This window comes from Pseudorasbora parva, chromosome 7 (assembly GCF_024679245.1).
Source record: "Pseudorasbora parva isolate DD20220531a chromosome 7, ASM2467924v1, whole genome shotgun sequence".
Lineage (NCBI taxonomy): Eukaryota > Metazoa > Chordata > Actinopteri > Cypriniformes > Gobionidae > Pseudorasbora > Pseudorasbora parva.
This window is the reverse complement of record NC_090178.1, coordinates 28,069,162-28,315,606: the sequence shown is the minus strand read 5'-3', so window position 1 is coordinate 28,315,606 and position 246,445 is coordinate 28,069,162. Positions and strand designations below refer to the sequence as shown.

Below are 246,445 nucleotides of genomic sequence, written 5' to 3'. Positions count from 1 at the left end.
TACAAGATCTAAAGATACCACGCACTTACTCATCTTTTCCTACTTCAGAGGTTCAGACAAGAGAATTGTGTATATTTGCAGATGCATCTGTGAAAGCGGTTGCAGCCGTAGCTTATCTACGATCCATATCTCAAGATGGCCAAATAGATACTGGCTTTGTATTTGGGAAAACAAAGTTGGCACCACGGCCAGATCTGACTGTTCCAAGATTAGAACTCTGTGCAGCAGTTTTAGCAGTTGAGATCGCAGACATGGTTGTAGAAGAAATAGGCTTGCAGTTCAACAGTATTCAGTTCTACACAGACAGTAAGGTTGTTCTTGGATATATTCATAATCGAACAAAACGCTTTTATGTGTATGTGAACAACAGAATTCAACGAATTCTTCAGTCCTCTACTCCTATTCAATGGAACTATGTTCCATCAGATGCCAATCCTGCAGATCATGGGTCAAGATCTGTATCAGCTGACTATCTCAGTAGCACAACTTGGCTTACAGGGCCAGACTTCCTTTCGAACTCTCCACCTTTGAATGCCTTGCCTCAAGAGAATTATGATCTTGTAGATCTTGAACTAGATCCAGAAATCCGACCACTAGTGATTTCATGTTTAACTTCAGTACCTAAGCAGTTCCTGACTCCTGAGCGTTTTGAACGCTTCTCCAGTTTGAGTAAGTTAATCAAAGCGATTGCTCATTTAAGCCACATTTCCCAGTCATTTTCCCATTTATTAAAAGAGTCGAGATGTAGTGGATGGCATCTCTGTAGTATCAGTCCCACAGTTGAGGAGTTGGAAAAAGCCAGGATTGTTATTCTAAAGAGCGTTCAAAATGTAGCCTATCCTGAAGAGCTAAGTGATCTAAAAGCAGGAAGCAATCTCTCACCTAAAAGTAGTATACGGAATCTTCATCCTGTTCTGGATGACAAAGGTCTTCTGCGTGTTGGAGGTCGTATTACTCAGGCAGGTCTTGAGAAGGAAGAATGCAATCCTGTGATCATTCCTGGGAAACATCATGTAGCAACCTTGCTTGTTCGACATTACCATCAAGCAATCAAGCATCAAGGAAGGCATTTTACTGAGGGAGCAATACGAGCAGCAGGGTATTGGTTGATGAGTGCCAAAAGATGCATTGGAAGTCTACTTAACAAGTGTGTGACATGTAGAAAGCTGCGTCATCCTACAGAGCTTCAACAGATGGCAGACTTGCCTGCAGAAAGACTTCAAGTGGCTCCACCCTTTACATATGTAGGAGTCGATGTATTCGGACCATGGCAGGTTGTTTCTCGTCGCACCAGAGGAGGCTGCTCCAATTCCAAGAGATGGGCAGTCATTTTCTCATGTATGTGCACAAGAGCGGTGCACCTTGAAGTTGTAGAGACATTGAGCTCAAGCGGATTCATTAATGCTCTGCGACGTTTTTTTGCAATAAGGGGACCTGCTAAGCAGATACGCTCTGATTGTGGCACAAATTTTCTCGGAGCAGTTCAAGAGCTCAAGATGAATAAAGAAACTTCAGGTTCTGATCTTCAGAAGTATCTACAAGAACATGCTTGTACATGGATATTCAACCCTCCCCATGCATCACATATGGGAGGTGCGTGGGAAAGGATGGTGGGTATAGCCCGACGTATTCTTGACTGTATGTTGCTTGAAAGAAAGTCCCTTCATCTCACTCACGAAGTTCTTGTAACCCTCATGGCTGAAGTATCTGCTATCATTAATGCACGCCCTCTCGTACCAGTATCTTCAGATCCTGAATGTCCTTTGATACTTACCCCTGCTATTCTTCTGACCCAGAAAACCTGTTCAAGCCCTCCGCCACTTGGCGAGTTTACAGATGAAGATCTTTTCAAGGCCGAGTGGAAAAGAGTGCAAAATCTTGCAGAAACATTCTGGACAAGATGGCGCCGTGAGTATCTTACCACTCTACAGAGTAGGCAGAAGTGGCAAGACAAGAAGCCTTGTCTGAAGGAAGGCGATATTGTGCTAATGAAAGATGATCAAGCCAAGAGAAACCAGTGGCCTATGGCTGTAATTGCAAAAACACTACCTAGCAAAGATGGTCTTGTGAGGAAAGTGGAGCTGAAATTTATCAGAGAAGGCATGCAGAAAACCTTTATTCGCCCTATATCAGAAGTGGTTCTACTTTACTCTCCCTAAAATATTAGTAATAGTTACAGTGGGGTCTTTACATACCCCAGACGGGGAGTGTGCTGGACTTTAAAACTTTGGTTTATACAAGGACTTTTATTTTGATACTTATTTCTGAGTTTCCCTTGGTTTTCTTATGGCTTCCTGTTTAAAAGAGGAAGTAGGCCATATTTCTTGTGTGCTTGAGTTGTGCAAGGTGCTCCATGTGGTTGCAGACATCCAGCTTCATCATGCCTATTAGAGCCCTTTGAAATGCAATATCTTTTCACACTTTTCATGATTAAACTTCATAAAATGCACCTTCGTGGAGTTGATTGTGGAAGTGTTTAGCGGCTGGATAGCTGGAACAATTAAAACAGTGAGGCCAGTGACAACAATGCATGGATAATATACTAATACACATACATTATATAAGACCGTGAAATAACTTTACTGGTTCCTGAGTCCTTGGTGGTCTTGTAATTCAATAGCATTTATCCTAGATTACAAATAACACAATTACCTATGTGGAAATACTCTTCCAGGTCCAAGTAACTGGACACACCCTGTGATGTTGGCAAAAAACACAGTATGAATTTAAATAATGTATATCCATTTTGAATATGAAACTCAACCAGGAAAACTGCGACGTGTCCCTCTAGGGGGCAGTACCGGTAATACCGCACAGGCTTTGTGAGATTTTTCACAGGTGTTGCTTTGGATAATACGTGTTGTGCTGTAGTTTTATAAATGAATATAACAAACATTAAATTGTTCTTCTAGGAACCACTAACGACATACAGCATTTAAAGTTGAGTTAGAACACCTCTATATTTGAAAAAAAGTATATTTATTTATACAAATGTATTAATCATATCTGAATCTCAATATCACTGTTTTTGCATCAGTTATGATAGTAAAATCAACTAAAAGCAGTTATTCTAGGACATAGTAATAGATCACAGCATTTGTATTTGGGATTTAATATAATATTTTTCAAAATGTAAAACTTATTTTTCTCAATCACATTACTATTAGACCTACCACTAGTTTTGTTTATTTAAAATATGTAACATTTACTGTGTTTTTACCAGGTGTGTGAGTGTGTGGCTTTGTGTGCTCAATTAGATCACCTTTTTTTAAGAGTATGGATGGAAAAATTGAGTGTTTTCCTCTACGTTTTGTAATTTGTAGACTGTCCCTGCTATTTTACATTACAAAATATATAGGTTTCTATTATGGAAAAGCAGATTTAACACATAAACTGCATTATGTGTACTCTTCTACAGTTTAAAACATTTCCAATACAGACTGTTGTTATTTATCTATTGAAGTGTGTTCGAAGCTGAATCTCTGAAGAATGTCAAACGTCCAACGTCAAACCAAGTTTATATCGCCTGATTTCCCTCGTCTGATATTTTTCTAGGCAGCATATAGATGTATCCTTCGCTGCCTTTGATATCCCACAATATATGTTTGCTTCCAATCTGTTCTGTCACAGTTGAGCTAGAAAAAAGAAAGATTGAGTCTGAAAGTTCCAATTGCAATTATCTTAAAAGACAATATGAGATTTTTTCAAGTTTATTAAGAATAAGTAGTCAATTTCCTGTGGGTGCTACTTATGTTGGAGTGGAAGCTAATGAAATGGTTGATACGCTAATGTTAGCGCCTACAAATGACTATTAGCAACAACAAAAAAGAGTTAAATTGAGTAGTTCACTTTAAAATGAAAATTACACCTCCTTAAGTGTATTTAAAGGGCTTCTGAAGCGAATCGATGGAGTTTTGCAAGAAAAATATCCATATTTAAACCTTAATAAAGTTAAATAATTAGATTCCGCCAGACTGCCTTCTGTATTCAACTGACGCAAATGCCTAGCATACAGTAAAAAAAAAGCATGCTATATCTGGCGTCATACACCAGTCACGCTTTTTCAATAAGTTGAATACGGAAGAGAAGTTGATAGTGGAAGACGGTCTACCGGAAACTAGCTATTTTACTTTATAAAGTTTTAAATAAATAAGCATATTTTTCTTACAACACTATTGATTCGCTTCAGAAGGCCTTTATTATTGGAGTGTGGTGGACGTTTATGAAGGATGGATGCACTTTTTAGAGCTTCAAACTCAGTGGATCCCTTCACTAACGTTATCAATTAAAGCTTGGAAACATCAGGATATTTATTATAACTCCAGATGTGTTCATCAGAAAGAAGAAAGTCATATACAGTAAGTCATGGGGTTTAATTTGAAACTAATTCTGAACTAATCCTTTAAAGGGAACACGAAAAATTTCATAAACAAAGAATGGCAAGAAGTATGGAGCTGTGATAGTAAGTGAATACGTATAGTGAATAATGTTTTATGACCAGTAACGTACCAGTCATGCAGAGCCGAAGCACAACCAAAATAATGTTCTTCCTCAAAAATCATGTTTTTTAACCACTAGAGGGCCAAAAGTTAAAGTATGTGCTTTAATTAGACTTTTAACAATATGTTTAAAAATGAATACATTTTTTGTTTTATTCTCACTGGTTATATTGTGCACAGAAGTATGACTATAAATATGGTAAACTTGGATTTCTGTCCTTGAAGGACAAGGTCGCACCCCAAGACTCGAGCTTCAAGCTAACCCTAATTCCAACTACGGATAAAATAGAGGCAATTAATAATAAATGGGCAGATAGGGGGGAGAAGAACGGCAGACTGTCAGATAGTATGGTGGCTATATGTGCTTTGATGACTGACAGGACGGAATGATATTTCATTTAATTCATGTTATGAAAGCCTTTTTTTTCCACACAAGAAAAAAGTATAAGCAAGAATTGTCATTAAAAAGCCATATTTATGAGATAAAAAGTCAAAATTGACATGGAAATATGAATTAGTAGGTTTTAAAAAAAAAAAAAAAAAAAAAAACACTTTTTCATAAATATGACATTATAGTGGATTTTTTTAATCAATATGTATCAACTGATTTTTTTTGTCATAATAGATTTTGTCATAATGAGATGTCTTAACATGTCATAATTTTGACTTTTTATGTCATAATTATAATTGGGACATCTTCCGCAGATGGTGTGTAGGCTGTAGGGCACCAGCGATGTCTTCTACAGTCACTATGTGTCCACTAGAAGGCGCTGTTTTCAAAGAGATAGTTGAGCAGCCATAGTCTTCAGGAATACAACAGACTCTATGTGGCTGTCTATAGTGAAGAACCTTTGTACATATGTGTGTGTGTGTGGTGTGTGGAAAATGAGAGGTGACCAAGGCCAAAAGAAAATATTCAAAATATGTATTTTTGTTTTTCAGGGAAAAAAGATTCAGTTGAAAGAAGAGAAGAAAAGAAAACACAGGCAGGTTTCCAAGCTTCTTTTACTGAGTGATGCATATTTCCAATCTGGCTCGCCTTGCCCCATCAGCATGCCAAGCCAGAGCCTTCACCAAATGTGACTGAGTGAGAGCGTCTGTCTCCTGCGTGTCTAGACACTTTCTCTGCGAACTAGCCCAACTCGTTTTAGGCTTTCCATCACATTGAGTAGCTAAAGTCAGTTTATCGGTCCCTTCATCTCTCTCTCTCTCGTTGTTCTTTGCTCAGTGACTTCTCAGTCATAATCATCATCATACATAAATACTCCTCCCTGCTCCCCTACCCCCCTCTCTTTCTCTCCTCTCTTTAATCTGAGATAAAAACAAGCAGACAGACTCCTCCTCCCCTCTCTCTCTCTCTCTCTCTCTCTCTCTCTCTCTCTCTCTCTCTCTCTCTCTCTCTCTCTCTCTCTCTCTCTCTCTCTCTCTCATTCTCTCTTTCCTCCTGTCTCCCTCTCCTGTGTTCTTCCTCTCTGGACTTCTCTTGTGTGTTGCTCTGATGGAAATGTGGAGGATCTTTCTGTCTGTCTATCTTGTGGTCCAGCACAGTTCAGCTGAAGAAGGTATGAAACTTCCTTTGCTCCCCCTGATGCTCTCAGCCCTCCATATGTGTGTGCGTTTTGGGGGCTCTTACTGTCCGGCTCAGAGTGTGTCAACATGTGCATGAGACTCTGGATGAGTCTGTAGGTGTGTTTTTGCAGATATCAGTTCACTTTCATTAACATCTGCACATGCGACGATAGCTGTAGCGCATGTGTTTGTGTCATTCTGAGGCTGAAGAGCTGAACAGACCCTTGTACTGTATAATGAGTGGCTGTTTATGAGTTGTTACTGTGAATTGAAGAGCTCTCTGTGGATCCTGCCAAGCTGCGTTTATGCTTAACAAAAGGGTGTAGAATAGAGCCAGCAGAGGGGTGAATAATTTGTTGTGTAACCTTTGTCTCTCTCTGACCCATGTGACCCCCCTTACCAACTCTCTGCCCCCTTTTTTCTGATATTATAACTGTTATAATGGCCCTCTTCTCAGCATAGACCATTCAGCCCACTCACTCACTTCACTTCATCTTTTCATCTGCACTTTTCTTTCTATCGTTCTCATTTTTTATTGGCTAAATGGTGATTTTAGTCAATGCGTTGAAGACATGAGCAGTTTAAATGCATGGATTGATGAAGTTGGCATCTCATAGTGAGCTCTTGTGAAAAAGCTCTGTGACTCATTGTGTGTGTGTGTGTGTGTGTGTGTGTGCGTGTTTGTGTGTGTGTGTGTGTGAGAGAGAGGTATTTGGAATGCCAAAGTCTGTTAGGAACATGTTGTTTCACAGAAGCATATCTTTCACTGTTTTTCGATCTGATCTGAATTTGTTATCGTGCCTTTCTTTTCACATTAAAATGTGCATGTATGCAAATTAAAAGGAAAGACTATATGAGGCGGTTGGCATTGTAAAAAGTCAAAGGAACTATTTCTACTTGATCTGACCATCAGAAATTTCTTTTTTTTGTGGGACCAAGGAACATAGCTAAAATCGTAGGTCTCCGGGACAATATTTTTTTTATGGATGAGACGCTTTTTTTCTCAGGTTCAATGATTAGACTACACACTACATAGTACCACCAACCCCCTGGAGAACACACACATGCGCACACACACACACGGTCACACGCACACACACACAAACTACATATTTGGTCAAAATCCAGAAAGCATCTCAAACATACAGTGCAACAAAATGAAGCAATACATGTAAACAATTTATACTAAAAATACAATTTATAATAAAAAATACATCAGTGCACACAACAAAAGCAGTGACACAAATAATAATACATGATTAAATTCGGTGGGTAGGTAAATAAATAATTAAAAGACACATTTATACAGCAAGGATCCATTAAATTGATCAAAGTGACAATAATGTTCAACATTGATAATAATAAATGTTTGAGCAGCAAATCATCACATTAGACCGGACTAAAGACACTAAAGACCGGAATAATGAGGCTGAAAATAAATTAATATGTAATAAATAACATTTTGAAATATGTTCAAATGCAAAACAATTAATTTAAAACTCGTTATTTAAAATGTTTACTTTTAACAAATTAATTAATCAAATTAATGCAGCTTTGGTGACCATAAGAAATATATTATGGTTAAAATCGTATTCTCCCCAAATGTGTGTGTGTGTGTGTGTGTATATGTAACAAAATGTTTTATAGCTGACCGTCACACGAAACAGCTAGTTCTTATAACACAGAGAAATAGATAGAAAAATACAAGGGCCTTGCACACTTTTCCCGATATTGCACTAATACTATATTAACCATGCTGCACTTCGGTCCCATAACACAGACTCATACCTCTGATGATTCTAGGTCATTCCCTCAAGGCCATAACTCTAAACTAATTCAGCAGCCCCCGTTACCTGCTCTTCTATAGCAAAATGTTATACCTTTCATCACATTTAACTAGTCCACAGCCATTCCCTCAGGCCCATAACTCTAAACTAATGCAGTTGTACCTGCCCTCCTAGAGCAAAGGCCTGTACCCTTCATCACCTTTAATTAGTTCAGCAGCCATTCACAGACGCTGCCTGTCTATGCACATAGGGTCCCCTGCCTTCAAGATCTCCCGAAAGCCTTTTTAGGTCACATCAAACACAGACACTCTAAATATATTTAGTCTTTTGTAATTAAAATAATAAAAATAAAGTATTATTTTACTGGCCAGTTTGTATATTGACAGTGGTGTGAATGCAACATCTACAGAGTTTTCAGTTATTAATGCCATTGAAACAAGACTTTTTGTAGTCAGTAATGATTGGTTTATTTTGTAAGCAAAAGTAGTATAGCTTATCATGTAATCTCAAAATGGCTGCTTTATAAGGCCACCATAAAGTGATGTACAAAAAATGCTCCAATGCTTTTTTTAAATATGATTTTAAATGTATTTTTCAAAATTACTGAATGCAAAATGAATCTTCTCAATTCTTGTTTGTTTGAAAGGAATTTATAATTTTATTCCACAAGGAGGTGTTAAGTTGATAAAAGTTGACAGTAAATATTTTTATACGGTAACAAAAGATTTGAAATGCCTTTCTTTTGAACGTTCCAATAATCAAAGAATCCTGAAAACTGCATCAAATTTCCACAAAAATATTTATCAGCACAAATTATTTCAACATTGATAAATGTTTTTTGAGCACCAATTCAGCATTTCTGAATGTTCATGTGACAATAGGGCGATTCTGCTTTGCCATATAAAAATATATAAAATAAAATAGAAAATAGTTATTTAAAATTTGAATATTTCATAATATTTTTTTTACTGTATTTTTGATCAAATGAATGCAGCCTTGCTAAGCATAAGAGACTTATTTAAAGTTATTATATTCTTACTCCAAACTTGTTAGCAGTAAATTAAGAAAAAAATATTTTTTTATATTTTAAATTATATATCATATAACAGTATTTTTGGTTTGTTTTCAATATCATTAAAGCAATACATTTTCTTAAGAGAATATTTTTTATTTTTTATTTTTAGTGATTTCAAAAAGAGAGGAAAAAATAAAGTGAGCTTGGTAACGGCAGTGAAAAGAGAGAAAGATTTGTATAATTTTTTACCATCACTCCCATAGACGCTGTATTAGAAACACCCTCACAGTAATGTTAAGTTGTTTTTTGTAATTTGATGCAAAAGTAATATAATACAAACTATTAGTGTTATAATATATAAAAATGTACATAAAAAAACAAGAAAAGAAAAAATGATGCATGATTTACGATATTGATGACCGTTAAAACGCATCATCACAGTCTGTGGAAAGGGTCCATTATGTTTTTCTTTTTTTTTCTAAAAAACTGAAAGTTCTGAATAGAGCAGTCAAATATAAAATGTAAAAAAACTATAAAAAAAACAGCTGTGTTATCCAGCTCAGACAGAGAGAGTTTATCCCTGCCACAATCTTGTCGGTCTGGACTGAAGACAAGTGTCATAAGGTCAATCCCTGAGGTCTGGTTGTAAAATTGACTGTGCTCTCCTTTAGTGGCAATTAGCCTCCACTTGACTCTTCAGGGTGTTGTGTTGAAAAGGAGATTGTATGTGCAGACAGGGCTGAGTGTAAATGCACACAGCAGGGTGTTTCTCGCTGAGAGAAACAGAAAGGTTTGAAAGCCTCACATTCTGGTAAAAGCAGCTTTTACACCCACACCAATGTAAAAAGAGGGAAATGTGAAGGAGGTGAGGAGGATGGAGAGATGCATTGAAAGAGGAGATGAGCACAGTTTCATGTCATGTCTCACACAGGGCAATGAAATGGTCCCTCAGGTAGCACAGCTCTGGCTTCACTGAGCTTTTTGCCCACATTGCTAGCTCTGTTTCATGTCCTGTTCTTCTCAGGTTAGATATATGTATGTGTGCACGCAGTGCACCGTGTGTGTGTGTGTGTGTGTGTGTGTGTGTGTGTGTGTGTGTGTGTGTGTGTGTGTGTGTGTGTGTGTGTGTGTGTGTGTGTGTGTGTGTGTGTGTGTGTGTGTGTGTGATCTCCTTGTGAGAGATCCTGCTGTCAGTGTATTGAGTCATGCAGCTGAGCTCTCAGATCTGTACCCATCCAAGCTCAAACTGTTGCCCCAGGCCAAACTGCATCACCCTGCTCGGCTCCATCTTCAGCTGCAATACCAACCCTTCCTCTAGCCAACTTCAATCGTTCACATGGCCACTTTCACAGCAAAAACTGGAAAACAAGACAAAATACTGATCACTGAAGTGATTTTTTTTTTTTTTGCAGAAAACTCTCATATGCAAGCCTGTAATATAAATATTCTGTATAAAGTCATAATTGCAAGATGTAAAAACAATATAAAATCTATTTGAAAATAAAACATATTAAAAGAAATCACACACACACACACACACACACACACACACACACACACACACACACACACACATATATATATATATATATATATATATATATATATATATATATAGGTAGGTGCTGGTCATATAATTAGAATATCATCAAAAGTTTATTTATTTCACTAATTCCATTCAGAAAGTAAAACTTGTATATTATATTCATTCATTACACACATACTGATATATTTCAGATGTTTATTTATTTTATTTTTGATGATTATAACTGAAAACTAAGGAAAATCCCAAGTTCAGTATCTCAGAAAATTTGAATATTGTGAAAAGGTTCAATATTGAAGACACCTGATGCCACACTCAGCTAATTAACTCAAAACAATTGCAAAGGCCTTTAAATGGTTTCTCAGTCTAGTTATGTAGGCTACACAATCATGGGGAAAACTGCTGACTTGACAGTTGTCCAAAAGACGACCATTGACACCTTGCACAAGAAGGGCAAGACACGAAAGGTCATTGCAAAAGAATTTGGCTGTTCACAGCAATATGATCCAACTGCGGCCACAAATGGGCTATATCGTGCTGGTGGGGGTTTCCATTTTCACAGACTGGAACGCCCTCTTCTTCTTCTTCACCTCTTCTCCTCTTCTTCACCTCTTCGCCCTCTTCTTCTTCACCTCTTCTGTGTGTGTGATTTTGCATGTATGTCTACGGCGAAATTAACCATTATGTGTGTGTGTGTGTGTGTGTGTGTCCACAATGTAAATTGATTAATAAACGTACTGAATGATGTTTTTTGAAAATTTAAAAACGCAGAATGTTTCTTGTGATGGGTAGGTTTAGGGATCAGGGTTGGGTGTAGGCCATCGTTATTGTGATTGACATGGCCAAATTAAATGTTTAGAATCGGTTGCAGGGCATTTCCGCTGAACTGGTTTGGGGACAAAAAATTACGCTTATGACATCATACCCATGTGCCTTGAGAAACTCGTAGCGATTGGTCGATGATACGCTACCAGGAACACTCAATAGGCAGTCTTGTTTCATGACGCGAATGCCCAAGCCACAGCTGGACCCTTCTCGTTCACAGAGCTCTGTGTCCAAACACATTAATAGAGAGGCAAAGGGAAGGAAAAGATGTGATAGAAAAAAGTGTACAAGCAATAGGGATAACAGCACCCTGGAGAGGATTGTTGTTCCATTTTAGATCACTTCATGCTTCCTGCAGCTGTTAAAAGAAATAAACATTTGAATATATATGTCTGTGTTTAATGAATGAATATAATATACAAATTGAACTTTTTGAATGGAATTACTAAAATGAATCAACTTTTTGATGATATTCTAATCATATGACCAGCACATATATAGACACACACACTGTATATATATATGTGAGTGTGTATATATATATATATATATATATATATATATATATATATATATATATATATATAATGTATGATATATAAATTGCAATTGTGCAACACTCAACTAAAATGGGCTAATATGTTTTTACAGCCATCTTTGATCCAACCATCTTTACCAAGTGTGCCAATAATACAAACTACAACTGTATATACAATTGCATTGTGAGGTATAAATTGCAATCGTGAAATACTAAGTCACAATTAAGAAATATAAATTTGCAATTGTGAGATGAAGTCTCAATTATAAGATCTAAGAGTGAATCTAAACATTTCACAATTACCAGAAACAATTTGTATTAGTTGTAATTGTTTGAGAGATCAATTTAAAGTTGCAACACCAAGAAATAAAGTTGTCTGAGCCATAGTCTTCTAGTCAGTTATTCAACATATGGTTCAACATTATTTGCGTCAAGCGACCTTGTGCTCCATTTCCTATCCTGTTCCTTTCTTCTCCCCAATCACTTCCTGTCTGTCTTTTAATATACTGTTAAATTAAAACCCCAAAATGCAATGTGCAGTTGTTACTTCAACATAGTTTTTCTATCTGGCTCGACTCTAAAACCACTTTATTTAAATGTTTCCATATAAAGCCAATTTCTGAGTACCTGGCAAAACTTACAGTGTGGTAAACAAAATTGTGGTCTTAAACGGTCGCCCCATGGCAGTTACATACTGGATGCAGAACAATCACATAAGAAGCCCTTTGTGCTAGCTGAAAAGTCAGCTTGCTAAGAGCAAAGATGGCAGAACATCCCGAGCTGCTTATTACTGTATGTTCCAACATTTGGTCTCCATCGCTGCAAGGGAAGATTTTTAGGACACTGCATGAAATGCGTGTTGTGTTCAACTCGACTAACATGGCTAAATAAAGGCAGGATACAAAAGTGAAAAGAAAAAAGCACTTCACGCTTCCCTGGTGAATCCGTGTGTGTACAGGTCAAGCCACTGATGAGATCAAGCAGAAAAATACAGCGCGCCTCTAGGGCCAAACGAGAGCCGTCCAGGTCCAGAGCTGTAGGCTATAGGAGATGAAAGGTGCTGCCAGTGAGCTGGTGAGTCATAAGCAGCGTTTTGTGGAGAGAGACAGACCATATACAAGCTTCAATTCAAGCTAAACCCAAAATGAAGAGTTCTGATAACATTCATTGACGTGCGTGAGCTTAAATCTGGAATTGTGCTAATCCCTGTCTCGCTCTTGCCATCTCTCTCCGTGGTTTGGTGGTAATGAGGGAGTGACTGCATGTGTCCTGGGGTGACTGTCTATACACAGAGACATCTGGAGCAAATGAAAGGGAACCTGCCAAAGTTACGCACACGAGTATGCATGTAAACAAACATTTTTGGATGCAATGTCACATTTGCACAGTCATGCCCAACTGGGTTCATGATTGTGCTGAATGTATTTTCTGAATTGGTATGTTTTAAAAGAGTTAAAGTACATTTTTTTAATGCATAGATTAAGCAAGTATCAAAGTGTTTCCTCAACTACTGGCACTTTACTGGACGTTTAGATAAGGTTATTTAATTTGCCTATCAAGAAGGCCCAACAGTGCACAGGATGATTCTGTCATTTAATAACAACAGTAATAATAATTAATAATAATAATAATTGTATTTATATAGACATTTTTTTAAAAGCTTAAGGACATTTTACAATCAATCAGATTAACACAGAGAGCAAAAAAAAAAAAAAAAAAATACAAACCCGATTCCAAAAAAGTTGGGACACTGTACAAATTGTGAAATGTGAAGAAATGCAATAATTTACAAATCCCATAAACTTATATTTTATTCACAGTATAATATGGATAACATATCAAATGTTGAAAGTGAGACATTTGAGATTTCATAAGAGCTACACATTCCACAAAAGTTGGGACAGATAGCAATAAGAGGCCAGAAAACGTAATACATATAAGGAACAGCGGGAGGACCAATTTGCAACTTATTAGGTCAATCGGCAACATGATTGGGTATAAAAAGAGCCTCACAGAGTGGCAATGTCTCTCAGAAGTCAAGATTGGCAGAGGATCACCAATTCCCCCAATGCTGCGGCAAAAAATAGTGGAGCAAAGGAGTTTCTCAGAAAAAAAATTGCATAATACAGTGCATAATATCGTCCAAAGATTCAGAGAATCTGGAACAATCTTTGTGTGTAAAGGGTCAAGACCAGAAAATCATACTGGATGCCTGTGATTTTTGGGCCCCAGACAGCACTGCATCACATACAGGAATGCTACTGTAATGGAAATCACACATGGGCTCAGGGATACTTCCAGAAAAAATTGTCGGTGAACACAATTCACCGTGCCAGTCGCCGTTGTGAGAGATAAGTGCCAGCTAAAACTTTATAGTTAAAAAAAGAAGCCATATCTAAACATGATTCAGAAGCAGGCATTTTCTCTGGGTCAAAGCTCGTTTAAAATGGACTGTGGCAAAGTGGAAAACTGTTCTGTGGTCAGAATAATCAAAATTTGAAGTTCTTTTTGGAAAACTGGGACGCCATATCATCTGGACTAAAGAGGACAAGGACAACCCAAGTTGTTATCAGCGCTCAGTTCAGAAACCTGCATCTCTGATGCTATGGTGTTGCATGAGTGCGTGTGGCATGGGCAGCTTATACATCTGGGAAGGCACTATCAGTGCTGAAAGGTATATCCAAGTTCTAGAACAGCATATGCTCCCATCCAGACGTCGTCTTCTTCTTCAGGGAAGACCTTGCATTTTCCAACATGACAATGCCAGACCATATACTGCATCAGTTACAACATTATGGCTGTGTAGAAGAAGGATCCGGGCTTCTGAAATGGCCAGCGTGCAGTCCAGATCTTTCACCCACAAAAAAACATTTGGTGCATCATAAAGAGGAAGATGCAACAAAGAAGACTGTAATAAAGTTCGTAGAAATGGGAAGGAAGGAGGCGGGAACCAGCGAACGTTTAACAACCTTTAATCAAAACAATAAACAAAACGAAAGTAACGCACATAACAAAACTCAACGTAAAGTCCAGGCCTGGTCCTCTCTCGTCTTCCATCTTTGCTCATCCTTTTATACTCCTGTCACTCCACTCATTATCACTCACCACTGGCCCTTGCCTCGCTGCTTGCCACAAAGACCTAGGACAGTTGAGCAACTAGAACCCTGTATTTTACAAGAATGGGACAACATTCCCATTCCTAAACTTAAGCAACTTGTCTCTTTAGTCCCCAGACATTTGCAGACTATTATAAAAAGAAGAAGTGATGCCACACAGTGGTAAACATGGCCTTGTCCCAACTTTTTTGAGATGTGTTGATGCCATGAAATTTAAAATCAACTTATTTTCCCTTAAAATTATAAATTGTCTCAGTTAAGAATTTCATCTGTTATCTGAATAAAATATTGAAATTTGAAACTTCCATATCACTGCATTCTGTTTTTATTCACAATTTGTAGTGTCCCAACTTTTTTTGGAATCGGGTTTTTACACACATAAATTAATATTCTTTCTGAACAATCAAATGCAATTTCCACACTATAAAACTCCTTCATTTTGCAGGAGAAATATTGGTAGTAGGATTTTATAATCTTTATAATAATAATAATAATTATTATTATTATTATTTAAATGGAAAATTTCCAAACCTCAGGGCAAGATTACCTACAAGATTAGATTTGTAAATTATAACACAATTAATATTTTCACATTTTTGTATAATTTATCATGTACATTAGTCTTATTGGAAATGGCACACAATACAGTAAGTCTCATATTTAATCCCAAACCTGACCTTTACATACACTTTTGTCTCCTTGTTTGTAGTGGTGGAATTACAAAACGAACAAAATTTGTTTTTTACAACAAATCTGTAAAAAACTGTCACAATTACTCACCCGCACATCGTTCCAAACCCCTAATACTTTCATTCATCTTAATAATACACAAATAAAGACGCTTTTAATAAAATCTTTAAATTTATATGATAAACGGATTGAATTAAGGCATTTACTCACATAGAAACATTGATCATTGACATAAACAGAAGCTCAACCATACTTGACATGCAAGAACAAACCTCATTGTTTTTTGCGGTAGCTCAAACGTGCTGCGTAACACACGAGAATGAAACTCTTTGGTTCTCTCATGGCAAGCAAACATATTTCAGCTTCTGTTTACCATTTGTGTGCATTGAATGAACGTGAATAAAAGCTTAAATTCAATCTGTTCATCATATTGGGTCTCTTCAGAAAATGTTTACGATCTCTTTATGAACTTTTTGAAGCATCAAAGTGGTAGCATAGACTGTCAATGGATAGTACAGAAAGCTCTCCGATCTCCAAAAAAAAAAGCTCTCCTCTCTCTGAAAAAATCTTAAAGGGATCCCATGGTGTTGAGACTTGTATGGCTTAATATAACATAAATGATGTATCTTACTGAATTATGTGGTAGAATACCCATGAAAGATCTACGTTATTTAAAAAATCGATTTTATATTTGGACCATGGGCGGCGCCATTTTGTTTGCGTTCTAGGTTGATGACGTAGAGTGGTTGAACTCCTCAATCAGCTGGCATTACCCGTAGCTATTTTTACCACAACGCAACTCGAAAATTGTTTCAGAGTTAAACAAAACCAATGAATTGCTTTGTAATTGTACTTAAAACACACTCAAACATACATGTGCACACAAACTCACCTACACAAGTCACAAACAGATCGGCGGGCGCGCACACACACACCTGACTGCTCTGTCTCAATCGCATGCATCATCACCAAAACATCCTGCCTCTCTTCCTCACGTTACTTTATCCCATCGTCCTACCTAGATATTTCCCTCTGCTGGTCACATTAGGCATTATAGTTAATCTACTATCAACAGTCTATCTAGGGAACAGGATGTGTTGAACAGGATATCAACACAGGGAATAGATTGAGGGTTATGTATGCGCGCGCAGTGCGTGCGTGCGTGTGTGTGTGTGTGTTCGCGCCGATCTGTTGGGGTGTGTGTGTGTTCGCGCCGATCTGTTGGGGTGTGTGTGTGTTCGCGCCGATCTGTTGGTGTGTGTGTGTGTGTGTGTGTGTGTGTGTGTTCGCGCCGATCTGTTGGGGTGTGTGTGAGTCTGTGTGAGAGAGAGAGAGTTTATGTGCACACGTATGTTTGAGTGCGTGAAGTCGGACAGCTGTTTGTAAATCGGCTTTACTTGTTATTGCGGTGGAACGTGAGACTGAATGACTGCACTCGAACATGTCCACTATGGTGTCGGACAACACTACAAATGGCCGTCCCTTCAAATAATGCCCTATTTAAGGGTATAGGGTCGATTTCGGATGCAGCCCCTGTCGTGGAGACTGAGCAGCCCAACATCTCGATTGAGACAGAGCCTGTCGTGTGCGCGCCCGCCGATCTGTTTGTGACTTGTGTAGGTGAGTTTGTGTGCACATGTATGTTTGAGTGTGTTTTAAGTATAATTACAAAGGAATTCATTGGTTTTGTTTAACTCTGAAACAATTTTCGAGTTGCGTTGTGGTAAAAATAGCTACGGGTAATGCCAGCTGATTGAGGAGTTCAACCACTCTACGTCATCAACCTAGAACGCAAACAAAATGGCGCCGCCCATGGTCCAAATATAAAATCGATTTTTAAAATAACGTAGATCTTTCATGGGTTTTCTACTACATAATTCAGTAAGAGACATCATTTATGTTATATTAAGCCATACAAGTCTCAACACCATGGGATCCCTTTAATTTGCATTCCGAAGATAAACAAAATTCTTACAGGTTTGGATGGAACCGCATGAGTGTGAGGAAATGATGACAGAATTTAAATTTTTGGGTGAACCAAACCTTTCCAAACCTTTTAATATAACAAAAAGAAGTTGAAATCTGTTTGTTCGATTAAAATTAAGCTGTAAAACTGTTTATCGTTGCATATTTTACCAACAAATACCTTTTGATCATGAGCTAAACGCTTGCCGTATGTGCGCATATGTGTGTGAAAGGCTATTCTAGAAAAGTGTTGAAATAAACACTCACACTTCACTACTACTACAGCAGGATTAACATTGTAGAGAGTTGTCTTGAGTGAGACTGACTAATCAAGCGTGAGCTGGCACAGCGCGTTAACACTTCTGAGAACCAAGAGAGCCAAATGCATGCATACTCTCGCCCTATAAAAGAACAGAAAGCATTACCCTTTCATAAGCAAGCACATATCCCAGAGTGAGAGCAAGTGCGAGCACTCAAGTGAACAACTCACAGAGACGCACCACTGCTAATGCAGAACACCCACACATCATATTAATATACAGCACATAAAGCTAATGATAATAAAGGACAGACTACTGTTTATATATTATATGTCTGCTCAACAACATGGTAGGATAGACTCAAGGTACTCTAACACTCTAAGACTCTTTACTCAAATTAATATTTCTCAGGGTTGGTTATATACTGTATGTCACATTATATGGGGTAAGTTGCCACAGAGACAGCCAGCCACTGTACAAGACTATGGGCTTTCCAGACAGTTTTAAACTGTACAACCGTTCAAACAAACAAACAGATGAATTGAAAGAAAGAACATAAAAAAGTAAGTTAAAATTTAGATTCAAAATCTTGGCATATTTTCACCCTTTTTGACCATTATGCAACTCAGACCAAAACATAGTAGCGATGTTTGAAATCTGAATGAAATCTGTTTTTGAACAAGTCGCTTGAGTGATTGATTTAATGACTAACTCATAAAGACAGCCTACTGGCATAATGGTTTAACCTGCAGAAAGAATGAAAATTCCCACCACTAATGCAAATTCGAGGACCTAAGAATGAATATTGTATAAAGAAAAATGTCATGTTTTGGCCAACATTCATTGTAATGAATTGCCATCAAATCCCAACATAGGAAACAAATGTGACAGCTTGCACCAACATCAGATTTATAAGAAATCAACTTGCCCTATAAACACAGTTCAATCAATTATATAACCAATTATACAGATGGCTCTTGTATAAATATCAATCAATCAATCAACTTTATTTATATAGCGCTTTTACAATCACGATTGTGTCAAAGCAGCTTCACAGTGTCAAACAGGATAATATTGCAACAAAATTGTACGGTTGTCTGGAGAAAACAGTGATGTTATCAGCTTATTTTAATTTATCATATAGCGACAATGTTGGCAGATCTGTATTATAGTTTATAGAATTAATTAAAACTTAATTCATACATTTTATCTGTATAACTAGTTAAATAACTTTGATCATAATTGTAGTGTCCCCAACTGAGCAAGCCAAAGGCGACAGTGGCAAGGAACTAAAACTCCATCAGGGCATGATGGAGAAAAATAAACCTTGGGAGAAACCAGACTCAGTCGGGGTGCCAGTTCTCCTCTGCCCTATTAACACACCGTGTATGATTATTATTCTGGCAACCTTACAGGTCAGAAATCATATTAGATCGGAATATTCAAAATTTCAGGGTATCACGGAAGAGACGGGTTTATTAAGGATGGTGCGTCGATTACACAAGAGTATGAATACATGAAAGATCGGAGTTATTGCGCCGAAGACGGGTTTTTTGAGCATGACGTGCCGGTGAGGCAAATTCAGAGGAGACACCAATTGACACGGCTCAGCAGACACTCCAGGATGCGTTGGTCATGTCCAGGCGCAGGTCCACCATCCGATCCGGACGCGGCCTGGATCCGGGATAAACCTCGGGATAAACAGAGAGACTAACATTAGCGTAGATGCCACTCTTTTTATGATGTAACGAGTACATCAGGTGTTATGGGAAGTGTTCCCGGTTCCGGCTGACCTAGTTAATGCAGCCTAACAATCAGTCAATTGAATTGAATAATAAAAGTTAAAAATGTTCTATGTGTATGCCATTGTAAAGACATGTGTTTTTAGTCTAGATTTAAACTGACAGAGTGTGTCTGCTTCCTGAACAATGCTAGGAAGACTGTTCCAGAGTTAAGGAGCTAAATAGGAAAAGGATCGACCGCCTGCAGTTGATTTAGATATTCTAGGTATTATCAACTGGCCAGAGTTTTGAGACCGCAATAGACGTGATGGAGTGTAACGTGTTAAGAGCTCGCTTAAGTACTGGGGAGCTAAACCATTTAGTGCTTTGTAAGTAATAAGCAAGATTTTAAAATGTATGCGATGTTTAATAGGGAGCCAGTGCAGTGTTGACAGAACTGGACTAATATGATCATACTTCCTGGTTCTAGTAAGAACTCGAGCTGCTGCATTTTGGACTAGCTGGAGTTTGTTTATTATGTATGCAAATAGGATAATTTAAGAATTTGGAGGACATAATTAACAATAAAATATATATTTAAGGGATGTATTTTGACATAAACAAACTACCAACATAAACTACTGCTAGAGTAAAAAAAATATTGGACTCAAAACCTTATTGTTACTAAGACAAAACCATTGTGAGAACTTCTCAATATGACAACCAGCAGTGTGTTTCCCAAAGCCAACTATGGTTACAAGTGCCATCATTACCAATAGAGTTCAGTGGAACTTGCAACCATAGTTGCTTTTTGGAAAGCACCCCTGGTCTCTTCTATAGGTCATAAATCACTGCAACTTATCTCTTTACCCTTTCACACCATGTTTCTGTCTCTCTTTCAGTGCTCCTGTGTGTCTCAGCTTTTTAAACAAACATTGTCTCTCTCTCCCATCAATAATGTAACTAAATGTATCTCTGTGTTTAAACTCTGACAGGGCCCTTCTGTCACTTTCCTGTTTAATAATAAACACAAAAAGAGGGGGACAGGGAGACAGAGTGAAGGGGACGGAGTGTGTGTGCAACACAGAAATGAGAATGATATGCCAGTGGAGTGCATTACTCTAGCACTTACTAACTTTGGCCCACACAGCAGTTTTTGCTTCCATCAGCCCCAAACAGCCCCATCTCTGCATCACAATGGACCCACTGAGTGCAGCCCAGCACTTCATACATGTCCACGCTCAGGGTTACGGGCTACATGAGAATCTATTTAGGAATTCGAGTCATACACTTTTAATTACAGTAAGGGAAAACGGAACAGGTCAAATGGGGGAAACCATTTTAAACTGAGATTAACCACCGATTAGTAAGTAACGGACTAAAACTTTGAGCAGAGTTAATCTTGTTGAAGCCACTGCTCTCTGTCTCTTTCTTTACACATTTCATCATGCATTTTAATTACTGTAGTAATTAAATATCTGTTTAGTTCTCATCAAAGCTTTCTTTATTTAGGTGATTATTGTAAAACTCTTACGCAGCCTCAGATGTCTGTCCGAACTTAGGTTTTTTATGCACCTTCGTGCACTTACGCTGTCTTACAAGTCATTGCTTGATAAGGCAGTGAGGCAACAAGTCTCACCCAAACTAGTTAACAAGCTGAATTTTACATGAATTTGAGTGCATGAACCGGTAGTTACTGAATCACAGATGTGTGATGATGATGTTTCATATGTGAGATGATGATGAGGCCGAAACCAGCACGTCCAGTGCAAGCAAGCTTTGACTAGTTCGTTTTACTCAACATCATTTTATTTATCTGTTATATTGAAGCGATCTTTTTGAAGGATATTGGTTCACCCATGCCCTTTTTGAGCACTTGAGCTTATCTTGTTTTGAGTTTCTGTACACCAGTGATTTCCAGTCTTTTCCAACTCCTAGCCCTCGTTTTAGCAACCCACCAGACTATTTGTGTTACATTGGTTAATGGGGACTTAGAAACAGAGATTTTTAGAGCAGTCTTTATTGAATAAATTGACAATGAAAAGAAGATGACGATAATGGGTTACCGAGCCCAGGCCCTGTTTCCATTGGATGCTCTAGCCTTAATGCACATATATAAATCAATAATCAATAATCAGTGAAACTGTCTACACTACGAAATATATCTCTTGACATTCTGTCTACACTTTTTTCAAATTAATGGATTCGCGAGCTTACATAATTCAGCACTGACCAAAAACTCCTCTGATTGGCCATTGCGTTTAAGAAATCAACAGATATGCGATTGGCTACATTGCTCAACACTGCAAAAGTCAGTGCGAAAGCCATGGAACCAGGTCTGACTGACCCTCAAAAGACTCTGGACTATTAGACCAGTGTGTCTCAACCCCGGTCCTGGAGTCACGCCAACACTGCACATTTTGAAAGTCTCCTCTATCTGACACACTGATTTCAGGTACTGGAGCAGAGATGGGCGACGTGGAAATCCTGCAGTTCTTTCTAATGAGCTGATAAGTTGGATCAGGTGTGTTTGATTAGGAAGTCAACGGAAATGTGCTGTGTTGGGGGTCCTCCAGGAGCAGGGTTTGAGAACCCCTGAATGAGACAGTTAAAGGCTGCAACATAGGCTACTCCGCAAGAACAGAGAAAAAAGTTCTCGCTCCCAGGGCTGCGAGAACAAAATGACGTAATTCATTACGTCATTTAAAATTAATAAATCAATTTATTTCAATAAAACTAACAATATTTTTTTTTACAGTGGACCACTTACATCATTTAAATCATACTCTTTTCTGTATCCATATAAATTCATTTTAACCTACACTGTAAAAAAAGGCAAATTTTGAACTTCTGTAGTACAATCGACTTGATTTTTTAAGTTATTTCAACTTAAATTATGTTAGACTGACTTTCAAAAAATGAGTTACATCTTGTATAACTAATAAAAACAAGTTTAACATTTCTTAACGTATTTTGATGAGTTAAAACAATGTAAAAACATATGTTGTCATAACTTATTGAACATTTTTTTTTTACAGTGTAAATTCTTGATTTAAAAAAGCATATTTATTTGAGAATAAATGTTGTCAGTGAAGAAGAATGACAAGACTCTGTCACTTTTTTGGGTGTTGGAGTGCTGATGCAGAGCAGAGCCATTGTCAGATCCTGTGGAAAGGGGGGCAATTTTAGGATCGCTGTGGTATAGACTACACATGGGCATATAAAAAATATGTGGGCTATGTGAATTTTAGTGGCAGCCCTGACCCAGAATCAACCCTCAGTTTGGTCCATGCTAACAGATGGAGAGGCCATCTGTAAATGACAATTTGAAGTTTCTGGACACAGATTTAGTAGTCTGGATGCCAGCTGAACTCAGCCTCACCCACAACATTTGAGGTTGGGAAGTTTGGTCTGGACTTGATCCGTTATGGAGGAACTATGCTCAAACCAGAGCTGTTCGGACCAATAAAATTGTCAGGGCAGGCTTTATACGATGATAGGCAGTAATCAACAGTGATCATTCACCTCACCAAAGAGCGCTTGGGTTGAATTCGTTCTAATCCTAAACGGATCACATGTTCGTATATGCATTCACCTTTACAATTTTTCTCAAAAATTATGATTTTGTTGGTAAGTACTCTGTGTATACTTAAAAAAAAAAATTAAAACACCAGCAAAGATAGTTTAAACTTATCTTCTGCTTCTTCCAGTGTGCGTGCAGTTGAGTTCTGTTAACTATGCGTTGCTCAACATACGTCACTCTTTTGCTCTGATTGCTTGTAAGTCTATCCAACTGAGGCATTTTCTTTTCTGCTTTGGTTGAAACACACTCCATAATCACAGCCCAAAGAAGCAGTATCATACTCATATTCTGACTAGAATCTGAGTATGATGACGTCAGGCTACAGATTTAGATCATTTTAGCGCTTTAGACCTGCTAATAATCTAAATAAAGCCTTAGAGTACTTTTAGAAGCCATTATTGTATTTTACCCTGATTTCAGTTGCAAAATATTTATAACTGAGTTTATCGTGTTGAAGTTGTCTTTTACACATTCACATTCAGTCCCCACAGCAATTAACAAATAGTGATGTTTACATAATATTTCAAAGTATATGTCCGCATAACAATCCACAGCAGTATGCATTATTTCATTTTACAGACGTTAAAATACAGTCTGTTGTGTCTGCCTTACATGTATAAAGGCACATATAAAATCATTTTTATTATAAATCATTTAATGAGGTCTAATTATATGATTAGTTGAGGTATAATGAGGTCAAAATAATTAACTCCCCATGGAGAGACTGTGTTGTGTGTGTGTGTGAGAGAGAGAGAGAGAGAGAGAGAGAGAGAGAGAGAGAGAGAGAGAGAGAACAAATTCAAGCACGTACACACTACACACACACACAAAGACAAATACTACTAATATTCAGCAAGGTCATTGGAAATTATTGTTTGTGAGGAAAGATTAATGGTGCATTTATATGTCTGTCTGTATGTCTTTGTGTGCAAGTACCTGTCAAAACAACTAGTGAGCATCCGTGTGCATGTGCTTTTTTAAAGCACTGTTTTTTGCTTCAAGGCCCAGATTTAGAGTTGACATCAAATGGTGATCCAACACTGTCAGAACTGTGTATCATAAAAAAGTAAGAAAAATACATAATGTTCATTTTAAGGTGCACTATGTAACTTTTCTGTCTGCTAGAAGGCGACTATTCAAAACAAGTTGTAGTTTGATGACGCAAAGTTTGAGCCCAGCATCTTGGGACATTCACCTCACAGCCGGTGGAAAATAGGACTCGGGCAGAAATCATGTTCATGGATGTGGTTATTAATGTTACTGTATGAAGTAGAGCAGGACCGAATCTTGTGAAGCGGAGCAAGTCTGCTGTAGCGAGGGGTAATAAGCTGAACAACACACGCCTCACTTTTATTATGACGGGACGGGACACAGTTGCCGGCGCTATTTCTGCTTTTCCGGTCATGAGTATGAGGTAATGCTGCTCTGTTTATCATATTAGATACAAGTGTGTTTAAAATGATGTTATGACGTTACTCTGAGTGTTCGCTCAGCGCTGCTGTGAAACTTGTTCACACTGCTAAGAGAAAAGCGCTTCTGCCAAATAAAACCCAACGCAGATATGACCCAATTGACAGGCGACTCCTTCAGATGTCCCGGCTCCTTGGTTAAAATGTCAATTTTTTTACAAAGAGTTGGAAACATTTAGGATATTGTAAGTACTCAACTGAACAAAATATATAACACGGCCTAGTGGTTTTTGGATATTTAACTGCAAAAATACGCATAACATAATCTCTCACTTCATTCAAAAGACAGGTAAAAACTCATCTCTTCCATGAGCACTTAATCTTATCATTTTAAAAAAATCTAACTCTTCCTCCTCTATTTTTTCTCTTTTCCCTCCCTATTGTAGTTTTTGCTACTCCAAATATAGAAATATCCAAATCTTTGTATTTAGGGCACTTTTTGCGTTTCTTTGCTTCTTCATGTCAGGTCGCTTCCTGTACTCCTCAGTTGTAAGTCGCTTTGGATAAAAGCGTCTGCTAAATGCATAAATGTAAATGTAAATTTATTAAAGAGCCATAAGGCACCTACTGGGTAATGGCATTACAAATTAACATTAGTATTTTGCCTAATCTAATTTGCCTCTTTGAATTGAAATTCTCTATTTTAACCTTAATTGCTTCACAAATTGTAATAAAAATAAAACTAATATTAGAAGAAATATATTTTAAGTGGTCATTAATTGACAATAATTAATACACTAATAGTTTTAGTACCAAAAGATCTCTTCAAATATTCAATAAATATTATTAAACTAAAATATAGAACACTTATTTAATTGAAAAATAGGTCACATTTGACCATCAGTGAGTATGAGTGTGAGTGTGACCAATTGGTAAGGAATACCTGAGGGCTAAATACAAGAATAAAATTAATGTTAACAATGTTAAATCTCTATCACTCTCCATAATAAAACAATCCTGTAAATATGGCTGACTTAATAATCAATGCACACTATGCTGTACAGTTTACCAAAACTTGCTGCAAACATCTTTATAGTGAAACTGTTGTGTATCCACTTAAGAAATTCCACGTGACTGCGCAACCCAGCAGAAGCTTACCATCTTAACATATATGGAATAAACACTGGGTCAAATATTGTATTAGTAGAAGCCATATGACCAGATGCAATTGAAATGGGGGCGGAGGGGGGGGGGTGCTATTACATGCATTCTGACTTATTTACAATATTAAAGAGCTGGATTCTCATGCTAAACATAAAGGGGGGAATTGTGCCCCCGGATGAGCGCGTGTACACATCAACCAGAACGAGAGCAGGAGCACACCCATCGAGCTTAATCCAGGTTACAGGAGCTGTCATTTTGCATTTAGACCACAAAATCAACAATGTCATTAAAAAAGTGTGTTTTTGGTTGTGAAGGAAGGATAACCTTGTTCAGCTTCCCAAATAACCCAGCGCTAAGGAAACAGTGGATGCAGTTTGTTTTTCCAGAGCAGCAACAGAGTTCTGCAAGTGTGTTTGTTTGTTCCCGGTCACGAGTCGAAACCACAGGCGGCAAATTAAACTGCACCTGTGTTTTGTTGGCAATTGGTGCATAGTTTTTTTTTAAATTATTTTATTATACCTTAATTCAACCAGGGAATACAATGACATTATATTACAATTACATTATAATTGCATATAATGTAATCAACAATAATGTATAGTGAATCGAAAGTTATGTAGGGATAATAATAATAATAATAATTCATTACATTTATAATGCCATGATGTCGTGTGTGTGTGTGTGTGTGTGTGTGTGTGTGTGTGTGTGTGTGTGTGTGTGTGTGTGTGTGTGTGTGTGTGTGTGTGTGTGTGTGTGTGTGTGTGTGTGTGTGTGTGTGTTCAACACCATAACAGTCTTCAGTGTCACGTAATCCTTCAGAAACCATTCTTGATTTGTTGCAGAGGAAACATTTCTTTGTTTTCTTATTATTAATATTATTTCTGAAAACTTTTATTTTTTGCATTTGTTTCTTTAAAAAAAAAAAATCTTACTGACCCCAAATTTTGAACATAGGAAGCATTTTTCTCTCTTTTAAAAGTTTATTTTGCTATCCTAACTATGCACAATTTACAGAGAGTTACATTTCATTATCTTCATTTAGCATATATTTTTCCCCCTGCTGTCACTGATTACAAATCTTTATGAACAACATCATGTCGATTGTTACAGTAAGTGGGGAAGTTTCCTTGTGGGTATCCTCTCACTTGACACTAATCAACTGGCTAATTACAAACACCAAACATAGTCAGTTAAAATAATTCAATTGTTCTGCAACATACATTAAATGAGTTTGAAAGAAATGGCTAAGAGCAACATACTGACTGCTACTCATCTGGTCAAGAGTCACTAAAACTATAAACTATTAAAATAAGTCCTTTTTGAGAATAGTGATTATTGTTAAAGTCACCATAAAAATCTAAATTGATGATTCTTTTTTTTTTATTATTGAAGCCTGGTTAAAACCAGACCTTTCTCAGTAACTGAGGTATGGTCTGGCAAAGCATCAGAGACAAATCATTTCCAAAGGGGTTTTACCAACAGACATTGCTCAAATGCCTCTGGGTGCAATTGGATAGACCTACAACTAATCAGAGCGATGAAGGCGATGACGATTGCAGAGTGACGGAGAAACATCTGAGAAACATCACGTTTACATGCTCGTTCTTAAGCCCATTATGCCTAAGCCGACAATGAACATGGTCATGTAAACGCGGTAACCCGTTTTTATAAAGTCGGGACAGGTAGTTTTTTTTTGCCTCTTACCTCGATTTCGCGCTGCATGTAAACACATTAACCTGCTTTCTGTCGGCTTATTGAAGTGCGCGTGTGTGATAGGTAACAAAAAAATGCAAACTTAGAGCGGATTTAAACGCATCCAGACAGGGCGAGCTAGTGTTTTACATGAAATAAGGACATATGAGCCTATCACAAACGCAATCTTTTAAGACCCAGAAAATTGTAAAGGTGTGTTCTCTTCTCATCCAGCAGAAGAAGAAGAGGTTCAGTCAAAACGCTGCATCTGTAACTGCATGAGAGAATAATATGAGCCGTAAATCTCCCGCTGACATGGTTGAAGCTTTATTTAACATCACAACTAACGTAATATTTGGAATACTCCGAGTCAGATACAGATTACAGACATTATTATTTTTGACGTCACTACAAGGAAATAACCCGGTTTATTAATAAAGTCAGTTAAAGTTGTCAGTTTACTGGTTTGCATGTAAACAGGGAAAACTGGTTATTTCAATAAGCTGATATTTGTGAGTGATCAGCTTACTGGTGCATGTAAACATGCTCTGAGACTCTGTCACAGCAATTCTCTGTTTGTGATTTTGAGGAAGATGTTGCAATGGCTTCTGATGCCTTTTGCTGTTGTTGTAAAAGAAATATGATAATAGCTGGCGTCCACCGCCCCGCCATCAACATTTTTGCAAAATTTGGAAAACCTGATAGCGACTGAAACATCTCAGATTGACGGTCGATCAGAAACATCAAGCTCTGATCGCATTTGCCCCCGTTGTAAAGCATTTGTATTGCGATTAAAATGCGATTTTTCAATATTTTGAATTTAGTCTTTGGAAAATTGTGTCTCACAAACATTATACAAATACAGTCATTTCAGATGTGTTAGAACATTTTCAGACTTGAGCATAGTTATGCTAGTTATTTATTTACAATTATTTAAAAAAAAAATTTCATGACTACGAGATCTAGAGTGAGGAAATAATCACAGAAAGGCCAGATCCAGAGCTGATGTGTGTTAGCACATGATCACACTCCCCATTTTCCTCATCAAAGCCGGTGTAATCCACATCTGGTAGCCGAGTGTTGTTCTTTGCTTGGGTTTTAACGAAAATAAAAAGTTTAAAATCGCTTGAAACCATCCATCTTTGCAAAGTACAAAATCTGCTTCACCAGCCGTCGCTGCGCTGTCGTCATCGTGTAAATCCCGCCCCAACGTTTCTGATTGGTGCCGCAATTTCGACGGTTTGAATGGGCTCTTTGCCAGACCTTGCAGAGCAAATCTAATTTTGCCGGAAGTTGTCTGGGTTTTCCCAGGGTAGGAATATTGCAGTATTTATTCTAAATGATTTAACCGTGCACATCATTGTTTTTTTAATTCACAGATATACTCCACAATAGGGAAGATAAGACTATCGCAACTTCCGTTTTACACTGTCCCAGTACTAATGTTTCATACTAAGGCATACATAATCCTTTAAAAGCAGAACATTTCTAAACGCACTGTTATAGAATGCCCTCTTTTCATGTTCTCTGTGTACTAAAGAAAAAAACCCATAAAGCTCTCCCAAATCCCAGCCCCTGCACACTCCAAGGCATGCATCACCGTCTTCAGGAGCAAGAGAAGTGATGGATAAGAACCAAATAGAGAGACAGACAGGAGGGAAATGATAGATTGGCAGAGAGATTTGTGGGGTCCCCATCTGTGAACATAATCTAAAAAAATCTGTTTATGCACAAGCGAGAGAGAGAGATGGATGGGTGGATTAAGTGTAAGCCACTGGATAATATCAGTTTCGTGGTTTTAAGGGCAGATAGAGAAGGGGGGAGGCAGAATTAAAAACACTTATCCTCAGTATGCAGCTGTGTGTGTTTATGTGAGGTTTAGGCCTTCTGTGAATGTCTTTTATATGACTACGCTTGTTTTGTGTTTGCTCAGTTTGGTTTGTTCAATTTAAGAGACTTTAGGTTCTTTACACGAAGGTTTGGCCCATTTCACGCTGTCCCAGAGGAGCCAGAGCTCAGCCGCCCCTCATCTGGAAAAATATGTGGTATTAAATAAACATGAAACATTTTAGAAATAAATCATTTGTAAACAGTACCATTGAGTTGAGATAAGAATTTCACTCTCTATCCCTCTCTCTGTCAGTGATAAACAGTTGATTAGATAAATGTCAGGGCAAGCATGATGGAAAAGGACAGCTTAGATGCCCGATTCCTGTCATATCAACCTTTGCTGTATTACGAATTTTGACACAAGTTTTGCCGGTGGCTCAATTTTCATATAGAATTTTGACAAGATGCCTCTAAGACACATTCCAGTGCCCATTTTAGCAATGCTTTCCTTGTGATGGTCTTGTATTTTTCTGCTAACACAAAGCAAAGTCTGTGGCCGCTGGTAAATGCTTTTTTTTTACCCCTATATTATATATATATATATATATATATATTAGTTACAACCCCTTGACTTGAAGAGTAGCAACATGAATGGAGAGGCCATACACAATCCAAATTTCAAAATAAATAAGTGTTTAATCAAGAAAACAAACATAACTACAAGTAAGGATTAAAATAAGTTACAAAAACACATCAAGCCTTGACTGGAGAGGATGAGAGGGCCAACAGGATGTCCAAGCTACCAGGACCGCAGATCACGCTCCCAGCCTTTTGTCCCAACACATCATATCTCTTTTCTTGTCAACTCTCAAACTTCTTATAAGCAGCATGGTCAATCACCGTCAATTCTCCACACCTGTGTCACAGCGCTCAACCTGTAAACACACACAACATTTACCCAGAGACCCCTGCTGGACAAAATGAAGTACCAGCCCATGAGTCGTCACACCTCCTTCCTAAAAAACAGAGGCCCTAAAAAGAAGTACTCTGTTATCATTGTACACCAAACAAACACAGGATACAATCAGACTTGGAAATCAAATTATTGGTTACACTTACCCTCTCTCCTTCACCACCTACCCCTCATTCATCTCCACCTCTCCAAGCCCTCAAACGCCTTGAGAACACACAGAAGCGGAGCGAAAGAACGGGAGACAAGGACCAATTACTCGTGCAATAAAGCTCATGACCAAGCATCCGCCACCACATTACGTTCATAGAACGAATCACCAGTGGTTTTATGAATTAAAACATATTCGTCCGCAAGAACAGCCGCCTCCGCAGCGGTCATCACTATGTTCGTTTACAAACATTGCGACACGCTCGGGGATAATGTTTTTAAACTGTTCTAGTACGAGATTATCAGATTCGAAAGACCTTCAAAGGTATTAACACACAGTGATGTACACCACATGACTTGTCAATTCCCTAGCCACTTCTACATGCGTTTTTCGATCATCTTTCCTCCATCCCCTAAACCGTCGCCGATACGCTTCAGGGACAAGTTCATATGCTTTTAACACCGCCTCTTTTACGATCTTATAGTTCGATTTTCAGAGGAAAGTGAGATGAAGGCTTCCTGAGCTTTACCTTCTAAAACGCTTTGTAGTAGGAGTGTACGCTCTTCATCGTTCCAACCTTGATCCTCAGCCAAGCTTTCGAACAGAGAAAAGAACACATATGGATCCCGATCATTGAATCTTGGTAAGAGTTTAATCATCTGTACTAAACCCGACATTCGATTTCCACTCACCCCCGAAAGTTCCTGATCATCCAATGGTTCAGCACTATGCCTACTGAGCTTTCCTTGTCCGATTAATTTTAAACGTTCCGCATCCTGTGCCAATTTCACTTCTTCCATTTTAGTTTGCATTCGAAGCGTTTCAAATTTACGTTCTTGTTCTCGCTCTTGGATTTTTAATTCATGTAATTCGAGTTGTCTATCTAATTCACGTTCTTTGTTGTGTAAACTAAGGAGTTCTAACTCTTGCTCGAATGTTAATCCAACAGGTGCTAATAACACGAGGGGTTGAAGTACCTTCAGGTATCACCTCTTCAGACTAGGTCTCACCGCGTCCCGAAGAAGTTTTACCTTTGTACTTTTTGGAACAGCCAATTCAAAATCGAAATGTTCAGCTACTTTAAACAATTGTTCTTTCGACAGACCTCCTAATTTCTCATTCGTAGGAGCAGCTGTAACAACTGGTTTCGGCTGGTTTTGCTATAATCCACAGAACGTTTAAACAAATAAATTTATACTCACTCAAGCCAACTGGTCACACCTCCACTGCCAGAACTCTTGTAAAGCCCCCCGCACCTAACTAATAATTAAACAACTAATTATCCTCAACCCTAGTCTTCAGTACACCCACATGCAGCTCTAACCAGTCTACCCGCGTTCGACGCACCAAAAACAATAAACTAAAATAACAAAAAAGCGTTAAGCGCTTCTTCAGCCTAACATGGGGTTTCTCATGGATTATTGCAGTCTAGCCTAGAAATCTAGACGCACCCTAGCGGCAACAAATCTAATCTGCGTCATCTGAGTGTCATCTAGCAACTTTAAATACTCTTCTGAGCTAGCCTGGATGCCAGCCGAATTTAGCCCCGCCCACAAAATGTTTAGGTCGGGCAGTTCGGTCTGGCCTAAATCCATAGAGGAGTAATTATCTCCGAACAGAAACTGTCCGGACCAATGACATCATCAGGGCGGGCTTTAGACGATGACGGACAGATGATAAACATTAACGCAATCATGCACGTCATCAAAGGGGCTTGGATTATATTTGTTCAAATCTTAAATGGAGAGCTTTGTATATGCATTCATCGTCACAATTTCTCTCAGAAATGATGATCATGTTGGGTAAGTACTCTGTGTATCATTAAATTATTATATATTTTTTACAACACCAGCAAAGATCGTGTATTCCAGTGTGCTTGCAGACAGGGTTGGCAAGTTTTTACAGCAAAACCCGCCAACTACTAGCCCTAAACAATAGCTTTAAAAACGGCGGAAAAACGGTGTTTGGAGGTTAAAATGTGTGTTATTTTGGCAAGGTTGCCCTCTAAAATTCACACTCATGGGTCTATATATCACATAATAGTTGCTTCAACCCGCGGACATAGAAAACAACCCGCGGGGGGGGGGGGGGGGACGCGGACTTGGCAACACAGTGCAGTTGAACTATGTTGATATTTGACAATGCGTCACTTCGTTGCTCTGATTGGTTGTAGGTCTATCCAATAGAGGTCTTTCCTGGTTCAGTTGAAACACGCCCCATAATTACAGCCCAATGGAGAAGTTTCGTGCTTCTAGTAAACATAGAAACTGGCGAACGGCGGTCTTCCGAATCAGCTTTGACCACGACTCTGGAAGACTTGGAGTTAAGCTTTTCTCTGAGAAAAGAACGGCACCGAAGTCATTATTAAAAAGGGAAGATGTGTTCAGAGTTTTGCTGACTGGATACGGCGAATGTTTAATCTATCAACAAGCTCTGCTTCACCTTTGTTGCTCTGGTTGGTGTAGCGCTATCCTATCGCGAGCAGAGGGAGTTTGAAAGACAACCATTTATCCCGCCCCTCGGATTGAGCCCTGTCAATGGTGAGTTTCCAGACCAAACATCTTGATGTGGGTCTGGCTTGTCAGGCCAAGTCTAGTCTGGGCGGCAGTGGCTCAGTGGTTCATGTAGGTTGTCTACAAACCAGAAGGTTGGTGGTTCAATCCCCGGTTCCACCTGACCAAGTGTCAAAGTGTCCATGAGCAAGACACCTAACCCCAGCTGCTCCCGACGAGCTGGATGGCGCCTTACATGGCTGACATCGCCGTCGGTGTATGAATGGGTGAATGTGAGGTAAAAATGTAAAGCGCTTTGGATAAAAGCGCTATATAAATGCAGTCCATATAAATGCAGTCCAGATAAGTCTAAACCGCACCAGCTGAGCAATTTAAGTGCAATTGTCAGCCGGGTTTCTCTCTCCTCTCAAGTCCAAGGCCACTAATCCAAACCAAACAAAAATCCTTTTTGTATAACACTCCCCAAAACTTATCTTCCTAATAATACCCAATTTTGAAACCAATACAAATTATCCAAATTATAGTTCCAATTAAAGAATTATCCAAATTCTAATTAAAGAATTATCCAAATTATAATTCCAATTAAAGAATTATCCAAATGTCTACAACCTCCCGAGCCAATCTCAGGTCAATCGTGGACAAGCCCCCATATGTTACAACCCCTTGACTCGAGGAGAAACAACATGAATGGAGAGGCCATACACGTAATCCAAATGTCAAAATAAGTGTTTAATCAAGAAGACAAACATAACTACAAGTAAGGATTAAAATAAGTTACAAACACACATCAAGCCTTGACTGGAGAGGATGAGAGGGCCAACAGGATGTCCAAGCTACCAGGACCGCAGAGATCACGCTCCCAGCCTTTTGTCCCAACACATCATATCTCTTTTCTTATCAACTCTCAAACTTCTTGGCTGCGTCCGAAACCTGGAAAATGCTGCCTTCAGAGGACACATTTGAAGGCAGGAAGGCATCAAGCTGCGTCCGAATCTAATTTTTGCTTCACTTCCTGTCTCCTGAGATACCTTCATCTGATCGATTTTTGAAGGCAGCATACATGTGTCTTTCACTGCCTTTGATATCCCAGAATCCTGTGCTTTCCATTCAGTGACAGTTGAGCTGGGAAAAAAACATGGCGTCCAGAAGTTGTGTTTACGGGTCAGTTTGTGTGCGGGTCTACTGTAGTAATTAACAAAAAAAACCCTGAACCGAATATATATATATATATATATATATATATATATATATATATATATATATATATATATATATATATATTCGGTTCAGGGTTTTTTTTGTTGCTATTCTTTATTTTACTTAAAAGTCTTAAAAAAAAACCTTACTTAAACTTAAAACTTTACCTAAAAAAAACCCTTGTACACATTCCCAGTGTATTGTATGATATAAAATAAATATATAAAGATTTACAGTGGCAGCTCAGAGATGTACAGTAGCATTTAAGTATGAATTTGAATGAATAAATGTAGGCTAAAATTAAAACTATATAGTCTTCAATATACAACATTTATTAAAAGCTACTGTATTAAAGGTCTTTTTTTTTATTAAAGGGGTACTTCAGCGCTGGAAAGATGAATCTGTATTTAAACTGGGTCATTAATTATTTTTGAATTTGGTGCTTTCTAGACTGAGAAAAGATGGAAAATGTACTTTTGTCTCATGGGGATGAAAGACTACAACTCCCAGAATGCTTCGCTGCCCTGTGAGGCCATTCCCAAAGCCACCGCTACTGGATTACAGTGACTGAGAGAACAGACACTACAATTAAAAACTGAAGGTGTCTGTTCAATATAACGATCGAGTTGCCCAGTGAGTCTCGCAGCACTAACGCTGCAGGAGTCAAAAGTCAGTTAAATTGCATCAATTCACAGAAATTCAGTTTGGCCTACTGAAAAATGTAGATGTGATCAGTCACTAGAAAATGTTCAATTGGGGCCTGAATTTTTTTTTACAGTGTATCATCAAAGAGGATAGACAATTAGCATATAGTTTAGATTGGCGGTTTGGTTCTGTTCTGGGCAAGAATTCCCAGCGCATACATGCAGCCTAGCATGGATAAGAGCATGGAGAGCAGTGATAAACCCCCTAGGGTAAACAGAACAGAACCAGGGATGTATTGCAGATATAGCATTAATGTCAATATTAAAATGTACAACCTAATTTGGGAATTTAGTCTGATTCAGGGGGAATCAGAATGCCAAATCCTGACTGACGAGTGTAGGAGCTGGGGATGGAGGGGGGTAAATGAGCTCTGGAGAAAGGCGATAGCAGCTGATTATACTGATGGAGCTTAAGTTACGATAGACATCGTATTCCTATAGGTAGACCTGATCAGCTGATAGCCAGCTGGCACGCGCTTGAATAACGTGACCTGCCAGAACTAATGCAATATGCTTGATTTGTCGACATTTTACTGTCACAAACAGCTGTATTACACACACCATTAAAGGTAATATTCAAAAAAGCACAATACGGCATTTACATTTTTTTTTTTTTTATCTATCTTTTCAGTGTAAATCAGTTTTGGTCCTAACTAGCCATGATAGGGAATTCTTACATAGAAATGTATCTTATATAGTTTCTATTTTTGTCTCAGGTTCTGATTGTGTGTCCTTTATTTATTGTAAAAAAAAGGGGGGGGGGGGGTTAATATGAGTTTGAATATTATTTTGCGTGACCTTTATTGCCATACTAAAAGGACATTGCCATACTTTTTATTTCCTTGGCACGAAACTGAAGTTGCGATAGTGTTTTCTTCCCTATATTGTGATATTGTGTGAAGATACAAGTGAAAAAACGTAGAATGGGACTTGATTTTGTCTATCTGAGTGGCAAATTTTCCTGCCCATAAACATGTCAAGAGGGACACAATAATGATGCGCACAGATAAGTCATTTATAATAAATACTGCTTTAATAAATATCTTTGATTTCATGGTGACTAATGCTGCTATTAGTGAAATCTCTGTCACTGAGTGTTCATGTGTCTTCTCTGTCCTTTCCTGTCTCTCTCAGTCATGCTGCTGGACACTACCGAGTCCACCGCTGAGCTAGGCTGGACCACGTATCCTGACACAGGGGTAAGATTCATGCATTAGATTAGAAACGTATATGAATCTGAAACGGACGGATCACACTTTAGAATATTCTGAGGTGATCGATTGTGTGCGTGTGAAGCGTATTGATGCCCTCTTGATGTTTTTTGTTGATGTTTGTACTACTTGTTTTAACCTGAAAACACAAGAGATGGAGCATATTTAACCTTTCTTCCCTCAATTCCTTAACCTTCTCCCCTCCCTGTGTGTATTTGCTGTCATCTCGACTGTGACATCTCTGTGGCCCTGGGCAGCGCGGAGACTCTGACCTACTGAGAAAGACTGAACTCAGTCCTCTACTTCCCGTCCCAGCTTCTCTTTACAGACCTCTGTTTCTCTGTCTCTCTCACTTTCTGTCTGTCACTTGGTCTGCATACATATCTTTGTTAATCTATCCATCTGTGCTTTTCTGAATCCCCCCCCCCCCTTCTTCGCTGATATTCTCACTCTCTCAAGCTGTCCACCCCATCTTTTTTCTTCCCGTTCAAGCCCATTTCTTTCTTTCGTTCGGTATTTAGTTCCCTAAACGAATGTTTTCATTCCTCCAGCAGCCCTTTCATGTTAAGTTTTTCTGATGCTGTGTTTCTCTCTGTCTCCTCTTAGTCATTCTGTCGGTTTGATTTATTTTATTCATCCTCTGTCTCGCTCTTTCTCAGCGTGGCAGTTGTTTGCCGCGTTTTTTGTGAGTCAGTGAGGGTGTGTGTGTCTGTGACTTCTGTATTGTGTATTTCTGGAGAGATTTGAGGTTTGCCTGGGATTTTCGGCTTAAATCACCTCAAGAAGCAGGAAAGGGCAGGGCATTTTACTGATATAATCTGTCATTTTACCAACAACAAAAACCCACGTAATCCCCCCCCCCCCCTTTTTTTTTTTTAAATATGTGGATTTATTATCTCTGTGTCCTATATACAATAGTTCCCCCAACAATGTATTTTTTAATATATTCTTCGCTATTTACATATTTTTTAAGTACAGTGCGGTCCCAAAAGTCCATATTGAAAAAAAAAATCTAATCAAATCACTTAGCCCAAGACTGGTTTCCCACTGAAGCTAAGCAGGGCTGAGCCTGGTCAGTAACTGGATGGGAGACCAACTGGGAAAACCAGGTTGCTGCTGGTAGAGGTGTTAGTGAGGCCATCAGGGGGTGCTTCCCCTGTGGTCTGTGTGGGTCCTAACGCCCCAGTATAGTGATGGGGACAGTGTACTGTCAAAAGAGCACCGTCTTTCGGATGAGACGTTAAACCGAGGTCCCGACTCTGTGGTCGTTAAAAATCCCAGGATGTCCTTCGATAAAGAGTAGGGGTGTAACCCCAGCATCCTGGCCAAATTTGCCCATTGGCCCCTGTCCATCATGGCCTCCTAATCATCCCCATATCCTGATTGGCTTCATCACTCTGTCTCCTTTCCACCAATCTGCTGGTGTGTGGTGAGCGTTCTGGCGCAATATGGCAGCCGTCGCATCATCCAGGTGGGTGCTGCACATTGGTGGTAGCTGAGGAGATTCCCCCTTCTATGTAAAGCGCTTTGAGTGCCTAGAAAAGCCCTATATAAATATAATGAATTATTATTATTATTATTATACGTGTGTGTGTGGGTGCGTGCGTGCGTGCGTGCGTGCGTGCGTGCGTGCGTGCGTGCGTGTCTGTCTGTCTGTCTGTCTGTCTGTCTGTCTGTCTGTCTGTCTGATCTGATCTGATCTATCTGGAAACATTATAATTGGTTTATGTTTTTGAAAGAAGTCTCTTAAACTCACCAAGGCTGCATTTATTTAATCAAAAATACAACAAAAAAAAAAAATTAAATAACATTTTTTCTTAAAATGTAGGCCTAATTTATTGTTGTGATGCAAAGCTGAATTTTCAGTATCATTACTCTAGTCTTCATTGTCACATGATCCTTCAGAAATCATTTCCCGGTATGCTGATTTGCTGCTCAATATTTCCTATTATTATCAGTGTTTGGGCTGCTTAATATTTTTGTGGAAATTGTGATACTTTTTTCAGGATTCTATGATGAATAGAAAGTTAAAGTAATAGAATTTAAATAAAAATAAAATAAAAAATAAAGACTTTTGTAATGAATTAAAATTACTTTTATACTTTTCGTAATTTTAATGCTGAAAATGCTTTGTCATCACAGGAATAAATTACATTTTACATGATTAAAATAGAAAAATATGAATTCCCAGTATTACTGTTTTTACTGCATTTTTTATTACATAAATGCAGTCTCCATGAGTATACGAGTCCACATTGTAATTTAACAAAATATCTATGTTTAAACCTGAAAAACATCATAAAAATGTCATTAAAACAATTCAAAAGGGATCTCAGGCATCTGGATCCCATTATATTTTTAAGTGACTGAAAATGTTGTGATTGAGTATTCATGCCTCAGGCTCATTTTTATTCTTCAATATTGTTCCTCCTCTCAGTGGGATGAGGTGAGCGTGTTAGATGACAAGGGGAGACTCATGCGTACCTTTGAAGTCTGCAATGTCAATCAGAACCCTCGTCTCCAAGACAACTGGTTGGCCACACCCTTCCTGTACCGCCAGTCAGCTCCACGGATCTTTGTGACACTGCGTTTCTCGGTTCGTGACTGTGCCAGTCTACGCTCGCCCTCCCCGACATGCAGGGAGACACTGACACTGTACTACAAACAGGCTGACTCCCAGAGAGAGCTGGAGAGAACCTGGGCAGCTGAGGTGAGTGACGAGGGATTAACTCACTTTCAAGGCCCGAACCAGCGAGTTTAATGAGATTAAAGAAGGATTGAGAAATTTGTTCTAAACTCAATGGCACATGGGTCAATGACATAATGCTCACAGTTTAATGACATACTAACACAAAGTTAATTCATGTTGTAAAATCACTGTTCATATCACTGATGATGTGTCCAAGTTGCACCGTTGGGTGTTTCAGAAACCGTGATATATTATTACAATTTAATTTTATGGCTGGGAGATATCTTGAGTTCATTTCTGTAGCACAACTTAGTTTCCGATTATCTCCTTTCTGCAGGACGGTATAGCATCATAAAACTAACATGAGTGTGTTAGCCTGTTATCAAATGCCAGTTTCTTGGATACCTTGTCCTACACCCACACACAGACATCGTATGAAGGATTTTGGCAGCATTCCGTCTTGTACCATTCTGTTTTGTTTGACTGACTAAAGATGTACTTGGAACATTTGTTATGATGGAGCTTTAGGATTTTCAAAGAAAATAAGACCCTTGTGCTCTTTGAATGACTGTATATTGTATGAACTACATTTGCCCAGATGAATCACTCAGAAGACTACATAAAAAGCTACATAATACCTCTGACATATGCCCGCAGGCTTCCAATGAAAAATGTAATAATGTAAAATATTAAAGTGTATCTTGCTTAAGTAAAATCAAATGCTAATTCGTTTTTTTTTTTGTTTTTTGTTTTTTTACATTGTTCAATTAGCAATGTGTATATTAACATCTTTTGACAATGTATTTTTAGACATTGCTTAGCAGGGTGGTTTCAAGAGATATATATCAGGTCATGTTTGTTAAGGAAAACACAATGGGGTTTTAAGACATTATTTAGTGGATTCCCCGGCCTCAGGGGATGAAGATAATGCTCAAAACACTAAATAAAAGCTGTAGTTGTTCTTTTGGGAAATGTAATGTGGTCCATCGTTGTGTAAATCAAACATTTTGTTTCTAGTTTGGCTGGAATCGCAACATCTCCGTTACGTAAAGCTCTTGTCATCTCTTCTTTTTTGCTTTCTTGTAGTTAATCTTTTAAATGCAATGCTGTCGCTCTAAAAATAGCTCCTTGAAGGAATAGTTCATTCCAAAACTGAAGCTCTGTCATTATTTAGTCAGTCTCATGTTGCTCCAAACCCATATACTGCTATCTTTTCTGTGGAAGGCCAGAGTTTCCAGTTTTCAGATCTGATCTGACACATCTGATGGCATTTTGTTTAAAGATTTCACTATAGTGGATAGCAGGCAATGGCAGCTGCAGGAAAGCTATAGATTGGCATGTGTGTCCAAGATTGTACAGTTAGTTTCCACCACTGTTAACAGTTGCAATAAACACTCAGCAAGACATTTAAAGATAACAAATTGCAGCGCCGGATCGACACTCATTATAACACACACTAACAATGAAAAACTCAACAATTGGAGCTGCTACATCTGTATTAAATACATTCCTCCGTATTTCAAAAAGTATTAAGGACAAAACTGCCCTTGATAAAAAGTGCAACAGGCCCCATTCGCACATAAATAACACCTTTAATATACAATATACGTACTGCTATACACAGCTATATAGTACATATACTATATGCAGTGTATCCGGAAAGTATTCACAGCACTTACATTTTTCCACATTTTGTTATGTTACAGCATTATTCCAAAATTGATTACATTTACAATTTCCTCAATTCAACAAACAATACAACATAATAACAATGTGAAAGAAGTTTGTTTTAAATCTATGCAAATGTATTAAAAAACAAAACAAAACAAAAACATCACGTACATAAGTATTCACAGCCTTTGCTCAGTACTTTGTTGAAGCACCTTTGAAGTCTTTTTGAATATGAAGCTATAAGCTTGGCACACTTATTTTGGGCAGTTTCTTCCATTTTCCCATTCTTCTTTGCAAGACCTCTCAAGTTCCATCAGGTTGGGTGGGGAGCATCAGTGCACAGCCAATTTCAGAAATGTTTAACCGGGTTCATGTTAAGCCTCTGGCTAAGCCACTCAAGGACATTCAAAGTGTTGTCCTGTAGCCACTCCTTTGTTATCTTGCTTAGGGTCATTTAGAATAGGGTCAGAGAATAGAATAGAATAGAATAGTGCTTAGGGTCATTGTCCTGTTGGAAGATGAACCTTCGCCCTAGTCTAAGGTCCAGAGCACACTGAAACAGGTTTTCATTTAGGATGTATCTATTGCTGTATTCATCTTTCCCTCGTTCCTGACTAGTCTCCCAGTTCCTGCTGCTAAAAAACATCCCCACAGCATGATGCTTCCACCACCATGCTTCACTGTAGGGATGTATTGGCCGGGTGATGAGCGGTGCCTGGTTTTCTCCAGACATGATGCTTGCCATTCAGTACAAAGAGTTCAATCTTTGTTCCATTGGACCAGAGAATTTTGCTTCTCATGGTCTGAGAGCCCTTCAGGTGATTTTTTTTTTGGCAAACTCCAGATGGGCTGTCATGTGGCTTTTACTGAGGTGTGGCTCTGGCCACTCTACCATACAGTGCTGATTGGTGGGGTGCTGCAGAGACAGTTGTTCTTCTGGAAGGTTCTCCTCTCTCCACAGGGTTCTTGGTCACATTCCTGAATTAGGCCCTTTTCCCCCTGATCACTCAGTTTGTACAACCAGCCAGCTCTAGAAAGAGTCGTGGTGGTTCCAAACTTCTTCCATTTACAGATGATGGAGGCCACTGGGACCTTCAATGCTGTAGCCTTTTTTTGGTATCCTTCCCCAAGTCTGTGCTAAGTCTGTCTCAGAGTTCTAAAAACAACTTCAATCAAATTGTAGAAACATTTTAAGGATGATCAGTGGAAACAGGATGCACCTGAGCTCAATTTTGAGTGTCATGGCAAAGGCTGTGAATACCTAGGGTTTTTTTTATTATAAATTTGCAAATATTTCAAACAAACTTCTTCCACATTGTCATTATTGGATATTGTTTGTAGAATTTTCTTTTATTGATCAATATGTATATGAGTAAAAGCGCAAAAAAAAGCTTAAATTCAATCTGTTCATCATATAAAGCGATCAAGTCTCTTCAGAAAACGTGGACTGAAATGCTCAATTCATATAGGTTGGTTTTACAATCTATTTATGAACTTTTTTGAAGCGTTAAAGTTTGTTGCAATGAAAGCTCTGAGATTTCATCAAAAAAGATCTTAATTTGTGTTCTGAAGACGAACTAAAGTCTTATGAGTTTGGAACAACACGAGGGTGAGAAATGACAGAATTTTCTTTTTTGGGTGCCCCTTTAGGGCACATTCTTCAAAATGTCTCCTTTTATGTTCTGTGGGGAGAAAATCACAGCATACGAGTTTGAAACGACATGAGTGATTAAAAAATAATTCCCTGTAAACATGACTGACATATTAATAATTAGTTTGATAGCTCTCTCTCATACACTGTTCCAGCCTACCAGTGGAGAGACGAGAGAGGGCTGGATGAAGATCGACACCATCGCAGCAGACAAGAGTTTCAGCCGGGTTGAGCCAAGTCTACCTCACCAGTACAAATCTGAAAACGCACGACGCATCAACGTCAAAACCCGCAGCTTTGCTCCTCTCACACGTAAAGGGTACGATGACCTTTTTGCCTTTCCCCCATCTCCCTAAATCCCTTGATAAAGGATGGTCACTGTGTGCAGATGAAATGAGGATCCCTCTGAATGTGGTCACTCTGGATCAGGCAATTCCGCTGAGTAAATATCAGCCACAGTGTTAATATTTGCCATGATATGGTTTGAATATGAAAACAAACAACAGTTATTACTCTGTCTGGTCTCAATGGATGTTTTGCTGGCTAAGTTTATCATCTGTCTATTTTTATCACTCTTTTTTTCTCTCGTTTTTTAGGTTTGTGCTAGCAGTAGTAGACAGTGGAGCATGTGTATCACTCATGGGTGTTTCCGTATTTTATCGTCGCTGTCCAGCAAGCAGTCGTTTCCTGGCCTTCTACCCAGCCACACCCTCTGGGGCGGAGCCCACATCTCTAGTTCCGGTGACTGGCACTTGTGTACCCCACAGCCAATCACAGAGTGGGACAGCACCAAGAATGCACTGTAACACAGAAGGAGAATGGCTGGTGCCTGTTGGAGGATGTACGTGTGATGCAGGATATGAGCCCAATCATAATGGCTCAGCATGTTTAGGTGAGTCAACAAAACATGTAATCTAAGGGTGGAAATTTTGATTAATCTCAGTGACTTGAATCTTTTAAATCCATTTGCCAAAAAGATTTGTTTAGATTTGTTTACTGATTCATTGTGATGGGATATGACCCCAAACGTAATGGTTTGACCTGTTTAGAGTCAAAATATGTAATTTAATAGTGGAGATTTTGATCATCTCAGTGACTCAAATGTTTTGAATTCCTTCACAAAAAAAGATTTGCCCAGATTTGTTCTTTGATTTATTCAGTGATAGATTAAAAGTCGAATCATATTATCTCAGCCTATTTGGGTGTGTGATTTAATAGTGGGGATTTTGAATCATCTCAATAACGCATATATTTTTTAATCTATTTGGCAAAAAGATTGGTTCACTGATTTAGTCAGATATGATGTATATACCCAGTCATATGGTTTTGCATGTTTAAGTGAGTCAACAAAACTTGTCTAATGGTGGAGATTTTGATTAATCTCAGCATGAATCATTTGAATTCCTTCACAGAAAAGATTTGTCCAGTTTCGTTTACTGATTTATTCATTGATGAATTAGAAGTCATAATGTCTCAGGGTGTTTAAACGAGTCGCAATATGTAGTCTAATAGTGTTGATTTTGATTTATCTCAGTAACTCAAATCTTTTAAAATCTTTTTTGGCAAAAAGATTTGTTCACTGATTCAGTCAGTGACGGGACATAAGCCCAATCATATAGGCGTGTTTAAATGAGTCAGCACAACATGTAGTGTAATTGAGGAGATTTTAATTTATCTATTTATTTATAAATCCTTTGAATCTATTCACCAAAAAGATTTGTTCAGATTTTGTAGACAAAATATCCCAAGGCACTTGTATGGTAAAGTAAACTGCATTTAATGAACTGAGCTAAATCATTAAAACCATTTAAAGCATTAGTTTACTTTAAATTGAAAAAGTCCTGATATTTTACTCACCCCCATCACATCCAAGGTATTTGTCTTTCTTTCTTCATTCTGGAAAAAATTAAGTTTTTTGAGGAAAACATCCCAGGATTTTTCTCAACGTAATGGATTTTGATGGCATCCAACAGGTTGAAGGTCCAAATCAATGCACTTTCAAAGGGTTCTGCACGATCCCAGGCGAGGAATAAGGTATTATCTGGCGAAACCAATGGTCATTAAAGGGTTACTCCTGTGATTTAGCATTAAGCTTTGTATTTAAACTGGGTCATTAATGTAGTAGAAATGTGAAATTATTTTTGAATTTGGTGCCTTCTAGACTGAGAAAAGACAGAAAATGTATTTTTGTCTAAGGGGGATGAAAGACAACAACTCCCAGAATGCACTTGCTTTGCTGCCCTACAAGGCCACTCCCAAAGCCAAGGCTACTGGATCACTGGATCAATTGCCCACCATGTTCATTTTCATAAAATCAGTTGTTATAGAACAGACACTACAATAAAAAACTGAACGTGTCTGTTCAATATAATGCGAGTGAGCCGTCGAGCGATCTTCACGGCACAACGCAGCAGGAGTCAGATAACATTCACCGTGATGAATGAGCTGAATGAGCTCTCGTGATGAGAGCTGAGGTAATCGCGACGCGCTCGCGGCATACATTCACAATGCGTGTTCAGTCTGTTTTCAGTTCATGCTTTTGGAAGCTTAACTTTCACAGGAATTAATTTGAGAAGTTGAAACACTCACTTTACTTCGCACTGATCCGTTTACATGAATCCTTGCAGCTGCCCGAGCCGAGCGCTGTGAGTGTGATCCCACCCCCCATGCGCAGGTTTAAAACATGTGGAAAAGCTCCCTCTACTGGCTGTAGTCTTAAGCCTCTGGCCAAAAAATACGCGAATTGATGAATATTTGCGTCATCAGAGGATTTTTTCCAGAAATAAAATACATAAATTGCTCATCTCAGGGGTATAAGGGGAGGAACCATGTTGATCATTCAAATTTAATCCCGGGTTTCTACTGATACAAAGCCATATGCTAAATTGCTGGAGTATCCCTTTAAAAAAAATATATAAACATTTTAACCAAAACTCATCTTTCGCTGCGGCTCACCACAGATTACGTAATCAAGTTGGAAAAACCACGCTAACAAGTACCGCCCCAAGCGAATGTGCACAGACTAAAACAAATGCCCTTTACCAAAAAGAAAACCTCCATCTCCAACTTCAAAATCGCCCGACAGCATTGTTTTACCCCTTTTTTTGCGTCTTCTCACGTGCACTTTGTAAACCCGGAGGCAGTACTTCTGTCAATTCTACCATAACCTTTCCAACATGATTACGTAATCCATGGCGCTGCAGAACTGCGCAAGATAAGCAATTTAGGTTAAAGGTATATAAATATTTTTTCGTTATTTGTAGAAAATGACCGATGACTTCGCTAGATAAGACCCTATTCCTCAGCGGGGATCATGCAAAGCCCTTCTGAAGCCTTTTGAAGCCCTTTGAAATTGCATTGATTTGGACCTTCAACCGATTGGTTGCCATAGAAGTCCATTATATGGAGAAATATTTTAATGGACTGTTTTCGTTAAAAAAAAACGTGATTTCTTTTCGACCGAAAAAAAAAGACATTAACATCTTGGATGAGATGGGGGTGAGAAAATTATCAGGAAATTTTCATTTTGAAGTGAACTAATGCTTTAAAAGTAGATTGTGGTTTCGGCAACACAGCCTTCTTCAGTACACATATCAAGTTTATCTCAAGATACACCTCCAGTTTATCCAATGAGCACCTGTAGCTATTCAAAGACACCATGTAGCACTCACTGCTTCAGATTTTTTTGTTCAAATGTATTCACTTATCACTGAATAATATTAATTATTTTACTGAATAATTTACTGAGCTGATCATCAAAAAATCATATTTGTAAACGAAACAAGGTCTTTATTAATATTTGATATTTTTGATAGACACTGCATCAAAGGATTCGTAGCATTTATTAACAAAGTGTTGTAAATAACATAAATATATACAGTACTACCAGTAATCATTCGTTTACTATAGTATATTTTCATGTGGGATAGCAAAAAGCATAACAAAAAAAGGAATTAATCTGGACAAAACCAACATAACTTAACCAAACATAACCAAAAAATCAAGAAAAACAATAGGACAGGCAAATCATGCAGTCTTGTGGATCGCTTTGCTCCTGGTGTGAGTTGGCACCGTGATGGGAACAAAACCTTGTCACAGCTGTAACACGCAGCGGGCACGTGTGTGCAGTGTAAATAAGGGGTAATGGTTCGAGAGTCGGACTTGTCTCAGTACCGGCAGGAAATGTAGGTGGGGTAGTCAATGACCAGCGCTCACTTCCACTCTCATTACCCACATCTGAGGTGCCCTTGAGCAAGGCAACTAACCCCTCATCGTTCCCTGAGCACCACAGCAAAAATGGCTGCCCACTGTGTGTGTGTGTTTAATACTCACTGCTGTGTGTTTCCACATGGATGAGTGAAATGCAGAGCGCAAATTCCTAATATGGGACACCATACTTGGCTACATGTGACGTCACTTTTGCTCTATAAGAGACTCTAGAAAGTCTTTAAGCCTTTTTTTTTACTTTAAAAGATTCCCCAACAAATGACAACAAAAGTGTTAAAAAAAGGTTGAACTGGGGCAGTGAATTGAGGACTTCCTAATCATTAGATCACTTGGAAGCTGCTGTGAAGATGGAGAGTCACATGATTTCTGGACACTACACTGACATGAACAAAAGTTTACCCAGCTGGATGATGAACTAACTGGTGTCAACTTGATTTTAGTGGATGAAGTCAGTTTATTTCAAGTTGACACGGGTGTTCTGTCAGAGTTTTCACAGATATAGCTTATCATATTTGATCCACTAACGTTTGACAACCAGAAAGTGTCCAAATACTTCTAACCACCTGCCCACTTTCATTCACCTTATCATTTCATTGTGTGTCATTGTTGTGTCAGTTATCTCTGAATCAGAACTCTGCAGGCTTTCTGTCATTGTAATTATGCACAAAATTTGATGGACAGAAAATGTGTATTCAGGCAAATGGGAAGACGCCCATAAACACAGATCTAATTAAAGACACAAAAGACAAACGCTGCATTGCATGCACTGTTTCATGAGTTACAAATTTGTCTTCACAAGTTAGCTAACGAGGGGGTGTCCACATTTGGTAAAAATAAATAAATAAAAGTTAAATCATTCTTTATGTGTAAATTACAAAAAGCTTTCTGTTAGGGGGATTTTAGGAAAATGAAAATTCAATGGCTGAATTAATGTGAAAATGTAATACTTGACTAAATAATAACTGATCAACTTTAAATTTTAAATACTTTAAAATTGTTACAAATCAATTTTTTAGGTAAATGTCCTAACAAATTATTTTAAACATTTTATTTATCAAAGAATCCTGAAAAATGTATCATGGTTTCCACAAGCATATTAAGCAGTATCAATATATTTTGATGATGTTTCTTGAGCTTTAGATCAGCATATTAGAATGATTTCTGAAGGATCATGGATCCAGACACTGAAGACTGTTGTAATGATGCTGAAAATTCAGCTTTTCCATCACCGAAATATATGAAAATAGAAAACAATTATTTTAAATTGTAATAATATTTCACAATATTACTGTTTTAATCAAATAAATGCAGCCTTGGTGAGCATGAGATTTTTTTATTTAAATCATACCAACCTTAAACTTTTGAAATGTATAGAGATTTATATGTGAACAATATGAATATGAACAAATTGTGGGGATTTAATTATTTAAAACTGATGTCCCTGGTAGCTGTTCTGTAGTTTTATAATTAGCTTTATATACAAACAATAAATGTGTTTGTGGGTCAGGTTGTGTTTACCTAAAATCAACTATATTGTGGTGGCCAGTACCTGTATTTTTCTTGTAACTTTTGTCAGCAAAAATTTCATTTATTTTTTTGTCCAGTATTGTCTTGATCGTCCATTGATAAGCTGATGGAAGAGAAGCCAATAGAGAAAGTATTGAGCACTAACTCATCTTTATCATAAACAAGTTTTTCCTTTCTGTCTATGTGAGCAATGGAGGGATTGGGGTCAGAGAGGAAGAGAAAGCTGCAGTAGAAGTGGTAGAACGTGGAACTGAAAGCACTACATTCACTGAAAGGGGTTAATTTCTGAGGGCGACGCGAGTAAATCAGACAAGAAGTTTTGAGATATCTTGAAGACGAAAGTAGAGTGGTGTGGAGATGGAGAGAGAGTAGGGATAAGAGAGGGATGTGACACATTTAGGTCACGGTGATGTAATGGCCATTCAGCTGAACAAGTGACAGAAACCACAGGGAAGAGAAGGGGGAAGGACATGGTAGTGGACACAAGGACTAGAGGACTGAGATAGCAGAAATTTGAGTCAGTGTAGGGGTTCCAGAATCCGTATTTTATTTAGACATCGTTCTGACTGTAACATTCAGCAGCAAACTGATTTGAATTTTTCACTTTTTGTATTCCAGTCAGGGTTTGGAAACTTAAAGAATATGAATTGTGATTTATGTGATTTATGATTAGTGACATCTGCACTGCAACAAAAATAACCAAAAAAAAAAAAGGTCTTTTCACTAAAATAATTAAGCAAGATCAATTACTTTAGAGTAAAAATAACAATATTTTAATATAATGAACAATTTTTAAGGTAATATTTAAAAAAAAAAAAATATTACATTTAAAGGGTTAGTTCACCCAAATATTAAAATTCTATTAAAAACGTGCTGCACAACACGAGAATGAACCTTATTGGTTCTCTCACGTCAAGTGAACATGCTTGAGCTTCCGTTTACTGTAACTGATGTGTGTGTTGATAAATGTTTATGTGAATAAAAGCTTACATTCAATCATGTTAAATTGTTATTAAATTTTATAGATTAACTTTAACATTAAAGGAACTCTGGTAAGAAATGCATTTCAATTAATCATAAAATGCACCTGATATGTCACTAGACATTAAGAAATTGTCATTTAAAAGTTGTTGTTGCAGCCCTCAACTGATGTTGATGTTGACTTGTTGTGTTTACCTTGTTGTGTGTTGTATCTACCAATCATGAAGTCAGTAGCGTTTCAGCATCCGGGTTGCCAGCTCTACTCTAGTTAGCACAACTGCAGCTACAAACGTTACTGCTGGATCCTGCAGCCTATCTGGCAACCTCGAGACAGAGGGGAGGGGGAGAGGGTATACACCGCTTTACAGTCATTTGAAAGTGATTGCAGTACCAGTTTTGGCCACAATCTTACATACACTTCCTTTAAACCTGCACTATGTAACTTTTCTGTCTGCTAGAGGGCACCTATTCAAAACAAAGGTGTAGTTTGATGATGCCAGGTTTGAGCTCCGAATCTTGGCACATGTGGTCTTCACCTCACAGCCGCTGGAAAAGAATCAGGCTAGGATTTGGGCAGAAATGGATATGATTATTATTGCTACTGTAGTATGACGCAGAGCAGGACAGAGTGTTGAGGGAGCTGAGCAAGGACGCTGGAGCAAATGTTGCCGAACACACGGCTCGCGAGCAACAGGACTTTTATTATGATGGTAGACAGTCGCAGGCGCCATTTCCGCTTTTCTCCTCATGAACATGAGGTAACGCAGCTCTTTTTATCATATTTGATACATTTAAATGTTTTAAAAATTCTGTTATGGCATTACTCTGTGTGTCCGTTCACCTGCTGCTGTGAAACTTGTTGCACACTGCTAAGAGTAAAGCGTTTCTGCCAAATAAAACAAATAAAACGGAAATCGATGGTAACGTCTGCGCAATTGTTGGAAACATTTAGGATATTGTAAGAACTCAAATGAACAATATATATATATATATATATATATATATATATATATATATATATATATATATATATATATATATATATATATATATATATATATATATATATATATATAGTGAATAATAAAGGACAAATGTATTGCTATACAGTAGCAGATTTGAAGAACAAGTCTCAAAGCCCCCATAGACATCATATACATGACTGGTCTTGTGTTTTTCCCCTTACTTGTCCTTCAAGATTGTAGTCAATAAAGCACGACTGAGCAGATGAAACAATTACACCTGCTCATCGACACATGAATTTTTTTTAGCATAGTGGACAGCTCAGTGTCCATCTTTTCATCCCATGTTTGCCTAATATCAAATGTCATTTACAGAATCTTCCTGATTCCGGGGTATAATTAACCTTTTTGTTAGATTTTCTGGTGTTTATGAAGGCTGAATGACTCATTTTCACCAGGCATACTAATATACTAAACAGCAGCCCTGAAAGGAGGGGTGAAGTTGATTTGCTGCAAGATTTATATCCTCCATGTTAAAGCCATTCAGATAGCATAAAGGCACACTTGATTCCTGTCATTCAGTCACTGGGGATGTACAGTGGCATTTTTAATTTGCTCGATTCTCTGGGATTAATAGGATGAAACCAAAATGTAACTGGTGTCTACTAGGTTGTTTATAGTCTAGTCTCTGCCTTAGACGTCAAGTCCACAGACTGTTGGCTGAACATCTGATGCATAAGACACACAAAATGGGAAACACTTTGGTCAAGTTTTGAATTCGTCATCTGATTTCCGGGAGACGTGTGTGTCTCATTCTTTAACGGCCTGATTATCTATGCAGTGGATTTTTTTTATAAAGTATGTGAGGTCCGCAGCACCATTGTTGCAGTAAACTTGCATAAAATACTTGAATTAACCATTTAATAGATGCACGTTGGTCTGTTATTATAAAGACAGACTTTACATTTTCACGCCCCTAAACTTGACGCAGAACAAATCAAACTGTGATGGTTTGCTTTACATGTCAGTCAGACGGCCTCTGGAGTCCAGACCTTCTACAGTCAGTCTGAAGGTCTGGCTACACGAGACTAGGGGCCAGATTTACTAACAGCTTGAGTAACAGAGGCCAGCTAGTAGTAGTTGCTGTGCGAATAAACCTCACTCCTCTGACCTCAAGAGATGCTCTAGCGACTGACGCTAGAGGTTGCAGCCTTTAGCCTCCTTGTTAGAGTGTCCGACTCTCATGCCGGCGGACCCGGGTTCGAGTCCTGGTCCAAACAGCAGGGGTTACACTTGCGCCAATGCAAACCTTCTTTTGGCGTTAAAAAACTACTTTCAGGGTTTAGTAAATTGCTGAAAATGCATGGACAGTTATTTTTGCGGCTGACCTTATTGCATATGCATTTGTAGACGCTTCCCTTTCAGAGTCCAAATTTATGTAAGGAGAGTATTTAAATGAATCCTGCTAGGTGATTTACTAAGGTTTGCGCTAGTCAATTTACTAGTGTTTATGGCATTATTTACCATCTAAAAAAAAATGTCTTAAACCAGACACTAATTTGCGCTGCTCCTGGTAGATCTGGCTGTCTGCGTTCTTTAATTCACGTGTCATCAAGAGATCAAGCACAGAATTTTCCCCTCCGATCTCCGTTTATGTGGAATTACCCTCTCACGATAATTTACCTTGTTTTGTAAATCCGGCCCAAAGTTGTTTATAGGGTGCAAAAAGCTTCCTGATTGTGGTAAATGCATTATATTTGCTACTATTACAATAAATACATTCTACACTGAACAGTGGATAACGTTAGGCACTCATCAGTGAATAACCTTATATTGCCTATTTTCCATGGGCTGCTCCAGTGCACATGTTGAATATGTTTTGTCTTAATGCTTTCTGAGGGGAATGCAGGAGAGAGAATAGCCTTGCCAAAAGAGTTGCCAATTTGTGTTTGACTTTTTTCTGTGCTAGCATGATTCTGTTTTATTGCACTGCAAATCATCCGCTATCCAACGACCGTCCGCCTCAGATAGGACGTCTCGGAGCTTTCAGTCTCCAATTCAGCTTTTGCTGAACAATCTAATCAAGAGAAAACAAGCTTATTGTGTAATGCCAGGAGCCAGCAGAGCATTACACGCAAATAATTTCACATTAAATGGGATAATTATGGAGATTAATTAGACAGAAATGTATTTCCTAGGGTGGTTACTATAGCGGTTTGAGTAGCTCAGCTCAGAGACAGAGAGAGAGTGTGAGAGAGAGAGAGTGTACTAAATTAGTGCATACCATTTTATGTGCCGTTTTTGAAGTTGTGTGTCAGTCACTGTGTTTGTTGTTTCTGTGTTCACATATTTATGTGTGTTTGTGTTTGCGCATCTGTGTGCTTTAGTCAGAACGCTGCAAGCCAAATAAAGAGAATGAGAGCAACCACGAGAGGAAGAGAGGAAGAGAGAGAGAGAGAGAGAGAGAGAGAGAGAGAGAGAGAGAGAGAGAGAGAGAGAAATTGGGTCAGCGTTCTAAATACCAAGTACGATGTCAACGGCAAATTATACACTTCACTGAGGTCTCTCACTCTCTCTGCCCATTTGCTTTTAGAGTTTTCCTTAATATGAATCTTTTTCAATGTCTCTTTCACTGCTTGTCTGAATACAACATGCTTGCTAATTTCATTTTTCATCTCAATTTTGTTTTTGTTTGAGGCGTGCCCTATTTAAACTTAAACAACCCTTCCCCCTCTAATGCCTTAAGCTTAATTCTCTCTTGGTTTCTCATAAACCTGCTCAAACCATAAAGTATAATTTATAATATTATGGAGTTTTCTGGTTTGACCAATAAGTAACAATCCAGAAACATCCAGTAGAAATCATTCTTACTATGTTAGTCTGAGCTTGTGTGTTAAACATACTAAATTATGTGGGGGGTTTTTATTTAAAAATGCAGAACGTTTCCTGTGATGGGTAGGTTTAGGGGCAGGGGCAGTGTAGGGGGATAGAATGTAAAGATAGAAAAACACAACGTGTGTGTGTGTGTGTGTGTGTGTGTGTGTGTGTGTGTGTGTGTGTGTGTGTGTGTGTGTGTGTGTGTGTGTGTGTGTGTGTGTGTGTGTGTGTGTGTGTTCTGGTATTACCCTACATCCCCACAAAGATGGCAATATCAAAAAAAATCTTTGTCCTTGTGAGAACATTTTTTTGTCCCTATGGGGAAACCGGCTTATAAATCATACTAAATTATATTTTTTCAGAAAGTAAAAATGCGATTTTCTGTAATATGTAGGTTTAGGGTTAGAAAATAGAATATACAGTTATATAAACAATTGTGTGTGTGTGTGGGGGGGGGGGGGGTCGTGTGGCTGGTAATCCCTACGTTATGGGGACAAAATGTCTTCACAAAGATGGCAATAACCGAAATCCTTGTCCTTGTGGGGGCATTTTTTGGTCCCCATGAGGAAAACGTCTTATAAATCATACAGTTTTATACAACTCAGAGTTTTTTGGAGAAAGTAAAAATGCAGAATGGTTTAGGGGCAGGGGCAGTGTAGGGGGATAGAAAATACTGTTTGTACAGTATAAATCCATTACACTTATGCAAAGTCCCCATAAAACATGGAAACGCTATGTGTGAGTGTGTGCGTGTGTGTGTGTGTGTGTGTGAGAGAGAGAGAGAGAGAGAGAGAGAGAGAGAGAGAGAGAGAGAGAGAGAGAGAGAGACGTGTGTGTATAGATGGATGGAGGGATTAAACTGAATAAAAAAGTAACAGTAAAGATATAAAAAGTTATAAAAGAAAAATGTATCACATCTTAAAATATAACAAATAAATTTAAATATAAAAATGATGAAAACATGTTAATACAACAAGATGTTACTTTACTTATTATATATATATATATATATATATATATATATATATATATATATATATATATATATATATATATATATATAAATATAAATAAAAGACTGTCATGAAATTTGATAGAAGACTATGAATCCTGATAAAATAATCAGCATTCTTACTGAGTTAGCGTGCAGCATCTTAGTCAGGCCGCCCACTTTGTGTCATGTGATGGCGAAGGATAACACACTGTAAGCAACATTATGATTAAATATTTCAAACATTTACTGCCAGCACAGTGATTTCAGCCTCTTGAAAACACTTCAGCCCTTCATTCTGCACAATGGATACAGCAGCTTTTCCTCGAGGTCACAATCGGTTTATCATTGTTCATGATATGCATACTCTGAAATAAAAATGACTATATAAATGATCAAACATGAACTAACTTATAGTTTCACAGCTTTTATTAACCTTTGTTAATGTTTGTTGATATATTTTCTATTTGTGCTAGTTCACAGAACATCAGCTAATGTTAACAGATACAACATTTGAGTGTTGTTGTTAACTAACGTAGTTAATTGTTAACAAATGAAAGCTTGTTGTAGTGTTACCATTTATTTTCACTACAATGCCAGCTGTGCATTTCAACTTTTGTGTCTTCTGCAGATCAACAAATTCTGTATCGAATCAATGCCATGTCTCATGAATTAATATGTAATCTAGGCCAGTTAATAATGACCAAAGATGTGTTAAAGTATTTTATGTGGAAACTAGATGCCTTATGGCTAAATAGTGGCCACTAGAGATGAAAATGAGCGGGTGAATGGGGAGTGTGAATCGGAGAGAGAGAACGCTGAAAGGTGTAGAAGATTGTCTGAGGAGTGAGGAAGGTTTGTAGCTAAAACCTGTCTTTTGTCACTGCTATAGGAGAACACATTGGATAATATAATCCAGCCACATGAAAGATAGATGGACAATGCTCTCTTTCTTTTCTCTCGCTACGCCCATCTGTCATTCGTCTTTTCTTACTTTTCACAGTAGTGTTTAGGAGCGAATATCAAATCTGACAGACAAGCGAGAACATAGAAATCCTTTTAGCTTTCTGAAAACTCAAATCTCTTTCTTCCTCTCTCTCTCACTGAAGTGCCTGACCTGTCTATTCACATTGGGACTTGTTAGGAATTCAAGGCTGACACGGAAGAAACAGCAACTCTTTACTCAAGTGTAATTATGATAAAGTGTTTAAGTGCCACAGGTTTTCCATGACAAAGCGCTTCACCAAATTCGCAGCATAACTGTGACAAGTGTCATAATATGAGCTCTTTTGTGACTCAGCGTTTGTATTGTTTGATAAGCCTGATGCACTTGGACATTTTATTGTGGATTATGCAAGCATATTGATTCCATGATGTGCCTCACATTGCATTTGTTGTGGTTTGTTCTGTGGCCACACAATTGAAAGGATAGAGGTCATTGCTGAGCTTCAAGCTGGGTCACAATCGACCACCAATTAAAGACTGACATGTTTCATAGCTGCCGAGCATATAATATCAATTGCAACAGTCCAATGAAGCAGTTTTCAGCAAAGGACTCATTAACAGGCAATTCGAGGTCACGGGGTGTAGCATTGATTTTGGGTGGCATGTTGTTCAAACCGCCTCAGATCTGTCTTTTTCATATGGCATGTTACAAAATTAGAAGCAATTTCTCATTAAATTACATCCTGTCAGAATAACACCAATCAGGCTGAGCGATTTCACACTAACAATGTTTTTGATTTTGTTTTCTTGGTAATTATATATCTGACTAAATAAATCAAGTGCCTGTGAGAACAATAAACCTTGCTTATTAAATTTGCACCCACTAATTGAGTGTTTGAAACAAATTGATTTTCCAGTTCTCTTTGCAACATTTTACGTTTCCTTTGCCAGTCATTGCATCCAATTGGATCCCTCGGCATCTAGTTCCTGGTGTAATTGACAGAATTCCAAAGCAGGAATCGGACACTTTCCAAACAGTTTGAGTGTATCTTGTGCTGTAATTGTGATGACATTTTTTTTTTTTTCAACAGCATGCTCAATTGGTTCCTATAAAGCAGTGGCCGGCTCTTTTTCGTGCACAGAATGCCCAGCTAACAGCAGAACCAGTTCAGAAGGGTCTAAACTTTGCGAGTGTCGGAGTGGCTATTACCGCGCACCCACCGATGCCAACACCACCGCCTGCACAAGTAAGAGAACAACCAGCTATATGTAAGAAGATAAGACAATGGACAATACAATGAATGGACAATCCTCATTTATACACTGACAGGAAAAATGAGATTATCAGTTTTATTCACTACACCTGCCATGATGTGTGTGTGTATATATATATATATATATATATATATATATATATATATATATATATATATATATATATATATATATATATATATATATATATATATATATATATATATATATATATATATATATATATATATATATATATATATATATATATATATATATATATGGAACATTTTGAAAAAAATATTGTTTGTTAAGCCAAGTCATTTGGTGTGACTAACGTGGAGAAAATTTCAGAAAAAAACATAAAACTTAAAAAAAAAAATGTTTTAATGAATTTAAAAAAAAAATTATGAAGCAAGATTAGTTGTGTGATGTTGTGTGACCCCCGGAACTTGATATTTTTTAACTGATCATTCATTTGTAAATACATAAATTATTTAAAATATTAAAAAATATATTTTACTTTGAAAAATCTTGTTTGAAGATAATGATTAACATATGTACACTGATCTATTCAAGCTCTAAGCAAAATAATGTTGTTGAAAATAGTATAAAAGTTTTTCAAAATCATATGAAACCAACATGAATGCAAAATAAATTTCTAAAAAATATTTCCTTTTCTTTATTGTGGGCAGTCATTTGTCATCAACCCAAATATTAACCAAATCCCTCAAGTTTAAACTCTGTTCTGGTTTATCAGGGGTAATCATTAGAAGGCTCAGCAGCTGGTGAGCACTAACTGTGTTTGTGAATAACTGGAGGTTTTCTTTCTCAGGCCCTCCGTCAGCACCGGTGTCTCTATCATGGGAATATGAGAGTTCAGAGGGTGGGGTGTCGTTGCGCTGGAGACCTCCCACAGACATGGGGGGTCGAGGTGAAGTGTGGTATGGGGTGGTGTGCCGAATCTGCCCGTCTGCCACTAGTACACCACCCAGCATGTGCTCCTGGTGTGGAGAGACTGTCACTTTTTCCCCTTCACAAACTGGCTTAAAACAGACAAGGGTCACCCTCAAAAACCTGCTCACCAGAGTCACCTACCTCATACAGGTACTTACATAAAGCATTTTGTTCATATACTTCCAGAGCTTACAATCCTTTTGAATCAAATTCAAAAGTTGAATTTCATAGTGAACAATGAGAGCATTCAATGAGAGCATGATATAGGGGAGACCGGGACAAGTTGTCACCCGAGGAAACTGTTGTTTGATATTTTATATAGTTTATATTTTTGCTGTTTTGTGAACTGTTTAATTTTTCTAGTGTCCTTTGTCATTGGCTGCTAACCTTCCCTCCTACTGATCGTTGTTTCTTATATAAACGCTTTTATAACAATATTAAGAGGCATATTTAATAGTTCGTTTTTTTTATGCCAAAACAATTCAAAGGTTTGTGGTCAGTGTTTTTTGTTGTTGTCGTTATGTTGTCGTTTCGATGTTGATCAAAAGTGACAGTAAATACATTTACAAAAGATTTCTATTTCAAATAAATGCTGTTCTTTTAAACTTTCTATTCATTAAACAGCACAGCTGTTTTCAACATTGATATTAGTAAGAAATGTAACAAATAAGCAAATTAGCTTCTTTTCTGGAGGATTGGGACACTTAATACTGCCATAATGATTTTGAAAATTCAGCTTTGCCATTAAATTACATTTTCAAATATATTAAAATAGAAAACAGCTTTTTAAATTGTAATAATATTTCACAATATTACTGTTTTTACTGTATTTTCGATCAAATAAATGCAGCCTTGGTGAGCATAAGAAACGTCTTTCAAAAAACATTTATTTAAAATTCATACTAATCTCAAACTTTTGAATGGTAGTACATGTTCCTAAACAGAAATTGTAGAACCACAATCACTCAGGTATATTTTATTTCCTATAAAGAAACTGACCTACAAAATTAAAACCTGCCCTGAGAAATATTTGCTGGAATAAAAAGTGTGATAACAGTCCTTTTCTCCCCCACACAATGCTCATTATTATAACTTAAAGGGTTAGCTCACCTAAAAAAATGTATTACCCTACGATTTATCCATCCTAGGTGTATAATATGACATTCTTCTTTCAGGCGAATACAATTGGAGTTATATTTAAAATATGTTCTGGTTCATCCAAGCTGTATAATGGCAGTAAATGGCAGCCCAAAATTTAAAGCCCAAAAAAGTGCATCCATCCATTATAAATGTACTCCACACCGTTCTGCGGAGTTTAATAAATGCCTTCTAAAGTGAATCGATGGGTTTTTAGATATTTTACTTTATAACGTGTTAAATATGAATATTTTGTGTGGACTGGAGTACTTTTATAATGGATGGATGCAATTTTTTGGGCTGCCATTCGCATTATAATGCTTGGAAGAGCCACTACATTTTTTGTTTTTTTTATATATGACTCAGATTGTATTCGTCCGAAAGAAGAATGTCATGAACACCTATAATGGCTTGAGGGTGAATAAATCATGGGATAATTTTTATTTTGGGGTGAACTGTCCCTTTAATGCTGCTTATATGCATCATTATAAACTGTCTATGATTTTACAGGTTCAAGCTATAAATGAAGTTTCAGCACTGAGCCCTTTTCCACCTCAATTCGCCAGCATCAACTTCACCACCAGCCAATCAGGTATGAAGAGCATGTATGCTGGGACTTCAGTATGCGTGCGCACCGAACTGTTTGCGCAGTGTATTTGTGTCTTACGGCGTCTGTCTCCTCCCATCGCTATGTCTAGACGTTCTCCACCCCATCTCTTTCTGCTACCTCTCCCCACAGTCAGCTCTTTCCATCTAAAACTCTTTCCCCTTCACAATATTTCATCTTCTGCTATTTGGACCCAGGTGGCTTTGGGTCACGATACGCTGTCATCTCATATAATGGTCAAGAAAGCAGCAAGAGAGTCTGAAAGAGATGAAAAATGGAGGGAGGATAATCAATGTGGCAGCCCACAGAAACTTTGGAAACAAATGGTGCAATTGAGATATCCCTCGCTGTCTCTCGCTTCCTTTTCTATCTTTAGTAGTAATTCAAGCTCAGATGGATTCTGCAGACCAGTTTATATAACTTTACCATTATTTAAGCTTTGGGTGCTGCTGATTGAATGGGTTTGAGTCACCTATACGTGCGTTTCCACATGACTGATTAACAGACAGAGATACTGGTTGAGGCAAAGGGGGTCGGGGGCTGAGAACAGGGCGGTAGTGGAGAATGGTTAACTCATGACCTCATTAACACGGATGAGGCTTTGGCAATGTCTAACTAACCGTTAAACATGCACCAAAGCATGATGTAAATGGCTTATTTGGACCTACATGTGAATCCACGTGTGTATTATCCCTCTACAATGCTCTTTATAATGAGAAAGGCATTAAATATCTAAAAAAAAAAAATCTGAAAAGTAGGCTGCCTATTATGAAGTGATGAGCCACCATGTGGTCACTCTTATAATTGCATGTTTGTGTCTCAGTGCCTTCTGAGGTTCCCATGCTGCACCAGTTGAGCAGATTTCAAGACTCCATCACGCTTTCCTGGCCTCAGCCTGACCGGCCAAATGGTGATATCCTGGAATACCAGCTACGATACTACGACAAGGTCATTACTGTTATTTACATGAAATATCAAAGGAATAGAGCACCTAAAATATATATAATTCAATAGAAGTACATGGAAAAGTGTGACCAGTACATTCCTTTTGTGTTTTACAGGTTTGAAATGAGGTTTAAAAGGGATAGTTCACGCAGAAATGAAGATTATGTTATTAACTACTCTCAAAGCCATAAGACTTTCATCTTCGTAACACGAATGAAGATCTTTTTGATGAAATCCGAGCGATTTCTGTCCCTCCCTTGACAGATACTTTGACACTTCAAAAAGTTCATAAATAGATCAAAACTAATCCATATGAATTGAGCAGTTTAGTCCAAAATTTTCTGAAGAGACACGATTACTGTATTTGATGAACAGATTAAATTTAGGCTTTTATTCACATTCATCAACTCACACAGCATGTTCGCTCGACGTGCGAGAACCATAGAGGTTCATTCTCGTGTGTTACGCAGCACGTTTGAGCTTCCGCAAGAGGTTTGTTCTCTCGCAGGTTCGGTTGAGCTCTGTTTGTTAGCTCAGCAATGCTTAAATGTGAATAAAAGCCAACATTCAAACTGTTCATCATATAAAGCGATCAAGTGTCTTCAGAAAATTTGGGCTAAACAACCACATCAGGATTAGATTTGCAATCTCTTTATGAATGTTTTGAATCATCACAGTGGTAGTCAGCTGTCAATGGATGGACAGAAAGCTCTTAGATTTCATCAAAAATATCTTAATTTGTGTTCTGAAGATGAAAGTTTTAATTTTTGTGTGAATTTATCCCTTTAAGTTTTTGTTAACTGAAAGCTGACATAAAATGTTTATATTAGATGAAAAACTTGCACTTAAAGGGTTAGTTCACCCAAAAATGAAAATTCTGGCATTCATTTTTTCTCATGTCGTTCGACACCCGTAAGACCTTTGTTCATCTTCGAAACTCAAATGAAGATATTTTTGTTGAAATCCGATGGCTCAGAAAGGCCTTCATTGACACCAATGTCATTTCTTCTCTCAAGACCCGTAAAAGGCACTAAAGAAGTCTTTACAAAGCCCATCTCACTGCAGTGGCTCTACAATAATTTTATAAAGCGAGTAAATGATGACATCATTTTCATTTTTTTGAGAACTATCCCTTTACGTCAATATAAAACGTGTAAATAACTTCAGCAAATTGATGGTGCTTTCTCTCTTTGGCAGGGGTCTGATGAGGACAGCGCTGTGAGCGTCTTCAGTGAAACCAACACAGTGACAGTTGGAAGTCTGATTCCAGGCTCCATCTACGCCTTCCAGATCCGTGCTCGAAATGAGAGAGGCTACGGGCCCTACAGCCACACTATTTACTTCAGCACTTTAGCAATGGGTAGGCCAGAAATATAACACATTATGTCACACATAATTTATCATTCTAGCTAGCATATATGCAAGCTTACTCATAAGCTATTGACTTTGCAGCCTCAGTAACAATGTCTTCTAGATGTATATTTAGCAAAATTGCACCTTACAGGATAATTACTGATTATGCTCTACAGTGTTCATTTCTTTTCATTTTTCAGTCTGATTATTATAATTTGAGCAAAATAAGAGATGATATTTTTTTACTAAGGCTTCAGTAGAAAATGTTACTTGTTCAGTAAGCATAATGATTACCGATGCTTAGGTAAAAATAGATATTTCGGAAGAACCTCTACTTTTACACGTTTATGATCAACTCAAAGTACCCCCCAAATTTCATTGTCAATAAATGTAACAAATATTAACACCCTAATGTTATCATCTGCAAAAATTACTAACTAATTTAATCTTTTTGTTGAAACTAATATTTTTATCCATCGAAGACATAATAGATTTATTTAAAGTGATTATAATGTTTTTTATTTCACATATGCTTTTTTTAAACTTTCTATTCATCAAAGAACCCTGAGAATAATCACACAAAATACTTTTAACGTTGATATTAAATGTTTTCTTAAATTTTACCCACCCCTTTTATGTGTGAATATAATAAAATATAATAATTAATTTGGTATTGCCATTTTTCACTTTCTAGAGGAACAGTCAAAGCAGATTCAAAGTCGCCTTCCCCTTATGATCGGATCAGTAATGGGCGGAGCAGCATTTCTATTAGTTGTGATAGCGATCATCATCGTGTTTGTGTTTCGAAGGTATGTAAGGTATATCAAAATATAACCAAAAAGGACTGTTTATTGCATATAAAAAGACAAAAGAACATAACAATTATTGCATCTTTGTTATTCTGTCTTTTTCCACTAGTAAAAGGAGGGAGAGCCCTTATAGTGACAGACTTCAGAGATATATGAGTAACAGAGGTGAGAGCTTTATGTCTTTGCGTGTGTACATTTGTGCTTTCTGTTCTCCAACAGTCACTACATGTATGAATGAAGTGAAAAAACACACTTTCACTTCATCTTCTAAAGTGGGCTGGATTCAGACTGCTTTGTAATTATTGCTATTATGTAATAACTATGTTTCTGGAAAATCTGCACCACAATCAGGAGGGGTTTGCGAGAATTTTTGACAACGGATGATAAATGTGACGTGTCAGCAGTTTTTATGTTTGTAGTGCTGACTGTGGTGGACATATTTGTGGTATTTCTTTACTCAGTCTGAAAACTTGAGCACACTGGCAGCATGTCTGTGACAGAACCGGTCATTAGAAGCTCTATGTGGTGAAAACCAGTGGTGTTGTTGGGGATGTACGCACATATACGCTGTATACTTACTTTTTGCCCAGGGCTGTTTGCGTATTATGACTTCTAAGGATATTTTTTTGCTTCAAAAGTCCATATTCTACTGTCTTGTTAGCTTCCGCTTTAACTGTGTAAACTCGCAATTCTTTGTTGTGACTGGTGCATACCGTGCATTAGCAGTTCTATCATTCTACCATTTCCCACCCATCATCGACTGGCGGTGCGTGCTCGTGCTGCAGCGAGAGAACTCTGCTCAACCCCCAAATAACCAAAACTGGCAAGTACACTGTTTAAAAAATAAAAAGTTAATGGAAATGTATTAGGATTTATTTTGATTGTATAGCCTACATTATGCGTTCTGAGCTTTTATAAGCACTAAGTTCCCATACAAACCAAAAAGATTATCAGCGCAACATAGCTGAAGCCCGGTTTCTTTAATTTTGCATGATTGGCGCAAATCACTTTCCAGGAGCCAGGAGATCCAGGAGGATGATGATTAAATGTGGGACTCATTTGAATTCCATTGAGAATTTAACACTTTAAAACGCTGGAGAAAGTCAAACATGATCTAGAACAGCCACATAAACTAAAAAGACTGATGAAAAGAGGAGAACTACGCTCAATTTAAGATTGAACTGCAGGAATATACTACTGGTCTGCTCTGTATTTTCTTCTGCACATGAGGCGTGATCAACAAGCATAATTCAAATGATTCTGTACGCCATTGGATAGTTCTTCAACCAATCAGACCACAAGAGGTGTGATCAATGGGCAATGACCCACCGCTTCTCTACCTGTCATTATGTTAAACCTGCCAATTGTGTGCCAGTGGATAAGCCAGTCTTTGATTGGTTCCCACAAAAGTGTAACAGAATCAGTAGAAATGAATGTACGGGTTTCAGAGTTGCAGGGCGAAATCAAATCGCCGGCAGATCAGGCTGGGTTCACCCAGTCTAGCAGAAAACATCATCTTTCGTCATCATTTATTAGAAAGCTTTTTATGACCACCCTTGCTATAATTGATCACGTTTTATTGAGGTAAATTATGACTTGTTATTTTTGGACCTGGTTTCACAGAAAGGGCTTAAAATGAAGCCAGGATTAGGCCTTAGTTAAATGAATATTTTAAGTAACTTTTATAAATGTTCCTTAAAAAACATTACTGGTGTGCATCTTGAGACAAAACAATGGCACTGACAAATTTTAAGAAATGTCATTGCAAGTTGTTTTTAGATAAGAGCTCAAACATGCATTTTTGCCTTGTCTATAAGCAATAACTAAATCATCTGAAAAATATTGCAAGAATTAGATGCTTTGTCTCCAGGCAAGACTTCATGCTTTCATCACCAGGAGGGGGGACAATTGTAACGGCCTTCTCATCGGCCTTCCCAAAAAGACCGCTGAACGCTGAGCAGAAGCAGAAAATATGACCATATCACACCAGTCCTCAGGTCTTTACACTGGCTTCCAGTTACATCTAGGATCGATTTTAAAGTACTACTACTTGTTTATAAATCTCTCAATGACCTAGGACCTCAATACATTGCAGATATGCTGATTAAATACAAACCCAACAGATCACTCAGATCAGCATGATCTAGTCAGTTAGAAATACCAAGAGTTCACTCAAAGCAAGGAGAGTCTGCTTTTAGCTATTATGCCAGCCGCAGTTGGAACCAGCTTCCTGAACAGATCAGATTTGCTCCAACAGTAGCCACATTCAAATCCAGACTCAAAACACATCTGTTCAGCTGTGCATTTACTGAATGAGCTCTGAGCCATTGTACGTCCGACTGATTGCACCTTATCTATGCATAATTTTTTTTAAATTCTTTTTATAACTGTTTTAGTTTATTTGGTTATCATCATTCTATTATTTTTAATTCTCTTCTTATGCATTTTTTTATCCCTATTTTAATTCCTTTCTATGTAAAGCACTTTGAATTGCCATTGTGTATGAAATGTGCTATAGGCCTAAATAAACTTGCCTTGCCTTGCCTTGCCTTGCCCAATCAAATAACCAACTGAAATTAAATGAACAAAGTTCTACTAAAAATGGCCCAAGCTGACAGAACAAAACATTAACGTAACAACTGAAATGCTTATTGGAATGAAAGTCACTTACCATTTTTCTCAAACTGTAGGGTTACTAAACTGCAACATGGGCTCTATTTACATAATCTATCATTTAAAGTTTAGGCTAATCGAGGTTTTATGCAGAAAAGGATTGCATCAACTGTGGATGGCTTCAAGGCTGTCCTCCTGCCAACACCGCTGAAGTTGCGCACATTGCTGCTGCTGGCTGGAATGACAAGGATGCTGCAGGCAATATGCACGCATGTGCTGTTGCGTATTGTTGTCACAGTGACATAAACAAATTTCCGCACACAGAAAGACGGATGTTAGAGTAATATTTTAAATTTATTTTAATCACAAAAACAAACCATTGCATCAAGTTAAACAGGCCCATTGGCTACTTACATAATAAGCCGTTTTAAATTTTAAAGGTTCAATGTTTAAAAGGCGCCTTATCGCGCTGATGTGACCGAGCCCGAACCGAACCCGAATGCCATTTCTAAACAGGTACCGTCGGGCTCGGGTCGGGTCCCATACATCCGTGTGTATGTAACCACAAAAGACCATTATATTAAAAATAACAGAAATAAATCTCAGAAGCATGTAGCCTATGCCCTGGGACCCCACTAAAAGGGTTCACGCTTCAACCGCCTACCCCCTACACCCTTGAGTAACTGCCTTTTATATTGCCACTAATGCTAAATCAATTTTAGGACAATATTATCTAGAAATATTTATTTCACATTAAGTTTTTTTTCCCACCCATTGATTAAAATGAAACATTATTTTCAGATGAATCACTGAATCACTTGAATCACAGATGAATCACTTCACAATGAATATAATATCAAAGTAACATGTTTAAATTATAGTCATATAGAACTGTAATGCAGTCAAAAATAATCTGTCAACAGCACTGTATTTTTTATTTTTTTATGAAACAAATGTTACAAGTGAATAACATAAAAACACATTTGCTGTCATGAATTATGAATTGCTGACATGAATGTTGTTGGTGCAACTGGGTAATAGTTACCCATTTTTTATGGGGGATAAACCCATAAAACTTGGGTGTAACTTGGGTGTAATGTGGATGTTATTTCATTCAGGTGGGGTTAAATATTACGTGGATCCCTCCACTTACGAAGACCCCAGTGAGGCAGTCAAAGAATTTGCACGAGAAATCGACCCTGCTCACCTTAAGATTGAAGAGGTCATTGGTGCTGGTTAGTACATGTGTAAAAGTTACTATATATCAAATATCATGACATAAAGTGTGTAAATCAGATAAAACAAGCATTATGGATTCTATGGCTTTTATTCATTTTTGGATGTGTTTAAACCTCAGATTGAACAATCTAATGACTCGATTTCTCTTTGTAGCTCAGTTTGGGGAGGTGTCCCGTGGCCGGTACCGGCCACTTGGTCGTAGAGAGGTGCTGGTTGCGGTGAAGACTTTGCGTTGGGGAGTGACAGACCGTGAAAAGAATGTGTTTCTGAGTGAGGCAGGAGTCCTTGGCCAGTTTGACCACCCCAATGTGCTGAAACTAGAAGGCGTGATCACCCGCTCCCCTCCTGAACGTATTATCACAGAGTTTATGGAGAACGGCCCTCTGGATGCCTTTCTCAGGGTAAGAAGTGACTAAATGTTATATTCAGTTCATTTTTTTATTTATATCAATTAAATATATTATTATATTATATATCATCATAATATTATAAAATATTAGATGTTAAATATGACAAGATGCAAGTTAAATTATTTTTGTTTATGAAGAATGACCCTTAGATTCCTTTCTAAGGTAAGAAAAAAAACATTTAGTGATTTTTAGATGGTGAACGGGAACATGGTTTGTGTAACAGCAACGCATTATTAACTATTTGATAACAGTCTAGCCAAAAGCTAATCATATTAATTATAGTTCTATGCCGGACGTTGTATAGAGCAATCAATAAAACACATTAGCGTTCAGAAACACATCGACTTGTAGACAAGCCTGTATAATTCACTCTTCCTCGTCTTCTTCTGAATCAGTTTCTGATTCAAACATATATGGCTGAATTAGAAGTGGGGACCAATTTGCATATTACTTTTTTCACGTATGCGAAATGAAGCAAGGGTGTAGCTATAAGCATTCAAGCTATTTTAAGGCATGAAGGAATTATTTTCGCAGGGGAAAAAAGTTTAAATATGTCCTTTTGATTTTCAAAGATGAGTTTTATGGATACGATTATTGACTGCAGGGCAACATTAAATTAAATGATCAGTGTTTATGGAGAATGACCGCCTGAATGCTTTTCTCAGGGTATGAAAAAAATGTCAAGGTAAATTTGATTGTATAAAATAATACTGCTACTGCTAATATTATTTGTATTCATTTAAGTGTAAATATATATATCATTATTATATTATAATGTATTATTTAAAAAGACTATGAAGACTATGAAAAGTATTAATTAAAAATGTTATAAATATGATATTATATATTTGTATTTTTTTTAAGGAAAATGAGGATCAGTTCAGCGTGTTGCAGCTTGTAGGAATGGTGAGAGGTGTTGGAGCTGGAATGCGCTATCTTTCGGAGCGAAATTTCGTCCATCGTGACCTTGCTGCCCGGAATGTTCTGGTGAATTCAAACCTGGTTTGTAAGGTGTCTGACTTCGGCCTGTCACGTTTAATGAGGGGTCTGGACCACAACATGCCCACCTACACTGCTTCACTGGTGCGTTATGGGAAGATTTTTATAAATGTACAAATACAAAACACTAGTAAACGTTCAAAAGTCAAATCCATTCCATTCTTCCTGTGGTGTGTCTGTTTTTAGCCCTGGACATCTTTGTTAATTAGCGCTGTCATTATGTTTGCTCAAATTATTCTCTCTGTCTTTCAGGGGAGTAAGATCCCTGTGCGGTGGACAGCCCCTGAAGCTTTCCAGCATCGTAAATTCAGTTCAGCGAGTGATGTCTGGAGTTTTGGGATACTCATGTGGGAGGTCATGTCATATGGAGAACGTCCGTACTGGGACATGAGCAACCAAGAGGTGAGCATTATAGATTTTACAGTCACACTTACTTTACCTTTCATGCTGTCACAAAGCAATTATATAAACCAAATGTACACTAGAGGGAGGTATTAGACTGTTTGATGAGCAGATGCATAAACAAACCACGGTACAGAGTATGTGTGCAATTCACACTGCTTGGGATTGGAAGTTTTCAGCACTACTGTGACATTAAGCGGATTTTAGTGTATTTTTTAGAGAAGTTTACAGGCTGCTAGAAATTTTATGACTTCAGCCGGTGCGCATTCACGTCAATTAAAGTACAACATTGAATTTTTCAGCTGCTTTAATTCCAGAGATATTTCCCCCAGTCTTTTTTTTATTCGTAGGGATTTCAGAGGATTATTCAATAAAGAGCTCTAAGACTTTGATTTGCAGCAAAAAAGTATTTTAAAGAATGAACTAATAACTACTTTAAAAAGTATTAAAAGAATGTTTAAAGAACTATTTCTGTCAGTTTATATTATGACGAGTCACTCAGGTATATTGTGCATATATATCATGTATATTGGGGAAAATTAATCATATTTGTTTTGCACTGTTGCACTCTATTACCAAACATTGTATCTTACTAAAGGTCTTTTTTGGATTTTTTCTCATCTTATTTCTCTTTTCTTTGCAGTTGTTTCTGGTTTTTAGTTCACTTTTCCTCAAAATCATGTCTATTCCTTTTTTTCTCTGTCTCATACAATGAAGCACTTCTCTAAGTGTCTTGTCTTTCCTAATTACCCTCTCTAGGTGATGAAGGCAGTGGTGGATCAGTACCGTTTACCTGCTCCAAACGGTTGTCCCCCGGCTCTTCACTCTCTAATGCTGCAGTGCTGGCAGGCCGAAAGGCAGGACCGACCAGGCTTTGATTCTCTCCTGTCATCCCTTGATCGTCTCATTCGTCACCCTGCCTCTCTAAAAGCAGAACACGGCCGGTGAGATGTTCAAAACTACACTTACCATTTTTTATTATTAGACATTTATAATCTTTATGTATCATTTTTTACAATATTTTTACTCTTTCCTAGTCCCACCCAGCCACTCTTAAGCCCCACCCCTACTGACCTATCATCAGTGTCAACAGTCGGTGAATGGCTAACAGCTCTGAAGATGGACCGGTATAAAGATGCGTTTGAGAGAGCACAGTACCACAGTCTGGAAAGAGTGAGCATGCTCACAATGGAGTAAGTTTAAACACACTTTTCATACTAGATTATCCACTTACAAAGTCCAACAGCTGTCACAGGGAAACTTTCTATTTTTCTTATTTTAAAATTCTAAACTTAAAAATATTTAGATTAGAATTCTAAGCACAGTAGTAATATTGTTTGTGTTTAATAGCATTCAATAGCATTGACATTTGTAACACTTTTAGAATAAAATGGCCAACTCCTTTTCTTGTCTGCTCCTCTGCTATGTCACTGTAGCATTTGATGCATCGTAAATAAACCCAATTAAATTCTACTTTCAAATATATATATACACACACACTAGTGCTGCAACGACGCGTCGACGTCATCGATGACGTCGACTACGGAAATACGTCGACGTTCGTGAAATGCGTCGACGCGTCGTGTCAGACGTTCATCTCGCGTAATGTTGGTTTCTGCTCCTGGTTCTATCACAAAAACCTAGACCGCGAATATCAAAAGTATGGGAATACTTTAAACAGAGGCCAAACAGTGTTTCCCACTCATAGACTAATTTGTGGCGGACTGCCACATAATCAATAACGGCCGCCACATTCGTCATTCATTCATTTTTACGCTATTTAAAAGACGCACGCATATTCGTTTAGCTGCATTTCCTTAAGTTCTCTCTCCGTCCTTTTGCGCGTCTCTTATTCACTCACACACACACACACACGCGTTGCATTCGACCGTAAAACAAGTTTTATTGCATTTTGGCGCATTTAGTATGACATAGCTTTTAAAACCAGAGCAGTTGAATAACAGAGTTGCGACACGCCTTCATCACGCGGCAGCGCGCAGTCACGGCGCTCATATAATTCTAAACAAACCAGCGCGGTGTCAATCAATACAGACCAGTGTTTCCCAACCGGGATCCCGAGCAAAAGTTGCGGGGACGCACTCACACCGCGGTTCACCTCACATCTGATGACACACCTTTAATATGGGTTGTAACTTGGAAAAAATGCTGTATGTATGTTTCTGTCGATGGATACACGCGCCGACTCCTCAGGTATACACTACAACAACAGCGATAATAAAAGAAAAACGTGGGCAAAACGGTCTCTCTTTGTAAACTTTATAAAACGCATGCGAGTGCTGCCGTACGTCCGAATATGAGCAGTCATTTTCACCGTCATCACCCCCGTGTAGCAAGGAGACTCGAATGAGAAGATCTGTCTCTGCACTCGTCCCAAAGCGCGCAAATAATGAGTTATCTTTCAAATCCTGTGCTTAAACGGACAAACTCACAAAAAGTATGTCAAACTGTCATAGCCTACTCTATGCCTTAAGTGAACTTTATACAGAAAATACGACGACTATCCGTGGGTCTTAAAGGGGCAGTAGCCTTCACTGCTTTCTGTTTAATGTCAAACAAAAGATAAAGACATCACTCACTGCTCCTGACTGAATAGCTTTTGTAAGTTTAATAAGGATTATTTTTTTTAATTTTAAACAGTTAAATGTGTGGTTATTTTACTTTTGATTACTTCATTCCATTTCTCTACCTAAAAACTAATGTTAGACCTACCTGAAAAGCATTGTTTATTTTGTTCTCATCTTTGCTCAATAGTATTTATTTGTGCTGCTGCTTCTATTTAAGTTATCTGTTCTTATTTTCTTAATTTTCATTTGACAGTAGTCCTTTTTCCCCTGAACATAGCAAATACCAAACTGTACAGAAACGTGAACCTAAAACCGTGATACAAAGCAAACTGTGAGCAGTCTGTACTGTTACACCTCTAGCGTAACTTATGCGAGGGGGTGCCACAGAATTTTGAAAAATTTCAAAGGCTAAAAAAATAAATCGTTAGATTAGTCGACTAATCGAAAAAATAATCGTTAGATTAGTCGACAGAAAAAATAATCGTTAGTTGCAGCTCTAACACACACACACATCAATCAGGCATAACATTATGATCACTTAAAGTTGAAGTGAATAACACTGATTATCTCTTCATCACGGCACCTGTTTGTGGGTTGGATATAGTAGGCAGCAAGTACATTTTGTCTTCAAAGTTGATGTGTTCCAAGCAGGGAAAATGGGCAAGCGTAACAATTTGAGCGAGTTTGACAAGGGCCAAATTGTGATGGCTAGACAACTGGGTCGGGGATTCTCCAAAACTGCAGCTCTGGTGGGAGTTCCCAGTCTGCAGTGGTCAGTATCAATCAAAAGTGGTCCAATGAAGGAATGATGCATGTGTGGTGCGATCAAACAGAGAGCTACTGTAGCTCAAATTGCTCAAGAAGTTAATGTTGGTTCTGATAGAAAGGTGAAAGAACCACACAGTGCACTGCAGTTTGGAAGAAGGTGGATCAATGTTCCGCTGTAAAAACTTGGGTCCTGATATTTTTGTGGATGTTACTTTGACACGTACCACCTACCTAAGCATTGTTGCAGACCATGTATTGTACACCCTTTCATGGAAATGGTATTCCCTGGTGGCTGTGGCCTCTTTCAGCGGGATAGTGTGCTGTCACAAAGCAAAAATTGTTCAGGAATGGTGTGAGGAGCACAACGAGTTTGTGGTATTGACTTGGCCTCCACATTCCTCAAATCTAAATCCAATCTGAACACACAGATCCGATCCATGGAGGCCCAACCTCTCAACTTACAGGATTTAAAGGATCTGCTGCTAATATCTTGTTGCCAGATATACCACCACACCTTCAGTGGTCTACTGGAGTCCATCCCTTGATGGGTCAGGGCTGATTTGGCTGCAATAGGTGGACCAACACAATATTAGATCATAATGTTATGCCTTATCAGTGTATTTTAACCCCCTGATCTGGGGTTGTAGCATTATAAATGTCTTTACTGTCACTTTTTATTTATTCATTTTTTATGCTGAGTAAGTGTATTAATTTCTCTTAAAAATGAAATATTGAAATATTAAAACAAGTCTAATTTTATTCATATTTTAAGATTACATGTCTGAATCTGGGACACTGGGTAAAATAATAATATCTATACATAAAAAGAAAAGAAGTTTAAGAAACACAAATGTACAAATACAGATTTCTGTGCGAGCGCTGTGCTTATAATGTATCTTTTCATGCTTGTCTCTTTTTCTCTCAGGGATGTTCAGGCTCTCGGAGTGAATCTGCTTGGTCATCAGCGGAAGATCGTAAATGCAGCTAAGCAGCTCAGGACACACCTCACTCAGGGACATGTGGAGGTCTAATGCTTCCCACACTGTGTTGACACACAGCAGTGCATGCTGGGAGATCTATCCCACAAGAACACTGGAATATAGACGAGAACGACAAAAAGAGCCTTGAGTGAATAAGAAGAGTTTTATTATTAATTATTCGCCCATCTGTTCCACCCCTTGCTGAACTGTTGTCTTCCACATTCTTTCTTTGCGTACTCTTTCAGTGTTGCACTACCTCTTACTTTCTTGGTTATCAGTTCATTACTTGATGGCATTCAGTATGAACTTGCGCCTTAAGAACACAAAAAGAAAGCTCCTTCACAATCAGTTGCAAGGACAATCAGAAACTTTTAATAGAAAGTAATTGACTGTTATGTCTTTGTCGGCACTCGTGGTCAAGGGCACTAGAAGTTTTATTTTTAACTATACAACCTAACAACACTCATATTGGTTAATCAACTAAAAAACCCATATTATAATAACCACCACAAGGTCCTCAGAGTCAGTACACTGCTTAAAAATCATGTTTATAACCAGTATTTTGCTTTGTTTTCCAGGAAAAAATATACACTGTATATTTAAGAATTTTGGGTTCTCTAAGATATTTTAATGTTTTTGAAACAAGGACTGAATTTATCCCAAAAAATGCATTCAAACATCCTATATTGTGAAATATTATTAAAATATAAATTTCTGTTTTAATATTTTTGTAATATTTAAATAAACAGCATTTATTTGAAATAGAAATCTTTTGAAATATTATAAATGACTTTACAATTAAAAGGTTTGATCAATTAAAAATATTCATTTCTTTAACATTTGGCAATGGTGTTAGAAAAATTATATTTTTACTGGAAAGCAAAACAAAAATAAGACAGGCACCGTATGCTATTTATGGCTGTATAATATCGTACAGTATTTACAGAAAGTTATTCAGAGACGCAAAAAGTTAGGTTTTTGCGTTTTGTGAGTATCAAACATAGACAAGGCCACGGTAGTTAAGTACATACCATGACTAAGACCTGTGATGTTCCGTCATCTCATTTCACATACAAAGGCACATCTGTGCTACTGTGAGCCCATTTCCCTTCACTCATCCTAGTCCTGTCCACTAGCTATACACACGAGCTATTTAGACATGTTTTCAACACCCCTCAAAGGATGTAGCATTAAGACACTGTATTATATGAGCATTGTGAAGTAGGTGTTGCAGTAAATGTGATTTACAGTTGCTGGTTGAAGTGAAAGAGAGAGGTGTGTGTGTGTGTGTGTGTGTGTGTGTGTGTGTGTGTGTGTGTGTGTGTGTGTGTGTGTGTGTGTGTGTGTGTGTGTGAGAGAGAGAGAGAGTGAGTGAAAAGAAACCGTTTAGCACTGCTGAAGTAAATAAATTGTGTTTTGGTGTGTGAATGGATTCCTCTGTAAAGAAATCTGTAAAAAGGGAGTGTGTGATGTATATTTGAATCTGTTTGATTGTACAGCTGTTCACCACTGTTCCACTACTGTCCAATTTTGTAAAATATATATGATTTTGTTTAAAGATGACTACTGAATTTGTTTATATTATCTTCAAGCTAAAAAAAAAAAAAAAAAGTATGTAGCCTACTCATTACACTGCTGATATGTCCTTGTTTCCCATAAACAGCTCAAAGTCAGCAAAATGACAGCTATCAGACACTGATCAGTGCGCGTCAGCTTTACTTGGAGATGGACAAGATTCTGAGAATGAGATCAGTGAATGATCTGATAGGGGTAATGGACACAAAATCCACACATACACAAGTTACCTACTTTAATTGAAAGTTGGGAACGCATGCAGGTTTTTTAAAGATTATTAAAACTTATTCCGCAAGGGTGCATTAAACAAGCTTGTCTCTGCCACTGAATAAAAACGAAAAAGGTATTTGTGACTTTTTAATCTCACAGTTCAGACTTTTTTCTTGCACTTCAAAGTTTATGTTTTGGAATTCTGATCTTTTCTCAGAATTGTGAGATATAAATCAGTTCGCATAATTGTAATTATAAAGTCCTCGTTTACAAGATAGAAACTTGAAATTCTGACCTTTTTCTCGCTATTGTGACTATAGTTCTCAAAATTACAAGGTCATATCTTGCAGTTCTGACTTTATAACTCAACTGCGAGATGTAAGCTCATAATTGAGAGAAAAAAGGCAGAATTTTGTGAAATAACGTCACAATTGCTTCCATATTAAATGTTACATTACAAAAAGTCTCTTTGAAACTTTCCATTCATCAAAGAACCCTGAAAAAAATGTTTCCACAAAAAAGAAAGACAGTGACCAGTCACATCACTCAAAATATAGATGTTTTTTAAAAGTCCTTACTGTATACATACTGTATTATATGTCAACCATTGCCACACACCCACTTGTTTTTGTTCCTAAACAATTCCTACGCTAAATGTTGCTGATTATTCAAAATATTTGCTCTGACTATATCACATATACTGCAAAAAGGTTTGTGAAAAGCAGCCTTGTGAATAACCAATTTAAGTGCAATAATAACCAAAACTTTACATTCAAGCTACACTTTGACCTTCCTGAACTCAACTGAAACTGTCCATTAAATTATTGCTACAAAATAAGTTGTTTGCAAACATTTGTGGTAGGCAGGATGAAATCACAATAATTTGCGCACACAGAAATCTGCCAGCGTCTTAACATAAAAAACAAGAGTTGTAACTCCCAAAAAGAGTCAAAGTATAACACATGCCATGGTTATGGCTGTTCTGAAGCTCCAAAATAACATCCAGCAAATATGTGCTTTTTAATGAAAAACAACACGTGACTAAGATAACTGGAAGGAGAAAAAAATAGCTTCCATTACTTCACAATATGCGGTCAAACTAACATTCTATAGATAGTATCCCATAATGTGTTTTTGAGCCCTTTACACAAGCCACTTAAAGCACTATTGACCAACGATTATGACTCATACCTGACCATCAAACATGTGTCTTTTAAACTATTAAAATTCACCTGAAACATGTTATTAGCATTAATAAACAACAAACTAGTCAAATGGGAAACCTTTTGCAAATGTATACATTCGAAGTTGATACTCAAAATATATCAGGTTTCATTTACATCCACACTGACACTGTTCTCTTGGTTAACCAAAACACTTATTTCTTCTTTGTGATGTAAACATACAATTAGGCCTTGTTTTTTTAGGTCTCTAGTGTTTGACCAATACGTATTATGCCTTAAATGACCCTATTACACATCCACTCTCTGATGTTGTTTTTGCATAATGTCCACTTAATCCGAAAAATTTTCTTCATGCTAAAAACGTTTAAAAATGTTAGTAAAAGTGTGCTTTATGGACACAGTTGTAACCAATAGGAAACTACATAATCAAACATTGGTGATTTACTGACAGAGCGACACATTGGAATTCAGCTGCTGGTCACGTGATTACACCATGCAAAAATTGAATTCAAGACTTATTTTATGTGGAAAAATGTTTACTAAATGTATCTAGATATATTTTAAGATAAGCTCAAAAGTAAATTTTTATCATAAATGTCAAAAAACTGTGAAATTACAACGATAGCCTATACCGAAAAACAAACTAAACATTTATGAGAACTTTAATCTACTCCACCTCATGGTTAATAACATCTTGCGCGTCATATTTTACGTGAAACAAGACCACCGTCTGATGCGCCTTTTTTTTAAAGGTACTTTAACCTCATGTAAAAGTCTGCTTTGGAACGAAATCCTACGTGTAAAACGTCATTAGACGATATTTAGTGGGACAAAACAAGTGGTCTGTCCAGTTACGTTGAAAGACTTGAAAACAATTACCAAAACCGGTTTATCCATTGACCTGATGTGGTTGTATCTGTCTGACCAGTACTTCACCACATTACTGAGAGAAGAAGTCTTGTAGTCTGTCACTGAACAGCAACGAGCAAGACTCTGGTTTTTATGGGGATTTAGGCCCAAATGACTCCGTGTTCTGTAGAGGAGAACAAACGCTCATTGATCGGACGTTGGAACCTGTAGCTCAAATCCTACCGCGTTTCAATTAAGGTGAATGTTCCAGCCACTGGAGGTTGTTTTGAATCATCTGGAACATCCTGGTATTCATCAGCTGATTTGGAACAGGTTTGCTGCATTTATCTGACACAGTGTTTTTTAAAAGTGTTGACTGATATGGTTTTGTTTCAGGTATTGCATACTCAGTTAAAGATGATGGGTGAGGACAGGAAACTATGGACCACGGACCAATCTCGAAACTCCATAGAGGTACACATTGTGAAAGCCCCTTCAAGTTTTTCTGTAATCCCAATCAAGTAGCCTAGATCACTTGTAATAAATCCTACAAACATATATCATAAATGGTAAGGGCAGGTTTAAAGCTATTTAAGTTGTTAACATAACATCTACTACAGTACAAGCACGAGTATTCAACATGTCTTTCCTGACTACATTGGTCACTCACTGGGCTCCTAGACCTCTGAGTCCTCTTCTACTGTCCACCTGTGTGAGTGACGTCCTCCTCCCTCCTTTCTAGTCTCAGCCATAAGTATAAATACTGATGTCAGACTGCTTACTTTTCTATTGTCCACTGACGTTCAAACAGACATGCTATAGACCAATTACTAACGATAAAACTGGAATAACATTCAGATTTTTGAAAGGTAGGTGAATATTGCTTTGAATGAAGAAATCTTTGGCATAGTCTTGTAGCAAGTGCATAAATATCTGACTGTAATTTTATGAAAGTGAATAGTCTGGTTAGCGGAAGTTTTTCCTTTTTTTATTTGATTAAATTTGGCAGTTAATGTTATAAATGGACATTATTATTATTAGTTGTAACTATTTAACTACCTTAACTTATATATATATATATATATATGAAGATAAAGTATACTGATTATAAGTAATATGTTGAATGCTCTGATGAGGAGAGAAACTGCTTCACCTGCAGGCTGCATGTTCAATTTAAACATGCAGAAATTCCTAATACATTTTCAAAAATCACCTTTTCTTGTGGTTTACTTGTTTTGGTAATGTGGATTGTTTTCTTGTCAGTCTTTTTGGTCTGACACTCCACCAGAAACCATGTCACCAGCCATCTCCAGAACCGCTGCAGGAGAGATAAATCACTGGTGGAGCCAATTGAAGTTCCGCCTTCAGCATAGAAAAGGATGGAATGAAATGTTGGATGAGACCTTCCTCATGCAGAACAAAAAGTGAATACCTAACTATTCTTAATCTAATAAATTAGACACTACATTTGCATTTCAAGAAGGAAATTCTAGTACTTGCAAGGCAGTAAAATAATAATAATAATAATAATAATAATAATAATAATGCCGAAGTGCTGGTAAGTTTAGGTTTTAGATTTGGATTCTTTGTAAATATTTGTAATGTATGTAATATTTTAGCAGTGTAAATCAAAGGGAGATTTATGTTTAATAATAAAACTTATTTTAATTTACAGTTTTTACTGGAGTCAGGATTAATTACATTAATTTGCATAGAAATTATTTAAAATAATTAAGGAAAATAATATAAAAAAATACCAACACAGTTCTGCTGCCTTACAAACACTACTAAAGGAAAACATTGATTGATTTCAGCTCCCTGTTGCAGTTGTAGTCATTTCTCTTTCTGTTCTGCAGAGTAAATGACATCCCCCTGTTTTCCGCCACTAAGGAGAATAATGCCGCCTGTATAAGGAAACTACTTGACTGTTCATCTACAAATATCTTTGAGAGAGGTAAACAACAGTTTTTGCCATTATGTATTCATTTTTTTGCATTGACTGACAAATACATCATTTAAATGCGGATATGACACTGTGTGTGTTTCCAGGAGAGCTTGGAGAGACGGCTCTGCATGTTGCGGTGATGAATGATAACCTTGAAGCAGCTGTGGCATTAATGGATGGAGCACCTGAGCTCATCAACGAGCCTATGACCTCTGAACTTTACCAAGGTTGCTATTTTAAAAAAATCTAAAGGATCATCAAACATTTAAAGACAATTTAATAACATTTTTGTGCTAGAAAATTTCATGGATGTATGCTTTGATTGACAGGTTTAACAGCCCTTCACATTGCTGCAGTTAACCAGAATGTTAACATAGCCCGGGAGTTGATCAAAAGAGGGGGTGATGTGGCAACACCCAGGGTCACAGGCATGTACTTCCGCAAAAGAAGAGGAGGACTTTTGTACTTTGGTGAGATGGATGTTTCTGTTCTATTAATCAATTTTAGGAATTTGTTTTTTTTACTAAAGGGATACTTCACCCAAAACTGAAAATTCTCCCATCATTTAATCACCCTCATGCCATCCCCGATGTATATGATGTATATGAGAAGTGGCATCCTCCGTTCTTCTGGCGTTACTGGTCGCACAGATTTAACAACACATGTATGTCAAGCTGAACTTGTTACACTCAGAAAAAAGGTGCAGTGGAGGTACAATTATATACCTTGTGGAACAAATCGTATAACTGTACCCTAAGGACCAAATGTGTACATAGGTACAATTATACCATTGTATTTCTCGACTTAGAGCAAAGGAAGGCAAGTTTGGTCCTAGTGAGTCGCTGTCCTGGAGAGTTTCAAACCCTGAAAGACATCTCTTATTGAGAATTAGCAGGTTTAGACTTTGATGTTTTATCGAAAAGCGTTTCTTTTAGTTGGGCAGTTTGACTCTAGGCTTTTTATGTGAGTTTGTGGTTTTTGTTACAGTGTTAACAAAACAAATAATCTGTTAATATCAAAAAAGCCATAAACAAAATAAGTGACAAAAATAAATGTTTGACTAAACTCATCACTGACTAAAAATGTTGATAAATAAGGTTCACCAACAATATCTTGCCACAGATCAGACATTCTGAATTTTGAATTTAAATACATTCTAGGAGGAATCAGCATATGAATCTCAACAGTTGTGACATACTTAATTCTGCAATGTATGCTGGGAGCCATGAGTTTTATGCTGTGGTGGCTTAGTAGGGTTGGAGCTAAGCTCTGCAGGAAATCAGCTCTCTAGGACCGAACTTGCCTACCCCTGATTTAGAGGTCAGCATACAACATACTTTAGAGGACAACTTCAACATACTCCGCAAGAACAGAGAAAAAAAGTTCTCGCTCCCAGGGCGAGAACAAAATAACGTGATTTTGTTCTCGCTGCCCAGGTTTGGGAGTTCTCGAGCTTGTTCTCGACACGTCGTCTGAGCAGAACTTTTTTTCTTGCAGGTGTCCGAGACCTATTGTGTGATTGGTTATACATTTAATGTGGGCGGGGTTAATGCGGAGAAACGCAGATGAACAGCACCTGCTTTTCTCGTGAAGTATGAATGTACTGGCCAAAACGAACTTTGTTCTTGTTCTTGCCACCTCAAGAAAACGAACAAATTTCTTTGTTCTTGCAGAGTATGTTCCAAGCTTAAGAGTAGCACCCCAATGATGGCCACTTGTACCTTAAAAGGTAAAAGTTTGTACTCTTTTTTTGAGAGAGAGTGTGAAACGTTTGCCAAAAGCAATAGTTTATAGTTAAAAGATTTTATAATATTGGTACTTTTCTTACACACACTTATCATTTCCCTTTTACTGGGGTCATAGGGGGTCATCAATCGCTGTGCGTGGTTTTTCAAGCATCAAGCCGATCAGCACCCATTCACTTGCATAATATGGACTCGCAGAGATGGATTATTTTCCTAAAAATCTTTGTTTGTGTTTATCTGAAGAAAGAACGTCATATATATGCAGAATGGCATTAGGACGATTAAACAAGTACTTTTTCTTTCTAGTCAAATGTGTATGACTATGAAGACCATCAACTGTCATATACTTACAAATAAATAAATACATGGTGTAAATGTAGGTGAACACATCCTGGCATTTGCAAGCTGTGTGGGCAATGAAGAAATTATGTCCATGTTGATAAAAGCTGGGGCTAATATTCGGGCTCAGGATTCCCTGGGTAAGTGAAAATAACTTACTGGCCTAATTAATTATTTTACTCCCAGAGTGACATAAAAATCTTCATCTGTGGTTGTAAATATCTTTCTCTCATGGGCAGGTAATACCATCCTGCATCTGTTGGTTTTGCAGCCCAATAAAACAACTGCATGTCAGATTTTTGACGTTCTGATGTCACAAGATGCAGAACTTGACCCCCCTGTCCCTCTAGACATGATTCCCAACTACAGAGGCCTCACACCATTCAAACTCGCTGCGAAGGAGGGCAACCTTGTGGTGAGAAAGCAGTTTCTTGCAAAAACATGCATCATTTCTGTTACATGATTGCAAAGTAACACTTAAAAAGCATGGGGTAATGTTTTTGTGATCCTGCACAGGCTTTCCAGCACTTGGTTAACCGCAGACGGGTCGTTCAGTGGAGTTTGGGACCGTTGACCTCCAACCTTTATGACCTTACTGAGATTGACTCCAGGGTGGATGACCTCTCAGTGCTTGAGGTTATTGTCAGCAGTCAGAAAAGAGAGGTGTGTAAATATGAGCAGGGCACATTACAGCATATCAAACAGATCCTGACAAGAAGAACAGGAAAAACTCAACTTAAATAGTTCACAGCACTTGTAAATATTAATAATAATAAAAAAATTATGAATAATCGGTAGAAACATACTGAGCCAAAGTGCTTTAGTTAGGGTGTTGTTAGTTCATCTTTTAACTGAGTGCATTGTGCATTGTCTCTGTCTCAGGCCAGAAGGATTCTTGAGTTGACTCCTGTGCGACAGCTCGTAAGGCTGAAGTGGAATCTGTATGGGAAACATTACTTCAGGTGCCACTTTATCACATACTATACAAAAACACAGCATGTAGACATTCAATCTTGTTATTTAATTTATAAACTTTAAATGATTACAGCAATTTCAGGGTACATTTACATGACAACAATGTACTAAAAACAGAAGAAAATAATTCCTAAAAATGCTGTTATTAACCTGCATTTTGAAACTCATTTTCAAAAGTTTCTAAAACACTGTTGTCGTGTTAACGTTCCTTCAAAGTAAACAAATAAGCAGATATTTTTTGCTAATTTTTTACTAGTGTAAAACAAGAAATCATTACTCAGATATCTACATTTCTTTCATTTCTTTGTCTTAAAAATCCACAACATTTAGATGTTTGTGTTGATTGCAAAAAATGACCAAGTACAATAATCAGATCATCTTTAACCCTCTGGGCCTCTTCAGTCAGACCCGAAAACTTTTAAGTTATTTTTTGCTTTTTCGGAATGGGATGACACTTGGTGACTTTTGTCGCATTAGCTATGTAAACACACACAAAAAAAAATCAGATATGATTCAGATATTTTAAAGGGTTGAAAAAATGACTGATATAGGAAATCTCAGAGAATCTTTTGGTGGTACAAATTATAAATCAGCCACTGTGAAGAAAAAAGTGCCCAACAATGAGGGGTGCCACTCAAGAGTGCAAAACAGACACCCCCCACATATATAAGATCTAGGGTGACTATAACTGAGCAAGTTTTTGCAGATGTTTAAAATTAAATAAAAAATTCAGCCACAATGCAATAAGAAAACGAACAGCAAGGAAGAGGTTACACTAGAATACAAACCAGACACACTCACTAAAACATACTATTATACACACAAAAAAGGGGGTGGCTGTAACATTGTGGTAAAATTGAGCCAAAAGACTCAATTCAAAGTTCAATTCCATTACAAAAAAAGAAATAAGTTGAAATCAAATCAGACCCAGATTGATCAAGGTGTGGTAAAGCATACCTGTACATTTTTGTAAATTTTTTATTGAATTGTGATGACATGTCTAGCAAAATGTCCCCCTCTGTGTTCAGGTTTGACTGTAGTAAAATGAATGCAGAAACCAATACTTCAAATCAACATCTCAAACAAAAAACTAAATTAAATCTTGACAGTAGTCTTGAAAAGTCTTTGACAATGTCAAGTAATAAATCCAAATCCAAAACTTAATAAAAATAGGTATTTATGTCTATAAGCCGCTAGAGAATTTATTAGCCATTTTACAGTGTATCCGGAAAGTATGTACAGCGCTTAACTTTTTCTACATTTTGTTATGTTAAAGCCTTATTCCAAAATAGATTTAATTAATTTTTTTCTCAGTTCTACAAACAAAACCCCATAATGACAATGTTAAAAAAGAAGTTTGTTTGAAGTCTTGGCAAATTTATTAAAAATAAAAACAAAAATAATCATATAAATAAGCATTCACAGCCTTTGCTCAGTAGTTTGAAGTACCTTTGGCACCAATTACAGCCTCAAGTCTTTTGAAGTGTGATGCTACAAGCTTGGCTCACCTAATTTGGGGCAGTTTCTTCCATTCTTTTTTGCAGGATCTCTCAAGCTCCATCAGGCATTTTTAGATCTTGAACGATTTTCAATCGTTGTTCAAGTCTGGGCTCTGGCTAGGCCACTTTAAGGACATTCACAGACTTGTCCCAGAGCCACTCCTTTATTATCTTGGCAGTGTGCTGAGGGTCGTTGTCCTGTTGGAAGATGAACCTTAGCCCCAGTCTGAGGTCCAGAGCACACTGGAGCAGGTTTTCATCAAGGATGTCTCTGTACATTGCTGAATTCATCTTTCCCTCAATCCTGACTAGTCTACTAGTTCCTGCTGCTGAAAAACATCCCCACAGCATGATGCTGCCACCACCATGATTCACTGTAGGGATGGTATTGGCTGGGTGATGAGCGGTGCCTGGTTTCCTCCAGATATGATGCTTGCCATTCAGGCCAAAGAGTTTAATCTTGTTTCATCCGACCGAAAAATTTAGTTTCTCATGGTCTGAGAGTCCTTTAGGTGCCTTTTACTGAGGAGTGGTCACCTCCCTGACTTAGGCCCTTTTCCCCGATCGCTCAGTTTGGCGGGCAGCTAGCTCTAGGAAGAGTCTTGGTGGCTCTAAACTTCTTCAATTTATGGATGATGGAGGCCACTGTGCTCATTGGGACCTTGAATGCTGCAGAAATGTTTCTGTACCCTTCCCCAGATCTGTGTCTCAAAACAATTCTGTCTCAAAGGGCTACTGAAAAAACATCACCACAACATGATGCTGCCACCACCATTCCTTGACTTCATGGCTTGATTTGTGCTCCGACATGCACTGCTAACTGTCCAAATCATGTTCAATCAACTGAATTTACCACAGGTAGACTCCAATCAACTTGTTGAAACATCTAAAGGATGATAAGTGGACATGTAGATTTACCTGAGCTCAATTTTGAGTGTCATGACAAAGGCTGTGAATAAACAAACTTTTTCACATTGTCATTATGGGGTATTTTTTGTAGAACTGAAGAAAAAAAATATGAATTGAATACATTTTGGAATAAGGCTGTAACATAACAAAATGTGGAAAAAGTGAATACTTTCCGGATGCACTGTATATAGAACTATACAGGCATCTAGTGGTTGCACCATGGCATTACATACGTTTTTCTTTTTGTACTCCCACCAGATGGCACTAATCTACCTTTAAAAATTGGATTTTAAATGCCTTGTTTCTATTTTAAAGGTGCCCTAGAATGAGTTGAAACAATATTTTAAATTGTTCTCTGATATCTACATAGAGTCCAGATACAGTTTTACAGGTCCATTTACAACCCTATAAATTGTCTCTAAGATGTAATGCTCTGTTTTGCCTTATTTGGAAGAGTCATGAATATTAATGTTGAGCTCTGCTCTGATTGGCTTATTTCAGCAACTCACAGCTCACAAGATCATCCGTAGCCTGACGTGGTCATACTCAATTCTAGTCAGAATATGAGTCTGAAACTGCTCCATTGGGCTGTGATTATGGGGCGTGTTTCAACTGAACCAGGAAAGACATCAATTGGATAGACCTACAACCAATCAGAGCAACGAAGCGACTCATTGTCAAATGTCAACAGACAGAGCTCAACTGCACTGTGTTGCCAAGTCCGCGTTTTTTTCCGCGGTTGTTTTCTATGTCCAAGGGTTGAAGCGCCTATTATGTGATATATAGACCCATGAGTGCGAATTTTAGCAGGCAACCTTGTCAAAATAACACACATTTCACCTCCCAAACACCATTTTTCCCCCAGAGAACCCCCCGAGAAGCTATTGTTTAGGGCTAGTAGTTGGCGGATTTTGTTGTAAAAACTTGGCAACCCTGTCTGCACACGCGCTGGTATCAGGCTGGAATACACGATCTTTGCCGGTGTTGTAAAAAAATAAAAGAATTTATTAATACATAGAGTACTTACCCAACATGATCATCATCTTTGAGAGAAATTGTGAAGGTGAATGCAGATACAAACAAGCTCTCCATTTAGGATTCGAGTTAATATAATCCAAGCCCCTTTGATGATGTGCATGATTACGTTACTGTTGATCATCTGTCCATCATCGCCTAAAGCCCGCCCTGATGATTTCATTGGTCCGAACAGTTTCTGTTCGGAGATAATTACTCCTCTATGGAGCAATGCCAGACCGAACTGCCCGACCTACAAATGTTGTGGGCGGGGCTAAGTTCGGCTGGCATCCAGGCTAGATCATCCGCATATCTGAGAGAGCTCGCGTGCATATGGTTGGCAACCACAAGCACAAACGCTCTTCTTTCACCCCGACAAAACCAAAACCAGTATACTATCTGGTGTTTTGGTTATACATGGTACTTGGAGTTTCCTATAGTTACTGTAGCATCTTGCATTATCTAGACAATCCTGTCTCTCTAAGAAACCAGAATCAAATCAGAAATTGTTTAAACAGTCAATAAGTCACTACTTACTGCTTGCAGGAATACAGTTGTAATTGCCCCTTTCTCCAGTTTAAGATGCTGAATGAAGCTTCCTTAAAATAAGCCGAGCAAATTAACGATTTTGAATTGTGGTATCCGATTATAATAAACTTCAACCAAGACTGTTGACATTTTTGTTTGTGTGAAGGCTATGAAAAGTCCTCACATCCCCTGCACAGCCTGGACATGACATTTATGTCCATGATCTGCCATTTTCGCTATCTTCGTGTGTCCCTTATTTACCTGCAGATCCCGATGATTCGGCTCCGTCAGTTCAGCCTGACAAAGTACATGTTCGGACATATGCAAATGTTGGAGGCGTACATATTAATGATCCCAGCGATTGTGTCACAGTTGCTGTTATGTTGAGAATCACTCATATTTCCATGGAGGGCAAAGGTGTTTAAGTCTCACAGTATGTGATGTCCATGTACTGAACTCTTATTATTTCACTATGGCAAGGTCCATTAAATGTTTCATTTTAGGGCACCTTTAACATGGAATACTGTTTAATTTGAAAATTATTTTTAAAAATATTAGAAAACAAAAAGTGTATTTTCAATGTTAATTGGCTCAAAAAATTGTATAAATATTGCATAGTATCTAACTATTTTAGTATCTTACAGTATTATATTATATTATATTATATTATATTATATTATATTATATTATATTATATTATAATTTGTTTTTATCCAAATTTGCTTGCATTGTAGTCAAGCTACACATTTTAATCCATTCATTTACTGGGAATCAAACCCATGGCATTGGCAACCATTGGCATTTGCATTTAGTGCTTAACTATTTGAGCTAAAATATATAGTATATTATATTTTATCATGCATAATATCATATAATATCATATCAATAAAACAGTTAATAGACATCATTATGTCTAAAATGTATTGTAACATGACATGTGGTGGTTTAAAGGAACATTGTTGGCTGTTAAAAAGATTCCCCATATTCAGTTATTTTTTAGATTTTATCAGAAAGCATTTAACTTTGGTATCAGTAGGGTACTATGAAACCTTCCACAATATATGAAATTATGTTCATGAGCAAAACCGTTGCTTTATTTTATTTTATTTTATTTTATTTTTTTACAGATTATTGATGCTGGTATACCTGCTGTATATTAGCATATTCACATTGTGTTGTATAAACCGCCCCCTGAAGGACATTCCTGAGAACTACACCAAAGCAGAAAATGACCACACCATAAAAATACAAAAAAGCTTCAAGGTGTGAAACATTACTATTTTCATGTGTCTGTATTTCAAAGCACTTTTATGTGCTAGTAGCCTACCAAATGCCTCACATCTCTCTCTCTCTCTCTCTCTCTCTCTCTCTCTCTCTCTCTCTCTCTCTCTCTCTCTCTCTCTCTCTCTCTCTCTCTCTCTCTCTCTCTCTCTCTCTCTCTCTCTCTCTCTCTGTGTGTTTAGGAGAGCTATCAGTCCTATAAAGATCACCTGCGTTTAATTGGAGAAATGATCAGTGTCATAGGAGCCATCATTATTCTGCTGATAGAGGTCAGCAAAATGTCCACACACAACACAGCCTGGCTTTAGAAACATTATGCTTTGACATGTAGTAAAGTATGAATTGGCATTATGCCAACAACACTCACCTTATATTCAATTATTTTCAGATTCCCAGTATTTTGAAAGTGGGGGCTAAACGCTATTTTGGCCAGTCTGCCCTCGGAGGCCCCTTCCATGTCACTATGTAAGTTTATCCAAAAGATGTTACAATATATTTACATACTTTTTAAAATGTAATTTATTCCTCTTATGGCAATGTCTGAATTTTCAGCATCATTACTACAGTCTTCAGTGTCATATGATCCTCCAGAAATCATTCTAACATGATGATTTGCTGCTCAATTTTTTTTTTCTTATTATCAGTGTTGAAAACAGTTCTGCTAATTATTTTTGTGGAATCGGTGATGCGTTTTTTCAGGATTCTTTGATGAATAGAAATTTTAAAAGAACAGAATTGATTTGGAATATATATTTTTCATGACAATATAGAAGTCTGTATTGTCACATTTGATTCATTTAGTGTGTGTTTGCTAAATGAAAGTATAAATAATTTAAAAAGAATTACTGACCCAATTTAGACAGTATAGAAGGGGGTCCATTTCTGGGGGATAATCATATTGGAGGGTCTTTGACATCAAAACATTTGAAAACCCCTACATTTGTTTTTTCTTTTTTTCTTTTACTCGCATCCATTCACTTTAACCTCAATTTCCTTGTATTTCTGTGGCAGGATAAGCTACGCGTGTCTGGTTGTGATTTTGTGTGTGATGCGCTCCACTGGAATGGCAGGAGAGCTTGTTCCGATGGCTTGGGCTCTGGTTCTTGGTTGGTCCAACGTTATGTACTTCGCCCGAGGTTTTGAGATGCTGGGACCCTATGTCATTGTGATTCAGAAGGTGGAGCATTTTGTTGACAGCCTCTCACTGTTGTTAGCTTGTACAACAGGCATAGCTTAATTATGTATTTGTGTGGATGTTGCTTTGCAGACAATATTTGGAGATTTGACAAAGTTCATGTGGTTATCTCTCATCTTCCTCATTGGATCCGCAGCCGGTTAGTTCAAATTCAGTAGATTGCTTACACATTATAGTCCATTACTGAATTTAAATTACATGAGGAAAATTTTAATTAGTAATCTAATCTATTACATATGTAATACAATTGGATTACTTTTAGATTACTTGTGACCTTGTTTATCACATTGATTTCAATATAATCGTTTACACTTTATTTGGTAGCATTTTATTTTACAGTGTCCTTGTTACATATGTTACATGTACTTAAAATAGTAATAACAGTAAATTATGCATAATTACATATAACTAACCATCAACCAAATCCTAATCCTACCCTAAACATATAGGAAGCACATGTTGTTAATTAATTACACTGAAACAATGACTCCTTAAAAGAAAGTGTTACCCATATTTAATGCATCATTTAGTCATTACTATAGTCAAGTAAAATCACCTTTATTTATATAGCGCTTTTTAAAATGCCTATTGTTTCAAAGCAGTTCACAGTGTTAACAGGAAAATAATGCAACAGAATTTGATTCGGCTGTACAACCAACGACAAACAACGGTGATGTTATCCAGCTCATTTGAATTATCATATAGTGTCAATGCGGGCAGATCATGAAATTTACGTGTCCCAAACTGAGCAAGCCAAAAGCCAAAGGTGACATTGGAACCATAACTCCTTCAGGGCCAAGATGGAGAGAAAAAACCTTGGGAGAAACCAGGCTCAGTCAGGGTGCCAGTTCTCCTCTGCCCGAAAAAAAAAAGTATTTATGATTATGATGGCAACATTACAGGTCAGAAGTTATATTAGATCAATAGATATTCATAAGATTATTCGAAAGATTTGAGCCATCACGCAGGAGACGGTTTTATTGAGGATGTCGTGGTGATGCGGCATTCACAGGGGGAGTTTAATTGACATGCTCTCAGCAGACACTTAAGGGATGGATGTAATGTCCAGACGCAGGTCCACCATCTGGCCTGGATACGACCCGGATCCTGCTGACTATAGGCTAGATCACTATATTAGATTCTAATATTTGTGTAGATGCCATTCTTTTTATGATGTAACAAGTACATCTTGTTACGGGAAGTGTTCCCGATTCTGGCTGACCTAGTTAATGCAGCCTAACAATCATTTATCTGATTTAAATAATACAAATTGATAATGTTCTATGTGTATGCCATAGTCAAGTGATGTTTTATTCTAGATTTAAACTGACAATGTGTCTGCTTCCCGAACAATGCTAGGAAGACTGTTCCAGTTTAAATAGGAAAAGGATCGACCGCCTGCAGTTGATTTTGATATTCTAGCTAGTAGCTATTATCAACTGGCCAGAGTTTTGAGACTGCAATAGATGGTGATTGAGTATTATGTGCTAAGAGCTATTAACTACATGTAACGTGTAAGAAGGTCACCGTAAAACGAAAGTGTTAACAGATGAAATTGGTATAGAAATACAAAGAAAATAAATGTATGCCATTTTTTAATCATCATCAACATTAGACATTTGTGAAGGAACTGTTGAAAAAACCTTAATTCATTTATAAAAATGTTATATTATAAATTATATAACTTTCTGAAGGTATACAAGCAGTAGGGTTTTTGTATATTTAACATTTTAATTCAAATAAATTGCCTGTAAATTTAATTTGTGAATTATAAAAAAGTAACTGTAATCTGATAAAAAATATTCAGATTTAATAATCTGATAATTGTTATTTTAAAACATAGACCTTAGTCAGTGCGGCACCATATTTATTTTTTGACAGGAATAAAAATGTGGCTGCGGGAAAGAGAAGTAGTGTGTTCAACAGATAGTTGAAGACCTGATTACGTAATACAGATTACAAATAATCAGTTACTACCCAGCCCTATTAATGCGTGAATTTGTCATGTAAATAATGACTTCCTTGTCTCCTTCCTCAGGCTTGTGGATGTTCTACATGACTCAGGAATCTATAGCTTTACCGCCGTACCGCTCGTTCCCCATCACTGTCTTCTCTCAGTTTGAGCTGAGCATCGGTCTGATAGATTTGCCGGTGGACCACGCTCTCTACACACATCCAGTTGTGCACTCTGTTCACATCTGCTTCAGCGTGATCTCTTACATCCTCCTGTTCAACCTCCTGATCGCCATGATGAGCGACACACAGTGGAGGGTCACCCAGGAACGTGACGAACTCTGGAGGACCCAGGTTGGTATTATCGGTAGACTTGTTCAGTCTCAGTTATTGTTCTGGAAGCATGTTAGGTAAAAATAGGTTTATCTGTTCATAGGTGGTGGCTACTACTCTGATGCTCGAACGGAGGCTACCATTGCGCCTGTGGCCAAGACTGGGTGTCTGTGGCCTGGCGTTTGGCCTTGGAGAATGTTGGTACCTCAGGTAAGGACAAATTCAATTCAAAAGCATCACAAAAAACACAGTCTTATTTTTAACAACATCTTATGATTCCAGAGTGGAGGATCGCAATGACCCATTGGTGCAAAAGATGAGACGCTACATCAACGCATTCTCAAAGGATGGAGAATCAGCCAAGGAGGAAACAGACACTGGAAATGAGCCAGTGCAAAACAATTGTTGTGAGAGAAACAAGGCTAAAACCTACACAAGGCCAAGACAACGCTGGCAGCTCATTCGCCAGAGTATAGAATATGAAAAGGAAGAAAGTGTGGATTGCCACATTTGAAAATTATTGAAAATCAACTGAAAAAATTGAAAAATACAGATTTCAAGTGCATCTAAAAATGGCTCTAGATTAAGTAGTAATGTTTAGGTGAAATTATATCTCTAATATTTAAAAGGTTCCTGTTAGATTATTTTGTACTATTTTAGTGTTTTATAATATGCAAACATATAGGTGTGCACCATCAATATAGTTACATATAAAGGTGGAAGTTTATTTAAGAAATACAGAGAGAGACATTTCAGAGAATGTATGCGTAATTCATTACATTATCATGTGGACGTTAGCCATATTTAGTGCAAATAAACAAGCTTTGTGTAAATGATCAGTACGGTTAGAAATTACTGCCGTTGTACTTCAAATAAATGGTTTCTAAAAATGTATGTTTCTGCATTTATAATGCTTCATAATGCACACTGTAAAAAAAAAGAAAGAAGCTTTTTGCTAGGTTGATGGCCCAAATGTCCCTATTTCTAATCTTTAAGATGATTATAATATCTTGATTATGTGTGGAGTTATGATATCCAGACATTTAGTTGGTTGTGATTGGTGTAGTTGATTTTCTGACATCTACATCTTCTGACAGATGTACTGTAAATGTAATGCGCACTGAGATGGGTGCCAGCTGCGTTCAGCTGGTTCATTTGCAGCCAGGATGGCACAATCTCCAGGAGAGGAATCATCTTTCCAATATCTGTGAATGAAGCATAATCGTCATTAGAGCTACTAAATCACATTTAAACAAATATGTCCATTTTACGGTGCTTGTTTGTGTTTGGAAGCACATGATGAATTATTCACTGAGGTTTGAGGGACAAGTTGCAAATAAAAATAAACTGAAAGTGCCTCCTTGAGTTTATTTCCTTTTTTTCTGTTGCAACAATGAAAAATAGGCAAAACATCACTGAATGATTTTTCATGTTTTCTGCATTTTTATATTCATATTATTATTCTGTCCACCTAGAAAACATACATAAGGTTGGAAATAAACTTAGGGACTTTTGGTAACACTTTACAATAAGGTCTTATTTGTTAACATTAATATAAATATATGCTGTAGAAGTATTGATCATTGTTAGTTTGTGTCAATTAGATTAATTAAACGTGCCATAGAATAGAAAACCTTGTACCTTGGCATAGTTGAATAATAAGAGTTCTGTACATGGAACTAACATACCTAATTAAATTCATAATCAAAGCCTTAATCAATATTATCTTCCTATAGAGTTTCCAGTTATGATTTTGTTTTATATTTCTTGTTTTCTAAAGTGTGTATTTGGTCTCTGAGGAGTGACTGAGGGTCTGGCCTAGAGATGTGTGATGTGTCACGAAACACTTGATAGCAACAAGGTGTCCTGTGTTTGGATTTTGGAGGTATCACACACCTCCAACATGCCAGGAGTGCAGAAACAGTGTTTGCTCACTTAGACCGGCTTCCAGATATGAAATATGTTTTTGGCTTTATTATATATATTTTCTTTTACTGAAACACTAACGAGTCAAGATGAATATTGCCTGTACTATTGTCTGTACCTCTCACTGAAAGAAAGCACATGTTATCAGCATGCTTTGGAGAAATGTTTTGTTTATAATTAGTTAAGATGTTCTCAACCTTGGAAGAAACCAGTATTCTCTGGAGTTTGTGTGTGTGTGTGTGTGCGTGCGTGCGTGCGTGTGTGTGTGCGTGTGTGTGTCCCACATCTGTGCAGGCCTAATGTTGGAGATGGACATTTCTGTAGACGACGCCAGTCTTGAAGACGCTTTTCAGTGGCCTCTGAGGTCACAGTGATGTAATTCTGGTTATGGGGCGACAACTAGTCTACCTAGTTTGGCGATATGTGCTCCTATCTGTCTATGTGTTAAAAGTTGCTTACATTGCATTTTCTCTGAGCCTATCAGAATGATGTGGATAGACCTTGAAAACAGTATAACTGAACAATTGAACAATTGTATGTACGATAGGGTGGGGCAATGAGGCGGGAAGCGCAGCCTTTGAACTCCTTGTGAGACTTGAAGCTGGCTTCTGCTGTTAAAACTGCATACTATTCTTAAGTAAAATTTTCTTTGAATTAATTACACTCCTGACACTTTGTCTTCATTTTTCACTATACTAGGATCATAAGCTGTTAACCCCTAACAGTTGAATTACAAGTGTTTTTTTTTAAAGTTGTTTGGCACAACCAGGCATTGTTAGGCACAGGGATTGTTAGGCGGAGCTACGGTGAATAGCACCCTCCAACAAGGCACGCTATTGGCACTTGGTGTGAATAGACACTTCGGTACTTCGGGGCAACAGGACACCGCAACAATTACATTTAAAGTTGCTAGTAGTTTGCTCTGACTGGTGTCAATTTCGTTAACAAAAACATGACAAAAACTGTTAATTGACAACCTGTTTTTCCATGACTAAGACAAGACAAGATGACACAACAAACATCCTTAAATGATTATTGTGACTATATAAACAGGCAATAAAAAATAGTAGTAATACTAAACTATAAACTAGACAAAAATGTCGTTTAAAAAATAAAAACAAACAAAAATCACTCCTTGTTTTGTCGAGGGGAAAAAGAGGAGCGTGTTCATGCTTGTGGTTGCCAGATTTCCGTCATTTAAATCCCCAAATCAGAACTTTTATGTAAAAAGAACACGTATTCTATCTGGTGTTTTACTTAAAATGTGTAATCTGGCAATCATATGCACGCAAGCTCTCTGATCTGAAAACACCAATAAACAAGTAAACTGCATTTCAGCAATCTACATTTGAGATTTTCTGCTTAAAGTCACTCATGAGCCACTTGTGGTATTTGCGATTGTGTTTGCTGAATAACTTCACTTGTGTGAGCTACTGAAATGAGTCAATTGGAGCAGAGCTCAACATTATTATTCATGACCCATCCAAATAAGGTAATAACGGTCTATTTCATTCTAGGGATAAATCCTACGGTTGTAAATGGACATGTAAAACTGTATCTGGAGTATTATTACCCCAACCTAAGCCACATAATCTCTATGTAGATATCAGAGAACAATTAAAAATATTGTATCAATGCATTCTGGCAACTTTAATGTTGAACCCTTTTCAAAAAAAACTATGTTCACCCCTCCATGGCCAAAGCTGACAATGCATGCTAATTTCCATTGCAGGAAAAAGCAATTCGGCATAAAAATACATCCTGTTGGAAACCAACTCAGGTACCCAAAAAAAAAAAAATTCACATTGCCTCCACATTCTCTCACCTCACTGTCAGTACAGTGTTGTTAATCCATGTCCATTCATTTGTCCCAGCATGATTTAGCCCAATCCAGTAGTTCAAATTCCCTTTCTTGTTCAGATACATCTGCAGAGATGAGATATTGCCGAAAGATATTGAAACATTGCAAACATTGAAATGAGATTCATTCCGGTTAGTTTTACTTAGACCATATTTACAGATATACGGACCTGCACACGTTCATTAGTAATGACGGCAAGATCTCCTCCCTTCCTCTGGCATTCCTCCCGGCTCTGCTGCCAGGTCAGACGGTTTTGAGACAGGAAGTAACAAGTATTCTCAAATCTCAACCAGCCCTTGGCACATTCAATGCACAGACGCTCTGCACATACATTAAAGTGGGGAACAAGAAAACTGAAGTGATGTAAAAATAAGTCGCATATAGAAAAAATTGAAACCGTCATCAGTAACTTTTAGACAACCGCATATCTGTTGTTCGCAAACTCACGAGTTCCTCCAAAAGATTGTTGGTAAACCTCTTGGCATTTCTTCCAGCTGCATTCCTGTTCCGCTGAAGACCCTCTAGTCTCATCTACCAGCTGACATGGCTGCGTCCTAAACACTGTTCATAATATAGTGGAACAAAAATACAGACTTATTTTTCATACTGTAAAGTCATAATAAAGTGACATACAGAAAATGGTTAAAAATTCAAAATCATTATTGATTATGATAGAACAGTAGAACAAAATTAATTATATTGAAGTCTGAATACTTACATTATCATGAATACATTCATTATCATGAAGGGGAGGGGTGTTTAGGCACGATTGTATATTTAAGCTTTATTTTACTTCTTTGTGTAACAAACACAAAAGTCATTATATTCTTTGTGAAGATGAGATTCTATGCGCTTTCAAATTATATCATATATGGGTTTATTGTATTTCCAGAAACCTTTAAAAATAAAGTGTAAATATAATGATGTAGAGAAAGTTAAAGAAAATGTTTTTATTTTTGTATCAAAGTGTATTATGATGAAGTAGTTTTAATTCAATTGTTATGGAGTAACCACATTTAATTAAATAATATGTAAAATAATTTGGGATACTGCTCTGACAAAAAAAGTAAATTTTCCTGTTTAATTTACTTAATTTACTTTCATAATGTTACCATACAATTTATTCTGTACTTCTTTAATATTCTGCTATTAGTTTATAAACGGCTTATAAACATTGTAGTGTTAGTTTTGTGTAAGGAGAAAATTGCATCCATGCATTTAGCACCATTGTCCCTTATCATTGTGTGTGTGTGTGTGTGTGTGTGTGTGTGTGTGTGTGTGTGTGTGTGTGTGTGTGTGTGTGTGTGTGTGTGTGTGTGTGTGTGTGTGTGTGTGTGTGTGTGTGTGTGTGTGACATATAGGTCAATATGTTTTTTATTGTTATTATTATTAATAATAAATTAATTACATCAGTTATTTTTTTATTTTTTTATTTATTTTATTTTTTTGTTAGATTAGATATTGTTGACACAAAGCCTACAATATCAAAAACGATTTGGTAATAATAACAATAGCATATTTTGACCCAAAATAACCAAAAGGCAATACAACTAGTTACTAAACCAATACTGTTCCAAGTAGGCCTGCATATAAAAAATGGTTATACTTACTCTTGATAAGCAGTGCAAGAACCAAAATCAGCAGCAGGACACATATGACAAAAAGAACCAGTGAAATGATGCGGTATTGACGAAGTTTCCGGTAAATATCTAGTGGTGCATCTGGAGAAAAACATAATACATACACTGTCGTTACATGAACCGTCAAACGACGGAAATTAAGAGATGTGCAATCACACCAGGCATTACCTGATTCCGGGTGCACCTTTTTCGGTTCAGACTTTTCGTCTGCGTACTTGCCGAAATTGCACAGTTTTACGTACATGTTTTCGCTAACGCTGAATCTACACAGAATTTGCTACTGTAGTGCGCACTAACCCGTAGCTCGGCTCGGCTCTTTAAATCTCACATACACACTACGGGGGGTTCCGGGTTCCGACCGCGCGCAGGGGCTTTGAAGACGTTCACCCGTCACTGTAGCAACGTAGGCACAGTCTGACGACGTCCATAACACAATACCGGCTCTGTGTCCTCGTGTGCCCTTATCCTTGAAGTGCTCTCCGGACAAATTAAGCTACCCGCTGTCCTCCAGAGAGAAAAATATGCAGCTGTGTCCCAGATACGGTTTTTACATTGTGAACTATGGTCATACAAAAGACTATTATCAAATTACAGTGCAATGTATAATTTATGCGGGTCAGGGGCAGATATAGAAAATTATTTATAGGATGGCAAAGGGATGACATGAGGATGTGTGGCAACACCCAAAGCTAATTTTTAGAGAATTTATGATATACACATACACATAGCCCACACATAGCCTACACATTTTGCTTTACCACAAAGTAAAGTTAATGAAATTAATGAAAAATAATTATAAAAAAATATCACTATCCAGGGTACCAAATCAAGATGTCTCTGAGCTTGTATCTTTACACTGTTACAAAAATGTAGTGTGAAATTACAGTAGCCTACGCTATATATTCCAGGTTAATAATTGCATTCAATCACAACTGCACTTTCAGAAATGTAGCCTATTGTAAAATCTACAGTAATTTACTGCCAATTTTAGTCACATTTTTACATGACATTTTTTACAAAGTGTACCTGTAATTAATATTGTTGATGGTTAATATTGTAATCTCCATTTTATCTCTTTTTAGTATCACCATTGTTGTGTTTTTATTGAGGTGATGCTTATAAGAAAAAAGTCTTGTGTTGCAAGATGATGTCACTTTCAAAGATAAATCTCAGCAGCTGCTTCACTAATGTGAAAGATCCGTCCGAACCGTTTACAACAGTTATGCATTTTAAACAAGATATTGGTAAATCCTCATTCTGAAATAACGCTAAAATTATTATTGTTTTATTCAAGTTTATTATTCAACTTCATAAAATCACCCAATTAGCATTTTAAATTCTAGTGTGTCACTGTTTCACAGTTAAACAAAAGCAGTAAACTACTGGGATGTAAACATCATTCTGCTGTTGATTTACAGTCATTTGTAAGAAAATAACCCAGAATGCACTGATTTCAAAGTACATTTCTGACTTACAGTAAATAATTGTAAATAATTTAACTTTAATCCTGTATATTCCTGGCATTTGTTTACAGCCTACGACAAATTGTTTTATCAATATTAAATAGGCTACTTGGATAATAAATATTGCAAGTTTAAGAAAGGCAAAAACATTTTAATTTGCTAACATTAGAAGAAAAAAATGTTTTAATTGTAATGGCAATTAACATGACAATAGAGTGCAGTAGGCTACACTTAATCTAAGCACTTGTAAGACTGAAAAAACTAGTCTATGCCGAAATGTCTGAATGAGGAACAAGAACTCTCTGAGAAAATAAAGGAAATTAACATCTGAACTGTCCCTCACATACCATTGGAGACGCAAGTCTCACCTCACTATCAGCTAATCTAGATCTTTCCCTGTTGACCCCCTCTCCCCCAATTCCTTCCCTCTCTCATGCTGAGATCACTAAAAATACACCAGAATCTCTATATTACAATGTCAATCCTCACAATACAGTATTATATGTGTTTGATATCGTTTGAAATGTCTCAGTGCGACTGGTACAAAGATCTCATCCCCAAAGAAGTTAACCAAAAGATAATCAATGTTTTAAGAGTTTAGAGATATATTGTCTTAGTATGGTGGGTGTGGCTTTCAGCCATTTGGCCTTTGCATCAATACAAGTCTTGATCAATGCAAATTCCCATTGTGAACTAGTGTTTACATTTGAAAGAGTTTGTACATTTGTTTCTGGGTATTTAAGGGAATGTTGCAAAGAGCTCAGGGCTTGACACTTTAAACCGGTCAACCCGTAATGCTGGATGTCTCAAGATAGCCAGCATTATGTAATTTTCAGAAGTCAGGTATACATTTCATTCTTTACTTCAGAGTATTTGATGTTATATATGGATTACCTTTGAATTGACTATGTAATTGGCTTTATACATTTACCTGACTGTTAAATAAATTGTGGAATTGTGGAACTCTGGAATTATTCAGGTTGGGTATCATTTCAACAAAGGGTTAAACGGAATAATTAAATGTGTAGTTAAACTATTAAATATATGACCAAATCACCAATTGGCATTCTAACCTAAATTCTAAATTATGATTAATGGAGTCAGATAACGAGAAATTGGAATAAAATCCCTTTGCCCCGCTGAAAAGACCGAACGCGTATCGACCTTCACCCGCCGATCGTTAGCCTCCATTGGGACGATTTGGGCGGCCTTACACACTACAAACCCTTAAAGTTCCCAAAAATAAGTGCATTATTTTTTTAATTTTATTTTTTTGCACATATACATAAACCGTTGAGTTGGTTCCCCCAAAATGTTTTGTAAGCAAATTTCTTGGGAAAGCAAAATATTTGGTTACACTTAATTAAAAAAAAAAATGTTTTACAGTGTAATTATATAATGAGTAATAACTAACATGTACTTACTATATGTTAAGGCTAGGATTAGGGTTGGTTTGATGGTTAGCTACCTGTAATTTTAATTTACTGTTATTACTAGAGTAAGTACATGTAACATATTTATCAAGAACACTGTAAAATAAAATGTTACCAAATATTTTGCACTAGCAAAATGCAACAGCAGTGAAATATACATTTCCTTCCCATTATTTGCAATCACCATGTTCCTTTTTTGTGCTTCTGGGAATTTACTGGAAAAAGATGGAATTCCCTGCAGTCCCATCACAATTGATTTATGTTTCCTTTAAGATATTTATGTTAATCTGCTGTCTCATCTGCACCTTGAATGCCACCTGGTAGCATGCAACATTAACATAAAAATTTGGTTTTGGTAAATATCTACTTGTTTTTTTTTGTTTTGTTTTTTGTTTTCTATAAATTTAACCAGAGATTTTGTGTTATTTATGTACATCTGCCCTTTTATCTTAAGATCAGAAATACATTTTTTTGTTTGTTTAATACTTTGCTAATTCACTGACCGCTGCACCAGTTTGTTCTTTTTCTCCGTCTGTTTTTGTTCCTCTTTTTGGCCTTTTTTCACTTGTCCTGTTTTAGACCAAATGGACAGCTGGATCCTCTATCACACATTTGTATGCCACATAACTGAATACAAAAGCATATTTATTAAAAAAAAAAAAATGTATATATATATTGTTTTGAATACTCTCTAATTGAATAATTTAAACATATGCACAAAACTTTATTAAGTATTAATTAATTAATTTTATTCACTTTATTAGCAATTCATTGGCCTGAAATTTGCAGTGATAGGAAAATGAGTTTTGATGAGTGTATAAAAAGTGTGTTACCTTTATTGACTGTATAAGAGCGAGTTGAAGAGGCCACACCATACACATTTTCAGATGGGTCAGTGAGAGTGTAGTAAACATTCCCTTCATCTATGTCCTCCTCTAGAATGTTGAATATTATGAGAAGGAAAAAAAAGGCGTAGTGATTTGTATATATAATGACTGGATTAAAGAAATTTGGTATTGCCCTGCACACATAGTGCAATCTCTCCCACTGAATGCACTGTGAAGGGTGGAGTCGTGTTCTTAAACTTCAGTAGAGCTAATAACTACTTGTTTAGCCTTATAAAAGAAAATGTTATGAACCATATTACCTTTTGTCTCCGGCTTCTCTTCTTTTTCCTTATCATCCTCAGCCGTCGCAATCTCCTCCAACTCCACTTCTACCTCTGTCTTGCTCTCCATGGTTCTTTTTTCTGTCTGCCAATTCCCTTGAGTTTCGTTTTCCTGACTAATTTGTCAGAGGTCCCAGTAGGTGCAAACTCTTTAGCGAAACTGATTAAATGTCTTAATGTCTTAGCACAACTATTTTGAGGAAAAATAACACGGTAATAATAGAAAAGCTTTACATATGAATTTGCTGACCTGATGCAAATGCTCTCACACCAGGATGAATCTGAGCATCACACATGATCAGTTGTTTTCCCGCAAGTTCCTCATTACCCTCCGGCTTGTCGCCACAATATCCCTCACTTCTCTCTTTTTCATACTGTCAAAATGAATCAAACCACTAATCATGTCTCATCCTAATGGAAAAGAAATTGAAACATATCAAACACAAACCACTAGTGTCTCTTTAAGCCTTTTAAGTTTAGGTGTTAAATGTTAAATATGTCTAAAAATAGCTGAATATAAATAATAGTGGACAACAATCCATTAAATTTGTACGAAAACAAATGGGTTACACTCTATTTTACATTGTTACACACACAATCAACCAACCAAAAGTATTGAGACACCCCTCCAAAGCACTAAATTCAGGGGTTCCAATCACTACCATGGCCGCAGGTGTATAAAATCAAGCACTAGGCATGCAGACTGCTTCTAAAAACAATTGTGAAAGAATGGGTCACTCTCAGGAGCTCAGTGAATTCAATCATGGTACTGAGATAGGTTGCCACCTGTGACATTTCCTCCCTAGTTAATATTCCACGGTCAACTGTTAGTGGTATTATAACAAAGTGGAAGCAATAGCAAATCAGACAAAAAGTTGTAGGCACGTAAAATTACAGAGCGGGGTCAGCCCATCGGGGTGTCCAGAAATCACCAACTTTCTGCAGTCAATAGCTACAGACCTCCAAACTTTGTGTGGCTTTAAGATTATCTCAAGAACAGTGCATAGAGAGCTTTATGGAATGGGTTTCCATGGCCAAGCGGCTGCATCCATAATGCAAGGTGTCAGGTGCCGTGGAGAAAAGCACGCAGCCACTGGACAATTCTTTGGAGTGACGAATCACGCTTGTCTGGGTTTGCCGGTTATGAGAACGGTACTTGCCTGACTGTTGAAATAAGTTTGGGGGAGGGGGGATTATGGTGTGGGGTTGTTTTTCAGGGGTTGGCTTGGCCCCTTAGGTCCTGTCCACACGGAGACGCGTTTAGCTGTATATATTTTGTACCGTATCAACGTTCCGTCCACACGGATCCAGTGTTTTGGAAGCATGAATCCGATATTTTTTGAAACCGGGTCCCAAAGTGGATAAATCTGAAAACGACAATCTTCTGTTTTCATGTGTACAGCCAATCCGTATATTTTGCTAAACGGTGATGTCACACTACGTCCAGCATGGCGAAAAAGTTAAGGGATACAACTACGGGCATGCGCACATGAGTGCAGCAAAAATCAGTACAGCGTATCTGTCTTTTATAAATATGATAAAACTAAAGACTCTTCAGAGATATGAAGGATGCAATACTACTCTATAGGTATTCAAGATCAACATGAGATTGGCTGAAACTGTTACCATTGTAAGATTAGAGAGACTGTAAGGACTGTAGTAGTTTCCAAAAAAGGAAATTAGCATCTGAACTCATTTTTATGCAACATCACAGAGTTAATCATCTAAAGATAACCTTAATTTACACGTATTTCCCTTCACTACCTCTTCACTAATCTCTATGGTAGTGAATGGTTGCTCTATCTGCTTGGTCTTCCAAATATCTTCTTTTGTGTTCAGCAGAAGAAAGAAACTCATAGAGGTTTGGAACAACATGAGGGTGAGTAAATGATGACAGTATTTTCATTTTTGGGTGAACTATCCCTTTCAATTTCATGTGCATGTAAAGGCAGACGTCCCAAAACGTTTGGCAATATAGTGTATATTACATAATAACTATTAATTATGCATAATTACATGCAACTAACCCTAAACCAAACTCTAAAGTAAGTACATGTATTTACATAATATTACTCAGTACTGTATAATTACAGTGTAACAAAGACACCTTAAAATATCGTAACCAGCAAATGCTTTAAACATGCACAGACTCATAGACTGACAAGAGGATGAAATAGTTTAAAGATTTTTATTATATGCACAAAAGTTATTGATAATACTTTACAAAAAAAGAAAAACAAGAACAAAACCTATTTGCATTACATACAATTGACGCGCTCCTGGGAGAGAAAGACGAAATCAATACTAGCTTACTCTACTACTGTTTGAGGTTGACCTTCCATTTTCTCTCTCTCTTTAGTGTCTCTCAATTCTCAAGTCCCAATACTTTATTGCCAAGAAACACATTATAGTTTCCCCTAAATACTGATAAATGCAAACAGCACCCTTAAGTCCCCATCATGAACAATGCCCCCTGTATGTACAAGGTATTGAATGTGGGATAATAGTGGTAAAATAATGTAACATCTTTCTCTCTCTTTCTCCGATTCTCTCTTCCTCCGTCTCAAGCACCATAAACACTTTCATTACTGTATGTCATGTACAGGAACAGGTCTTCCTCGTGGTGTTCCTAAAACAGACAGAGGAGATCGATTTAGATCAGAAATTGTGTTTTTAAATTGTATGATTAATTATGATTCAAATGGTAAAAGTTTGTGTGTATAGACTATCATACAAATAAGATTTATATTTTAAATTTATAATTTTATTCAGCAGTGACACATTAACTAGATTTCACAATGTTACAAAAACATTCAATTTCAAATAAATGCTGTTCTTTTAAAAGAATCCTGAAAATAAAATCAACATGATAGTAGTATAATGTAGTATAATGTAGATAGTAAGAAATGTTTCTTGGGCACCAAATCAGCATATTAGAATGATTTCTGAAGGATCATGAGACTGGGGTTATGATGCTGAAAATATAAAAGAGATATTGTTAACATACTATACTACTTTCACTATATTTTTGATTAAATAAATGCAGCCTTGGTGAGCATAACAGAGTTCAAAACTTTTATAAAATTAATTACGATCCCAAAAAAATCCAACTTTTAAATGGTTGTGTGTGTAAATTATATTTAATATTACTATAACTATATTGCATTTTTAACTTTTTTTATTTCATTTATTTCGTTTTTTTATTCATGATTCATTTATTTATTAATCACGTACTAATGTACTTAAGAACATTAGGCTGTTTATATTCAAGGTCATGTGATTGTTGAGAAATCTATTTAGAATTTAATTAACGTCAGGAGGATTATGTTCTGTTTAGTTGTTCCAGTTTCACCCGCGCTTCATTTAGTTTCTTTTGTTTTCCAAATGTATTTATAGCCCTCAGTGTGTTCTCAGTTGTCCGTTCTCGTCTGTGTGTAGTGGTTGTGTTTCTCCTGTGTGTTATCTTGAGTGTTCTTTATTTGAATTTATATTTCCTGCCTCAAACTCATTCTTGCTGCCACCCCATGTGACAATGAACACCCTATGCTAATAAAGTTGAGTATCTTACTCGCATTAGTGAAGAGGGGTGTTTGATTTACCTCATACACCGCAGACAGAGGGGAACTGGATGGAGGGAGGGAGTTTTTAACAAAAAAGAAGAGCGCTTCTTCTGGCCTCATAGACACCCGCTGTCTGATCAGGAAACAGAGCTGACCAACTGGAAGCGAAAGTGTAAATAATGTCAGTCATTTCAAAACTTAACAGTTTGTAAACGGTTTCCTTTCTTCCTCAAAAGGAAGGTTTGAATAGGGAAGTTTAGGGTCAGTGAGAGTCTCAAAAATTTTGAAAGGCCTTCTTAATATACTGGAATACCATTACATAATGCTTATGGACAATCATGAGTTGTGTTGAATTCCCCTGTAAATGTACAGAAATTATATATAGTGTTGAGGGCATGTATGAAATAGATCACCTGTGAGGTCTGAAGGAACAAGGTATTTCTTTTTGTCAAGTTCAGGAGCTCGTGACCTTGCAGCCTTTTCCACAATAATCTAAGGAAACAAATAAATAAATAAATAAATAGAAAACTCTCCAAAAACATTCCCTTCAGAGCAATTTAATATTAGTTGAAAATTCTGTTATTACTCATGTCATTCCAAACCTGTATGACTTAAATGAAGAAAGCTAAAATATGAAATTAATCTGTATTTACTGGGTAATTCTGTTTTGTAAATTTGGCACCAAAAAGATCTTTAGAAAGATGGCAGCATCATTGTTTTATTTTTACACAGAGATTAGTAGGACTATTAGTATATACCAACGGTGCATGCCAGTAACTTAAGAAGAAATACAGATATCTTGACAACCTTTTAGATTCTGGTTCTTTAACTTTTCTTTGGTTTCGTAATTGTAAAGACCCTATATGGTTTAATCCCAAAGATATGGATATCTTAATGCGGCACAGTGAGAAAATTGGTCAATTGTACAAATTTTGAGTGGTCAAAAACCATGTGGTTCACTTTTCAACAGCCGATACTTATTGTGTTTAAAGAGGAATATCTGAACCACAAATAAAACTGAGCACGTTTACAACACACAACAGTAAGCTGACAACGCAAGTAAACCGCGTTTACATGACTTTATTAATAAACCAAGTTATTTCCATGTAGTGACATCAAAAATAATTTGTATCTAAAGAGTATTCTAAATGTTATGTCAGTATTTGATGTTAAATAAAGCTTGCAACGTGTCAGCGGGAAATTTTTCGGCTTATATTATTCTCTCATGCAGTTACAGATGCAGCGTTTTGACTGAACCTCTTCTACTTCTGCTGCATGAGATGAGAACACATTTTTACAATTTTCTGGGTATTAAAAGAGTCTGCTTTTGTGATATATGTCCTTAGATCATGCAAAACACTCACTGGATGCATTTAAATCTGCTAAGTATGCGTTTGTCATCTATCACACATGCGCATTTTAATAAGCCGACAGAAAGCAGGTTAGTGCATGTAAACGCACTCAATGAAACTAGAAATGTCACAAAAAAGGCAGGTCCAAGGTTCCCAGTCAGATGTAAAAGAAGGAGAAGGAATGAAATAAAAAGCCTTTATTAGGTATGGCTTAAGTCATTTTTAAAATGAAAAGAGCCAACATGTTTTGCACTGATGAAGACCATTGTTGATTGTTGATGTTGGCTCTTTAAATTAAAAAAAATTACTTAAGCCATAGCTAATAAAAGTATTTAAAAAAATTGTGTATTTTTAATGATAAAAAAAATGCCATTCTTTTATTTAAAAGTTATTAATTGTATTTTATTTACAAAATATTTAAGTATGTTTTGGATATTTTTTTGATTTTTATATTAGATAACATTTTAAGCTGTCATTTGTTCATGTTACAATGTACCCCACCTACAGGGCATGTTGTCACATTTCACTTCCATTCTTTCGGGGGAAATCAAGAAAAAAGTATACACTGTATTAATGAAAAAACCACATAATTGTACTAGACATGTGTGCAATTAATGTGGGGAAAAATAAATACTCTGAATCCCAAGTGGATTTTACACAAACTGAGACAGTCAAAAAGCGTTCGGTTGTGTCCCGCTCTCCACTATGCAATTGTTTTGATGGAGAAAAAAGATACATTTCTAGTGTCAACATTATATATTCTTCAGACATTCCCCTTTAGATACAAAGAAACCCGCATTTGAGTTGACCATTGAAAATGGGTCAAATTCAACAAACTGAACATGAAGCAGCATTGAGATCCCATGTCTATGGGATCTAATAGACAAGGGCCTTGAAAAATTAAGATTTTAAAAGAAAAGTTTGTTAAAAACCAAAATATAAAACCATAATGAGATATTTTTAATACTTTTACAGTCGCAGGCATGCAAACACTGGAAATACAATATTTATGGCACTCAGGTATATTCTATGCAATTGTGTTGATAGAAAAAAAGTTTTTCTAGTTTTTTTCATAGTTTCAAATATTAATTCAGAAAAAGCATTAGCTGTATCCATAACGACCCACATTTGGTTTTTGACCACTGAAAACATGTACAGTTTGACAATTTACTCATGGAGCTGCATTAAATTCTCCATATCTATGGGAAGGGTGTTAAAATATCTTTAATACTTCTTGCGTTACAGGCATGCAAACTTCAGGGCAAAAAAAACACAACAAGTGCTTTCCCCCATTTTTCAACTGTCACTGTCGGCATAAAATGCAACAAAGATGGCTAAATTCAACAGATTTTACTAATAGAAAATAAAATATTGAAAATAGTGATCTTTCTAAAGCCATTTTACCACCTGTAATTTGGCATCAAATTTCATATGAAAATTATAATTTTGACTCCCTCTACAAAATAGTGGATTACTCAGTAAATATACAGCCAATACATTTATTTACATTGATATTTATTTAGGCTTTCATTACTATTTATGTTTGTCTTTCTTCAGAAAAATATTAACAAAAAAAAAATACAAAATTTAATCCAGGGAAGTTTCCAAAATTTGATTGATTTGACATGGAATGACCTATTATTTTGGTGTGTCCAATGGAATTTAAATGTCACCAAAACTGTTTGTTAACCAACGTTCTATAAAACTACTTTTGTGCACCACAAAAGACAGAAATACAAGTTTGGAATGACATGATGGTGAGTAAATGATTGATTTTGGGTGAAGTATCCCTTTAAAGCTTTGCACCATCCTGATAATTTGATTGAAATGTTTTATTGCTTGTTATTTTGGTTTCCAACCATGAGACTGACCGGAATTTTATCCGGATGTTTGGCGCGGACTCTCTCACCCTCCGCTCTCCTGACCTCCAGCGGAACACTTCGCTGATACTGGCTAGACATCTGAGGGACAAACACACATGAACAATAACATCAACATTAAATTATAACTAACAAAACATTTCAGGCTTCCTCATACATAAATGCATTACAATATTGTCATTCAAACATGGGGAGAAATAAACACACTGTGAGATCTGTTAATGATCATTAATCACATATATTTATTCTCTTAATCAGTCAATCATATACTCTAGAAGTAACAAATAGTTTTTGTTTAAATGCTCTGGTCATTCTATCACCCCACCATGGGCTCTTCCTCTCCTTTGCCCTCAGTCCAGATGTTGTTCATTTATTTCTGTCATGTTAAAATTCAAACCATGTGTACATTTTTTACAGTCCTAAAATGGACAATTGTTGTTAATGAATATTGCAGTATTTATTAATGATATGATATATGATATATATATATATCAAAATAGCTTCCCCTCCCACTTGCAGCAACATCTCTCCTCTGATCACGTGAGGGCGTGAATTTCCTGTCCACTCACGTGACATCACCGCAATAACAAACCACTGACCCCAACTACTGACCACAACCATCCAATGATCCAATCAATTCCAAATGGACAAAATCAAGTCCCGTTCTATATTTTTTCTTGTTCGAGAAGCAATTTTAACATACAGTACGGGCCAAAAGTTTGGACACACTACTATTTGTAATGTTTTTGAAAGAAGAAGTTTCTTCTACTCATCAAGCCTGCATTTATTTGATCAAAAATACAGATTTTTTGTGATATTGTGATATATTATTACAATTTAAAATATTAGTTTTTTTGGTGATTTGATTTGAATGAAACTCACCATTGACAGGACTCAATCCGAGGGGCGGGATAAACGGTTGTCTTTTAAACTCCCTCTGCACGCAATAGGATAGCGCTACAACCAACCAGAACAACGAAGGTGAAGCGGAGCTCGTTGAAAGATTGAACTTTCACCGTATCGGGTCAGCAAAACTCAGAACACATCTTCCCTTCTTAAGAATGACTTCAGCGCCGTTCTTTGTTCTTTTCTCAGAGAAAAGCTTAACTCCAAGTCTTCCAGAGTCAAAGCTGATTCGAAAGACCGCCGTTCGCCAGCTTCTGTGTTTACTAGAAGCACACAAGCGCAACTCGGCCGTCATTATGTTAAGCCCCGCCCACCAACTCTATACACAATGTGATTGGCCCATCCAGAGTTTGGCGCTTACAGCTCAGAAGTGTATTGAGAGTTGCTAGACGATTAGATTTGCTGCCGCTATGGTGCGTCTAGATTTCTAGGCTAATTTCACACTGCAGCTCAGTCTGGAAACCTGTACATTATTTTCTACTGCTTCTGTTACAATTTTGTGGGAACCAATCACAGACTGTCTCATCCACCTGGCACGCTATTGGTAGGTTTAACATGATGATGGCAGAGCCATAGAGAGAGGGTTAGGGTTAGAGGGTTTCCTAACCCTTTTGAGGGAAACACAATGAACATGACATAACATAAAAAACAACAGCAACCCGTCTCAATCCAAGTTAACGTTAGCCTAAATTATATTAACGAGGCAAAGGTTATGGTAATTGAGCACACTAATTCTCAAATATTAGCGAATTTTATCTTTTAAAAACAACATCGCTATAACTACATACTCAAGCTACATACACATGTTGATGTGTAATAAAATTATTGAAAATCTGTCAATGTGACTAACAATTTGAATTGCCCATCAAAGCACTTCCTGGAACTATTCAAGGTTTACATGAATCACGTGACTATCAAGAGTTTTGAACTTCCGTTATCGCGACTCTCTCTCAAGGGGGTAATCTAGCGCTCGGAAAGCGTTTCACCCATAGGGGCGGCCATTGCTAACCAAGCCATCACCTACTGTTAGCATCCCATTGACTCCCGTTCATTTTTGAGTCAGTTTGACAGTGAATAACTTTACATCTGAGGTGTTTAAAGACTCCATTTGTCCATTGTTTATTTATAAAGAAACACGACAATGCATAAAAGGCTCCGTTACCTTGTATCTTACACAATCGCCCCGCAGAAGCTGTTTTTGTAAAAATAGGCTTACTATTGCGTCATAACCGTCGCTACTCTGTCGCACAGTTGAGAAATTACCGTATAGACAGGAGGAGACGCTCATAAGCAATCTTTAACTGTCTATGAGGCAGTCGGGGGGGACATGGAGACATAAAGTCTGATAAAGTCATGGGGGAAGAATGGGGAGAAGCCGATAGAGAGCCAAAAGCAACGGGAGAAAACATTTAAACAACGTGATTCAGATTTCACTTTCCACAACTACTAGAAGACCTACAACTGTCAGACAGGTTGCTTACGTCACATCTACATCGTCAGGCTCAAGGTGGAGATCCACTTGTCCGCGCAACACTTCTGTCGCGCCGCGCTCCACTTTATTCCTATGGGTGACGTCAAGCAACTTTAACACGCCCGCACAGCATTCCGGGAAGGCAGCGCTGCATTTAAACCGATTTTAACGCCCAAATGACGAGAAGTTTGTTTGTTGCCTGTTTATCACGCCTCTTTTGGTCTGATTGGTTGAAGGATTATCCAATGGCGTACAGAGTCATTTGAAAAATGCTCGTTGATCACGCCTCTTGTGCAGTAGAAAATACAGAACAGACTCCCCAGACCAATGTTCAATCTTAAATTGAGCTTGGTCTGGTGATAGCAGACAACCGGATCATTGAAGGTTGTGGAAAATCCTTCATTATATGTCATTAATGAGAAACTTAGGCAGACTAGTGATTTAGATTTTTGTTTTGTTTATTCAGACAACCGTCCACTTGTGCCCTGCAAAAGAACATTACATAATACAGACATGCACACCCATCCCAGTGAAATACTCTCATATGACATTTTTGCATTCCTATTTACTTCGACGTCTGAATAATGAGTGTGTCTCTAAAAAATGACTCTGACCTGCTAGTGTCTTTTTTCTGTGCTCTAAATACTCTAAATATTTTTACTGAGCATCGCAGTTGATATTACACTATATACCTCACAAACATGTTTTACAGTATGTGTTGTGCAAGTTATACATTTTGGACATGATGCACCAAGCTAATTGGCCTACATTTGCTTACTCGTGTAAATACCATGGCAGAATATGGTTTAGTTATTCACTTTCGTGGTATTATCCGCTACTGCACTTTTTGAATAACCGTATCCGAAACAGTTGTCAACACGCTTATGATTCTTGATGGTGTTGTGAGGGCGAGTTGCAACAGGGAGTACTGCAATGCGAAAACATGTCCTCCACAGCACTGCCCGCTCCTAGAGCACACTATGGTAACTCATAAACAATAATAATCTGCTGCCGTCAGAAAGTGCATGAAACTGTAAGATAACTGGGCCCATAACAACTGCTACTGATGTATGGCTGCTAGCTCGAGATATGACCTGCTATTCCGTTCAATCCTCATTTAGGGAACAAAGTAAACTTAACGAGGGTTTCACTGGGTAAACTTTGATGCACCACAAATCCACGACCGTTTCCACAATGAAACTAAACCTGTCCACAATAAACTTTAAACTGGGTGTACTGATCATTGCGGTAAACGCACACAACATACCTTGGACGGCTGATTTAGATTAAGGAAGAAGTCAAAATGCAACGCACGTCTTCCCCGTTTGGACGAAGATCAGATGCCCGTATTAGCGCAGTAATGACGTTGGTCTCCAAAAATCAATAACTTTGTATTATAAATCGCCTTCTATGTTGAAAATGTCTACTGGCCCACTTCTCCCACTATAACAACAACAAATAATGTACCGCCTTATTCTGGAAACGAACTAATGAGAAATAAAAAAAAATACTGACATAACGTCTAGCCATTTAGGGAAGAGGGAAGGCGGGATTTAAACGTGTTGACAGTGCTTCTATTGGCCAGAGTGAGCTGTCGCTCGCGTGTCCCCTTAGGTCAGCGGAACCAATCAAAATAAAGAATAATTAGGCCAATGAAGAGAGGTCTACAATGTATCCGAGTTACGTGCCTGACGTGTCCTTTTCTAGGCAAAACTAACAAACTAACATGTGATTTTGGTAGCAACACAGGACAGAGTCACAGAGAACATGTTTTTCACAAAGGGTTTTGTAGAAGTAAAAGAGTGGCATTCGTTATTGACGTCCTAATTGTTTAGCATATAGATACATGTGTTAAATAAATAAACAATAAACAAATAAATAAACTTAAGCCATAGAGTTTTAATTCAATTAATTAGAACCATCAAACCTGGTGAAAACAGTTAAAGAGATGCAAATAAAGAACAGCAGTGGATTATTATTATTAGGCCTAAATTATTATTATTAAACTGGCCGTAACTTTTTTTGTGTTCAATATTTAGAAAATATAAATAATGAGCTGTACAACATGAACCCATTTTCCAAACCATGTTTTTGTCTTACCCTGAATATGGTAAACTTATAATAAGTGTTTATATTGGGACTATGTCAGACTGGACTAGTAGGAACCGGTGCAGAGGAGAACAGTCCCTGCGTGACTCGCCATAGACATAAACAGGGAGAAGTAGCTCTGCCTGCAATGTTCTTCCGCAAGAGGCATGCAGATTTAAAGAGCATATTGCAGGTTCAATTTTTTTCAAGATGACTGTATGCGAGCCATGACCATACGAGCATCCACGATGTACATGCAAGAGAAAAAAATCGTCTGCGAGCTCGTATGATAGCAAAAACCGCACCGTGTACACCCAGCTTTAACGGTTAGTGTGGATGGATAATCGGATATTAACGAGTTTGACTTATGCCAGATGGACAAAACGTATTATTATTAGTTTCTGTTATTGGTATCAATACTCCCAGATAACCAATACCGGCTTTGTGATTGCCTGATACATGATAATAATCTGTAAAGTATTGTAAAGTACTTATTATCTATATTAAAGTATTGTAATCTGAGCACAGTGTTCATACTAGCGCATAACGTTTTATCATGACCTAACTGGTCTCTCACCTGCTGTTTTCCACTGTTTCTCCTCACACAACTCAATTCATCTCCTCTAATCGCTGTTCTGTCTAATCCTGGCCTGTCCCTTATTGTGTGTCATCATTGTATGGTTGTGGTCTGCCACATGGGTATTAATAAACATTTATAATTTCCTCAGCATCCGAACTGTCATTGCGATCCATTGTTTTCCTATCATTGAAATTCACTGCATTCCCTCTCGTTACGTCACTTCCGGTTTGAGAATTTTCAGATGCGGAAGTAAAATGTTCAAACAAAATGACTCAAAAAGCCTTATTAGCGTATTTATAAGTATATTTTAAAGAAAATCTAGGTCTGCATTATTCTTCTATACACGGACTCACTGGAGTCTCTAACCTGCAATTTGCTCTTTAAATAGCAATAAATATATTGTTTTATAGTTGTTTTAGCTTATTTAATGTTTTATTCATTTATTATTATTTCAAGTCATCTTGAGACCCCAAAATTTTCTTCAGCCCCCATAGTGGGCCCGGCCCCCTGGTTGAGAACCACGTTCTACAGGGATCCTCAAATTAGTATCAGATTCTGAGGGAAGTTTCACAATACTTATTGATGCCAATTTGTTTGTGTGTGTTTTTTATATTGTCTGTACTCTGTAATGTTTATTATTGCTCTTATAGCAATAATGACTGTGTATATTGTATACATTGTTAACTATTTTTATGTTATAAAGGATTTTTGTTTGCATTACCTGTGTCAAGGTTCAGGCAGGTCATGTCACATACATGGTTCGTGCAGAACATTCTGTTGTCCAATGAGAGAAGGTGGCAGAATTTCCGGCGTCACCACCACCATCATCATCATCTCCAGCCATTTTGTTAGAGGTGTTGACATTCAAACATTGCATTGAGTTCGGCGAAGTAGTGGATATGGGCTCCCGTATAATCTTAATATCAACTGGAACTTGGTTTATTTAAGGTTTATTTAATGTTAAGCAGCTTTTGTACGCGATCTTCTACAATACATACAATATCAAACGTTAGAACTATTACTTTTCTTATATTTGCGAAGAATTTTCGGACGAGCTAACAGTAGCTAATTCGTTAGCTCTGGCAAAATGGCGGCGAACGCGGCGCAGCAAGCCCCTACACCGAATTGGTAAGATTTCTACACTTTACAAATCCTTATGATCCTAATACATGTCGTTTGCCACATAATTTTCACGACTGAACGGCTGCTCTTAACAAGTGGAAGGCATTAGGCAAAGGCAAACATAATAGGGTGTATATTTGCGTAGCTTATCCGCTTCGCTTTTTGTAAATTATGTAAATTAACGAATTATATGGTCTCACAGTAACTTTCGACTTCGTTATTGGTTAAAACCGTAAATCAGATTTAAGTTTAAATGCCGTTTGACAATTTAACTTAGTCCACATTAACATTTTACATGTCATATTAACGTTTGGCCTGTGTATAAGTTAGACATTATTCACATCAGCGCCATCTTTGATTTTTAACGGGAATTAACGTTAAAGCGAGGCTGTGAGGGATAGACATGTATCTCTTCGGTGGGTTGTTGAACTGTTATTTAAGTTGTGTTTTTGGATTCTGTTGACAAAACGCTGCAAACATCTTTCTAAGAAATTTCAGTTGACAAAAAACTCCCGACAGTATGAGCTGTGGAAAGGTTTAAGTGATCTAGGAGATTTATACAGCTTTTTACAGCGGATGCCATTGAAAACACGGTAAGTCTGTCCCTCACAGCCTCGCTTTCATAACTGTCATGGCGCTACTCTGAATTGGCTAGCTAGTCAAGATTGCAATCTTAACGCTATGGCATTTACAACAGACTTTTGGGCCATTGCATTAATGTAAGCTAGGCGTAGTATGGTTAACTGTTAACAAAATGTGAATGACTCGCTTGCATATTTGGAAGTGTACAGATATTATAAAATGGTTGTTTTAATTTGTATGTTAACTGTTTTTGCATGGGTCAGGGTTTTGTGTAGATGCCTAAAAAATTACTGGAACCTTCTAGATATGGTATAACCTCAAGTCAAACATACATTGTTGTTATTCACAGGGCGTATGGTAGTAATTCAGGTGGAGAGGGCCAAATCCATGAGAACCCAGAATGGGAAAAAGCCAGACAGGCTCTAGCCTCCATCAGTAAAAGTCAAAATTCAACCAAGACCTCACCAACCAATCGCACCACCCAACAGGTTAGTTTATTTGTGTGTGAGAGAGAAAATAGAAGCGTTCCTTTTTTAAAAAGTTGCCTCACCTGTGCATACCCATTTAGTGTTGTGTGGTTAAATGGTTGATTCTGTTTTGTATTTATTTGTTAGGCTGGACAGTATCAGGCGACAGTTACAGACTCTTCTGCAATGCAGCAACAGCAGCAGCAGTACTATCAGCAATGGTATCAACAGAACCAGCAACAGTATGCTGGTTACCCATATCCCTATAACTACTACTACCCCATGCCTCCGGTAAATAAATCCACTCTTTCATATTCTTACAGGAGTCTATTTGTGCTTGCTATTTGTGCCAAGAACTCTATTTTACATTTCTTAAAACATAGACAATGCAGTCTGGAGGAGATGCTTACTGAAAGTTGGAGCGTTTCGGGATTGACACTTCCAATATAATTTTTTTTCTTCCACCTTTCTAGTATGGAGGTTCATATCCTCCAGGACAGTATGGTGTTCCAGGGGGCTACCAGACACCTACTACGCCCACTGGACAGGTATAGATTTTATATATCGTTGTGGGTTTCTAATAGCAAAATGTATATCACCTAGTTGTGTAAGAAATTCATTATTTTTTTTTCTCTCTTAAGACCCCTGCCATGCCTATAGTGGAAGATCAGTCCTCCAGCTATCCCTCCCAGCCCCCTCCCCCTGCAACCCCTCAACCTCCCCCTCAGAGTCCTACGTCCACTGACCAGCCCCCACCCCCTCCTCCACCCCCCATTCCTCCACCCAATGCCCAGTACCCGCCTTCACCATCCCAGACCCCCTACAGCCCTAATGGTTCCCTGCCATACAGCCCTACGGATTCCAACCCCATGATGCGGGGCTACAATCCTGGGCAGATTCGTCCAGGGTACCAGGGTTACCAAACTCCTTCATATCAGCCACCCCAGCAGCAGGCTTCAGGACAAGGCCCGTATGGAGGCGCAGGCATGGATTCTAAGAAACCTAACACTAGCAATATGAACAAAGTTGGACAGCAGCTGTGGCAGCGCATGAAACGTATGTGTCTCTGTGTGCTGAATAAATAATTTTAAAGGGTTTGTTCACCCAAAAATGAAAACTATCCCCCAGTTTAATAGTCCTTAAGCCATCCCAAGTTTATATGACTTTCTTTTTTCAACCAAACAACGAGTTCTATAAAAAAAATATCCTGGCTCTTTCAGGCTTAATGATAGGAGTAAATGGTACCTTACAATTTGAAAAATGAACTCTAGAGAACAGCATTTTGCTAAATATATGCACCATATTATATATTCATTATAATTTTTAAATGTTTTTCAACATGTTTGAATAAATCTAGCAAGTTTTTTTGACCGCCACCATTTAAATGTTTATATTTCAAAAAACAAATTGGAATAGAAATAAGTATAAAAAAACAACAACATTGAGTGTAATTTTAGTATTTGTATACAAATCAGTTAATTTTTACCTTCAATATTATAGTAGGCTAATGTACTGCCAACTGACTCCCATACAGCATGAGATTTGTTTTCCTTGAGAAAATATGCCATGTAATGTACCTGATATGTATCCAAAATAATATCGAAGTTGAATTGTAATTTTTGTCAATATCCAGCCCTAATATTTATAAATATCATATTTGAAAAACTATAATCACTGACTTCCATTAACAGCTGTACAAAAGTCTAGTTCCAGTGGAAGTGTGACCTATGACCCGACGCATCACGTTTTAAAGAAGAAACGGAAGCACAGAGGATGGAGCGAAACACAACAAAAGACACAAATTGGAAGTCTAAAACTTGTTTCTTGTCCAGCCGTATTTGTTTGAACCACGAGAGGTATCTACTCCTACATCATGTGTCAGGTCATAGGTCACTCTCCCGTGGAACTTGACTCTTAACACCTTGGAGCCGTATGGATTACTTTTTATGATGGAATGATGAGCTTTTTTGGAATTCAAAATCTAAGGTACATTTCACTCCCATTATAAAGCTTGGAAGCGCCATGGTATTTTAAAAAAAATATAACTCCTATGGTGTTTGGCTGAAGGTAGAAAGTCATATACACCTAGGATGGCTGGCTTGAGGGTGAGTCAATTGTGGGATCATTTTCTTTTTTGGGGGTAAACAATCCTTTAAGTCTATCCTCCTAATGTTTTTTTTTTTTTTTCTTCCTCATCAGAGGCTCCTGGAGCAGGTGCTGTCAAATTTAACATACAAAAGCGCCCGTACGTCATGGCCAGTCAAAACTTCCCTTCAGCTGAGCAGGCCCCTGGATTGGCATCCCCCAATGCGACAAATCCATCAGCTGGGTCTGTTGGAACATCTACAACTTCAGCTGGAAGTTCCCAAACTCGGTAAGCGTACTGGCTAATTATTGTTTGCTAACATAATTGTTATTTTGAAGAAGTTGTCCTACATGTGATCTGCATCTAGATTAAATTTTTTGGTGATAGCATAAAAAGTAATCAAAGCTATTCAAAATCAAGTTATCAAAAGTTACAGCATTTTGAACAAAGGTTGACTTTTTGTTTAGCCCTTGATGCCCCCTAATGGGCGCTTTTGAAATCGTTCTTTCCAGAAGAATGGAATTATGTTGATTTGTGGGAATCTGCTTTAAATAAAGATTTTTTTACGATCTGTGCATGTTTCATGAAGTCATGAGTAAAAATGCCACTTGAAATGTAAATTTCTTTTAAGTTAAACCAATTATGATTTTTTTTTTTTAAATTATAAATCAGCCAATCACTCAGCACTACTTAGGAGTTAATTGAATTGACTACATGGATTGTTGCTAGGTGGTACCGACAGGAGGTACACTGTACAATGAAAGTTTATAGGGACTACTCAACAATTCTTAGGAGTCGATCAAAATGACTAGATGCATTAAAAGGCGAGTTTCTAAGCTTTAACATGATGCATTTTTTGTGTTATTACACAAAATAAAACGTTGTTAGAAAAACTGTAAAGGTATTAAGTACTCAACAAGTACCCAAATGTAAGTACTTGGTCTGATAAAAGTGGCATCCCTAAAATTTATGTTAGATTATTCCAATTATTCCGATTCGATATCAATCACGATACTAAACTCACAATACCATATGTATTGTTATATTTTATGTCAAAATAAAGTTTTTTATTATTAATAAAATATTATTATTATCAGGATCCACAAATATTCCACATTGCATCATTACACATTATATTCAACATTATATGTAGTCGTTTAATTTAGTAATGTCACTGAAACTCCACAATCTTTATTTTATTTTCCCTCGCACATGTGCCTACTCGTCCTTTCCCGGTACTTGCTATGTCCAACCTCTAGGGCTGGGCGATTTTTCCACGTCAGGCTACTGTGCGTGAACACCGCTTTTAAAAAAAATGTCGGGTGCTATTTTGCATGCATTTGACCAGTGAGCATACTACTGTTACAACGTAACATACTCTAAACACACCTCTAAGCATGCAGAATAATATAAGTGGATTATTATAATTTTTTTGTAATTGTGGCTTTGAATTTGATCAGTGATGCCCTGTCAGTGATGTTAATGGAAGAAATCTTCTTTCTTAAAGGCCTCAGGATTGGCCACAGGCCATGAAAGAGTATGTACAGCGTTGCTTCACAGCATGTGAATCTGAAGAGGATAAGGATCGTACAGAAAAAGTACTGAAAGACCTTCTGCAGTCCAGACTACAGGATGGCTCTGCTTATACCATCGATTGGACCAGAGAACCCCTGCCAGAGTGGGTTACATCTCTAATCTGTCATTTTCTATTTTTTGTTCAGTTCAGCATTCCTTGTTCTATAAGTGGCTTTTTCAGAGTCTTTTGCAGCTACTTGACTATTGGCACTAAATATAAATGTAATAAGATTCCAAATTTAGGATTGAACAAGTTGTTTTCCTTGTCAAAACTTCAGTGAATATTAAGCATTTTATTAAGCATTTTACTGGGCAATTTTTTTTAATTTTATCTGAATAGAAAGCTTTTTTTATTCTCAGATATTTTGTATTACTGATGTATTCAAAATCTCCTGAATATATTTTAGAAATGTTGTCTTGTCTTGTGGGGTTTTGTTAACTGTATAACTTTTGTTCACTTTGTTTTCGCCACGTAGATAGCCTTGATGCGTACTTGGTGTATAAAAAATTATACTCTTTTAATCCATTCTATTCTTTTAGCCTGAAGCAAAAGCAGTCTCGCTGGGAGGTGGTTTCTCAACGTTCTCAGGAAAATGCTATTGGGAGAGGTGGAGCCACCCGTGGCAGGGTGGGAGCCAGGCTGGGTAACTACAGAAATGTATTTTCTCAAAGAAGCCCCTCCTCCAGCTCATCCCACTCCTCGTCACGATCCCCATCCCCTCACAGCCGACACAGGGACAGGAGTAGACATCACCGCAGGTAATACTTGATCTAACACAACCAAATTCATTAAGGGCTGTCACGATTCCTCGATTTGAGTTCTAGGTTTTAAAAAAAAGTCTCATTTGCAAATTACCCATTTCGATTAACCAGCAAAATTCAGGAAGTAGCGCATTACAAGGAGGATAATTCATTAACCGAATTATTAGACCATTTGATAAGGCTGCATATATTTTAACAATTTAAAATTCATAATATAGCATATTTCTATTGTGAAATCAAAATGTCAGTTTTATTCAATTAAAAAAGTTTATTTGCTGTGGGTTTCAAAGTGAAGTGCTATGCTTTACAACCATGCAGGTTATGTTACTCTGTTCACAGTAAATGCTCCGATACACAAACTTGGCCTCTGCATGTGCTGTTTGAGAATATATCAGTATGTTTCTAATTAAGTCAGTTTAATATGTGAATAAAAGTTTAAACCCTCACTGTTGCATTTTTATCATAAATAATTGGCCAAATATGAAAGATTAAGTGGGCATTTTGAATAAAATGTTGTTTAGCCAATATTAAACAAAGATTTGATCATGCTGTAAAGTAAAGGGGGTCGCACACCGGACGCGGAGCTCGGCGGCGCGCCGCGCAGCGTCTCAGGTATCGCACACCGGACGCGCACATTTTAAAAGGATTTTAAAAGGCTACGTTTATTATACATTTCCCCAAAATATGTTTAGACTTTATTCAAGCTGTTGAACTCAGAATGTAAAACAAATGTGTCTTGTAGCAAAGGGTGAAATCAGTATACCATAACGATAATATGCTTTTAATATAAAGCCTTGAAATGGCGCTCTGTGGCGCGGCAGGATTTAGAACCACTTCCTGAGTCGCCGCGGACAGGCGCCGAATGCCGCCATCGGTGTGCGTACACTCATTGAAAACAATGTGTTCGAATTTTAAAGACGTGGCGCGCCGCCGAGCTCCGCGTCCGGTGTGCGACCCCCTTAAGAACAGTTGCCAGGCCATTGACACCCTCTGGAGGTATTTGATATGTAATGTAGTTTAGTTGTTCGCTTATTATGCTTTAAGTTGTGCTTTAAGGGTGTTAAATAAACCATACCATTACTTGCTTCTGGTACTTTATTTGAACCAGGGTATCATTCCCATATTGTTATTGTAAATGTAGTTTAAGTCATTTTAAAGGCTATTGTTTACTTAGGTCTATTTTTATCATTACAAAAAAAGATAGGAGAACTTGATTAATTGTCAGAATAATCGACCGATTGCCAAAATTAGTGACAGCCCTACATTAAATAATTTGAAGTATGATAGAAATTGGAGATGAGCAGATTTTGAATGGTGACTCTTCGATCTGCAGCGATTCTGGCTCCCAATCAGATAGCAGCATGTCAAGTGATCCTCGCCTTCCATTGTCACGGCGGCAACAAAAGGGCGGCCGAGGCCGTGGTGCAGAAAGGGAGCGAGGTAGAGGAGGTGGGGGAGAGAGAGGTAGAGGAAGAGGCAAAGCAAACCGAGGGCGGAGGTGAGACATTCCTTGTACCCAAAGATAAAATGCCATTAGGAAATGTTTTCATGACATTTTGATTAGTATGAAATGGTAGCCTCATTAAAACATTGCTACTCAAACTGCTACTCATTACCTTCTCTGACTTTTATCAGGAATATGGAAGACCCAACAAGCGGTATTGGTAAAAAGCGGAAAGGTGGAAATGCAGGCCTTGACTTTCACGACCCGAATCGTGAAGCAAAGAAGCAGAGCCGTGCAGCACGCTTCCACACTAAATTACGCACTGAGCCCCTGGTGTTAAACATCAATGTTTTTGACCTCCCCAATGGCACCCAGGAGGGGCTGAGTTGGGATGAATGCCCTATTGTTGGCACCTGTCAGGACATCACAAAAAACTACCTGCGCCTCACCTGTGCTCCTGACCCTGCAACCGTCAGACCTGTACCTGTGAGTGTTTCTCAAAGTATTGCTTTCTTTATAGAGCTGTTTAATGGTTATAGATCGTGGGTAAGGCTAGATTTTGTGTTTATTTGTGGGTTGAAATTTCTCTGTAGTTGGTCAATTAAGCGGTTTTGTTTATTTTTTTTATTGAATCTCTTTTTTGTTTTTGTTTTTGTTTCAGGTGTTGCGAAAATCCCTGATTGCAGTGAAAACTCATTGGAAAACCAATCAGGATTACTTGTACGCATGTGAACAAATGAAGTCAATTCGACAGGATCTCACTGTGAGTAACACTTACTAGTACCACTTACCCGCCTTACCATTTACTCAGGCCATCCTTAAAAATATTTTGGTTTGCAATAACAGTAAAAAAAAAAAAAAAAGGGTCGGTAGGTAGGTCTTTTTTTTTTTTTTTCAAATTTGAATGTAAAAAAAAAAAAAAAATTGGTGATGGTGATTTAAGTAGGTATGAATTTAAACAAATAGTTGTTTTTATGAATTCAATAAATTAAGTAGCTATAAACTACTCTTTACTGGTAAATATTACAGTAAACAAACATCACAGACAATGGCAGACCATTTTTTGGTCTGCCCCACCAGACACTGCCCCTCTTTCCTCCTTCTTGACAGCCTACATTTAGAATAATAACTTAATGATTATTATTAACATTGATGAGAAAGGTTTAAAAATCGTGATTGTTTGGATTAGGTTTAAAAATCGTGATTGTTTGGATTGTGTTTCCTGCTGTCGAGCCAAAGCCGTTCACTAAATCAGTGTTTCCCAACCTTTTTTCTGTTATGGCACCCTTTGAAAATGTTCTAATTTTGTGGCACCCCCATACATACGTTACGCTAGGGGTGTAACAGTACAGATTGCTCACGGTTTGGTTTGTATCACGGTTTTAGGTTCACGGTTTCAGTACGGTTTGGTATTTGCCATGCTCAGGGAAAGAAAGAACTGTCAAATAAAAATAAAGAAAATAAGAACAAAAAAATTTAATACAAGCAGCAGCACAAATAAATACTACTGAGCAAAGATGCTAATAAAATAAACAATGCTTTTCAGATTTTTCAGGTAGGTCTAACATTAGTTTTTAGGCAGAGAAATTGAATAAATTAATAAAATGTAAAAACTGCACATTTAACTGTTTAAATTAAAGATGAATCCTTATTAAACTTACAAAAGCTATTCAATCAAGAGCAGTGAGTGATGTCCTTATCTTTTGTTTGACATTAAACAGACCGCAGTAAAGGCCCCTTTAAGACCTAATACAGGGATATGCTCGTCTTTCTCGACTGTATACAGTTCACTTAAGGCATATTCAGACTATGTCTGCTTGGATACTCATCGAGATCGACATACTTTTTGTGAGTTTGTCCGTTTAAGCGCAAGACTTGAAAGAGAACTCAATATTTGCGCGCTGTGAGACGTGTGCACGCTTTTGGGCGAGCGCAGAGAGACAGATCTTCTCTCACTGCAGAGAGTTCTCATTCCCGTCTCCTGGCGAATATACCCGGGTGATGGTGGCGAAAATGACTGGAAAATGACTCGCATGCATTGAACACAGTTTACAAAGATAGACCGTTTTTCCCACGGTTTTCTTTTATTATCGCAGTTGTAGTGTAGCCTATCACCGAGGAACCAGCATGTGTATCCATCGACAGAACCATACATAAAGCATTATTTTTCAAGTTACAACCAGTGCCGCCGCTCCCACCACGCACTGCGCATACTCGAGTAAAACACGCTGCCCATAGCAACGCGTTATGACAACGACATTTCAGACTGACAGATACAAGATAAACGGCTTTTCCGTCATTTGTTACTGTTTTGTACACTTTGTTATATTAATTATAATTCAAATTCAGTTTTATTGGCCACAATATAGTAATGATGAATGTTGAGAGGGGCACTTTTGATTAATTTTCAAAAAGGGCAGGGGCTCAAACCCCCAAAGCCCTCCCGTCTGCAGTGCACTTGCCTGTGTGTAACGTGTCCATGGTCCTGACTCCTGTCACAAAATGCGGCGAAATCTCCGACAGGGCTTTAATAGTCTAAAGTTACAGTGAATGAGTATGAGCCGAAACGAACGCACAGGCCATAGTGTGACATCCGTTAACCATAGTGTAAACATTGATGACGTCACGGGTTTTTCTATAAAGAAAGAACGTAGTCTTCGTTTGTATGTAGGCCTAGGCAATTTATATATTTATAATACTTAATAAAATATAATTCATATTATTTTATTACTTTTGTAGTTAGTAATAAGTAATAGTAATTAGTAATTACTACAAAAAAAAAATGTGTAGTTGGTAATTTCTACAAAATTACATTTGTAGAAGTAAAAAAAGAAATTGGTCGGTCTTAATGCAAATTTACAACCAACCGGCAAGTCGGTCGGACTAAAAGGAAAAAAAAAAATATATTGATTCGGCCCTAAATTGACAGGGTCTGTCGGGTTACGGCAAACAAGAATATTTTTAAGGATGGCCTCATGTAGTCTTATCTTGAAATCTTGTCTCGTTCAGGTTCAAGGTGTGCGTACAGACTTCACCGTGGAGGTATATGAGACTCATGCTCGCATTGCTCTGGAAAAGGTATGTGGTGGTGAATCAGCTGATTAAAAAGCACTTTTATTAATTTTTTGACAAAACACTCATTTCAACTGTTATCAGGGTGACCATGAGGAGTTCAACCAGTGCCAGACCCAGCTGAAGGCGCTGTATAAAGACTGCCCATCGGACAACGTTGGAGAATTCACTTCCTACAGACTTATTTACTACATCTTTACTAAGAACTCTGGAGGTATATATTGCCTTTTCTGTTTAATCTATATTTCTGGTTTTACTGTCACTATTTTGCACTCCCATTTTTATTGCACTTTCTACGTTTATTTTAGACCTGACCACCGAGCTTGTGTACCTGACCCCTGAGCTCCGTGCTGATCCATGTGTAGCTCATGCTCTTGAGCTCCGTACTGCCTGGGCTCTTGGAAACTTCCACCGGTTCTTCAAACTCTATCAGAAAGCTCCGCGTATGGCTGCTTATCTTATTGACAAGTTTGCAGAGCGTGAAAGAAATCTAGCGCTGAGGGCCATTCTTAAAACGTGAGTACAGATTCCAGGGAGAAAATTATGATATTGATGATTTGAAGTCTAAAGTTTTCCCTCTTATTTTCCCTTCTCTGCTATAGGTTCAGGCCCTCGGTGCCGGTGGAGTATGTGCAGTCCAGCTTGGCCTTCCCAGATTTAGACTCATGTTTAGCATTTCTAACAGGGCTTGGGGTTGCATTCACCCCCTCTGACCCAAGCAAAATAGACTGTAAAGTCAGTTCAGTCTGTCTTACAACCTCGTAGTATGGGGGAAAGGGTTGGGGGTAACCAGAGAATTTACACTTATAGAGCTTATAAAGACAGACTGTAGATAAGGGACCAGATATCTGCATAATAGACACACATTCAGAGTCTAGAGCTGATTATATATATATATATATATATACGAGAGATATATCAGATTTTTTTTAACTCTTGTAGAGTGATGGACATTCTGACAGATGGACAGTTGACACCCATATACAGAGACTTAGGTGCCATTTCAAGACCCAGTATAGCCTATTTACACAGCCCATTTAGTGAAGTGTCAGGCAACCAAATACTTTTAGATTATCCCTTGCACCAGTAGAAACAAGAAACACAGGGCAAAGATCTGATGGGGTCAGGTCAGCAGGTCATGTCAGGTCCCACATCATAGAGCTCAAAAAGCATTTTCAAGCTAACAGTGTTATGTGTTCTCATGTTTCTCTCCCCTCAAGCAAACAGCCACAAAGCTCAAGACCTGAAAACATCAGAGTTAATGCTGAATATAATGCAAACCAGTATCTGCCAACCGTGTACCAGCTCAAGTCTGTGTGAAGGCAAGGGATCGTACTCCCAAGTTTTTTGTCATCTATAATGGACTTTAAAGCCATGTGAGCTAAGTGCAATCCTTCAAGCAAGAAGAGGATGGTTTGTATGCCCTATCTTTCCATTTGCCTGAGATGTCTTCAGTATGTCAGTGGTTAGATCTCCTTCACTTCATCTCTAGGATCCCAATGCTGATAATCAATAATATTTGGACTGATTTATAACAAGATCACCTTCAGAAAATGCAGATTAGGCTGTATTTTTGCACCATCACCAGTTCCACCCCCCCAACCCACACAGTTTCCTCTCTCACACTCAAGAAGCTGGGCTTCATTAGTCATAGATACCATCCGAATCGTTCCTCGACACCCAGGAAACAACTCAGTGACTCTAAATCTTTCACTTCCACCCCAGCTGTGATCTGAATAGGGCCAACTGTTTTAAAGTCATCCAGGTCCACCTAAGCCAATCATTCACCACTGTTTGACCACCAGCCACGGAAGAGCCAAGTCCCCTCAAGCACCACCCAGCATAGAAGGTCTACGCCCAACATGCAGTCAGCCTCACCAAGTTCATTCATTCAGAAGGAAAAGCATGATCAGCTTTCCCTCACAGCAAGATGGCGGTTGTATCCTGTCCTCTTTCCACTAGCAACCTCATTCCTGCAATAGCATCCACTGTCCTGCTGGATTTGGAAACACATGGGTTTGTATGGCTCCTTATGATTCGGCCACATCTACTGGTAATGGCTGGTAAGAAGGACTTGATGTTTCGAAAGCGCGGTGGATCTTCGCTCAGCTTGGGTTGAGGTTTTTCAGCTGTTGAACGACATGCTTGGCTTGATGTCTTTTAACCCTGCTGGCAGGTTGTGAATTTGTCATATCTCATTTTGAAATGGGCCTAATACTGAACCCTGTTGCACCCCTTCTGTGCAAGATTGACACCAAAAAGCTGTACAAAAAAATCGAATAGATCTGCTCGTTTTACATGGATACTAGTATGGTGCAGTAGTAAATCCCAGAGATTCATATGGCATCATGGTCTTAATCTAGCCGATTGAAGCATGAATGCATTATATTAAAAAGTTGTTCCAATTCAAAATTTTACAAAGTTCATCTAATGCTCCTTAATTTCTAATGGACTGCTTTAAATGGTTTCATTGGAGTCGCAACCTCAAACATCACTTTCGTTGCAAACGAGTGAGGAGCTTTTTAGCATTTTTGCTGTTGAAGTAATCAGATTTATTAAATGTGATTAACATTCATCCAGCATGGATACGGCTTGGGTCTGAAATATGTGCTTTAGCAAGATGTGCTCAAGTCCACTATGAGCAGAAAGCACCCCTAACATCTCGTCTGTGAAATATGTACATACGTGCTCATGCAAATAATGTGAAATTTATTTTTTCGTTTATAGTACTTTGCTTTATTTTTGTTTGTACAATGGTAAGTGTCATTTTCGTTTATACAGTAATTTTGCTGGCAGTTTTTTTTAAAGTTTAAATGTCTTGGGTGGCGAGCATTTACTCACTGATATGCGGTTTAGTGCAAATAATTGACATTTTCACATTAAATTTATTCTAAAATGTCTTGCTCCCCTAGACATGAAATAAATGTAAATATTAGAAAGTAAAACTCTTTACAATCCACCCTCGTGAAGGAGTCAGGGATTCATGAATTGACAATATAATGCCAAATCTTTCTCTTGTTGGGTCATTGCTTAAACCAAAAATTATAATTTACTCACCCTCAAGTTGTTCCAAACCTCTATAAAAATCTTTGTTCTGCTGAAAACAAAAGGAAGATATTTGGAAGACCAAGCAGATCTCAGCAGCCCTTGACCACCATCGGTTTTCTTTTTTCCAACTATGGTGGTCAACGGCTGCTGAGATCTGCTTGGTCTTCCAAATATCTTCCTTTGTGTTCAGCAGAACAAAGAAATTCATACAGGTTTGGAACAACTTGAACATTTTTTTTATTTTATTTGGGTGAACTATCTCTTAATATTTCCAAGCATTTCGGTTTGTTGTATTTATTTCAAGTCATTTTTAACGTCATGCCTTCCTTTTTTTTTTTTTTTTTTTTTTTTTTTTTCCCCAGTCAGCTTTTCTTGCGTTTGTACCTTTTATAATCAAAGTGTCCAACAACAAGAGAAATATTTGGTTTAAGCACATTTTAATACATTACATGCTGTTTGTCTAGATTAATTTTTTTCTTCCAAAGATATTCATACTTTAAATTGTAACGTGACTTTGAGGTCAATTGGGAACTGAAGCCTGCAATATATAGAAGTTTGTTTGTTTCTTTTTTTTTTCCTTCTACTTTTTTCCAGTTCATTTTGACTACCGTAGGGCTTCATTCTGTTTTGATGTTTGGATTTACATTGTACATGAATAATTTGCTGAAGCTACTGGTTTCCACACTGACTTTGCTCTCCTCTCCTTCTCAACCTTCATCCCTCCTACCCCTTATTCTCCTCTCTCCTCCTGCACTCCTCTATTACCAAATTCTCTCTCTTCTTGCAGTCATGCACAATCGGAGCAAAGCAGGAGATGAAAAGATGAGGGCAAAACTTATCCAGAGGCACACTGGAAAATGGCCATTGAGACATCCAGACATCGGCCAATTGATCCTTCATTGTGCCTGTTGGTGTCTTATGCATTTGTCATTCTAATGAGAGCTTGGTGATTTTCAATTTGCCATGTTTTTCTTTTTTTAATGCCAATCTCAATTTCTATGAAATGACAAAAACAACTTATCAGTCTAAAGATGTATGGATTGTATTTCAGAATTGGCTCCATATAGCGTTAAGTGAATTACGGCTGTATGTTCAGGTGTGTCTTTTTGTCTTAACTGGCTTGATTTGTTTTTTCTTTTTCCTAACTATATTTTTAGTGTTTACTGATTTAATTTCTTTTTTCTTTTGCAATTACTGTTCTTTACTACTGTTTTGTTTGCGGTTTTGTTTGTGTGCTGAACAGGTTTCTGATGTTTATTAGAAGCTGTAGAATTGTATAGTGGACACACCTGGACATACAGATATAGACATTTTATACCCTCATGTAAACTTTAGATATCTAATCAACAGGTTAGAGAAATCGTTCCAGTTAACGTCCTCAGGTCTTTAAAGTTCACTGTAGTTTCGAATGATAAGTGATTGGCAGCCCATAATGAACATTACTGAAATATTGTCCAAAGCAATGTTAATCTCGATTGATGCTACTGTTTTTGGTTTTCTTTTCATGAAATGTATTTTCAGCCCTTGCTGTTGTAGTGTATTTTTCACAGCAGTATTACTAACAGTCTCATCCCTCTCTTTGTTGCCTGTCCTCTTCTTGAACATCACATTTATTTAACTACTTTCCTCTGCATCATATCTTTGCTCTTCTTTTAGTTCATATTGTTTGTTGTACTTAGATTTGCCTCTGTAAGTGTTCTTACATTTTCAACTTTAGCCATTGATTTTTTGCCTTCTCATCTTTCTTTTTTTCAGCCATCTGTTCTTTCTGCATGTTCCTGTCTTCCTCCTCTTTCCTCTGTATCATGTAATATAATGCAATGTTGCGATTGGTTTATATTTGGTCAGTGCTTGGCAGTAAGTATTTCGACAGGACTGTGCTTGTATCTGTTTCTTCTTTTACAGCTCTACCTCTCAAAGCCCTAATGTCTCTGCCCTGAAAGTAAAATACTGCCGTTTGTAGATGCTGATCTGTACATAATGTACATACTTTCTCTTGTGAGGAAAAATAAAGAATAATAAAGAATCTGCTGTACAGTGTGATTCAGTGGTGGAAACTGGTTCTCCATGTAGTGTTCACCTCCCTACTTTGCTTTAAAAAATGTTTTATAACCAAATTTTTAATTTTAAAAAATATAAAGATTATGAAAATTTAGCTATCACAGGAATACATTGTCTTAAAATAGTTTGTAATATTTCACAATATTACTGTAGTTGAGCTATTAAATTCTTGTCCTTGATGACCATATATATATTTTTTAAAAACTATCCCTAACTTTTGAAAAGTATAGCTAGAAAAATATGCAGAATATTCCAGTAAAATTAACTTGACAACAGTAAAATTAGTTTAAACATTTATTAGAATATTTCTGTGTTAATCCTTCTAACATGATCAGCACCGTCGCAACAGGCCATTCAGACTTTGATGGACAGGAAAATATCAGGACGACCACATTCATGGAAAGTAGTTTCACTTGAATTAAAAGGATGCTGAGGTTGATTGACTTCACCCTAGATTTGACACTGTACACAAGAATGTTGGTAAACAGTATTCAAGTAAAGGCATGAGCTCTGGAGCCCCATGATGGTTCTCTTACAGGTCAGTACTTCACTACACATATACTTGGTTGTACGCATCTCATTGGAATAACACCCTTGAGTTTAGTTTGTGTCAATCTGTCCCTTTATAATAATAATACAAAAACAAAAGTGAAACAATAGCAACAAAACCACAATAACACTTTCTAAAGAAGAGCAGGATTTGGGAGCAGATCTAAGTCCTAGGGTTTAGATAGATGATGGTCTCAGCTCTTTATGCTTTTGCATTAATAATCTCGATAAACTCTGGTTTCAAGGAAGCGCCGCCCACCAGGAAGCCATCCACGTCTTTCTGAGAAGCAAGCTCCTTGCAGGTCCCTCCAGTGACAGACCCTGAAATGGTAGACCATTAAAAAAAAATTACTTTTCACCAAGAGATATATATATATATATATATATATATATATATATATATATATATATATATATATATATATATATATATATATATATATATATATATATTATATATTATATATATATATATATATATATATATATATATATATATATATATAAAGAGAAGCATGCATAAAATATATTTATTGGTGATGATATTTAGATCTTCTGTTGCTTAGGAAAGGTCTCTAAATCTTCCAAAAAATTAAAGCAAACCATTAACCAAGAGCCCTAAAATAAGCACAGCTTCATTGGTTTACAGTAATAAAGTACACTGGTATGTTGGAATGCTCTCAGGGAAGGGAAAAAAAAAAAGGTACAAAAGTTTTTACTGGGCCTTCACATTTGTACCTTATTTACTACTAAAGGATACATAGTACATTATGACCTAAAGTGCACTGTTAACCAAAACTGTTAGGGGTTAACAGCATATAGTATCACTGTTAATGTGTGTATTATGCATAGCACCACCAATTAAAATGTAATTTGCATACCCATCAGTTTTAAAAGCCTTTCACATTTAACTGATTGTTTCAGCTACCAGAAAATGTAGCTTTTTAGTTTGAGAAAAAAAATGTATTTGTTTTATTGAAAGTGCAGTTCTACAAACATAAGTTTACTACAGTAAAATTTCAGTTTATTATGTAATTGGTGGAAATACTTGATTGAGCTATTGGCCATAGGTCAGTGGTTTTCAAACCTGTCCTGAAGGCACCCCAGTTCTGCACATTTTGTGTGCCTCCCTCATTTATCACACCTGATTCAACTCATCAGCTCGTTAGTAGAGACTGGAAGAACTAAATTGGGTGCTTCTGATAAGGGAGACATACCAAATGTGCAGGGCTGGTGTGCCTCAAGGAGCGGTTTTGGAAACCAATGGTCTAGGTCAGTGGTTCTCAAACCTGTCCTGGGGACCCCTCACCACTGCACATTTTGCATGTCTCCCTCATCAGACACCCAATTCAAATCTAAGAGTCTCTACTAATGAGCTGATGATTTGAATCAGGTGTGTTTGATGAGGGAGACATGCAAAATGTGTACTGGTTGGGGGTCCCCAGGACAGGTTTGAGAACCACTGGTCTAGGTAACAGAAACTGGTGCTAGTTTCACATCTCTCAGACTGTGGACTCACTGTCTCATTTCATGCAAATGCAGTTGGCATCAGATTGTATGTCAGTTACTGATTGTATTGGAAAATAAATAAATAAACTTCTTTTGATGGGACACAAGCAACAACATTCCAGAAAATCTTTAAACCTTTTAAAGGAAACCTACTGGACATCTTTTCTAGCCAGTTACTAGTATATGTAATTAGTAGCAGGTCACAGTGTTCAAATTTGCATAATAATGCATTTCACACACTGAACTCAATCTTGTTTGCTTCAGTCACCATGAGCGAGATACTCATTCAAACTGATGGGAGAGATTCAGTGAACAGCTAGTTGTTAATTTGCTCTTTTAGTATTTGTCCAGTAGGTTTTCTATAAAAGAAAACCCCTCCCTACTTGTCAAAAGAAAGCGGTGTAGAAATATTTTGCATGGTGGTGTACAAAAACTATTACTTAGTCATTGCTTGTGCACCATAACCATACTTATCAAGAAATAAGAGCTCTTGATTCTGAATGGTCAGTTGAGTATTTACATTCCATTATATTCACCATCACATATCTGGGTATAAAAACCATTGCACAGTTTCACATCTCTCGTATTACACCACAGACTCATTATTTCTTGCCTCATGTAAACACTTGAGCCAGCTTGTCCCTCAGATATCAACTGTATTGAACATCACATCAGAAGGGTTTGTCCTGCTACTTGGCTGATAGTTTTGGATAGAACTGACCATTTTTAGAGCAAGCTTTAGGATTAAATACGTAAAAAGTATAAAACTCTGTTCTATAAACTATGCATAATTAGTTGCAGGTAACATTGGTGGGGGTGTGTTCAAATTTGCATAATAAAGCATTACGCACAGACTGAACTCAATCCTGTTTTCTTCAGTCACCATGAGTGAGAAACTCATTCAAACTGATGGGAGTCGTTCACTAAACAGTGTCTAGTTGGAAAGTTCTCTTTTAGTATTTGTCTAGTAGGTTTTCTATAAAAGAAAACCCCATCATATTTGTCAAATGAAAGTTTCAGTCTGATGTTTTATAGCTAATATCATTACAGCTCTGGTGTGCCTCTAGGAGCGGTTTGAAAAACCAATGGTTTGGGTGGTCAAAATATGTGAGCAGCAACACACTGCTGAGAGTGAGAGTTAGATAAATGTGCTGCGCGCCTTCCTCTCAATAATAAAATGAACCGAATTGAGAAAACAGCAATCATTTTAATAAAGCATAAGAAAATGCATCTGATCATAGCAACGTGGATGTTTGTGGGAGCTCCAATCTGGCATTCTAGTAAAGTTTATTTATATATCACATTAAAGGTAAATTCAAGTCAGTGTCTCATTTCATTAGATGTACAATGTAATTTTCTACTATAAAGCAGCTCTTCAGTGTGTTCATGTTTTCATTCACGGAAACAGGACCTCGATGAAACAAAAAATTAACCAGAAAAGATTTGACATGAAAGAAGGCGGAGCCTCCTTGCACACCAACCTATGGCGTAATGGTAGAACAAAGATGTTTACCAGCTGGAACAAACTAAGTTTGCTTTGATAAGCTGTTTCAAACTTCCAAAAACTCTGAAAGAAATTCATTTTGGCCTGAATTTGTTTGAAATGATGCAGCCTGCAGCACAATGACGTTGCTGGATCAGATCCAACACGTACTGGATGGTGGATCGTTATGGCGACATCATACCGATCTCTGGGTTAACTTATAATGCGTATGCGCTGGTCTTAAGTGACATGTATAATCAATATTGTATATAGATGATCTAACCTGTGTAGTTGTATTACTGATAAATAGTATTAAGTAATTATAGATGAATAAATCATCTTTTCATAAATGTGATGCTTAAATTATCTACATGCATGCAAAACAGTTAACATTTTAATATATTATGATCATACTTGCTGTTGAGTGGAAGGAAACATGAGTCAAGTAATTGTCTCTGTAATGTTAATCCTCCTGTAATGTTAATTTTAAAATACCAGTAGCCTACACATTCAAGGGAAAATGCAAAACGTGTCCTGATGGCGTGAGCATGTTATTAATCATTATTTTTGCGCGAGCGGTTTGAGTATTTATCGATCCAGCAAAACTCTTAACTGTGCATTCAAACTCTACCGCGCATGCGTATATGACGCCATCGAATTGTGAATGAAACCACCGCGCATCCGCGTCCAGTACGTGTTGGATCTGATCCAGTACGTCATCGTGCTACAGGCTGCAGCGACGACTTCTTGGAGAGTTCTCCAATTTTGCTTGAGGTATATCAGGGCCTTTAGGGTCACTTTCATTTGTCTAGTATATTTCACTGTATTTAAATAGACCAATCACTTATAGTAGCAACTATAATCAACAAACCCACAACATTATGAGTCTTCCATCTCATTTTATTTTATGGATCATATTAAAATCAGAATGGATACTGATATTGAGCCAGATGGTATAATCATCTTGTGGCTTGCTCTCAGAGCATGCATTTATCTATAATTTTAACTGCAGCAAACCAGATTAAGTTCAAGCGCCGGTTCCAAAAGTCACCATGAGTGAGATAATCATTCAAATGTATGCAAGACATTTAGTAAACAATGAGAAGCTTAAAATGTGCTCTTACAGTATTTGTCTAGTAGGTTTTCTATAAAAGAAAGTCCCTTAATGTTTTTCAAAAGAAAATTGCCTAGAAATATTTTAAGATTTGAACCTTTATACAGTTGTTCAAATATTGTTACTTTGTCATTGTTTAGGTGCTATAAACATTCCTGTCCAGAAATGGGCATTCTTGATTCTGATTGGTCCATTGTGGCATCCAGTGGTCATACGTTCCATATTCACCATCACACAACTGGAAAAACCAGCACCAGTTTCACATCTCTCGTATTAAACCACAGACTCATTATTTCTTGCCTCATGTGAACACTGTTGAGCCAGCTTGTCCCTCAGATATGAATTGTATTGAACATCACATCAAAAGGCAAGATTCTTCATAACTGTTGAAAATAAGAATTCTTAACCTGTCGTTGGATTTTGAGTTTGATGATTTAAAGTAAAATAATTTCTCAGTTCTACATGTGGTGTTACTTTAACTCATTGTGCATGTGCCATCATAAAAACTCTTGACCAGAATCAGTATATGTATTAGCAATATGTAACAATGTTGGAAGCTTGTTTAAATTTGCATAATAATGCATTTCACACACTGAACTCAATCTTGTTTGCTTCAGTCACCATGAGCGAGATACTCATTCAAACTGATGGGAGATTCAGTGAATAATAAGCTGCAAATTAACTCTTTTAGTATTTGTCCAGTAGGTTTTCTATAAAAGAAAACCCCATCAAACTTGTCAAAAGAGAGATATCTTAAAGTTTAAGGGTGATATACAGCTTTTGAAAAAATTAAGAGTCCACTTAACATGGATTTCTCAATGTTGGTTCACTAAAAGTCATGGCAGAGCTTCATGGCACAAACAATCGTTAGAAATTTGCTCTTTTTGTATTTGTCCAGTAGTTTTCCTAATGGGAAGCTCTTTCATGCTTGTTAAAAGTAATAATTCTTTAAAGATTGATTGAAAATGAGAAGTCAGATTACAGTAAATATCTACACCAGCTTTAAATTTGAGGGATTTTGTAACAATATGCCATGCGCCTTTTTATGTACATAGTGACAATTTTTTGATTGCAAACTACTGAATGTTGTTACTATATACTTCAGATCTGAACAGCTTTTATGTTTATGTAGTTGTGTGGCATGACTATAATAAATCCCTACCTAGTGTGTTTTTTATATAAACACACTGAAGTGAATATAAATCAGAAGGAACCATAAACCTTCCCAAACAGCCACAAACTAACCAGTACGTACAGCAACACATGGCACTAGCATCACGTCTATGGGTTATATTTGCACAGCCCACCAAAAATTCTCCAGTTCTTTATTTACATTCCTACACATTCCTAATTTTTTTAATAAGCAGTGGGTGGGAGGTGACTGTATTTAAGGAGGTGTCTAAATGTGCCTACATATGATACCTTTAAATGTTTTAAATGCCCTTGTAATTATCCAGTATAACATAATAGACCATCAAATTAAATATTTTATTTAACAAATGTGAAATTTAACCCATCAAATGTTAGTTACAAAAGTATCTTTAAAGGTTTAGTTCACCCAAAAATGAAAATTCTCTCATAAACTATACAAGTCTTGTACAAGTTTAGCACACAAAAACTAATTCTTGTTGCTTTAGAAAATTATTGTAGAACCACTGTAGTGAGATGGACTTTATAACAACGTCTTTAGTGCCTTTTATGGGTTTTAAGAGAGGAAATTACATTGGTGTCAATGAAGGCCTTTCTGGGCCATCGGATTTAGACTAAATCTCTGTGTTCCAAGGATAAACAAAAGTCTTACGGTGTCGAACGGCATGAGGGTGAGTAATTAATGACAGAGTTTTCATTGGGTGAGCGAACCCTTTAAGTTGCTTCAGTCACCATCATTGATGCACCTATTGAAAGTGATCAGTGCACTGGACAAATATTCCTTTATAGTATTTGTAAAGAAAATATTTCCTCTGATTTATAGTTACAATTTTTGTATAATGATGGTATTGTTTATTGTATTTAGTTATCATTGTACAATCACACTAAGTGAGGAGCATCACTACACAATAACTGGATAGTACTCTGATTATTTTTTCAAGAAGCCTTCTTTGAAGTAAAACTTTTATAACTGATGAAAGTAAGAGTTCTTAAACTACTGCTGAAGTTTGAGTGAGATGTTTTAAGGCGAAATATGTTGGTATTATTTTAACTCATTCATTGCTCATTTGCCATCAAAACTCTCACCCAGAATCAGGATATGTAATTAGTAGTGGTCACACTGTTTGGAGTGTTTAAATTGACATAATGCTTTTCACACATTGAACTCAATCTTGTTTGCTTCAGTCACCATGAGCGAGATACTCATTCAAACTGATGGGACAGATTCAGTGAACAATGATAAGATGTAAATTGTGCTCTTTTTGTATTTGTCCAGTAGGTTTTCTATAAAAGAAAACCCCTCCCTACTTTGTAAAGAAAGATACATCAATGTTTTAAATAAAAAAAGTCATTTGATCTTTTAGTCCTGTTGGTTTCCTTTAAAAGGAAGCCCATTCAGAATTGTAAAAGTAATTATTTATTTAAAGATTAATACAAGATAAAAAATATAATCAAAGATTATCTGCTTTAAATTAAAAGTGTTTAGAAACAATATAAAATGCATGTTTCTGTACATAGTTTATATTCATAGTTTATATTCAGTTCAAACTAACTACTGAATGTTAGCAGATTTGTCAGTAGTGAACTACGTGATGTATTTATATTGTGTAGCATGACTATAATAAATCCCTACATAATGTTTCTATATAAACATACTGCAGTGAATATAAACAGCCATAAAGTAACCAGTGCTTACAGTAATACATGCCATCATGTCACACGTATGGGTTACATTTGCACGGCACAGTTCACCATACAATGTTTTTTTAGTATTTGTTAATATTCACCATCTGGGTATAATTATCATCATTTTTTAAGTATCTCTCATTGCACTAGATTCATTATTTCTCGTTTAATTGTTGAGCCAGCTTCTCATATAAATGTATTGTATTGAAAATCACGCATTTGAGCAAACTTTTGGACTATTTACTAGTAAAAGTATAAAATAATTTCTTTAGTCACTATGGTTGAGATCCGCACATTAATGAAGGAGGGTCACTGCAGTGCTTTCAGTTTTTGTCCTGTGGGTTTCCTTTAAACAGAAACTCCTTTTTAACTTTTGAAATGAAAGTTGTGGAAGGTTGTGCTTGGCATTTTATAGTGAAGGAAAATATCTCAGTTCTATATGTGGTATTATTTTAACACATTGCTCATGTTCTATCAAAAAACTCTCACCCAGAATCAGGATATGTAATTAGTAGCAGGTCACACTGTTTTGAGTGTAACATTTGCATAATAATGCCTTTCACACATTGAACTCAACCTTGTTTGCTTCAGTCACCATGAGTGAGATACTCATTCAAACTGATGGGACAGATTCAGTGAACAAGAACAAACTGTAAAGAAGCTCTTTTAGTATTTGTCCAGTAGGTTTTCTATAAAAGAAAACCCTGTCATTATTGTTAAAATTAAAGTTGATGTTTAAGAGTAAGCAATTACCTCAACAAATGTACAGATGTTATTACTTCACCATTGTTTATGTGCTATAAAAATTATATGTGCTAATTTCCTTAATATTCCCTGTCACACAGTTTCACTTCTCTCGTATTACACCACAGACTCATTATTTCTTGCCTCATGTAAACACTTGAGCCAGCTTGTCCCTCAGATATCAACTGTATTGAACATCACATCAGAAGGGTTTGTCCTGCTACTTGGCTGATAGTTTTTGGATAGAACTGACCATTTTTAGAGCAAGCTTTAGGAAGAAATACTAGTAAAAGTATAAAACTCTGTTCTATAAACTATGCTTAATTAGTTGCAGGTAACATTGGTGGGGGTGTGTTCAAATTTGCATAATAAAGCATTACACACAGACTGAACTCAATCCTGTTTTCTTCAGTCACCATGAGTGAGAAACTCATTCAAACTGATGGGAGTCGTTCACTAAACAGTGTCTAGTTGGAAAGTTCTCTTTTAGTATTTGTCTAGTAGGTTTTCTATAAAAGAAAACCCCATTATATTTGTCAAATGAAAGAATAATTTAGATAGTTTGATGTTAACTAACAAAGTACTATTAAAGTTCTATAAATGAGGATACTTTATCTTGAAATATTATTCTCAATTAGTAGATGACATGACTGGGGTGTTTGAATTAGCAATAGTCAAAATGACTGTTCCATGGGTGAACTACACTCACTGAATGAGAAATGCAATGTCAAAGGGATTGTTGGTATTTTTCTTTGTTAAATAAAAAGCAATATTTAAATGGCTGACCTCCATAAATGATCCTGACAGAGTTGGCAACAGCCTCTGAGACATTGGCCTTTATCCACTGCCTGAGCTTGTCATGTACCTCCTGAGCCTGTAAGAGCAACAGTAAGAGACCGAGTCACTGGGGTAAATAAAACCAGGGAACGCTTTTGATAGACCTCATCCAAGCTGTATGAGTATGTCTGTACCTGTTGGGGCGATGCAGTTTTCCCAGTGCCAATGGCCCAAACAGGCTCATAAGCAAGGACCACTTTGCTCCAATCCTTCACATTATCTAAAAGAGATGATAGTCTTATTTTAAATACAAGGGATGTTTTATATAAAAGTTCATATATACACACACACACACACACATGTATATACACAGAAACTTCAAGTTGAAAGATACCTGCAATGAACTTGGTCTGTGCAAAAACAACTTTCTCAGTGATTCCAGCCTCCCTCTCATCCAGCTTCTCACCAATGCAGGCGATCACACCCAAACCGTTCTCAAGAGCATGAGCGACCTTCTGTCCAATCAACTATCAGAAAGAAAAAAAAAAAAACTAGAAATTTTATGATTTATTACGTGAAATCGGGACAGATTGTATTTTGTGAAAGCATTATATGCTTTAAATTTTAACTTTACACTTCAATATTTCTTTTTTTAGTGGTCTGGTAATCATATAATTAATACATGCTAAATGTACTAAGTGAGTAATGATATTGGATTCCTGTTCAAATAATGTTACATTATTGTCATAATGTTCAGAGATTGCATATTTAACAAGCTTGGCAAGTTTGCATACTCATAATAGTTGACATTTTAACCACAGTAATAGAATTTACTGTAGAATACTATATTAAGTCAGACAGTGCTACTTTTATTCCTTACTGTATACATTTTTGCTCAGATGAGTAGGAATTATAGAGGGTGAGAGGATTGCATAACCTGTTCAAATCTGCATACCCATAAAGTCTTTTAATTGTTCAAAGGCTGCTAAAACGTAAGCAAGACTCAGTCACCACCTGTGACGAACCCACTCAAATTGATAGGAGACTTCACTGCACAATTGTTAGACATATATTTGCTCTTTTAGTATTTGTCAAGAAGGTTTCCTATAAAAGGAAGCTCCTTTATAACAGTTAAAGTAGCATGTCCAGAAATAATTTAAAAGTGAGCTTGATGTTTCACAGAGAAGTAGTATTACACTTCTGTGGTGTTACTTCATCTTACTTATGTGATGTAGTAAACATGCCTTTTCAGTTGCAGAGGGTGACATTGTTGGTGGCTTAAATTTGTTTAAAGTGCCCGTATTTTGCTTTTTTCGAATTTTACCTTTCATTGCATATAAAATATAGTGGTTTGTGAATGTAAAAAGTCTGCAAAATTTTAAAGATCATAAAACTGACTTTTAAAGTGTTTATGCTATGCATATTTTGTTACTTGTTTTGTCTAAATAGAAGGAAAATGATGTAGCCATAAATAAGCACTATGTTTTATACAGTATGGACTTGAACATTTATTAGCATAGATCAATACAGCTGCTATAAATCAATCTACACACAAGGGGGCAGTAAAAAATGGCTTTAGTGTAGCTTTTCCAGAGTCAAAAGTTATACAGTCAGTATAACTAGTAAAGTGATTGCTCAGAAAACACACTACAGCTGCACTAACAGCACCAAGTTACCTCATCGCTCTCTCCAAACACATGGCGTCTCTCAGAGTGTCCCAGGATCACCCATTTTACACCACAGTCCTTGATCATCGCAGGGCTGAAAGAATAGGACAGATCTTTTAGTGATAAATATGTATTAAAATAGAAAACTAAATGTGAATGATTCCAAGTGCATTTTCATGAATTATTTGTTCATTAATTTACTGTGTTTCTGGACGGTAAACGAGTAGACGTACCTGATCTCTCCGGTGAAGGCTCCCTTTGCTACCTTGTAGCAGTTCTGTGCAGCCACATCAATGTTAGGATTCAGCTTGGACCTGGCAAAGTCAAGGTAGATGGGTGGGGCACCACACACAATATCTGTCAAACAAACAAAAGGGTTAAAAATAAAGAACTTTATTTTGCTTTAAGTGTGTGTGACAGACCACCATGGCAAAACACTGCTTTCACGTCACTAACAAATATATCCTGAACAAACCATTCAGATTACTGGAAACTTGGGACTTCAAGTAAAAGACAAAATACAATTGTAATATAATAAATGTATACAAACAAATAATGTTTGTGTTTTTATGGATGTTTTAAGAATTTAAACATTTACTAGACACAAGCAACTTTGTGTTTTGTGCATCATATATAAAGGCTAGGCTCCATTGGAGGTGGCATTTATACTGTAAAATTATCTTGGGTCAGCCTAAATTAAACTCACTGTAAAGGGCAGACATATCTGGCACTTCGTCCCCCTTTGATAAAAGGTCAAAGGAAAAGTTACTCCTATGACTGCATACTGCACGGGCCATGAAGTATAGCAAAAAGGAAAAAGCATGGTCGAGATATGACAGTCTGACCCATGACCTTTGTGCGTTAAGCTCTTCTCTCGGGTTTCAGACCATGGATGAAACGGGCGACGCAAAAGCAACATGACTTTTGGACTTTACAATTCAAAGTCCACAATTGTGCCACAGACAGATAAAACCGGTCTGGACTGTCAAATAAAACCCTGAGAAAATTCGGAGAGATGCAGGTTTACGTCACATGGAATAGCGGAAACAGCGCGCGTTCAACAATCACTCAAGATGCGTAACTGTAGCACATATCGCTTTTTTCCCCCAATGTCATAATTTTTAAAGACATAGCACGAACAAATATAGTACAGTTTTGCTTATAAACCAAGCATCTCACTTATCCTGTCATTTGATTTGACATGCATTGCCTTGAACAAGCACACGGTGGCTACGTGCTGGAAATCACACACCCATTTCCAGCTTTAACCCTTGAATCACGACGCAAGATGAGCATTCATTTCATTCATTTACCAACCACGACTCTTTTATAAATCAAATAGTACGAGTTTTAGCAGAAACTGGCTTCAGTGTTAGGACAGTTTATGCAACGCTTCTCTCTGGTACTGCTAAGATTAATCGAGATGGCAAAAGGCAATAGATGGATTTGCACTGTAGAAAACACAGCTGTTACCTAACTAAATAACTAAACCAAGAAATAGCCTGTGAATGATGCTCTCATGGGCGATGGCAGCTGTCAAATATCCCGCGTGAATGTCATTTCAGGGTCAGTGCAGTGGGCTGCACAAACCCGAAAAGGCCCGTGTTTGAAATAGTATGGCTGTGCCTGCTGAACAGGAAACTGAATGAAAAATACGCACCGGTGTCTGGGTTGAGTTTTGCGTTATTCAGTGTGTTGGCGAGCTCTTCAATGCTCTTTTTGTCGCCGTTCATTTTCCAGTTGCCACCGACGAAAAACTTCCTTCCAGACATGGCTGCAAAAAGTGTTGCTTTCCCAGATATTGCTTGATGAAGGAAACAAACCGACGATCTCCAATCGAAGAGACAGCGGTCAAACGCGGTCCGCTTGAGTTTATATATCGCTGGCTATAAAGTCCCGCCCACCGGCGCTGCCATTGGCTCAAGACAGCACGCCTTTGAAAATAATTGTCCTTTGATCATAGGACAGATGCTTCCACTGTTCATGTGTTCATTAATTAAAAAACATATTTTTCCAAGCTTTCAACTGTACTTTAAAATGGTTTTATCCGTTTCTTTCACGCATGTTTACCATCATCATCATGGGGAATAATATTTAATTCACCCACATAGTTACATCTATTAGCTAAATTTAGGATAATTTGGGGGCCACGGCTCACAAAACATAAATGTAAATAATATGGGTTAAATAATAATAATAATAATAATAATAATAATAATAATAATAATAATAATAATAATAATAATAAATTGAGTCATAAATTCAAAAATAGATTAAAAAAATATGAAAGCAAAATGTGGCAATATTTGAGTTTTATTTAACTTTTAATGTTAACACTTTTTTGTTTATCCTTATGTAACCATTAATTATATTTTGTACATCTTTAATAATTGCTCTTAAAATCTATTACTTTTAAATAGGTGGGAAAAAAGACTGTGGCCAGTAGAGGGTGGCATTTATTTGGAGGTGGGATTACATTTGCATTCCCACAATGCTTTTCGCTTACGTCGTATATATAAGACGTTTTCTGTTATTTTAAGTTATTTAAAGAAAAATATTGCATGAAGTACACGAGCATTTATTAATGAAACAATTATTTCGGTCTTAATTGGTCTACTGATATCTTGATAAATATTTTCTCCAGTTATTTAGTCACCGTAATCGATATGCCTGTCGACAGTAATCAGGATGCCTCTATGTGAAAGGTCAAATGGAAATTTGCTCTTTTAGTATTTGTCGAGAAGGTTTCCCTTAAAGGGAAGCCCACCTATCATTGTGTGAAAGATAGAGGAATGGCGGAAGGTGCGATAACGATTGAAAATTTAAAGTTGACTTATTAGGTTATTTTCCACATGTTAATGTCGCATGTACCCTAATTCGCCGGTGTAGTGGAGAATATTGCATTTAGTAATATTCTATCAAATTAAGTGCGGTATGTATACAAATTTATTGCAGTGCATGTTAATTAAAGTCAGTGAACACATTCTCATTTATAGCCATAGTTCCCTATAGGTCACAACCATATGGTCACAACAATGATGTTACTAGTAGTGACAATAATCAAATATTCAATACATAAAAGACAGCATACCCTACACAAATACACCATACTCAAAAGAACAATGCATTGGCTATCTAAAGTACTAAATTCCATATCTGGTTTGCCCAATCTGCCATTGTTTAAAACAAACCATGTGTATTATTGTACATCTGTGTACAAATGTGTGCAAATTATTTATTATAGAAGTTGTTTAAATAGAATAAAAATGGTGCTCTATAAAGAAAAGATGCATTGAGTAATAGTGGAAATTGAAAACGCTGTAAACTTTTTAAACCTTTATCTCAATGAAATCTTCAAAAACAAACAGACATTATATTTGTTGTTAATTTTTGTTAAGGTTTCTTTAGTTACTCTTAATAAACTACTTTAGTTAACATGAACAAATAATTAATACTTCTTCTACATCTTTAAATAATCTTAGTTAATTTATTTTAACTAATACATTAATAAAATCAAAAGTTGTTAAATGTGTAAACATTGCACTGTGAAGTGTGAACTAATATAAACAAACAATGAACAACTAACTATATTTTATTAACTAGCATTAACAACGTTGAATAAACACTAACAAATGTAGCCTGTTAGTTCGTGTTCGCTAACAATTGAGACCTTATAGTTTTAAGGCATTCCCCATTTTAAGCTGCTTGAAGGATGTAAATAAAATGTTCACAACGTTTTTAAGTCCTACAAAACTAAGAGCTGGAAACAACACAATAGCTCCTAGTTTGCAGAGTGCACGTGATTGCAATGTTGCAACCATGGTTGCAACATGTGATGACCGTTTGGTTTGTCAAACACTAGAGGGCGGTATTGTGACGCTGCTTTATGATTTTAATCAAAATACTTTTTTTGTCAAATGGATCAGTAATTTAGTTTATACGTGTCATTCTTCTATTTGTTCATTTACTATCTAAACCCACTCTCAATGACTAATATATATTTTTTCCATTATGCTAATGGACTTCTACCCTAAGTAAAAAATCGCATCCTCATTTCACGTCATTTACGTGCTTTGCTATGAACTGAAATGGCACTAGCGTTGCGAAAGGCGTTTGCGAAAGCTGAGAGTGAAGGTTCACTGTGAATGGTGTGAGAGGTGGAGTTGCAGGACGGAGTTAAACAGTGCGTGAGACCTCACGAGCGCCACACACTCACGGAAACCCAACCGCAGCTACTTCCGCCCACACTAAAGATGGCGGCTCCCTTCATGGAGAAAATAGCCGAATATTTCGGTTCACCTGAACCGGCGATTCGATTGATTTTGTCTGTCTTATTAGGTAAGTGAATGGCGCACATGCGAGAGCTTTCAGAATCTGCTCTGAGCTTCTGATGAGTGTCGTTAGGAGTGGTTAGAAACGTGGACAGGTATGTAACGCTAGTTGTAGTTGTATTAGAAGTCTGCTCAAGTCACACCTCAAGTCCAAACACTAAAGACACGGAACCAAAACAACAACTATCTGCATTCACACCGACTTTAGCTAACATCAAATGTCGCCCAGGGTGACCTACATGTCAAGCGAGATTTCATGGTTAGAGCCACACAACTGCCAGGATTGCAACTAGTTTAACTCGTTAGACCTTCATCTGACAGCTGTCTTTTCATTTTGCCACTGTATTTTAGTTCTTTGACCTAGAGTTAGCTGTAAGGATTAATTGCAAATGAAGCTGGGTTTCAAGGTTTCAGGTTACAGGTTGATAAGAATAGGGTTCTGAGAGCAGATAGCAGGGTGCTCTGTACTTTGGCCAGGTGTATCGAAGTGGACTGGACTGCTTAACCGCTTCAGCCAGATGAATGACATGTGGGAACAAATATTTGCATGTTTTCGATGGACTGTTACATTACTACTGTAGTCTCGTTGTGCTTTTCATGTGTTTGTCATATATGTAACGTTAGTGTTTCTAGTCCCTCAAATATTTTTTTAACCATATGGATCATCAGAATGATGCATGCTAAACTGCCTTTCAGTTTTAACCTGTGCATATGTTGATGAACCTGTTTCCATTGCAAAGCTGTTCAATGAGGATGGTATGAGGAAAAATGCTTTACCTTTTTACTATGGAATGGATGCACAATATATTCCTTTTTTAACATTATAGATAACCTTCAGTTGACGCTCACTTAAAGAATTTAAGTAGTTATTTTTGAGCCATGCTAACAATATTATTAGAAAAAGAGAATTGAAATATTTAAAACAAAATCGAAATATTAAATTAATAACTTGAATTTGACCAAAAAAAATAGACATCGCCAATAATAAAGTAGGTAGATGAAGTTAGATAATTACTAAAAACTAAAACTAAAAAAAAGCTGAATAAAAAAAAACAACTAATCAAAATTATAAAAGCACATAATACAATTACTAAAAATGAAGCAAATGAAATCAAAACCTGAGAATATAAAAATGAATCAAAATTTTAAGTAAATACTATAAAAGTATATAAATAGTACTGCATTTTTATTGCACTAAGCATTTTAAGTAAGGGCTAAGGGCTCCACATTATCGCTTGTTCGGGGCAAGTTGATTTTGCGAAAGGACAAGTAGAAGAGAATTTTACTTGCCCGATTGGACAAGTAGCCTGATTAAATGTCAATAGCAAAAATAACTAAGGAATCACCAAAATTATTCTGCATTCGTTTAGTGAAAGTGGCGATTGATAATGGAATAATGGATAATAATATATATAATGTAGTAACGCTAACAATGTTGCGCTGTTAAGAAATCGAAAAAAATGAGCACAGCTTACACAGAGGAACACATTTAATTAACTTTCTGCGGTAAAAAAGTTTTCCTGAATACATCCTGACTGAAAATGTAACACTGATTTCATATGACAATCCATAAACAATTAAAGGGGTACTTCAGCGCTGGGAAGATTAAGCTGTATTTAAACAGGGTCATTAATGTAGTAGAAATCTAAAATAATTTTTGAATTTGGTGCTTTCTAGACTGAGAAAATACAGAAAATGTAAAATGAAACATGATGAAACACAGCAATTCCCAGAATGCTTCGCTGCCCTACGAGGCCACTCCCAAAGCCACCTCTCCTGAATCACTGATCACTTTCTCACCACCGTATTCATCTTCATAAAATCAGTTCAGTTAGAGATCAGACACTACAATTAAAAACTGAAGGTGTGTGTTCAATATATTGTGATTTAGCTGCTGAGTAAGTGTCACAAATGCAGCAGGAGTAAGATTACAGTCATCGCGAATGAGCTGAGGTAAACGCGTCTGCACTCACGGCAGTAGTTCTCAGCATGTGTTTAGTATGCCGCGTTTTCAGTTCATGCCTTTGGAAGCTTAAAGGGTTAGTTCACCCAAAAAGGAAATTGATGTCATTAATGACTCACCCTAATGTCGTTCCACACCCATAAGACCTCCGTTCATCTTTAGACACAGTTTAAGATATTTTATATTTTAGTCCCAGAGCATATGCAGTCTATGCACACTTTACTGTCCATGTCCAGAAAGGGAATAAAAACATAATCAAAGTAGTCCATATGTGACATCAGTTGGTTGATTAGAATCTCTTGAAGCATCAAAAATACATTTTTGGTCCAAAAATATAAAAAACTACGACTTTATTCAGCATTGTTTTCAAACCTCCATGAATCAGTGAATCGATCAGTGATTCGGATCGTCAATGTCACATGATATCAAGGGGGTAATCTTGCACTCAGAAAGCGTTCCACCCATAGGGGCGGCCATTGCTAACTCAGCCATCACCTGCTGTTAGCATCCCATTGACTCCCCTTCATTTTTGAGTCACTTTGACAGTGAATAACTTTACATCTGAGGCGTTTAAAGATTCCATTTGTCCATTGTTTATTTTTAAAGAAACACGACAATGCATAAAAGGCTCCATTACCTTGTATCTTACACTATCGCCCCGCAGAAGCTGTTTTTGTTAAAATAGGCTAACTATTGCGTCATAACCAACGCGACTCTGTCGCACAGTTGAGAAATGACCATATAAAGACGCTCAGAAGCAATCTTCAACTGTCTATGAGGCAGTTGGGGGGCACATGGAGACATAAAGTCCGATAAAGTCATGGGGGAAGAATGGGGAGAAGCCGATAGTGAGCCAAAAGCAACGGGACAAAACATTTAAACAACGTGATTCAGATTTTACTTTCCACAACTACTAGAAGACCTACAACTGTCAGACAGGTTCCTCACGTCACATCTACATCGTCAAGCTCAGTCTGAGCCTGCGCAGTTCGCTCAGCCATCATGAGTGCTTCTCTAATTGACTTCATTTTCCGCCGTTGAAGTCTATGGGATCGCTCTGTCCATTTCTTTTACTGTCTATGATGATTTCAGCAGTTTGGCTGACACGTGATTCATTTGTCATATGAATACAATTTTGCATACTGTACATTATAATGTTGTGATGCCTAAATTCACTTGCAGTATTAAACTTGTATTTCTAGTGTTGCAGCCATATTACTCATTCATTGGCCATAACATGAAAATATTTAGATATTAATATTTAATATTTGTGCATCCCAAAACAGACTTTATAGGTCATTCCTATCCGTCAAACGCTCAAAGCTTTCTCTATGGTTGCGCCCTCAAGAGTGAATGTGCCATGATGACACTTATTCATGCAGGGAGCGTTTATCTACAGTTGCCTCACATTATATGCCTAATCTATTTCTCTCTCTCTTTCCCCTGTAGGTTATCCCTTTGCACTGCTCTACCGGTGGTTTTTCTTTCATCAGTCTCCAACAGTTGTTCATCTCTTCCACACATTCTCCGGCCTGGCACTGGCCACGTTTAATTTTGGTGAGATAGAGAATGAAGCAGGGAAGCAGTGAGGAGCTGAAAGATCTGATAACTAGTGTCTTTACAACTGTAACTTGTTTAAGTGAGGCCTACTAGCTTTTTTAGCCACACACTACTGATCATGATTACGTGAATGTCAGTCTTAAGATCTACAGCAGGCCACGTCGGTTAGCGGCTGTCGGTCCACATTTGGACTGGTGCATTTTTCTGCTTATAGTTCAGTTCCTCCAGTTTCCCACAATCTTGAACTTGCTCTGTTCACACAGATTTGATTGCATCTTATCTAATTGCACAAATGAGGTGTGCATGTAACGTATGTCAGCAGTTTTTTTAAATACTGGACAACATCAAAGCGGTTCAAACATTTTCTCACTGAATAGGAGTTTAAAAAGGGAAGATTAGGAATACTTTTTAAATTAAGTTTTAAAAGTATTATTAATGGAATATCACAGGTCTGTGTCCGAATTTTTTGTTTGTTTGTTATCCCTTGTGTGGTTGAATTTGGTCATAGATAAGTTCCTTTAGCAGTTCTTCTTTTAAAGTTTCCTAATTTCAAAACAGTTTGGCTAATGGGTTTGGCATGTCGCTTATGCTCAACAAAAAAAGCTATTTTTATTTGATCTAAAATACAGTAATATTGTGAAATATTTTACAATTTTAAATAATTGTTTTCTATTCCTGTGAATATTTAGCATAATTACTCAAGTCTTCAGTGTCACATGATCCTTCAGAAATCATTCTAATATGAACATCTCTCATTATTATTGCTGTTGGAAACAGCAAATATTTTGGGGGAAACGTGAGTTTTTTCCAGAATTCTTTGAATAAAAAGTTCAAAAGAAATATAAAATCTTTTGTAACAATGTAGAAGTCTTTGAACAAAAGTTTTAATTTCTTTACAAAATTGACTGATCCCAGATTTTTGAATTGCAGTGTATATTTTTCAGTCTCATAAAGTTAATAAACACACACCATTTAAGGTTTTTATTTTTATTTTTCGCTAAATGTTCACATTAGACGTCCAGTGAAAGCGTTTAATTATTTATTTTTGGCCCCTGTCAGATTTCCCCTTGAGGCTATTCTCTGTAAAGTTATTGACCGTTTAGTCTCCTTGAGAACAAGGTGGTAAAGTGAAGGGTATCCTTGCTAACTGCTCTGCATTCTGTGGTAATGATTTCCTGGTGACTGTGGCTTTGGCATGAAGAATATTGTGACAGAGACATGAGGTTTTGTCATCGCCATGGCCTGGTGTTGAGAGCGTAGCTAATGAGAATATGAGTGGCAGGTTGAAAGGCAAGCTAATGAAAACAGATGAGTGTTTTTGTGTTAGGAAATGTGAAAATTAACGTGTGCTTGTATTCTGTGTATTTGATTTCTTTTGCGCTGCACTTGGATCTAATAGCAGGTCTGCCTCTCTTTGTCCCTATCTGAGATATTTTACTTTTGTTTGTCATTGAGTCTGAAATCTTGTCTTTCTCTAACTTTTTCCTCTGTTTCTATACTATCTAGGGATAGTTTGCCCGAAACGATCAATATTTTGTTCTCATCATCATTTACTCACCCTTTTATTGTTCCAAAACCACTTGACTTTTCTCCCGTAGATCACAAAAGAAGAATTTTTGAAGAATATCCAGCCACTTTTCCCCCCGTATAATGAATACGAATGGGAACAGGGTCTGACAGGCTCCAAAATGTCAAAGAAATGTATCACTAAAGTATAATAAATGTAGTCCATACTACTTGTGCACCATATTTCAGCTCTTCTAAAGTCATACAATATGCTTGTGTGATAAACAATTGAATTACAGATAATGTTCACTTCCATCTTGTACTGGAGCTTTATAAATGTACAAATAACTTTAAAAATGCTACATCGTACACTGTTGGTTCTCATGAGCCAATCTGATTGATGTTAAAGATGGCATATTTGATTTGTCAGTGAATAAGTTTAACATTTTTGTTCTAAAGCTTACATATGGCTTCAGAAGACTTAGAATATAGCTCACGTTTATAGGCTTACAAAATTTAGATCACGCTTATGATACTTTTGATGGTATTTTTGTTATTTTGGAGCTTGACATACCCAGTACTCACTACTCATTTGTTATCATGATATGGAAGAGAGAGACCTTCAAAAATATTACTCCTCCAATTACAAAAATTCTCCTTTTGTGCTCCACAGAGGAAAGAAAATGAAGCAGGGGTGAGTAAATGACGCAATTGGCATTTTGGCTGAAGTATTCTGTTAAAATCTTCATATCGTAGATAAACTGTTATATTGTGATGTCATGGTCGGGTACTGCTGGAACACAATAACTCTCATCTCTCCATGTCTTATCTCAGGGTATCAGGTCTGTCACTCCTTCTTATGCGTAGTCATTCAGTTCTTGATGCTGAGGCTGATGGGAAGGACAGTCACGTGCGTTCTGAGTAGCTTTATCTTTCAGATGGTGAGACAACACACATTTACTTTTCGTTATCTCTTTATCAGTTCTTGTGCTCTTGACGTGATCTTGTGCATGAAATGTTGTAAGCTTATCAGTACCGTATTGGATAATTTACATATTTGGGAAAAAATGCAGACTGATACTTCTTTCTTTCTTGCTTTTACTTGTGTGAACTTATGATGCCATTCTCCATGACCAATGTTATATTTTATGTCAGGGTCACCTAGACCTCAGTTAAAAAAACATGATTAAAGGAGAATGTTTTTGCCTGGTGTACACACTGAGAGATATACATTCCTGCCAGTTTTGATTTCTGCATATCTGCTGTGGTAAAATAAAGCAACACATAATTTATTGATAAGGCTAGAGGAACCTAAAAGAATTTGAAGGGAAATTAAAAACGTAATTTTAAAGTAGTGTTGCACCGATACTAGAAAAATACCGGTCCTAGAAAAGTATTGCGATACCCTGCAATTACAAACAGTACGATATGGAATTTTATTAGTAGCCTACTGGTATTTTAAGGAGGACAGCTCTAATATGAGCTGTATTTCTTAATTTGCATCAATGCGTGACGTGTAGTGACAGCAGGTGTGAGGACGTGTGTGCAGAGCTCTGGTTCCACCGTTTATATATATATATATATATATATATATATATATATATATATATATATAAGCACGCACACCCCTTGTAGACAACATGCGATCGCGATTCAGTTCTTTCACGGATTATTGTTTGGGTTTGAATTGTCAAAAATATGTAAAAATGCACGGTCTTGCAAGTATTCATGTAAACAGAGTCGGATAAAATTGAGAGCCACAACATGCTTGGCTAAATAACTCAAATATATTTATTAAAGGTCCCGTTCTTCGCGATTCCATCTTTCAAACTGTAGTTAGTATGAAATGTTGCTGTTAGAGCATAAATAATACCTGTAAAATTATAAAGCTCAAAGTTCAATGCCAAGCGAGATATTTTATTTAACAGAAGTTCCATTTCAAAGCCTACAGCGAACAGCCGGTTTGGCTGAAACATGAAATTGATGTCATTAATGACTCACCCTAATGTCGTTCCACACCCGTAAGACCTCCGTTCATCTTCAGAACACAGTTTAAGATATTTTATATTTAGGCCGAGAGCGTATCTAAGTGTAGGCACACTTTACTGTCCATGTCCAGAAATGGAATAAAAACATCATCAAAGTAGTCCATATGAGACATCAGTTGGTTAATTAGAATCTCTTGAGGCATCGAAAATACAATTTGGTACAAAAATCACAAAAACTGCGACTTTATTCAGCATTGTCTTCTCTTCCCTGTTTGTTTTCAATCCTCAAATAAACGGTTGTGAATCAGCGTATTGATTCATGATTCAGATCGCCAATGTCACGTGATTTCAGCAGTTGGACACGCGATCCGAATCATGAATCAATGCGCTGATTCCTCTTATTCCTGCAATAAGAGGAGGGAATGGTCAAAAACCAGGACAGGAACATGCTGGCCAAGTATATTTTTTGTTTAAAAAAAATAAAACAATGAAAAATATAACTACTGTTGTCATATTAATCAATTACTTTTACTGGAGTTTTTTTTTTACCGTGGTATCAATTCGATTCAGTATGGTATTGAGGTATTTTAGTCTGGTATCGTATTGAAGTCATAATTTTGGTATCGTGACAACACTATTTTAAAGTTAGCATCGTTAGGATCTCTTTAATCCTGACAGACATAAAAAGTCAAGTCAATGTCAACCGAACCTGAGGGTGTATGCTGTCTCTTTTTGTGTGACAGACATATCTGTTGATGGGTTATTACTACACAGCTACAGACGAGTATGATATCAAATGGACCATGCCTCACTGTGTCCTCACACTCAAACTCATTGGTATGATGACTACTTTTGATTCTTATCTCTTCCTTGCCTATTATTCCATTATACTTTATATATTTACTGGGTTCTGTTAAACTTTTTATCACAAGGCACTGAAGTTAAATTAACATATAGTTACAAAATACCATGGTACAGTAATGGAGATGAAAAAATAATTGTATAATAATAATTATAGATGTCATTATTTTTATGTTTGTTGTTGATTATTAACAAGTAGATGTTAAAAATGAATTACACTAAAATCAATCATTTTAAATCCTACAACTGAATTTTGAGATTACATTTTGTAATATGCAATGTGTTATACATTTTTTCTACTGTTATTCAATTATTAGTGTTTTTAGTTTTTGAGTATCAGAGGGCAGAAAAAGTCAAGTAAATAGAAAAATAGATAGAAATAAAAAAATAGGAAACTAAAATGCACAATAAATATAGTATGGTATTATACATCCCTACCGTATATATGTACTATGGTATGTTATTTCCTTGGTACTTGTCTTCTAAACCATGGTATTTAGTGAACTATTGTGATTACCATTGTTATTACACTTTATTTCCTATTTTCTCACACTATATAAAAGATATATTTTCTGTAATTTTGTTGTATGTGATCTGCATCTCCTTGTTTTTATTTTCGTCTGCCATTGGCAGCTCTCAAGTCATGTTAGTACTAATGATGTTTAATTTTCTCATTGCAGGTTTAGCGCTTGATTACTATGACGGTGGCAAAGAAGTGAGTGTGACTTTATGAGCTCCTATTAACTTCCACCATTTCTGTCTTCCTTTGCTCGGTTTGTTCACCTGTCATCCTCCTATCATTATCTCACTGCTTTTCCTCTTCCTGCATCACTCTTTGTATTTGTATGCATGATTTGAGCACAAGGAACTGATGGGGAACCACAAAGTATCTTCTTCAGTTGTGTAGCAGGCGTTCTGCTAAATGGCCATTATGGATCAGTGTAATGCTGCCTGGCAAGGTGAAATGTAGTCAAGTTCCCGGATATCTAATTGTGCAATCTTTTAGTTCTAGTGATCTGTGGCTCTCTGTCTAAATATTAATAGCAGCTGTGGCTTGACACATTTGGCATCTTCCTGTTATGGTGTGAGAGGTTTTATCTGTTGCGTTCCCTCTCTGTGCAAATAACTGTAGCCTCCCTAAAAAGCTAATTCATACTCAAAGCAATGTTTTATTGCTGGTGTAAAGATTATCTTATGACCGAAAATAAACCCTGTTTATACCTGGTATTAACATCCGTCTCAGTTGATTCAATCAGTCTGACAGATCGCTGTTTACACCTGGTATTATGTGTCTCTTTTGACCAGCTGTGATAACATGATTTCACATCACATCAATTATTCTCTCAAATGCTGTATATTTGTCATTTAAATCAAGTCAAAAATGTAATGTTTCACCCTCAGAATGAGGTTTAAGTGGACAAGAAAAATCACTAAGGCCTGGTTTCACAGACAAGGCTTAGATTAAGCAAGGATTTGGCCTTAGTTGAATTGGGGCATTTAAGTAGCTTTTTAAACTGTGTCTTAGAAAGAAAAAAAACATTACTGGTGTCAATCTTCAGACAAAACAATGGCACTGACAAATTTAAAGATAAGTCAGTACATGTTGTTTTCAGTTAAATCAGCTCACATGTATTTTAGTCTTGGACTATCTTAAGCTTTGTCTGTGAAACCGGGTGTAAATGTTTCTGTACTGACCACTTGTGATGGGATCACTTGATATGGATCTCAGTATCAGGTGTAAATGGGTGTATATTAGTGCTGTCAAATATATATATATATGTTTGTGTGTGTACTGTGTAGAATTATTATGTATATATAAATACACACTCGTATATATTTAAGAAATATTTGCACATATGCTGTATATATATTTAAATAAAATATAAATATTTTTTATGTAAATAAATATATTTCATTAAAAATATACATGCATGTGTGTGTGTGTGTGTGTATTTATATATACATAATAATTATACACAGTACACACACATGTAAACATGAATTAATCTACTTGACAGCCATAGTTCTAAACAAGAAAACTGTCTAAATTACACTGCTGTTCAAAAGTTTGGGTTGGTAAGATTTTTTTGGGCAAAGAAATTCATTATTTTATATTTAATAAGGATGCATTAAACTGATTAAAAAAATTACAGAAATCTTTTGTAACATTATACATTCGCTGTTCTCTTAGGCTTTCTATTCTTCAAAGAATACTGAAAAACAATGTATCAGCTTTTCCTAAAAAGAAGTTTTAACTAACGAAATGTTTCTTGAGCAGAAATCAGCATAGAAGGATTTCTGAAGTGTCCTGTGACACTGAAGACTGGCGTAATGATGCTGAAAATTAGATTTGTCATCACAGCAATAAATTACGTTTTAAAATATATATAAAAATACAAAACCATTATTTTAAATGGTAATAATACTTAACATTATTATCAAATAAATGCATTCTTCGTAATTTTAAGAAGACTTCTTTCATTTAAAAAATCTACTGACCCCAAGCTCCTGCAGCCAGTCCCAAAATCCCAGTCCATCTCGTTTAATTAATTTACTCGTTTTCTTTTATGCAGCAATCTCAGATCAACGCAGAACAGAAGAAGTCTGCCCTCAGCTCTACGCCGTCTCTGCTGGAGGTGTTTGGTTTCTCATACTTCTATGGAGGCTTTCTGGTAGGGCCTCAATTCACACTGCGAAACTATCAGATGCTGGTGTCTCGAGAGATGTCCGATGTCCCCGGACAACCACCCAATAGGTAAATGCACAAAATCTCACAAGCTTAACAATAGTAGCTTAGCCAAAGTCTGCCAAACCAATGATTTTACTTTCTATAGACAGTTTTTCATCCAAAGTGATTTGCAGGATTCATTTGTCTGTTACAAGGACAATGACTTATTTTACTTGCTCAAGGACACAGTGGTAATGAACAAGTCTTAGTAACACACTCTTGCGACATCTTTGTGTCTGTTTAGGTGTTCATATAGGCACTGAATGCTCCATATGATGAAGAAAATAAATGATTACCAGTGCATTAAAAGTCAATCAGAATGCAGACAGATTTTACTTTAAAAAAAAAAAAATTATTAGCAGAGACAAATCTTAAAGAACAGCAAAACCATTTACAATAACATTAAACGGAAAGATAGCACAGTCTTTACTCCTATTGTCACATCATGTCTCTGCATATTTGCATAAAGTTACGGTTTTCACAATATTGTCGAATTGTTAGACAAACCCAGCTTGATCTACCGGGGATTTGATTTCGCCCTGCAACTCAGTCTGTAAACCTGTACATTAATTTCTACTGCTTCTGTTACGCTGCATTCACACGGGGCGTAGGCGTTAACGCTTCCCATTTACTTTGAATGGGTGACATCATCTGTTGCCGAACTGAATTGTGGGTTCCGTCGCGGCGCTTCACTCGCGTTGCAAGCGGCAGAAGTTGAAGAATTCTCAACTTTTCAAGCGCCAGCGCAGGCGTCATCCAATCAGATCGCCGTATGCAAATATCCTACAGCAGACGCTAGCCAATTGCGTTCATTACTGCTCCGTGAACCATCCAGATCATAGACCGTTAAAAATCCAGACGCAGCTCCTGGACCACTACGTGATATTCTTCCCGCTGTCGGCGTTTTTCAGGATTTAATGTACTTAACAGCTTCGTGCACCTGTGCAGTGCGCTGACAACAACTACACGGGCAATCGCACTCGCACATACAACCAAAAAAGGCGCTTTTTTGTGTTGTGTTTTGGTCCAAGCGGCAAGTTAATGTGATTGGCTGTTGTCACTATGACGATCGCGTCAGCACCCAGTTTCAGCCACGCCCTCCGTCAAGCGTTAACGCCTACGCCCCGTGTGAATGCGGCGTGTAAGGCCGCCCAAATCGTCCCAATGGAGGCTAACGATCGGCGGGTGAAGGTCGCTGCGCATTCGTCTTTTCAGCGGGGAAAAGGGGGATTTTATTCCAATCCCTCGTTATCTGACTCCATTTATTAATAATTTAGAATTTGGGTTAGAATGCCAATTGGTTATTTGGTCATTCAATTTTAATAGTTTAAGTAGGCTACACATTTAATTATTCCGTTTAACCCTTTGTTGAAATTATACCCAACCTGAATAATTCCAGAGCAAGTCAGAATCTATCAAAGTGTAACAATTTATTTAACAGTCAGGTAAATGTATAAAGCCAATTACATAGTCAATTCAAAGGTAATCCATATATAACATCAAATAGTCTGAAGTAAAGAATGAAATATATACCTGACTTCTGAAAATTACATAATGCTGGCTATCTTGAAAAGACATCCAGCATTACGGGCTGACCGGTTTAAAGTGTCAAGCCTTGAGCTCTTTGCAACATTTCCTTAAATACCCAGAAACAAATGCACAAACTCTTTCAAATGTAAACACGAGTGCACAATGGGAATTTGCATTGATCAAGACTTGTATTGATCCAAAGGCCAAATGGCTGAAAGCCACACCCACCATACACCAAGGAAAGATATCTTTAAACCCTTAAAACATTTATGATGTTCTAGTTTACTTCTGTGGAGTAGAGATATTTGTACCAGTCGCACTGAGACATTTCAAACGATATCAAACACATATAATACTGCATTGTGAGGATTGACATTGTAACAAAGAGATTTCTGGTGCATTTCAGGTGATCTCAAGTTTGTGGGAGCAGTAGTTTGGGGGAAGTTTCATGTGAAAGGAAAGGCATGTAAATTAGAGTCATTCATAGATGATTCACTCAGTGTGATGTCGTCTCGGACAGAGACTCTAACTCTATGAATAAGCTCAGATGCTAATTTCCTTTATTTTCTCAGAGAGTCCTTGTTCTTCATTCAGACATTTCGGCATATACTAGTTTTTTCAGTCTTACAGTTCCACCTCTTGATCCCAATGGGTCAAACTCTGGTGGTCCTATGGGATCACTGTTAGACGTTGGTTAGACGTTGGTTCAATCCTTGAGATGACGAAATTGTCTTAGCAGCTGCAGAGCCCTTTGGAAGGTTCTTTGTTCACCTGCAGGACACCGTCTTACCAGGTGTGTGTAGCTTGAGTTTAAGCTGGTGGGTGAATGTGTTCAGGTGTTCTACCTGTGGTTCAGCACAGCATGTTCATAGAGTCAGTCTCGGACCTTGGTGAATGTTCAGTTAACGTGTCACTTCTTCATGGGGAAGCTTCTGCTTCTGCACCTTCCCGATAATCTGACTCTCCTTGTGTAATTCTCACACCTCCAATGGTGTGGTTCACTGGGTAGATTTCAATGGGTTGAAGGCTTCTCCGTAGTTGACACCTGAAAAGAGTCTTAATGTCCACTTAACGACTGAACACTGATGAACTTAAAGCCATAGAGAAATGCATAAGAACATACAATGCAAGAAAACAAAAATAAAAAACAATGTGGGTTCACGTCAGCAGTGCGATTGGTACACCTTCTCTCAAGTGTTTTTTTAAGGTCATAATTGGTGGGGTGGTATTTAATCACCTAATTCTTCACTATCACTGTGATAAAGTGACAGCGGAATTTAAGTATTCTTGGTCTGGATTACCTAAGGAAATGCAGCAAAAAGTCAGTGCAGTTTATATATTAAAATAGATGATATGCATATAATAATAACATCATCAATAATATTCAATATTCAATCACAATTATGAAGATATACATATATATATAATAACCACTGTGTTTGTTCAGGAATCTTCCAATGCAATTAAGGCAGATCTAAATATGTTTAGTCATACAATAATGGAGATTGTGTATTCCTTGTCACAGTGTGTGTGTGTGTGTGTGTGCGTGAGTGTGTGTGTGTGTGTGTGTGTGTGTGTGTGTGCGTGTGCGTGTGCGTGTGAGTGTGTGTGTGTGAGAGAGAGACTTTGAGAGACTGTGAGAGAGTGAGTGTGCGTGTGTCTGTGTGTGTGTGTGTGTGTGTGTGTGTGTCTTCGTTAGATTGTCATCATGTGACCAACTCTACTGTCCTGTGTGTTTGAAGCTATTTGGATCTGTTGGTGTGAAAAGATGGACAATAGATCTTTAGTGAAGTAACACTTTTGGACTCTATGCCATCTATGATGTGTAGTGTACAACCTGGACAGATTTGATCTGTTTCAGGTGATATGAGGGTGTAGTGAAGGAGGTGTGTGTTCTGTGTTCTGTGTTTGTTTTTGGGAGATGGGTGGAGTCTTATCAATAACAATCTGTGTTGCAAAATTTAGTTCCAGTGCTACACTGGTAGGTCATTTTGTGAAGTGTGAATGACCCCATTAAGTGTTTTCGCACCCATCTCCATCATTCCAGGTTGTTCTGACAATTCCATTGTTTTGGCTCTGATGGGGGTGTTAGCCCCATCTTGGTGTCCATCCTACAAGGAATTGCAGTTGTAAACCTGAGACAAAAATAATGCAGAGAATCACAGTTAATTCTGACATTATCAACAGCTTCACAGTCAGGTTTGGACTTATTTGAATGGCACTATTATGTCTGTTGCAATTTTCATCCTGGCTGTCACATGAAACAGAGTTTCATCGGCCAGGTCTGAATTGTTGCTGTTGTTTTAGTACAGTGTGTGACACCTTAAAACTGTTCTTACAGTCGAGCCTTCACAGTCTGCTGTGAGCATTAGAGACCCCAGTTCTGCTGGAGAATTTTTCTGGATTAATCAGAGCTTTTATCGCTCATACTGTCATGAATTCCGATGGGTTGGTTCCCATGGCTTTATTTCCAGTTGCTCTCTTTACAGTCAGATCTGTGGGCAGAAATTGATTCACCTGTTTTGGTGTTGTCTGCATTGAATTTTGTTTTACGGTGTCGCACACACATTTGATTATTTGAGGTCTCTGTGACCTGTAAAAAAAAATTGAGGTACTTCTGTGGTGAAGGGTGAATTGGTTTGCTATTATCAGTGCCACACATATAGCTGTGTTCTTGTAAAGGCAAAAGATAACAGCACAACCCCTCCCTTTTGGCACTGGGAATTGAACCAATGCAACACAAGATTAAAATCGAATACATTTCTTTATGCATTACCTCAATATTTTATCTGACTCAATAATGTAAACGTTTTAATTATTTCTAATACTTTATAAATATGAATAAATGTCTGATTATTCTGCTTAACTCTTTACTTTATTGAAATCATTCATTAGGTTCTTAGAGTCACAGGGTCTTCGCACTTTCCAGTATGCGGGCCCATAATCACAAACTTATCAGTCTTGGTCAAGTAGACAGAGGTTAAATCTTTTATATTGAGTTATAGTCAGTAAACTAAGATTCCGATAACATGAGTATTCACAAACTCGTCAGTCTTGGTCGTCAGTAGAGGCCATACGACTGATATCTTGGACGCCCGTGCTACACGTTGATCATTCCAAGATATTTTTGTTCAGTCCCCTTGGGTTTGAATTCTCGTAATTAATGCAAACTGCTTTCAATCAGAGGCCCATGACCATCACCACAGATTCAAGTGACCAACTTACTATCTCTAATGGTGACTTTCTATAATCATGCCGTGGTTTTCCACGTCTACGTAATTTAGAGCAATATTACAACAATCAGGAATTAGGGTTGCCCTATTTAGATTGGTCTAACAATTTGTTATTGTTCTAAACGGAAGACGTCTTTAGTCTTTCAACCCGCAGTCCAAGTCTACGTATCTGAACGCCAATGTGTTAGTCGGAGCTCTAAAACATCAGCCTGGTGTGCTTTTATGCTCCACCGAAAAACTGTGTTCTAGTCCGTGTACTAACCTGAGCGTAGTCTTGTGGTGTCATGGATGTACATGATCCACTGAGTTATTAACACAACATACGTTATAGCATTTTCATGGTTAAGGCAATTGAATAACACTGTAGCCACATGGCAATCCTATGCTCCACCTGGGAGACAAACAAATTCAACAAAGAACCACATTTATTCAGTTTTTCTCAAGATACATGGTCTAGAATGCATATAGCATCTACAACCTTTATCCTAAGTGTTTCATACACTTATAGTAAAGCAATCTTGTGTTTTAAAGAATAAACTTAAATAGCCTAGGTGTTTTTATTAACACAAACAACTATCATGTGTTCAATGCGCACGTGTTTAGTACAATTACAAATTTGAAAATGCATACGAACTAATACCAAGCGTTAGGCGGAACTCTAAAATCTCAGTCGGCGTGCCTCAAAGCTCCACCCAAAAACTGAACTCCAGTCCGTTACTAACCTGACAGATTTGCGGTAACAATACATCCTAATGCACTAAAATCAATAATTTCAGAGTAAATCAAAATTAAATCGAACGCAACAACATATTTGTCAAAGTGTCTTAAAGATAATGATTTTGATTCGGCCCTGCAGTCACAACTGGCTGGCATGTACATTGATTGCACGACAACAGTCAGGCTTAAGTTCAATGAGCGACTCTGTTGCTGTTAACATCCAATGAACTAGCAGCACATGCTGAGTGCAGTCAAATTCCTGCTCGAATTCTGTTTTGAGTGAGGTTTCGGATTTTATTTTCATGCCAATACATTTGAATATGAAAGACTGGTTCAAGACTGATGCAAGCACATTCGTTGTATCTCTTTTTAGATTTCAAATGCCTATTTGCTTGATTTAGTCTATTTACAGACTAATCTGCTTGGCAGCACAGTGGCAATTTTAACTGAATTTACAAAATGTGATAGATTTAGGTGTTACTTATTTGGCTAAACGCTCCCATTGAACATAGAGAGAAAGTCATTGTTCTCCGAGTGGGCGTGGTACGCCCCGTGGGCTCGCTGAGCCACTCAGAAACATCATGAGGTTTCTTAACAAAAATACAGTAACAACATCACTATCATTCTGTGTATCAATCTTAGATTTGAATCGTACCACCTCTTAATCATTTGTAGCCACGAGTAATTTAGCTGTGTAGCAATAATATTTATAGCCAATTCTGATCAAACAAAAAGTTCTTAACTTTTAAATGTTACATCAGCCTGTTTTCCTACTTTGCTTTTCATAAACAAATATAAACTTTGCTATTTATCAAATCACAAATGTATTCCAGTTGTTTACATACTTAGAGTTCTCATTCTATTGTTTGCTCGTTCTCACCGTGCGTTCCTAGTTTGTTGCAACTAATAAAACAATGGAGAAAGCATTTAGCTAATTTTAAAAACGCTCTAATTTACAAATGTTTATCGAGTCTCAGGAAATAGTTTGGAAGATGTTTTTCCAATTTAGGTTTAGTTGTTGTAGGTCTACGCTGACAAAGAAATATTTTAAAATCCATAACACGAGTTTTAATTCCTCTACTGCGCTGTCACTATCATGTCCCTGATATGTGATTGTATCTAAATTCTTAAACCCCACCGGATTGCGGTTCCGGTCTAACATTGGGTATTCCGACCCATTCTATTCATGTGTCTATATGGGATGCGTCTGTTTTTCCCTAAACATTTCTAAGAAAAAGGCAAAAAGAATTTTACTTACCAGAACAGCTGAAGAAAGAGAAGTTCAAACCTCTTGTTGATTTTAAAATCGAATACTTCGCTGAAAAGACGTTGCTCGTAAGAGAGTTGCAACATCACGGAGGCTGGTCACCATTTTGTAAGGCCGCCCAAATCGTCCCAATGGAGGCTAACGATCGGCGGGTGAAGGTCGCTGCGCATTCGTCTTTTCAGCGGGGAAAAGGGGGATTTTATTCCAATCCCTCGTTATCTGACTCCATTTATTAATAATTTAGAATTTGGGTTAGAATGCCAATTGGTTATTTGGTCATTCAATTTTAATAGTTTAAGTAGGCTACACATTTAATTATTCCGTTTAACCCTTTGTTGAAATTATACCCAACCTGAATAATTCCAGAGCAAGTCAGAATCTATCAAAGTGTAACAATTTATTTAACAGTCAGGTAAATGTATAAAGCCAATTACATAGTCAATTCAAAGGTAATCCATATATAACATCAAATAGTCTGAAGTAAAGAATGAAATATATACCTGACTTCTGAAAATTACATAATGCTGGCTATCTTGAAAAGACATCCAGCATTACGGGCTGACCGGTTTAAAGTGTCAAGCCTTGAGCTCTTTGCAACATTTCCTTAAATACCCAGAAACAAATGCACAAACTCTTTCAAATGTAAACACGAGTGCACAATGGGAATTTGCATTGATCAAGACTTGTATTGATCCAAAGGCCAAATGGCTGAAAGCCACACCCACCATACACCAAGGAAAGATATCTTTAAACCCTTAAAACATTTATGATGTTCTAGTTTACTTCTGTGGAGTAGAGATATTTGTACCAGTCGCACTGAGACATTTCAAACGATATCAAACACATATAATACTGCATTGTGAGGATTGACATTGTAACAAAGAGATTTCTGGTGCATTTCAGGTGATCTCAAGTTTGTGGGAGCAGTAGTTTGGGGGAAGTTTCATGTGAAAGGAAAGGCATGTAAATTAGAGTCATTCATAGATGATTCACTCAGTGTGATGTCGTCTCGGACAGAGACTCTAACTCTATGAATAAGCTCAGATGCTAATTTCCTTTATTTTCTCAGAGAGTCCTTGTTCTTCATTCAGACATTTCGGCATATACTAGTTTTTTCAGTCTTACAGGCGTTACACTTATGCATGAACCAATCACAGACTGGCTTATCTACTTTGCACACTATTGCCAGATTTAACACGATGACGGATAGAAAAGCGGTGGGACGTTGCCTATTGATCATGCCTCTAGTGGTCTGATTGGTTGAAGAACTATCCAATGGTGTACAGAGTCATTTGAATTATGCTAGTCGATCACGCCTCTTGTGCAGAAGAAAATACAGAGCAGACTCCCCAGACCAATGTTCAATCTTAAATTGAGCTTGGTCTGGTGATAGCCAGACAATGGCTCACCCATATTATGAATGTAAAATGAATTATAAATTAATGAGATGTATTTTAGGCAGCATCCTTTTTTTATCCACAACTTGACCAGTACTGGCCATTATAATGCTTATTATATTTCTCTATTAATAAATTATTTAATCTAATAAACATTTCTTCCTTTCGCAGTGTGATTCCAGCAATGAAGCGATTCGGTTTAGGTCTGATCACCCTATCAATCTTTGCGATAGGCGGGCCGCTCTACCCAGCTAGCTACTACTTAACAGATGAGTTTGAGGTGAGTGAGTCATCAATTTTAAGTGGACTGTGACTGAACATGCAGTACACAGTCACAAAATGTATTTTTCGTATTTAAGTTAAGTTTTTAACAGCCTTATACCGGTATCTCGTGAGCTGCCACTTGTTTTTGTTGTGTTGTCTTTTCAATGTGCTACTGGTGCCACATATATATATATATATATATATATATATATATATATATATATATATATATATATATATATATATATATATATATATATATATATATATATATATATATAATATATATATATATATATATTGGAAATGAAAAACGGTTGCTGCAATCCAAATAACTGCATTTTGACTGCTGCAGAGGAGGAAGTTAAAATGAGTTCTCACACACCGTGAAAAATGCTAAAAATGATTCATTGTTAGGAGTGTTCATGTATAACCAAGACTCAAGTGTATTAATTTAATCAGTTTAGCTGATCAAATTTCAATTAATATTTCAGCCCAAATTAATTGAGCAATCCTTCAAGCAGTGAGCCAAAGCTGTAGCTTGCACTGCATGTTACATGCGTATAGAATCTGTGGCTTACATACTCTAGCCTTGTAAATATAAAGCAGTCTTGACATAATCAAGTGTAGGAACGTTTTACAAACAAAGATTGTGTTAAAGGGATAGTTCACCCGAAAATTTAAATTCTAATTCTCCTAATATATACATATTTCTTCCCCCCCACCCCCACTTCAATGCACTAAAAACAGTATGGTAATAGATGAGCTCCAGCCAATGAGATTATCTCATATTGTTATGTATAATATAATATCATTTTTCTATTGTTAGTAACATGGTGAGTTAAACTAATAAGTTTATACTAAACTAAAGCTAAGCGATCTGTCTATTTAATTTCAGCTCAACAGATCAAGAAGTCCTCGCTGCAGCCTGTAGCACGATGACGTACTGGATCAGATCCAACACGTACTGGACGCGCATGCGCGGAGGTTTCATTCACAATTCGATGACGTTATATATGCATGCGCAGTAGAGTTTTGGGGAAATCATTGAATGCACAGGAGAATTTTGCTGGATAGATAAATACTCAAACTGCTCGAGCAAAAATAATAATTAATAACACGCTCACGCCATCAGGACACGTTTTGCATTTTTCCTTGAATGTGTAGGCTACTGGCATTTTAAAGTTCTTTACAGATCGTGTTGCATTGTACCTTGAGGATTAAAATTACAGAGACAATTACTTGACTTCCACTCAACAGCAAGTATGATCATAATAGATTACAATTTTAACTGTTTTGCATGCATGTACAGCGAAACTAGGATTATTTAAGCATCACATTTATGAAAATATGATTTTTTTCATCAATTAATTACTTAATACTATTTATCAGTAGGCTACTACAACTACACAGTATACAATATTGATCATACATTAAGACTAGCGCATATGCATTATAAATTAACCCAGAGATCGGTAGGCTATGACATCGCCATAACGATCCACCATCCAGTACGTATTGGATCTGATCCAGCTACGTCATCGTGCTACAGGCTGCAGCGAGGGGTGTCTCCAACAGATGCGCAGTGTACTTTTATTTGATGTACCGTAAACTCTAGTGTGGAGGCGCAAAACTTGCCCTTCGCTTTGCTGAGAGCACACTCACCTGCAAAGAAAAGTAAAAAAAAGTTTTAATTTGGAGAGTTCATTTTGAATGAGTCAGTTTTTAAGAACAAGCAGAATTTATGCAGTTTCTTTGGTATTCATCTATTACCATGGTGCTCATCTATTACCATACTGTTTTTAGTGCATTGAAGTGTGTGTGTGGGGGGGGGGGGGGGACTCAGAGTTAAACTGTGTCAGAACAATATCTTCTTGATAATGTCAGATAACTTTGATAGAAAGGTATGTAATGGATTACAATCAACCAATCAATTTAATTTAAGTTACACAATTAGATTTACAATTTCAAATCATATTTAGGTCAACCAATGACCAAGCAATGCTTTATTTAGTTTATTCTATGGTGTAAAAGGTCACATTAGCATTTAAAGAAAAAAAAAAACATGGTCGGGTCAACGTGTCTGAATATTTTTTGATTTGACTGTATATAATTGTTAATTGAATCAATTGGTTATGGGAATGCAAACGACTATGAAAAGTCTTTACATCCCTATTCATTGTTTTCATTTGAACCTCTTTCTGCAGAAAGATATTATCAATCAAGACGTGAATTAAAATGAAAACATACTATTTTTTAAATGGTTTTACAAGTCTAAATCTTTTCATAATTCATCAGAGATGATTTATTTCTTCTTATCTGTGATTTCAGGCACATTCGTTCTGGTACAAGTGTATGTACATGCTAGTGTGGGTGAAAATAAACCTGTATAAGTACATCAGCTGCTGGCTAATCACGGTGAGTAAACAGCACAACCACAATCCCCCATAAAGAGCACACTTGTGGTAATTGAGTGTCATTACATTACATGCTGTGCACCCCGTCAGTGTATCTTTATTATCTTCTTAGTGAGGCGTTAGCTGTGTAACAAGTCAATTACAAACAAGACGTGGCAGTCTTTTTCTAGCTGAGAATGTGGAACTGAACCTCCGTAGGGTTCGTCAGACTAGAAGTACAAGCCATACCTGATCAGGTTGAAAGGAAGCTAAACAGGTTTTCTGGCTTAAAACTGTCTGTAGATTGTGATTTGTATAAATGGGGTCATTTCTTCTGTCATAGCAACATGTCCGTAAGCTCAAACCTGTTCATGGGCATGCTCATTTCATGTTAACAGGATTAGATCGCATTTTTTAAGTGGAGTTGATACTTAGTCGGTCAAAGCCACTGCTACTTACTTACAATAGTACCCTAATAATGCTAATTATTTAAAAATAAATTTGCTAATAATTTTATATTGTTGTGTAGTCTACCATAATATAGACACAGGCCGTTTTACTCATTAAGAGCTGTATTCGTGAGGAAATAATAATCACCTAATAATTGAATTTGAGTCTTACAAACATGACGTAGGCTACAGTTAATCTACTGTAATCCATGCATTCATTTGGAGTTATTATGGGTGTGGCTTTACAAAAAGCTGTCTGCTGTTAGAAAAATCTTCTTGTTCCTTAAGAAACTTCTCACGTTAAAAAACTGCTTCACAGGTCAAATTAAACGAATTGCTAATTACAACATTGAAAGAAAAATGTAAAGGCTGTACAAATACTAGATCCCAGGATCATTGTTTTGAGTATTGATATATGCCCTTTCTGATGAACACAGTAGGACACGCAGTAAACTCTTGACTAATTTGGTTTCATTTGATTAAACAGAGTCTGAGATAAGTTATCACGATTATAAAATCTGGCATCTGTCAGATCATCTCAGCAAATTATGAAGCATGGACTCCTGAACAGCATATCTGTTGTTTTATGATTTATAACCAAACAACATTAGATATAATTCCACTTGGTTTGATATTTTGGACATCAAATGCAATGACATTCATACAGTTTTTAAATATGACTTCCAAATGTCCAAATACTTTTTATATGTATATGTATATCTCTATATTCTTAGGAAGGTGTGTGTATACTTTCTGGGCTGGGCTATAATGGGAAGAACGAAAAGGGGGAGCCCCAATGGGATGCCTGTGCCAATGTGAGGGTGTGGCTATTTGAGACCACGCCCCTCTTCACAGGCACCATCAGTTCCTTCAACATCAACACAAATTCTTGGGTGGCCAGGTATGCTCCTTTTTTATTTATATGACATTTATTGATATGACTTTCAAAATAGTGTTGTTTTTCTTTTGAATGTATGCATTAATTTTTCTCCATTTCTCTTCTGCAATACAGGCATGTGTTTAAGAGGTTGAAGTTTTTGGGTAACAAGTTGTTGTCTCAAATGTTCACATTGTTATTCCTGGCTGTCTGGCACGGCTTGCACTCAGGGTACCTCATCTGCTTTTCCATGGAGTTCATCATTGTCAATGTGGAGAAGCAGGTAACCATGGCAACATTACTATACCAGACATGAGGCGTGAAGTTGTTTAGAGTCAAGGTGTCTAAAGTATTTGAGTCACTTCTTGCTTTCATGCCAACCGAAGGCAGATCTAAAAGTTTACAGCTTTGAAGATATAGTGTTTCTGAGTTCAGGAACTCGCTGAGAATTCATTTTAAATTATGTCTTGCTCATATATGGATAGAGCAAAAATAACTGCATTCTAAAATTCTGACATCTCAATTATAAACTTTTTAAAATATTAAGTGTATCTTAAACAGCTTGCACAAGATATGTGTATATACACATACACACACTACTGTTCAAGAGTGTTTTCTGCTCTTCGTGCTGTTGTCTTATGCTCACCAATTGAATTTATTTGATCAGGAGTATTAGTTATATTATGAAATATTATTAGTAAGGCCGGGACTTTAACGCGTTAATTAAGATTAATTAATTACGGGACTTTAACGTGTTAATTAAAATTAATTACACAAAAAATAAAATAAAATATTTTAACCACACTTATTTTTGCATCGCGGAACGTTTTTCAATGAATGAGTTTCGACGGACCGATTATATTGAAACACCAACTAGCGTTCACGAGTCACGCATAGGAGTCACGACGGTCACGACCTATGGTCACGACAACAACAAACCATAGTGAACATTTACGAAGAAGCTGATGAGATCGCTTTGCTTGGCCCCGTGGATGGGAAATTTTGTTTTAAAAAACGAAAGGATGGAAGCGTCGACAAGAGCATGGTTGTGTGCAAGCTATACAACAAGGAATTTGCGTATCACCGCAACACATTGAGCCTCAAATATCACAAATATGCTTTTGCTACACTTAATGGCAAACATTGCACTGGTCTGCTGGACTGAAATAAATAAACAATATTTTGTTGATTAAGCGTATAGTCATTATTCAATGGTATACTAAAAATCCATGTAAAAATTACTTCTCACTGTTCTCAGGTCAAATATTTATATGCAATTAAAATGCGATTAATTTCGATTAATTAATTACAAAGTCTCTAATTAATTAGATAAAAAAATGTATCCGAGTCCTGGCCCTAATTATTAGTTAAATATATTTTAAAGTGTGATTTATTCCTGTGACTATGATTAAAAAGGTGAAGTTTTAGCATCATTACTCCATTCATTTTTGAAAGTTCTGCAGAAAAACAGCATTTATTTGAAATAGATATAATTTGTAACATTATTAATGTCTTAACTGTTATGGAGCTAGAAATATGACAAAATGATCTAAAGTGTTATCTAACTAAATTGAATATTATGTTGCATTTTACAAAGTTCGGAATTTGAATTTTTAAATGTTGAATATAGAACATTTGAAATTGAACACATCTGAAATGTTTTATGTAGAAATTGTGTAGACATGTATTTCCAAACAGCAGATATTTTGTTCTGAATTAATAGACTGGAAATATTCCGTTTTTGAAAATACAGATTCAAGATTTCAGATGAAGAAGAAATTCAGAACATCAAATTTAATATGCAAAAAAATTGCAGAAATTCAGATCTTACAGAAAGTAGGCCAGAGGTCATCATCAGGGAAGAGTAATTCAAATTCAGATCATTTTGTCAAATTTCTAGATCCATAAACTGTTACGTTTCATCAATTTAGTGTGTCCTTGCAGACTAAAAGTACACTTTTTTTAAGCATTTTCCCAAACTTTTAGTGGTAATGTATAAAGAGGGAACAGATAAATTGAGATGACTGATTGAGGTACTAAACTGTATTTTCATATATAGAAACAGATGATGAGTTTCAGTATGTAATGACGGTATGATACTGGGAATTGATCAAAAAAGAATAGATTTTCGAGGCGTTGGGAATCGGAATAAATTCCATCAACGTTAAATTGACTCTTTAAGAGAGTTTAACAGAGCTAACTATTAACTCCCCTCTCACTTGCCAATAGTGATTGGAAGTCCGATCCATTTGCTCAACCAGGTTCTTTCAGTCAGTTTGTTTCAAATAACCAGTTCAAAAAACAATTTGCTGGTTCTTTTACGTCATTACATATTGACATCACTAGAACATATAATATATTAGCAAAGGTTTTGGGACGTCTGCCTTTACATGCATATGAACTTTAATTCATATCCCATTCTTAATCCTTATGGTTTAATACGGAGTTTGCTCACCCTTTGCAGCTTTAACAGCTTCAACTATTCTAAGAATGGCTTTCCGCAAGGTTTAGGAGTGTGTTTAGTTCCATACGTGCAATTTATGCACATGCATGAATGAGTGTATTTTCTGATCTATGATCCATTTCAAGGTCAAACAAAAAATCAAAAAAGAATCAGAAACAACAGCGAAGAATTTGTCGGTTCCAAAAATTACAGGTTGAAAATGACAAATAGTCCTTCAGTAGACATCAGTAGACATTAAATGAAAGTCAATGGAATATTCACAAATGACATTTTCTGTCTGAGCCAAGCACATTTTTTTGATGAATGCTGATGGTACAGCTTGGTCATTAACCTTCTCAGGAGAAGAAGAAAACAAGTCGAAATGTAATATTATTCAGAGAACTATGGCTCTAGGCAAGATTGAAACATTTGACATGTTTGCTTGCGGTATGTGTCCACCGGTGCAGAGTGAGTGAAGCGAAGCACTTTTGCTTTGTTTTTTGTGACAGACGCATTCATGGAAATTGATAACAAGACAAAGCATTTTTTTAAACAGCATTTATTAATCTTGGTAAATTTTATTTTTCAATTATACAACTCAAAATAATAATTTAAAAACATGTATTAGAGTAGCATTTTGGACACAATATTGAGCGTTTCTTCCGTGTACGTGGACAACTGCCATTAGACGAAGGCTAAATGTAATATAACTGTTCTGTAAATATTTTTGCAGGCTCAGGCACTGGTGCGGGACAGTCCTTTGCTGACATCCATCGCTCAGAGTCATCTGTATCCACTTGTTTATTTAATACAGCAGTTCATTCACTGGCTATTTATGGGATACCCTCTGGTGCCATTCTGCCTCTTCACTTACGACAAGTGGCTCAAGGTGTGTATTTGCTCCTCAGGGATTCGTTAATCATTTAGCTGATGATGGATATCCGTGAACCTAACCACTTTTATCGAAGTGTTTGCTATTGCCATTTAATTTCTGAATGTATTTGTTTTCCAGGTTTACTCCTCGATTTATTTCTGTGGTCACATCTTTTTCTTCGCTGCCTTTCTCGTCCTGCCATACCTCCGCAAGGTGTTCGTGCCTCGAAAAAGAGGCAGTGAGAAAAAGGAGGATTAATTAAATGGGTAAATTTAGTATCTGTTTCTTCTAGTCTCTCTTGTTTGTGCCTGTCTGTTCTCACTGGCGTTTTTTGTGTGAGCATGTGACACATCTATTCTTTCATATTCAGATCAATTAGTAGTTGCATGAACACCTTTACATTGTCTGTATTACCAGTTTGAATCTTAAGATATTCTTTAGCCCTGTTTACGTGTTATTTACATCAATCCCTTGTGAGCAGAAATCATTCTAATATGCCGATTTGCAGCCACTCCCCCCCATGATTTATTGATTTAAAAAGGTAGGATTTATTTGAAATATTTTTTTAAATAATATTGTAAATGTATTTTTAATAACATTTTTGCTTTTGATAATTATAAGTGGTTTTTTTACCTTTTTTTTCTCGTCCCTGTTATTTTTTTAATGAAACAAATTTTTAAAAAAAATAATGAAACAAAAGCTTCAAAAAAGTTTTTTTCAAACCTGTATGAGTTTCTTTCTTCTGCTGAACATAAAAGAAGATATTTTGAAGAACGTTTTTAATCAGTAGGACATGGGGCACCATTGACTTCCATGGTATTTTTGTTCCTACTATGGCATACATATGGAAACATTATTCAAAATATCTTCCTTTGCGTTCAGTAGAAGAAAGAAAATCATACAGGTGTAAAACGACACGAGGGTGAGTAAATGATGATAGAACTTTATTTTTTCCACTATCGCTTTAAGATCAAGATAAATATGAGAAAAAAAGCATACATTATTCACATCATTTGTTTTTTCTTGAATTCCACTAGCACTAAAATCCGAGAGAGAGAGAGAGAGAGAGAGAGAGAGAGAGATTGAGAGATTTGAAGTTGCTGTGCCTTTATATTTTGACCCAAATCACTTGAACCCACATCTTAAAGGGATAGTTCACTTTGAAATAAAATTTTAGCTTACCTCATGGGCATCCCAGATGTAGGAGTATTTGTTTCCCCAGTAGTTTCAATTTTGATCATTTTTGGTCAAACTGTTCTTGTCTGTGCCTCACATAATGCAGGTATATGGTCACCACCTCAAAGAGCATACACAGAGAAGTCCAAATTAAACAATCCCCCATCGTAAGTACACACTGATGGCCTAAGACACGAAACGAGTGGTTTGTGTGAGAAAACGAACAGTATTTATATCGTTTTTACCTCTTGTACACCACTACGTCCGACTGATCCGAGGGCACGCATGCGTGTTTCCTGTTGTGACATTCACACGTTCTGGCTTTATTCTGCGCAAGCGCGGAAAGCACCGGAAGTGGTATCACATTCTTGATCAGTGTATTCTGGTTCAAATAAGTATGGTTGTAAAAAAAAATTCAATGTTGTCTGTAATATATCGCTTGCGCAGAATAAAGCCAGAACGTGTGAATGTCACAACAGGAAACACGCACGCACGCCCTCGGATCAGTCGGACGTTGTGGTGTACAAGAGGTAAAAACGATATAAATACTGTTCGTTTTCTCACACAAACCTCTTGTTTCGTGTCTTAGGCCATCAGTTTGTACTTACGATGGGGGATTGTTTAATTTGGACTTCTCTGTGTATGCTCTTTGAGGTGGTGACCATAGACCTGCATTATGTGAGGCACAGACAAGAACGGTTTGACCTAAAATGATAAAAATTTAAACTACTGGGGAAACAAATACTCCTACATCTCGGATGCCCATGAGGTAAGCTAAAACATATCAAAATTTAATTTCAAAGTGAACTATCCCTTTAATTACGGCTTCCGAAACATGTACGTAGGATCTTCCCTGGGGGACTTATAAGCAGCATAATCATACTTCATTAGATCATGACTGATGATTCAGTTAGGTTCAGTGTGACCATAAGCCTTTAATACCATTGGGAAAGATGTGTCATCTCTCTCTTCCCAAGCTTTTCACGGGCGTTGCGGCAATGTTTCATTCATCCAGGTCTTCTTAAAATTTCTGTTTATTTGTTGCACCACATCTTTTCCATTGAAGAAGTTTTTTCCCCCGTCATCCAGGTGTTTTGTTTCTGATCATAATGAGGCTTTGTGAAAAGTAAAATGATAATCATCCCCCCCCCCCCATTTATCTTTCACAGGTTTGTTTGCGGCCATCTAAGTTTGACTGAAGTGAACTGTGACTTTTAAAGAGCACCTGAAGAGGACAAATTTTAAGGCCTTTAGTAATATATTACTATTTACATACAGCACTGATGTATGTGTACAAATGTTTGTAAGTTTTCTCATTCTTTTGAAGTTGTGGTGGACTATAATGAAAAGGGTTAAGAAGTTGCAGAAATGCAAGTATTTCTGAGGTTCAATATTTGTTAAATAAGATTTACTGATGTTTGGTGGCTGAAAAATAATTATACTGTTTCTGCTCATACCATTGCACTCATTACTCACAGGAAACGAGATCATTACTAATCAGAGACCTGGCTTTTGCTGCCGCTGAGGTCATGTGTGCACTTTTAGAGGGAATGTAGAGTATGTATTTGAAAGATGGAAACAAATGAGAAGTTTTTTTTATTTTCCTTTGATTGCAGCTTTCGACTTATGTACCTTTTTAGATTGGAAAAAAGACACTGAAATGTGAAACAAACATAAGAGTGAACAATGACTGAACTCCCATCGCCTGGCATTATAAATGAATGTTTTTCATGTTTATAACCATTTTTTTTGTCTTGTGATCAGACATCTGATGGGGGACATTCTCTTCTTTTGTTTATTCTTTTTTGAAGGATTTTTTTGGTAACTGCTTTTTTTATGAGGGTGGGCATTTGACACACTTTCATTAAAAGGCTCATTACTTTGTTACCTCATCCTCTCACTCCATTTAACACTGTCTGTCTATCCATCTGACCTTTTCGTGTTTACTCCATTTTCTCCAGCAAATCTTTTTGTCCAGTGTATGAGCACAAGCAAAACATATAAACACTACTCACTGGAATCATATATATGAGGGTAAATGTGTCTATATTATTAAGAGCAGAGTGTTATATATTTAAATTATAAGCATTTTAGTGAGCAATTAACTAAACTGTGCACATTAACAACAAAAATTTGTGTACAGTCCTTAAAAATGCCACTTTGTGTCATTGCACAGTGAAGTTTTTTGTTACTTAAACGTTCACCATTCTTTCATTCTGAACATTTCTCATCGTACATCAGGATCTTTTTTTCTTTGCGATCTGCTCTCAGTAATTTCTATGCATATTTGCCTTCATTTCTGTTCTGTATGACATGACATATGAAGACCCTTGGCACAAATGTGCATCACTCTTCAGTGAGGACTGATTTTTAAAGCCTGCACCCAGATTCAATCCGAGGGAACAGATGCTCACTGTAGCAACGGAATTGTTTTATAATATTTATACATGTGGTTGCAAATTTTAATGATGTAAAAATTGTTTTTGGGAAACAACTACTACTGCCTTACTGCTACCAAATGTAAAAAAACAAAACGAGAAAAAAAAAACAGAGGAAAAAAACTATAATTACTTTTAAATAAAGACGTTTTTGTAATATTCATTAAAAAATGCTGGATTTTAACTAAATCTGCTCCACTGTGTTGTGGTATCTTTGAGTTGTGGTGTCAGGGTTTTATATCTGTCTGCTGTCGGAGCCGGTATGACGTCATCTTGCAGTCTGGGCCCTTGAGCTGATGCACAGATTGTGATAGCGGGGGGTTCAAACGCATTCACAAATGTCCTTCATCATAGACTCGAAGTGGGAATAAATGTGTGGTTTGAGGATGAGTAATAGTAGGCTATGCACGAGCCCAGCCAGTTGTATCACACAGCCAGCCATCGGGCTGACTTGGGGACTGCTAAACGGGATGAAAAATTTTGTTTCCTACTATTTACAAAGCTTGGCTTATTAATATTAAATAGTTTATGTTAATTTTGTTTGGAAACTTCCTATAGCAACGGTTTAGTTTATGCATATTAAGTACTTCGCTATAACATTACCCTATTTTCCTCCAATGAACACGGCCTGTCTAATGAATATTAATTAGGTACGTTCTTACCTTCCAATGGCGGCAGGTTGGACTATGAATATTAAGAAGCAAGCCTTCGTCGCAGTAGGATTTGTAAATTCGCTTACCGGGGGTGAGTCCTGAGAGCGAGAGACGCAGTGTGGGCGGGTTAAGAAACTGCGAGAGGGAGGAGATATAACGCCGTCTTTTTTTCTCACGGCTTCCACCGAAAACGGGGGCATTGATATCTAATCTTCAAATTCCAGTTTGGCTTCTTTTCACAGTTCAAATAATTTCGTGAGGCATCGGAGGCCCCATCACTCCACCCATTGCGTTCGGTGAGCTCGTGTGTCGGCGGGCATCAGGCTGTCATAGGTGTGAGTGTGTGACGGATGCTTAGAGGAGACTGAGCAGGGTACCATCTCACACCTCACGGTAACGTTGCCTATATTTAATCCGAAAATAATCATTCTAATTCTATTCGTGCGCTTATGACAGGGGTAAATACCATCTAAACTGCTCTCTTTACGTAAATATGTTATGCTATGGTGATTTCAGGTCGTTTGAATTCGTTTACAGGCTTAAAAAAATCGATTCATGTTTGTCGCATATATGTTAGATTTATGAGTGAGCTGTAACACGTTTAATTCCGGTCATTTCAATAACGCGTTTGAAACAGTAGGTTATCACGTCTCCGTCCGTCATTCAAGTTGGCATCTTCATTTATTTAAAAAAAAAAAAAAAAAGAATATTGATGTATTTTAATGACACATCTTTCAAATCAGATGTTATTCAAGGACATGCGTAATGAATCACGTTTGATATTCTGTTAACAAACCTGCCTATGTGATATCCGCGTGCGGGCGCACATTCACAAGGATACACCTGCATGCGCGTGTAAATGAGGATGCGCAGACTTCTAAATTTCACGCACTCAAATCGCTTAATATAAAGCTTTTGTTGAGTGTTCATTTTCACTAGTAAAATGGACTAAATATATTGACATAATGTAGGCTATATCAGATGTAAGCCAGAACTACTCGGCCATAGACTACTAGGCCACAAAGATGATGTCAAGGGTGTTACATATCATATTCATATTTACCTAGCGTAGTATTCGTCTTTATTTTTACTTTTAAAGAAATGCAAGCAAGTAGATATGGCTGTCTCTCAGTCTCTGTCTTTTGCGCTTATCTGTTTCTCCTCTGTCCTCTATCTTAAACTGCTTCATATCAGGTTAATGCATGTTATTTCCCTCTGTCCTTCCCCTCCTTCCTCCCTCAGATGGCCAGAATGAGTTTTCTCTCCTTTCTCCTCTTTTGCTTGACTTCGGTTGCCCATGGCAACAAAGGTCAGTCTCCTCCATCCTTTTGATAGTTAATATTGAGCATTGTGTTGATGATTAAGTGCGAATGAGTGTATTAACATTTTCGTTTCCAGCTATGGCAGATAGAGTTGATTGAAAGCAGCTGCTTGAGTCATTGTGCTGTATGTAACAGCTGGAAAGTGTGAAATCATGTCAGTTATTAAATATATGCCTCCTGTATGAATGACAACAGTAGGTTTTGTAGAGATCACAAAAGGTAGTCCGCATCTCAAGGTGACAAGAGACAACATGATGAAATAAGTTAAGAGATATGAGAAAACATGGAATGACACACTGGAAGGTAGGAGTGAGTATATGGAAGCTATTGACATAGATACATAGACTAACCAGTGGGAGAGCAAAATTTGGAGGAGGACATAAACATGCTTAGAAATATATTGTAGGATCTCTGTGAGGAAGAGAGGGGGAGTGAGAGGTCGACTCTTGTCCTTGAAGAAAAGGGTGAAAGCTTATCTATTCTCGTCTCGGCTATTTTTAGAGATGTGGGAAACTGGAGATGCTATATTTCTTAATTTACAGCTAATGTTTCTCCATGTGTGATCACAGACATGCATAGCTCTTTCTATCTATCCTCCGTCACAGCTGTTGTCAGAGTCATTCCAAACACTCTGGTCAGTGGGAAAGCGGCACGTGTGATAAATGGAGTGAGATGCAAAGCATCTCTCAGTCTGTAATCCGAGGAGTAATCCAGTGGTCTGATGCTCAGATTAATGTTATATGGCTGAGTGAGGGATGAGAGGGAGGAATGCAGGCGTGGGTGGGTGGGAGAGAGAGGGATAGGTTGAGAGAGAAATGGCAAAAAAAAACAGACTGACTTGAATTATATGAGCGAGGTGGTCAGCATGCAGCCACACAAAAAATCTCTACATGCGAGACTGGTGCATTAGGTTATTGGTCAGTGGACTGTCTAGTACTAGGATGATTTCATATGACCAAAGTCATTTTAATGAAGCATGGCTCAACAATAAGAATAAATAGTGATGATATTTACTTGCCTTGCCAACATTTTAACTGGCACAACTGCAAAAGAGTGATTGATTTTGTTAAAAAAATGATTTGAGACAAAAGAACGTTTAGATAATTATATAGCCGACTTCCCTCTGTTCTACGACACTTTTCCAGCATCCTTTCTCTACCCCAACTCCTCCTTATGATTATTCCTATCCCAGCTAGAGATTTGGTGGTGGTGGGGGAGATACTCTGGGTTCGGGGAGCTCGGAAGACTTCCCTTTTAGGCAGCACGCCAAATATACATATTCTATACTATCTGATTATACACCCACCTATAGGATTTTTAGGAACATCATACTAAAACTGTGTTTGACCCATTTCACCTTCACAACTTCCTTAATTCTACATGGCATTGATTCAACAAGGTGTTGAAAGCATTCTTTAGAAATGTCGGCCCATATTGATAGGATAGCATCTTGCAGATGATAGAGATTTGAGGAATGCACATCCAGGGCACGAAGCTGCCGTTCCACCACATCCCAAAGATGCTCCATTGGGTTGAGATCTGGTGACTGTGGGGGCCATTTTAGTACAGTGAACTCATTGTCATGTTCAGGAAACCAGTTTGAAATGATTCAAGCTTTGTGACATAGTGCATTATCCTGCTGGAAGTAGATGGTGTTCATAAAGGGATGGACATGGTCAGAAACAATGCTCAGGTAGGCCGTGGCATTTAAACAATGCCCAATTTGCACTAAGGGGCCTAAAGTGTGCCTAGAAAACATCCCCACACCATTACACCACCACCACCAGCCTGCACAGTGGAAACAAGGCATGATGGATCTGTTCTCATTCTGTTTACGCCAAATTCTGACTCTCCCATCTGTATGTCTCAACAGAAATCGAGACTCATCAGACCAGGCAACATTTTACTAGTCTTCAACTGTCCAATTTTGGTGAGCTTGTGCAAATTTTAGCCTCTTTTTCCTATTTGTAGTGGAGATGAGTGGTACTCGGTGAGGTCTTCTGCTGTTGTAGCCCATACACCTCAAGGTTGTGCGTGTTGTGGCTTCACAAATGCTTTGCTGCATACCTCGGTTTTAAGGAGTGGTTATTTCAGTCAAAGTTGCTCTTCTATCAGCTTGAATCAGTCGGCCCATTCTCCTCTGACCTCAAGCATCAACAAGGCATTTTCACCCACAGGACTGCCGCATACTGGATGTTTTTCCCTTTTCACATCATTCTTTGTAAACCCTAGAAATGGTTGTGCCTTGTGCGTGAAAATCCCAGTAACTGAGCAGATTGTGAAATACTCAGACCGGCCTGTCTGGCACCAACAACCATGCCACGCTCAAAATTGCTTAAATCTCCTTTCTTTCCCTTTCTGACATTCAGTTTGGAGGTCAGAAGATTGTCTTGACCAAGAACAGACCCCTAAATGCATTGAAGCAACTGCCATGTGATTGGTTGATTATATAATTGCATTAATGAGAAATTGGGTGTTCCTAATAATCCTTTATGTGAGTGTATTTTATTATATATGAGTGCAAACTTGGGACATTTATATGTTGTATTTTATGTATATAAGCTTATATTTAATACTCTACCATTCAAATTTAGGGATCAGTAAGATACTTTTTTTAATCTTTTTGATAAAGGTCTCTTATGCTCAGTTGCTCACCAAGGCTGCATTTATATGAGCAAAAATACCATAAAAACGAATATGATTAGTTTTTTAACCCGTATTTTAACAGAATTAATTTTTCAAAAATGTGTCAAAACCTCCTCAGTGTTAGCAAGCTAGATAACATTATCGTATTGACAAAGTTGTGGAATTTGCAACCACAATGCAAAAATAATAGCCTAGAAATTTAGACGCACCTTAGCAGCAACAAATCTAATTTGCAGCGAGTGTCGTCTAGCAACTCTCCATAGACTTGTGAGCTGGAAAAACCAAATTCTGGTCAGGCCAATCACATTGTGTATAGAGTCGGTGAGCGGGGCTTAACATAATGGCGGCAGAGTTGCAGAGGTTCCATGTGCTACTTATAAACACAGAAGCTGGCGAACAGTGGTCTTTTGAATTGGCTCTGACCGCGACTAAAGTTAAGCTTTTCTCTGAGAAAAGAACAAAGAACGGCACTGAAATCATTCTTAAGAAGGGAAGATGTTTTCTGAGTTTTGCTGACCGGATACAGCGAAAGTTTAATTATCAACTAGCTCTACATCACGGTCCTCTGGTTGGTGGTAGCGCTATCCAATTACGTGTAAAGGGAGTTTGAAAGGCAACCGTTTATCCCGCCCCTCAGATTGAGCCCTGTCAATGGTGAGTTTCCAGACCAAACAACTTGATTTGGGTCTGGCCTTTTAGGCTTCAAAAATATATCACAGAAAACCAAATGTTAAGTTGCAAGGCATAAAAAGTAGAAATTCATGATAATGAGTGTAAGATTTTCAATAGCAATGCAGCACCAGTCAGGAAGACCCCAGGCAAGCGGGTCACCATTATTGTTGAAGATTTCTCATTTTCAGGAAGTTTGATGTAGGTTTGCATGGTTCGGTCTTTCTCTGAGCGTTTACTGAGAGCTATATGTCTGCATTTGAGTGATAGGCGCAATATACCTCACTGTGTGCGATCAGGCCAAACATCTCTACACCTAATTACTCTGCAGAGCAGTGAGGCATAGCGTACTGTGTGTGTGTTTTGAGTGTGTGTGTGTGCCCATCACACAGTTTTGGTGGATCCCCATATGGTTATGTTTGTAACTTAATGTGCTAGTGTTACACAGCTGGCTGAACCATTGCACCATCTGCTACTAATGTATTTTAGCACAACTTTTTATTTGTTGCACTTTCCTTCGATTTGGACGGCTTGTGTTTGTCTTTGAACCTCTGCTTACTCACCTTCATAGCGGTTTGGTATAAATAGTATTGTCAAAAAAAAGAAGAAGCTATTTGCTCTGAATCACAGATTGTTCCTGTGTCTCTCACACCTGTCCCTTGCTTTTGTGATTGTTCTTTCTCAGCCAATAAACACAAGCCATGGATCGAGACGGAGTACCAAGGAATTGTCATGGAAAACGACAACACTGTCCTCCTCAACCCTCCTCTGTTCGCCCTGGATAAAGACGCACCGCTGCACTATGCAGGTAAAGATCCTGATAATGTTGCACCTTAACTTTTTATAGTCATGCTATGATGATTAATTCTCTTAAAGTTAGATTTACAAGGTTTAGTGGGCAAAAAGGTCCAAAAAAGGTATTGTCTATTAATAGAACAGTCCTCACAGAAGTTACTTCCAGATTCCAAATTGTGTGGATTCCCATTGAATTGCCTGGATTTCACTTGAAAAATGTATTGTGCATTTAAACTAACTAGTGCACTGTCAATTTTCACCTTTATGTGTTATAATCATGCTGTGGTTGTTATTCCATGTATAGTGCATTCACATTAGCAAGATTTTGCAGGCAAAAAAGGTCCATTGCCTATTGTCAAAGCAGTTTTCTGTTGGTTATCACAGCCAATCTGCATGACAAACTTGAAACCCTTGCGAAATCGGCTTGGGTAAATCTTTGATCCTCACATGAAATTCTTGATCGCATGGATTCCCATTGAAATCCCCGAATTTCGCTTGTGAAAATTCACGGAACGGCGATAAATGTGACCACCTTCACCTTCAGTCGGTAGTTATAGCCGGTACTAGTGTATTTCCAGTTGACAGGCTCTAGATAAGGGTTTGGTGTAAGGGTTATTTTGAAGGGGAGCAGCTAGTTCAGTACTGCAGTAAGTAATTGCATGTTATGTTTACACAAATTACATGAATTACACAGGGATTAAGACTGACAGACCTCCCCCCTCCGCAGACTGAGCTAACATTCACAGTGCCGTGTCATGTGTGACAGCACTTCCTGAACGCAGACAAGTGTTTACTTACAGAAGAACACTCAGCAGCCCTTTTCACATCATTTCACACATTAATGTTTTTTTCACTTGTGTGGTAAATGGCACTTTAAATTAAGGATTTTGCACAAGGGTTGTCATGTACAAATATATTTTATTCAAATGTAATTAGTGCAGAGATTTGTTTCTCTTTTCAGGGGAGATCTGTGGGTTTAGGGTACATAATGGACCAGGTGGTTCTGGTTCGGCACAGTTTGAGGCTGTGGTGTTGGACCGCTCAACTGGAGAAGGTCTGGTTCGGTCCAAGGAGCCTCTGGACTGTGAAAGCCAGAAGGAGCACAGCTTTACCATCCAGGCGTACGACTGCGGTGAAGGCCCTGACGGCACCAACAGCAAGAAATCCCACAAGTAAGATATTTTTTTTCCAATTCAGGTAGAATTTCCCTAAGAATCTTGGTTTTGCAAGATTCGATGACGTTGCTGGATCAGATCCAATACGTACTGGATGGTGGATCATTATGGCGGCGTCATACCGATCTCTGGGTTAACTTATAATGTGTATGCGCTGGTCTTAAGTGACATGTATAATCAATATTGTATATAGATGATCTAACCTGTGTAGTTGTATTACTGATAAATAGTATTAAGTAATTATAGATGAATGAATCATCTTTTCATAAAAGGGGACTTCTTGCATTTTGGATTCTAAATTGCATTCTTTTTTCCCCCCTAAGGGCCACCGTGCACGTCCGTGTAAATGACGTGAATGAATTCTCTCCTGTCTTTGTGGAGCGCCGGTATGAGGCGTCGGTGCCTGAGGGTCGTCTGTTTGATCGTATTGTGCGGGTGGAAGCTGTGGATGCCGACTGCTCCCCTCAGTACAGCCAGATCTGCTTCTATGACATCATCACTCCCAATGTCCCTTTCACCATTGATAACGATGGTGAGAACCACAAATTCCTAGTTTTGGCATGAAACTCTAAATGGCCCAAGCTGATATGTCCTTAACTCATTTGGTAATTATCACATCATTGTCTTACATAGCGCAGCTGATTGGTTGCTGTGGTATCAGCGGCCAATGAGTTGCGGCTCAACATTCAAATACTGGTAGTGTTGCTGTTAGCAGTCTACAGTGCACAATCAGAAACTCTCCACCTCCACCATTTCATGAATGTTATATGTGCAGCAGAAGCATGTCTCCATGCTCACAGCAATGTCTGAGAATGTATTGGCTGTAGCATGTGTTGGTGCTTGCTCTGCAGCAGCAGAAGCGGCAGTGTAGCAGATCTATTTCATCAAGATCAAATACATTAACACTGTCTTATCCATTGCCATGCCAATCTCTATTACATACTATTCTCTCAAAGAATTGTCATGACAGAACTACCAGCATTGATAAAACACAGATACATTGTTGGAACAAACCTTTTAATGTACATGTATGTATAAGATTTTTTTTTTATTGAATATTGTTTAATATTTTAGTTTGGTGTTTTAAGTTTTGATGTCTTTCAATTCAAATTAATATCTGTTTAATCTCCAGGTTGATTAATACTTAACATGAAAAAAAGGTTTACACTGTAGCTCCATAAAGATTAAGATTCAATCAAGGCTGTAAGGTTGGAGGCAATTTAAATCTAGTTATAAAATAAAATTGAAAAATGAAATCTTTCAAATGCATAATGAACATTCTTTTCTCTGAAGTATGTAGTAGATGAAGGCTGTTTTTTACTAGATATCAACATATTTTAGTAAAAATGATTTGTCTTTATGTACTTCCAAACATGTAAGACTGACTTTCATCTGTGGAACATAAAATATAAAAGAAAAAAAAAGTCAAAAAGTATTTTTCGTCCATACAGTAAAAGTCAGTGGTCGGCTTGGTTACAGGCATTCAACAAAATATCTTCCTTTGTGTCCACCTTGACTAAATGATAACATAATTTTCATTTTTGGGTGAACGGTACCTTAATTCAGATAATTATAGTGTAGGTGCCCGTATAAATGTGAAAATTATTGAAAATTATTAAGGCGACAATATTAATACTTTGAGAGGTACTGTTTGATTATTATTATTATTTTATTTTTAGAGTGTTAAAATTGCTTAAAACTGGTGTTATATTCACCATATAATATTATTGTAAAATATTATATTATAATAATGAAAATCATCATTATTTTATACAATTGTTCCAAATAATTGTTTATTCTAAAAATGAGGTTATTTTTAGGGTAATATTCAAGTTTTCTGAACATCCCAGTTTCTGCAGTGAGACTGAGGGATAGTCACCCTTCCTGATCATTTAATGCAGATCAGAGCACTCATTGACAGACTGAGGGGGAGGTGATCAATAGCCGACATTTTGCAACATGACAAACGCTGACGAAGAAAGAACTGGCCAATGGAACGAAACCGAAACAGGGGAGAGAGATACAAAAAGGAAGGCGCACAAAGGGAGGAAGTCTTCCTTTTAGCAATGACTTTGCAGAATTTTCTGCTGTAGTGTGTGTGGTTTGGTTTGATTGTGTAATTTGGGTCAGTCAGATTCAGGCTGTACCAGACACCACTGTGTGAATATCCTTTTATTTTTTGTGCCACTTCAATATAGTTATTCTCTCTCTCTCTCTCTCTCTCTCTCTCTCTCTCTCTCTCTCTCTCTCTCTCTCTCTCTCTCTCTCTCTCTCTCTCTCTCTCTCTCTCTCTCTCTCTCTCTCTCTCTCTCTCTCTCTCTCTCTCTCTCTCTCTCGTCCAATGTTGGCCTTCACCTGTCGCTGTCATCGTTCATTGCTTTGTTTAGTTGCTCTCATTTTCAGCTGCTTTTGTTGCTTTTTCTTTCTTACTCATATGCTCAGTGTCCTTGGCACTATATAATCGTTTTTTATAATTTCCAATCAGTCACAAAAGGTTGTCTGTGCTTATTTTTTCTTTCTAGCCAGATATATAAACCTCTCTTTATCTCTTACAAATCCAGGGAACATAAAGAACACTGAGCCATTGGACTCCAAACGCCAGCGTGTCCACAGTTTCTGGGTGACAGCATTTGATTGTGGAAAAAATCGAGCTCAGGCTGATGCTCAGGTCATAGTCACAGTCAAACCTTCCTGCAAGCCAGGCTGGATCGGTAAGTATGATTTGTTTATTTAATTATAAAAATGTGGCTATAAATTCAACATTATTGAAAAATCAACAATGTTATGTCAGTATATGTTATTTTATATTATTTTATATGTGTGTGTTTGAATCACAGGATGGACAAAGCGCATTGAGTATACTCCTGGTTCCGGCAGTATCCCTCTCTTTCCGAACCTACACTTGGAAACCTGCGAGGAGACCGTCTGGAACATCCAGGCTACTGTTGAGCTTCAGACAGGTCATATTGGGAAGGGCTGTGACAGGGACAGCTACTCCGATCGATCTGTGCGCAGACTCTGTGGTACGTTTGTAAATGGTGTCAATTTTTGATCTGGAAAAAAAATAAATTTTTCTGATAAATTGTCTACAGTTTGAATTTAATGATGGCAGACTCTCGTTCATTAGGATTATGCATGATTAGCGGACAGAAAATTGAGGACTTGGAGTTTATCTGTTGTGCTCTCTGTCCCTTCAAATTTGGCCAACTGTTTATCTCATTTAGAGCAGATGGGAAAATGTCCCACATCATTTCGTTCTCCTCAGATTAACAGCACGATGCAAATTAAATAATTCCATAGTTCTTGCTGACTCCTATAATGTATTGGCTTTTAACATTTCCAGGTGCCGTGAGGGGTGAAGTCGACCTCCTTCCACCTCCGTCCCCTGCAACCAATTGGACCGCCGCCCTGCCGACTCTACCATCCTCTGATTCATCCCTAGTCTTCTCCTTCAATGGCTCCACCCATGTTGCTGTAGTACCTGATTCAGTTGCTTCAGCAGTATCCGGTGACCACTTCACCCTGCAGCTGTGGATGCGAAGAGGAGGTGCCAGCGCTCAACCACCGGTCAATCAGGCGAGGGGAACCCGTAAAGAGGAGGAGACTATTGTCTGCAGCACTGTAAAGAATGGTCAGTCTGTGCTAGCTAGCCAAAATATCTGTAGTCGATAATAGTGCCAGTAAGTCAATACCACAGAAAAAAAGAATATGTTGTTGATCACACTCTTATATTTAAAAAGTTGCAATTCTGTTCATAATGTTGGGGTCAGATTTTTGATCAAAAATGCAGTAAACCTGTGAAATTTTATTACAATTTAAACGATTTTCAGCTCTAGTCTTTAGTGTCACATGATTCTTCAGAAATCATGCTTATGCTGATTTGGTTCTTAAGAAACATTTCTTATTATGTTGAAAAGTTATGTTAAAAAACAATTGGGCTACTATATATTTTTGTGCAATACAAATTTTCAGGATTCTTTTATAAATAGAAACTTTAAAAGAACATAATTTATTTGTAATAAAAATCTTTTGTAACATTATACATTTCTTTACTGCTTTTGATCAGTTTTATGCATCCTTACAAAATTATTATTGAGGTATTCATTTACATAAAAAAACAATTCTGACAGACCCCAAACGTTTAATTGGTAGGGTATTAAAATATATTAAAATGAATTGTTCCAAAAATAAAACAATAGAGTGTAGTCTTGACGTATTTAATATAAACGCAAATAACGTATATAAAACGTAAATAAAATAAGCATTGCTTCTAAGTAATTATAAATGTAAAAAACTATGTATTTGTCTGCATTTAAACAGCAGTTTCTAATGCACAAATCTAATATTTGGACATTATTACCAAGATGAACCATGAAATCTAGCATTGAAGTACCAGTACCTTTGACATCCCTGGTCAGTAGTCAGTGCTTAAGAACTCATATTTAAACTGCTCTACTAAACAGTGTTATGTTCTCGTTTCCAGATGACTTGTATTCTCATTACTCTTTATCGGTACATGGCTGTCGCCTCTCTCTCTTTTATTGGCCGGATGTGTCCGCCGCAAGACCCGTCAAATTCCTTTGGAAACTGGAACAGGTAAACTAACCGTGACAGCAAATCTCAGTAACTTGAATTCTGTCACGCACAGTCTGTCACAGCAACTAACAGAGACATCTTGTTTTTGCAACGTGTAAGTATGTGAATGTACACCTTGTTTTAAACTTTGCTGAACTTCTGTCTCTGATAGGTGTGTGACAGTGAGTGGCATCACCTGTCCCTTAGTGTGCAGTTCCCCTCTGTCACGCTCTATGTGGATGGCGTGACCTTTGACCCTGCACTCATCCATGACAACGGAGCTATCCCCAACCCCGCACCACACCAGCGGCTGGTCATCGGAGCATGCTGGGGTAATTTTACAGTTAGTCATATGTAATTAATCTTAAATTGGTATGAAGATATCTGCAGTTGGTGGAAAAGAAATCTGTAGTCATGTTCTTTTCTGAGACTTTGTGTGTTTTAGCTATTAATAGACTCATATATTATTCAGCTAAACAGAACCGTTCTTACACACTGTGGCACTCATTTAGTGTGTGTGTGTGGTAGAAAGATGCCCAAGCTTTCAATCTTCTGCTGTTCTGTTAACTGGGTCACCTAGTCTGTGATAATAACCTTTTAAAATGTTTTGACACAGGGCTGAGGCGTTAAGTTATAGTTTGACTAATAAGGACATTTATGACATTATTTTAATTACCCTCATGTAATTTCAAACCATGTATTGTTATTTATTTTAGCCATTTGAGTTCAGTTATTTTTAAAGGAAATCATATTATTCAGCAAGGATGCAATAAATTGCTCAAAAGTGTCAGTAAAGATATTTATAATGTTACAAAAAATTATATTTCAAATAAATGTTCTTTTGACCTTTCTATTCATCATAATCTTTTTTTTTTTAAATCAATACCGTTTCCACAAAAATATTAAGGAGCATAACTGTTTTAAACATTGATAATAATCATAAATGTATCAAATCAAGTCATCATAGAATGATTTCTGAAAGATTATGATGTGACACTGAAGACTGGAGTAATGATGCTGAAAATTCAGTTATTTTAAATTGTAATAATATTTCACAATATTACTGTTTTCTATGTATTTTTGATCAAATAAATGCAGCCTTAATAAGCATAAGCATAAGAGACATCTTTCAAAAATAATAAAAAAAATCTTACTAAGCCAAAATTTTGAATGGTAGCAATCTATTTTCTTTTTATTAGTTATTATATAAATTTGTATATATATTTACATATATGGTTTAAATACAGTTTATAACATTACATATGAATTATAATGCATTAATATAGCAAATAGTTATTTTCAAAATATATCACAATAATTTTTTTATACATTTAAAAGGCTTTTGATCGTTAATGTATGTTTCAAATGACGAATGTAGATGAGTGAAGAATGACAGTTCTTTCCATTTTTAGATGAACTATTCTTCTCAAATGAATGAATACAGCTTTTTATCTGTTTTCTTTCCCTTATTCCTCTCTGTAGAGCCAGAAGAGAAACCGAAAGACATTGTGAACAACACAATGCCAGAGACTAAAGACACAGGTGAGGTGCACACCAGGAGAACCTGCCTATTTTTGTGTGTGGACGAGGATGTGCAAGTATGTGTGTTATTCATGAGCTTTCTGGGATCAATAGAGATTCTCAATTAAGTGCCAGCATTTGTTTAATGTTCTTAAAAGAGTCTATCAATTCATATTTATAAATACCATATCTTTTCATTTTGGTCCACAGGGAAGTTTGTCAGTGGTTACAAAGGGCTTTTGTCAGGAGTAACAGTACGTCCAGGAAATGTGGAGCCACACAGTGTAGTGGAGTGCCTCTATGCCTGTCGAGAGGGGCTTGATTTCGGAGACCTTGAGACTTTAGGCTCAGGCATGAAGGTACATTCAAACTATAACTTAAAGTTTGATGACTTAACATTTTTACCCATAACAGCCCAGATTTCTTCCCAAAGGTTATAAATGTATTGCTTCATTTTTTGTCTAACTGAGATGCAAAATAATTTTCTGTAGTAATCTGTCAAAAGAGCTTAAGTTGCATTTGGAACATTCCTATAACATTTAAACTAGCTCAATTTTTTTAATAAAATGTTTTTCCCCCTTCAGGTGCATGTGAACCCTAGCCAGTCTGTGCTGGTGTTAGAGGGTGACGACATTGAAAGTTTCAACCGTGCTGTACAGCAGGTGACATACAGGAACTCTCTACGTTTTGCCACCCCTGGTGTCCGTCCGCTTAAACTCACCACCTCTCTCAGGTATGCTAAAATAAACTCTCTTCAGCATTTCAAATTAACCAACATATCTAGGGCCAGATTTAACAGGGCAAAATTAGCATGTGAGCGCAATTCCAAAAAAGCGCAGATGGGAGTAGAAGTTTCTGTGTGTGATCAGTAGATACCAGGAGCATTGCAAATTAGCATCTGGTTTAAGACTTGCTTTTTTGGGGAGGTAAATAATGGCACAAATACCAGTAAATTGACGAGCGCAAACCTTAGTAAATCACCTTGCATGATTCATTTAAACAATCTCCTCACATCAATTTTGCAACTGAAAGGGAAACTCCGATAAATGCATATGCAATAAGGTAAGCCGCAAAAATAACTGTCCACGCCTTTTCAGAGCTCATTTTTCACTGCGTGTCTTTAGTAATTCCTGACAGTCGTTTTTTTAACGCCAAAGAGGGTTTGCGTTGACACAAGCTGTTAGTAAATCTGGTCCCTAAAGTCTAATGAATTATTATTTGCCATTTTGTCAGGAAATTGTATTTACTGCAGTTGCCAACAGTAGGCTCGTTTTTGTGTCAACTGCCTAAGTTGAAATTAAAAAACAAAAAAAGACTTTTCCTCAACGCAAATTAAAGAGGAGATGAAACAATCAAGTGCAAAATAAAGAACATCTATAAAATGTAATTTAACTAAAACCATTTTTGTTGACAACAGCTCCCTCTGTTTTTTTTTTTTTTGGCAAGCATGTAAATTAGAGCTTTACTTTACTGTTAACAAATATCAAGTCAAGGGGTTGTGGTGAGCAGCTGTAGCATTAACGATCAGCCGTAGATAAATGCAAACAGCTGCTCACTATGAACAGATAAATTGGCACATATTTACATAAACATATGGGCACGTGTTTCTACTTACAGTAGCGTGAATATTGCCATACAATCAAGTAGCAAATAAAGTGCCCCTATTATGCTATTTTGTTTTGGGGTCTCGTACAACAGGATTACATGCATCAAAAGGAAAAAAACTGTTTAATTTTTAAATAATATACATTACACATCACCACATTTTTCAATGATTCTCAAACGACCTGTCCCATGATTCAGTCTCTCTAAATCTGTTGTTGAACTCCGAGATTTCAGAAGCAATCGTCAGTAAAATGACTCATTTTGTGAGGGTGGACAATGTACAATGTACGTGTGTCAAACGTGTTTGAGGGCGGACAATGTACAACATAGTTGGGATTTGGCATTATGCACGTGTATGGTATTTTCTAGTGACGTAGAACCGTCACACATTGGGATTCAAATTAAAAACAACTTGTTTAAGCAATTCAGAGTCGATTTATTCTTTCTGGAGACAATAACTTTATCATGCACTTTCGACTTTACGTTCACTAACAACTGTATTACACACGGCATGAAAGGGAATATTCCAAAATAAACCCTAATGGGGCACATTAATAATATACTGAATAAATATTATAAGATAAATTTTTTTCCTGATAAATAAAATTGGGTAAATGTTTCTAAAGGATCATGTGACCCAGAAGACTAGTAATGATGCTGAAAATTCAGCTTTGCCATCATAGAAATAAATTATTTTTAACATATATTAAAATAGAAAATAGTTATTTTAAATTATAATCATATTTCACAATATTACATTTTTCCATATTTTGGATCAAATAAATGCAGCCCTAGTGACCATAAGAGACTTTCAGAAACATTAAATAATCCACCCCACCCCAAACTTATGAATGGGGATGTAGATCAATCATATATTTCTAAGAAAAGACCCCAAATAAAAATATTACATTATTATAGAAGACAAGTCAACCTAAACTTTTATTAAATGTGTTCACTTTTAACACATCATTATCATAAAGCATTCCAGCAAAATTACACAAAATATTTAGATACCTTATTCTCAAGTTTCTGAATTTTCTGCTTAAATCCTATTTCTCTTTGCCCTTCTGTAGGTGTTTCAGTGAGGAGAGCTGTCTCTCTCTCAGACAGCTGGAAGGTTACCTGGTCGTGCTCCAGCCTGACGCCCCACAGATCTCTCTGTCTGGGGTGGGACCCCACCTGGCCAGACCAGCCGCTGAATTTGAGGGGCCTCAAGGGGTTCCCTTGTTTCCTGAGCTCCGTATCGTCTGCTCCTTGTCTCATGCTGTGAACACAGCTGCTCAGGGCATGGAAGGAGGGGGTAAGCTTTGAACATCTCACCTAAAACAGTAATCTATGAACCCACCGCTTGATGGATGACCTCTAAAAGGGCTTTTTTTATCAAAATGGATTCTATTCATTTATTTCTGGAAAAGGATCTACACATCTGACCCTGTTATAGCCCAGAGGCTCGTCTTGATAAATAACTAAGGACAAAAGATATGCAGTCTTGGTTTTGTCTGCAGGTGGTGCAGCATAGGTTGACTTTCTATTAAAGAAGTCAAGGTCAATGATCAGATATTTGCACGTTAGTATGCACTCATTGTCTGTCTATAGAAAATGTGTGCAAAACAAAGAGTGGAATTGCTTATCTGCTTACAGGTTAACCTATACACTTTCTGTTATCTGTAACTTTAAGCTTGTGCAATGCAGAAGACAGAACTTTGCTCTCCTCTCATTTCAGTGTAATGGCCAATGATGTTATTCAGTCTTTTTCTGTCTCTTTATCAGCACTGATGTCAGATGCTGTGGCTCACACTCTGGATGGATGTGAAGTCCAGCCCTTGGGGGAGGAGCTAAACCCAGAAAGGGAGGAGCTTCTGGTTGACATGGAGGCATTAAGAGAGAGGGGGCTGGACATCATTAACACAACGGCCTACATTGCCATCACTGGTAAAAAAAAACTATCATTAACTTAACGGCTTACATTACCATCACTTATAATAAAGTTTGTCTTCATTTTTAAACATATATATAAATTGTTTAAAAAAAAAAAAATGTTGTGCTATGGTGCTAGTTTTGGTGCTTCTTCAAGATATGTCACTTGGTTTAATACTTTATTAAATAATTTAAAAAAAATTTATACATGTTTAGGTGTTACTTTAATGTGTGAATACTTTTAGGGCTGTAAATGCAAATCATGTAGACTATCGTTCAAAAGTTTGGGGTCAGTATGTTTTTGTTAATGCCTTTTTAATATCTCTTATGCTCACCAAGGCTACATTAATTTGATCATAAATACAGTAGAAACAGTAATATTGTGAAATATTGGTGCAATTTAAAATACTGTTTTTCTATTTTAATATATTTGAAATTTATAATTTATTGCTGTGATGGCAAAGCTGAATTTTCAGCATCATTACTCCAATGTTAAGTCACATGATTCTTCAGAAATCATTCTAATATGCAGATTTTTTTCTCTCAATATGTTTATTGTCCTTTTCTTGTTTTATAACCACAGAACATGCATAAGCATACACCCTTTACATACACATTCAGTTTACACTTAAAGAGAGAATTGCTTAAAAAAGTTTTTTTTAAAGTAAATTAAAAAAATAAAAGAATGTAATAAATAACAGTAGGTAAATCAATTAAATAAGTAAATAAATTAGATTAATTTGTTACACATTTACAATGTTTTCCGGTAAGGTTTTCATTTCCATTTTATATGATAATTATGTATGGCTCCCATAGCTGATCAAAGTCTTTCCTCTAAGGAATATTCATTCCTTAGCAATATATATAGCCTTTACAGTCCGATGCAGTTTGATATCTCCTTTATCCACATTTTCATGGATGGAGCATCCATACTCTTCCAGCATAATGCAATAGCTCTTCTGGCTTGAAGGAGACCAAAGAATACGAGTTTAATCTCTTTTGATGTTTGATGTTTGAAGTCCATTGGATATATTCCAAAAATACAATGTTTTACATTCAAAAACATTCTAATGTTAAACATGTCTGACATACATTGTATATCCTCCTTCCAGAAGATTTGTATTTGGGGACATTCCCAGTAATATGCTGATTTGCTTTTGTAAAAACGAATAAAAAATGTTAAGGATTCTTTAATGTACAGAAAGTTTAAAAGATCAACACTGAAAAATCTTTTGTAACATTATAAATATTTTAATGCTATTACCGTTTTAATGCTTTACTGTCACTTTTGATCAATTTAATGCATTCTTGCTGAATAAGAATATGAATTTCTTTGGAAACATTATTTTTGCAGAAACATAAATTCATTCTTATTTATTTCACAGGAGAAAATGCTTTAATCCTTCCTTTTCTCTCTTTCAGGAGCGGAGTCTATCTCTGTGTATGAGGATGTGTTGCGCTCCATCCGCTATCGCTTAGCAAAGGGTTCTGCTCGGTTTGAAAGAAGGTTCCGTCTGTCGTGCTCAGAAATGAACGGCCGGTACACCAGCAACGAGCTCACGCTGGAGGTAATGAACACAACTAGACACACAACACTGATATGCATCCTTCACACTGACCTGACAAAGAACACCACTGAAAGTTCACACTCTTAAGGTTGATATGTAATTAACACACAATCTCACTGTCTCAGGTGAACTTCCTGCATTCTTTGGACAGTCTGTACCATCCGTCTCACCTGCTGGCGTCTCAGCAGCAGTTCCTCCACCCATCCCATCACACTGGAGAACTGAGTGGACACACACTCCCCAACCCACACCGCAACTCAGGTACATGCCTGAAATATGCAAACATAAATATTATTTTTCTCTTAAAAAATAAAAATGGTAAAATAAAATGTTTAGTGAATAAAGGGTTAGTTATGTTATTCAAGTTTTATTTAAGCTCTTACGGAGTTTTGAAGTTTCTGATACTTACAGTATACAGCAATAGTATAATAAAATCTTTAATCTTAAAAGACAGTTTTGTTCCTCACGATATAACCGTTAAAAAATTATAAACTATAAAGAATTAACACAATGTCTCTCTTTCTCCTCATGCATACAGTTGTTCCAGGAGCTGCAACTGTCATCATCATGGTGTGTGTGGGTTTCTTGGTTGTCATGGTAATTCTCGGTGTCTTCCGCATCCGTTCGATCCACCGTCGTGGTGAAGGAGCAAGAGTCGGCGGAAAAGAGGGCAGTAACCAATGGGATGATTCGGCCCTCACCATCATTGTGAACCCAATGGAGGTATGAATCCAAAAGTAGATACATGTACTATTGTTCAAAAGTTTGGGGTTGGCCATTTTTTTTGTTTTATTTTGAAAAAAATCTTTTATTTGAATAAGTCATTTATTCCTGTGATGGAGTCACGTGATCCTTCAGAATTCATTCTAATATGCTGATTTCGTGCTTAAGAAGCATTTTTTATTATTATCAATGTTTAAACAACTTTGCTGCTTAATATTTGTGGAAAATATGATTCTTTTTTTCCAGGAATCTTTCATGAAAATGAAAAAGAACAGCATTTATTTGAATATAAAGCTTTTGTTTTTAACACACATATATATATTATTATATATTGCTTTAATCACCTTGTTGAATCAATGCCACATAGAATTAAGGCAGTTCTGAAGGTCAAACACAGTATTAGTATGATGTTCCTAATAATCATTTAGGTGAGTGTATGTATGTGTGTGTGCATGTTCGTACACACACACACACACACACACACACACACACACACACACACACACACATATATATATATATTTATATATATATATATTTATAACATAACATATAACATTATACATATATACTTACCGTTAATTTTGATTAATTTGATCCATCCTTGCTGAATTAAACTGTTAATTTCTAATAATAAAACTCTTTCTGATCAGCATTATTAACGATGTGTGTGTATGGTATCTGACCCTTCTCTCTTTGTATTCTCTCTCTTAGTCCTACGAGAACCGCATGGGTATTGCAACAGATATTGAAGGAGAGTGTGATGATGAGGAAGAAGTAGTGGATTCGCCCGATGATACCAGTGATGACCAACGAATCATCATCAAGAAAGAGGGAAGAGACTCCGCCCCCAGACGTTACTGAGCCAATTAGCCATGGCCACATTCTAAAACTCCACCCACTCATTTAAAATACAGGAATAAACATACACACAGACGCATCATCAAAGATAATGAAAAGTGTCTAAAACACCTGTGACACAATTATAGGTTCTCAGCCTCTGTGAATGCAATGCTTCTCTCTGGAATGTACGCTCCCACAATGCACAATGCATTTCCTCGTCGCCACTCTCAACCCAGATCCCAATATTTATTAATGGCACAATTATATGTTCATTCATAGTACAACCTTTTTCAATTGATGTGCTCACAACACTGTATTAAACATAATGAAAACACTTATTGTCAACTCATATTAACTAATTGACTCCGAATGTTTCAAATTACAGCCTTTTGTAACTAATATAGTGTCTAGTGCCCTGTACACTAAGTACAAAACAACTTCAGAAGCTGTATTTCCTCTGCACAATCTGTCTCTTGATACATTCCTTGAACAAATTCACATGTACAGATATAGAGGACTAGTCAGTAAAGGTGTTTCGTAATAGTGATAGACTGAAGCTAGGTATGCAAGTGCTTTCTTTTAAGCATCACAATACACACGCACGCACGCACACGACTCTTTTGTGCACCTTTTCTCATAACCTCACGAAAATCACAGTACAGTGCAATGCCCTCTGCTGTATCAGAATGTTAGCTCAACCTGGGCAATTTTGATTGTACTTAAATGTATGTAAATACAAATGACTACTACTACTATTATACGTTTTTTTGTTGTTCCATTATTTGCGTTCATTTTCAGTTTTTGCACTTTCAGATAGGCTAGGCTAGGTATTTTTTTCTAATATCTCTACTGGTAATATACAGTGAAAATGACAACAATAGTATTAGAAATAAGAGCGGTAATGATTGGCTTGATGAATGTCTATTTATTTGTGTGTTCAATTGTGTAATTTAAAACTTGTTAATACCTGATTCACAGTGAAACAGAAAGGCACATTATTGTAATGCCTAGAACACTTTCACTCTGCCATCATCCTCCCTCTCTCTTTTTTCCCCCTGTACTTTCCTCCTATCTCTTCTCTCTCTCTCTCTCTCTCTCTCTCTCTCTCTCTCTCTCTCTCTCTCTCTCTCTCTCTCTCTCTCTCTCTCTCTCTCTCTCTCTCTCTCTCTCTCTCCTGACACTCTTTAGATACTGCCACTGCTTTTTTTTGTTTTCTGAATGTACAACTGTGCCACCCCTTCCTCCTTCCAGCTCGCACTTCCCTCTCTTTTCCCGTGACTATTTCTCTGTCTGTGTTAGTGTACAGTGGAAACCTGTCAGTAAATAAAGGCCTGTTGTTTTTGCAGTGTGATATTAAGAATGGATAAATTTGCATTAATAAGCTATATTATTACAATGGTTACCATTGGGACAATTAACTATACTTATAGAAACAATGACATGGATTATATGGATTGATTGTTATTGATAACCGTCTGAAGAAATAATCTGTTCAAAAAAATTCATAATAAAAACACACGGATGACGTCAGAAGGTGGTCTCTGTTTTTTTTTCTTTCTTCATGTTAGTCTTGAAAGGGTATAGTTGAATAAAACAGAATGGCATAAACAGTCAGTTTACTACAAGAAACTGACACAAAAGGCTCAAAACAACAGAACCAGATCAAATCCAAATCAGAAAGAAAAAAAATATATATTAAGGAAAAAACAAACCAGATTTTTGTAAGGGTTTCTAAAAAAATGGTTTAATTCACTTTATAAATATAACAAATGGGGTAAGGGGGATGGGTGCTAAGGAATCATATTGATTGGCCACAATAAATAATAAGTTTAATAAGTTAATAAATTAATTTATTAATAAATACTTAACAATAAATGTATAAGTATTACATTTGATAATAGTAGAATTTTGTTAAATCGATTAATAATTTTATATATCATATAGGCTATACATATATATAATAAAATACGCTCACCTAAAGGATTATTAGGAACACCTGTTCAATTTCTCATTAATGCAATTATCTAATCAACCAATCACATGGCAGTTGCTTCAATGCATTTAGGGGTGTGTTCTTGGTCAAGACAATCTTCTGAACTTCAAACTGAATGTTAGAATGGGAAAGAAAGGAGATTTAAGCAATTTTGAGCGCGGCATGGTTGTTGGTGCCAGACGGGCCGGTCTGAGTATTTCACAATCTGCTCAGTTACTGGGATTTTCATGCACAAGGCACAACCATTTCTAGGGTTTACAAAGAATGATGTGAAAAGGGAAAAACATCCAGTATGCGGCAGTCCTGTGGGCAAAAATGCCTTGTTGATGCTAGAGGTCAGAGGTGAATAGAAGAGCTGTTCTATTCAAGCTGACAGAAGAGCAACTTTGACTGAAATAAACACTCGTTACAACTGAGGTATGCAGCAAAGCATTTGTGAAGCCACAACACGCACAACCTTGAGGTGGATGGGCTACAACAGCAGAAGACCCCACGGGGTACCACTCATCTCCACTACAAATGGGAAAAAGAGGCTACAATTTGCACAAGCTCACCAAAATTGGACAGTTGAAGACTGGAAAAATGTTGATTGGTCTGGTGATTCTTGATTTTGGTTGAGACATTTACAGTCCCTGACAAAAGTCTTGTCGCTTGTGTACAAATTGACCTAAAGTGCCGCTGAAATATATTTCTAATCAAGATATTTTTTACAAGAAATGGCTCATTTTAATCCCACCAGCTTTTGTGATAATGTTTCAGTGAAAAACTAAACTTTCAAAAAGTATTCTAATATTCACAGCTTGGTAAAGCCCATTGAGTCAATTTTTGCAAAGACATAAGTGTTGTCACCTTGTCATATGAGCTTCCCCTGTGACTAATATTGGATCAATTAGGTCTCAAGTGTGTATAAAAAGAACCCCAGTACACTAGACCTTCACATCAACTGCAACTAGACCTCTGCAAACATGCCTAAGATTCACCCTGAGACTAAAGTTTTGATTATCAAGAGGCTGAAGACCAGATCCACTGCTGATGTGGCAGACACCTTCAATGTGTCTCAGCGTCAAGTACAGAGGATTAAAAAAAAGATTTGAAGAGACTGGAGACGTTTTTGACAAGCCCAGGTCAGGCAGACCCCGCAAGACAACTGCTGGAGAGGACCGTTTGTTGGCTCGAAAATCCAAGGCCAGCCCATTTTCCACTGCAGCAGAGCTCCACGAGACCTGGTCACCTGAAGTCCCTGTGCCAACCAGAACAGTTTGTAGGATTCTGCCTCGAAATAGCCTCCATGGTCGAATCAGTGCCCAGAAGCCAGCACTAAACAAAAGACAATTGAAAAGGCCCACAGGCCTGCTAAAAGGATGGACGCTTGAAAAGTGGCAGAAGGGGGATTTTCAGATGAATCTTCAGTTGAATTACACCACAGTCGCCGCAAATATTGCAGGAGACCTACTGGTGCCCGAATGGATCCGAGATTCACCCAGAAAACAGGGAAGTTTGGTGGCGGAAAAATCATGGTCTGGGGTTACATCCAGTATGGGGGTGTGCGAGAGATCTGCAGGGTGGAAGGCAACATCAATAGTCTTAAATACCAAGAAATCTTAGCTACCTCTTATATTCCCAACCATAAAAGAGGCCAAATTCTGCAGCAGGACGGTGCTCCATCGCATACTTCCATCTCCACATCAAAGTTCCTCAAGGCGAAGAAGATCAAGATGCTCCAGGATTGGCCAGCCCAGTCACCAGACATGAACATCATTGAGCATATGTGGGGTAGGATGAAAGAGGACGCATGGAAGACGAAACCAAAGAATATTGATGAACTCTGGGAGGCATGCAAGACTGCTTTCTTAGCTATCCCTGATGACTTCATCAATAAATTGTATGAATCCTTGCCAAACCGCATGGATGCAGTCCTTCAAGCTCATGGAAGTCATACAAGATATTAAATTTGGATCTCACAGCGCCACAACTTAATTTGCTGACATATTTTTGTATTTGCAGTAAATTTGTTACATTTCTGTATAGGCGACAAAACTTTTGTCTTGCCAAAATTTGACCTTTCTGTCTTGATTAAATGATAAATATTTCTTCTGTGAAAATGATTTATTTCAGTGCATTAAACATCATTTGGGAGGGTTTTAGCTTTTCATATGAGCTATTTCTAACACCAATTAATTAATTAAAAGTCAGGTTAATATCATATATCAGGATGGTGGTGGTGGTGTAATGGTGTGGGGATGTTTTCTAGGCACAGTTTAGGCTCCTTAGTGCCAATTGGGCATCATTTAAATGCCACGGCCTACCTGAGTATTGTTTTTGACCATGTCCATCCCTTTATGACCACCATGTACCCATCCTCTGATGGCTACTTCCAGCAGGATTATGCACCATGTTACAAAGCTTGAATCATTTCAAACTGGTTTCCTGAACATGACAATGAGTTCACTGTACTAAAATGGCCCCCACAGTCACCAGATCTCAACCCAATAGAGCATATTTGGGATGTGGTGGAACGGCAGCTTCGTGCTCTGGATGTGCATCCGTCAAATCTCTTTTAACTGCAAGATGCTATCCTATCAACATGGGCCGACATTTCTAAAGAATGCTTTAATCACCTTGTTGAATCAATGCAACATAGAATTAAGGCAGTTCTGAAGGTCAAACACAGTATTAGTATGATGTTCCTAATAATCATTTAGGTGAGTGTATGTATGTGTGTGTGCATGTTCGTACACACACACACACACACACACACACACACACACACACACACACACACACACGCGCACGCACACACACACACACACACACACACACACACACACACACACACACACACACACACACACACACACACACACACACACACACACACACACACACACACACACACACACACACACACACACACACACACACACACACACACACACACATATATATACAGAGACATATACAACATACATCTCTTGACAATTGAGAAATCCATGTTAAGTGGTCTCTTAATATTTTCCAGAGCTGTATATAAATATAACTAAAGCACTAAAATAAATAAATAAATAAATAAATAAATAAATAAATAAATAAATAAATAAAGTTTTTTTTTTTTTTTTTTAAGTGACAATTGTTTTGCGGGAAAACAACGGTACAAATGCAATGGATTAAAAATGGATAAAAAAAAATCTAATATCACAGAAATCTGAACAATATTATTAAAATTGCAACTAACTTTTTGGCCAACATGTTCATAATCTTGCCATTGTGTTCTATAAATTAATAAAGTATTAATAATTAAACCTTAATTATAATTATAGTATAATACAAAATAATAATAGCCTACTGGCTTCAACAGTGTATATTTCCATTCTGGTAGCTAGCCGTTTATAGCAGTGCTCCCCTAAAAAAAGTCAAATTACACGAATATTAATTTTTAAAAGTTACAGCGCTCAAAAAATACTGCACAACAGAAATGACTTTATGAATGATCCTTTAAAGCTCGCTTCCCTAACAATAGGTTATCAACCTGTCACTCAAGGCATGCGCTGTCACTTTAGGAATTTTACGTAATTTGAACGTAAATCTCGCTCCATCCGTTACATTTCAAAGCGCGTGTCTTTACGCAAACCACGTTTGTGAATAGCAGAAGCGTAGCGTTAACGTGTATGATGATTCGTGTGGCTGTTTCGCTCATGTTCCAGTGGGCCACACGGGGAAGGTAAATAAAGACAGGACGGTCACCAGCGCAACATTTACCCGTCAGGTTCCGACAACCAGGGGGCCGTTAACCTCAGCCATCTTTTTAGGGCCTGCTTCGATCTGTCGTGTTTTGTCTTTGTCTAAACTGCATTACTCACGGGGGGATAAAAGGAGAAAGAGAGGGGGAAGAGGTGACAACATCGCCTGTGCAGGTGAGATGAGTTCATTTAGCTTCTAAGCTAACTGCCTGCAGCATAGTTTACTTAGTTGATCTGCTAGCTTCATTGTTATCATTCATAGCTGCTGCACAAACACGGCTGCGAATAGCTAACGTTAACCGGTTGTGGTCTTGTACGTTGGGGTGTTCAACTGCCATTTACATTTGGGAAAAGCGACACTTGCCCATGTTTCTGTGCTGAAGCCAAACTGAGACCTGACAAGAGCCAGATATGAGTTCAGTGTGTATGTCATGTAGTTTTCAAAACAGTGATCAGATGACCAATTCAACCGGTGGCTACTCTTGTTCATCTCAATGATTTTTCAGCAGAGGTGTGACATGCACGAGGGAAGCAGCCTGTTTTGGAATAATTGCATAAAGACAGCAAGGTAGACCTGGACTGTTTGTGCACATGCAATCTTGGTTAATTGTTAATAGCTCTCCCAGGAACAATGAAATCGGTGTAATCCTTCTAGTCTGGATAAGCTGATGGAACATATGTTTATGTCAGTGGAAAGGTAGGTCAGTCCACAGGATTTATCTCAAGCCGATGATTCATTGTCTTTCAGGCTCTGTTTTGTTTGTGTGGCAGGTACAGTGGCATACATATTCACCTAGAACGCTTTCATAGAAGAAATGCCTTGCAATAATTATATTTGTTTAAATAGACTAAAATATGTTTTTTTTTTTTAAAAGGCCACGAATATTACTGCAGTTCAGGGGCAAAATGAATCAGTGTCTCTAAAGTGAGCCTAATCTGCAGTCTGTTGTGATTGGTTTACCTACACTCTCATTACCATAACTGAAGTTCAGTTCCGGAGGCTTCCTGAAGTTCAGCGATCGTACACAATGTAAAGACAGTAACGAGGTGAATATTTTACCATATCAAACCGAGCGTGATTTTGAAGATTAAACATTTGAAGAATTATTCAACCCAAACCTCCATCGCAAGGACAAATTAAGAAGGACGTTTCTCATTGATAGTTCACATGCAGGAACTGTATAACAACTCTGACCAGTGCACATTATCCGAACACTAACATGAATGAATGCTGTATCATAAACCTTTGCAAAACAAATCATGCTCCATCATTTATCTTTACTCAAAGTAGTAAGAACGATAGACAATCTGCATTAATAGACACCGTTTTAGGTAATAGTGGTGGCACACAGCTGCTCAGCAGAACTATTTCAGTGAGACCGTAATAACGTTAATAAACGTAAATAAAGTTATTGTGTTTACCTCTGCCAACTGTCATTCTGATTGTCACCTGCCAACCTAAGTTCCGGTCTGGAGGTATTTATCTCGGTGAAGAAAGTACACAATTACTTTTTTCGGATTTCTAGGTGTTGTATTTGGTGTCATGTTTTTGTTCATCTTGATTTCAAGCGGGATATTCTCCTTTTGTAATCCATAAAAAAAAGAATGGCAAATGACATTAGAACAACAGCTGGATGAGTAATATCAAAGTCCCTTTAAGACATTAAGTCATTTCACGTGGCGGCCATCTTTGAAACATCTCTTGTCTCGGGCAGCTATTTCAGTCATGCAAGTGCAGCTCCTATCTCTTTGAATGGGGGAAACATCAAATTCTCAAACTGTTCACCAAGCTTACTATTAAAATTCACATTTGAAATCACCAAACAAATCTGGCAATAACTGTCTCTTAAATTTGGTTTCTAAACACTCGAATCATGCATTTTTCAGGCTGGAGCAAGCTCATGCGCAGTCCTAAGTGCACGTCTCAGAAAACAAACTGTTTCTATAGAAACCGGAGCTAACGGCAGCTGCAGAGATGTGATGAGTTTCCTAGGTGAAAATTGCATATTAGCATCATTTCATTTCGAATCCCAACTTGAATGGCATGAGGTTTTATGCTGCCTTCACGTGCTATCGGAAATGTCCATCTTCCCTCTTCAAGAAGTCGTGATTACAAGCTTGTTGCATTTAAGTGCTTTGTTGTTGGAATGAACAGGAATCATGGAGGAGCACAATACAATAAAAGACAAGACTATAGACAATCTAGCTTTTTTGGGGTAAAAACTAATAAATCATAGCTACTTGTCACAGCAGTAGGCTAGTTCTCCCCGCCACCATTTTTAAAGTTTATGGCACACCCAATCTCGGGAATTTGGTATCAAAATTATTTATGAACTTCCCAGTGGTAAACACAACATCAGAGGGCATTCAATTGTACTTTTTACCTCAGAAACTCGTGTTTAAGATAATTCCGATAGCATGTGAAGGCAGCATAAATGACGAATTCAGAACTTCGTGGCTCGATTTGTCGAGACTGTTTTCCAAGATGGCCACTGGCTGTATACGCTTTAGGGATGCACCGATCATGATTTTACATGTCCGATTCCCATACCGATTTTTTTCAAGCAAAGTGGAACAAACAATAAAGAAAGAAAGTATACATGCACAAGATGTTTATTTGGTATTTAATAGGCCAATTTGGCTTTTGGCCAATGAAAACAAGTTTGTAATCTGAAATTAATAGGAAATTAAATTAGGTTGAACCTATTTAAAAATTAACATTACCTATTAACTTTAACAACTGCATATTCTGCAATCCAAACAACACAATCAACACACATTGAACAATCCAAACAAAGAATTAACTTAAATCAGCATTTGTTTTTAAATTCAGTTTAAAGAAAAAAAAAGTCTTTACCAGTTAAATTAAAATAAATAATTAAATTAAATAATTTAAAAAAGTTTATAAATACATTGTTCCAAAAATGTTAAATCAAATAATGTTTAGTGCAACGAAAAAACAAAGAAAACAAAGATGCTGCAGCAAATTAATTCAATGTAATTAAGGTAAGGTAAAATAAAAAATAAAATAAAAATTATCATCCTTAACTGATAGTAGGCCTATTTCACTTCAAGAGCATGGATGTTCTTTTTTACAAACAGAAGCATTTCGGCTCTCACAAGTTAGTCTGTTTCGTTTCTCTTCCAACACGTGAGAAGCTGAGCTGAACAAGTGCTCACTATCTACGCTTGTGCACGGCGCAGAGAGGAGCTCGCGCAACTTCAGCGAGTGCAGAAAAGCGGCTCTTGTGTTGATTGCACTTCCGGAAAAATCTGCGAAAAAAAACAAAAAACGTCCGGTTGCCGGTCGCGCGCTAGAAGCAAAAAACGGCCGGTTCCGATCTTGGGCCGGTCAACCGGTGCATCCCTAATACGCTTAATGTACTGTCTTTATAAAGTATCTTCTTATTAAACTGTGTGTACACTTACAAAGTTCTCAATGATTTGGTTTGCATGTAGGGACCCTCATTATGCTACGGTGTTAGTGTGAGGCTATTTTGAGCCTTGTTAGTGTGGTATTAACTAGCGATTTAATTTTACTTATTCTGTGCCCCATACACTCGCGTTATAAGCTAATCTGTTTTTAGAGATAAAACTCTTTACATTCGATATTCATGAAAACGCATCCCAGACAACGATCTACTCGGTAACCATGTGTTAATTACCCCTAGGTTCATTGGTCACCGGAGTTGTCCTTTAACCACTTCACTACTGTCACTTTTTTATAACAACATACCACTTAATAATGATATTTAATTTACTTGCAGATATCTCAAGGTGTTAGTTTGATCCAGCATCACAGTGTACTGCCATGGCGATGCGGGAGTTAGTGGAGGCAGAATGTGGGGGAGCCAATCCCCTTATGAAACTGACTGGTCACATGACCCAAGAAGGAGGGGCTTGGAGACATCGATCAACACCCACTGTAAGTTACTAAACTTTTTTTGTAATTGTGGCACCATGTTTAGCTCCAACCCTAATCAAACACAATTGAACATCTATGCAAGGTCTTCAGGACTACCTAGAAAGACAGGCAGGTAAGTTTGATGAGTGTTGGAGCTAAACTCTGCGGGAAAGTCTGCGCCAGAATTGAGAACCTCTGATGTAAATAAATACACTGGTTTACATGGAATTTGTCTCTGCATCATACTGTTTACAATCATCCCCAATGATGGTGGCTCCGGCTCTCAAGCATGCCGAAAATGACACTTGAAAAAGAAATCTTGAGTCCGATCATCAAAACTTTGGGAATTCAGTTTTGTTTTGGATTTAGTTTTTTATGGGCATGACAACGGCATTTTATAACCAAAACTGACACCTGCAAATTATAGGACTTGCAACCGCATTGTCTGTCACTCTGTGCTGTTTGAATAAAACATTGAAAGATTAATGGCTGAAGTTATGGTTATTATTTATTGGTAAGCTAACCAAATGATTTATTGACTGGTCAGAAAGTCTTTAATAGATTTATGTTAAAATGTGTAAAAAAAAATTTTTTTAAACCATTAATCGATTTGCAGAAATTAATGGAGTAATTTATATGAATATGCTAATAATCATTAGGTGTAGACTTGAAAATAATATAATATAATAATTAACTAATATAATTAAATTAAAAGTGTATTTGACTCTCCTCTCCCCCTCCCCCATAGATCCCTCCTACTCCTATTGAAATAGCCACGGAAGAGGAGGTATGTATTTTGGTCTTTTAATATTTTAAGGTGTTTTCAATGACCTGATCAGTTTGAGATCATGTCCCGTGTTCGTACTGTAATGACATCCTTATGTTTTTGAAATCCAGCTGGTCAGTGAGTTTCTACAGGCCCCACAACGTCCTCCTCACAGTTTTGACATGGGTCAGCTGTTGGAGGAAATGCAGCAGATAGATCAACAGAGCTACAGACAGGCTCCACAGAGAGGTAGCATGCACACACACAAATCCAGACAGATTTCAGCACATTTCAGTGTGCTATAACTAGTTGTTTGCATTTATCAGCTCCTGACGTGGCTGCTCTGGCGCTGTCTGGCGATTGGGCGGCAGAGTTCCTGTCTAGTGCTGACTCTGCCTCTTCTTCTGGACAAGCTGGTTTGGATCCAGCTGATGCGGATTGGACCAGAGAATTCATCAATGAAGTTTCAGGTTAATAAATAAATAGAATATACACACACACACACACACACACACACACACACACACACACACACACACACAGACACACACACACACACACACTACATCATGGCAAACAGTTTTGGCAGTGATATCAATTTTGGGGTTTGCAAAGTTTGCTGCTTCACATGGTTCTATGGTATAAAAAAATAAGTATTCCATACATTTTAAAGACTTTTATTGCCAAAAACATTGGACATATGCAATTTACAGCAGTAGTTGCCAACCCGTCGATCAAGATCGACTGGTAGATCTTTATCACTGCCTCTATAAATAACCAAAAAATTAGTAACAACACATTATCAAGGCTCGAAATTGCTTCCAAAATGTATTCACTCTAACATTAAAATTCACACTGCACAAATTGACTGGCCATAAATCAAAAACAGACTGTTAATATGTGCTCCAAACACACAACTAGCAACCGGACGGTTTTTGGTTTAATTCTAGCTAATCTCTATTTCAGACTTGCACACAAACTGCATTGCAGTAATTTCCCAAATGTCATTTGTGTGAAAAATTACAAAGTCTGATAACAGGACATTAACATGGCCCAGAGATGGGACATGCTGAAGACGGATGCAAAGAGTGCAGACACAGCAGAGACAATACCAGACACAGTGGGCCTGTTTACACTTGGGTCAGTTTGGCCTGTTATAGAGCAAATAAACAAATAAATGCGCTTCAAGAGAAACAAATCAGCAGCTGTATCAGAAATAGCCAATTTGCTTGTAACAAAAAACCTCTTGAATCGGCCATGAAAAATCTATAGGCAGATCTTGCCTTTCATCAAGGCTGAGGTCAGGGATCTTTGGCTTGAAAAGGTTGGTGACCACTGATTTACAGTTTTGGCCCTTCTACATAACCTCTGCAATTCACTCTGGCATGCTGGATATCAGCATATGGGCCAAATTCTGACTGATGGCAATCTATTCTTGACATGTTAGTGCTCTTGTGTTGATGACAATTTATGGGCTTTTGAGGATTGACCACAGTTCTCTATGGTATAATGATCTGGGGAGGTCCCTGGCCACGGATCCAAAATTTCAATGTAATGATCTCCAAACCACTTCATTATCACTCTTACTTTGTGAAATGGTGTTCCATCAGGGCTGGAAAATACCAAATTGCCCCTGGATCATTGAGAGAAGTTGCACTTAAAGAATGTTTTGATACCATTCTTGAGTCATTTTTGTTCAGTGTTTTTGGGCATAAATTCTGAGAGAGCCAACTCCCCTGGATGAAAAGCATCCCAAAACATGGATGGTCTCAGGATTCTACTCTGCTGGCAGGACATAAGACTCATGGGAGCGTTCACTTTTTCTTCTCTAGATGTCCCAAACAGCCGGAAGGGGGCTTCATCAGAGAAAATAACTTTGCACCAGTCTTCTGCGGTCAACTTTTTATTTTTTTCAGTCTGTCCTTGATGTTTTTCTTGGGGAGAAGTGACTTCTTTGCTGCCCTTCTTGACACTAGACTGCTGTCCAAGATGCACACACCCAACTGCTGCCAATCTTGCTAATGCTGCACTGCTGGTGACACGATTCTTTAGCCTCTGACTCAGAAGGAAAAAGTTGTGGTGCATCCTTGAAACTCTGAGACGTCCCAAAGCCACCTTTACTGCAAATGAACCTCTTCTTCAAGTTCTTGAAGATCTAGATGTTTTTTTTTTCAAGAACAATATTCTCTGCAGCAATTTCCTTGCATGTGACGCTTTTGATGCAATGCAATGATGGCTGCCTGTCTTTCTTTGGAGGTAACCATTTCTAACACAAGAACACAATGAATAAAAGCACTTTTCCGCTCCTTTTATTGCAATCAGTCTGCATGTATAATCCAGTCAGAATGATAGTGATTCAATCTGATTAGTATTTGTTCACACTTTCCCATGTGCTGATGATATTATTATGGCTTGATTTCACCGAGCGGCACAGTATAGTGTGATTCAGAAAGGTAAAACATAATCTGGCTTGCCACCGCCAACAGTACTGTTACTTGATAGGCGTCGTGTATGCCGGAGAGTACGTCATTCTCGCATGAAGAAGAAAGCGACACAGTAAACAACAATGGTGGACATCATGGTGGCTCACCTAAAGGATTATTAGGAACACCATACTACTGTGTTTGACCCCCTTTTGCCTTCAGCACTGCCTTTAAGAGTTAGTTCACCCAAAAATGATATGTATGTCATTAATGACTAACCCTAATGTCGTTCCTCACCCGTAAGACCTCTGTTTATCTTCGGAACACAGTTTAAGATATTTTATATTTTAGTCCCTGAGCATATGCAGTCTATGCACACTTTACTGTCCATGTCCAGAAAACTAATAAAAACATCATCAAAGTAGTCCATATGTGACATCAGTTTGTTGATTAGAATCTCTTGAAGCGATGAAAATACATTTTCATCCAAAAATATATAAAAAAAGACGACTTTATTCAGCATTGTCTTCTCTTCCGTGTGCCTCAAATAATGAGTCAAACGGTCATGAATCGGTGAATCGATCAATGATTAGGATTGCCAATGTCACGTGATTTCAGCAGTTTGGATCGTGTGTCAAACTGCCAAACTGGAATGACATGAGGGTGAGTCATTAATGACATACATTTCATTTTTGGGTGAACTAACCCTCAAAAAGGTGCTGAAAGTGTTCCACCACATCCCAAAGATGCTCTATTGGGTTGAGATCTAGTGACTGTGGAGGAACTCATTGTCATGTTCAGGAAACCAGTTTGAAATGATTCGAGCTTTGTGACATGGTGCATTATACTGCTGGAAGTAGCCATCAGAGGATGGGTACATGGTGGTCATAAAGGGATGGACATAGTCAGAAACAGTTCAGTTTAAGTTTATTGTCCCCTAAGGGAAACTTGTCTTACAGCCAGGTAAACACCACATACACATACAAATAACAATACAAACTATTTAGTTAAAAACACTGTTACATACACTACTACTCGTCTAATTCAAGAACTATGCAAGTTTAACAACCGAATTGCACTTGGTATAAAAGAGTTCTTTGTCCTATTTGATTTAAAACGAGGGACTCTGAATCTCCGGCCTAAGGGGAGGACCTCAAAAGAACAATGAAGGGGGTGATTTACACAGCCCAATATGGCATCTGCTTTCCTCATAACCTGCCTCATAAATATTTGTTAAGGAAACCTGTGGGCAGCCTATTAACTTACCAGCCACTTTTACAATATAGCTGAGGTTATTTTTCTCCCTCAGGCTGATGCCCCCATACCAGGCAATAAAAGCAAAAGTAAGGACAGATTCAATAAAAGATTTATAAAATAAAGACAGGATAACCTTATCAACATTAAAAGAGTTAAGCTTCCTTAGGAAGTACAATCGTTGTTGTCCCTTTTTACAGATCATCTCTGCATTTATGTTAAATTTAAGTTTATTGTCTAACACAGTGCCCAGATATTTGTACTGCTCTACCACTTCTATGCCGATTCCTTTTATATAGGTGGGTGGAGGACAACCAGATTGTTTTCTCCTAAAATCTATGAGCATATCCTTGGTTTTAGAGGTGTTAAGATGGAGAAAAGACCTGTTGCACCAACTTACAAACTCATCGACCACTGGCCCATGCTGAGATTCATGTTTCTGCAGTAAACTGACAATAACTGTATCATCCGCATATTTCAGAATGTGTCTATTACTATAATGACTCCTACAATCGTTAGTGTAGAGGATGTATAGTAAAGGTGAAAGTACACAACCCTGCGGGGAGCCAGTGGAAGAGACACGCTTTCGAGAGAGACAACCATTCACCTTAACTCGCTGTGTTCTGTTAGTTAAAAAGTCCATAATCCAGCACACAAGATTACTCTCAATGTTAAATTCTGATAATAATTTACTGACTAAAAAGTGTGGCTGGATAGTATTAAAAGCAGAAGAAAAATCCAAAAACAAGAGCCTGGCATGTGTACCAGGACCCTCTAAATGTCTATAGAGGAGATCTAAGAGTGCAATCTAGGCATCCTCTACCCCTCTGCTAGCCCTATATGCAAATTGCAAAGGGTCCAGGGCCCCACCCACACTGAACAGCAAAAGCCGCTTAACAATCCTTTCAAATGACTTCATGACCAATGAGGTCAATGCCACTGGTCTGAAGTCATTTAGTGTGCTCACAGAGTTGCCCTTTGTATAAAATACCTGTATTAAATAATATAAACAATGCTTAGGTAGGCTGTGACATTTAAATTATGCCCAGTTGGCACTAAGGGGGCTAAAGTGTGCCAAGAAAACAACCCCCACACCATTACACCACCACCACCAGCCTGCACAGTGGTAACAAGGCATGAGGGATGTGTTCTCATTCTGTTTACACCAAATTCTGACTCTTCCATCTGAATGTCTCAACAGAAAATGAGACCCATCAGACCAGGCAACATTTTTGTTCAGTCTTCAGTCATTTTACTAGTCTTCAACTGTCCAATTGTGGTGAGCTTGTGCAAATTGTAGCCTCTTTTTCCTATTTCTAGTGGAGATGAGTGGTACCCCGTGGGGTCTTCTGCTGTTGTAGACCATCCACCTCGAGGTAGTGCGTGTTGTGGCTTCAAAAATGCTTTTGCTGCATACCTCGGTTGTAATGAGTGGTTATTTCAGTCAAAGTTGCTCTTTTATCAGCTTGAATCAGTCGGCCCATTCAACTCTGACCTCTAGCATCAACAAGGCATTTTCGCCCACAGGACTGCCGCATACTGGATGTTTTTCCCTTTTCACAACATTCTTTGTAAACCCTAGAAATGGTTTTGCGTGAAAATCCCAGTAATTTATAGAGTGGCCCCGTCTGGCACCAAAAATCATGCCACGCTCAAAATTGCTTAAATCACCTTTTTTCCCATTCTGACATTCAGTTTGGAGGTCAGAAGATTGTCTTGACCAGGACCACACCCTAAATGCATTGAAGCAACTGCCATGTGATTGGTTGATTAGATCATTGCATTAATGAGAAATTGGGTGTTCCTAATAATCCTTTAGGTGAGTGTACAGCAGATCTTGTTCTTGCTTATCGGCATGTACCTGACAAAAAACAGTTGTGTTGCAACAGTATATTAAAAAATGCAGCTTCTTGTGTTGTCATTTCCCATGAAGCATGCGTAAGTGATTATTCTCTGTCAGCCAATCACCGTTCTGCAGTGAGTCTAGATCCAGCCTTTAGGTACCGGACTACTGTGCTAGGTATTCCAATGAAAGGGTCACAAAAAAGTGGTACGGTCTAGTTTGATATTTTAGTGCCATTCACAACTTCTGACTATCAAAAATTACGTACTGTACTGTACCGTCTTCACTCATCTTTGCCTAGCCATCCTTTCATTCTCCATAGCTTTACTTTGTCTGTAGTCTTTAACTATACTTCCACAACTTACTTCCCTTCCTCCTGTCTCATAGACCCTGGCCGCTGGGCAGAGGAGTACCTGGAGCAATCAGAGGAGAAGTTATGGCTTGGAGATTTAGGAGAAAGAGAACGGGACAAAGAATGGTATTTTTTTTTTTTTTTATATTTATTTTGTTTCTTAGAAGGAATAATATACTATACTATTGTTCAGAAGTTTAGGGTCAGCAATAATTTGTTTTCAAAAGAAGTCTCTTATAAGTTATAATCAAAGCTGCATTTATTTGAACACAAATACAGTAAAAACATAATACTTTGAAATATTATTACAATTATAAATAACTATTTTTAATTTTAATAATTTTTAAATTGTAATTTATTCCTGTGACGCCAAAGCTGAATTTTCAGAATCATTTCTCCAGTCTTTAGTGTCACATGATTCTTCAGAAAACATTCTAATGTGCTGGTTTGGTGAAACATTTCTTCTTATTATAAATTTTGTAAACAGTTGTGCTGCGTAATTTTTTTCTGAAAACTGTTAAAAAATTTTTTAGGATTATTTGATGAATGGAAATTTTACTTTCACTTTTAAATTAAATTAAAGGTGCAGTGTATAACATCTATGAGGATTTATTGTCAGAAATGCAATATAACATACATAACTATGTTTTCAGTGGTGTATGAAGACCTTACAAGAATGAACAGTTATGTTTTTATTACCTTAGAATGATCCATTTCTATATATATATATATATATATTAGAGCTGCAACTAACGATTATTTTTTCTGTCGACTAATCTAACGATTATTTTTTCGATTAGTCGACTAATCTAACGATTTATTTTTTTACCCTTTGAAATTTTTCAAAATTCTGTGGCACCCCCTCGCATAAGTTACGCTAGAGGTGTAACAGTACAGACTGCTCACAGTTCGCTTTGTATCACGGTTTTAGGTTCACGTTTCAGTACAGTTTGGTATTTGCTATGTTCAGGGGAAAAAGGACTACTGTCAAATGAAAATAAAGAAAATAAGAACAGATAACTTAAATAGAAGCAGCAGCACAAATAAATACTATTGAGCAAAGATGAGAACAAAATAAACAATGCTTTTCAGGTAGGTCTAACATTAGTTTTTAGGTAGAGAAATGGAATGAAGTAGGGATGCACCGAAATGAAATTCTTGGCCGAAGCCGAAACCGAATAATAATGAAATGCTTGGCCGAAGACCGAAGGCCGAATACCGAACGCGGTGTTTCGCATTTTTTCCATTTATTTGGCAATTTTTTTTTACCATTACAATAATTAAATAGTAAAAATTTCCTTTTTACTATTTTGTGTTGCTTTTCAGAGAAATAAATCAAATAACAAAAATACAATTTCAAAATATTTATTTAACACTGAATTTTTTTTAACATTCCAGCAGATATTATACAAACTAAGCACAACATAACTTAAAATAAATAATTAGTAAAATAAAAAACATATTTTTATTTGGCCATCTTAGAAGCCCCCCTTCTTGAATAGCCTATGTTAGGCCTATAACTGACTGCTGAAAGAATGTAACTCTGTATGTCTACAACAACTAATGTGCATTGAATAGTGCAAAAAATGTGGATGAACCCACAACAAATAAATAACTGTCTTAGACATAAGCCTACTTAGCCTACTTCTTCAGGAAAAGTGGCAGGTTCTTCTTTATGAAAAGTAGCTTCTCTGCTTTCTCACATGAAAGTCGGTTCCTCTTCTCATCGATGACATGAGATGCAGCACTAAACAGTGCTTCCACACAGCTGACATGTTTGCTGCATAAAGCACGCAGCTCTCACTCTACGTGGGTTACTTTTTGATCGCGTCATTAAAAATGTCATTGTTCGGCCAAAATTATTCGGCCTTTTTACTTATTCGGCCGAATGCCGAAAGTGCTTTTTTTGGCTATTTTCGGCCGAATAATTTCGGTTGCCGAATATTCGGTGCATCCCTAGAATGAAGTAATCAAAAGTAAAATAACCACACATTTAACTGTTTAAAATCAAAAAAATAATCCTTATTAAACTTACAAAAGCTATTCAGTCAGGAGCAGTGAGTGATGTCTTTATCTTTTGTTTGACATTAAACAGACAGCAGTGAATGCTACTGCCCCTTTAAGACCCACGGATAGTCGTCGTATTTTCTGTATAAAGTTCACTTAAGGCATATACAGAGTAGGCTATGACAGTTTGACATACTTTTTGTGAGTTTGTCCGTTTAAGCACAGGATTTGAAAGATAACTCAATATTTGCGCGCTTTGGGACGAGTGCAGAGACAGATCTTCTCATTCGAGTCTCCTGGCTACACAGGGGTGATGACGGTGAAAATGACTGCTCATATTCGGACGTACAGCAGCACTCGCATGCGTTTTATAAAGTTTACAAAGAGAGACCGTTTTGCCCACGTTTTTCTTTTATTATCGCTGTTGTTGTAGTGTATACCTGAGGAGTCAGCGCGTGTATCCATCGACAGAAACATACATACAGCATTATTTTCAAGTTACAACCCATATTAAAGATGCGTCATCAGATGCGAGATGAACCGAAGTGTAAGTGCGTCCCCGCAACTTTTGCTCGGGATCCCGGTTGGGAAACACTGGTCTGTATTTGATAGACACCGCGCTGGTTTGTTTAGAATTATATGAGCGCCGTGACCGCGTGATGAAGGCGTGTCGCAACTCTGTTATTCAACTGCTCTGGTTTTAAAAGCTATGTCATACTAAATGCGCCAAAATGCAATAAAACTTGTTTTACGGTCGAATGCAACGCGTGTGTGTGTGTAAGTGAATAAGAGACGCGCAAAAGGACGGAGAGAGAACTTAAGGAAATGCAGCTAAACGAATATGCGTGCGTCTTTTAAATAGCGTAAAAATGAATGAATGACGAATGTGGCGGCCGTTATTGATTATGTGGCAGTCCGCCACAAATTAGTCTATGTGTGGGAAACACTGTTTGGCCTCTGTTTAAAGTATTCCCATACTTTTGATATTCGCGGTCTAGGTTTGTGATAGAACCAGGAGCAGAAGCCAACATTACGCGAGATGAACGTCTGACACGACGCGTCGACGCATTTCACGAACGTCGACGTATTTCCGTAGTCGACGTCATCGATGACGTCGACGCGTCGTTGCAGCACTAATATATATATATATATATATATATATATATATATATATATATATATATATATATATATATATATATATATATATATATATACACACTGCGAATCCCCTTACAGTGAAGTCACCCTTTTTGCGCCATCATGCTACAGTAGCCCTAAATGGACAAACTGCTCTATAGAGCGCTAGTTACTCTCTGCTGTATCAGACGATGACATCTTTGTCCTATGTCAGCCACTGTAGCTAGGGGTGAGCAGTGGGCATTTGCAATTCACAACCTCACTTATCAATCATACTCAAACTTTTGAAAGTTATTGTACATAGATTATAATAAGGTCAGGTCAAGTGTAAAAGATTATTACAGTTTGATGATCCTATCCTTACTTTAATGTATTTTTATCCTATCAGGACACAAGAATACCAGTCAGGTGCAGAACTACGTCAAACAGCGAATGAACTCCTTGCCAAAGTGGATGACCCTAAACTACAGAACACAGAGGTGAGAGCAAAAGGAAGGGTCTGTTGCAGTCTGTGTGGTTTAAAAGTTTTCTTTGATCTGCAACTGAAACACTTTAGTCGAAGTCACCACATGCATTGATATATTAAAAAACATGTACATATTGCAACTAAAACAAAAATTGTAAACTGATTGTTCCGATAATTCTGTGCTATGTTGCTTGATAACCACAAACTGCCTATGGTTGAGTTAATAAACTGTATTACTTGGTAGATGAATTGTTTATTCTGATAGCTATTAATGATAATAATTACATTTTTTGTCAATCCAACTTGGTTCTTAAACGCACGACCTCTTATGACATATTGCTGTATTAAATGCAGCGGCACTGGAACTTTGTTAACAAATTTATGAAATGTTTTTGACTAAAGTGTATCTATTTCAGAATATCTTGGATTAAGATTCTTATTAGATTATATTATTATTGTTTAGATTCATTCAGTGATGTGACGACATTCACAATTTCATGGGCATTTCTTCACTTACTCATTTTTCTCTTTTTTCATTTAACTCTGCTCTTTTGACATATAATTTGGAATATGTTATGCCTTTGGCCGTTACCCCTTCCTCTTTGTGGTTTACTTGTGTCTGACCATAACTGTCAAGAAGAAACCACTGATGGACTTGTGTGTGTGTGTGTGTGTGTGTGTGTTCAGTGCATCCCCAATGTGTTTCCTTTTTTTAGCAGTAGATGTGTAATAGCTGTTGTTGTTGTTGTTATTGTGTAGTTCCTGCGGTTCATTAGGCAGATTGGCGAGGGCAGTGTGACTGTGGAGGACAGAGCAGGAAAAGAGCACACTGATAAAGCACAGGCCAAGGAGGCACAGCACTGGGCCTCAAGCCTCAACCAGGTATGGGCCCTTCCCAGTTCCTCGCATAGAGGAAACTCTGTGAAGGGTGACACTGCAGCCCTTTGGCAGCCATCTTGGCTCTTCTCAAGCTGTGACTACATAGCATACTGTAAATCCTTGCCAATTTGCACTGCTGGGATTTAAATAACGCATGTAAAATACAGTTTTGGATAGTTTAATTGGTTTTAGTGGAACCTAAGACCACATTTTAAATTTGGAATTCAAAATCAATTTTTTACATGTATATTAAATATACACTAGTATTCCAAAGTTTTTTGTTCAAAGAATTGAATAGTATTATTCAGTAATGATGCATTCAATTTATCAAAAGTGACTGGCACTTTTAATAAATATAAAAATATTTATACCTATAAAAAAGACATTTATAATATTAAATAAGAAATATTAAATAAATGCTGTTCTTTTGAACTTTATATTTATCAAAGAATCCTTTCAAAAATACAACAGTTGTCATCAAAAATTTAATTTTTTTATCAGCTTTTGTGATCTTATACGGCTTCTTTCAAAAACTTTACAAAATCTTACTGACCCCAAACTATTGTAGTGTAATCTAATTTTATAATCATTATTTAAATTATAAAATCTAATATTTACAATATTTACATAAATATATAGACCGATCAGGCATAACATTATAACATTATGAGGTGACTAACACTGATTATTTCTTTGTCACTGTACCTGTTAGTGTGTGGGATATATTAGGCAGCAAGTAAATATTTTGTCCTCAAAGTTGATGTTTTAGAAGCAGGAAAAATGGGCAAGTGTAAGGATATGAGCGTGTTTGAAAAGGGCCAAATTTTGATGGCTAGATGACTGGGTCAGAACATCTCCAAAACTGCAGCTCTGGTGGGTGTTCCCAGTCTGCAGTGGTCACAATTGGCCAACAGTTGTGCAAGTTCTCCCACTTGAAATATGATATTTTCATCATAGGTACACTTCATATATACAGTAAATCATACAATCTAGGTACATCATAGGTACATAGGATCTCCTATGTACCTATGATGTGAACTACTGTGAACTACAGCTCGATCACTTTGTTCAACAAACTCAAACCTCCTTCATCTTCCCAAGACTAAGCTCAGCACTATGGGTGATCGGGCTTTCTGTTCTGCCGCTGCTCAGATTCGGAATGCCCTACCCGACCATCTGAGGGCACCTCAAGCTCTTGAGACTTTTAAAAAAGCGAGAGCTTATGTCTTTTAGCTACTAAATCATTAGTATTTTGCCATTTTAAAATGATCTTAACTGTAGCAATTTGAGATTTGTTCCAAATGTCAAGTGCAATACTAATAAAATGTATTTTTATTTATTACCATTACTTCAACTAAGAGACGGAATGAGAAAAAAATCCAGAGGATCCCATTATCTGATTTTTAAAGAATTTGTTTGCAAGTTATGGTGGAAAATAAGCATTTGGTCACCTACAAAAAAGCAAGATTTTTGTCTCTCACAAATCTGTAACTTCTCCTCTGTCCTCCACTCATTACTTGTATTAATGGCACCTGTTTGAACTTGTTATCAGTATAAAAGACACCTGTCTACAACCTCAAACAGTCAGACTCCAAACTCCACTATGGCAAGACCAAAGAGCTGTCAAAGGACACACACCAGAAACAAAATTGTAGACCTGAACTAGGCTGAGAAGACTGAATCTGCAATAGATAAGCAGCTTGGTGTGAAGAAATCAACTTTAGCAATTATTAGAAAATAGAAGACTTACAAGACTACTGATAATCTCCCTCAATCTGGGGCTCCACGCAAGATCTCACCCTGTGGGGTCAAAATGATCTCAAGAATGGTGAGCAAAAATCTCAGAATCACATGGGTGGACCTTGTGAATGACCTGTAGTGAGCTGGGACCAAAGTAACAAAGGCTATCATCAGTAACACTCTACGCCGCCAGGGACTCAAATCCTGCAGTGGCAGACGTGTCCCACCTTTTTGGTAAAAACTCAACTTTTCGTGTTTGGTGAAGAAAGAATGCTGAGTTGCACCATACCTACTGTGAAGCATGGAAACATAATGCTTTAGGGCTGTTTTTCTGCAAAGGGCCGTGTAAAGAAAAGAATGAATGGGGGCATGTATCATGAGATTTTGAGTAAAAACCTCCTTCCATCAGCAAGAGCATTGAAGATTAAACGTGGCTGGGTCTTTCAGCATTACAATGATCGCAAACACACCACCCGGGCAACTAAGGAGTGGCTTTATAAGAAGCATTTAAAGGTCCTGGAGTCTCCCGGTCTCAAACCCATAGAAAGTCTTTGGAGGAAGTTGAAAACCTAGCCTAGCGACAGCCCCAAAAAATGGTTTGTTATTGACCAAATACTTATTTTCCACCATGATTTGCAAATAAAATCTATAAAAATCAATTCCCCAGATCTAAATCCAATCGAGCATCTGTGGAATGTGCTGAACAAATAGGTCAGATCCATGGAGGCACCACCACGCAACTTACAGGACTTAAAGGATCTGCTGCTAACATCTTGGTTACAGATATCACAGCCCAACTCTAGTGGAGTCCATGCCTTGACGGATCAGGGCTGCTTTGGCCAATAGGGGGACCAATATAATATTAGGATGGTGGTCGTAATGTTATGCCTAATCTGTATCTCTATCTATCTATCTATCTATCTATCTATCTATCTATCTATCTATCTATCTATCTATCTATCTATCTATCTATCTATCTATCTATCTATCTATCTATCTATCTATCTATCTATATATATATATATATATATATATATATATCTCTGGAAAAGATTAAGAGACCACTTAATATTATGTTAATTTCAGAGCTTTATAGATATGTTAGATTTAATACAGTATATAACAAAGCATTATGATGTCAAATGAATAAGAAACATTAAAGAGTATCTAATATTTCTTTTCAGTCAAATTGTTGAGTTAATACAGCTTGAGCTTTCACACTGATAATATAAAAATGTATTACATTAGAAACTGTATTTTTCCACTAGTGGTCTCTGATGTCCAAGTAAAAAAAAAGGAGGAAAAATCACAATTGTCCAGGACGAGGTCTACAAAGGGCTAGGACTAGATTTTGGAAACTGGCCCCTGTTTCTAAAAAAGATCATGGTTTAAACAAGCAGTAGTTTGATTGTGATATTTCCTTCTTCCCTCTGTCATGGATGATCATCATGACATATTGATCCCTACATTTTAACATTTTATCCTCCATCCATACCTAAATTTTCCCGCTATCCTTAACAATCCCAAACCAAACACACACTATCCATAAATGCCCCTCCCTGTACCCTCTGCCCCAAACTGGCTGCCCAGTTCCTGGAATCAGGGGAAAAGACGGTGCAAGTGGAAACGCGAGAGGGCAAAGAGAAGAATGACAAAGTTAAAGCTAAACAGGCAGAGCAATGGGCTTCTATCGCCAGGCAGGTAGGACCCTGATCACCTGGCAACAGTGATGCAGTAGTCCTGAAAATAGTTTTGTCTGTGCTTTTAGGCTTGTCATGCTCTTTATGTTAACTAGCCCCTGCTGCCTAAAGAGAGAAGACTGTTGATTTAATAGTGCTTTTAACATACTTATCGCTGCAAGACACCAGACCTGTACAGCTAACACTCGCTTTTTATTGTGCCCAGCTACTGAAACCACTTTGACTTCCTGAAATAGTGAAGGTACACTGAGCATCGCTTGCTATTTTTAGTACAGAGAGGAAAGGAAAGATGGATGAATGATTCTTTCTTTGTTGTTCTCTCAAGCCCTCTTTCTTTTTCCATTACATCCTTTCTTTATTCCCCCACTCTCATTCATCATAGTATGTTGTGTCCCCCCCCGACCCCCCCCCCCCCCCTTTCAGCTGAGTATTGTTTAAGCATTTGCAAGCTCAGTGATGTGTTATGGGGGCTTTTAACAGCTTGGCATGTCGCTGTGCTCTGTAGGTTTCGGCAGAATCTGCAGAATCTTGGGTAGATGAATTCACCGCTTATGGGCCAGACTTCCAGCAGGCCAAAGCAGCGGTGGAGGTGAGCCAGGCTTCTTCACACTTGCACACATATACATGAACTTCAGTGTGATACTCTCGTATTCATTGGTGCTTGTGTGTTGTTGTGTTTGCGTGAGTTCAGAGTGATGTTGACTTCTGGGAGAAACTCCAGCAGGAGTGGGAGGAAATGGCGAAGAGGGATGCTGAAGCTCACCCTTGGCTCTCGGACTTCGACCAGATGCTCAGCAGCTCTTACGACAAGGTATCTGTATAATGTACACCGGTGCCCATTTACAGCATGGATACTTCCACCTAACTGAAACTTTGAGCCCTTTCCCAGATGGTAATCTGTGCTTTATTACAGTTTATACAACATTTAGTTCCTGTCTATGATTCTGCTTTGGTTTCAAATGGAAATATAGCCTGGTTAAAACCAGACCATTCTTAGTAATAATTGAGTTATGGTCTGGCAAAGCTTCATAGACAAATTATTTCCAAAGGGGCGTCACCAACGGACGATGACGTATGCAGAGCGACGGAGAAACATCTGAGACCGCAATTTTCTGTTTGTGATTTTGAGGAAGATGTTGCAATGGATTCTGACCACTTTTGGAGTTGTTGTAAAAGAAATATGATAATAGCTGGTGTCCACCGCCACTCCATCAACATTTTTGCTAAATTTGGAAAACCTGATAGCATCTCAGACCGACTGAAACATCTCAGATTGATGGTCGAACAGAAAACATCAAGCTCCGATGGCATTTGCCCCCGTTGTAAGACATTTGTGTTGCGATTAGAATGCGATTTGCAATATTTTGAAAATAAAATAATATTGATGAGTCTTTGGAAAATTGTGTCTCACAAACATTATTCAAATACAGTCATTTCAGCTGTGTTAGAACACTTTCAGACTGACGATAGTTATGCTAGTTATTTATTCACAATCATTTACAATTTGTACATGATTACCAGATTTAGTGTGAGGAAATAATCACAGAGAGGCCAGATCCAGAGCTGATGTGTGTTAGCACATGATCACACTCCCCATCCTCCTCATCAAAGTAGCCGGTGTAATCCACATCTGGTAGCCGAGTGTTGTTCTTTGCTCAGGTTTTAACGAAAAGGAAAAGTTTAAATAGCTTAAACCAGACACAATAGCTGATTCAAACGAGTGATGTTCCCCGGCAGCATCCATCTTTGTAATGTACAAAATCTGCTTCACCGTCGCTGCGCTGTCTGCATCGTGTAAACCCTGCCCAAACGTTTCTGATTGGTGCCGCAATTTTGATGGATTAGAAATGGGCTTGAACGGGCTCTTTGCCTGACTACTTGCAGAGCAAATCTAAATTTGCCAGACGTTGTCTGGGTTTTCCCAGGCTAATAGAAATATGTACATTTGCGGACAGACAAAGTAGCTGGCAATATGGGGTCTTAAATTTAAGTTACTTAAAGGGGGGGTGAAACACTCAGTTTCAGTCAATCTCATGTCAATCTTGAGTACCTATAGAGTAGTATTGCATCCTTCATATCTCCGAAAAGTCTTTAGTTTTATCATATTTATAAAAGAAATATGGGCTGTACCGAGTCTTTCCGGAAAAAACCGAGCGCCTGGAGGCGTATCGTGTGGGCGGAGCTAAAGAATGACAAGCGTGCAAAGCGGTGACATCCTCAAGCGTGGAGAAACTCATGGCTATGTCAGCTAATACAGATAATGATCCACAATCAAATCTGAGGCTGAAATAAATTGAACAGGAGAAACGGCAACATCAGGATGTCCGTCTCTGTGGTATGTACTGTATTTAGGGGCCTTTGTGTGTCTTTACGCGCAGTTTATGAGGACATGATTTGGTTTATGGACTATTGTATGTGACTAACGTTAGACCTTAGAGGTAGCAAGCAAAACGGTTTTGCACGTCAGAGTCAGAATAGTGTAACGTTATACAGAACAACAATGGAGTAACCGTTAGCGCATTTGAATGACGAAGCACGCGATCGTATCGTTTACTGATGTTTACTCATGCCACGGTAGCCAATAGCAGAGACATTTGATGTTGATTTACTCACTGGCTGCTTCCAAGGACCGAACCTTTATCGCTGGGACCGCTCTGTCAAAAACACACTTCTTTGGTATGATTTGGTGAAGTCCTGTGACAGCAGTGACCGTGGAATCCACTTTGCGACGCGACTGAAGCGATGCCTTGAAGCTTCCCGTCATTTCTGCGTTCAAATCGGTTCAAATGCAGCGCTGCCTTCCCGGAATGCTGTGCTGAAGCGTTGAAGTCGCTCAACGTCACCCATAGGAATAAAGTGGAGCGCGGCGCGTCATAAGTGTTCACGGACGACTGGATCTGCACCTGAGAGACTGTTTACGGCGTGCATTTCCTCTCTCTCCCTCTAGTTACGCGCGCGCACCCTACCGGGACAAGAGCCTGTACGGCCCATACAAGGACCTTCCGATCTATTTAACGTCAAGTAGACCCATACTCGAAAAAAACTCGCCAAAACTTGTGAGAAACCGGAAGGAGTATTTTTAACACAGAAATACTCCATCCAACGTCCAACATTAGTTTTTGAAACTTTGTCCATGTTTCGGATGGGAATCCAAGTCTTTAAAGGTGTAAAAAGCTCAGTATGCATGAAACAGCATTTCACCCCCCCCTTAATATTAGGACTGGACCCGAATATTCATTCGGTAGGTTATTTGATTTTCAATTTTGGGATTTGAATATTATTTTTTTGTGGGGTTTTTTTGCATCTGTTTTACAGTTATCTTATATTCACATTACATTTTAATGATTGTTAATGTTATTATTAACATTAAAAATACCTTTGTCACTTGTGATCAGTTAATACACTCTTGCCAAATAATAGTATTAATTTCCTTAAAAAAAATCTTACTGACCCCAAACTTGTGATGTGATTTATTCAGGTATCCAAAACTTTTCTCTTGTTATGAGAAAATATTTTGTGAATATTTACTTTAATGTTGCCTGTTCCATCAAACTTAGTGCAAATATGCCTTTACTCTTCTTCTAGGGATATCAGTTTGAAGAAGACAACCCCTACCTGTCCCACGATGATCCGTTTGCTGAGGGTGTGAAGAGGATGGAGGCGGGGGATATTCCTGGAGCCGTACGTCTCTTTGAGAGCGCGGTTCAGAGAGAGCCAGACAACCAGCTGGTCAGAGCCTCATGCATATAAACCTGACATTCAAAAAGCAATTTTACATTTTGTCTCAAGGGACTCTTAACATTGTTCTGCTGTCTTGCTTGTCTTTGTGAAACGCTGACTGTGTGTGACCGATACTGCAGGCTTGGCAATATCTGGGCACCTGCCAGGCGGAGAACGAACAAGAGTTTGCTGCTATCAGCGCCCTCCGCAGGTGAGAAGCGTGACTTCAGTCTTACTGTGCACATCGATTCAATTCTCCTGAATAGGACAAACATGATTTATTAAAATACTCCTCTTGCTTTTTTAAGTCTCAATTGTTGTTTTCAGATGTATTGAGCTGAAAAAGGACAATCTGACAGCTCTCATGGCTCTAGCTGTGAGCTTCACCAATGAGTCACTGCACAGACAGGCCTGCGAGACGCTCCGTGATTGGTTGAGGCACAACTCTAAATACAGGCATATACTGGAGCAGCATGAACGAGAAAAGGAGAGGGAGGGCGTGAGAGAGAGGGAGAAAGAGAGGGAGAGATTTGGATCTCTCCTGCCAGAGTAAGAGGATTCTTGAATGCAGTAAAAAAATATATATTCTAGGTTTAAGGTCTGAAAAACTGATCCTGTTAATTTCCTTTGCAAGCTATAAAAGGCTGTGTTCTGTGTTAATCAGCTGAAATGAACAACTGTAGATTTTGTTTATTGCGCCGTACATAAGTACGCTCCTCAAGTGTACATAACACACACAGTTTCTGCCAATCTCATGTTAATCTTGAGTACCTACAGAGTAGTATTGCATCCTTCATATCTCTGAAGAGTCTTTAGTTTTATCATATTTATGAAAGACATACGATGTACTGATTCTTTTTGAAAGCAGCCAAGCTGGTGGAAGCGCGCAGTGGGCAGAGCTAAAGAATCATGAGCACACACACTACTAACACACACACACACAAACACACACACACACACACACACACACACACACACACACACACACTACGTCATGGCATTCTCCCCGTATAACTTTCAAAATACATTCGTGTTGATTACATTATATGCACTTATGCGCTGATTGCTGACACAGACATACACAGACATTTGATGCAGTTTGATTCGGTTTTGACTCGTGACCGGGAAAGACATTTGCAGAACTCTGTTGCTGCTCTTGAAAAACAAACTGCATCCACTGTCTCCTTAACGCTGGGTTATTTGCGAAGCTGAACAAGATTATCCTTCCAGCACAACCAAAAAACATACTTCTTTAGTGACATTGTTGATTTCGTGGTGTAAAAAAAAGACAGCTCTGCAGATGGCTTCAGTAACACGGACTAAGCTCGTTTTTTTATGTTCTTGCTCTCACTCTGGTTGATGTGTGCATGCGCTCATCTGGGAGAGGTGGCCGTACAAGGAATTCTGCCGTTTAGGATGTCATAGGGCCATACTCGAAAAAAATACTCCTTTCGTCCAACTCGTGTTGTTGTTTTTTGGCCTTGTTTAGAATGATAATCCAACTCTTTTAACTGTGCAAATAAGTCAGAATGCATTATAAATAGCATTAGAGCCCCCCTTTAAAGAAATTAATACATTTATTCAGTACTTTTCAAATAAATTATTTGATTCATCACTTTTGATTCATCATGTAATCCTACAAAAAGTCACCGTTTCCACAGAGATGTTAAGCAACAACTGTTTTCAACATTGATAATATAGGAAATGTTTCTTGAGCACCAAATCATGATATTAGTATGATTTCTGAAGGATCATGCGATGCTGAATATTGGAGTAATGATGCTGAAAATTTAGCTTTACCAGATGGTTAGTACATATTACTGTATCCATGATATCTTCTTTTTTTTTTTTAAATACTTAAGACTTTTATTAGATTTAGATTACAATTATTTTTGTCACAATTACTTTACCACAAATATACCATTTCAAAAACATTTAACTTTTTTTGGACACAGACTTCCTTTAAATCTTATTCATGATTGCACAACACTGTGGATTGATCAAATGGGGAAGCAGCCTGTTTTTAGCCAACAGATTTACATTTGTCACAAATCATAAGCGAGCAGTGCTCTAAAAATACATCTAACACTAACACAGGTGTGGAGTTCCATTTGCATCAGCCAGCATTGTGGGTAGCTGAATATACTCTTGTTCTAATCAGATGACAGTGCAGATATTAAAATATTTCTGCATGACTCAGGAATGATTATGCACTAATTTGTCTTTGTTAAATAATATTTTCAAAAAGTAAAATGTACTTACCATTCTATACCTGCATCTCCCATGGAGTTTTTTCACCTGCCAAATTATTCTGGCCTAATGAAAGTGAATTACCATTAGGTTTCTTAAAGGTGCACTATGCAGTTTTTTTGTAGTAAAATATCCAAAAACCACTAGGCCAGTGTTATATATTTTGTTCAGTTGAGTACTTCCAATATCCCAGATGTTTCCAACTATTTGTAAATTGTGAGAAAATTGCTATTTTAAGCAAGGACCCAGGACGTCTCAGCATAGCGTCTGAGGGAGTCGCCAGTCAATTGCGTCATATCTGCGTTACCCTCAGTTTCCGGTTTTATTTGGCAGAAATGCTTTACTCTTAGCAGTGTGAACAGCCGCCGAGCGAACACAGAGTAATATCATAACATAATTATAAACACACTTAAATGTATCTAATATGATAAACAGAGCTGTATTATCTCATACTCGTGACCGGAAAAGCTGAAATGGTGCGGGTGCCCGGCAACTGTGTCCTGTCATAATAAAAGTCCCGCTGCTTGCGAAGAGGGTGTTTGTATAACAATCACTCCAGCAGCCTTGCTCAGCTCCACAACACTCTGTCCTGCTCTGCTTCACACAACAGTAATGTTATTAATCACATCCATGAACATGAAATCGACTATCCCTTAAGTTGCAAGCTAATCTAGTTCTTTCCCTCTTTCTTCTTCCCCTTAGGGCACTGTTTAGTGAAGTGCAGACAATGTTTTTGAATGCAGCAGGGGCTGACCCCACACAGGTTGACCCTGAGTTGCAGTGTGGTCTGGGCGTTCTCTTCAATCTGAGTGGAGAGTATGACAAGGCTGTGGACTGCTTCACTGCCGCCCTGTCTGTGATGCCACAGGTTGGTTCATTCGCACTTAAGGCAGTGACACAACAAGGATGATAACTGTAACTATAATATTTTCTTAATCTAATTCTATGTGAATAGGGAAGTCAACACCACAGCTAAATGATAATGACACAGAAAACAATATCATTGGAATCAGGGCCCTAACCACCTAAGACATTGAGAGCGAAAAGTCCCCCTGAATAGTTTTGAAATAGCCAAATTACATTTATACACACTGTTCATCAGTATTTTAGTTCACATTCTTCCGTTTTTCAACTCTATGTGAAGGATTATCTGCTATGGAACAAGCTGGGAGCAACTCTTGCAAATGGTAATCGTTCAGAGGAAGCCGTCGCTGCTTACAGACGCGCGCTGGAGTTACAGCCTGGATTTGTACGCAGCCGATACAACCTGGGCATCAGCTGTGTCAACCTGGGTGCACACAGGTTAGTAAAAGGTTACATCGGGGTAAACAAGCAAACAAAAAACTAAATGACCACAATAAATGCCATTTCTCATTTCTCCATCAGGGAGGCAGTAGAGCACTTCCTAGAGGCCCTTTCTCTGCAGCGACAGGCCGCCGGGGATGGAGAGGGAGGTGCGGGTCGAGGGCCAGGTTCAGCAGTGACTGTGATGTCAGATAACATCTGGTCCACCTTACGCATGGCATTGAGCATGATGGGAGAAAGCTCGCTTTACTCAGCCGCAGACCGGCGAGACCTGGACACGCTGCTGGTATACTTCTCCCAGAGAGAAGGAGAGACAGAATGAAGGATGCAGGAGTTAAAGGAGTGCGGGAAGATAGAATGTGAGTGTGGAGAAGCCTGTTGTGGAGAGAAGACATCAAGGCTGGAGGTGTACATTTCAACAAAGGGGCATGACGTTTAGAGGTGCTACAATGTGAGGAGAATAAAGAGTGTGAAACGCCCATTTACCTCCAGCACGGTATTAACGGACAGACAGATGCCTGAGAAAGAGGGACATGTTGAAAAGCCTGTGGTACAGTTTAAAATCACAACAGTATTGCTATGGTTTTTGTCATGTTTACGCTTACTGAGAATCTGTTGTAATTTTTGATAATTCTTGAAGATCACTGTTCTTTCTATGGCCCTTGTCAAAATGACTAATATTTCTCATAAGGGGAAAATAAGGTCCCTGCACTGTGAGCTCAAAAGTACTTGCCTCTGTTTGACAGAGAAGAGGGATGCGGAGATATGATTGTGTTCGACGTCACTACAGCTCCTGTACAAATTGACAGTGATTTGCAAGCCTTGAAGTTATACTGGCAACTTCATTCGTAAGCGAGGGATGGGTTGTGAGACTGAAAGACGTCTGTTAGGATATTTGCTCTGGCTGTAAAATTATTTGCTTAATTGTACATTCTATTTGCCATATTGTGTATTGTACCATAATAATGTTTTGCATATAGCCAATTCAAATTGCTATTACTTCAAGCAATAAAGCTTTGACAAAAATGCTTAGTAACTTGAGGAAAAATGAGTCATATTTCCAAGCAAATATAATTGTATGATTTAAAATGATTTTATGATAATTATAAAATTCATCCATTTTCTTTGACATTTTATTCAGAGTTTGCTATTAGTAATAAGCAAAACAGTAATGCTAAAACATACTTTTTAAAATAGTAATTCAATTCATTAATGTATTGTTTGTAACAACAGATTTTTTTTATTTATTTTTTATCAACAAAAATGATTCACAACATTGAATCCAACATACAACAATAATGCATGACAGATGTCACATATTCTCAAACAAATTTACAAAAACAAAAAAACCCCAGCAGAAATACGAAGAAAAGTAAGAAAAAATAACAATAAATATTTCTTCCTTTTTCTTACTGACAAATTCAAAATTCACAGAATTTAGTAAACAGTATTTGTAACCGAAGTGTGCCGTTTGTATTAAAAGAAGACGTCAGCACTCAACACGCGGCAGTATTTTAAATCGCTGACACGCCCAATAAAATTGCATTCACCGTCTCGGCCAATCAGAAGCGCCGAGGCAGGACCTCTCACATTCTCCTATTGGTCTGTTTAAAAATCGCCACAAATACAAGACTAGCCATTTAAATGCTCTCGCTCGAGTCACAAGGAGTTTGGATTGGAAGACGACTGAAGCATTTCTTTGATATCTACTTTTTACAGGTACAATATTTAAGACGTGACATAATTATTTTAATCTGAGTTGCTGTAAAAGATAAAAGGAATATTAGGTAGAAAACGTTTTAAGGGGCGTTTGATTACTGAACAATAACTTGATATTGTTGGTAAAACGCTATGTGCCTCTTTGTTTAATGTAACGTTATCTTCGCTTTGTAACACGTGCAAAACATCTGTCTTATGAGTTTTAACTACTCCTTTCGCAAGTTTATATAAACCGTGCTGTTTTCTGAATAGTAAACGAAGTAAACATGGGTACCAGTGAAAGCAAGATGTCTGTGGCATCCACACCAAAGGTAGACCCGAGCCAGTGGCCGAAAGCAGCGCGTGTAGCGAAGCTCTCAGACCCGCGTTCACCGTCCGGTGCTATCGACCGCACACCTATACAGGTAAGTTACAAGCATGCAGTTTACTTTTATCACAGTTTCTCATTAAAATGCTAAATTGTTTATTTGCTTGGCCTGACTGTGATGTGAATTTAGCAATTCCTTGTGATATTTCCTTATGAGCGGAGCGATAAACAATGGACACAATAATTCAAAATAATTGCTTGTATTTTCCTTTAGGTGGGTGTGGCTTACACTCCCCTTCCTGTGGTGGAGTCAGTTGGGCCTGGGTTTGTTGACCCCCGTTCACCCACGCCTGGCATTACTCGCACACCGATGAAGGGTAAGTTTTGTCCATTATGGGATCCCTGTTTCTGCATTCTTCATTCACAATATTTAAATCTGGTAAAAGGAGCTCGAGCAGACAGCTAATCAATACTAATTAGCTCAGCCCTTTAATGTTACAGTAGCTGCCCACTTCTGGAAGCTCTCTCTTTCTTCTTCTAAAGAGTTAAAGACCATGAATCAAACCAACCATATGTGAGCTGAATCACATTTTCCCCTCCAGGATTCATGCTGTTAAACATGCTTATTAAAAAATAAAATAAGGTGCTGATATAAGTTTAACAAATGCATACACTTTTGATTAACAACCTCATAACTCAGAGTAGATTTGTCTTAATAGGTTTGTAATTTATTGTTAAAGCTACACTGTGTACATTTTTTTTCCCGTTTTTTCTTAGCTAAAAACACTGTTCTTTCAAAAATATATGTGCTCATTAAGGTATATTTACTTCTTTCAGGTAGTAAAGTATTCTCGTAAGTTTATAATATGCCATTGAAAATACATACGGGTGAGGGGTTCGAATGCCGGTTGCCATTTTGCCCCTGAAAGTACATTAGCCAAAGAGGAACATACCCGTAAATTCAAGCTTCGACTTTCGCGTTTTAAGACTCAATGGCACCGTGTCGAATGTGAAGAGGGGGCTTGCCATGTTAATCTTGGACTAAATCGGCCACCGTAGGAGTTAAAACGAAATCAGAATTGAGAGGAACAGAAACTAATATTCACTGGATGGTCATATACCTTTATACCGCTAGATGGGGGAGAATATCACAGTGTAGCTTTAATAATTTTTCTATGGAGGAAATTAATATGGTTTTTAATTCCAGAACATGTTGCACTATAGTAAATGTGCCCTCAGCCCTCCCATTTTAAATTTGTGATTGAATAATGAGTTTGAAAGGGGTGGGAGTTTTGACTCTTTTATTATTTTAAATGTAATGTCAAAAAAGCATTTAGAAAATAAAAAGGGTGTTTTGAATCTCAAACTCCTTTGTCTCCTTTACAGTGAGCGTCACATCTCTTGCTCGGCGGCTGAGCACCTTCTTTCTCAATGATGTCAAGTCTGGTGGTGACTCTGTTTCTCCTCTTCCTCCGGTCTCCTTTACCAAACACCCCAGCCTGCCCAATGGGGCTCAGGAAAATGGTACATGCCCCAGAGAGCCCCTGCTCCCTCCGGTAAAAGCTCAGAACTCAGCGGCCCTCAGCGAGCGCACAGATGCTGTGTTCACCCCTGCACTGCCCTCTCCTTCACTGGGCTACGGCTCCATATGCGGCAGCCCGTTTGTGTTGATGGCAGATGCTCAGGTGGAGGTAGAGGTGGACACTGAGGCCTCGCTGGAAGAGGCAGAGGAGGCTCTGCTGCTTGGTTCTTCACCGTTAAGAAAAGAGCTCAGTTTGAGTCTTCTAGCGTGTCGTGAAGGTGTTTACTCCTCTTCTCTGGAGGAACGTCCTCTGACTCCTCTTCCCCCTGCTGAAGATCATTCTTCAGTCGCACCATCCACAGAGTCTGAAACAACCACGCCTGTTGCTGAAATTGTCATGATCCCGGAGGAAGCTGAGGTCCCATCCCAGACATCTGAAGAACAGGTTTGTTTTTGTCGTGTGACACTGAAGACTGGAGTAATAATGCCAAAAATGCAGCTTTGACATCACAGGACTTTTAAATTTAACTTTTAAATTTTGATACTAAATATTACAATATTTATGTTTTTGCTGTTTTAAAAAAATTAAAATAATGCAGCCCATATATATATATATATATATATATATATATATATATATATATATATATATATATATATATATATATATATATATATATATATATATATATATAATGCGCATGCATGTGTAAGATTTAATAAGTAAATGACAATAAAAATAGTTTTATTAATAAATGTTTATTTATAAAAAAAATTTTTTTTAACAAATTAAAAATATTTGCATACATATTTATTAATACAAATGTTTGTATTTTGTGTTTGTAGTATGTAAATATTTAGTTTATTTTAATAATTTTATTCTTGTAATTTACTTAAACTACGAGACCATTTTTTTGGGATTTCTGCCTGGATTTTGCCGACCCAAATTGAAAAGCCTCCCATACACACATACAGTGGTCTAAGTTTTAAATGCTGGTGTCATTGTACAGGAAACCCTTTAAAGTTACATAAAACACTGCTAAAGATCTTAAAATTGTAAGTATATGTTGTCTAAGCTGTAACCCCACCCCCAAAAAAAGTAGGTACTTTTTGATTTCGATTTTTTTTTTTTTTTTTTTTTTTTTTTTTTTTTTTTTTTACATATACAGTGATATGAATGCAATATTCCAGTGTCATTAAATTAATTTATTTATGCTGGAAACAGCCCAAACTGTCTGCAGGGTCCTAGAGCACACTTTTTACACAGAGTTACACACTTTCAAAAACACAGAGTTACACACTTTCAAAAATGAATTTATAAAAAAAAAGAAAAAATCAAAACGCGCCTAATTTTTTATGGGGTTATAACAGCTTAAACAACCTATACTTACATGTTTATCACTTTTAGCAGTGTTTTATGTAACTTTAAAGGGTTTCCTGTAAAATAACACCAATATTTCAAACTTAGACCACTGTATGTGTTTATGGGAGGCTTTTCAATTTGGGTCAGCAAAATCCAGGCGGGAATAGTTAAATTGGTTATTTTAAATATTTGTTAACAAAAATATTTATTATAAATAAACTAAAGTTTGATAAATATTTATTTTAATAAAAATGTAATTTAGGATTTTATTTTTGTAATTTAATTTTTAAATAAAAAATAATCATAAAGTGAATGCTATAATTTTTTTTAAAAAAAATTCTTGTTGCCAGCTTTAAAATGCCCTGCTTAATTATATTACAATTTCCCATTTATTGCAAATATATCAAATTGTTTTTAATGTATATTATTTTAATATTAAACAAATGAGAATAAAATGTTGTTTTTAAAGCTTTAACTTTTTTTCTAGATACTTTTTGTTTGTATTGGGACCAATGAGAATTTTAGGGCTGGCAGGAATCTGTCTCTGAACTACTTTATAGGGCTGTTTTGGCATCAGAAAAAATCTGCGACTAAATGATGTGTCTCCCCTCCATCAGGTCACAGCTGCACTTCCAGAGTTGTGCCATGGGCAGCTAGAGGTGACCAAACCTCTCTCACCTCAGCCGGCTGTTGCCTCCAGCAAATCCAGTCCAGTGACCAGCATCCAGGTTGAAACCGTCCAGTCTGGCATCCGTTCTCTGAAGTTTGATACTCGCAGCCCGAGTCAAGCCATTTTTAAGCCACAATGGTTGGGTGTGGGCTGTGGGACCTCTGGTGTCAGAGCAAGAGGGGTACAGGGACGTGGAAAAACCTCTTCACCACTCTCAACCAAAAACACGGCCACAAATGAGAATAACAACATGGTTGTGCGCACCAAACAAAGACAGAGAGGTGAGTGTGTCTGTTCACCTTGTGGTTATATGTCATTAGTCATTCTGCAAGTTTCTGATGCTGGTGGTAGATACCATTTCCTCCATCCACTTTGTTTTTTAACAAGGTTTTCTTTGTGAGACCCAAAGATGGGTATAACTGCAGTAAAAATAGTAATTTATTGAGCTACGAACCAATGTTTATTATTGAAGTAAACAAATGCCACTTTGTAATATCAAGCAGCATTAACTGATTTCATACCGCTGGAAAAACTGAAAGCAGATGACACTGGAAGTCCTCCCACATTGCAAATTGCAAATGGCTATGTTGCACTTGCATTAAAAGGTGGATAGTAGACTAACAAGAGGACAAATAAGGAGTTTTATGCACTTTTCTCTGATCATAAACTAGAAAATTGAGGTATATCCTTGTTTAATATTACAGAAAAAGTTCTGATTGGTGAGGGCAGATCGCCTCTGCAGATCCTGAGGGAGGCTAATTCACCCAGAGACCGCAACTCACAGGTAAAGACACTTCTTAGTCACTACTTGAACATCAGTGCTCCTTTCACTGTAGACATCCATGTTATGTATTCACTTTGATCTGTAATGGATATTCATGTTTCTCGTCAGATGAAGCTGAAAGTGTCCACCCCAGAAAAACAGAGATTCAGCCAGATAGACAGGAGAGCTCTGATTCTGTCACTCAACAAGGAGAACGAGTGAGACAAACTGGGCACGCGAGGCTAAACCCAGACAACACTATGTATATACTACAGTTTTAAGCCTAAAACTACATGATCATTCAGTTTTTTCCTCCTCTTTGCTTATTTGTGTGTGTGTGTGTTTGTAAATAAACACTGTTTTTTATGTAAATAAAATTTAACATTTGATTTTTAATTTTCTTTTTTTGAGCTTGTCTGAGGACATGAAACTATTCACAGAAATCTATGCTTCAATGTATTAGCAATGGCAGAGAGTTCACAAAGCAAATGATAGGGCTGCAATATAACACTAATACAGCCCTGCGGTTAGTGAAACCTTTTTCAATAGTTATTTTGAAAAACTTTTCAGCAGTGATCGACCGATATCGGATTCCTGACATTTTCCCCCCGATTTTTAAGCATTTTCCCATGATCGGGTATCAGGTTTGTAATATCGGATTCACCCATAAATGGCGCCATCTTGTGGACGTTTTAAGAATTGCATACAGCCGATACAAGTCAAGCGCGCCATTAAGGTCAGCTACTGAGGGGAGATGATGAGTAAACTCGGTGTTCAAAGGTAAAATAACCTGCATCCCTTAATTAATAAACTTTAACGTAACAGATATGCACAAATAAAATGTTATCAGATGGTGGTATGTAGTTTAAACTTGTAGACGGAGTCAGTCAGGTAATCTGTAATCTGTCACAACGGTCACAACAGGCATAACTTCACATTACTGAAATAAAACCGCCATGAATGAGAGCATGTTGGAAATAAAAGCGCCGAACTTATTTATCTCTGTTTCAGTCGCGTTCAACCGTTAACTCACCGGGTTGTTGCTCCAGCATATCGCGTTAGGTAGGCTATCACCGTATTTTAACCGATAAACAAGACCGACATGTTTATCTCTGGTGTACTTCATTTATGGGTCACACACACTCGGGAGGACGTTCGGGTCTAGATGACACGAAGGGCTTGAATAAGATAAAAAAAATTCGAGTAAAATCAATATATTTTTGTTCAATAATATATATATTTTTGTTGTTGTTTTGAGACAATTTTATGATTTACAATTAATATTTAATAATTAAAACCCATTTCTTCCCATTGAATATAATAGAAACTCAGTATTTTCATATTTTGGCCAGTTTCCCAATCATTTCCTATGTGGGAAATTCATTTTTGACCCAAAGGTCCTGAGTGGGACTATTTTTTTTACGACCGCTTAGACTTTATATTTTTGGGGTGTTCATATACCAAGTACCAATAAAGTCACCAAGTTTCGGACCATTCTGATAAAGCTACGATTAAAATATATATATATATATATATATATATATATATATATATATATATAAAACGCTTCGGGTCATTTTTGACTCCACCCTTTGGGGGATTAAGAAACGTTTCTTTTGTAAAAATCATGAAATAAATTTGTTCAATAATATTTTTTTCTCTTTTTTTTGGTGTTTTGAGAAAATTTTATGATTTATAATTAATATGCAATAATTATGACCCATTTTTTCCCCCATTGAATATAATAAATGTTTATATATATATATATATATATATATATATATATATATATATATATATATATATATATATATATATATATATATATATATATAAAGCAATTTTGCAAATGAGATTGGTGCCATCCGGTGATGAGCATTGAGTTCATCCATTAAGCATTTTTATCATGCAATAGCACATTTTTACCACTAGGGGATTTACAGCTCTGTAGAAAGGCTTGTGAATGTTAGTGATTTTTTTTCACATATTTGCCCTTTTTTTAGGTTGTTGATTTTAATATATAATAACAGATTCTCAAAGACTATTTTTTTTCAAGTTTTTTGCTTGTTTGTTTAGCTTTTGTTTTCATAAACAGATGCTGCAATAGGCCTGGAGGTTACTAGGGAAGAATTCCATGCTTAAATCTTTAAAATTAGCTTTTGGAATAACACACATTCATTCGTGTGTGCATGTGTTTGTGTGTGTGTGAGTTTTTTTTGTCTGTTTTCCACTCTTGATGTTTTAGAGAGTCAACCCTTCACTGCGGAGTCCTTTTTTTCTGCATCCTGGCTGATTTGTAGATTATATGCACAAAAAAACTCTATTTTCATTTCCTCAAGGTCCTGAGTGTGACATTTTTTTTTTCCTGTCTCCAGTTTTTTTGGGGGGGTGTTTGGGGGGTGCAATTTTTATACCATACGAGATTGACTCTGTAAGAAAAATAAACAAACCCGCGAATACATCATAGCTATTAAAATGTTTGCATATTCCAGAGAATATTCACTCTTTAGTCTATTGAACACATACGACTTTTAAAACTGTAGTTTAAAATGAATGCTTATATTTATGCTTACAGTTATGGGGAGTTAATAGACTTAACTTTCATTTATTTATGTTCTCCATTTGAAAACATTAGACTTTGGTGAAACAGCATTAATGTTATAAAGACTTTGCACTGTATTTAAATAAAAAAGCACTGTTTCAGACTATTTATTGATGTAAAGTAAACGTCTTTTGTTCTGTAAGGGAGTGAAATTGCAAAAATTACAGTGTTTAAAAAAACTCAGTTCAGTGCTGCTATTGTAAAAAACAGAAATAACACAATAAATGAATATTGGTTCTATATCGGTTATTGGCACATAAACATGCAAATAATCGGTATCGGTTATAAAAAAAAAAAAAAAATTGGTCGATCAATACTTTCAGCACAATTTGGTCACAGGTCTGTTCAGGTCTGTATCACAGGTCCACCTCCATTTTAAAGGTGCCATAGAATGCATTGATAGTGTTTTAAATTGTTCTCTGATATCTACATACTAAGATATGTGGCTAAATAAGGGCAAGAATACTCCAGATACGATTTTATATGGTTATTTACATCCCTAGAATGAAATAGACCGTTATTACCTTATTTGGGTATGGAGGACCAACCCTGCACAAATGAAAAATAAATAAATGAATGAATGAATAAGTAAATAAATGAATAAATAAATAAATATACACATATGTAAAATAATAAAAACATAAATAGATAAATAAATGTGATAATAGGAAAATAAAAAATTAAAAAACAACTTGATAAAATAAATATGAATAATTTTTAATCAAAAACAATTTTGTATTATTTTTCCCTTAATTTATTATTTTCTGCTTTTATAAAAAATGTATCTCTTTAACTTTTATTTATTTGTTAATTAAATTTAACATTTATTTTTATATTTATGCGTTCATTAATTTTTTACATTTATTTTTCCCACATGTATTTATTTTTACATTCATTCATCGATTGATTCATTTCTTTTTCGGTGTGCAACATGTAAATGAGGAGGGCGGTCCTTGTGTAGCTTCAGCACATCATTGGTTGAGAGCTCATGTGGGAAAAATAAATGTAAAAAATAAATGAACGCATAAATATAAAAATAAATGTTAAATTTAATCAACAAATAAATAAAAGTTAAAGAGATATATTTTTATAAAAGCAGAAAATAATAAATTAAGGGAAAGATAATACAAAATTGTATTTGATTAAAAATTAATCATATTTATTTTATCAAGCCGTTTATTCTGTTATTTATTTTCCTATTATCACATTTATTTATCTACTTATGTTTTTATTAATTTACATATGTGTACATTTATTTATTTATTTATTCATTTATTTACTTATTCATTCATTTATTTATTTTTAATTTGTGCAGGGTTGGTCCTCCATATTTGGGAGGGTCATGAATAATAATGTTAATCTCTGTTCTGATTGACTCACACAAGTGCAGTTATTCAGCAAACAGCACAAGCGGCTCGTGAGTCGTGACACAACACAGAGCGACTAAATGACACTTTAAGCAGAAAATCTCAAATGGAGATTGCTGAAATGTAACTTACTTGTCTATTGGTGTTTTCAGAGCACGTGAGAGTGTGGACATGGTTTCCAAATGTTAAATTGTGAGTAAAACTCTAGATAGAATAAGTGTTCTTCTTTATTTTTTTTATTTTTTTTTCTGGCAACTGCATAGTGCATACATGAATGTTCCTAGCCCCCAACAAAACCAGAGTGATTTTTGGTCAAGTTTTTAAATTGACAAAAAATACATTAAAAACAATAATACTTTTAAATTATAATTTAAAGCTATCACTGTGTGATATTTCCCCCATCTAGCGGTGAAAAGGTATATGACCATCCAGAGAATATTAGTTTATGTTCCTCTCCATTCTGATTTTGTTTGAACTCCTACGGTGGCCGATTTAGTCCAAGATTAACACGGCAATCCCCCTCTTCACATTCGACACGGTGCCATCGAGTCTTAAAACGCGAAAGGCGAAGCTTGAATTTACGGGTATGTACTTTTTTGGCTAATGTACTTTCAAGATGGAGGGGCAACATGGCGACCAGCATTCGAACCCCTCACCCGTATGTATTTTCAATGGCATATTATAAACTTACGAGAATAATTTATTACTTGAAAGAAGTAAATATACATTAATGAGCACATATATTTTTGAAAGAACTAAGTGTTTTTATCTAAGAAAAAACTAAAAAAGTTACACAGTGTAGAATGTTAGAATGTACTAGAATGTTTTTATTGCTTGATTGTTTAAATAAACGCATTTCAATCCACATATTTGACATTATTACAGCACCTCTCTCTCCAGTCTGACCCGAACACGCTGATTTCAATTAAACCCCACACTACGAAATGTGCTGGGATATAGTTAGCTGGCCCAGTCTGTTGTGATTGGCTCCACTTAGCGCATGTTATACTTGCGCGTGTTCGGGAAATGTCCCGCTCTTCCATACAGTTGTTTTCTAGTGTTACGGGTGCTGTTGATTTCATACCAAATCAAGCACAATTCAAACCCTGAAAATATTAACAAAGAGGATTGTCAAGAACGGATTTCATGCACAGATTTCCTAGGACGTTTCAGAGTGAGATTTTATTTTTTGTTGTCATTTCTTTATACATAGGCTACAATGTTATCCACCATTTTTATCCTGATATTTAGGAAAACTAAGGTAAATTAATACAAACGGTAATCGATCACAAAACCATGCTCAATCTTCATAAGAAGCGGTGAGTCGTCTAGCTGTTCTCCATAACATTTGCAGCACAGATAAACAGTGTTTAAAATAAATTTCGTCAGTCAGCCTGGGAAGTCTTAGCCTAGAAATCTAGACACACCTAGCGGCAGCAGATCTAATCTGCCGCAAGTATCTTCTAGCAACTTTCAATACACTTCTGAGCTGTAAAAACCAAACTCTGGTCGGGTCAATTGCATCGTTTATAGAGAGTCGTTGGGCGGGGCTTAACATAATGACGGCCGAGTTGCGTTTGCGTGCTTCTAGTAAACACAGAAACTGGCGAACGGCGGTCTTTCGAATCAGCTTTGACCGCGACTCTGGAAGACTTGGAGTTAAGCTTTTCTCTGAGAAAAGAACAAAGAACGGCACTGAAGTCATTCTTAAAAAGGGAAGATGTGTTCTGAGTTTTGCCGAATGGATACGGCGAAAGTTTAATCTGTCAACAAGCTCTGCTTCACCTTCGTTGCTCTGGTTGGTTGTAGCACTATCCAATCGCGTGCAGGGGGAGTTTGAAAGGCAACCGTTTATCCCGCCCCTCAGATTGAGCCCTGTCAATGGTGAGTTTCCAGACCAAACATCTTGATGTGGAACATTATAAATGTTTAATGTCACTTTTGATCATTTAGTGTGTAATATACACAGTTTTTGTTTTCAATGCCATCAGATATAAGATAAAATTGTATTAGAAAATGAGTCAAGTTTGTCAGTAGTTTTTATTTTATTGGCCCGAATAAGCAGAAAAACAACATGACACTATCAGTGCGCTATCAAAAAAAGAAAAGAAAAAAAGAACACAACTTAAAAGAAGTTTCAATCAGACTCTCACTAAAACTCATTTAATCTATCTATAGTTTGTAAACCACATTTTTATAAAAGTGAAAATGTCATTCTGTGTAGACCTAAATTATTCACGTTCTTGCGTTACTATTTTGGCAACCTCTGTCATATAGGTTTGATAGCACAGGATGCATTTAGATATCAGTAAGCTTGATTCAACTAATGTTGAAAGACTTATTTCATATGTTATATTGATAATATGCTGTAACACGCCCTTGTGTTAATGACCCTATCCAAAAATTACCTCACAAATCACCAAATAGGTCATGGCTTGATAAATGCCCACTTTTGCAGTTAGCAGTCCCTGAAAAGTTTTCTGTTATTGCATGGTTTCTTTGACAAGACTATTCTACAGATCAAGCCCATCTCTAAATGAGGTTTTCTTATTCACAATCTTTCTCGCTGTGACGGCACATCAAACACATCTCTTTCCCTCCCTACTTGTACAACTATATCCCATAGTCCTGTTTCAATTGTCCCCTTTACATTTTACCCTGTCGTTGACATATTCGGATTTTGCCTCTCTTTGAGACGGTGTTTTAGTTCCAGATCTTCAGAAAGCTATCCCATGATCCTGTGCAGCAAGCCATCCCATCAGGTGTCACGCCGATACAGCTCACTCTGTTGTCATGACCAGACAACACTCCTGTAAAAGACAGACGCTATTTTGTTACAGATATTTTTGATTTTGACATCTGATGTTTTTTTCGCTCTCCTGAAGTTCACATCCATCTGTGTATCTCTTTCCAGTGACTCACCCACTCTCTCCGCTTTAAGCGAGTCCCAGATGTTGCAGTTGAAATCGTCGTACCCAGCGAGGATGAGTCTCCCGGAGAGAGAGGGAGCGAGGGAAGTCACTCCGCACATGATGCTGGGGTCCTGGTACGTGATGAGCTCCTGGTCTGAACGCAGGTCGTACAGTTTGCAGGATGCGTCGTCTGAACCTGTGATCACTGCATTGCCATTGGGGAAAAACTGAAAAGTGACACAGAGAGAAAAATGTAGCTATAATATATTGCAAATCTCTCTGCCACTATGCTAGCGGGTGCTATGTGGTTGCTGTAAGTCGTTTTGATAGGTTTTTAGTGTGTTGCTATTCATTTACTATGTTTCTAAGTTCTGGGTGGTTGCTTCTTGATCCAGGTCAAAAGAGCCCAACCCGATGGCTGCATCCGAAATCGTGACGAAAGTAGTATGTCCAAATTTACATTACTCATAAAAGAGTACGCAAAAGTACCCGGATGACCTACTTTTTCTGGCGAGATTCTGAATTGTGAATATGATGGACACTTTACTGTCCCATTAGGCCACGGGAGAGGATTTGTGAATGGCGATGACGGGACAGCAATTGTAGGTCACATGTTAAGGTAGACTGGGTAAACCCAGCCTGATCTGATCACTTTTGCAGGAACCAATCACAGCCTGGCTTATCCACCTGGAACGCTATTGGCGGGTTTAAAGCAGCACTAGGTAACTTTTGCTCTTGGGGTCCCCCTACAGTTGGGAAAAAATACTGTCCTCTACTACTGTCGTAAACTCTGTCATCCTACATCAGGGGATGTATGGAGCCAGAATGGTGACTTTAAAATTTGGCATCACAAATTAAAATTGTCATTGAAAACAAAAGCAGAACTGAAAAAGGAAACATTGGCATTGAAACATTTGCATTGAAAACAGTTGTATTGGCATTGAAACAAGTATTGGCACTGAAAAAATAAAATTATTAAAATATTACAATCGTATTCTTTTATTGAATTGGGATTTATTTGTATTTTTCAATGACAATCTTCAGATTTTTTCTTCATGTCACTCTTTTTCAGTGACAGTTTTTTTTTACAATGTCAGTTTTTTTTCAATGTCACTGATTTTCAGTTTCAACTTTCTGTCACTGTTTTGGCGTGGAGAGGGGCGGGGTCTGAGGGGAGGGGTAAGTAGAGCGTAGTTTGCATATCATTTGCATATACTGAAGCCGTCACCAGCTCTGAAGCTGCATGACTAATGTCCAGTTTACCGGGAACTTCCAAGCCGCAAGTTTAAGTCTTTTTTTTATATTTTTTATCTGCCATTTATATGTTTTCTCGTGCAACCTGGCCGGCTTGGTTAACTTTTAACGGCCTTTATGCTGTTTTGTTTTTTCCGACGTCGACTGGAACATGTAAATTAGCCTACTAACATTAGCCGTGTTGGTTAACTTAACTGTGGTTAATGCGGCTGTGTAAGTTACACTACTGACATCCCCAACCACACACACACACACCGGAGACAGACGTTACTCCTAGGGCCGCGAGTGTGCTTTTATCTGTATTTAATTTAGTTGTGCTGCTGCACAAGACCTCATAAACGTGCTAACGCAAAACGTTCAGCAGTATCACACCAGCACAGCAGAATCCAGTGCCGTCACATGAGCACCATTAAATACAGATAGAAGCACATTCGCGGCCCTAGGAGTTACTGTGTAACGCTGCGTTTAAGCCGACCTAGCGGCTCTCCTGTGTGTGTGTGTGTGTGTGTGTGTGTGTGTGTGTGTGTGTGTGTGGTTGGGGATGTCAGTAGTGTTACACAGCCGGCGCCCTGCTGATTATCATGTGTTAACGTCACAGGCTATGTTACTGTTAGCCACTGTTGTGATGTACTCGTCAGACACCTAACGTTAATTATTTTTTTAAGCAAACCGGCCAGGTTGCACGTGAATAAACATGTAAATGGCAGATAAAAAAAACAGACTTGCGGCTTGGAAGTTCCCGGTAAATTGGACATTAGTCATGCGGCTTTAGAGCTGGTGACGGCTTCAGTATACCTATATGCAATGATATGCAAACTACGCTCTACTTACCCCTCCCCTCAGACCCCGCCCCTCTCCACGCCAAAACAGTGACAGAAAGTTGAAACTGAAAATCAGTGACATTGAAAAAAAACTGACATTGTAAAAAAAAACTGTCACTGAAAAAGAGTGACATGAAGAAAAAATCTGAAGATTGTCATTGAAAAATACAAATAAATCCCAATTCAATAAAAGAATACGATTGTAATATTTTAATAATTTTATTTTTTCAGTGCCAATACTTGTTTCAATGCCAATACAACTGTTTTCAATGCAAATGTTTCAATGCCAATGTTTCCTTTTTCAGTTCTGCTTTTGTTTTCAATGACAATTTTAATTTGTGATGCCAAATTTTAAAGTCACCATTCTGGCTCCATAGGGATGCGCGCGTGCATTTGTTGACATGACAACCATGATAGACCCAAACTAGTGATGAGCGGGCCGTCTCATAACCTGCGGACCCCGTATGTCTATTTAATGGTCGCCTGTGCGGGACGGGTTGTAAAAATATATACAGTGGTGTGGGGCGGGCCAAATAATTTCATAAAAGCGGGACCCGCTGGTTGGAAAAAAAGCCGTCCCGTGCATCACTAACAGTTACCTTGAACACTGTTCACATGCGTCGCGTGTGAATTGTCTTCATCCGAGGTACAGTGGCATATGTTTCAGCATGTCATATGAATATAATTTCATGGGGGTTTTTTTTCAAACGCGTTTACAAGCCAGCGTCATTATAGTAGCCTATTGGTTACCGTTTTACAGAATCTATGATACTTCAAATGAATGTTTGAGTGGTAGGTAATAACCATAGCAAGCATGACAGCCAAGTCAGCATCGGTCGGGCACGCCTCCTTCAGCTTACGCCAACGAGCAAACGCTGGCCCAATTTTGATCCTCGTCCTGCCTTTAATCCGATCACTTTTTCGTTTCCTCTTATTGCTTTCCTCCAACAAAACCTTTGCTTTTTTATTTTTCTGTGCTGCTTCGGACATGACTATAACATCCGACAAACAAACGATGGGTGGGCTCGCACGTCTGAAAGTAAGGAAGTGGGGGTGGTGGTGGAAGTAATGTATATGCCGTAAAGCAGTCAAATTTTTATTTTTGTTCTTGGGTTACTACCCGAAGTTTAAAAGTATGATTAAAAACGATACAGACCCCGTCAGGGTATGGCAGGTGTGTCATTCAACCTATTGTAAGTCGATGTATCATCACATGAATCTTGAAAATATATTATGAAGGTTGAAAAGTTACCTAGTGCTGCTTTAACACGATGACAGATAGAGAAGCGATGGGTCGTTATGGTCTGATTGGTTGAAGGACCAACCAATTGCATACAGAATCATCCAAATAATGCTCGTTGATCACGCCTCTTGTGCAATAGAAAATACAGAGCAGATTCCCTAGCCTAGAAATCTAGACGCACCCAAGCGGCAGCAAATCTAATCTGCCCGCGAGTGTCGTCTAGCAACTCTCAATACCCTTCTGAGCTGTAATCGCCAAACTCTTGCTGGGCCAATCACATCGTGTATAGAGTTGGTGGGCGGGGCCATAACGACGACAGCCGAGTTGCGTTTGCGTGCTTCTAGTAAACACAGAAACTGGCGAACGGCGGTCTTTCAAATCAGCTCTGACCGCGACTCTGGAAGACTTGGAGTTAAGCTTTTCTCTGAGAAAAGAACAAAGAACGGCACTGAAGTCATTCTTAAAAAGGGAAGATGTTTTCGGAGTTTTGCTGACCGGATACGGCGAATGTTAATCTATCAACAAGCTCTGTTTAACCTTCGTTGCTCTGATTGGTTGTAGCGCTATCCTATCGAGGACAGAGGGAGTTTGAAAGACAACCGTTTATCCCGCCCCTCGGATTGAGCCCTGTCAATGGTGAGTTTCCAGACCAAACATCTTGATGTGGGTCTGGCTTGTCAGGCTACAGATTCCCCAGACCAATGTTGAATTTTAAATTGAGCTTGATCTGGTGATGAGCCAGAAAAATGTTAAGGGTGACATAGCGAATATAGTATGTCCAGATTACATTCATACTACACCAAGCGGCAACCTCCCGCGATCTCTCTTGAAGCCAATACGGAAGTAATGTAAACTGCAATTCCTCGACTGGCCACTAGAGACAGGCTCCAGAAGGGAGCAGAATCTCATTGAGCCCCATGTTAAAATTCTCAACTTTAAAGCAGAAAAAAACATGTTTACAGCCTGGTACAAATTGTGGTTTTGGCTTATAAGGCTAATTTTGATCTTCATGACAACTGTGAGGGGGGTGAATTTTTTTATAACTCATTCGTTTACGTTATATAAAGCCTTAAAGTTCTGCATAATTATGGGCGTGGTTACAAGTGGATAGCCATTTATCTGCCGTCTACAGTCATTGCGTCGCCTCAGCTCCGCGCACATCCCGCCTTTTTGCCCATTTTCTGTTATGCGAGAGTGACAAGCGATGACTCGCTCGCAAGATGGCAACGGCCAGCTCGCCCCTACTTTAAGCTTCAGAAAGGCTTATCGGAATCCTATGGGTGACGTCACGGACACTACGTCCATATTTTTTTACAGTCTATGTACTACTGTACATAACAAAATTACAAAAAATTGAATAGATTCTTAAAAATAAAATCTAATATAAAATTTTAATAAATACTATAATATTATATAAATAATACTAAATTATCATTTTTATTATTTGTATACATTTTTCTAGATTCCGAACTCTATATATTTTAGCAGTAGAAATTTGACTTATCCAGTAAATGATGAACTGGGGCCTTTGCATTTGTTGTCAACAATGTGGAGCCTTGGAGTTCTTACCCCAATGGCATTGATATCACTCTCATGGCCTCCAAAGGTCTGTCTGCACTGGCCGTCACGGATGTCCCACAGTTTGGCTGTGTAGTCACAAGCTCCTGAGATGAAAGTGTTGAAGTCAGGGGCCACACCCAGAGACATACAGTCTCCCAGATGGCCAGCGAAGACGGTCTTCTCCGTTCCTGTCTCAATGTCCCAAAGAAGACTGGGAAAATGTCAGAGGTAATGTTATTTAAGAAAGTAAAATGTGCTGGTCTGAATACAAAATTTGCTCTTTTAGTGTATAGCTCTTAGAAGTATATAGAAGTGAATGTACCAGGTACAGTCTCCAGAGCTGGTGATGATCTCAGTGTCACTCAGGAAGCGGCAGCAGGACAGGTAACCTGATCGACACAAAACCCAAGACAGAGATTCGAACAATATTAATAGTCTCAGCTGGCTGAATGTGCATTGTAAACTGGTTCTTATATCGATCTGCATGAGAAGTATTTTCTCACCTGTGTGTGCTGCGAGCTCACGCATGACCTTCACGTTACCATCTTTGCCCTTCAGGTTATAGATGGAGCACATGTTGTCCAGTCCTCCACATGCCACCATGTTTCCTGAAGGTGCGTACGCACATGTCATCACCCATGAGGACTTCAGGGGGATTGCATGCACCTAGACCACAGTCAGAGAAAATAGTTTGTTAATATTTCAAAGATTATGGCTCATTGGCAAATGGTAATATGTACATTGGGCCTCATCCATTAAAGACTAACTTTCAATCATAATTAAATGTATTTTCACATTTAACTCATTGGTTAAGCCCCATTGTTAACGTGGTGTTAAAATTACAAACAAACTAATTGGTTAATGAGCTAGTTCATTTTTTTTTGTCATTATTTGCATTGACTTCCATTGTATTTTTTTGTTCATATCATGAAAGTCAATGGAAAACGATACTTTGGTTACCAACAGTCTACAAACTATCTTCTTTTATGTTCCACAGTACAAGTCGTAAAGGTTTGGAATGATGTAAATATGTAAATATGATGTAAGTAAATATTTGCATAATTTACCTTTTTGGAGGGACAATCCCTATTTAATTTTGTTATATATTATGGTAATAGTGTTATCAATTAGTCTAAAAGACACAAGACGGTGTGAAAATGTTTTCCGTACCAGCTGACATTTGAAAATACGAACACTTTCATGAATCTGATTTTTTTTTCTTTTTTTTTCAGAATGGTTTTGTGAACAATTTACACAAACATGCTTCACAAACTAGGTCTAATATTTCACAATGGCAACTTTCTCTCATACAAGACTTTATTTCTCCTCATTGCGATGATTGTTATCACTCGTAATTGCATGATTATGTATGTTTCCTTATCAACTGAGATTTAAAGTCAAAATTAAAAGATATAAGTTATGACAAATAGACTCAATTGTGAGACATAAAGTTGCAATAGAACTAAATGAAATCAGAATGACCTTGGTTTATTATAAATATGTGGCATAAAGCAGCTTCCATGTTTTCCAAAACAGCTGAAGGCATCTCAGCCCTGCTTTCGTGCTTCATGTCATTTTAAGTGCGTCTCCTCCCTCATGCACACAAATGTGACCACTGGCAGATACTGATTTTCTTAATAACCTTTGCCAGAAAGGATTTGCATGCAAATGTACGTGACAGCAGCTCCAAGTTAAAGCAACAGATTTTGTAATTTATTACATCTGTAACAATTAGTAATGAGACACTCAATGATTTTTAGCTTGTTTTGTAGTTAAGGTCTAGTATCAGACTGAGGAAAGTTTAACACTGAAAAGCTTTTCAGTACCTTATTGGTGGAGTAGCTGTCCCATACAATCAGTTTCCCGTCCTGAGACGCACTGACACACAGTCTGAGAGAGACAAAAACACACATCAGGTTAGAAAATATGTTAGAGGACCACAACAGTGTTATTTTAGTAATATATATATATATATATATATATATATATATATATATATATATATATATATATATATATATATATGTGTGTGTGTGTGTGTGTGTGTGTGTGTGTGTTCAGTTTTTAGTAATTGTATGTACTTTGTCATTACTATTTAGCATTACTTATTTATTTATAATTTTAGTGCTTCAACTTTAGCTTATTTCATTTTGTTAGTTACCTAATTATTTAAGTTTGAGTTTTTCATCTAATTATTAGATTTAATTTTAAATATCGAACACCACAGCTAGTAAAGAATGTCATTTATAAAATGTATTATCATTAAGATTACAGTTTTGATTATAAAAGGGAACACTTACGACTTATTATATTTTACTATAAGCATACTTGTTCATACTTATGACCAGAACAAAATGCATAAATGTACATTTATGAGAACAAATATATATATATATATATATAAAAAAGCATTAATTCAGTGTTTATCTCAAGAGAATTTACTAAAAATATGGCTTACACTTTATTTTAAGGTGTCATTGTTTCAGTGTAATTATATATTTAAGTACTGAGTAATACAAATTAACTACAGTACTTATACTTAGAGTTAGGGTTTGGATTAGGGTTATTTATTTGTAATTATGCATATAATTTATCATTATTTCACTTTGCCTAAATAAAGCGCGAGTCTATTAAAATAACATCAGTATCATGTAAATGTGTGCATATGGATGTGCTTGTAGACTAGTACATGTGGTACAGCATGTGTTGCTTTTATTTGCATATAATCTAGATGGAAGCCTTATTGTGTTTACTTTGAGTCTGTCCCCCAGTGCATGGCATAGATTTTTGCCAGATGTCCTCTCAATGTCTTCCTGGTCTTTAGCTGGACGCGTCCCACAACAGCTGTCCCTGCCACATGATCCTGCAGCGTGAGGTCCTGCACTGCTTTACGGGCCGCCTATAGAGCGTAAAACATACAGATATTACAGCTGATCTATAACTGAGAATGAGCCTGTGATATTCTGTAAAGTTACGTAAATGTTTGTGAAGTATCAAAACTATTGACACTAACAGTGATTTCATCCTTCAGGCTCTCTGCCTCCTTTCGCAGTTGTTCCATTTCACCCATGGCAACGGTTGTCAGGCACGGTCACCCAAAGATACAGACAGGAAGTGAGGTCGGTAGATCCAAGAGAACGCTGGGCAAATCTCCTAAATGTGAATATACATTTAATTGTTACAGTAATCATGACAGCACAATTTGTTTTACTGCTTGTGAGAAGTGATTGTTGTTGTTGCTTTCTCTGTGATATATATTCAGCTTCTCCTTCAATAGCTATTTGCAATTCAAACTCCCTTCGACCTGGTTTGCAAATCCTCACAAATAAGGATGCATGCAAAATTTCACTTGTACCATTACCACAAACATGCAAGTGTATAATGAGTCAGAGTCAAGCATACTGACGTACAAGAAACTGCTTTATTAAAGTTATTTATTTCTGCTTTATTTTAGTTAAAACATTATATACAGTTTATCCACACCACATTCATTTTTGGGTCCAAATGCTCCATTGTTCCACCTTAACAGTGTAACAATGATAATATTTTGTAATATTGATCCCTCACAAACAATTAAAAGCAACAATAGATATTTTTAGCTGAAAATCTGAGATTCATGTTATAGATTATTGATGAGGTTAAACTCTCTCAGTATTGTCATATATTATTATTTTGGATGGTTAACCCCAGTTTGCTTTTATAATTAGTGTGCTGTAAGGCATATAAAAAAAACTTTTTTTGCAAATCATAAAGCATACCTCTGAATATAGTTTGAATATCTTGTCTTACCTTACAAAGGAAGATTAATGTAAACTATTTCCTTGTGTTGAATTCTTTTTTTGAGTCTTTGTGTATCTCCCGAGCTCTCATGACCAAATGACTTTTGCCTAAAATTTGTTTGAGAGGAGAAAGCGAGAAAACAAAGGGTGTGGATGGGAGAGAGGTGGGCCGGTGGGAGGGAGCTGTCCTGTAAAGGACATCAGTAAAGAGTTCCTGTTCTGGAACTCAAGGTAAATGTCATAACTGGAATTTTTGTTTTTGACATCAGTGTGAATTAAATGGCTAGGTGATGTTATTACCAACAAGACTGTGAGCAGCAAACGCCATAACCAGAAAGAGATAATGAGAGAGAGAGACAGGCAGGAGAGAGTGAGTTTAAATCCACACTGCTGAGATTTTAAGGGAGGCCTTTTGAATCAAATCTGCTCTCATCCGATTATTGACTGCTCTTTGCATCTGGATAAGAGCTGCAGCGGAGATGGGGAGGGGGATAGATGGATAGAAACCCAGAGAGAGAGAGAAAGCTAGAAATGGGTGTGAAAGTGTGGCCTAGCCATCATTTGAATTTTATGCTTACTTTGTTGAAATAACAGTCTTCCATAATATTATTCAGTAATATCCTAACTTTTTATGGTTAAAGTCCTTTAACTATTTATACAGTACATATGATTTATATTTCTAGCGGATCATTTACATTCAGTATACTATGATTAACTTCTAGTGCATTGGGCCTAAACATTCTTTGTAATGTAGATAGATTATTTATTATTATTTTTAAACCAATATACTTTTTATTGATTAGCTTCTGATACTAAAAAACAAAAAACAACAACAACAAAAACACTTATCCTGCCCAAAAAAGAAAAAGAAACGCATGATAGAAAGCCTGTATTTGTGTGGATTTAAAGCATACAACTCATTGAGGTAAAGTGTAATTCATCATCATAATCTTAACTTTGCATATTCATAAATTAAAACTAGAGCAGCAGCAAACAAACCAAAATATAGAAGTGAATAAGTGACAACTCCCATCACTTACCTGTTCCTCTTGGATGTTTCTCCGCTCTGTTTGTGTTTCTTATTCCTGTCCAATTCTCTATCCACTTGCCTTTTCTCGGGACAATGTTCATTCAGGTTTTCTGCTTTACGCACCTTCTGATCCCTCTCTCTCTCTCTCTTTCTCTCTCTCTCTCTTTATCTCTCTCTCTCTTGCTGTGTAAACGCTGCAATGCTTTGTGATGGCTAGATGAGGATTGGAGGGGATGAAGTGAGATCAGGGCTGAAAGGATAAAGCCTTGGATGGAGAGAGCGAGAGGGAGGGAAATCTGTTAGGAGAGGAGAGAACAGAGAGCAAAAGACAAGAGAAATAAATAGTGGAGAGAATCAGGTCATAGGGTCACATGACAAAAAAGCAGGTGTGTGAAGGCCCAGGTAAGGGAGCTGATAGGATGGATTTGACTTTTTTCTTTCTTTCTTTTTTCTCTCCAGAGGATGCATATCTATCCATTTTCCTGTTTAGAATACAATAATGCCAATGCTGGCTGAGTTTGCTCTGAAGTAAATAGTGCTCAGCTTAGGTTTTAGACACTATAATGGACTGAAAAGTATGGAACTAAGTTGTCCAGGCCTGATTCTAAAGGCATTGGTGATGCATCTCTAAACTCTGAACATGTTCCAGAAAACCAAAACTTTTTTTAGATTTAAAGAGGCCTATTAGTCACAACTGAGCAGGCAGAATATCCACAACATTCTCATGTCATTTTGATGCAAGGAAGCTGAAAAC

The 246,445-nt window shown here is 37.3% G+C and overlaps 11 protein-coding genes and 9 non-coding genes across 29 annotated transcripts; 16 read left to right on the top strand and 4 right to left on the bottom strand.

Moving 5' to 3' along the window:
- Window positions 1-5,937: 5,937 nt before the first annotated feature.
- ephb6 (eph receptor B6) lies at window positions 5,938-72,837 on the top strand. Its single transcript, XM_067448900.1, has 19 exons — window positions 5,938-6,061; window positions 35,876-35,940; window positions 38,390-38,662; window positions 42,119-42,282; window positions 42,560-42,855; window positions 55,565-55,720; window positions 56,563-56,834; window positions 58,332-58,413; window positions 59,252-59,376; window positions 60,571-60,733; window positions 61,421-61,535; window positions 61,645-61,700; window positions 65,267-65,383; window positions 65,541-65,788; window positions 66,662-66,880; window positions 67,049-67,198; window positions 67,958-68,142; window positions 68,236-68,391; window positions 71,477-72,837. Exons 1-19 carry the CDS (start codon window positions 5,998-6,000, stop codon window positions 71,580-71,582), a joined length of 3,012 nt encoding a protein of 1,003 aa, XP_067305001.1. The 5' UTR covers window positions 5,938-5,997; the 3' UTR covers window positions 71,583-72,837.
- Window positions 72,838-75,754: 2,917 nt separating this feature from the next.
- trpv6 (transient receptor potential cation channel, subfamily V, member 6) lies at window positions 75,755-89,629 on the top strand. Its single transcript, XM_067448914.1, has 17 exons — window positions 75,755-75,823; window positions 76,613-76,773; window positions 77,206-77,303; window positions 77,399-77,521; window positions 77,624-77,764; window positions 79,420-79,518; window positions 79,618-79,793; window positions 79,895-80,041; window positions 80,261-80,340; window positions 85,431-85,566; window positions 85,767-85,853; window positions 85,973-86,049; window positions 86,596-86,761; window positions 86,852-86,918; window positions 88,818-89,086; window positions 89,169-89,275; window positions 89,348-89,629. The coding sequence occupies exons 1-17, from the start codon at window positions 75,767-75,769 to the stop codon at window positions 89,577-89,579; spliced, it is 2,223 nt and encodes a 740-aa protein (XP_067305015.1). The 5' UTR covers window positions 75,755-75,766; the 3' UTR covers window positions 89,580-89,629.
- A 135-nt stretch (window positions 89,630-89,764) lies between these two features.
- si:dkey-26c10.5 (uncharacterized protein LOC563797 homolog) lies at window positions 89,765-98,833 on the bottom strand. 2 transcript variants are annotated; one of them, XM_067448942.1, is made up of 7 exons: window positions 98,536-98,833; window positions 98,222-98,323; window positions 94,463-94,573; window positions 93,300-93,413; window positions 93,022-93,173; window positions 92,817-92,917; window positions 89,765-90,270 (listed from the first exon to the last, which is right to left on the bottom strand). In XM_067448942.1, exons 1-7 carry the CDS (start codon window positions 98,624-98,626, stop codon window positions 90,147-90,149), a joined length of 795 nt encoding a protein of 264 aa, XP_067305043.1. In that variant the 5' UTR covers window positions 98,627-98,833; the 3' UTR covers window positions 89,765-90,146. The 2 variants fall into 2 exon arrangements, with proteins under 2 accessions (XP_067305043.1, XP_067305044.1); XM_067448943.1 differs by lacking the exons at window positions 98,222-98,323; window positions 98,536-98,833 and adding an exon at window positions 94,661-94,988.
- A 1,897-nt stretch (window positions 98,834-100,730) lies between these two features.
- On the bottom strand, window positions 100,731-109,199 carry zgc:92606 (uncharacterized protein LOC100000242 homolog). The gene is made up of 5 exons (XM_067448950.1): window positions 108,993-109,199; window positions 105,340-105,429; window positions 102,530-102,608; window positions 102,156-102,274; window positions 100,731-101,185 (listed from the first exon to the last, which is right to left on the bottom strand). Exons 2-5 carry the CDS (start codon window positions 105,427-105,429, stop codon window positions 101,120-101,122), a joined length of 354 nt encoding a protein of 117 aa, XP_067305051.1. The 5' UTR covers window positions 108,993-109,199; the 3' UTR covers window positions 100,731-101,119.
- Window positions 109,200-111,232: 2,033 nt separating this feature from the next.
- On the top strand, window positions 111,233-126,577 carry leng8 (leukocyte receptor cluster (LRC) member 8). 2 transcript variants are annotated; one of them, XM_067448913.1, is made up of 16 exons: window positions 111,233-111,521; window positions 112,005-112,108; window positions 112,447-112,585; window positions 112,712-112,855; window positions 113,038-113,112; window positions 113,206-113,620; window positions 114,764-114,938; window positions 116,158-116,328; window positions 116,766-116,984; window positions 118,321-118,485; window positions 118,623-118,917; window positions 119,093-119,194; window positions 121,441-121,509; window positions 121,588-121,717; window positions 121,812-122,019; window positions 122,106-126,577. In XM_067448913.1, exons 2-16 carry the CDS (start codon window positions 112,092-112,094, stop codon window positions 122,266-122,268), a joined length of 2,487 nt encoding a protein of 828 aa, XP_067305014.1. In that variant the 5' UTR covers window positions 111,233-111,521; window positions 112,005-112,091; the 3' UTR covers window positions 122,269-126,577. The 2 variants fall into 2 exon arrangements, with proteins under 2 accessions (XP_067305014.1, XP_067305013.1); XM_067448912.1 differs by lacking the exon at window positions 112,005-112,108.
- Window positions 126,578-126,893: 316 nt separating this feature from the next.
- On the bottom strand, window positions 126,894-139,148 carry tpi1b (triosephosphate isomerase 1b). The gene is made up of 7 exons (XM_067448944.1): window positions 138,951-139,148; window positions 137,524-137,647; window positions 137,300-137,384; window positions 136,018-136,150; window positions 135,818-135,903; window positions 135,633-135,720; window positions 126,894-127,482 (listed from the first exon to the last, which is right to left on the bottom strand). The coding sequence occupies exons 1-7, from the start codon at window positions 139,060-139,062 to the stop codon at window positions 127,364-127,366; spliced, it is 747 nt and encodes a 248-aa protein (XP_067305045.1). The 5' UTR covers window positions 139,063-139,148; the 3' UTR covers window positions 126,894-127,363.
- LOC137083975 (U7 small nuclear RNA) lies at window positions 128,995-129,047 on the top strand. Its single transcript, XR_010906669.1, has one exon. It is a non-coding gene; the product is annotated as a U7 small nuclear RNA (small nuclear RNA).
- LOC137083973 (U7 small nuclear RNA) lies at window positions 129,612-129,664 on the top strand. The gene has a single exon (XR_010906667.1). It is a non-coding gene; the product is annotated as a U7 small nuclear RNA (small nuclear RNA).
- LOC137083980 (U7 small nuclear RNA) lies at window positions 131,264-131,316 on the top strand. Its single transcript, XR_010906674.1, has one exon. It is a non-coding gene; the product is annotated as a U7 small nuclear RNA (small nuclear RNA).
- LOC137083976 (U7 small nuclear RNA) lies at window positions 131,942-131,995 on the top strand. Its single transcript, XR_010906670.1, has one exon. It is a non-coding gene; the product is annotated as a U7 small nuclear RNA (small nuclear RNA).
- LOC137083978 (U7 small nuclear RNA) lies at window positions 133,661-133,718 on the top strand. The gene has a single exon (XR_010906672.1). It is a non-coding gene; the product is annotated as a U7 small nuclear RNA (small nuclear RNA).
- On the top strand, window positions 134,756-134,809 carry LOC137083977 (U7 small nuclear RNA). Its single transcript, XR_010906671.1, has one exon. It is a non-coding gene; the product is annotated as a U7 small nuclear RNA (small nuclear RNA).
- Window positions 135,321-135,373, top strand: LOC137083970 (U7 small nuclear RNA). Its single transcript, XR_010906666.1, has one exon. It is a non-coding gene; the product is annotated as a U7 small nuclear RNA (small nuclear RNA).
- LOC137083979 (U7 small nuclear RNA) lies at window positions 136,689-136,745 on the top strand. The gene has a single exon (XR_010906673.1). It is a non-coding gene; the product is annotated as a U7 small nuclear RNA (small nuclear RNA).
- An 855-nt stretch (window positions 139,149-140,003) lies between the features above and the next one.
- On the top strand, window positions 140,004-140,057 carry LOC137083974 (U7 small nuclear RNA). Its single transcript, XR_010906668.1, has one exon. It is a non-coding gene; the product is annotated as a U7 small nuclear RNA (small nuclear RNA).
- A 1,382-nt stretch (window positions 140,058-141,439) lies between these two features.
- On the top strand, window positions 141,440-170,737 carry lpcat3 (lysophosphatidylcholine acyltransferase 3). 3 transcript variants are annotated; one of them, XM_067448923.1, is made up of 13 exons: window positions 141,440-141,628; window positions 145,034-145,141; window positions 147,482-147,591; window positions 149,382-149,475; window positions 150,180-150,214; window positions 152,073-152,254; window positions 160,543-160,651; window positions 162,967-163,053; window positions 164,215-164,381; window positions 164,493-164,640; window positions 167,534-167,689; window positions 167,813-167,940; window positions 170,020-170,737. In XM_067448923.1, the coding sequence occupies exons 1-12, from the start codon at window positions 141,544-141,546 to the stop codon at window positions 167,930-167,932; spliced, it is 1,401 nt and encodes a 466-aa protein (XP_067305024.1). In that variant the 5' UTR covers window positions 141,440-141,543; the 3' UTR covers window positions 167,933-167,940; window positions 170,020-170,737. The 3 variants fall into 3 exon arrangements, with proteins under 3 accessions (XP_067305024.1, XP_067305025.1, XP_067305026.1); XM_067448924.1 differs by having other exon boundaries at window positions 141,441-141,628; window positions 147,485-147,591; XM_067448925.1 differs by lacking the exons at window positions 141,440-141,628; window positions 145,034-145,141 and adding an exon at window positions 145,160-146,546 and having other exon boundaries at window positions 147,485-147,591.
- A 1,308-nt stretch (window positions 170,738-172,045) lies between these two features.
- On the top strand, window positions 172,046-192,833 carry clstn3 (calsyntenin 3). Of its 2 annotated transcripts, XM_067448906.1 has the most exons (20): window positions 172,046-172,334; window positions 173,184-173,250; window positions 175,137-175,193; window positions 177,264-177,386; window positions 178,335-178,545; window positions 178,872-179,080; window positions 181,110-181,259; window positions 181,386-181,571; window positions 181,892-182,179; window positions 183,032-183,144; window positions 183,296-183,455; window positions 184,606-184,665; window positions 184,855-185,003; window positions 185,229-185,377; window positions 187,323-187,549; window positions 188,020-188,181; window positions 189,589-189,734; window positions 189,860-189,995; window positions 190,273-190,457; window positions 191,172-192,833. In XM_067448906.1, exons 2-20 carry the CDS (start codon window positions 173,184-173,186, stop codon window positions 191,319-191,321), a joined length of 2,928 nt encoding a protein of 975 aa, XP_067305007.1. In that variant the 5' UTR covers window positions 172,046-172,334; the 3' UTR covers window positions 191,322-192,833. The 2 variants fall into 2 exon arrangements, with proteins under 2 accessions (XP_067305007.1, XP_067305008.1); XM_067448907.1 differs by lacking the exon at window positions 175,137-175,193 and having other exon boundaries at window positions 172,047-172,334.
- A 4,054-nt stretch (window positions 192,834-196,887) lies between these two features.
- On the top strand, window positions 196,888-223,815 carry pex5 (peroxisomal biogenesis factor 5). Of its 4 annotated transcripts, none has more exons than XM_067448919.1 (16): window positions 196,888-197,011; window positions 200,798-200,955; window positions 201,683-201,721; window positions 201,832-201,949; window positions 202,027-202,170; window positions 207,608-207,698; window positions 211,108-211,198; window positions 211,945-212,067; window positions 216,010-216,093; window positions 216,196-216,315; window positions 219,090-219,233; window positions 219,365-219,435; window positions 219,552-219,773; window positions 222,177-222,342; window positions 222,619-222,776; window positions 222,861-223,815. In XM_067448919.1, the coding sequence occupies exons 2-16, from the start codon at window positions 200,842-200,844 to the stop codon at window positions 223,099-223,101; spliced, it is 1,926 nt and encodes a 641-aa protein (XP_067305020.1). In that variant the 5' UTR covers window positions 196,888-197,011; window positions 200,798-200,841; the 3' UTR covers window positions 223,102-223,815. The 4 variants fall into 4 exon arrangements, with proteins under 4 accessions (XP_067305020.1, XP_067305019.1, XP_067305022.1 ...); XM_067448918.1 differs by lacking the exon at window positions 196,888-197,011 and adding an exon at window positions 197,154-197,204; XM_067448920.1 differs by lacking the exon at window positions 196,888-197,011 and adding an exon at window positions 197,936-198,077.
- Window positions 223,816-224,358: 543 nt separating this feature from the next.
- cdca3 (cell division cycle associated 3) lies at window positions 224,359-229,512 on the top strand. The gene is made up of 7 exons (XM_067448928.1): window positions 224,359-224,498; window positions 224,751-224,902; window positions 225,080-225,182; window positions 226,192-226,772; window positions 228,308-228,641; window positions 229,065-229,144; window positions 229,253-229,512. Exons 2-7 carry the CDS (start codon window positions 224,765-224,767, stop codon window positions 229,343-229,345), a joined length of 1,329 nt encoding a protein of 442 aa, XP_067305029.1. The 5' UTR covers window positions 224,359-224,498; window positions 224,751-224,764; the 3' UTR covers window positions 229,346-229,512.
- Window positions 229,513-235,222: 5,710 nt separating this feature from the next.
- gnb3a (guanine nucleotide binding protein (G protein), beta polypeptide 3a) lies at window positions 235,223-245,778 on the bottom strand. Of its 2 annotated transcripts, none has more exons than XM_067448941.1 (9): window positions 245,702-245,778; window positions 243,896-244,035; window positions 243,636-243,781; window positions 242,709-242,772; window positions 241,386-241,548; window positions 241,205-241,271; window positions 240,892-241,093; window positions 236,015-236,231; window positions 235,223-235,902 (listed from the first exon to the last, which is right to left on the bottom strand). In XM_067448941.1, the coding sequence occupies exons 2-9, from the start codon at window positions 243,950-243,952 to the stop codon at window positions 235,796-235,798; spliced, it is 1,023 nt and encodes a 340-aa protein (XP_067305042.1). In that variant the 5' UTR covers window positions 243,953-244,035; window positions 245,702-245,778; the 3' UTR covers window positions 235,223-235,795. The 2 variants fall into 2 exon arrangements, with proteins under 2 accessions (XP_067305042.1, XP_067305041.1); XM_067448940.1 differs by lacking the exon at window positions 245,702-245,778 and adding an exon at window positions 244,672-244,745.
- Between the last annotated feature and the right edge of the window lie 667 nt (window positions 245,779-246,445).

What these genes read in the sequence shown, in the direction of transcription:
- ephb6 (XM_067448900.1), top strand. Translation starts at nt 5,998, where the DNA reads ATGGAAATGTGGAGGATCTTTCTGTCTGTCTATCTTGTGGTCCAGCAC. An exon ending in AGAGAACCTGGGCAGCTGAG is followed by an intron (nt 38,663 to 42,118) that starts GTGAGTGACGAG and finishes ACACTGTTCCAG; the next exon opens with CCTACCAGTGGAGAGACGAG. An exon ending in CTTCACCACCAGCCAATCAG is followed by an intron (nt 58,414 to 59,251) that starts GTATGAAGAGCA and finishes TTTGTGTCTCAG; the next exon opens with TGCCTTCTGAGGTTCCCATG.
- trpv6 (XM_067448914.1), top strand. Translation starts at nt 75,767, where the DNA reads ATGATGGGTGAGGACAGGAAACTATGGACCACGGACCAATCTCGAAAC. An exon ending in TTCCTCATGCAGAACAAAAA is followed by an intron (nt 76,774 to 77,205) that starts GTGAATACCTAA and finishes TCTGTTCTGCAG; the next exon opens with AGTAAATGACATCCCCCTGT. An exon ending in CGAAGGAGGGCAACCTTGTG is followed by an intron (nt 79,794 to 79,894) that starts GTGAGAAAGCAG and finishes GATCCTGCACAG; the next exon opens with GCTTTCCAGCACTTGGTTAA.
- si:dkey-26c10.5 (XM_067448942.1), bottom strand. Translation starts at nt 98,626, where the DNA reads ATGGAGAGCAAGACAGAGGTAGAAGTGGAGTTGGAGGAGATTGCGACG. An exon ending in CTCTTATACAGTCAATAAAG is followed by an intron (nt 94,574 to 98,221) that starts GTAACACACTTT and finishes GTTTTTCTCCAG; the next exon opens with ATGCACCACTAGATATTTAC. An exon ending in TTACTAATGAACGTGTGCAG is followed by an intron (nt 92,918 to 93,021) that starts GTCCGTATATCT and finishes TCATCTCTGCAG; the next exon opens with ATGTATCTGAACAAGAAAGG.
- zgc:92606 (XM_067448950.1), bottom strand. Translation starts at nt 105,429, where the DNA reads ATGTCTAGCCAGTATCAGCGAAGTGTTCCGCTGGAGGTCAGGAGAGCG. An exon ending in AACATCCGGATAAAATTCCG is followed by an intron (nt 102,609 to 105,339) that starts GTCAGTCTCATG and finishes TTGTTTCCTTAG; the next exon opens with ATTATTGTGGAAAAGGCTGC. An exon ending in CTCTGTCTGCGGTGTATGAG is followed by an intron (nt 101,186 to 102,155) that starts GTAAATCAAACA and finishes TGTCTGTTTTAG; the next exon opens with GAACACCACGAGGAAGACCT.
- leng8 (XM_067448912.1), top strand. Translation starts at nt 111,481, where the DNA reads ATGGCGGCGAACGCGGCGCAGCAAGCCCCTACACCGAATTG. An exon ending in CCAATCGCACCACCCAACAG is followed by an intron (nt 112,586 to 112,711) that starts GTTAGTTTATTT and finishes TTTATTTGTTAG; the next exon opens with GCTGGACAGTATCAGGCGAC. An exon ending in CAACCGTCAGACCTGTACCT is followed by an intron (nt 118,918 to 119,092) that starts GTGAGTGTTTCT and finishes TTTTTGTTTCAG; the next exon opens with GTGTTGCGAAAATCCCTGAT.
- tpi1b (XM_067448944.1), bottom strand. Translation starts at nt 139,062, where the DNA reads ATGTCTGGAAGGAAGTTTTTCGTCGGTGGCAACTGGAAAATGAACGGC. An exon ending in AAAACTCAACCCAGACACCG is followed by an intron (nt 137,648 to 138,950) that starts GTGCGTATTTTT and finishes TTTGTTTGACAG; the next exon opens with ATATTGTGTGTGGTGCCCCA. An exon ending in ACAGACCAAGTTCATTGCAG is followed by an intron (nt 135,904 to 136,017) that starts GTATCTTTCAAC and finishes CATCTCTTTTAG; the next exon opens with ATAATGTGAAGGATTGGAGC.
- lpcat3 (XM_067448923.1), top strand. Translation starts at nt 141,544, where the DNA reads ATGGCGGCTCCCTTCATGGAGAAAATAGCCGAATATTTCGGTTCACCT. An exon ending in GATTTTGTCTGTCTTATTAG is followed by an intron (nt 141,629 to 145,033) that starts GTAAGTGAATGG and finishes TTTCCCCTGTAG; the next exon opens with GTTATCCCTTTGCACTGCTC. An exon ending in CCCGGACAACCACCCAATAG is followed by an intron (nt 152,255 to 160,542) that starts GTAAATGCACAA and finishes TTCCTTTCGCAG; the next exon opens with TGTGATTCCAGCAATGAAGC.
- clstn3 (XM_067448906.1), top strand. Translation starts at nt 173,184, where the DNA reads ATGGCCAGAATGAGTTTTCTCTCCTTTCTCCTCTTTTGCTTGACTTCG. An exon ending in GGTTGCCCATGGCAACAAAG is followed by an intron (nt 173,251 to 175,136) that starts GTCAGTCTCCTC and finishes ATGTCTCAACAG; the next exon opens with AAATCGAGACTCATCAGACC. An exon ending in CGCACCGCTGCACTATGCAG is followed by an intron (nt 177,387 to 178,334) that starts GTAAAGATCCTG and finishes TTCTCTTTTCAG; the next exon opens with GGGAGATCTGTGGGTTTAGG.
- pex5 (XM_067448919.1), top strand. Translation starts at nt 200,842, where the DNA reads ATGGCGATGCGGGAGTTAGTGGAGGCAGAATGTGGGGGAGCCAATCCC. An exon ending in GACATCGATCAACACCCACT is followed by an intron (nt 200,956 to 201,682) that starts GTAAGTTACTAA and finishes CCTCCCCCATAG; the next exon opens with ATCCCTCCTACTCCTATTGA. An exon ending in CAGACAGGCTCCACAGAGAG is followed by an intron (nt 201,950 to 202,026) that starts GTAGCATGCACA and finishes TGCATTTATCAG; the next exon opens with CTCCTGACGTGGCTGCTCTG.
- cdca3 (XM_067448928.1), top strand. Translation starts at nt 224,765, where the DNA reads ATGGGTACCAGTGAAAGCAAGATGTCTGTGGCATCCACACCAAAGGTA. An exon ending in TCGACCGCACACCTATACAG is followed by an intron (nt 224,903 to 225,079) that starts GTAAGTTACAAG and finishes ATTTTCCTTTAG; the next exon opens with GTGGGTGTGGCTTACACTCC. An exon ending in CCAGAGACCGCAACTCACAG is followed by an intron (nt 229,145 to 229,252) that starts GTAAAGACACTT and finishes GTTTCTCGTCAG; the next exon opens with ATGAAGCTGAAAGTGTCCAC.
- gnb3a (XM_067448941.1), bottom strand. Translation starts at nt 243,952, where the DNA reads ATGGGTGAAATGGAACAACTGCGAAAGGAGGCAGAGAGCCTGAAGGAT. An exon ending in GTGATATCAATGCCATTGGG is followed by an intron (nt 236,232 to 240,891) that starts GTAAGAACTCCA and finishes GTCACTTTTCAG; the next exon opens with TTTTTCCCCAATGGCAATGC. An exon ending in GCTTAAAGCGGAGAGAGTGG is followed by an intron (nt 235,903 to 236,014) that starts GTGAGTCACTGG and finishes TGTCTTTTACAG; the next exon opens with GAGTGTTGTCTGGTCATGAC.